The sequence below is a fragment of the Heterodontus francisci genome, chromosome 10 (assembly GCF_036365525.1).
Source record: "Heterodontus francisci isolate sHetFra1 chromosome 10, sHetFra1.hap1, whole genome shotgun sequence".
In the NCBI taxonomy this organism is placed as follows: domain Eukaryota; kingdom Metazoa; phylum Chordata; class Chondrichthyes; order Heterodontiformes; family Heterodontidae; genus Heterodontus; species Heterodontus francisci.
The window spans coordinates 88,153,891-88,397,683 of NC_090380.1; the positions used below are offsets into that span (position 1 = coordinate 88,153,891).

The 243,793-nt window shown below is 43.4% G+C and overlaps 3 protein-coding genes and 1 long non-coding RNA gene across 12 annotated transcripts in view; 1 reads left to right on the forward strand and 3 right to left on the reverse strand.

Annotated features, from left to right (window-relative positions):
- tfg (trafficking from ER to golgi regulator) overlaps positions 1-74,359 on the reverse strand; it is a 220,933-nt gene extending 146,574 nt beyond the window's left edge. For all 3 annotated transcript variants that reach the window (XM_068040975.1, XM_068040976.1, XM_068040974.1), the window contains exons 1-3: positions 74,253-74,359; positions 47,670-47,878; positions 41,179-41,262 (exon numbers count right to left, since the gene is read on the reverse strand). In XM_068040975.1, the coding sequence (XP_067897076.1) occupies positions 41,179-41,262; positions 47,670-47,853 (268 nt within the window). In that variant the 5' untranslated portion in view covers positions 47,854-47,878; positions 74,253-74,359. The remainder of the gene's footprint in view (positions 1-41,178; positions 41,263-47,669; positions 47,879-74,252) is intronic.
- Positions 74,360-103,396: 29,037 nt separating this feature from the next.
- adgrg7.1 (adhesion G protein-coupled receptor G7, tandem duplicate 1) lies at positions 103,397-194,800 on the reverse strand. Of its 5 annotated transcripts, none has more exons than XM_068040978.1 (16): positions 194,661-194,800; positions 186,440-186,559; positions 186,084-186,200; positions 183,802-183,911; positions 179,888-180,046; positions 177,187-177,284; positions 170,742-170,878; positions 167,278-167,385; positions 160,033-160,193; positions 156,504-156,659; positions 147,926-148,038; positions 143,128-143,462; positions 138,469-138,550; positions 120,044-120,205; positions 118,832-118,988; positions 103,397-104,433 (listed from the first exon to the last, which is right to left on the reverse strand). In XM_068040978.1, the coding sequence occupies exons 1-16, from the start codon at positions 194,770-194,772 to the stop codon at positions 104,215-104,217; spliced, it is 2,346 nt and encodes a 781-aa protein (XP_067897079.1). In that variant the 5' UTR covers positions 194,773-194,800; the 3' UTR covers positions 103,397-104,214. The 5 variants fall into 5 exon arrangements, with proteins under 5 accessions (XP_067897079.1, XP_067897078.1, XP_067897080.1 ...); XM_068040977.1 differs by having other exon boundaries at positions 186,431-186,559; XM_068040979.1 differs by lacking the exon at positions 167,278-167,385 and adding an exon at positions 168,110-168,199 and having other exon boundaries at positions 186,431-186,559.
- Positions 194,801-195,094: 294 nt separating this feature from the next.
- LOC137374612 (protein jagunal homolog 1) lies at positions 195,095-221,385 on the reverse strand. 3 transcript variants are annotated; one of them, XR_010975860.1, is made up of 5 exons: positions 221,286-221,385; positions 219,957-220,067; positions 207,377-207,906; positions 203,515-203,603; positions 195,095-195,178 (listed from the first exon to the last, which is right to left on the reverse strand). XR_010975860.1 is itself a non-coding variant. In XM_068040983.1 (3 exons), exons 2-3 carry the CDS (start codon positions 220,043-220,045, stop codon positions 207,441-207,443), a joined length of 555 nt encoding a protein of 184 aa, XP_067897084.1. In that variant the 5' UTR covers positions 220,046-220,067; positions 221,286-221,385; the 3' UTR covers positions 203,615-207,440. The 3 variants fall into 3 exon arrangements, 1 of the variants encoding a protein (XP_067897084.1); XR_010975859.1 differs by lacking the exons at positions 195,095-195,178; positions 203,515-203,603 and adding an exon at positions 203,615-207,278; XM_068040983.1 differs by lacking the exons at positions 195,095-195,178; positions 203,515-203,603 and having other exon boundaries at positions 203,615-207,906.
- A 984-nt stretch (positions 221,386-222,369) lies between these two features.
- LOC137374205 (uncharacterized) lies at positions 222,370-227,799 on the forward strand. The gene is made up of 2 exons (XR_010975770.1): positions 222,370-222,411; positions 225,314-227,799. It is a non-coding gene; the product is annotated as an uncharacterized lncRNA (long non-coding RNA).
- Positions 227,800-243,793: the final 15,994 nt, after the last annotated feature.

Sequence of the window (243,793 nt, forward strand, 5' to 3'; positions counted from 1 at the left end):
TCATCTCCAGGACATCGCTGCAGGACTTCCTCAGGGTAGTGTCCTAGGCTCAACCATCTTCCGCTGCTTCATCAATGACCTTCCCTTCAACATAAGGTCAGAAGTAGGGATGTTTGCTGAGATTGCACAGTATTCAATACCACTTGCAATGCCTCAGAAGTGATTCATTTTGTTAGAAAGAATGAGGAAAGGCAATATAAAATAAAGGATACAATTCTGAAGGGGGTGCGGGAGCAAAAGGACCTGGGGCATAAACCGTTGAAGGTGGCAGGGCAGATTGAGGAGGTGGTTAATAAGGCATATTGGATCCTGGGCTTTATAGAGACACAAGAGCACAAAACCAAGCAAGTTATAGTGAACCTTTATAAAACACTGTTCCGACCTCAACTGGAGTACAGTGTCCAAGTCTGGGCTCCACACTTTCGGAAGAATGTGCAGGCACTGAAGAGGTGCAGAAAAGGTTTACAAAAATGGTTCTGGGGATGAGAGATTTCAATTACATGGACAGACTGACATAGCTGGCATTTTTCTCCTTTGAGAAAAGACGACTGTGGGGAGATTTGATAGAAACATTTAAAATCATGAGGGTTCTGGAGAGTAGATAGGGAGAAACTGTTCCTGTTGGTGGAAGGGCCGAGAACGAGGCTACTGATTTAAGGTGATTGGCAAAAGAACCAGAGGTGACGTGAGGAAAAGCTTTTTACGCAAGCGGTTAGGATCTGGAATGCACTGCCTGAGTGTGTGGTGGAGGCAGATTCAATTGTGTCTTTCAAAAGGGAATTGGATAATAATAAGCCAAAAAAATTACAGGGCTACAGGGGAAAGGCAGGAAACGTGACTAGCTGAGCAGCACTAAGAGCCAGCACAGACATGATGGGCTGAATGGCCTCCTTCTGTGCTGTATATGCTGCAATCATTCTATAATTCTGTAACATTCAGGCTTGGGCTGATAAATGGCAAGTAACATTTGTGCCACACAAGTGCCAGGCAATGATCACCTCCAACGAGAGAGAATCTAATCATCTCCCCTTGACATTCAACGGCATTACCAGCACTGAATCCCCCACACTCAACATCCTGGGGGGTACCATTGACCAGCAAATTAACTGGATCAGCCACATAAATACTGTGGTCAAAAGAGTAGATCAGAGGCCGGGAATTCTGTGGTGAACAATTCACCTCCTGACTCCCCAAAACCTGCCCACCACCTAAAGGCACAAGTCAGAAGTATAATGAAATAATCTCCATTTGCTTAGATGATTACAGCTCCAACACTCAAGATCATCGATTCCATCCAGGACAACACAGCCCACTTGACTGGCACCCACCCATCATTTTCAACATTCACTTCCTCTACCACCAACACACAGTGGCAGCAGTGTCTACCATCCACAAGAAGCACTGCAGCAACTCACCAAGACTCCTTCACCAGCACCTTCCAAACCTGTGACCCCATGAACAAATAAATAAATAAAAGTAAAAATAGTGCTCTATAAATGGCATGATTTTGAAAAGTGATGAGAATGGTGTCTATATACACAATTCCTTAAAGGTGAAAAGACAAGTCGATAAAGGTGGTTTAAAAAAGCATATGCGTTATTTAGGTTTGTAAATAGAGGAATAGAATATAAAAACAAAGATCATACAGGTGCTATATAAATCATTGGTTAGGCCTCAGCTGAAGTATTACAGACATATTTGGGTACCATACCTCAGGAAAGCTGTAAAGAGCTTAAAAAGGGTTTAGAGGCGGCTTACCAGGGTCTTACCCGGAATAAGAGGCTTCAGTTATGAGGAAAGGTTGAAAAAGTTAGGACTGTTCTCCTTGGAGCAGAGAACTTAAGAGATGACCTAATAGAGGTTTGCAAGATGACAGAGGTTTTAACAGAGCAGATAGAGAAAAATTATTCCCTTTGCTGCATGGACCAATAACTGAGGGCATGGATTCAAGATCAATGAAAAAAAACCTAGAGGGGACAGGAGCAGATTTTTTTTCCACTCAGTTGTCAGGATCTGGAATGGTTTATCTAAAAAGGTGGTGGAAGCTGATCCATAAATAAATTTTTAAAAAGTGAGCTGGACAGGTACTTGAGGATGAGGAACTTGCAAGGTTATAGACAAAAAGCAGAGATGAGGAACTCAGCACAACTGCTCTTTCAAAGAGCCAGCATAGACACAGGGGATTAAAGGCCTCCTTCAGATCTATGCGTTTCAACAACTATATCAAAGGAGTACAAGGCACAGATATACTTCATTCAGCAAGCACAATATATATAGAAATGTTTGCTCGAATAAAAAGGAGACTTCAATGAATCTTACATTATGGAAGAGATCTCCAGTCATTTTGTTACATTATATGTTTACAATATTGATACTTCATCCTCCTCCCAGTTCTCCACAGGCTACAACATTTGCTGTTGAGGGCACTGGTGAGCGATACATCCCAGGCTTCTGCAGTCATTAGGAAATGTTCAAATAACAGTCAGGAATGCTTTGCAATTCCTGTCCTATCCCACGGCTAACTTTCTGGTCTTCATTTAGCACCCTCCCAACTGTGTGACTGAGATTGAAAAATCACTATGCAAGAAGTTCATATTCTACCTTCTGTGACAGTGATATGCATTGTAGTTAATTGCTCTAAGCACAGGCAAGATCCAAAGCAGAGTTCAGCATCACAAATTCTACAAGGCCGAGTATTAGAGCATCAAGACGAATATCCCAAGAGAGAACCATTATGGAACTGCGACAAACCATTCCTACAACAAAATTACACAACAGAGGAAGTCTGACAGTATGTATGTAATGGTTTGCATGCAACTTCAAAATCAAAAGTATCCAGATATTAAAGTTGATCTACTTTAACATAGCATTTTATTTTGCTTCAAAAAGTTGCTGAAAGCAATCTAATTACCCCCCAAAAATTCTGTTTCATATGGAACCAATTGTTTCTTTACCCTGGGACTTGTATGGTTACCCAATAGAATTAAAAATACCTCAACAGATCTCAAAACCAAGTTGGACAAAAGAGATACGTTGTCAATGAAGCTAAACCTGCTCAACTTTACCAAGATGTAGAGAAATATTTTCTCACAAAGGAGGAAAGAGAATGAAAAGCTGCTTGAAGCTTTTTGGGGGCAGCAGGAATGGGAGAGGAGCTCCAAGCTAGATAATTCCTAAAAATTAAAATGAATGTCCAGAACATTTAAACGTTAGCAATATCATTGCATTCAAAAGGTAATAATGCAGCTGTCCAGCTCCTGCTCAAGGCAACTTGCCCTTCCCCAATGTTTACTGGTTTCATGTCCCTGCAGAATAAATTGATGCTAAATTCTTTTGGATTTGCAGATTTAAAACTACTAATGCTACACTCCACAAATAAATTCATGAGAATTTTTTTTATAAATGGATCTATTTCCCAAGTTAGTCTTTTTATCACCCATCAGAAAAATGGTTCTTCCTAGCAATATTAGTACTTTTAGCACTATTGTCACAGCTCAATAAAATAATGATGAAAGGCATGGATGAACAGAGAGATCTTGAAAGCTTAAGTGCAGGTAGATGAAGCCACAAAAAAGCCATTTCAAAAAATAGGGACGACATTGAGTTCAAGAGCAAATTGGTGATCAGTTTGTCCAAATTAATGGATATGCCACTGTTAAGAGTACTGCAGGTCCCATTATACAGAGGACATTGACGCCAAAAGGTCCAAACCGCATAGATTCACAAGGATGATGCCAGTGATGAGAAATTATAGTTCTGAGAACAGACTCATGATACTGGGACAAAAGCAAAATATGGCAGATGCTGGAAATACTCAGCAGGTCTAGCAGCATCTGTGAAGAGAGAAAAACACAGTTAACATTGCAGGTCAATGACCTTTCATTAGAACCAGTCCCCTCTCCACAGATGCCGCCAGACTCAAGTATTTCCAGCATTTTCTGTTTTTAATTACTCGTGATACTGAGCTCATTTCCAATGGATCAGAGTTCAAGATGAGATTTAATAGAAGTTTTTAAAAGTTATTAAGGGGTTTGAGAGGGTGAATAGGAAAAAACTTGCATCTGGTTGTCAGTGACAAGGCGACAGCAATTTAAAATTGTTACCAAGAATAAAGACAGTGGTTAAAAGAAATTTCTTTACTCAGATTGCTGGAGCACAAAAAACTTTGTAGAGGGAGTAGTTGAGACAGACAACTTCGCATATTTGACAGAGGAATAGATCTGAATTGCTTAAACAAAGAGCCAGCGCAGACATGATGGGTCAAATGACCTCCTGCACTATAAACTTCTATCGTTCAATATTTTCTGATGAGGATTTACGCAGTAATAAAAAATGCTAGTATTCTTGAAATAAAAGCTCCAATTTAGCCAGTTTTCAACAATTAAACACATTACTTCCACTAGTTTTCCATTTTTCAATTTCTTGAAACATTTTACTTCAATACTGAAAGTCATGTTCCAGCCAGGTTTTACTGCTACTATAGAGACATACATGCAGTCTTACAGGTCATCTGCACTATGTCTTTCAGTACAACAGCAAGTGAAAGAACAAGACACAGGTCATATTCACGCCAATATTACCCAAGGGGGCAATTATTTTACATCATCTGAGCAGTAGCATGCAAGGGAGTTGAGGCTAGCCAGATGACCACAAATGTGGTAAAAGTTGACTTCAGCTTTGAAACTGATCTTGGTGACTCCTGCTCTGACTACAACTGTAAAATTGACTGCAGCCATAAGTATTTTTGCACATGGTCTTTCGGGGCACCTGGAAAACATTACAGAGAGGCCATCAAGTTACTGTATAAGTCTGCATTTAGGAAGTAACAAATACACTGTGCCAGTGGCCTGGCGGGGTCATTCATATTTCTAAATGTGAGAAGAAATATTGGTAACACAAAGTTTTTCCGAAACACTAGTCGACTGTACCTACAGAGATAAGGATACCTGTCAATCTGATTATGTACACACAGCATTCTCTCAAAATTCAAGTTGGATGAAATGCTAATGTGATTATCTTGGTCGCTGCTAAATATCTAAGCCAACATTAGTTGTTTTTCCTCAGCCAGGTTTTAAAATCCTTTATTTGAATCCAACAATGATTACAAAGCTATCTTTTGGACTACCCCAGGTGTGACTTGAACTCATAACTTATGAACTCATCATCCTACTCAAAACAGAACAAGCACAACCAGGAACACAAATTTATGCAGATAGTTCTTAGAAAACTTATAGGTTGAAGTAATTTGATTCTCAATTGTTTTGACTGTGCTTTTATAAAATGAGTCAAAGTTTATAAAAAAAACTACATGCTATACATTACATAACTTTACTATATAAGGAAGCATTCATGCACAGTCCAGAAGACCTGGTCTGTAAGGTGACCAAGGAACAGCAAAAGGAAATGCAACATTTTATGATGAGGGTCAAACCAGTATCAATGGACAAAGTTTCAATTCAATTCAACAGATTACTTGTTAAAATTATTCTTATAAATTTCAGCTCCTAAAAGGAAATGCCCAACACGTCACACTTGCAGTCACCTGGGTACCATTCTTTTAAAAACACACAATGGAGCATCAAATGGCTGACATTGAACTTTAAGTTCTTTTGACTGAAGGCAGCAGTGAATCCTAAAGGAGCAGAGCAAAAACTGAAACATTGCAATACAATAAGTGACTAGCATGATACAAGAGCAGTAAAACATTTAAGTACAAAAACAGCAAACTACAATTTCTAACTACTCCGAGTCAGAAAGAGAATGGAATGGGTTTGGGGGGGGCGGAGCAGGAGATGTTGGCCAGGAAGGAGCTCTGCATGTAGAGACTGAACTTCAAAGAATGAAATTCTGCCTCTGGCAGGTAATCTACCATTCCAGTGCAGAACATTCACTTTTAATAAGGAAGTAAATTAGTTCTCAAATGCAGCAGATGGGTGTTTGCATCTTCAGGCCAGTTTGGAACACAACAATGCCAGATTGCTTATCTTCCTGAGCAACCATTTTAAGATAAAGACAAAGATAATGATAATAATGGGAAAGGCGTCCACTGCTATGTCCAGACTGGCCAAGAGGGTGTGGGAAAATGGCGCACTGACACGGAACACAAAAATCTGAGTGCTTCAAGCCTGTGTCTTCAGTACCTTGCTGTACGGCAGCGAGGCCTGGACAACGTACGTCAGCCAAGAGCAACGTCTCAACTCATCCCGTCTTCGCTGCCTCCAAAGAATCCTTGGCATCAGGTGGCAGGACCATATCTCCAACGCAGAAGTCCTCGAGGCGGCCAACATCCCCAGCATATACACCCTACTGAGCCAGCGGCACTTGAGATGGCTTGGCCGTGCGAGCCGCATGGAAGATGGCAGGATCGCCAATGACGCATTGTACAGCGAGCTTGTCACTGGTATCAGACCCATCGGCCGTCCATGTCTCCACTTTAAAGACCTCTGAAAACGTGACATGAAGTCCTGTGACATTGACAAGTCGTGGGAGTCAGTTGCCAGTGATCACTAGAGTTGGCGGACAGCCATAAAGGCGGGGCCAAGAAGAGTGGCGAGCCAAAGAGATTTAGCAGTTGGCAGGAAAAAAGACAAAAGCGCAAGGAGAGAGCCAACTGTGTAACAGCTCCAACAACCAATTTTACCTGCAGCACCTGTGGAAGAGTTGTCACTCTAGAATTGGCCTTTATAGCCACTCCAGGTGCTGCTCCACAAACCACTGACCACCTCTAGGCGCTTACCCATTGTCTCTCGAGACAAGGAGGCCAAAGAAGACTTGATGAAAGCACGGAAGCCATTCCAGGTAGCTGTCTCCCAGCTGGTCTTGAAAGGAGCCCTGAGCAATTCGATACAAGGAAATGCCATCAGCATGTCAAGTGAAATCTAACTCACCTGTAAATACTGCCCTGACAGGGAACACAAGTAAAAAAAAAAAGAGCTTTTCCTTAAATTCTACATACAAATTAGATAACAATTGTCTAGATCAATAATGATTTCTCCTATTTTAACTATTCTTTCTTGAAACTATAACTCTCGATGCAATGAGTGAAAAAGTCTGCAATGTACCAATCTTGATTTTTCAATATTTACCAATTTTGCTGCTGTTTTACAAATTAACTTTTCTCTCCAATTTAACCAAGTTATATCCCCTTTCATCCCTTTGTAATATGCTTTATACCAATCCATTAACTTTTGACTCTTAAAACAAATTACTGAACAGTTTCTCCAGAGTAAGGACTCAGGAGGAAATCCACAAGCAATGCTATAGCACCATGGAAAAGTTGTTAAAGACTCAGCGCAGTGAGAGAATAGTTAGTGGTTTTTGCAAGCATAAACATGAGTCTAAATAGGTGCCAGGGAAAGGATCACAATGGAGGATGTGCATAAACTCTTGAAAATTGGATTATCCAGAAAGCATAAGTTCATGCCTAGAATCATAGAATGCCTACAACACAGGTCGCCATTCGGCCCGTCTTGTCCGTTGCCAGCTCTCTGCAAGAGCAATTCACCTAGTCCCACTCCCTAGTTTGTTTCCCTGCAGGTTTTCTCTCTTCAGGTAATTGTCCAATTCTGTTTTGAAGGCCTCAACTGAATCTGCCTCCACCACGCTCCCAGGCAGAACATTCCAGATCCCAACCACTCGCTGCATAAAAAAGCTTTTCCTCATGTCGCCTTCGATTCTTTTCCCAATCACCTTAAATCGGTGTCCTCTGGTTCTGGATCCTTTGGCCAATGGTAACAGTTTCACCCTATCTACTCTGTCTAGACCCCTTGTGATTTTGGACACCTCTATCGAATCTCCTCAGTCTTCTCTTCTCCAAGGAGAACAGGCCCAGCTTCTCCAACCTATCCATGCAACTGAAGTTCCTCATCCCCAGAACCATTCTCGTGAATCTTTTCTGCACCCTCTCAAATGCCTTTGTACCCTTCCTAAAGTGTGGTGCCCAGAACTGGACAAAATACTCCAGTTGAGGCTGAACCAGTGTTTTATACAGGTTTATCATAACTTCCTTGTTCTTGTACTGTATGCTCCTATTTATAAATCCCAGGATTCCATATGCTTTATTAACCACTTTCTCAGCCTGCCCTGCAAGCTTCAATGATTTTGCACATATACCCCAGATCCCTCTGCTCCTGCATCCTCTTTAGAATTGTACCCTATAATTTATATTGCCTCTACTTGTTCTTCCTACCAAAGTGAATCACTTCACACTTTTCTGCATTAAATTTCATCTGCTACTTGTGCGCCCATTCCACCAGTCTGTCCATGTCCCCAAACGTCATCACTCTCCTCCTCAGAGTTCACAATACTATCAAGTTTTGTGTCACCTGCAAATTTTGAATTTGTGCCCAGTGCATAGGTCATTAATATTCATCAAGAAAAGGAGACCAAGCACCAACCCCTGGGGAACTCTACTGTATACCTTCCTCCGTTCTGAAAAACACCACCACTTCTCGGTTTCCTGTCACTCAGCCAAATATTTATCCATGTTGCTACTGTCCCTTTTAGTCCATGGGCTCTTGCTGACAAGGAAGTTATGTGGCACTTTATCAAATGCCTTTTCAAAGTCCATGTACACCACATCAACCGCATTAACCCTCTCCATTACCTCACCAAAAAACTCAAGCAAGTTAGTTAAATACGATTTGTCCTCAACAAATCCGTGCTGGCTTTCCTTACTTAATCCACATTTGCCCAAATGACTTAATTTTGCCCCAAATTATTGTTTCTTACCACCAAGGTTAAACCGGCTAGCCTGCAGTTGGAGGGTTTGTCCTTGCACCTTTTTTTTTTCCCCTGTGGGTATCCCCCTCTCTAACAAGTAGACCGTTTTGGATACTGTTTGGGGGGGGATGGCCTATCAGGGGATAACAGCAGCAGCAGCCAGAGCAGTGGCACCACGGCTGGCACTGTTGTTCAGCAGGGAGGGACAAAGCGAAGAGCAATAGTTATAGGGGACTCTATAGTCAGGGGCACAGATAGGCGCTTCTGTGGACGTGAAAGAGACTCCAGGATGGTATGTTGCCTCCCTGGTGCCAGGGTCAAGGAAGTCTCTGAACGGACAGGGGGCATTCTGAAGGGGGAGGGTGAACATCCAGAGATTGTGGTACACATCAAAACTAATGACATAGACAGGAAGAGTGACTAGGTCCTGCAGGGGGAGTTTAGGGAGTTAGGCAGAAAGTTAAAAGACAGGACCTCAGGGGTTGTAATCTCAGGATTACTTCCTGTGCCACGTGCCAGTGAGGCTAGAAATAGGAAGATAGTGCAGCTAAACACGTGCTGAACAGCTGGTGTAGGAGGGAGGGTATCAGATATCTGGATCATTGGGTCTCTTCCGGGACAGGTGGGACCTGTACAAAAAGGACGGGTTGCATCCAAACTGGAGGGGCACAAATATCCTGGCTGCGAGGTTTGCTAGCGTCACTTGGGAGGGTTTAAACTAGTGTGGCAGATTATAACAATATTAGGCAGGAACTGAAGAATTTAGATTGGGGGCGGCTGTTTGCGGGTAAATCAACATCTGACATGTGGGAGTCTTTCAAACGTCAGCTGATTAGAATCCAGGACCAGCATGTTCCTGTGAGGAAGAAGGATAAGTCTGGCAAGTTTCGGGAACCTTGGATAACGCGGGATATTGCGAGCCTAGTCAAAAGGAAAAAGGAAGCATTCGTAAGGGCTGGAAGGCTAGGAACAGACGAAGCCCTTGAGGAATATAAAGACAGTAGGAAGGAACTTAAGCAAGGAGTCAGGAGGGCTAAAAGGGGTCATGAAAAGTCATTGGCAAACAGGATTAAGGAAAATCCCAAGGCCTTTTATACGTATATAAAGAGCAAGAGGGTAACCAGGGAAAGGGCTGGCCCACTCAAGGACAGAGGAGGGAATCTATGTAAGGAGCCAGAGGAAATGGGCGAGGTACTAAATGAGTACTTTGCATCAGTATTCACCAAAGAGAAGGACTTGGTGGATGATGAGCCGAGGGAAGGGAGTGTAGATAGTGTCGGTTATATCGTTATCAAAAAGGAGGTGTTGGGCGTCTTGCAAAGCATTAAGGTAGATAAGTCCCCAGGGCCTTATGGGATCTACCCCAGAATACTGAGGGAGGCAAGGGAAGAAATTGCTGGGGCCTTGACAGAAATCTTTGCATTCTCATTGGCTACAGGTGAGGTCCCAGAGGACTGGAGAATAGCCAATGTCGTTCCTTTGTTTAAGAAGGGTGGTAAAGATAATCCAGGAAATTATAGGCCGGTGAGCCTTACGTCAGTGGTAGGAAAATTATTAGAGAGGATTCTTTGGGACAGGATTCACTCCCATTTGGAAACAAACAAACTTATTAGCTAGAGGCAGCACGGTTTTGTGAAGGGGAGGTCGTGTCTCACGAACTTGATTGAGTTTTTTGAGGAAGTGACAAAGATGATTGATGAAGGAAGGGCAGTGGATGTTATCGATATGGACTTCAGTAAAGCCTTTGACAAGGTCCCTCATGGCAGACTGGTACAAAAGATGAAGTCACACGGGATCAGGGGTGAGCTGGCAAGATGGATACAGAACTGGCTCGGTCATAGAAGACAGAGGGTAGCAGTGGAAGGGTGCTTTTTTTGAATGGAGGGCTGTGACTAGTGGTATTCCGCAGGGATCAGTGCTGGGACCTTTGCTGTTTGTAGTATATATAAATGAATTGGAGGAAAATGCAGCTGGTCTGATTAGTAAGTTTGCGGACGATACAAAGGTTGGTGGAGTTGCGGACAGTGATGAGGATTGTCAGAGGATACAGGTGGATATAGATCGGTTGGAGACTTGGGCGGAGAAATGGCAGATGGAGTTTAATCCGGACAAATGTGAGATCATGCATTTTGGAAGGTCTAATGCAGGTGGGAAGTATACAGTAAATGACAGAACCTTTAGGGAGTATTGACAGGCAGAGAGATCTGGGCGTACAGGTCCACAGGTGACTGAAAGTGGCAATGCAGGTGGATAAGGTAGTCAAGAAGGCATACGGCATGCTTGCCTTCATCGGTCGGGGCATAGAGTATAAAAATTGGCAAGTCACGCTGCAGCTGTACAGAACTTTAGTTAGGCCACACTTAGAATATTGCGTGCAATTCTGGTCGCCACACTACCAGAAGGACGTGGAGGTTTTGCAGAGGGTACAGAAGAGATGATGTCTGGTCTGGAGGGCATTAGCTATGAGGAGAGGTTGGATAAACTCGGATTGTTTTCACTGGAACGACGGAGGTGGAGGGGCGACATGATAGAGGTTTACAAAGTTATGAGCGGCATGGACAGAGTGGATAGTCAGAAGCTTTTTCCAGGGGTGGAAGAGTCAGTTACTAGGGGACATAGGTTTAAGGTGCGAGGGGCAAAGTTTAGAGGGGATGTGCGAGGCAAGTTCTTTACACAGAGGGTGGTGAGTGCCTGGAACTTGCTGCCGGGGGAGGTGGTGGAAGCAGGTATGATAGCGACGTTTAAGAGGCTTCTTGACAAATACATAAATAGGATGGGAATAGAGGGATACGGTCCCCGGAAGTGCAGAAGGTTTTAGTTTAGGCAGGCATCAAGATCGGCGCAGGCTTGGAGGGCCAAATGGCCTGTTCCTGTGCTGTGCTGTTCTTTGTTCTTTATTTGCAATTCACTGGCAGCACCCTTGTATCTAAGGAGGATTGAAAGATTATGACCAGTGCCTCCGCAATTTCCATCCTTGCTTCTCTCAGTATCCTTGGATGCATCTCATCGGGCCCTCATGACTCATCAACTTTAAGTACAGCCAGCCTATCTTCATTAATCTTTAGTCCAACCAGTGTCTCAACTAATTCCTCTTTCACCACTCTTCCTTAGTAAAGACAGATGCAAAGTACTCATTTAGTACCTCAGCCATGTCCCCAACTCCATGCGTAAATCCCCTTTTAGGTCCCTAATTGGCTCCACTCCTCCTTTCATCACCCTTTTTCTATTTATGCCTACAGAAGACTTTTAGGCTCCATTTTATGTTCGCAGCTAATCTCATCTCATACTGTCTCTTTGCTTTTCTTGTGCTTTTTCACTTCCCCTCTGAATCTTATATATTCAGCCTGGTTCTCACTTGTATTATCCACCGGACATCCGTCATTTGCACTCTTTCTCTGCTTCATCTTGCTCTCTATCTCTTCAGTCATCCAGGGATCTCTGGATCTGTTTGAGCTACTTTTCCCCCTCATGGGAATGTACCTTGATTGTACCCAAACTATATTCCCTTTCAGTTACAGTTTTGCCTGCCAATCTTTGATTCCAATTTATTTGAGCCAGATTTGTTCCCCTCCATTGGAGTGGGCCCTCCCCCAATTATTTACTTTTACTCTGTATTGCCCCTTGTCCTTTTCCATAGCCTGAACTAGTCAACAACATATTTATAGAACACCTTTAATGTATTAAAACATCCCAAGGCTTTTCACAGGAGCATTATAACACAAAATATGACACCGAACCACATATGGACATATTGGATCAGATGACCAGAAGCTTGGTCGAAGAGGTAGGTTTTAAGAAGTGTTTTAAAGGAGGAAAACGAGGTGCAGCGGTAGAGAGGGTATTCAAGAGCTTCGGCCTAGGCAATTGAAGGTACTGCCACCAATGGTGGGGAGATTAAAATCAGGGATGCTTAAGAGGCCAGAATTTGAGGAAGGTATCTGAGGATTGTGGGGTTGGAGGACATTACAGGGATAGAGAGAAGTGAAGCCATGAAGAGATCTGAAGACAAGGATGAGAATTTTAATATCAAGATGTTTCTTGACCAGGAGCTAATGTCGGTCAACGAGGATAGGGCGAATAGGATTTGGTGCGAGTTATGGACGACCTCAAGTTTACAAAGGGTAGAATGTGAGGCAACAGCCAGGAGTGCATTGGAATAGTCAAGTCTAGAAGCATGAATGAGGGTTTCAGCAGCAGATGAGCTGAGGCAGGGACGAAGTAGGGCAATGATACCGAGATGAAAATAGGTGGTCTTAGAGATGGCATGAATATGTGGTTGAAAGCTCATCTCTGGTCAAATGTGACACCAAGGTTGCAAACTGATTGGTTTAATATCCCATTGTTAGCCGGGAGAGGGATGGAGTCTGTAGCTAAGGAACGGAATTTGGAGTGGAGACTGGAAACAATGCTTCAGTCTTTCCAATATTTAACTGGAGAAAATTTCTGCTCATCCGGTACTGGATGTCAGATAGGCAATCTAATAATTTAGCAACAGTGGAAGTATTGAGAGGTGGTGGTGGTGACGTGGAGCTGGGTGTTGTCAGCATACATGTGAAAATCAATGCCGTGCTCTCGGATGATGTCGCCGAGGGGCAGCATGTCGATCAGAAATAGGAGGGGGCCAAGGATAGATCCTTCCAGCACACCAGAGTTAAGTCACTTAGGGAAAAACAGGATCCAGCTCCAGTAAAAATAATACCAGGTGTTGGGAGCTAGATTAAGAAGCAGGAATGCCAAGGTTGTGATCTGATAATTACCACCACGTAACCAGTAATGTGAACAGACAGCTGGCTAATGTTGTAGTGCAGGAAGGAAGGTTCAGATAGCTTGTGTGTTGAAACCAGTTTTGCTGCAGGAGTGAACAGTCCAACAGGATGGCTTAAACTTGAACCAAATTGGATGCAATATCCCCTAAGGAGATTAACTAGAAGAATGTGGGAGTGTTTAAAATAATATGGTAAGGGAAAAGCAGGAACAGATAGCTTGGAAGAAAAAGCTTGAGGTATAAAGACAATAAAGATTGAGAGAGATTAAACAGGACAAGATAGCAAAAGAAACCAAATAAAAATAGAAAATGCAAGAAAGATTCAGCAGGTCTGACATCTGTAGCGATGTTTCAGGTCTGTGACCTTTCAGCAAAACTCCGTATACTGTTACAGATGGAGGTATTTGATTTTTTAAAAAAAGCAAATTATAGCAAGATAAAAGGGAACCTTGTCAAGACTAAATGGAATGATAAATAGGCAAATCAAACTGCAGATCCAGAATGGGATGTATTTTAAACAGTGAGATGGAAAGGACAAAAATTCCAGTTCAGGATAAAAAACCTATTGGAAGGCGGGAGGTGCACAGATGAATTGGAAGATTAAATCAAAATAATAAATTAAAAGGGAAATTAGAAGGAAATTCTATAGGCAGAAGCTATTAAATGTGAAGATCTTTGCTACTAAACTCTGTTGAAGCAGAGTCCAAGAATTCTTTTAAAAGAGAATTAGATAACGTTTATTGAAAAGAGGAAATATTAAAAAGGTTCGAAGGAACAAGCATGGCAGTGTGATTAGAAGTGACTACACAATAGCCTGCTTCTCTACTGTATCTCATCCTGGTTAAGAAATAGCTTTATATTGTGTGTATACAAACCAAAGGGCACTGCCATTCAATGGAAGCAATGCAAGGTAGTAATTTAAACTGTGGCACCATGATTAACTGACAAAAATGAAAAAAAAAGACAGGACTTTGGAATTTTCCTATCAGCAAATCAAACAAGATGAAGTCGATCAACAATTAAAGTGTACAAATAACTGAGCCTTAGAGTTGATAGAAGAGCTGGTAGTGACCATCTTAAAATATAGAAACAAGATCAGAGGAACGTGGGATTATGAAAAGGTTGGTTCTAACCAAATACCTTGCGAGAGTAATCTGAGGAATAAAAGGTCACTCCTATCTGACACTTTTTGAGTTGGTCTACCTACTAATACAGATGATAAAATCAGACAGTAAGTTGATAGAACAGCACAGATGCTTAAACTGGAGAGGGTGGCAAAAGTTTCTAATTCAATAGCATTTGTAAATGAAGGAAATGCTGACATTCCTTAGAATTGGAAACTGCAATATAATTTGTTTTAATTCATTCTTGGGATGTCAAGTCAGCATTTAATGCCATCTCCAACTGCTCGAGGTCATAGTGACCTGCTTTCTTGAACCACAGCAGTCCTTTTTTTTTCTATAGTAGTCTGATACAACTAAGTGGCTTGCTATAGCATTTCAGAGAACAGTTAAGAGTCAACCACATTGCTATGGATCTGGAGAGGCATGCAGGCCAGACCGAATAAGGATGGCAGATTTCTTTCCTTGAAGGACATTAGTGAACCAGATGGGTTTTAACAACAATCCAGTAGTTTCACAAGACTAGCATTTTATTCCAGCTGCCGTGGTGGGATGTAACTCATGTCTCCGAAGCATTAGTCTGTGCCTCTGGATTACAAGGCCATTAACATTACCACTATGCTTCTGTCCTGCCTGTATATTTGGCACTGTATAATTTTAATATATTTTCTTCAATATCAGTAGTGCTGTTACTACTCATCATCCAGCACAGAAGTCACTTGATTAGTGCCATCATGACTGAACTCAATATCCACCCCCTCCATCACCGGTGCACTGTGGCTGTGGTATGATCAATCTGCAGGATGCACTGCAGCAATTCAATAAGGTAACTTCAGGAGCATCACCTTCCTCTACAATCTCTGCGACTGTGAAAAACAAGAATAGCAATGATATGGAAGCATGACTATTCTCAAGTTTTCCATCAAGTCACACACCATTTTTAGACATTTCTTCAGCACTGCGGGATCAATATCTTGGAATTCTCTACCTAACCCCACTGCAGTTAGACCATTACCAAAGACATCAATGATCCAAGGAAACCACCAACTTTCTCAGATGAGCAATAAATGCAGTGGAAAAGAAATGTAATTAAAAGTGGTATACCACTTCACTCACATTGAATATTCTTTCCAATCTGGGAGTTGTGTTGATTCACAACGTTCCGGTGCACCAGAACAAACAAAGCTTAGAAATTCCAAAAGCCAGAATCGCTTGCTATTCAACAATGCAGATAAATGCAGTGAGTCAGGAACAGGCTTTATCTTGAAAGGTTGTGCAATTGCAGGTGCTATGGGTGCTAGCAGTGCAGGTTCTGATAGCACTCAACACAAAGGGAGTCCAAGCAGTCATTAACTAATAGGGGCAAAATACTGCAGATGCTGGAAATCTGAAATAAAAACAAGAAATGCTGGAATCACTCAGCAGGTCTTGCAGCATCTGTGGAAAGAGAAGCAGAGTTAACGTTTCGGGTCAGTGACCCTTCTTCGGAAGAAGACTAGTTGGACTGTTTGGTCTGCAAATAAAAAGCTTGTTTCGCACACATTACAGCAATCCAACAGCATCATGTGGCCAATTCTCAATGAAATATTACATCAGATGTCAAAAGACAGTTCTATTATTCTACAAATCAATTTTATGGTGTTGGTTTAACCAATAGGACATTATTTCTTTTCAGAAGTTTAAACAGTAATAGAACACATTTCTCAGCTGTAATATATACAAATAGAGATAATACATACAGTACTCCATCTGAAGGAATAAAACAGTTATCAAACAAAAATTTGGCAAGTACCATCAGTTATACAGAGAATCCAGTCTGAGCTTATTCGGCAATGGTTTCCGATAAATCCCCCCACTGAGCAAAAACAGATCTTGTTATTCACATGCAGTACAGATGAGAGCCAAGCCGCTAATGTAACTTTTATAGAAAAACGTGGTTTGCTCACAACTTTGTTATACATTAAAACATCTAAAAAAAAAAGCAAGTTTTAGATTTAAATGGATGCATAAGCTGACTCAGATACTCGCTTTAAACCAATATTTCTCAGTTAAGTCACCTGAAAACTAAGTATGCTTTATTTCAGTTTTAGGGTCATATTTTTAGTTAGCCCAATGTTCATAATGTGGTTAATGCATGTACTGTCTGTACTTTACCACCCACATGCCAGCTGGCTGAGAAAATTATCCATTATCTAATTTGTTGTCAATTACACAGCTCATAGATCAGCCTACTTAAAGTTGGAATCAACATTATTTTGATAAGCATCAGATGAACCTCAGTGTTTACATGCCGACAAAATTATATGTATTTTCAAATTTAAAGCAACACCCATAACTTGACTCAATAAGGCCACTCAGCAGGTTTAAACAGACTGTGTTGAGATTTAATATGGTGAAAACACTTACATGGATGCAAAGCACATTTAAGTCAATATTATTTCCAGCCAATTTTTATCTTAATCAATTTGATTTTTGAAGATGAAACACAATGATTTTTAATGGATAGTATCAATGATCCAAAGAGGTTTTTTTTCCATGTCTGCCCCCTCCCACACAAAATTGATTATATCTCAAAAATATCTATATCATCCTATTTCTGGTGGCAAAGAATTACATTTGTGAAAACAAACTGGACTTCGGAGTAAGATCCAGGTCAGCAAAATCAAGCAGACGTGGTCTCAAATTCAGTCAATGTGGAGGCATTTCGAGCTATCACACAGCTCTACTGTCAAACTCCCAGTTCCTTAAACACATTTCCAGAAATGTTCAGAATACAGTTAGCTTAACACGGCCACCACTTCCATGTAAATTTTCCCTAACTGATTCATCACTACCATTTGCAATATGCAAAATGTAAAAATGAAAGAGAAAGGGCAGAACTGGATTCGCATGTAGACATTTGCAAGTGATTACGTTTACAGCAAGATTATCCAGCGAATAGCTCAGTCATGCAGATCAGGAAGGATCCATGTTGAATTCTTTGTCTGTGCTGAGTCTACTGGGGCAATATTAGGGCTTATAATTGGTCTCTGGTGCCCTGGGTTAAAAATAGGAAAATTGACCATGGTTCCTGCAATTGTATGTTATCCTGCTGTGTCTCTTCTGGGGACACAGGTGTGTGAACAGTGGGTGAGAATAGAATGTAATCCCCAACAACTGATTAGAATACTGACATTCACTGTCAAGACATAACATCAAGAGCCACCAGACAGAGAAAACTATTAAGGTTTTTTTTATATATATATGTCATCTAAAGGTATGCATGACACAAAGTGCCTTCCCTCTGAAATTATTCACAATGTAGTAAATGATCTCAATATGGATATTGCTATACATAGACGGGATACAAATTATTTAGAAGCGACTATATCAGGAGAAAAGAAGATCGTATATATAAAATCCAATATTGAGGCACAAGGTGAGAGAGAGGATATCACAAGGAAGGCAGGGGTCAGCAACGTGTCCATGGTAAAAAATTTTGAGGTCCGTGACTGGCAATTTCAGGAATGAGAAATTTCCCACTGACCTCTTCTTTCCAGACAAGTCTGACTTCTAAAAAAAAGTCACAGCCATCGGTTTCCGTTTCACAGCTGACAGGTACTGGGAGCTTGAACAGTGGCTTCCAAACCCGGGACAAGTTTGGCGCTTTTCGGCAGATTCCAATTTTTTTTTTATAAAAACACTCCAGAAAACCCCCAACTTGCCCAGAGTTCGGAAGCCATGGTTCCCACTCCCAGCACCTGCCAGCTGTGAAACTGCAAGCTGTGAATTCTTTTTAAAAACCTGACCAATCACAACACTGCTCTGGGGAGAGTTCCTACTTTCTTCAACTGTCAGGGTGGGACGGGGGCGAGGGGAGGTAGACTGATGGACACAGAGAGAAGGGAGGGGGAAAAGAGAGATGGACACAGAGGGGGAATGAAGAGAGGGGGTGAGAGATAGGCGGAGAGGGGATAGGGATTGACAGAGAGAGCAAGCAAGAGGGGAGAGAAAGAGATTAAGATCACATCTGACAGATAGACATCTATCTATCTGGATTCTTCGCATCAATACATCAAGTGCGCGGGCAGACATTTACTACTGGTGCAAGCAAAAACAATGCCAGTTACTCGCTAAATAAGGAGAAATGCGTTTTAAATCAGACTGTGTTTTGATGGCATTAGGTTGGCTATACACTTTATATACAAATTAATTGGCCCCATGTCCGTGGTTGAGTCAATAATTTTGTCAAATGTTGTGGTGCAACATATTGGTGCCTATCCCTGGGGGAAGGGCAAATACGTTAGGTAGAATTAATGATGGTAACAGAGGTAAACCATCACTGGAGGTATGCTATGATGCAGGCTAAATGCCTTCATCTGGAACTGCGGGATGTGATAAGGAGTCAACTAAGGGGTCAACTACAAACACTGAAGATTTCAACTTACCCAACGTTGACTAGGACAATAACATTGCAACTAGTAAAGGAGGAAAGGGATTTGTAAAGTTAATTTTTTTGACTCAGTTGTGCAAACTTAAGTTAAATAATTTTCAGGGGCTGGATAAGATGCATCTGAAGATCTTTAAGGAGCGAGGGGAGGAAATTGCAGGAACTCTGTCACAAATCTTCCAACACTGAATACTGGAGAGATGCCTGGGGACTGGAGAAAGGCAGATGTTACTCCTTTTTAAATAAAAGGTAACAAAAGCTACCTGACTATGCATCAATGAGTTTGACATCCATTGTGGGTAAATATCATGGAGCATCTGGATAGAAGTAAAATCATAAAAGATAGTCAAATGGGTTCATGAAGGGGCTAATCTAATTTACTTGTTCTCTTTAAGGGTATGACAAAAGAGCTTGAGAAGGGTAAGGGAGTGGATGTGGTGTGCGTGGACTTCTGCAAGGCCATTGATCCAGTTCCTCTGGAAAGGCTGGTACTGAAAATAAAATAAGTGGTAATCAGTGGAAACATTTTACATGGTACGTACTTGGTTGACCGATAGAGCCCAGAGGGTTGGGACCATTTTGTTTAACAGCTTATCTGAAGCGAGGTGTCGCCAAGTTTGTACAAGATAGAAAGATAATGAAGGTGGTACACTATAAAGCTGTACAGAACAAACTACAGGAGGACTTGAATATACTTGAGAATTAAGCAGACAGGTGGCAGATGAAATTCGATGTTGTGAACTGTAAAGTACTTCACATGGGGACAATAAGTCCAGTAAGGGGCTATTTATATAAATTGAAATAAAATAACGTATGGAAAAAATGAAAAAATCTGAGGCCCCGATTGACAAATTCAAACGATTGTAACAATACTCAATGACAGTGAGTAAAGCTTCTTTGCTTCTGGATCCTTCCAAGGATCAGCTGCAGACCTTGGTGCCATCGCGCAAATGGCTGCACACCACTGCACCTCAGAGTCTACTAATACCTTATATTCCATAGCTGGACAAAACATTCAGTTCATGACAGATGAGGTCACGCAGGCAGAAGGCACTGGGTTTTGCCGCTCTCGCTGGATTTTCCGAGGTACTCCTTTTTAAATAAAAGGTAACAAAAGTTACCTGACTATGCACCAATGAGTTTGACATTCACCCATGTGACCATCCAGACACCCAGTGACCAGATTCATTAACAGGAAGGGCTTCCACTCCCTCAACGGTCAGATGGTCTGAGATCACAAGAGCTTCCTCAATATGTATGCATGCTTTTCTGACAACTGACTCCTTCATCCTCTGCAGATCTTCACTCCAATCCCCAAAGTCCATAGATGGATCCTAGAGGACAAGGGATATCCCATGAAAAGAAGGCTACTCATCCCACAGAGCCCCAGACAAAGGCAAAAAGGCGATACAACCAATGCCAACTGCTCAATAGCACAGCCATTGAGCAGGTCACTGGGCTTTTGAAGATGTGATTCCGGTGCCTGGACCATTCAGGTGGCGCCCTTCAAACCCTCCTGTACCAGTCTCAGGTGATTTGGGGGGGGGGGGCGGGGGGGAGCAAAACATCGAGGTGCTCCGGCCGCACAAGGTGGCGGCTGGGCATGGCACAGGGCACGAAGATCTTGTCAGAATACCATGAATGTCAAGGATCATTTGATTCAGGAACATTTCAGCTGAGCCCCACCACGCAGGATGAAGGGCATACTATGTATTTCAGTCAGAAATACCTGTGCTAACACAGACATGCAAGACAAGACCTGAAACATTTCATCACTTACCACCAATGAAAGATGCACATCTGACCAGAGGTTTTGCCCTCACCATGGAGAAACCCTTGATTTCCTTCAGCACATCATACCACTTTCCTTGTCACATAAGCAATAAAATGAGTTTCAGCTACGTGGCTTAAAGTGTCATTATTTATACAGCGCAATAAATGGACATTGTGCTCAGAGACAGTAAGACGACACTCCAGTGACCCACTCAGTGCTTCATAGTAGCCTCCACGCTTGGCCACTCTGATGTGGTGCTTCCCTTGTAGCCTTGGAGGACATGGAGACAGCCTGCTCACTTGTATCTGCTGGCAGCTGAGATGCATGTGCCTGTCCTGATCATCTTGGAGGTGCCCATGGAAGCATCTTGGAGCCTGCTGCACCTGCATCATTGCAGGGGCAGCCTCTGTCACTTGGCTTTGCAGCACAGAGCCAAGGAGGCAGAGGATGATGAAGGCATCCCGTGAGGGTGACACCCTCATTCTCCTCCATGGTATCTTCAGCCCTTGGCAGGCCTACCAGATGCCTGAAGGGGGACAGCAGCTGGGCACAACTGACATCTACACCAAGCATCTCTGTGCCACTAGCCCCATTGACAACTCCATGTTACACATTGTGTCATGCATCCGGTGCGCTGTCCCTGTATCCACTCAGAGGGATGGCACATACGGCTATCCATGAGGTTGGCCACTCTCTGAGCCATGGTGGCACATATGAACTGGATGGACTCCTCCATTCTCCATCCATAACCCCACAGTACCTCTGGGAACTCTGACATGTGGGAGCACATTTCCTGATGCTGTTCCAGGTAGAGCCTCCTTTCTTGCGACTCCCTTGCCCCCACATTTGTGCCCAGCTGAGCAGGGCAGTGACTGTTCTCCCTCCACTGAGGAAAACTGACCACAGCTCCCTCTGCCTCCAGCACCTCCTCCTACCCACTAGTGCCATGCTCCTCATCCAGTATCACACACAAGGACTCAATGAGGTGAGAGTATCAGCGCTAATAGACTATGTGCTTGTATGGTGTACAGTGCATTTTCTGTTTCCTTTTGCTGCTCTTGGACGGGAGCGGATCTCCGTGGATGGATGTCTGCATCTGTGGAAAGCACAAGATATTGACAGCTGGCCTTGGAGAGCAGAGGCCTCTGCAGTGCTGAGAATTCCCAATGCAAATCAGTGTTTGGCTTGTTGTCAGATGTGTTTGGAGTGCAATGCATCCCCTCAATGAGCACTTTGCCCTCTGTAATCACCATCACCACCATGACTGCCCATTTGGCCAGGGCCAACTCCCTCCTGATCAGCGATCCTGGCTATTTCCATTATTCAATCCTCCATGAGTGTCATCACATGAAAATGTAGGAACACCTCCTCTTGTTTGGGTATCCTCCCTCACATCGTGTGCCCGTTTCTCCTGCATGACCAAAAGAGAGCAAGAGAAAGCATCGCCGTCCGGTATGGCCAATGCCAGCTCTTCCTATTCATTAGCGCTGCATGTCTCAGCAGTGACAGGTCCTCAGCAGCACTACGGCTCTGGACCCACTGGAAGGGTCATTCAGTGCCCTGAGCAGAAACTGCTCCTATGATCAGGTGCAGCACGCACTGAGTCTTCTCAACTGCTGCATCTGCGAGAGGGTAAATACCCAGAGAACTGTCCTGCGTGTCGGGGGTTCCAATCACCTTGCCAGAGTGTATGAGACCTTTGAAGCATTTCCAGCACTAGATCCAGGATCCATAGGTTATGCTTCTGCTGCTCACAATCACTGCTATGTCCCACAAGGCCTGGGTGGGTGGCCTCCTTCTCCCACCCTCCAGGAAGAAGACCTCCCTCCTCTCCCTTACAGCCTCCAACATTTCCTCTAGGTCTGCATTGGAGAAATTAGGGGCAGCCCTGCTCCAGGTTCCAGCCCTTCGGCTTTGCTGGGACACCTTGAAAAGGACAAAGTTAATTTAAACAGCAGCCACAGTAATGGTGTTTAAATTGGGCCCGCTCTTTAGATGTCTCACCTCCAATCTGATGCCCACCACGGCTAATTGGGCAGCAAACCTGTCTCCATATCAATTAAGGTGTCTCCCCGGTGAATATCGTGCATCGTTGTCCCAGCTTGCATTACCTGCCCCCTCACCATGAAAACTCAGCCCATTATTTCAATGAACAAGTGGTAAATCTATGGAACAGCAGATAGTGTTGATTCATTCAAATGTAAATTAAAGATAGTCTTCACAAAATATTTTAGGATACAGCATATCAGTAAATTGAGAAATGACACAGTAGCTATAGCATGCTTGGGCAAAATAGGTGAATTGGTGAGAAAAAGAAATGGAAGGTTTTACAGATTAACTGCTAAGTTTAGTCAACGCGTCCATTATAATCACATCATGAGACTGCCAGAATGGTAAATGGCAAACTAGATGGACCTTAGTCTTTTTTCATGTAGCAATAGCTATATTGCTAACAAAATGTATTAAAACTCCAAATCCACATTCTTAGTCTAGTAAAAAAAAAACTATGCATTTCCCTTGTCTCATTTTACTGGCATAATTATTTTCTGTGTAATATATAAAAATTCAAAATCTCAATTTAATTATGCAATACTACCCTCTAGTGATACCATATCTGATGTACAACTAGCTAATCGTTACAGAAAAGCTGCAGCATCCACTCTGAGTTCCAATAAAATATTCTTCCAAGATTTTTTTTTTGCTGAATTCATCTGTTTACTTGATCACGTTCAGTTTCCTAAAATCAACTTTACATGAGCATTATGTTGTTTACAAGTTTGCACAGAGACACATCACAGATTTTGCTGAATAACTATATATACTCTAACAGATCAACTAACAGTAAGATAAGCGAGGTCCAATTCTTAGACTGGATATTGATCATGCAAACCAGGCAAATAGATTTTAGTTCAACAAACAGGATGGTCTTCACCTGAACCAGAAGGGAACCTAAATTGTAGTGCCAGTGTACAGGATGTTGAGAGTAGTGAGGGCAGGGATAAGGTTACAAGGACGCAAGAGGGCACTGGCAAGCAAGAACCTGGTTTAAAGTGTGTCTACTTCAACGCCAGGAGCATCCGGAATAAGGTGGGTGAGCTTGCAGCATGGGTTGGTACCTGGGATCTCGATGTAGTGGCCATTTCGGAGACATGGGTAGAGCAGGGGCAGGAATGGATGTTGCAGGTTCCGGGATTTAGATGTTTCAGTAAGAACAGAGAAGATGTTAAAAGAGGGGGGGGTGTGGCATTGTTTATCAAGGAGAGTATTACAGCGACAGAAAGGACGTTTGAGGACTCATCTACTGAGGTAGTATGGGCCGAGGTTAGAAACAGGAGAGGTGAGGTTACCCTGTTGGGAGTCTTTTATAGACCTCCGAATAGTTCCAGAGATGTAGAGGAAAGGATAGCGAAGATGATTCTCGACAGGGGCGAGTAACAGGGTAGTTGTTATGGGGGACTTATAACTTTCCAAATATCGACTGGAAATACTATAGTTCGAGTACTTTAGATGGGTCAGTTTTTGTCCAGTGTGTGCAGGAGGGTTTTCTGACACAGTATGTAGACAGGCCAACTAGGGGCGATGCCACATTGGATTTGGTACTGGGTAATGAACCCGGCCAGGTGTTAGATTTAGATGTAGGTGAGCACTTTGGTGATAGTGATCACAATTCGGTTAGGTTTACCTTAGCGATGGGCAGGGACAGATATATACCGCAGGGCAAAAATTATAGCTGGGGGAAAGGAAATTATGATGCGATTAGGCAAGATTTAGGATGCGTAGGATGGGAACAATCGAAATGTGGAGCTTATTCAAGGAGCAGCTACTGCGTGTCTTTGATAAGTATGTACCTGTGAGGCAGGGAGGAAGTTGTTGAGCGAGGGAGCCGTGGTTTACTAAAGAAGTTGAAGCGCTTGTCAAGAGGAAGAAGGCGGCTTATGTTAGGATGAGACGTGAAGGCTCAGTCAGGGCGCTTGAGAGTTACAAGCTAGCCAAGAAGGATCTAAAGGGAGAGCTAAGAAGAGCAAGGAGAGGACACGAGAAGTCACTGGCGGATAGGATCAGGGAAAACCCCAAGGCTTTCTATAGGTATATCAGGAATAAAAGAATGACTAGATTTAGATTAGGACCAAACAAGGATAGTAGTGGGAAGTTGTGTGTGGTATCAGAGGAGATAGGGGAAGCGTTAAATGAATATTTTGCGTCAGTATTTACAGTAGAGAAAGAAAATGTTGTCAAGGAGAATACTGAGATTCAGACTACTAGGCTAGATGGGATTGAGGTTCACAAGGAGGAGGTGTTATCAATTTTGGAAAGTGTGAAAATAGATAAGTCCGCTGGGCCAGATGGGATTTATCCTAGGATTCTCTGGGAAGCCAGGGAGGAGATTGCAGAGCCTTTGTCCTTGATCTTTATGTCGTCATTGTCGACAGGAATAGTGCCGGAAGACTGGAGGATAGCAAATGTTGTCCCCTTGTTCAAGAAGGGGAGTAGAGACAGCCCTGGTAATTATAGACCTGTGAGCCTTACTTCGGTTGTGGGTTAAATGTTGGAAAAGGTTATAAGAGACAGGATTTATAATCATCTTGAAAAGAATAAGTTCATTAGCGATAGTCAGCACGGTTTTGTGACGGGTAGGTCGTGCCTCACAAACCTTATTGAGTTTTTCGAGAAGGTGACCAAACAGGTGGATGAGGGTAAAGCAGTGGATGTGGTGTATATGGATTTCAGTAAGGCGTTTGATAAGGTTCCCCATGGTAGGCTGTTGCAGAAAATACGGAAGTATGGGGTTGAAGGTGATTTAGAGCTTTGGATCAGAAATTGGCTAGCTGAAAGAATACAGAGGGTGGTGGTTGATGGCAAATGTTCATCCTGGAGTTTAGTTACTAGTGGTGTACCGCAAGGATCTGTTTTGGGGCCACTGCTGTTTGTCATTTTTATAAATGACCTAGAAGAGGGTGTAGAAGGGTGGGTTAGTAAATTTGCGGATGACACTAAGGTCGGTGGAGTTCTGCATAGTGCCGAAGGATGTTATAGGGTACAGAGGGGCATAGAGAGGCTACAGAGCTGGGCTGACAGATGGCAAGGAGGAGGAGAGGTGACTTAATAGAGATATATAAGATAATCAGAGGGTTAGATAGGGTGGATAGTGAGAGTCTTTTTCCTCGGATGGTGATGGCAAACACGAGGGGACATAGCTTTAAGTTGAGGGGTGATAGATATAGGACAGATGTCAGAGGTAGTTTCTTTACTCAGAGAGTAGTAGGGGCGTGGAACGCCCTGCCTGCAGCAGTAGTAGACTCGCCAACTTTAAGGGCATTTAAGTGGTCATTGGATAGACATATGGATGAAAATGGAATAGTGTAGGTCAGATGGTTTCACAGGTCGGCGCAACATCGAGGGCCGAAGGGCCTGTACTGTGCTGTAATGTTCTAATGTTGGTGCAATGTCTGATGAACTTGAAGCATGTGCGATTACAGAAAGTCAGAAACAAATTTGTTGATAGACAAAGGGTTTTACATAGATTTTAACACTAGTTAATTCAACTTTTATATTAAATGTACCACTCCATAATGATTTTGCAATTTGAAAATTTGGGGGGATGGTTTATTATAAAAAGAGCCAAAAAAAACAGCTGCGCTCAAATGCACTGAGCAATAAGTCACAAAAATGTTAAGACATTCACATGCCTCCATTCTTTTTGCAGGAGCCACATATTTTAAGAATCCCAAAGTTAAAATTTATCACTTAATTGGACAGGCATAGCTAAATTCCATTTCTGAATGGGGTCCGATTCAGTGAACTTGGGAACGTTGTTGCCTGACAATTATAGAGCTCTAGATATCATCCACACTGAATCTACGTACAAGTCTTTAAGCAAGTGACATCTCAGATGTTACATGTCATGAATGCACTTTTAATATAAAGGAATATACATAAAGTTTGCAGTTCCAATTGGGTAATCAACATGACTTAGATATGCCTTCATTGCTATATGTTTACGTCCAGCTCATCCATGACTGGCAGAGACTGGGCTGCATTGAGGACGGTCTCAGTGACGACATTCTCCCTGGAGTACAGTTCTAGGTAGTGTTCCACCCAGTGGTCCATTTGCTTGCGTTGGTCAGTGATTGTGTCCCCTGATTTAGATTTGAGGGGGGCAATCTTCTTGACGGTTGGCCCAAAAGCTCTCTTAATGCCATCATACATTCCTCTGATATTTCCTGTATCAGAGGCCAGCTGAATATGACTGCATAGGTGTTGCCAGTAGTCATTTGCGCAGCGCCTGTCTGTTCTTTGTGCAGTGCTTCTGGCAGCTTTAAGTGCTACAGATGTTAACCCGTTGGGGGCTTTCTTGTAGTTCAGCAGTGCAATGCGCTTAGCGGCTATGACAGGTTCCAGCTCTTCAATGTGAGATTGAAACCAGTCTGCATTCCGCTTCGCACGTTTGCCATAGGTGGTCATTGCTGTGTCATAGATGGCGTCTCTGATGTGGGCCCACTTAGTCTCTGCATCCCCTGTAGGAGTGTTTTCAAGGGCTTTTGCAAGTGAATTTACAAACTTATGTAACAGCTGTGGATGAGAAATTCTGCGAGTGTTGATGCGCGGGCAGCCCTTCTGCTTGGAGTGATGCAGCTTCTTTGGTTTGAGGCTAACCTTGCTGCACACCAGGGAATGGCCGGTGTCGCAGTCCGCACTGTGGAAGCTGCGTGTGATTTGAACGCTGTTTCAAGAGGCTCGCCTTGTGACGATGAAGTCCAGCTGGTGCCAACGACGTGATCTTGGGTGCCTCCAAGAAACCTGGTAACAAGGTTTAGTGTGAAAGACCGAGTTGGTGATGCAGAGGTTATGATAGGTACACAACTCAAGCAGTCTCTGTCCATTCTCATTCATCCTTCCAATGCCATAGCGCCCAAAGCAGGAGGGCCATGAGTCATGGTCGGCCCCAACCCTGGCATTAAAGTCCCCCAGCAGGAATAGGTGTTCGGTGTTGGGGATGCTACTAATGATATTATGGAGTTCCTCGTAGAACTGGTCTTTAGCTTCAGGTGGGGAGCAGAGTGTTGGAACATAGATGCTGAGTAGGTGTACTAGACCAGAGGCGGTGAACAGTCGGCTGGACAGAATGCGTTCCGAGCCATTTGAGGGTGGCTCTATCATGCTGAGCAAAGAGTTTCTGATGGCGAAGCCCACTCCATGCTGTCTTGGTTCTTCAGGATCCCTACCCTGTCAGAAGAAGGTGTAGTCTTGCTCTCTTAGAGATCCGCTCGCAGGGAGGCGTGTCTCCTGAAGCGCTGCAATGTCCATATTGAGTCTACTGAGCTCGTTGTTGACGATGGCGGTCTTCATAGAATCGTTGATTTGTGTAAGGTCTTCCTACAGGCCAGGACACACAGTTCTGACGTTCCAGCTTGCAAAACGAAGGGCTGGTACCTTCTTTCCTTTTTTGGTCGTGCTGTTTGATGCGGTGTTACAGTCCACTTGTCGGGCAATGACCCTGAGCTCCAAGCACCCATTGAAGCAGGTGGACTGTGGCGGGACAGAACCTTACTTACCAGGGGCTGCCCGGTTTGAGGCGGCCGGTAGCTATCCAGTGAGATGCGATGACCTCTCCCACCGACGAAGGCAACCCGTGACACCCAATCTCTACGCCAATTGAGCTGGACTTATAACCCATAACTGCAGCCTTCCGTGTTGTTTTGGTCGTTGTGAGACGACTATGGAGTGACCTCTCCATGGCGCATGCCTGGGCGGATGTATGGAGATTGTGAGTCGCCCAAGCGTCAAAACCCCCCTCTTGGCCTTCTTGGTGGGGTCCAAAAGAGTGCAGAGCACGATGTTCGGTACCAGTATGGCTGCAGGAACTGCCGGGAACATGCCAAAGGTGACACATGACCGCCTTCGGGGTTCCGCTCCGGACTTTCTGTTGTCATGGATGAGCTGGACGTACAGCCAACAAAATCGGAACTCAGTGATGTCATTGATTCTCCCTGGGAAGGACGGCATTACCCCTGAAATCATCAAGAGTGCCAAGCCTGCTATACTTTCAGCACTGCACGAACTGCTTTGGCTGTGCTGGGATGAGGGTGCAGTACCACAGGACATGCGAGCTGCCAATATCATCACCCTCTATAAGAACAAGGGTGACCACAGTGGCTGCAACAACTACCGTGGAATCTCCCTGCTCAGCATAGTGGGGAAAGTCTTCGCTCGTGTCGCTTTAAACAGGCTCCAGAAGCTGGCTGAGCATGTCTACCCTGAGGCACAGTGTGGCTTTCGAGCAAAGAGATCGACCATTGACATGCTGTTCTCCCTTCGCTAGTTACAGGAGAAATGCCATGAACAATAGATGCCCCTCTACGTTGCTTTTATTGATCTCAGCAAAGCCTTTGACCTCGTCAGCAGACGTGGTCTCTTCAGACTACTAGAAAAGATTGGTTGCCCACCAAAGCTACTGAGTGTCATCACCTCATTCCATGACAATATGAAAGCCACAATTCAGCATAGCGGCGCCTCATCAGACCCCTTTCCAATCCTGAGTGGTGTGAAACAGGGCTGTGTTCTCACACCTACACTGTTCGGGATCTTCTTCTCCCTGCTGCTCTCACATGCTTTCAAATCTTAAGAAGGAATTTTCCTTCACACAAGATCGGGTGGCAGGTTGTTCAACCTTGCCCGTCTAAAAGCGAAGACCAAAGTACGGAAAGTCCTCATCAGGGAATTCCTCTTTGCTGACGATACTGCATTAACAGCTCACACTGAAGAGTGTCTGCAGATTCACATCGACAGGTTTGCGGCTGCCTGCAATGAATTTGGCCTAACCATCAGCCTCAAGAAAACAAACATCATGGGACATGACGTCAGAAATGCCCCATCAATGTCAGCAACCACACTCTGGAAGTGGTTCAAGAGTTCACCTACCTAGTCTCAACTATCACCAGTAACCTGTCTCTCGATGCAGAATTAAACAAGGGCATGGGAAAGGCTTCCTCTGCTATGTCCAGACTGGCCAAGAGAGTGCGGGAAAATGGCGCACTGACACAGAACACAAAAGTCCAAGTGTATCAAGCCTGTGCCCTCAGTACCTTGCTCTACGGCAGCGAGGCCTGGACAACATACGTCAGCCAAGAGCGACGTCTCAATTCATTCCATCTTCGCTGCCTCCGGAGAATACTTGGCATCAGGTGGCAGGACCGTATCTCCAACACAGAAGTCCTCGAGGCGGCCAACATCCCCAGCATATACACCCTACTAAGCCAGCGGCGCCTGAGATGGCTTGGCCATGTGAGCCGCATGGAAGATGGCAGGATCCCCAAGGACACACTGTACAGCGAGCTCGTCATTCGTATCAGACCCACCGGCTTTAAAGTCTCCGCTTTAAAGACATATGCAAACGCGACATGAAGTCCTGTGACATTGACCACAAGTCGTGGGAGTCAGTTGCCAGTGACCGCCAGAGCTGGCGGGCAACCATAAAGGCGGGGCTAAAGCATGGTGAGTCGTAGAGACTTAGCAGTTGGCAGGAAAAAAGACAGAAGCGCAAGGAGAGAGCCAACTGTGGGACAGCCCCAACAACCAATTTTATCTGCAGCACCTGTGGAAGAGTCTGTCACTCTAGAATTGGCCTTTATAGCCACTCCAGGTGCTGCTTCACAAACCACTGACCACTCCAGACACTTACCCATTGTCTCCCGAGACAAGGAGGCCAAAGAAAGAAGCTGTATGTTTATCATTTCCTGTCTATGAATGAATACAATATTTAAGGATCTCAACTGATAAGGGACTAACATTACCTACATTATACTTTTGAAATATGCTTACCAGGGCAACATTTGCATTCACTTTCTGTACTGTATCCTATTGGGGTAATAAGTTTGTCAAATGACAGCAGTATAAAACTATGGCAATTTGGTCTAGTCAAGAGGTTACAAACCTGAATCTCAGTTGACTACTCACTTGTAACATTGCCAGCGTTTTCCACTCCCTCAGCTCATCTGCAGCTGAGATTACCCCTAAACATGACTATTCCAACACACTCCTGGCTGGTCTCTCACATTGTACTCTCCCTAAATTTTAGGTCACCCAAACCTCTGCTGCTTGCATCCTAACTCACAATACGTTCACTTACATTGGCTCTCAGTTGAGCAACATCGTGATTTTAAAATTCTCATCCTTGTTTTCAAATCCCTCCACGGCCTCGTCCTCATCTCTAATCTCCTCCAGCCCCATAACCCTCCAAGATATCTGCGCTCATCTCATTCTAGCCTCTTGAGCATGCCCAATTGCAATCGTTCCACCTCTGGTGGCCGTGCCTTCAGCTGCCTCAGCCTCAAGTTCTGGAATATCCACCCTACCCTCTTCGCCTCTTGCGCCTGAAAACCTACCTCTTTGACCAAGCCTTTGGTCATCTGACCCAACATCTCCTTACGTGGCTCGGTGACATTTTGTTTGATCATACTCCTTGTGACTTTTTATTACGTTAAAGGCACTATATGAATACAAGTTGTTGTTTAGAGCTCACCTAGACAGCACAGACTAATTCTTAGCCAACATAAAGATAGGGATGCAATTATGTTTCTTTTAAAAAATATCAAACAAACCAAAAAAACACAGTGGTACGATACAAAGATGAAATTGTAAGCATTAATTGTAACTGTCCTCATCCAAAATCTGATAATGAAACAGTGTGACAACAGTAACAAATTAGAATTGCATAAAGAACAAATCTTAGCAACAATGCCAGGTTGTTTTATGTAAACAAAAAAAAAACACTGCTTAGTGACACAGCCCACCTGAAATGATGTGCAAAATAAAGTACAATAGTTGAAATGAATCTGGTGCAAAATGGAATGAAGCTGTAGACAATGGAAGATCAGATTGATTAGACAAGCAATACTGTGGTTAAACATGCCTTAATGATGCTAAACACGAAGCAAATATGGTTGACTAAGCAAGATTTAACGTACTGCACGTGGAGCATAATTTTCATGTGGGTATTGCACATCCTGGGAATGCTCCTGCATATATCTACTCATCAGAAACCAACATTGCTATTATTTCTATATGGTTCTATCACAGCACTGCTCATTCCTTCCTTCTAGTGGCACAAGATGCTAATTTAGTCAAGGACCTGCAGATCATAAAATTATCTGAAAAACAGTAATCATCTGATTTGGGACCTTAAGCAATCCTATTTACGGAAATAAAGTAATCAAGTTGAACATTTTAAAGCCACTATATCTCCTTTATCCTGGACTTTACTGGAATGTTGAAGTTGAAATCGCTAATTACTTCACACATCAGGCTGAATTTTACCGGCCCTCTGACGTCGGGGGTCGTAGCAGGGGGGCCCAGAAAATACCTTCAGAAGAGGCCAGTCACAGGCCTCGACGCCGGGAAGGCCCCATATTACTGGTGGCGGTGAGGCCTCATGGCGACCCCCCCCCCCCCCCCCCCACCGCTCAACGACAGGAGCAGGATTTAAATATGTTAATTAATGAATTCATGACCTACCTGCCACCGTCGCTGTCCCGCTGCTATACTCTGGCCTGTTACCGGTACTCCTGTGCCTTCGGATCTCCGACCAGGGATCCAATGCGGGACATTGGTGGGGAGGGGGGGAAGCAGATAAGTTTTCAGGGCGGGGGGGGGGGGGGGGAATAGAGAGCGGGCTGATACCTTTTTGATTGGTCTAGAGGGTGGTAGGAAGTGGTAAGGTTCAAAGTCTGTAAACTTTGTGGGGGAGTCAGGACCACAGCTAAGTTTTTTTGGGGGAGCGGGAGAGGGCAAGTAATTTGTTTTGTCATGGGGGGGTCGGAGAGAGTATTGAAACTTTTATTAAGTTTTTCATTTTTAATTTACACTTCCTGTAACTTTAACAATTTAAATGAATTGAAAGGGCTTGAAGCCCTGTAAAAATGGCACCGGTGCTTGCATAGTGGTGCCAAAACTGGTGACGGAGCGCCCACCCCTCCAGTTCATCGGGAGGAGGTGGTCCACTCCGGCCATGTAAATGAGCCGCCGCGCTAAATATCACAGCGGCTCCACAGCATAAATCTTGCGCTTGCGCCCCACCATTTTTGAAGCTCGCCACAATGCAGCCCATTTTCTTTCTAAAATTGAAATGGATAGATTGGCAAACCATCTAAACATTTGTGTGTAAAATTGTGAAATGAGTACATGAACTTTGTTCTTATACATTGGTCCATTTAATAACAAGAGTTTTAAAGATTATTAACTGGCAAGTTCAGAGGATTTAGAGATATGTCACAAGTTGTAAATCTCCAAAACATACCGGACAATTTACGCAGGTCCACCATTTGCTGTGCACAAATGGCATCTCATTCTTACCCTTCCCATTGTTTTAAAAACCTTGCTGAATTTTCATATTAATTACCCATTAAATTTGACGCAGAAAGTTAGGGCTGCTTAAGTACTTATTAACGATATGATAATTACATAGAATAATTATAGAATAGTTTCAACACAGAAAGAGGCCATTCAGCCCATCATGCCCGTGCTGACTCTCTGCAAGAGTAATTTAGCTAGTCACACACTCCAGCCCTGCAAATTGTGTCCCTTCAGGTGCTTATCCAATTCCCTTTTGAAAGGCCACGACTGAATCTGCCTCCACTCTCAAAGCGCATGCCAGATTGCAACCACTTGCTGCGTAACAAAGTTCTTCCTCACATCACTTTTGGTTCTTTTGCCAATCACTTTAAATCTGTGTATCTGGTTTTTCACCCTTCTACCAATGGGAACAGTTTCTCTATCTATTCTGTCCAAACCCCTCATGACTTTGAACACCTCCACCAAATCTTCTCTCAACTTTCTCTTTGCCAAGCAGAACAACCCCAGCTTCTCCAATCTATTTACATCACTGAAGTCTCTCATCCCTGAACCCTTTTCTGCACCCTCTCTAAAGCCTTCACAACCTTCCTAAAATGTGGTGCCCAGAATTGAACACAATATTCCACCTGAGGCCGAATCAGTATTTTATAAAGGTTTATCATAACTTCCTTGCTTTTATACCCTATGCCTCTATTTATAAAGCCCAGGATGTTGTATGTCTTATTAACCGCTTTCTCAACATGCCTTGCCACCTTCAATGATTTGTGAACATATAACCCCAGGTGTCTCTGTTACTGCACCTAATTTAGAGTATTGTATATTGCCATTCCTTGTTTTTTCCGACCAAAAATGTATCACTTTGCACTTTTCTGCGTTAAAATTGCATCTGCCACATGCCCATCCATTCTATATCCTCTTGAAATCTATTATCTTCCTCACAGTTCACAATACTTGCAAGTTTTGCGCCATCCGCAAATTTTGAAATTGTTCCCTGTGCACTCAAGTCTAAGGCATTAATATAGATCAAGAAAAGCAGTGGTCCTAGTACCAAGCCATGGAAAACACCACTATATATCTTCCTCCAGTCAAAAAAAAAAACAACCGTTCACCACTACTGTTTCAAAGAACAGTACAGCACAGGAACAGGCCATTTGACCCTCCAAGCCTGCGCCGATCTTGATACCTGTCCAAACCAAAACCTTCTGCATTTCCGGGGACTGTATCCCTCTATTCCCATCCTATTTATGTATTTGTCAAGATGCCTCTTAAACGTCGCTATCGTACCTGCTTCCACCACCTCCCCCGGCAGCAAGTTCCAGGCTCTCACCACCCTCTGTGTAAAGAACTTGCCTCGCACATCCCCTCTAAACTTTTCCCCTCGCACCTTAAACTTATGTCCCCTAGTAACTGACTCTTCCACCCTGGGAAAAAGTTTCTTACTATCCACTCTGTCCATGCCGCTCATAACTTTGTAAACCTCTATCATGTCGCCCCTCCACCTCCGTCGTTCCAGTGAAAACAATCCGAGTTTATCCAACCTCTCCTCATAGCTAATACCCTCCAGACCAGGCAACATCCTGGTAAACCTCTTCTGTACCCTCTCCAAAGCCTCCACATCCTTCTGGTAGCGTGCCGACCAATATTCTAAGTGTGGCCCAACTAAAGTTCTGTACAGCTGCAGCATGATTTGCCAATTTTTATACTCTATGCCCCGACCGATGCCTTCTTGGCCAAGCATGCCGTATGCCTTCTTGACTACCTCAGCCACCTGTGTTGCCACTTTCAGTGATCTGTGGACCTGTACCCCCAGATCTCTCTGCCTGTCAATACTCCTAAGGGTTCTGCTATTTACTGTATACTTCCCACCTGTATTAGACCTTCCAAAATGCATTACCTCACACTTGTCCAGATTAAACTCGATCTGCCATTTCTCCACCCACGTCTCCAACCGATCTATATCCTGCTGTATCCTGACAATCTGCATCACTATCACAACTCCACCAATCTTTGTGTAGTCCGCAAACTTACTAATCAGACCAGCTACATTTTCCTCCAAATCATTTACATATACTACAAACAGCAGTTTCCTGTTGTTCAACTTTGTATCCATGCTGCTACCGTCTTTTATTCCATGGGTTTCAACTTTGCTGACAAGCCTATTATGTGGCAGCATAGAAACAGCCAACACAGACCAATTTGTCCATGTCAGCATTTATGCTCCACTTAAGCCTTTTTCCATCATTCCTCATCTACCGGCTTATTCCCATCTCCCTCATATGCTTACCTAGCTTCCCCATAAATGCATATATATTATTTGCCTCAACTATTCCATGGTAGGGAGCTCCACATTTTTACCACTTTTTGGTGAAGAAATTGTTAATACAATACCAATCAACCTCTCTGAGCCAGAATGGGAACAATTTAAACGACTCAATCTCATTCCTGAAAGTTGTTGAGTTATTAAAATATCAAATTTAAAATTTTTATCTTACTTTTCTTTGTCTCTTTTTTCCCCTCTCTCTCTTAACCCAATCTTTCTTTCCCTCTCCCTTTACATCACTTCCTGTATCTGATTTGACCCCAACTCAGTCCTTTCTCCAATGTTCCTCTGTTTCTTTTAAATTTCATCAGTTAAGGAGATACATTGTTGGGCCCACCATTCACTAAAATCCTAGATGCCCCACTGCCTTCACCACATCTTTATCAACTCACACTTCCAGCAAGTTACGCTGCAAAGTATTTGAGCTGAAGGACAGAAGAAAAAGTCTAACGGTGCTTGCTGCAAAGTGCCCCACTCCAGCAATATCTGGCCTCGTGTTGCATCTGCATCACATAATTTGCGTGAAATGATGCAGAAATATGTCCCTGCAATTGTTACACTATATAGTTTGGCCTCTGAACTAATGCTTGAAATTATAAGCAAGACCTTTTGAGCTTTGCCTCAGGAGATAAGACTTAACTTTATAAGACTGACCAGAACTTCCATCTGCAGCACATCTTTCTTGCCAGTCTGCTTTCCTGCACAAACATCTGGCTGGCGTTAATGCTCCAGTTTTATGCAAAATCCTAATGATTATGACAGGAAGAAAAGTCTGGTTCATCTGGAAGCAACACAAATCACTATGTTAAAGTTATATTCTGTAGGCACTGCTCAGGATAAACAGCAATGTTTTGCATGCGTTCACTTTTAATTTACTTCTGTCTATTAACATATTTTATATAGTTTTTAACCGTAGCCGGTGAGCAGGTTTCAGAAAACTCCAGTCACTGGGCTAACCAGCTTTTCTTTTAAGAAAAACCCCAGGATTTACTACTTCAGTATTGGGTGATACACTGAACAGCAACCTAGTGCCATCTGGTGGAACTCTAGGAATCAAACACCAATGTGGTGTCATCTGCAATTCATGATGCCCATCACCTACACTTGAATGTAACTTCAGTTTTTCCATTTTTAAATTGAAGCTACTTTGCAATAGAATGAACAAAGCATCTCAGTTATACTTAGCAGTTTTAATGGTAAAATACTTTAGGTGCATAAATGGAGTCCAAGGTGTCTGGCAATTAACACATTACTATAATGCACAGAAAATTAAACTCTTCAATTTAGGTATTGGCAACTACTGACATGTGTTTCTCATTTTTTTTGAAACTAAGTGATGAAAAATATTAAACGGATTAATTTTAATGTGAGAAGGTGCTATATAAATTTAAGTGTTATAATGTTTACTGTCAAAGCACTTCTACACAGTTTACTTGTGGAGCATAATTACAGCCATTCTGTACTTGCACAATAGCACACACATTAACAAGATGAATAACGTCCATCTTTGATGGTATTTATTGGTTGAGGGTAGAATGTTCGCTCGGACACCAAGAGAGTTTCTTGCTCTGAATGCCCATTTGGACAGACAACAACTTTGTTTGGAACGTCTGATCTGAAGGATACCAAGAGCTTCCATTTTTGTGTATAAAAATTATTTACTGTATATAAATAATTCTGTTCAGAAGCTTTAAAAATCTCTGTTCACCAGATTAAATGAAGCAAGCTTCAGAGAAATCATTTTTCATTGTTCTATAAGTTTGAACAGTTTAAAATGAATATCCTATTTAGCCTCAGACTGAACAGATTTTACATTTTTGTTTACAAAATTGAATTATTTAACTCTTTTCCCTACCATGCAAGTTTTGACAGCATCTACTGGTAACCTCCATTTGTATTGTTTGAAAACATTCCTAGGAAGAACTCTCTAAATCAGAAAGTGAAGTTTTTCATACAACAGTTTTCAATTGACCTCAGTCTTAATAACGCTATGGACTTTTCATAATGTTGGTTTTCAGAAACTGAGCTCGTATCAAAAACTATTTCCTTGTGGCTTGGTTTGTATGCAAAAAAATGTTTTCAATTACAAATTTCTGTGAAAAAATATAATCAAACAGAATCAGTCAAGTGTTAAACTTGGTTCAGTTGGTAACACAGTCATTGCTGATTCTAAAGATCCTGGGCTCAAGTCCCACTTTAGAAACTTCAGTACAGTACTGAGGGAATGCTGCACTATCGGAGGTGCCGTCAATCAGATAAGATGTTAAACTGAAGTACTGTCTGTCCTTGAAGATGAATAGAAAAGATCCCGGCACTATTTGAAAGAGAGCAGGGAAGTTCGCCAAGTACCCTGGCCAACATTTATCCCTCAACCAACACCTAAAACTATTGGTATGATCTTGCTGCGTGAATATTTGCTGCAGTATTCTACATTACAAGAGTGACTACACTTCTAAACTATTTCATTGTCTGTAAAGCACTTCGGGACCTCCAAAGGTTGTGAAAGGCACCAGATAAATGCAATTGTTTCTATGTTCTTTCCTGCTAAAATAAACTTTTACAGGCCTGTATTAAACTCAATAATTGTTTCATAAATACAATGACCCCAAGTGGAAAAACTATAGCAAAAGCAATTTTAAAAAAAAAAAGCCCCTTAACATTTCATTAGAAAAGGTGACAGTTGGCACTTCATTATAAAAGTAGTAGGTTTTCGTCCCTTTAATTTTTGCTTATGCCTCTAAGTGATTGGCATGTTATTCTACGTAAAGGCGCTACAGAAATGTAAGTTTTTGTTACATCATACTAAGAATACACAAAAATAAATTTTTGGAAATGGCAATGAATCAGTGGACAGCCAGAGGCATTTATTGGTATTTTTATAATATTTCAATGAAGGCAACATATTTTAGAGAGAATGCATGCACATTTTAACATAAGTATATCTTGGATTTTCAACATTGGTCTTCTTCTCAGGTCTCTGGATTTATTTTTATTAAGTGAGCAGAAATTCAAATCCAAAATTTCTATTGGCACCCATCATATTTATATTTATTAATCCAACAAATTCTTCAAACCATCTGTAAAGTAGCATTGTCATCAATTTTAAAAACTTGAAACTCTCAAACTTGTAATAAGAAAATATTACTGGTCCTAGAATTCCCAGTCAGTGAACGATACTGTTAAACTTAACAATAGCGGCCTGTCAAATATTTATAATAGAACATGCCCACGAGATTGCAAATAGCTTATAATATACAGGTACAGGCTTTGCTGCTAACAGGGACGGTGATGGCTGTTTCTTGGACCTCAGCCACCGAGGTTCCAATCCAGATTAAACTGATAAAACAAAGCAAAGATTTTAAATGTGAGCTATGGTGACTTGTAACCCTTACTTTGAATAAAACCCAAAATCTGACTCCACCCCAATGCAACATTCAAGGATTAGAACAGATTTTTCAATAATGCTGCAGTAATAATGTCACCTTCAATAACCTGCATGTGAATTTAACACGTCCAGAACAAAAAATGCATAGTTGCTAAACATCCACGTCAAACAATACATAAAATGATAGTAAGTACAAATACTATAATCTAATCTGTCACGATGATGGCTGTTATTTCTAAATTAGAAAATTGTCGGTTTAAACCCTGTTCCTGGGCTTTAAGCTGGCACTTCAGTACAGTACTGAAGGAGTACTGCATTGTTGGTGCTAACTTTCAGTCGCGACATTAAACTGACACCCTGGCTGTCCTGGTGGACATAAAAGATCCTATGATACTTTTCGAAGGGGGAGCAGGGAGTTCTTCTGGTGTCCTGGCCAACACTTAGTCCTCAAGCAACACCAGCAAAACAGATTATCTGGTTATTTATCTCATTTTCTGGATTCTTGCTGTAATAAATTAACTGCTTTTGCCTAAGAAATTCTTCACAAAGTAATTAAGTAATTCATTGGCTGTGAAAAACTCTGGAAGATCCTGAGAACATAGATGGTGCTATATAAAATCAGAGTTCTTGCTTAAGCATTGAATGAGTCACATCCTCCTCCAATTTGATAATCAGAAATACGAGGCATAATTTTTGAAACCCCCCCCCACCCAAAAATCTCTACTCTTTTCCACTGCCACATCTGCCTCCTTAGCCACTTACTCAAGCTGAACTAAATTGTGGCAACCTCCATGGCCCACAGGTGAGCTTCAAAACCCACCACATGGAGGCTCATAAGAAGTAGCAATAGGAGTAGGCCATTCGGACCCTCGAGCCTACTCCACCATTCAATAAGATCATGGCCGATCTGATTGTGGCCTTATCTCCACTTTCATGCCAGCCCTCCCATAACCTTCGACTCCCTTGTTGATCAAAAATATGTCTAACTCAGCCTTCAGTATATTAAGTGACCCAGCCTCCACTGCTCTCTGGGGAAGAGAATTCCAAAGATTACCAACTCTCAGATGAAATTCCTTATTTCCATCTTAAAAAGGAGACCTCTTATTTGGATGATGATGATAGTGCATCATGGTCACAGTTAGAGGACATTAAATTTAACTGAGGTCATTTTCATCCTTTGGCAGAGGCAGAAAATTGGTGTAAGAGATTCAAACATGGAGTTATGGAATACATGGGCATGGATTTACTGAAGCGATTTTGATCCTTTTTCTTTGCCTCCACCCCGCCCAGCCAACATCGCAACTCACCTAAAATATATGTATTACTTGACAAAAAGTTAAATTCAACCCTAAATCAACTGGTTGACTCACAGGGGAGGAAACTAGCATGAAAACAGAAATACCACATGATATGTTAAGAGAGTGCACCATTTTACCCTGCACCTAATATATACCAAACTTAAATACAGTATTTAAGATGGTCAATGGGTGCAGAAAAGTGAGAAAATATTCAAACAAGCAAACAGCCTTTCACATCTATATAATCCCCAGCAAACAATCATCCCAGGTGATAGCAAAACCAGGATGGGGTGGGGTCGCTACTCAGCCTTATTTACTTTGTAATTCAGGTGGTTAATTTCAGTGTTCCCATAATAAGATTTTTAAAAAGGCTTCCGAATAGTTTCGCATGTTTTTCCGATTAGTAGTCGAGTCATACAGGATCATCTCGGGTAACAAATGATTGAATAAATTTATAAAATATATCAGCCTTTTATGTCTGGAAAATTATATTAAACCAACGTAACTGCACATCTAACAACACATACTCCTTCACAGAAAATATTCAAGAATGTGCAAACTCCCAAAAACTGGCAAAAACAAAATGTTATAGGGTCAATGTTTTGAGCAACATAAATTTTCTCCATAGTTAGCAGAAAGAAATTCTACAAGCAAGCACAGCACATTAGTATTTTACGACTTTTCTTTGCAACACATCAGTACTTGAAGCCCTGTAATCATTCTATCAAGAGGACCTCTTGCACCACATTTGCCACTATTATCTTTGGAGACTGGTTATAATTGGAGGGTAATTTTTCATTTTGTTAAAACTTTTGCTACATATCTGCTGTACTATAATGAAGAAACACAGCTATTCTTAACATTTAGGAGTAGTTATTTCATAGCCTTCTATTTAAAGCCACATTCAGGCATCAACATCTGAACAGTACGAATTAAAATATTTTTAGATTTCTGAATTGCATTAAAAAAGATGTTTTAACAGGCCTAACATGCAACCCATTACCAAAGTGTACTCACCAAACAACGTAAGTTTAAGTATCCTACTACATTGGATAGCAAAGGATAAATCCGAGCTATCGAATATGGTTATAAGATCTCCATCTGCAAGAAGAGAAACAAAACAATTATTCAAGCATTATTGAAGACCAAATGAATGAAGCAGCACATCTGTGTAATAAACAGAAAATGCTGGACATGAATGGGACAACCAGCATTTGCAAAAACTGGGTGAACAGTTCAGATGTATACACACCTTCAGAACGGAAAACAAAGATTAGCAAGCAATTTTAACAAGGTTGGAAAATAAGACAGGAGACAGAATCAACAGATGTTCCAATTCATAGCGAGGAAGTTAATTAATTGAATGGCCTAACTACTTAATAGAAACAGTCAGATGATGTAAAAAGATTATCCGTGACGGTGATGGAGAGATATCAAAACAAACTTTGTGCAAATTGTTAGGCTGAAAAGACATGGGAGAAGTTGAAACAAACACACAGAAATTGGAAAAAGAAAAAATGTAAATACATAGGAACATAGGAGCAGGAGTAGGCTATTCAGCCCATCAAGCCTGACCCGCCATTCAATATGATCATGGCTGATCTTCCACTTCAATGCCTTTTTCCCCACACTATCCTCATACCTCCTTATGTCACTTGTATTTAGAAATCAGTCAATCTCTGCTTTAAACATACTCAATGACTGAGCTTCCACAGCCCTCTGGGGTAGAGAATTCCAAAGATTCACAATCCTCTGAGTAAAGAAATTTCTCCTCATCTCTGTCCTGAGTGGCTCCCCCCTTATTTTGAAATTGTGTCCTCTGGTTCCAGACTCCCTAACCAGGGAAACATCCTACTTGTATCTACCCTGTCTATTCCTTTAGGTATTTTGTAGGTTTCAATGAGATCACCTCTCATTCTTCTAAACTCTAGAGAATACAGGCCCAGTTTCCCCAATCTCTCTTCATAGGTCAGTCCCGCCATCCCAGGAACAAGTCTGGTGAACCTTCGCTGCACTAGCTCTATGGCAGTAATATCCTTCCGAAGGCAAGGGGACCAAAACTGCACACAGTACTCCAGGTGCTGTCTAACCAAGGTTCTATACAATTGAAGCAAGACTTCACTACTCCTGTACTCAAACCCTCTTGCAACAAAGGCCAACATACAATTAGCCTTAATTGCTTGCTGCACCTGCATGTTAGTTTTCAGTGACTTATTGACAAGGACACCCAGGTCCCTTTGTACACCTACACTTTCTAATCTCTTACCATTTAAGAAATACTCTGCACATCTGTTCTTCCTACCAAAGTGGATAACCTCACATTTTCCCACATTATATTCCATATGCCACGTTCTTACCCACTCACCAAGTCATTCCAAATCCCCTTGACGCTGCTTTGCATCTTCCACACAACACATATTCCCACTTGGTTTTGTGTCATCTGCAAACTTGGAAATCCTACATTTGGTCTCCACATCCAAATCATTGATATATATTGTGAACAGCTAGGGCCCAAGCACTGATCCCTGCGGTACCCCGTTAGTCACAGCCTGCCAACGCGAGAATGACCTGTTTATTCCTACTCTCTGCTTTCTGCCTGTTAACCAATCCTTAATCCGTGCCAGTATATTACCTCCTATCCCATGTGCTTTAACTTTGCTAACCAACCTCCTGTGGGGGACTTTATCAAAAGCCTTCTGAAAATCCAAGTATATCATGTCCACCGACTCCTCTTTATCAATTCCGTTAGTAATATCCTCAAAAAACTCTAACAGGTTCATCAAACATGATTTTCCATTCATAAATCCATGTTGACTATGCCCAATCAGATCATTAATTATCCAAGTGTCCATTTATCACATCCTTTAGAATAGATTCTAGCATTTTCCCCAACAACTGATGTAAGGCTAACAGGTCTGTAACTCCCTGCTTTCTCGCTCACTCCCTTCTTAAATAGTGGGGTGCCATTTGCGGCATTCCAATCTGCAGGAACCGTTCCAGAGTCTATAGAATTTTGGAAAATAATCAACACATCCACTAACTCCACAGCTACCTCTTTCAACACTCTGGGATGTAGAATATCAAGTTCTGGGGACTGATCATCCTTCAGCCCCATTAATTTCTGCAATACAACCTTCTTATTAATACTAATTTCCTTCAATTCCTCATTCCACTAATCCCTTGGATCTCTAATTCTGGGAGATTTCTTGCATCTTCCTCAGTGAAGACAGACACAATGTAAACATTTAGCTTCTCTGCCATTTCTCTATTCCCCATTATAAATTCTCCTGACTCTGTCTGTAATGGACCCACATTTGTCTTAGCCAAAATGCAACAGATCAAAAAACTTAAAACAGAAAATACCGGCAAACATATTTTACTAATCCCAATATAAAAGGAATGGGAAGCAAAAGCTAAGGTCTGAAGTCACGAAAATCAATAACCAAAGAGCTACAAAGTGCCAAGCAGAAAGATGCTATATGATTCCTGGAGCTTGTGTTGAACCCGGTTCGATAAGTGTAGGAGACCAAAGGTGGAAAGGTCAGAGCAGAATTAGGAGGAGAAATTAAAGTAGAAAGCCACTGGGAAGTTAGAATAATAGGTGCAGACAGAACAGGTGTTCAGTAAAGCAGTTGCCTAATCTGCATTTGGTCTCCCCAGTATAGAATACCACACAGCGAGCAGCAAATACAGTACGTTAGATTAGGAACAATACTGAGGGAGACGGTGGCATAGTGGTAATGTTATTGAACTAGTAATCCAGAGGCCCAGGCTAATGCCCTTGGAACACAGGTTCAAATCCCACCACAGCAGCTGGTAGAAATAAATTCAATTAATAAAAAAAATCTGGAATTGAAAGACAGTCTCAGTAATGGTGACCCATGATAAAAAAAAACACCATCTGGTTCACTAATGTCCTTTAGGGAAGGAAATCTACTGTCCTTACCTGGTGTAGCCTACATGTGACTCCAGACCCACAGCAATGCTGTTGACTCTTAACTGCCCTCTGAAATGGCCTAGCAAGCCACTCAGTTGTCAAGGGCAATTAGGATAGGCAACAAATACTGGCCTTTGACAGCAACACCAACATCTCATGAAAAGAATAAAAAGATTGCTGTCTCACATGGAAGGAGAGTTTGTGTCTCTGGACAGTAGTGAGAGGAAGCATATCAACAGGTATCACAATTTCGAGGGGGCAGGGGAAAAGCAATTCTTAAAATGTGTTTTCATCTTGATATTTCACTCTTTAATTTGACAGCTTTTAAGGCAAAGAGTAGCAAATTATGCAACTGTTTGTGATAGCTGAACCAATGATAAAAATTTGTGGGTTCAAGCTCCATCCCAGGGATTTGAGCATAAAACCTAGACTTGCACTCCAGCACAATACTGAGGGAAATCTGCACTGTTGGAGGTGCAACTTTCAGATGAAATGTTAAACTTAGATCTGTCCGCCCTTTCAGGTGGACGTTAAAGATCCCATGGCACAATTTCAAAGAAGAGCAGGGGAGTTCGCCCCAGTGCCCTGGCCAATTTTATCTTTCAACCTAAACCAAAAGACAGCTTATCTGGTCATCATCACATTGCTGTTGGCCAGGACAGCAGGAGGCCTCCTATGCTCTCCTTCTAAGAGCCCCACAGTATTTTGCTCCTGAGCAGACAGATAGGGCCTTGGTTTAACATCTCACCCATAAGATAACACCCCCAACAATGTACAAGTCCCTCAATTAAGTGTCAGCCTCGATTATATGTTCAAGTCGCTGGAGTGTAACTTCAAGCCAAGACCTTCAGGCTCAAGAAGTGACAGTTCCACCACTGTAGCTAAACAGTAGCAAGGACTAGAGTTATTAAACAAGTTGGAGATGTACGAAAAGGATTAGAAGTAAAATAAAAATCAAATTACAGATACAAACAAGAGCCATTCAGAATGTTGTACTATTCTTAAAGTAATGGACTAAACAACAGATAAAGAATAACTTTGGAAATATAGCTGATTTGAAAAAACAGCCATTGTAAATACTAGTCTTTACAAATTATGACTATGGTCGAATTCCAGATTGGGATATTTTGATTCAAGAATCTAAAGCATTAAGAGATCAGCAATGCATGTGTTCGGAAAAAATGAACAATGTCTACAAGAAATCTGGGTCAGACTGGATAATCCCTAGAATCCTCAAGGAAATCGATGACACTCTCAAGGTATGTAGATGAAACAAATAAAGAACTGAAGTTAATTCCACGAGTCAATTCTGTCAAATCTGATGTGCATTTGGAATAGATTACCCACCAATACCCATTGTAATTGAACAATTTAATGTTTAGACATCAAATAGGCACACAAAGCCACTCAATGCATTAAAATATTCTGTGAAAATTTAACCAGTCCCTCACTACTTTTAATTGCTCTTGGGCCTCCTGTACTGTATTTTCCTCCCAATCAATCTTACTCAGTAACTTTTCATCTAGTCCTGATGTAGCATGAAAGAAAACAAAGTGTATAACCATGATGCGGGATGCAAGTGTTTTTTATATCATGTGCTCCACGAGACATCAAATCATATTCAGATTACTTGAATCACTTTTGACTTCAAACATATATTCAATGTTTTAGGGTTTGAACATTCTTAACAGATATGCATTACACAATGAACACCAAAATTGTTTTCAGATCTATAACAATTAAATCACAGAGGAACACAGTGTACCAACTAAACCTTTTCATTTTACTTCCTAGCCTAATTAATTTTACTTTTTTTGGAACTGTATATTGGACAGATGATGTTTTGAAGTTCTGTGGGGAAAGGACTTCTATCACAAGTAAGTTCATCCATTCCCTTTTGAATATAAATTATATCCAAGGTCTTCATGATGCAACCTCCATTTACGTGAATCCACTTTAAATCAATTTCCAGTACAGTACTTTGAAATTCACATCTTGGATGTTGCACCAGGAGTGAGCATGTCTTAACACCATTTCAGATCAAAACGTTGCTAAACTTAAACATACATTTTACATTTCACAAATCATAAAAATCCCATAGATCATCAGCTAATTCTTACAGCATGTGCCACATACCACTTCTTGAATGGATACCTGCAACCCAATTCTGCACACAGAATCATAGAGTCATTTATGGCACAGAGGAGGCCATTTGGCCCATTGAGTCCATGCCAACTCTCCATGGAGCTATGTTGCCAGTCTCACTCCCCAGCTCAATCCTGAATAGAATTCTACTGGTTAATAAATGGTACCAGTAATGCTTAGACATCCTCTAAATAATCTGAACTTGTAACAATCTATTTTGCTATGGGTAGAGAGAGCAACAGGCTTTCAGAAAAGTAAAAGAAAAGGGAGTGGCACAGTGATGCAGCATGTTTCAAGCTGCAAAGCACGGAATCATAGAGTAATGGGCTGCAGGTTTGTGCCAACAATCCACCACTCTCCTGAGCTGTACTGCTGTGCTATGTTGCGTGGAGAACAGTCTCTTTCCCAAGCTGGAGAGAAGAGAGAAGAAAACAAAACAAATTATTTGGGTTGCAGTCATGTATTTCCCAGCTCAAAGCAGCTGATGTCCTAAAGCTAGTTATCCAAGCACTCTCGAACAGAGTTGCAGCATGATCCAGGAAGAGGTCGTATATATCCGGAATTAAGTGTGCAGGCAGACATTGACTACTTGTGCAAGCAAAAAACTGCCAGGTATACAAAATTATGAGCAGCACAGATAGGAAAGACACTTTTTCCCTTAGTGGAGGTGTCAATAACCAGGGGGCATAGATTTACGGTAAGGGGCAGGAGGTTTAGATGGGATTTAAGGAAAAATATTTTCACCCAGAGGGTGGTTGGAATCTGGAACATACTGCCTAAAGGGGTGGTAGACGCAGGAACCCTCACAACATTTAAGAAGTATTTCGATGAGCACTTGAAACGGCATAGCATACAAGGCTGCAGGCCAAGTGCTGGAAAATGGGATTAGAATAGATAGGTGCTTGATGGCTGGCATGGACACGATGGGCCGAAGGGCCTGTTTCTGTGCCGTATAACTCTAGGGCTGTATAAGGGCAGAAAGTAAAAATAAACTATGTATAAACCATTCCAATGTTAACATTTTAGTCTCAAAGACTCTGGAGCAGTTAATTTCAACCTCTCCATGCCTCAAACAGAACAGCATTTTAATTTTATTAAGAAGTATTTCTTCATATGGTCCAAAGGAAAAGCAGTTTGTAGCATTATTTAGTTAGTGAACATATTTACATTAGTTTCACACTGCATTTTTTCTGAACGATATTCTGCACAATGTTAAAAGGCATAATGAATAAGTACTCAACCATAACTAACTTCCAGACACATACACCAAAATTAGCATACCAACTTCTAACCTAAAAATCCAGCTGGGCAATGATTACTGTTATGGAACCCAAACAGCCTATAGCGAACTGGCTGTATGGCCCTATTTTAAATTAATGTGCTTTCCAAATACTCAACTATTTTTGATAAAAATCAATCACCCCACCTTCATCCTTGTACTTGATCGTGACTTCATCGTTGCTCTGAAGTTTCCCACGGAACACCCGCTGCATCATCAGAACTAGCTCATCATAGGTGATATCCTCATTGTGGATTGGGATTCGGCGAATATCATCACCTAACTGAGCTTTAATGATGAGCTTGCCACTCAGATCCAGTTGCCCATTCATGGTAGTCTCCTCTCAGGTAATACACCTAGAATGCACAAATCACTAATAGTGAATGTGACCTTCTTGGGAGCGGTGGGGTTGTCAAAGAAATGTGCAGTTTCATGTGTTAAGAAAGACTAGAGAGGAGAAATGCTAAATGTTGACAATCATTATGAGGGAGTCAATGGACGCTGGTGAAGTGTTCATAGATTGCAAACAGGTCAATGTGGTGCCTATATTCAAAACAGGCACCGGTGAGAACTGACCCGTTAGTCTTACTTCAATCCTGTGTATAATAAAATTGATAATAGAGTAAACTTGAGGATTACCTGTATAATGTTTGCTTGATAATGACAGCAAAACTGTCAGCATTCACCAGTATTACTCCACAAACTGACAATTTCAGGACTCCACACATGTGCAGAATAACACTAAAATCCAGAAGTTGCTGTCAATGATTCTACACTCCTCCAGAGGGTACATTGTTGAGGACCTCCCAGAATACAATCGCTAAGCAATCAATGAATTGACGAAGACTTCCACTTTTACACTGTAAGCCCTGCAGTAAAAACCCTTGAAAAAGTTAAATCTTGTTGAATGAGGTGTAACTGGGTTTTTAAAACAGCATATTAAACATGCTCAATGGCCCTTAAAAGCTAATTTTATATTTGTGGAATGTTCAGTTTCTCCATTGTCATAAAAAAAATACACATTTTTATTCTTTTTAAAGTTTTTGTTTTATATAAGATTTTAGCTTCTATCTTGATCTGATCATTTATTTAACTGTCTGAAAATTTAAATTAATAGTCAAGGGATTCAGTGCTTTCAACTTCCTGGTTGGCTGTCTGAGAGAATACTGCAATGTAATTGGCTGCTTACCCTGTTTGCTGACATCACTGCTGTCGGACGCCTGGAAATCCCATTGACTTGGCACCAGATTTAAACTGATATCGGGAAAGAAGTCCACAACACAGATATTGCGAGATCTTTATGGGCAGCAGCGAACGCTGTCGTTTTGCTGCTGATCACAAACTCCAACCCTTTCATGGGTATTTGTTAGGAGTTATGTCAAAATTGGGAGGGGGGGAAAGGCATGGGTGCTAAGCATAGTGCCGCATGAATCAATGTCACAACCACAACTGCTTCTAATTTAGATCACTGACTTGTATTCAGAAACTCAAAGCAAATTATTAAAATTTGCAAATATTAAACCAGAAAAGGGCAGAGGAATAAAGTAGGCAACTTAGAAATTATATGACGAGTGACCAAATAGGCAAGTGGGCAGAAATATGGCAGATGAAATTTAATGCAGAGAAGGGTAAGGTACTGTACAAGGTAAAATGGACAACATATCTGCTCAATGAATGATGTTGAGTAAAATTGAAAGAGACTGAGGAATTTAAGTAGACCCAAAGTCAATATGTCCAACTACAGCTGTGCAGCAATCAACAAAGCCAAACTATCAAACTATATAGCCAAAACTGCAATATACATCAAAAGAAGCCATGATCAAACTGTATGGTGCTCTTATCATGCTGCACTTGAGTATTGTGTCTCAGTGACTAGAATTGGATACAAGAGACACATTTGATCAGACATAATGCAAAGAGCCATAAGGCTAATACCAAAGTCTAAATTCATGAGGAAAAGATAAAAATGCTTCAAAATAAAATACATGAATAGGACAAGGGGAGACAGATTCAAACTAGTACACGGCAATGCTAGGAGTGATAACAGAAAATTCTTCAAAGTATGATCACTACATGGAATGAACTTCTAAGAACATAAAAGAAATAGGACAGTAGACCATATGGCCCCTCGAGGCTGCTCCACCATTCAGTAAGATCATGGCTGATCTTCAACCTCAATCCACCTTCCCACCCAATCACCATATCCCTTAATTCCCTTAGAGTCCAAAAATCTATTGATCTCAGCCTTGACTATACCCCATAACTGAGCATTCACAGACCTCTAAGGTAGAGAACTCCAAAGATTCACAACCCTCTAGGTGAAGAAATTTATCATCTCAGTCCTAAATGACCGACCCCTTATCCTGAGACTATGACCCCTATTTCTACACTCTCCATCCAGGGAGGCAACCTCTCAGCATCTAGGCTGCAAAGCCCTCTCAGAATCTTATATGTTGCAATGAGGTCACCTCTCATTCTTCTAAACTCCAGAGAGTATAGACCCAATTTGCTCAATCTCACTTCATAGGACAACCCTCTCAGGAATCAATCTAGTGAACTCTTAGGCGCACCCCGTCCGAAGCAAGTAAATACTCCCTTAGGTCTGGAGAGCAAAACTGTACACAGTACTCAAGGCGTAGTGTCTGTACAAATGCAGCAAGACTTCCTTGCGCTTGCATTCCAACCCCTTTGCAATAAAGGCCAACATACCATTCGCCTTTCTATCTGCTTGCTGTACCTGCATGTTAACTTTGTGTTTCGTGTACAAGGACACCGAAATCCTTCTGAAAACCAATATTTAACAGTTTCTCACCATTTAAAACATATTTTGGTGTTCTATTCCCTAGGATTGTTTAAAGTTATGATTAGGATATACCTTTACTGGGCATGACACTATGTTCAATAGTGTGAGCATGCATCTCGATATCTGATTATACTGTAATATAATACAAGGGCGGCACAGTGGCTAGCACCGCAGCCTCACTGCTCCAGGGACCCGGGTTCAATTCTGGGTACTGCCTGTGCGGAGTTTGCAAGTTCTCCCTGTGACCGCGTGGGTTTTCGCTGGGTGCTCCGGTTTCCTCCCACCGCCAAAGACTTTCAGGTGATAGGTAAATTGGCCATTGTAAATTGCCCCTAGTGTAGGTAGGTGGTAGGGAATATGGGATTACTGTAGGGTTAGTATAAATGGGTGGTTCTTGGTCGGCACAGACTCGGTGGGCCAAAGGGCCTGTTTCAGTGCTGTATCTCTAAATAAAATAAAATAAAATAAAATAAATAGGACCACTGAGGGATCTGAACGCCTGCACTTAACCAATTTTTTCTAAGACAAGCTGACAAGGACACAAGGGTGGTGGAAGTGGAGATAATCAATGATTTCAAAAGGAAATTAGATAGGCCTTGCAGGAAATAAAGCTGCAGGGCTATAGGAATCAAGCAGCGGAGTGGGACTGACTGGATTGCTCCACTGAGAGCCAACATGGACTCAATGGGCCAATGGCTTCTATGCCGTAAATGACTGAGGCCAGGTATGAATTGTTAAGCAGTTTTATTTTACAGAGCAACAGTCAAGGATGCTTAACTCAGTCTCACTTCTCTCCTCAAAAATGGAGGAATAAATAAATCACATAACTCTGCCCCTTTCGTAAACTGACTTGCTTTGGCCATAAATTTATTTGACGCAACTAACAGCCAAACATGACCATTTACAATGTTACCTTCCAGCTTCAGGCCCAAGACTGTGTCTTGTAGTCCTTTGTTTGCTTCCCTTTGTCTCTCCCTCCCACACATTTAAATATAACCCAGGAAGCAGACACATTATACCATGGAGGGATTCGCTAGCAAGATACCGATCACACCTTCTCCCAGAAGTAGATTCTGCACATTTACCTCATACCAGACCCACATGAATAGAATCATCCTCAACACAAATGGTAGTTAATACTTGTTGGACCACATAAGACAAAATGACGAATTGTTTAATACTCTGGTCACCCTGGTTAATGGGCCTGGGACAAGACAAAAGATCCTTATTCCATTTAGCACACTAAGTTGGGACATCATTCAAATTAGTTGCAATGCACATTCTCCAATGCCCACAGCCTTTAGAAAAAGGTAAGCACATTCACTTTGTATTAAACCACAATTTTTAAACATAATTCAATCCCAAAATCCTTTATCTGCCTAATCAAATCCTTTTATCATTTTCAAAATCTTAATTAGATCACTCCTCAATCATCTATATGCAAGGAAATACAAGTGCAGGAAATACAATCGGTGCTCATAATTTAACCCTTTAACCCCTGGTATCATTCTGGATAACATTTTAATGACAAGACAAAGGAAAGATGCAAAAATTTCTCAAAAATATGGTGAAATGTAAAATTCTCCATTTAAATAAAGTGGCTTAAATAATTTGTAAGAAGATCCTGGAATAGCATTTAGACTTGAACCGAACACAACTGGTGTACAGGGCACAATTTCAAAATTTGCAGATGATACGAAGCTTGGAAGCATTGTGAATTGTGAGGGGGACAGTGTAGAACTTCAAAAGGACATAGACAAGTTGGTGGAATGGGCAGACAGGTGGCAGATGAAGTTCAATGCAGAGAAATGTGAGGTGATTCATTTTGGTAGGAAGAACATAGAGAGACAATATAAAATAAAGGGAACAATTCTAAAGGGGGTGCAGAAGCAGAGGGACCTAGGTGTAAATGTGCATAAGTCATTGAAGGTGGCAGGACAGGTTGAGAGAGTGGTTAATAAAGCATACAATATCCTGGGCTTTGCTAATAGGGGCATAGAATACAAGAGCAAGGAAGTTATGCTGAACTTGTATGAGACACAAGTGCGTCCTCAGCTGGAATATTGCGTCCAATTCTGGGCGCCGCACTTGAGGAAAGACGTGAGGGCATTGGAGATAGTACAGAAGAGATTCACGAGAATCATTCCAGGGATGAGGAATTTCAGTTATGAAGATAGATTAGAGAAGTTAGGACCATTTTCCTTGGAGAGGAGAAGGCAGAGAGGTGATTTGATAGCGGTATTCAAAATCATAAAGGGGTATGGACAGAGTTAATAGAGAGAAACTGTTCCCACCCGTAAAAGGATCGAGAACGAGAGGGCACAGATTTAAAGTATTTGGTAAGAGAAGCAAAAGTGACATGAGGAAAAACCTTTTCACACAGCGAGTGGTTAAGGTCCGGAATGCGCTGCCTGAGAGTTGGTAGAGGCAGGTTCAATTGAAGCATTCAAAAGGGAATTAGACAGCTATATGAAAAGGAAGAATGTGCAGGGTTATGGGGAGAAGGCAGGGGAACGGATTGAGGGAATTGCTCTTTCAAAGAGCAATGGGCCGAATGGCCTCTTCTGCGTTGTAACAATTCTGTGAACTGTGCTCTCAACCTTATGAGAACCTAACTGCATGCAAGGGCAAGACCAAAACCCTATCAGAATATGAACTTACATAATTTTTTTTTTAAACCAATCTTCAGATTTCAAGGGTTCTTCTGTCGGCACAACTCACTCCAAACAAACACCATCGCCAGTGAGATAATGATTTGTACAATCATGCCTTCATGTTGAAGAGATCCATTTTACCTGCTTTCCTATAGTTTGCCATAGTAGCTTTTGGAGTTATGTTCAACCACTTCTACTGTTCATGCTCATCACAGGCAGGCACTTGTATCGGGATAATAGTTCTAACTATTTTGCCAGGACCACAGCAGTCAGTTACAAAGGCACTGCTTTAAACTGGTTATGGAAGTGATTCTGTTTTTTAGGAATTTTTTTTTTTGAGGAATTCAGAGTCAAACTGAATAAATGTTGGACCAATTTTTTTTCCCCCAACAGAGCACTAGGAGCAGAATTGTTGGCGTTAGAGTTAAAACCAGGAGCTAAGAAAGCAGACATAACTGAAGTAATAGCACAGCATTTACAATTGGAAGCAAACCAAAGGACAGTGCAATTGAATTAGCTAAAATTCAGTTACAGATGAGGCAGCTTGAATTTGGCCAAGAAAAAGAAATAGAAAAGCTTAGGCTTCATCTTGAAAAAGAATCGACAATAAATAAATGTGAACTTAAGGAAAAGGAAAATTCAAATTTTAAAAAATGGAACTAAGACAAAAAAGTGGTCTTGACTCCAGTGAAGGTTCTGGTGGGGAAAGATCTGGCTCCAGCCTAGGAGCCAGTGGAGAGCTGTTTAAATCTGTGCAAGCCCTCCCTAGGTTTGAGGAAAGGGACATAGAGGTATTTTTCATTTCTTTTGAAAATATAGCCAAACAGATGAAGGAAAGATGGACACTGCTTATGCAAAGCAGGCTGATGGGCAGAGCTCATGAAGTTTATGCCATGCTTTCTGAGGAGGCTTCTGCAGATTATGAGATAGCAAAAAAGGCTATTCTCACTGCATACCAGTTAGTCCCCGAAGCTTACAGACAGATATTTCCGAACCTCTGGAGATTGTATGGGCACTAAAGATAGAATTAGAACCTTAGGGAATAAATTCTTCTGGAAGAATTTAAAAATACACTCCCTCCATTAGTAAGAACCCATGTAGAGAACCAGAAGGTTTCAACGGCCAGACAGACAGCAGAAATTGCTGATGATTGTGAGCTTGTGTATAAGACTAAACCCTTTGTCTGTCACCCCCACAAACGGGAGAAGGATAGAAGGTGGGAGGGCGAAAGGAAGGCAAGTAGCTGGGGACAAGGAGGGTCAGCTGGGAATGCCCCGGGATCTCCTTCTCAGACCAGAAAGGCAGGTGCTGAGGGTAGAAGTGAGGTCCGCAAGCCTAAGTGTTACCATTGTCAGAAGGTGGGACATCTTTGTGCAGAATGCTGGAAGATGCAGAGTAAATCGATGAGACTTATTGAGGTATGCAAAGCCAATGCAGAGTATTACGAGGGTTTCCATTTTTTGTTCAAAACTTGAGAATCTATATTTTAAAACTGAAAAAGGATTTCATGGATGCTAGAAACTTGGAGATTGCTGAACTTTGTGGTTGTTTTTAAAAAAAACAAGGAAGGTCAATAGAAGGTTCCTGGTTTTAGCTAGTAAAACAGTTACTGGAAAGCATCTGTTTGCTAAGAACTCAGCAGGGGGCTGTGTTACAAACTGAAGGGGCAGATGTTTACACCGAAATGAGAGACCACGATTTATAGCCATCACAGGATTGCTGCTCAACAGTTCTGGTTGCATTTTGAACAGTTAAAAATGCCAGTTGGTTTGGCTAAAAAGCAGAAGGTTGGAGTCTGCTTATCGACCTGCCAGGAGAACAGAAGATCCAGCTTTCTCTTGAAAAGCAAATCCTGTGTCAAGTGTGTTTACTGTTGCCTCCTGTATTTGAAGAAATCCTGAATGTTCGCAGAAAACTGGCATCTTTGAAAGAACTTTGCATCGAATGTGAGAACTGAAACCTTTGTTCCTACACATCTGATGTAAAACCTATGTGAAGCCTTCTGTAGCTGCATCTTTTGAAAGACTGCGCAGACTGTTCATCAACATCACCTAGAAAGAACTGTTCTAGGAACAATCGTAGTGGTGCCTTTAGGGCACCTCACCAAAAAAATGACTTCCTTCCATACTTATTAGTGAGAGGCAGCATGGTTTTGTGAAGGGGAGGTCATGTCTCACTAACTTGATCCAGTTTTTTGAGGAAGTGACGAAGATGATTGATGAAGGAAGGGCAGTGGATGTTGTCTATATGAACTTCAGTAAAGCCTCTGACAAGGTCCCTCATGGCAGACTGGTACCAAAGGTGAAGTCACATGGGATCAGAGGGGAGCTGGCAAGATGGATACAGAACTGGCTCGGTCATAGAAGACAGAGGGTAGCAGTGGAAGGGTGCTTTTCTGAATGGAGAGCTGTGACTAGTGGTGTTCCACAAGGATCAGTGCTGGGACTTTTGCTGTTTGTAGTATATATAAATGAATTGGAGGAAAATGTAGCTGGTCTGATTAGTAAGTTTGCGGACGATACAAAGGTTGGTGGAGTTGCGGACAGTGATGAGGATTGTCAGAGGATACAGCTGGATATAGATCGGTTGGAGACTTGGGTGGAGAAATGGCAGATGGAGTTTAATCCGGACAAATGTGAGGTAATGCACTTTGGAAGGTCTAATGCAGGTGGAAAGTAGACAGTAAATGGCAGAACCCTTAGGAGTATTGACAGGCAGAGAGATCTGGGCGTACAGGTCCACAGGTCACTGAAAGTGGCAATGCAGGTGGATAAGGTAGTCAAGAAGGCATACGGCATGCTTGCCTTCATCGGTCGGGGCATAGAGTACAAAAATTGGCAAGTCATGCTGCAGCTGTACAGAACCTTAGTTAGGCCACACTTAGAATACAGCATGCAATTCTGGTTGCCACACTACCAGAAGGACGTGGAGGCTTTGGAGAGGGTACTGAAGAGCTTTACCAGGATGTTGCCTGGTCTGGAGGGCATTAGCTATGAGGAGAGGTTGGACAAACTCACACACAAGAACTAGGAGCAGGAGTAGGCCGTCCGCCCCTCAAGCCTGCTCCGCCATTCAATAAGATCATGGCTGATCTTTTCGTGGACTCAGATCCACTTACCCGCGCTCTCACCGTATCCCTTAATTCCTTTATTGTTCAAAAAGATATCTACCTTAGCTTTAAAAACGTTTACTGAAGTAGCGTCAACTACTTCACTAGGCAAGGAATTCCATAGATTAACAACCCTCTGGGTGAAGAAGTTCCTTCTCAATTCAGTCCTAAATCTGCTCCCTCTAATCTTGAGGCTATGCCCTCTTGTCCTAGCTTCACCTGCCAGTGGAAACATCCTCTCTACTTGTATCTTATCTATTCCCTTCATAATTTTATATGTTTCTATAAGATCCCCCCTCATTCTTCTGAATTCCAATGAATATAATCCCAACCTACTCAGTCTCTCCTCAGAAGCCAACCCCCTCAACTCCGGAATCAACCTAGTGAACCTCCTCTGCACCCACTCCAGTGCCCGTACATCCTTTCTCAAGTAAGGAGACCAAAACTGCACACAGTACTCCAAGTGCGGCCTCACCAGTACCTTATACAGCTGCAACATAACCTCTCTGCTTTTAAACTCAATCCCTTTAGCAATGAAGGACAACATTCCATTTGCCTTCCTAATTACTTGCTGTACCTGCAGACCAACCTTCTGCGATTCATGCACAAGGACACCCAGGTCCCTCTGCATAGCAGCATGCTGCAACTTTTTACCATTCAAGTAATAATCCTTTTTACTGTTACTCCTACCGAAATGAATGACTTCACATTTATTAACATTGTATTCCATCTGCCAGACCTTTGCCCACTCACTCAATGTATCTATGTTCCTCTGCAAAGTTTCACAGTCATCTGCACACTTTGCTCTGCCACTCATCTTAGTGTCATCTGCAAACTTTGACACCCTACACGTGGTCCCCAACTCCAAATCATCTATATAAATTGCAAATAATTGCGGTCCCAACACCGATCCCTGAGACACACCACTAGTGACTGATTGCCAGCCAGAATAGCATCATTTATTCCCACTCTCTGCTTCCTGTTAGTCAACCAATCCTCTATCCATGCTAATACTTTACCCCTAACGCCATGCATCCTTATCTTATGCAGCAGCCTCTTGTGCGGCACCTTGTCGAAGGCCTTCTGGAAATCTAGGTACACCACATCCACTGGGTCCCCACTGTCCACCTTGCTCGTAATGTCATCATAGATTTGTCAAGCATGACCTGCCCTTCATGAACCCATGCTGCGTCTGCCCAATGGGACAATTTCTATCGAGATGCCCTGCTATTTCTTCCTTGATAATAGACTCAAGCATCTTCCCCACTACAGAGGTTAAGCTAACCGGTCTATAATTCCCCATCTTTTGTCTACCTCCCTTTTTAAACAGTGGCGTCACATCTGCTGTTTTCCAATCTGCTGGGACTACCCCAGAGTCCAGCGAATTTTGGAAAATTACCCCCAGTGCACCTGCTATTTCTCCCGCCATCTCTTTTAGTACCCTGGGATGCATTCCATCAGGGCCAGGAGACTTATCAATCCTTAGCTCCATTAGCTTGCCCAACACTACCTCTTCCGTAATAATGATTGTTTCCAGGTCCTCACCTACGTTCGTCTCTTTGTCAATTACTGGCATGTTATTAGTGTCCTCCACTGTGAAGACCAATACAAAATACCTGTTCAATGCCTCGGCCATTTCATCATATCCCATAACTAAATTCCCCTTCTCATCCTCTAAAGGACCAACGTTTACTTTAGCCACTCTTTTTCGTTTTATATATTTATAGAAACTTTTGCTATCTGTCTTTATATTCTGTGCTAGTTTTTTCTCATGTTCTATCTTACTTTTCTTTATAGCTCTTTTTGTGGCTTTCTGTTGACCTTTAAAGTTTTCCCAATCTTCTAGTTTCATGCTGTTTTTGGCCACTTTGTATGCCTTCTCTTTCAATTTGATAGCCTCCCTTATTTCCTTAGACACCCATGGCAGATTACCCCTTTTCTTCCAGTCCTTCCTTTTCACTGGAATATACTTTTGCTGAGCACTTTGAAAAATTGCTTTGAAAGTCCTCCACTGCTCGTCAACTGTCCCACCATAAAATCTTTGTTTCCAGTCTACTTTAGCCAAGTCCTCCCTCATTCTATTGTAGTCCCCCTTGTTCAAGCGCAGGACCCTGGTATTGTATTTTATCTTCACACTCTCCATCTGTATTCTAAATTCAACCATACTGTGATCACTCCTTCCAAGAGGATCCCTAACTATGACGTCATTAATTATTCCTGTCTCATTACACAGGACTAAATCTAGGATAGCTTGCTCCCTCGTCGATTCCATTACATACTGTTCAAGAAAACTATCACGGATACACTCAACGAACTCCTCCTCAAGGCTACCCTGACTGAGCTGGTTCGACCAATCTACATGTAGATTAAAATCCCCCATGATAATTGCCGTACCATTTTTACAGGCATTAGTTATTTCTTTGTTTATTGCCCGCCCCAATGTGATGTTATTATTTGGTGGCCGATAGACTACGCCTATCAATGACTTTTTCTTCTTAGAGTTTCTAATTTCCACCCAAATGGATTCAACATCATTCTCCATAGAACCTACATCATCACTCAGCACCACCCTGATGTCGTCCTTGAATATCAGAGCTACACCACCTCCCTTACCTTCCTGTCTGTCCTTCCGAATAGTCTGGTACCCCTGGATATTTAACTCCCAGTCGTGACCAACCTGTAACCATGTCTCCGTAATGGCTACCAAATCATATTCATTCGCGATGATTTGTGCCGTTAACTCATCAACCTTGTTACGAATTCTACGAGCATTCAGGTAAAGTGCCTTTATGCTAGCTTTCTTACCCTCATGATTTCCAACATCTCTAATAATAACTCCTGAGTTATCCTTCCTTTCTGCTTCTTTCATAGTCTGCCTTGAACTTAAACCCTCCTGCACACGTTAACCTGCTGCTTACCTTTTTATTTACCATCATACTCCCTGTCGGATTGTTTTCACTGGAACGACAGAAGTGGAGGGGCGACATGATAAGAGGTTTACAAAGTTATGAGTGGCATGGACAGAGTGGATAGTCAGAAGCTTTTTCCCAGGATAGAAGAGTTAGTTACTAGGGCACATAGGTTTAAAGTGCGAGGGGCAAGTTCTTTACACAGAGGGTGGTGAGTGCCTGGAACTTGCTGCCAGGGGAGGTGGTGGAAGCAGGTACGAAAGCGACGTACAAGAGGCATCTTGACAAATACATGAATAGGATGGGAATAGAGGGATACGGTCCCCGGAAGTGCAGAAGGTTTTAGTTTAGACAGGCATCAAGATCGGCGCAGGCTTGGAGGGCCGAATGGCCTGTTCCTGTGCTGTACTGTTCTTTGTTCTTATTTTAAGCCTAAGCGGTTTTTTTTTCATTCCTATTTCTTTGTAACAGCTGTAATCAAAAATCCCTTTTCTCCCCCCAGTTAACCAGTTTTCGTATGTAATTATGTGCGTGAGGGCTAGGATAAAAATAAGGGGCTTTAATATTTCAATTTGTGTGTATGTTTTACTTCATTACTGGTTCAGACTTGTTTTATAATAAACTGATAATTTTGTTGTTTGTTAAAGAAACGTGGGTGGCGTGTTCTATTCTGTGAAAAATAGAGTATATGGTTGACCATATTGGTAAGTGGGAAAATTTCAATATGTATTGTGATCTGTGGAGAAGTGGGACTAGAATAAACAGTGCACTCCTACCACCTCGGTCGTAACGTATAATTGGGGGCTTGTCTGGGATAAACCCAACGCTGACAACGTTCAATTCTAAGCAAGTGGGGTAATAATAACTGGAAAAAGAAAAAGAACCAGGTTTCTTGTGTAATAAAGTGTACAGCATCAGAATGTCTTTAACTGTTGATGCAACTTTTCTGGGGAAGGAGTACGTATTCCTGCATGATTTGAGGTACTTAACCAAGGTTAAGCTAATAGCATTGGCAGCAAAATTGGAATTGAGTTAAAACCAGGATGTAAGAAAGCATACATAATTGAAGTAATAGCACAACATTTGGAATTGGAAGGCGGCGGCAGTAAACCAGAGGGTAATGCAGTTGAATTAGCTAAAATTCGGTTACAAGATGAAGCAGGAACAGGAAATGGAAAAACTTAAGCCTGATAAAGAACAATAGAAATAAGAAAACTTGAGCAGGATAAAGAATTGAAAAAACTTGAGCTTGAGAACGAATTGACAAAAAAAACTTGAACTAGAATTGCAAAAAGAGAAGAAAGGGAACTCAAAAGTTGAAGGCTGGAATTAAGACAACAGGGTGGTCTTGACTCCAGTGAAGGTTCTGGTAAAGAAAGATCTGCCTCCAGCCCAGAACCCAGCAGAGAGCTATTTAAATTTGTATAAGCCCTCCCTAAGTTTGAGGAAAGGGAGGTAGAGGCATTTTTAATTTCTTTTGAAAAGATAGCCAAACAGATGAAGCGGCCAAAGGAAAGCTAGACACTGCTTATGCAAAGCAAGTTGATGGGCAGAGCTCATGATGTTTATGCCATGCTTTCTGAGGAGGCTTCTGCAGATTATGAGATGGCAAAAAAGGCTATTCTCGTTGTGTACAAGTTAGTCCCTGAAGCTTAACGACAGAAATTTCGGAAATTCTGGAGGTTGTCTGGGCAAACTTATATAGAATTTAAGAGGGTAAAGCAAATTAATTTTGATTGTTGGATACGGGCAGTAATGATGGATGCCACGTATGAGAACCTGAAGGAAATAATTCTCCTGGAAGAATTTAAAAATTCACTCCCTTCATTAGTAAGAACCCATGTAGAGAACCAGAAGGTTTCAATGTCAGACAGGCAGCGGAAATTGCTGATGATTGTGAGCTTGTGTACAAGCTCAAACCCTTTGTTCACCACCCCCACAAACCCGAGAAGGACTGAAGGTCGGAGGATGATAGGAAGGAAAGTAGCCAGCGACAAGAAGGGACAGCTGGGAACACCCCGGAATCTCCTCCTCAGGCCAGAAAAGGTGCTGCTGAGGGTGCAAGTGAGGTCCGCAAGCCTAAATGTTACCCTTGTCACAAGGTGGGACATCTTCATGCAGAATGCTGGAAGTTGCGGGGTAAACCCATCGGACTTATTGGGGTACACAAAGCCAATGCAGAGAAAGGAGCCCTGACCGAGAGTACAGCAGATCAGGCTGTAGAACTGACTGCAGCTGTAAGGCCAAATACAAAAAATAATGTGACTGCAAGATTGTGAAGAAGACACCTGAGAGTTACAGGGAATTCTTGTCGAAAGGAAAAGTAACTCCTTATCTCTCAAGTGAGGCAGGGAAACCTATAGTTAGCTATACTTAGGAATACAGGAGCCACCCAAACTCTTCTGCTGAGGAAAGACATAACATTCCCACCAGAGAGCACACTAAATGTTAATGTTTTAGTGAATGCTATTGGCGGGGAGTACATACCTGTACCTTTGTATTGGGTGCACCGAGAGTGTGACCTAATGTCTGGAACGGTAACTGTAGGAGTCGTCCATAGTTTGCCAGTAGATGGAGTTGACCTACTGGGGAATGATTTGGCCAGAGCGAAAGTAGTAGCTTCTCCAATAGTCACAGAAAAACCAAATTAAGTTAAAGAGACAGAACAGTTACAGGAAAAGGTGCCAGGAATTTTTCCTTCCTGTGTAGTAACCTGAGCAATGGCTAAACTGAGACTAGGATCCTGTATCTTAGTAAAGTACACTACAAAGGTATGAGGCGCGGGTTGGCTATGATGGATTGGGAAACGTTACTTAAAGGGATGACGGTGGAAAGGCAATGGCAAACATTCAAAGAGCACATGGATGAACTGCAACAATTGTTTATTCCCGGGAAAGGTAGCCAAACCATGGCTTACAAGGGAAATTAGAGATAGCACTGGATCCAAGGAAGAGGCATATAAATTCGCCAGAAAAAACAACAGACCTGAGGATTGGGAGCAAGTTAGAATTCAGCAAAGGAGGACCAAGGGATTAATTAAGAAGGGGAAAATAGAGTACGAGAGCAAGCTTGCAGGGAACATAAAAACTGACTGTAAAAGTTTCTATCGGTATGTGAAGAGAAAAAGATTGATGAAGATAAATGTAGGTCCCTTACAGTCAGAAACAGGGAAAGTTATCATGGGGAACAAAGAAATGGCTGACCATCTGAATGCATACTTTGGTTCTGTCTTCACAAAGGAGGACACAAATATCATACCAGAAATGTTGGGGAACACAGGGTTTAGTGAGAGAGAAGGAAATCAGCATGAGTAGAGAAATGGTGTTGGGGAAATTGATGGGATTGAAGTCCAATAAATTTCCAGGGCCTGATGGTCTGCATCCCAGAGTACTTAAGGACGTGGCCCTAGAAATAGTGTATGCATTGGTGGTCATCTTCCAAGATTCTATAGACTCTGGAACAGTTCCTGCAGATTGGAGGGTAGCTTATGTAACCGCACTATTTCAAAAGGGAAGTAGAGAGAAAGCAGGGAATTATAGACCAGTCAGCCTGACGTCGGTAGTGGGGAAAATTCTAGAGTCCATTATCACAGATTTTATAGCACAGCGCTTGGAGAACAGCGGTAGAATTGGACAGAATCAGCATGGATTTATGAAAGGGAAATCATGCTTGACATATCTGCTAAAATTCTTTGAGAATGTAACCAGTAGAGTTGATATGGGGCAGCCAGTGAATGTGGTTTGTTTGGACTTTCAGAAGGCTTTCGACAAAGTCCCACATAAGAGATTAGCATGCAAAATTAAAGCGCATGGGATTGGGAGTAGGGCACTGCGATGGATAGAAAACTGGTTGGCAGACGGGAAACAAAGAGGAGGGATAAATGGGTCTTTTTTCAAATAGCAGGCAGTGACTAGTGGGGTACCACAGCTATTCATAATATATATTAATGATTTAGATGAGGGAACTAAACGTAATATCTCCAAATTTGCAGATGACACAAAACTGGGTGGAAGGATGAGTTGTAAAGAGGATGCAGAGAGGCTTCAGGGTGATTTGGACAAGTTGATTGAGTGGGCTAATGCATGGCAGATGCAGTATAATGTGGATAAATGTGAGGTTATACACTTTGGTAGCAAAAGCAGGAAGGCAGATTATCTGAATGGCTATAAACTGAGAGAGGGGAATATGCAACAAGACCTGGGTGTTCTCGTACACCAGTTGCTGAAGGTAAGCATGCAGGTGCAACAGGCGGTAAAAAAGGCAGATGGTATGTTGGCCTTCATAGCAAGAGGATTAGAGTACAGGAGCAGGGATGTCGTGCTGCAATTATACAGGGCCTTGGTGAGGCCACACCTGGAATATTGTGTGCAGTTTTGTTCTCCCTATCTGAGGAAGGATGTTCTTGCTATCGAGGGAGTGCAGCGAAGGTTTACCAGACTGATTCCTGGGATGGCGGGACTGACGTATGAGGAGAGATTGAGTCGGTTAGGATTATATTCGCTAGAGTTCAGGTGAGGGGGGAATCTCATAGAAAGCTATAAAATTCTAACAGAATTTGACAGGGTAGATGCAGGAAGGATGTTCCCGATCATGGGGGAGTCCAGAACCAGGGGTCATAGCCTAAGGATACGGGGTAAACCTTTCAGGACTGAGATGAGGAGAAATTTCTTCACCCAGAGAGTGGTGAACCTGTGGAATTCGCTACCACAGAAAGCAGTTGAAGCCAAAACATTGTATATTTTCAAGAAGGAGCTAGATATAGCTCTTGGGTTTAAAGGGATCAAAGGATATAGGGCGAAAGCGGAACAGGTTACTGAGTTGGATGATCAGCCATGATCATAATGAATGGCGGAGCAGGCTCAAAGGGCCATAAGGACTACCCCTGCTCCTATTTTCTATGTTTAAACAAGTTCCATTGTCAGAGGTAGAATTGGCACCACAGATATCCAAATATCTGAAACTTTCTTTAGGGCTTTATTCTTTAGGATAACCCAAAAGAAATGTTTAATAAGTCTTCTCTGATTAAGGCTCATCAAGCTGATCCAGTGTTAAATAAAGTGGCACGTTCAGCTCCAACAGAAGCTGAGGCAAAAGGAGTTCCAGAAGGCTATTATATTCAAAGTGGGATTCTGATGAGGAGGTGGAGAGCTCCTCACAGACCTGTGGATGAAGAATGGACAGCAGTTCATCAGATAATGGTACCACCTAAGTATTAAGGATAGCGTATAAAATTCCTACAGCAGAACATGTGGGGATCCAGAAGACCCAACCATCTATAAATTGACATTTTTACTGACCAGTTCTTTCTAAGGTCGCGATGAAGTTTTGTAAAACGAGCCACACATGCCAGATTGTGGGAAAATCGCAAACTGCCATAAAACTGGGCACCTCTAATTCCCATACCAGTTTTTGGGGAACTATTTAGTCAGGTGTTGGTAGACGGTGTAGGACCTTTACCGAAAACAAAAGCAGGACACCAATATATCCTCGGTCAAACAGTAGTTGTGACACTATGAACTCGGGCAGATTTCCACTCCCCCATCAGCATCTCGTGATTCCAGGCTTAAAGATCGCCGTGGTGGATGCATGGTAAAAAAAAAAAAGGGTCAGGCACAGTCGTAGTATCCTCATCAGTCAAAGAACCTGTCAAATAGTTAACTTCTTGGCTCCTGAATGAAGAATAGCCACTTGGGCAAGGTATCCAAAGACGACCAGCACCTAAGAAACCATATTTCAACCAGAGCCAGTACTTCAGCAACGGATAGGGAAAGCCTAGGCCAAAAAAATTCAGGCAGCTTTCACAAACCAAAATTCTGCTGCGTGAATTATCTTAGTTCAAGCATCAAATGTGTGCTAGCCCCACCGCTCCTCAAAATTGGAGTTCCAAATCTGTACTCGGCTTTCTAGAGAACTGCTGTCCAATACACTCATCACATGTGGCGAATTCACGCTCTTCACTTTTAAACCCACACAATACTGAGTTGTGTTAAAAAGAAAAAACTTGCTTTTATATTGTGTCTATCATGATCATCGGATGTCTCAAAGCGCCTTACAGCCAATGAAGTACTTTTGAAGTGTCGTCATTGTTGTAAGGGGGAGGCGGTGACGTACTGGTAATGTCACTGCACTAGCAATGCAGAGACCCAGGTTAGTGCTTTGGGGACATGGGTTCAAATCCCCATTGGCAGATGGTGAAATTCAAATTCAATTGGTAACCATGAAACTATTGTCGATTGTTGTAAAAACCCATCTGGTTCACTATTGTCCTTTAGAGAAGGAAATCTGCCATCCTTACCTCAGTTCAAGGATAATTAGGGATGCGCAGTATATGCTGGCCGAGCCAGTGACGCCCACATTCCATGAAGAAAAAAAAATGTGGGAAACACAGCAACCAGTTTGCACAAAGTAAACTCCCACAAACAGCAATATGATAACGACAGATATTCTGTTTTCATTATGTTGATTGAGGAATAAAGATTGGCCAGGGCACCAGATCTTCTTTGCTACCAACTGAGCCATGGCTGACACCTTACAGTTGCAGCAATGGGTATGAGCATGGGTGTCACTCACTATATCACTATTTCTCACCCATCCCTAATTGAGCAAGGAAGAATCAACCATGTTGCTGTTAGACAGGAATCACATATCAGTCAGACCACAACTATGTTTATCAGAATATAGTTCAGTTGTTGAGTTTCTAGTGACCTGGAAGCTGAAGGGCCACTTGCACAATGAAATAAGAAAGACTGTCTGTCGTTGGTTACCTTCTCTGGTCCTGTTCCCTCTGGATGCCTCTAAATGACGGTACATTTAGGTCTGCGGGACCACTCGATAAACAAGCACTGTGAAAGCAGGGCTGGGCTTTGGAAGGACAGCGGTCCAACTTCTCGAAATTTTCTTGAGATCTAGTGCTAACTGAAGAATTTGATTTTAGCTGGTAGTTGGCAGTTTTCGCAAAACAGCTGAGATGCGTGAGCAATGGACAGCGTTGCATATCTGCCATCGGGTTGAAGTGTGCAATTTTGGCAAGCTGGGGAGGTGCAGCAACATCTAAATATGTTCATCCTTCATCTTAATAGATCCACTGAAATGAGCAACTGAAAGGAAAAGGGAACTATTGGCATAAAAGGAGAGTTTACAGGAGATCGGCCATGAGTCAAAGGTCTATTAAATGTCCATACACTGTGGTCGGAACTAGCAGGCAACAGAGCACAAGCAAGGCAAAATTCAGAGCGCAGAGGCCGATACAAAGAACAAACAAAGAACAATACAGCACAGGAACAGGCCATTCAGCCCTCCAAGCCTGCGCCAATCTTGATGCCTGCCTAAACTAAAACCTTCTGCACTTCCGGGGTCCGTATCCCTCTATTCCCATCCTATTCATGTATTTGTCAAGATGCCTCTTAAACGTCGCTATGGTATCTGCTTCCACCACCTCCCCCGGCAACAGGTTCCAGGCACTCACCACCCTCTGTGTAAAAAAACTTGCCTCGCACATCCCCTCTAAACTTTGCCCCTCTCACCTTAAACCTATGTCCCCTAGTAACTGACTCTTCCACCCTGGGAAAAAGCTTCTGACTATCCACTCTGTCCATGCCGCTCATAACTTTGTAAACCTCTATCATGTCGCCCCTCCACCTCCGTCGTTCCAGTGAAAACAATCCGAGTTTATCCAACCTCTCCTCATAGCTAATGCCCTCCAGACCAGGCAACATCCTGGTAAACCTCTTCTGTACCCTCTCCAAAGCCTCCACGCCCTTCTGGTAGTGTGGCGACCAGAATTGCATGCAATATTCTAAGTGTGGCCTAACGAAAGTTCTGTACAGCTGCAGCATGACTTGCCTATTTTTATACTCTATGCCCCGACCGATGAAGGCAAGCATGCCGTATGCCTTCTTGACTACCTTATCCACCTGCGTTGCCACTTTCAGTGACCTGTGGACCTGTTCGCCCAGAACTCTCTGCCTGTCAATACTCCTAAGGGTTCTGCCATGTACTGTATACTTCCCACCTGCATTAGACCTTCCAAAATGCATTACCTCACATTTGTCCGGATTAAACTCCATCTGCCATTTCTCCACCCAAGTCTCCAACCGATCTATATCCTGCAATATCCTCTGACAATCCTCATCACTGTCCGCAACTCCACCAACCTTTGTGTCGTCCGCAAACTTACTAATCAGACCAGTTACATTTTCCTCCAAATCATTTATATATACTACAAACAGCAAAGGTCCCAGCACTGTTCCCTGCGGAACACCACTAGTCACATCCCTCCATTCAGAAAAGCACCCTTCCACTGCTACCCTCTGTCTTCTATGACCGAGCCAGTTCTGTATCCATCTTGCCAGCTCCCCTCTGATCCCATGTGACTTCACCTTTCGTATCAGTCTGCCATGAGGGACCTTGTCAAAGGCTTTACTGAAGTCCATATAGATAACATCCACTGCCCTTCCTTCATCAATCAACTTTGTCACTTCCTCAAAAAAACTCAATACGGAGAAACCTGCCAATTCTTTTCCTTCCCAGAGTCTCCTAATATACCAATAATGATAAAATACAGAGTTTACTCTTGAAGAAATTTGTTTTATTTTAAAAACTGGACAACGCTCAGTTAACTGATTGTCACCACCCTTGAGAGCATTTACAGCAGGCTTGCTTTGCAGAACTGCTGGATTGCAAAACCCTTTTGAAGCTGTTCTCCTGGCTCTGGCAATAAGTGTCGATTGCTGACAGTTTAAAATCTCAAAACTATTTTCAAAAGATTACACATGTTCTATTAGTATTGTATATATTTTGTATCATGTGGCGAATATGATGACCTGATCGCCACAAATACGGCGAGCATTGTAATCCTCCTGGACAACAATGTTCTAAAGAAATGAAATGTTAAAATTTCTCATTAGATGATCCTTCTCTCTCCCTTAGGCTGCAACTTTGCTTTCTGCTACAATTTTAAAGTTCGGCGAGGAGGAAAAATGGAGTCAAAATTTGAGTGAGCTAAGAAACATTTAAGTGAATTAATTACTACAAACTGATTATTTGTATCCATAATGCAATGCCAGTGATCTCCTGGACTCTCCTCCCTTCTTTACACTGTAAATGTACCATTCTACTCACTTCTTTATTCACTTTCATGTTCAAACCAACTACACCGTTTCCTACTCGAATCTTTCTTTCCCAGAACCCCAAAACTTAATGACTTTATCTTACTAACCTTTCCATTCCTTCTGCAATCCTTTAATATCCAAAAATCACGCACATTTAATCACTACTCCTGATTTATCTTTTATTTTCAGCCTTGATGGTGTCCTGCATTATGGGCCTTTCCCTTTCAAGGACTGTCTGGATTGCAATGCCTTAATTTATTGATTATACTCTGCTCTTATCCATTTGTCATCGCTCCCGCCATCCCCCTCTATGCCGTTATAAGCTTCCTTAAATCCTTGACTAATCCTTTAGTCAACTTCCAATTTCTCAAAAAGGCCTAGTGGCCGTTCATTCATTTCTGCATCTATGAAAGGTCTTGGGGCATTTTCCAAGATTGTTACACTAAGTCTCTATTTCCACTATATTGTACCATTGTAGACAAAGTGAATACATGTTGCTCCCTTGGCCCACTTCCTTAACATTTAGGCAGCAGACTCAATAAGAAGTTTCAAAAGGCAACTACTTGAACAGAAAAATTCACAGGGCTTTGGGGGAAGTCAGGGGACTGGGACTAATTGGATACTGCTTTCAAATAGCCGGTACAGGCCTGATGGGCCAGACAGCCTCCTTCTGTGCTGTATCATTCTATGATTCTGTGAGGTCATGTGTAGATGTACAATAAACACAACATTCCTGTGAAAGTGTGGTGTGAGGCATGAGGAACTTTGGAAAAGGAAAATAAATCACCATGAGCAAAATAACTGAGAAACATTAACCTATACGCAAGGAAGATCTTCACCCAAATGACAACATATTGAAGATTTACAACATATATCTTATGCTGACAAAATCCAGTCACATTGTTAGTTAATCTGAATATTTTTACTTTCATGATCGCACACTCAAATCTGAACTATACCTTAACTCCAAAAGGTAGAAAACAGTTCAATGAGCAAATAAGCAAAAAATGTTATATCAGAGTGGCTTAATCTAGTTTCTAGCATCTTCCTTTATCAAACTTAATATATATTTTTCCATTATTTTTCATTATCTGCCTTTAAATATCAATAAAGACAATTAAATATTAACAAAACCAAAAGGCAAATAATCAAGATGTGGCAATTCACTTAAATGACGTTTCCCACAACAGTCAAATTCTGACACTATCTTTTCTCCTCGGTCAAATTAAAAACAATTACATCCTAATCTCATGCTTTGTCCTTAAATAAGGTTCATCAGCTTACAATGATTCATAAACTATCAAAACTCTTGTGGTTGCACTTGGGAATAGTCACCCATCAAGATTTATGGAAGGCCCACTATAATACATAAAAAATCTTTAAAAAAGGTTAAACACATTCTATTGCCTACTGTAACAGGAAAAGAAAGGTTTGTATTTATATAGCACCTTTCATGACCACAGGACATTCCAAAGCGTTTTACACAATGAAATACTTTAGAAGTGTAATTACTGCTGTAATGTAAGAAACACAACAGCCAATTTGCACGCAGCAAGCTTCCACAAACAGCAATGTGATAATGACCAGATAATCTATTTTTGTGGTGTTGGTTGAGGGATAAATATTAGCCAAGACACTGGGGATAACTTCCCATCTCTTCAAAATAGTGCCATGAAATCTTTTACATTCACCTTGAGAGGATAGACAGGGCCTCAGTTTAACATCTCATCCAAAAGATTGCACTTCCAACAGTTTCAGCCTTTATTTTTATGCTCAAGTCCTGGAGTGGGACCTGAATTCACAACTTTCTGACTCAGAGGCAAGAGCACTACCAACTGAGCCACAGCTGAAACACAGAAGTGATCCTTCAGTTGTGAAATGTCTTGCATATTCTGAAGGACATGAAAAGCACAATATAAAATAGAGGTTTGATCTTTCTCAAAGGAATTACCTTTCCAAAAAGATTAATAACATCTACTGAAAATATTGACAACCTTGTGACACCTTGTAACAAGAGGGAGATTGGCAGGTACATACTCCAACCACTGCAATCCAAGGTATTTAGCCTAGTGCAGAACAACACAGATGTCAACCACGATAACTTTTGAAGTCTGTACTTTCCCACTTGCAAGAGCTGCCCTGAGATATTCAACACCACGGAAGAAAAAAGGGGGGATTCAGATTACCCTCTAATCTCAATTTTAACTTCAATTTTCAGTCTGCAGAGACTCACAGTAGCTACACCTCAGTGGCTGGTATCATAGTGACAGTGTTAATTTGAAGTTTGGCTGGAGTGGAAGCAAGCAGTCCAGGGATGAAGAACAGTGAAGTAAGGCTAGTGTCCAACTATGGCTCCTGAATAGCAAAAAGCCAACCCTGTAAAACACAGGCAACTCACTTCTATTTGTGATTATTTGCTGATTTGTTTGTTTGAATTTTGCATGCCTGGCTGTATTGAAAAGACTCATCTTGCCTCACTGGGGACTAAAATCCACAATCAAAATATCACAATTTATCAACAACTTGAAGCACAAACAAAAGTAATGAGAACATGGATTCAAACAATATATTTGGACCCCGAGACTCTATAGTGTGTTTCAAAAGTTTGGATACCACTGTGGTAGAATATTTTTGGATGGAAGACCATATCCTTTTTTTATACTTTCTGATTATACTCAATAGTCTTGGAGGCAAAGGTACAGACTAAATGTGGCATGCTCAGTTCTTAACAACACATCTGTCACATATATACTACATTCACTCATCTATATCCGATCTCCATTATGATTATACATGATGTACATCCATAGTAAAATATCAGATCCTGGTGCCAAATCCATAATTCAGCAAATAACACAAAGTCAAAACAACATAGTCAGCCATTGTCTGATGAAGAGTATTAGGCTCTGTGGTAGTTACCAGAACAGCTACCTTTTCAATACAGTACTATCGGTTTCAAAATGAGTCATTGTATAAGGTCGAAAAATACTTTTGGCTATACCTGTGGAGAAAAGCTTAATACATTCATGTTACATTCCTTTGTAGACAATTTTAACAAAAGTGCTGACCGGTTTAAAATAAATGAGTTAAAAAGAACAAACAACAAAGAAAATTACAGCACAGGAACAGGCCCTTCAGCCCTCCAAGCCTGCGCCGATCCAGATCCTCTATCTAAACATGTCGCCTATTTTCTAAGGGTCTGTATCTCTTTGCTTCCTGCCCATTCATGTACCTGTCTAGATACATCTTAAAAGACGCTATCGTGCCCGCGTCTACCACCTCCGCTGGCAACGTGTTCCAGGCACCCACCACCCTCTGCGTAAAGAACTTTCCACGCATATCCCCCCTAAACTTTTCCCCTCTCACTTTGAACTCGTGACCCCTAGTAATTGAATCCCCCACTCTGGGAAAAAGCTTCTTGCTATCCACCCTGTCTATACCTCTCATGATTTTGTACACCTCAATCAGGTCCCCCCTCAACCTCCGTCTTTCTAATGAAAATAATCCTAATCTACTCAACCTCTCTTCATAGCTAGCGTCCTCCAACCAGGCAACATCCTGGTGAACCTCCTCTGCACCCGCTCCAAAGCATCTACATCCTTTTGGTAATGTGGCGACCAGAACTGCACACAGTATTCCAAATGTGGCCGAACCAAAGTCCTATACAACTGTAACATGACCTGCCAACCCTTGTACTCAATACCCCGTCCGATGAAGGAAAGCATGCCGTATGCCTTCTTGACCACTCTATTGACCTGCGTTGCCACCTTCAGGGAACAATCTCTCTGTACATCAATATTCTCCAGGACTTTTCCATTTACTGTATAGTTCACTCTTGAATTGGATCTTCCAAAATGCATCACCTCGCATTTGCCCTGATTGAACTCCATCTGCCATTTCTCTGCCCAACTCTCCAATCTATCCATATTCTACTGTATTCTCTGACAGTCCCCTTCACTATCTGCTACTCCACCAATCTTAGTGTCGTCTGCAAACTTGCTAATCAGACCACCAATACTTTCCTCCAAATCATTTATGTATATCACAAACAACAGTGGTCCCAGCACGGATCCCTGTGGAACACCACTGGTCACACGTCTCCATTTTGAGAAACTCCCTTCCACTGTTACTCTCTGTCTCCTGTTGCCCAGCCAGTTCTTTATCCATCTAGCTAGTACATCCTGGACCCCATGCGACTTCACTTTCTCCATCAGCCTACCATGGGGAACCTTATCAAACGCCTTACTGAAGTCCATGTATATGACATCTACAGCCCTTCCCTCATCAATCAACTTCGTCACTTCCTCAAAGAATTCTATTAAGTTGGTAAGACATGACCTTCCCTGCACAAAACCATGTTGCCTATCACTGATAAGCCCATTTTCTTCCAAATGGGAATAGATCCTATCCCTCAGTATCTTCTCCAGCAGCTTCCCTACCACTGACGTCAGGCTCACCGGTCTATAATTACCTGGATTATCCCTGCTACCCTTCTTAAACAAGGAGACATCAGCAATTAACAACTGTTAAAATAGCTGGGGAATGTTCAAATATCACCAACAGATAATTCTAGGCTTAAAAAGTACAGTGCTAGAACCAAGATCATAAAGGGGTATATATTATATCCTATCAAAAATGTTACATATGAAAAATATGCCGCAAAATGCTGAAAAATGCAGCAGTATTAAAATTCTAAGTGTTGTGGGGTCATGCTCCTAGATCACACCTCTTCTCCACCCACCTGAAACTCTGAGTCATGCGCAGGTTGGCACTGGTTGACAATGACTAAAGAGACACTTTAGGGGAAAGGAAGAGAGACATATATTAGTTAGAATTGATGAATCTGGAATATTTGGTATCCTGCTCAAGAGCAGTTAATAAACACTGAGTTTTCACAAAGAACAGGGCTCATATCAACCCCATGGCTCTTTAGGAAGGTGCATGCAGCAAGAATATCAGCTAAGTGAAACGTAATCAAACTGCAACTGACTCCTCAAATAGTCCTTTGATCCCTCCGCTATCAGAACCTCACCAAATATTCAGAACTGTCAGTCGGTCATGAGTTCATGTTTAACTGCACCCAACACTTCAGACACAGTATAACCAAGAAAATGAAACCTGATTTGATAGCAAACTAAGCTCAATGTTTCTAATTCTTGCATAAGAGTGAGTCACTAGTTTTAAGAGCTTGCTGACAGAAAATCAGAAAAACTGGAGTTGTTACTACAGAATCGTCATTTCTTTGAAGGAAAAAAAAATGTTTTTTCTCAATCCTGCTTTTCATTACAATTTAACACCAATTCTCCACACAAAGCCGCCCATTCATAGTGACAAGTGTCCTGGGTCCCAGACCCTTCCGTGTGATCCCCTCCACCAGCACTCCCTCCCCTTCCCCAACACCCCCCCCCCCAACTACCCACCAACCCTCTCCACCCACACCCACCCCCAAAACCCTCCACCCCCCTCCTCAAATCCCTTCCCCGCCCCCAAAACCCTCCACCCCCCTCCTCAAATCCCTTCCCCACCCCCCTCCTCAAACCCCTTCCCCGCCCCCAAAACCCTCCACCCACCACCCCCCTCCTCAAACCCCTTCCCCACCCCCAAAACCCTCCACCCACCACCCCCCCTCCTCCTCAAACCCCTTCCCCACCCCCAAAACCCTCCACCCACCACCCCCCCCTCCTCAAACCCCTTCCCCCCCCCCAAAACCCTCCACCCACCACCCCCCCTCCTCAAACCCCTTCCCCCCCCAAAACCCTCCACCCCCCCCCCCTCCCCTCCTCAAACCTCTTCCCTTCCCCCAAATCCTCCCACCAAAACCCCTCCACCATCCCAAGAGCCGGTGAAAGGCCTGAGCACTGGCGCAGGTACATTTCCTGTCAAATAACGCGAACCATCTTCACCACCACCCCCTTTAAAAAATAAAGTCAATGCCTTCAGTCGGATACGATGCATAGAACCCCGCGCATACGGGCCTCTGGACTAAGGAGTGCGAGGCCTGGGGGTTAAAAGCAGGGTAACTGGGTGAGTGGTGAAAGGCGCCGAGCCGGAGTAGGCCGGGCCTCGCTCCTTGGTTCCGGCTCTTTACAGACGAGCCCACGGTTGCTTCAGTATGGGCGCTTTGGAAAGAAAGTGTTGTACAGACCTGTGGAAGAAGGTTTCCAGCGAGCTCGGCTGCTGCCCGACCTTCTCTCTGTCAGCCAGTCAATCAATCCCCAGCGATTCCCGCAAACGGAAATCCCGCCCCTCCACTCCAGGACGTGGCAAAGCGCACTGCGCCTGCGCACACTCTATTCAACCTGGAGGCTGGCATTTTGTCCTGCTCCCAACCTTTCCCAAACTTAGAATGAGTCAATGTAACTCTCTGAGCTGCCTCAGGTGTTTTACAGCAGAGGTCAAAACGTAGCTTTGTTCATCCTAAAGTATTTCTATCATTAAAAAAGTACATTTCTTTTTGTTCTTGGGGGAGGGTCAAACTAACTGAATTACAGTTTGCCCAGCTTAGTGAGTGAGAATTGTAAGATGTGCAAAGGGGCGTATGCTTCATTTCTCTTACTTAGACCATGGTAACCTTTGCTGTTGTGGGAGTTATCGGATTTTGTTGAAATTTGAGTGTTGAGTTCTGTCCTATTTCACAATCCGGAGTTGTTACCAATGGGGCGGCGCAGTGGTTAGCACTGCAGCCTCACAGCTCCAGCGACCCAGGTTCAATTCTGGGTACTGCCTGTGTCTGCGTGGGCTTCCTCCGGGTGCTCCGGTTTCCTCCCACATGCCAAAGACTTGCAGGTTGATAGGTAAATTGGCTATTAGCAATTGCCCCAAGTATAGGTAGGGAAATGTGGGGATGTGGTAGGAATATGGAATTAGTGTAGGATTAGTATAAATGGGTGGTTGATGGTCGGCACAGACTTGGTGGGCCGAAGGGCCTGTTTCAGTGCTGTATCTCTAAACTAAACCCCCGTGTCACCTCCACCGCAAAATTCACCCACCTCCACCTCTGTAACGTAGTCCAGCTCCAAACCACCACAGCCGATCTACTGCTGAAACCCTCATCCGTGCCTTTGTCACCTCTAGACTTCACAATGCCGAAGTTTTCCTGGATGGAGCCATACTTCAGTTTCTATAAATTCTGTCTCAGCCAATACTCTGCTGCCACTGTCCCACTCATCCATCACCCTTGTGCTTGCTGACTGACATTGGCTTCCAGGTCCCCAGCACCTCAAATTTAAAAAATTCATCTCCATATTTAATTCCCTACATAGCCTCGCTTCTATCTCTGTAACCTCCTCCAGCCCTACAAACTTCCATTCCTCTGGCTCTGGCCTCTTTCACATCCCCCATTCTTTTCTCTCCACCACGACCAGTTGTGTCTTCAGCCATCTAGGCCCAATGCCATTTAACCCCTCCCTAAACCTCTCTACCTTTCCACCTCCCTCTCCCCCTTTAAGAACCTCCCTAAAACCGACCTTTAACCAAGCTATTTTTTACCTCCTTTGGTGCAGCATTCATTTTTGTCTGTTTACATTTACAGTACCGTGGATAGTTTTCTACATTAAAGGTGCTATTTAAATGCAGGTAGTTGTTGTTGTTGTACGCAACCAAAATTTCCAGTACTGCAAAAGTTAGCAGTGTGCAGCTTGTCAGCGAGCAGTTGACATTCACAAAGCAATCTAACATATCCAGTGCTAATGTTGTGCTCTCATTTTAAGGGTCAATGAGGTAATGAGTGAGAATGTCAGTGACTACTGTAGTAGTATCAAATGGGAGAGGGAACAATTCAGAACAAAAAAATTTTGACACCTCATAGATTTTTTCTTCATCATGTGAAATCAGACGTTGCCAATTGGTGGAAATGACCAATATTTTGGGCAGCAGTGAGGAACAGGAGGAGGTAACCGTGAGTGAAACAGGTAAAACAACTGAGCAGACAGTAGTGGATGAGCCTCAGACTTAGCAATTGTCAAACAGGTTTGAGGTGCTCTCAACCTGTGTGGATGAAAGTGAGGTCTGCAAGGTGGATGAGCAGACTGGCCATGGCAGTGTGGTACAGGAAGCCATTCAAGTGAGAGGAGCAAAAAGGAATGTAGTGGTAATAGGGGTAGTAAATTGAAGGGGACTGACACTGTTCTGTACAGCCGAGAGCGTGAGTCCAGAAGGCTGTGTTGCCTACCCGGTGCCAGGGTTTGGGACATCTGCTCAGGGCTGGGCAGGAACTTGGAGTGGGAGGGGGAGGATCCAGTTGTCGTGGTCCATGTAGTTACCAACGACATAGGTAGGACTAGGAAAGAGGTTCTGCTTAGACAGTATGAGGAGCTAGGCACCAAACTGAAGAGCAGAACCTCAAGGGTAATAATCTCTGGATTATTACCTGAGCCACGTGTCAATTGGTAGAAGCCACATAAGATTAGTGAAATGAATATGTGGCTCAAAGACTGGTGTGGGAGAAGTGGGTTTTGGTTTGTAGGGCATTGGCACCAGTACTGGGGAAAGTGGGGGCTGTACAGTTGGGATGGGCTGCACCTGAACCGTGCTGGGACCAGTGTTCTAGCAAACTGTATAACTAGGGAAGTAGAGAGGGCTTTAAATTAAACAAGGGGGTGGAGGGGTGAGGAATCAAGCTTGAGCAGATGTAGCAAATCCAGGGGTAGAGTCAAGGCAGGACAGCAGAATAGTAACATGGGAAATGAAGGTCAGAGAATGGCAGGAAGGGACAGAGAGAAAAAAAACTAAAAACGCACCAACAGTCCAGACTACATGTTACAAAGATAACAAAAAGACAAAACTAAAGGCTCTGTATCTGAATGCATGTAGCATTCACAACAAAGTAGACGAACAGATAGCGCACATTGAAGTAAATAAATATGATTTGATAGCCATTACGGAGACGTGGCTGCAAAATGACAAGGATTGGGTCCTGAATATTGAGGGGTATATAACATTCAAGAAGAGTAGGAAGCTAGGTAAAGGTGAAGGGGTAGTACTGTTAATCAAGGATGGCATTGGTGCAATAGTTAGAGATGACCTTGGTTCAGGAGATCAGGATGTAGAATCGGTTTGGGTGGAGATGAGGAATAGTAGGGGAAAGAAGTCACTAGTGGGAGTGGTCTAAAGACCCCTGAACAGTAATCACAATGTCGGACGAAGTATACAAAAAGACATATTGGGTGCTTGTGATAAAGGGATGGCAATAATCATGGGTGATTTTAATCTACATACAAACTGGAAAAATCAGATTGGCAATAGTAGCCTGGTCGAGGAGTTCAGAGAATGCTTTTGAGATAGTTTCTTAGAGTAGCACATTCTGGAACCAACCAGAGAGCAGGTTATATTAGACTTGATATTGTGCAATGTGACAGGATTAATTAATGACCTCAGAGTAAAGGCAACTTTAGGTAGCAGCGACCACGATATGATTGAATTTTACACCCAGTTTGAAAGAGAGAAGAGTGGGTCTAAGACTAGTATTTTAAACTTAAATAAGGGCAACTATATGGGCATGAAAGCTGAGCTAGCTGAAGTGAACTGGGTTACTAGGCTAGGAGATAGATCAATAGGGAAGCAGTGGCAGACATTTAAGGGGATATTTCAGAATACTCAGAATAATTATATTCCTACTATAAAGAAAACTTCTAAGGGGATGACCCACCATCCGTGATGAACTAAAGAAGTTAAGGAAAGCATCAAACTTAAGAAAAGGCATATAATTGCGCAAAGATGAGTGGCAGTTCAGGTCAGAATATAAAGAACGACAGACAATGGCAATAAGGTTAATTAGGGGAAAGAAATTAGAATATGAGAGGCAGCTAGCTAGAAATGTTAAAACGAATAGCAAAAGTTTCTACAGATATTTAAAAAGGAAAAGAGTAAGTAAAGTGAATGTTGGTCAATAGAGAATGAGAATAGGGAGCTAATAGTAGATAATAAGGAAATGGCAGATGCAATGAACAAATATTTTGTTTCTGTCTTCACTATAGAGGATACAAAAATTATTCCAGTAATAGCTGTAAATCAGGAGGTGGAAGGAAGAGAGGAACTTAGTGAAATTACAATCACCAGGGAAGCAGTACTGACCAAACTGATGGAGCTGCGAGTCCCTGGATCCTGATGGACTTCATCCTAGGGTCTTAAAAGAGGTGGCTAATGAGGTTGTAGATGCATTCGTGTTAATTTTTCAAAATTCACTGGATTCTGGAAAGGTTCCATCAGACTGGAAAGTAGCAAATATTCCTTTATTCAAGAAGTGGGGAGGCAGAAAACACATAGCTATAGGCCAGTTAGCTTGACGTCTGTTGTGGGGAAGGTGTTAGAATCGATCATTAAGGAAGTTATAGCTGGGCATTTAGAAAAACTCAAGGTAATCGGGAATAGTCAGCATGGTTTTGTGAAAGGGAAATCATGTTTAACCAATTTGTTGGAGTTCTTTGATGGAGTGACATGTGCTGTTCTGTACTTGGATTTTCAGAAGGCATTTGACAAGATGTCACATAAAAGGTTATTGCGCAAAGTAGGAGCTCATGGTGTAGGGGATAACGTATTAGCATAGATAGAAGATTGGCTGGCTGGCAGAAAACAGAGTATGCATAAATGAGTACTTGTCTGATTGGCAGGATGTAATGAGTGGAGTGCTGGGGCCTCAACTCTGAGGCCTCTGCTGGGGCCTCAACTTTTTATAATATATATCAATGACTTCGATGAGGGGATCGAAGGCATGTTAGCTAAATTTGCAGATGACACAAAGGTAGGAAAGTATGTTGTGAAGAGGACATGAAACAATTTGGAAACAAATAAACTTATTAGCGAGAGGCAGCATGGTTTTGTGAAGGGGAGGTCGTGTCTCACTAACTTGATCCAGTTTTTTGAGGAAGTGACGAAGATGATTGATGAAGGAAGGGCAGTGGATGTTGTCTATATGGACTTCAGTAAAGCCTTTGACAAGGTCCCTCATGGCAGACTGGTACAAAAGGTAAAGTCACACGGGATCAGAGGTGAGCTGGCAAGATGGATACAGAACTGGCTCGGTCATAGAAGACAGATGGTAGCAGTGGAAGAGTGCTTTTCTGAATGGAGGGCTGTGACTAGTGGTGTTCTGCAGGGATCAGTGCTGGGACCTTTGCTGCTTGTAGTATATATAAATGATTTGGAGGAAAATGTAGCTGGACTGATTAGTAAGTTTGCGGACGACACAAAGAACAAACAAACAAAGAACAAAGAACAGTACAGCACAGGAACAGGCCATTCGGCCCTCCAAGCCTGCGCCAATCTTGATGCCTGCCGAAACTAATACCTTCTGCACTTCCGGGGCCCATATCCCTCTATTCCCATCCTATTCATATATTTGTCAAGATGTATCTTAAACGTCGCTATAGTATCTGCTTCCGCCACCTCCCCTGGCAGCAAGTTCCAGGCACTCACCACCCTCTGCCTCGCACATCCCCTCTAAACTTTGCCCCTCTCACCTTAAACCTATGTCCCCTAGTAACTGACTCTTCCACCCTGGGAAAAAGCTTCTGACTATCCACTCTGTCCATGCCGCTCATAACTTTGTAAACCTCTATCATGACGCCCCTCCATCTCCGGTTGGTGGAGTTGCGGACAGTGATGAGGATTGTCAGAGGATACAGCAGGATATAGATCGGTTGGAGACTTGGGCGGAGAAATGGCAGATGGAGTTTAATCCGGACAAATGTGAGGTAATGCACTTTGGAAGATCTAATACAGGTGGGAAGTATACAGTAAATGGCAGAACCCTTAGGAGTATTGACAGGCAAGAGAGATCTGGGCATACAGGCCCACAGGTCACTGAAAGTGGCAACGCAGGTGGATAAGGTAGTCAAGAAGGCATACGGCATGCTTGCCTTCATCGGTCGGGGCATAGAGTATAAAAATTTGCAAGTCATGCTGCAGCTGTACAGAACTTTAGTTAGGCCACACTTAGAATATTGCGTGCAATTCTGGTCGCCACACTACCAGAAGGACGTGGAGGCTTTGGAAAGGGTACAGAAGAGGTTTACCAGGATGTTGCCTGGTCTGGAGGACATTAGCTATGAGGAGAGGATGGATAAATTCGGATTGTTTTCACTGGAACGACGGAGGTGGAGGAGCGATATGATAGAGGTTTACAAAGTTACGAATGGCATGGACAGAGTGGATAGTCAGAAGCTTTTTCCCAGGATGGAAGAGTCAGTTACTAGGGGACATAGGTTTAAGGTGCGAGGGGCTAAGTTTAGAGGGGATGTGCGAGGCAAGTTCTTTCCACAGAGGGTGGTGAGTGCCTGGAACTTGCTGCCGGGGAGGTGGTGGAAGCAGGTATGATAGCGACGTTTAAGAGGCATCTTGACAAATACATGAATAGGATGGGAATAGAGGGATACGGTCCCCGGAAGTGCAGAAGGTTTTAGTTTAGGCAAGCATCAAGATCGGCGCAGGCTTGGAGGGCTGAATGGCCTGTTCCTGTGCTGTACTGTTCTTTGTTCTTTGACATTAGGAGGTTGCAGACTGACGTAGATAGGTTGAGTGAGTAGGCAAAAATCTGGGGTAGATATAGTATAATGTGGGAAGATGTGAAGTTGTTCATTTTGGCAGGAAGAATAAAAATGCAGAGTATTACTTAAACGGAGAACGACTGCAGAATTCCAAGGTGCAGAGGGATCTGGGTGTTCTAGTGCTATGTTATGATCAACCGCTCCTGTCAGAGCTCCTCAATCAAAATATATGATTCTGATTATGGTGGGACCAACGCACTGTTAACTCAATCCGGTCGTTCCACAGATCAGCTAACATATCATTTAAAACTTTCCAAATTAAAGAAAGACCCAACCAAATTGTACCATCTATTAACCCCCGAATGAGGCTAACCAAACCAGGTGTCTTTAAATCAATAAATTAACTCCTTAATTAGAAGAACTAAATTCTTAAACACTATGAAGATATAAACAACATTTAAAATAGAAAAATTAGAGTCCTTGCAAATTTACAGTCCGAGGTTGCTTGAAGTCCTCACAGTCGTCCGAAGGGGAAAAAAGGTTCTTCCACTGTAGAACAGTCTGTAGTCTAACTTCAGTAGGTGATGCTTTCCTTCTCCAGCGAATTTCAACAATTAACAACTTGCAAACACTTTCAACAGAATCAATCTGACTTTAGAGTTTTTTAAGGGATAATAGATTGTCACAGTCTAACTTCCCTTTCTTCAATTTAAATTACCAGAGATCTCTGTCTTTGCTTGATGTTTTTAGAATTTTAAGAGATTATAATAATCAGACTAAAATCCTATTTCCTTCAGTTTAAATGGTTGAGAGCTCTTTTTCAGTGCTGACACCACAGTTGTCTGTGTCTTCTGTCTGTGTTCAGTTCGCACAAACTGTCTCCACCAAAAGCCAGTTCAAATTGAATTGTAACAAATGTATCGCATCAGGCTCATTCCCAGTGGCTATATCTATAGTAATGAGAATGCACCCTTTGAATCATAGTCTCCAAATGGCTGTTTCTAAGGCAACGAAAATGCACCTTCCTATAATTCCTAAGGCTCTTAAAGCAATATTGATCCTTTGCAAGCCTTAAAGGCAAACCACATATTCCGAAAAAAACTAAAGGACCATGACATTGAGTAGGCAAAAATCTGGGGTATATGTAGTATAATGTGGGAAAATGTGAAGTTGTTCACTTTGGCAGGAAGAAGAAAAAAGCAGAGTATTACTTAAATGGAGAACGACTGCAGAATTCTGAGGTGCAGAGGGATCTAGGTTTTCTAGTGCATGAGTCACAAAAAGTTAGTGTGCAGGTAGAGCAAGTCATAAAGAAGGCTCATGGAATGCCATCCTTTATTACAAGAGGAATTGAAAATAAAAGTAAGGATGTTATGCTTCAATTATATAGGGCAATGGTGAGACCACATCTCAATTATTGTGTGCAGTTTGGTCTCCTTATTTAAGGAAGAATGTAAATGCGTTGGAGGCAGTTCAGAGGGGGTTTACTAGATTGATACCTGGAAGGAGTGGGTTGTCTTATGAGGAAAGGTTGGACAGACTGAGCTTGTTTTCACTGGAGTTTAGAAGAGTGAAGGGAGACTTGATTGAAGTTCATAAGATCCTGAACGGTCTTGGAAAGGTGGATGTGGAGAGAACATTTCCTCTTGTGGGTGAGTCCAGAACTAGAGGGCACTGTTTTCAAATTAGGGATCACCCTTTTAGGATAGAGATGAGGAGAATTTTTTTCTCTCAGAGGGTTGTGCGACTTTGGAACTTTCAGTCTCAGAAGGTGGTGGAGGCAGGGTCATTGAATATTTTTAAAGCAAGGGAATCAAGGGTTATCGGGGGTAGATGAAAGTGTGGAATTCGAAACACAAACAGATCAGTCATGATCTTATTGAATGTCGGAGCAGACTTGAGGGGCCAAATGGCCTACTTCTGCTCCTAATTCATATGTTCGTATGTAATATGCATTACTAGATTGATGGAATGAGCGGGTTGTCTTATGAGGAAAGGTTGGACAGACTGACTGCATTTAAATAACATGTCTCGTTTAGACAGAAGTCTGAGCACTTTACAAGGGAGAAAGATAGACACTGAGCTGGAAGTGATGGAATTTATTTCAGGGAGAGGAAGAGATTGAAGGTGCAGCGGAGAGTGAGAGTTAGCAACACAAAGAGGTTTTGGAAAGTAATTCTAGGGGGAGGGGTGAAGTCGCTAGAAGATTGGTTTCCAATATTCTAATAAGAGGTCATCTGGAATCAGAGAAGCAGAGGCGATAAACTGAGAGGTAGGGTTGGAGAAGACATCTCAGATAGATTGGAGTGAACCATGGAAGGAATTTGAAGAGCAGGCCAAGGACCTGAAAACTGATTTGCAGAGAGCCTGTGAGCTTTGGTGAGGAGGCATACAGCTATGTGGGCTCTTATGCAGGTGAGAACTTGGGCTGGAATGCTCTGCATTATCTGGTTTGTGGAAATGGGAGGCTGGTAATCCTTAAAAAGATGAAGATATGGGTAAGGGTTTCAGCAGCAGTATAAGTGAGGTAAGGTGTAGGTCAGTAAAGGTGGAATAAGGCTGCCCTCGAGAAAAACCTGATGTAGGATTTAAGATTCATTTTGAGATCTAATAGATTGCTAAGCATAGTATCTGGATGATTAAATAGGCGAGGTTTAAGGATGCAGCCTTGGAGTTCATTGGTGGTGACCATGTGGACACAGGAGGAATATTCATTGGAGGAGATGCAGTAATTATGTGTGACGGGTATGAGACAGCATTGCCATGGAGGAGAACCACAGATGAGAAGTAGTATAGCTAATAGTTTTGAAGATGACATGGGTCAAACAGCATGATCAGGGACAGCAAGCCACATTCATTGTCATACAGGGCAATACTAGTGATTTTGACTTGAGAGGTTTCACTACTGTTAGGAACATAGGAACTGGAGTAGGCTATTCAGCCCATCAAGCCTACTCGCCATTCAAACAGATCATGGCTGATCACGTACCTCAATACCACTTTCCCACATTATCCCCATATCCCTTGATGTCATGAGGACCTAGACATCTATCGATTTCTGTCTTAAACATGCTCAATGGTTAAGCTTCCACAGCCCTCTGAAGTAGAGAACTTCAAAGATTCACCACCCTCGGAGTGAAGAATTTCCTTCTCATCTCAGTTTTAAATGGCCTACCCCTTATTCTGAGACTATGTCTCCTGGCTGTAGACTCACCAGCCAGGGGAAAATTCCTAACTACATCCTCCCTGTCACGCCCTGTAAAAATGTTGTAAATTTCAATCAGATCACCTCTCATTCTTCAAAACTCGAGAGAATACAGGCCCAGTTTCTGCAATCTCTCCTCATAAGACAGTACCGCCATCCCAGGGATTAAAACAAGTTAAAACAAGATTGTAGGCAATTGTCCAGGCAGAGTGAGATAGTTAAGTGAGTATTTGGATACCATCAATGCATTCAAGGACCCTGAAAAGACAGGGCAAGTTAAAGTTTCATATAACAATGCCAGGAAAGTGACTGTTCTAGATCTTGGTTTGAGTAATGAGACAGGGTTAATTAGTAGTCTCATAGTAAGGAATCCTCTGGGGAAGAGTGATCATCAGATGATAGACTTTCACATTGAGTCTCTAGAGCGGCATATATAAGTCCAAAACAAAAGTATTAAACTGAAACAAAGCCAACTACATAGGTATGAGGCACGAGTTGGCTAAGGCAGATTGGAAAATTAGATTTAAAGGTATGATGGTAGATTTAAAGAAATATTTCATAACTCTCAATGAATATACCATTCCATTGAGAAATAAAAACTCCATGGGAAAAGTGATCCATCCATGGCTAAAGAGGTTAAGGATAGTATTAGATTTAAAGAAGAGGCTTATAATATTGCCAAGAAGAGTAGTAAGCCTGAGGTAAAAGCAAAATACTGCGGATGCTGGAAATCTGAAATAAAAACAAGAAATGCTGGAACCACTCAGCAGGTCTGGCAGCATCTGTACTCCTTTCAGGTGAAGCAGCGATTTACTTGTACTTCTTTCAATGTAGTATACTGTATTCGCTGCTCACAGTGTGGTCTCCTCTACATTGGGGAGACCAAGCGCAGACTGGGTGACCGCTTTGCGGAACATCTCCGCTCAGTCCGCAAGCAGGACCCTGAGCTTCCGGTTGCTTGCCATTTCAACACTCCCCCCTGCTCTCATGCTCACATCTCTGTCCTGGGATTGCTGCAGTGTTCCAGTGAACATCAACGCAAGCTCGAGGAACAGCATCTCATCTACCCATTAGGCACACTACAGCCTGCCGGACTGAACATTGAGGTCAATAATTTCAGAGCATGACAGCCCCCCATTTTACTTTCATTTTTAGTTATTTTTTTTCTTCCTTTTTTTTTACATTCTTTTTTACATTTTTTACAATCTTTTTTTTTTGCATTTAGTTCATTTCATCTTAGTTTGTTCAGTTGGCTTACCCACTGTTTTTTTTCAGGTTTGCACTTGCTGCTGTTCAATATTCAGTGTATTAACAGCTAATCTGTACTAATGCTTTGTCTTTCAACACACCATTAACATATTGTTTGCCTTTGCTCCGTGACCTTTTGGTCAGCTATGTGGCCTGGTCCAATCTAGACCTCCTTTGTTATCTCTTGCCCCACCCCCACCTCACTTGCTTATAACCTGTGACTTTTCTAATATTTGTCAGTTCCGATGAAGGGTCACTGACCCGAAACGTTAACTCTGCTTCTCTTTCCACAGATGCTGCCAGACCTGCTGAGTGGTTCCAGCATTTCTTGTTTTTATTATAGTAAGCCTGAGGATTGGGAGAGTTTAAAAAACCTGCAAAGAATGACCAAAAAAATTGATAAAGTGGGAGAAAATAAAATATGAGAGTAAACGAGCAAGCAGTATTGAAACATATTGTAAGAGCTTCGACAAGTATGTAAAAAGGAAGAGAGTATTGAAAGTAAATGTGGGTCCGTTAGAGGCTGAGACAGGAGAAATTACAATGGGGATAAGGAAATGGGAGTGACATTAAACAAATACTTTGCGTCTGTCTTCACAATAGAAGACACAAAAACCATACCAGAAATTGTGGAGACCAAGTGTTGAATGAGAATGAGGAACTTATAGTAATTAGTATTAATAAGGAAAAAGTACTGGAAAATTAATGGGACTAAAAGCAGATAAATGCTCTGGATCTGATGATCTACATCCTAGGGTTCTAAAAGCGGTGGCTGCAGAGATGGCAGATGCACTGGTTCTGATCTTCTAAAATTCCCTAGATTCTGGAACAGTCCCAGTGGATTGGAAGGTAGTAAATATAACATCACTATTCAAGAAAGCAGGGAGAGAAAAAACAGTGAACTACAGGCCAGTTAGCCTGACATAATTCATCGGGAATACTCTGGACTCCATTACTAAGTAGTAATAGAGCATTTTGAAAATTATAATATGATTAGCTTAGTCAACATGGTTTTCTAAAAGGGAAAGTGATCCTCTTGGTCTGAAAACTAAAAAGACTATCAAATGCTAGTAGACCTAGTTGAGGCTTTTGCTTCAGCCTATTTCTGTCTGCTGTCAAACTCAGAAAAAATATGAGCTGATTTGAGTCCTGCACAAATAAGTGGGAATTTAATGAAAATGTAATTTGTTGTCTGTGGTTTCTCTTATTTTTGCAAAGTCCTAAATAACATTTTCAAAATAGAGGGTAAACTGTAATTGAGGTGTCTCCATTACTACCACAGCACCTCTTTGAATGGGGCCAACTGGTTAAAATGCTAATATATTGATTGGGATAGGCTGCAGAAATAAACCTGCTTGCTGTTGATCAGAAATTAATTAGAAGTGCTTAGAATCAGAAGTGAATGTAACATATTGTGGGTTGAAATTGCAAACAAATTGTAAATCCAGATGATGTATATTTACAGGTCTCCTCAACAATCCCAGGTGGTTAATCTCATGCTTTTGCAACTATAGGTTGTAAAGATGGCTGATATTGTTCAAATGGCCTTCTTTATCTGATAGATCTATCATCAAAGCAAGTGCCTACCTCTGAAAGAGATTATAAAAATTAAAAGAGGACATCTTGTATGTTGCCAATTTATCATGCTATGGTGTATCGAGTTAAAAGGCTGTATGGTTTTAGCTTATTTAAAGATTGTATTTGGATTTCAAATTCTGTAAGAATTCAAAGAGCTTGCCTGACTAGCTTATTTGATTAACTTCTTGTGGACTATTTCCATATTTCCAGCTCTGTTTTGAATTGTTCATTATCTTGCCTACACTACTTCTGTCGCAATTTTCTTATGCATTCACAGGATGTGGATGCTGTTGGCAAGGTCAGTGTTTATTGCCCATCTGTAATTTTACTTGAGATGGTAATGGTGAGCTGCCTCCTTGAAAAACTGCAGTTTGTGCGGTGAAGATACGCCCATAGTGCTGTTCAGGAGCGGGTTCCAGGATTTTGAACCAGTGATAATAAAAACAAGAAATGCTGGAAATATTCAGCAGGTCTGCCAGCATCTGTGGAGAGAGAAGCATTTCAGGTCAGTGACCCTTCATCAGAACTGGCAAAGGTTAGAAATGTAATAGGTTTTAAGCAAATAAAGTAGGGGTAGGGCAAGAGATAACAAAAAGAAAGGTGTTGATAGGACAGGGTCACAGAGAATAACTGACCAGAAGGCCATGGAGCAAAGGCAAATGGTATGTTAATGGTGTGTTGCAAGACAAAGCGTTAGTGCAGAGACGGTGTTAATGGACAGAAAAATGAACAGCCCTGGCCCAAAGCACAAACATGAAAAAAAATCCCCTTAATTGATGGTATGCAACATCCCATATAGTGAACACTTTCAGTTAAACTGTTGATCATAGAGAATATAGATGTCTACAAAAGCTGGCTTTCATAGTAACAGTGAGAAAAGTATTGGGAGCAGACCATTTGGAGAGTTTCTCTATGCTTTACAGTGTCTCAAATTGAGGTAACTACCACAATTTAATCCACTGTTCCATTGTCCAGATAAAGTTGTCAAGAATTAAAACTAAATATGCCCCTTAAGACATATCTGTGGTTAGAACTCATTGTGAAGACAATAGGTCTTTTCTTTGATGTCAACTTGAAACACATTGTTCATCTACTTTCTTGTCAGGAATAAAAGGGTTTCACACATTTGGCCTATGCACTCAACTGGCTTCATTTTCGTGAAAATCACTCATAATCCATTAATGACCGTCCAGCAGTTATCAAAATGCACACCTTCAGATGAAATGTTGAACTCGGCACTTCTTTACCTGCCCCAGTTTTCAAGTAGATATTCAGGATCCCTTGACATTAATCCAAGGAAAGAATATATTTCATGGGGCACCCTGACTTAATTCCTCCCTTAATCAATACCTTCAAAAAACAGATTTACTGCTTACACATCTCATTGCTGTTTGTAGAATCTTGTGTGCAAATGGCTACCACAATTGCCAAAATAAGTCTATGTGTTTAGAAGTAATTCATTCTCTATGAAGCACTTTGCAACACCTCTTCGATATGTAAGATACCATATAAATGCAGATCTTTCTTTCTAGCAGAAGGAATGCCAAAATGTGAAGAGAATTAGACAATCATTTATGAGAATGGAAATAAAGTTAGAAATTGTTAATAATACATAGCAGAACTGTTAGCATTGGGAAAGAAAAAAAAGCTGTTAATATTTCCGGTTTAAGGTTCTGCATCAAAAGTGGGGCACTTAAGTAACTTCTACTAGTTCCAAGACCAAGATCTGTTCATTGAAGGAGACCTATATTGGTGATATACAAACCAAAACTTTCAATCACAAAGTGTAGATGAAGAAGGGAATTCTGCCAATCCACTTCATCTTTCTATTGAAACCCGTAATCCCCTCATCACTGCCCATTGAATGAGTTCAGAGTTTTTACCCCAATCTACTCAAAGGATCCTTACAAGTATTAATCAAGACCAGGACCTGGTCTGAATGTTCAGGTGGCTGTAAAAGATCCAATGGCACTATGCAAAGCAGGGCAGGGGAATGTTCTCAGTGTCCTAGTCAACATTTATCCCTCAACCAATGTCTCCAAAAATAGATTAACTGGTTATTTATCTCAATATCTTTTTGTGGGATCTTTCTGTTAGCAGTAATGCTGCCACCTTCGCCAACATACTAGTGACAACACTTCAAAAGTAATTAATTGGCCGCAGAGCACTTCAGGGTAATTCAAAGACATGAAAGGTGGCAATTAAATGTACTTTCTTTCTTCTTTCTTTATATTGTTATGAATGCTGGACCTTGTAACATGATTATGTTTTAAAAATTGTGATTTTTAAAAGTTCAAGATGGAATCATAGAGTCATTTACAGCATTGGAGGAGGCTATTTTGCCCATCGAGTCCATGCCAGCTCTCCGTGAAGCAATCCAATCAGTCTCACTCCCCTGCTCGATCTCCATAGACCTGCAAGTTTATTTCCTTCAAATGCCCATCCAATTTCTACATTTAAACGTCCAAATGCAGCCAAAAATATCTCAAGCGATGGATTCTCCCCGGAAGGTTAGGTGACCTCACATCCATTCTGTGACAGGACAAGACGGAAGTCTTGGTTACCAGGACAACAGAGAACACAGATCAAAGACTTTCTTTAGAAAAACAGAGAGTGCAGGGCTAACAGTTTAAGAATACGGATTCGGAAGATGCAAATATGCCAGGCAGCTGTTAACACCTGGAAACAATGGAAGGCCCAAGTGGCTCTGTAAAACCAGACTTTAGGACTCTGCATATTGGAACAGTACAATAAGCCATTAACTTTTAAGTTGAAGGCAGACAGTTTGTAAGAAAGGAACTTGGCAGTTGCAGCCTCAGAGTAGGCTGTAAGAAAGGAAGACAACCAGCGGTGGCAGCTCGAGAGAGAGAGAAAGAGGGAACTTTTGCTCTCGGAAACCTGATACAGTAAGAGGCTGCAAAGACTTGAACCTCTTTCAAAAATTGAAGCTTGCGGAGGAGTAGAAGATCAGCAGGATCACCATGCCTGATTCACGAACGTCCAGGTCAGAAGCAAGATCATATGCTCATAAAAAATAGGAGCAGGAGTAGGCCATCCGGCCTCTCGGGCCGGATCCACCATTCAATAAGATCATGGCTGATCTGATTGTGGCTTTACTGCCCCCCATAACCCTTGACTCCCTTTTAGATCAAAAATCTGTAGAACTCAACCTTGAATATATTCAATGACCCAACCTCCACTGCTCTTTGGGGAAGAGAATTCCAGGATTAATGAACCTCTGAGAGAAGAAATTCCTCCTCATCTCCTTCTTAAAAAAGGAGACCCCTTATTTTGAAACTGTGCTCCCTAGTTCTAGATTCCCCCACGAGGAGAAACATCCTCTCAGCATCTACCCTGTCAAGCCCCTCAGAATTTTATATGGTCCAATAAGATCACCTCTCATTTTTCTAAATTCCGATGAGTATAGGCCAAACCTGCTCAGTCTTTCCTCATAAGACAACCCCTTCATCCCACGAATCAGCCTAGTGAAACTTCTCCGAACTGTTTCCAATGCAAGTACATCCCTCCTTAAGTAAGGAGACCAAAACTGTACGCAGTACTCTAGATGCAGCCTCACCAATGCCCTGTACAGTTGTAGCAAGACTTCCCTATTTTTATACTTCATCCCCCTTGCAATAAATCCCCCTTGCCATCCTAATTACTTGCTGTACTTGTGTGCTAACATTTTGAACAAGGACACCCAGATCCTTCTGTACTGCAGCATTCTGCAGTCTCTCTCCATTTAAATAAGATTCTGCTTTTCTATTCTTCCTGCCAAAGCGGACAACCTCACATTTTCCCACATTATACTCCATCTGCCAAAGTTTTGCCCACTCACGTAACCTACCTATATCTCTTTGCATCTTTCACAATTTGTGTCTTCCACAACTGCTTCCCTACCTATCTTTGTCTTGTCTGCAAATTTGGCTACAATATACACTCAGTCCCTTCATCCAAGTCATTACTATAGACCATAAATAATTAAGGCCCCAGCACAGATCCGTGAGTGAAGAGGACATTGAGTTTTGAAAGGGTCTTTGAGATCCAACCCATTGCAACTGGGAGGAGTTTGGGACTTTTAACCGCAAAGGATTTCACCATCAAAAAGGACTGTGTAACATATAAGTGTGGTGTGAGATTTTCAGGTATTTTAATAAGTAATGAAAATACCTTTCTTTGTAATCTGGGGCATCAGCTACTTATAAAGTACTATTCAGTTAATTGGGGATTTCTTTTACTTTAGTTGTTACAATAAAAGTCTTAAAATGTGAATCCTTGTTATGTAATTATTGAAATTGGTTTGGGGATTCATATCTCGTATTTTTCACATTAACGATCTCACTGAGGTCATAACGATATGAAAAGGTGTTTCCAGACATCTGCCCTAAATCTGCCTTTTTGCCAGCCTGCACCTATGTCCTCTTATCCTTCAGAGGATTAATTTATAATGCTCTGGATTAATCTTTTCTACTCTAAGCAGTATTTTATCTACTGCCACTTCATCACCTCTCATTTCCTTCATTTCAAGGCTGAAGAGTGTGAGTCTTTCCAACCATTGCTCATAATTCAGTATTTTGACACTAGGGAAGAGTCTCATGTACTTTCTTTACACTTCTTCTGGGGCTTGGATGTTTCGCTAATGAGTCAGGACCAGAACCCAAAGCAGCACTCAACATTCAGTCTACCGTTTAAATGCAGTGTAATATCAATTTTCAGCTTTTTTTCTGCATCGCTCTTCTGTCCCTCCGACAATGTGTCTGCTATTTTCTCTTTTCGTTGGGCAGGAAGTTAGAGCTGACCTCTAATTCCCTCTCTGTCTAGGGGTTGGCCTATAGGGCTTCCAATCAAATTGGCTGTTGACACTTCTGCATGTGGGGCGCAGCCAGATAACCTTATGAAATGCATGCATGAACAGTTTGGGCAACTGCTCATTTCTTTTACCCCTCCTGGAGCCCTCTCTCTTGTCATTCTGTCTCCTTTCATTTCTCCCCTTTCAGGTACTCTGCCCTCCCAAATCCCTACCCCAACCCTTCAGTACTCCTCGACCATCCTACTCTTCTGCCATTGTCCCAGGCTTAATTTCCTCTTAAATAAACCTACAGTCTCATTTTGTGTCTCTTCTGGCATGCTCCAAAAGGCTCAGCAAGGCACTTGGTGGGCCTCATTATGAGCAACAGCCTCAACTGCCCCATCCTACTCTCTTGCCGACTTTCCCACCCAACACATCTTGCCAATTTCCTTCCTGTCCAACTCACCCCTTCCAGTGCTGACCCTGTGGACTCTGCCAGCGGATCAGCTCTCACCGTCCCTCTCCGCATCTCCCTCCATAATGTCAGTTCACTTATGAACAAGGCCCTTGCCATTCTGGATAATTGCACTGACATGCCATGGCCTTGATGGAAACCTGCTTGAGACGCAATGACACATTCCCCCATGAATGAAACTTCCCAGTCAGCCTATGCCTTCCACCATTTGCCCTGCCAAGCCCATTGAGTTGGAGGCATGGCTCTTATTGCCAAATCACACCTTGGTCTGTTCTCTTACTACTATGGCATTTTCTCCTCCTTTGAGCATTTCTTCATGTTTCACCCACCCAACCATGTACCATAAAAATGTTATCACTGAATATCTTCATTGCCTTACACCCTCAGCCTCTGCACTGAGTGACTTCTTATCCTCAGTGATTTCAATCTTCATCTCAACTCAACATGTTATCTCTCCTCTGAGTTCACTGCCATCTTATCCTCCCTTAATTTCTCCTTCCATATAAACTCCCCAACTCATGTTCACGGTCACGCCCTTGACCTTGCCAATTCACGTGGTCTTGCTACTCCTATCGTGCTAATCACAGATAAGGCCATCTCTGATCACTTCCTTGTATTACTCTCCCCCCTACAACCCCCTTCCCCATTCCAACCCTACTTCCTTCTGTATCCACCCGTGGAAAAAACATCTATCCCCCATTTCACTTACAACTGCACTTTCAAAATTCCAACAGTCTAGTCTTTGGCCCTCCATTCACCACAACATTTCTGCAGCTACTGATTTGCTTAACTGCATCTTCACCTCTGCCTTTGATGCCCTAGTTCCCACTAAAACCATTACTTTCTCTCTCATCTTGGCCATTCCCCCGGTATGGACCTCACCTTTCCCTTAAGTCCAAGGGATGCAGACTGGAATGAATATGGCTGACAACTGGTTTAGCCATTTACCGCCAGATCTGGCTGAACCACATAAAGCACTATCAGGTCCTGCTCTTGTCTGCCAAAAATGATCACTATTCCAGGAACATCCTAGAATGCAAAAATAACCCCCGGCTGCTTTTGTCTACTGCTGTCTTCTTACACGCCTCTCCCCTGTTTTCTCCACCCTCACCTCCAACAACATGTGCGAGGTGCTCATGGATTTCTTTTGTCACTAAGATTGAGACCATCCTCTGTCTCTGCACTTCCTTCCCTTCCCCTAGCCCACTGAGTCAAATTTCCTCTAATGCTCCCCCTGCCCTGGCTCTGAACTCGTATCATTCTCTAGTTTCTTTCCTATTTCTTCTCACGTTCTGTCCAAGCTCAGTTTGTCCATGAGACCAACTCTTGCTTCCTCGACCTTATTCTATGTGTAGGAGCAGAAGATATTGGTATGATTCTAAATGAATACTTTGCGTCTGTCTTCACAAAAGAGGGGGACGATGCAGATATTGTAGTTAAGGAGGAAAAGTGTAAAGTATTGGATGTGATAAACATAGGGAGACAGGAAGTATTAATGGGATCAGCATCCTTGAAAGTTGATAAATCACCAGGGCCAGATGAAATGTATCATGGGCTGTTAAAAGAATCAAGAGAGGAAATAGCAGAATGTCTGACCATCATTTTCAAGTCCTCACTGGATACAGGTGTGACGCCGGAGGATTGCAGAACTGCTAACATTGCACCTCTGTTTAAAAAGGGAGCAAAGGATAGACTGAATAATTACAGGCCAGTCAGTCGAACCTCAGTAGTGGGAAAATTATTGGAATCTATTCTGAGAGACAGGATAATCTGTCACTTAGAAAAGTACAGGTTAATCAAGGATATTCAGACTGGATTTGTTAAGTGAAGATCTTGTTTGACCAACTTGATTGAATTTTTTGAAGAAGGAGCAAGGAAGATAGATGAGGGTAGTGCAGTTGATGTGGTCTACATGGATTTTAGCAAGGCTTTTGACAAGGTCCCACATGGCAGACTGTTTAAAAACAAATCCCATGGGACCCAGGGAAATGCAGCAAGGTGGATACAAAATTGGCTCAGTGGCAGGAAACAAAGAGTAATAAAAACAAGAAATGCTGGAAATACTCAGCTGGTCTGGCAGCATCTGAACAAAGGATAATTGTTGACGGCTGTTTTAGCAACTAGAGAGCTGTTTCCAGAGGCATTCCGCGGGGCTATGTACTGGGTCCCCTGCTTTTTGTGGTGTATATTAACGATTTGGACGTAAATGTAAGGGGCATGATCAAGAAGTTTGCGGATGACACAAAGAATTGGCTGTGTGGTAGGTATCGAGGAGGATAGCTGGATGCTGCAGGAAGATATTGATGGTCTGGTCAGATGGGCAGAAAAGTGGCAAATGGAATTCAACTTGGAGAATTGTGAGGTGATGCATTTGGGGAGATCAAACAAGACAAAGGATTACACGATTAATGGAAAAATACTGAGAAGTGTAGAGGAAGTGAGGGACCTCGGAGTGAATGTCCACAGATCCCTGAAGGTAACAGGACAGGTTGATAAGGTGGTTAAGAAGGCATATGAAACTTTTCCTTTATTAGCCGAGGTATAGAATACAAGAGCAGGGAGGTTATGCTAGAACTGTATAACTCATTGGTTAGGCCACAACTTGAGTACTGTATGTAGGTCTGGTCACCTCATTACAGAAAGGATGTTGTTACGACCAAGTGAGAAAGGTCTAGGGGTCCCTCTCAGCATTCACCTGGTCTTACCGTAACAGGGTTTAATGTTAAACACACCTTGTTTCTAGCTCCCCCTTGGTGAATCCTTGTTCCCCGCTTTTAAATTATAAGGCAAAGAAACCAGCAGAAGCAGGTTTTATTTTATTTTATTTTGTGATACAGCACTAAAACAGGCCCTTCGGCCCACCGAGTCTGTGTCAACCAACAACCACCCATTTATACTAACCCTACAGTAATCCCATATCCCCTACCACCTACCTACACTAGGGGCAATTTACAATGGCCAATTTACCTATCACCTGCAAGTCTTTGACTATGGGAGGAAACCAGAGCACCCGGCGAAAACCCACGCGGTCACAGGGAGAGCTTGCAAACTCCATACAGGTAGTACCCAGAATTGAACCCAGGTCCCTGGAGCTGTGAGGCTGTGGTGCTAACCAGTGCACCACTGTGCCGCCCCTATTTTTCTTAGGTTTAAAGAAGAAAAGTTGAAATTTATTAAACTTGAACTTGAACTCTAATTCGGTTGACGCCTACGGATACACGACGCTATCAAGCTAGCATGCATATGCGATACACACATGCAAATAGAGACAGAAAAGAGCAGAAGAAAAATAAAGTGGAAAAGTTTGAGGCAATATCTGAAGAGTTTTTGTTATGGTTCTTCAAGCTCAGCGTGGAGTCCTTGATTGTCGGTATATATTGCTTTTCATTGGGTATTCTTCTTAAACCTTGTTTGCTGTAGGAGACTTTTCTCCCTTGGGGTTCCTGTGTCTTCAGTGGATTCTGTGTCTTGTGAGAAAGAGATGGGAGCAGACAGGAGAGCTCTTCTCAGTCCTGGAGCAAACAGTCTTTTTGAGTTCAAACTCTCTGTGACTAGTTCAAAAAAACCCTGGAACAGCCAGTTAGTCATGTGACCAGCTGGTCCAACCATTCTGGCTCCTGGGGATTACATCACCCCAGCAGGCCCGGGAATGCGCTTCCCCACCCCCTGACTGTCAGGTGATTAACATCCATTGTAGGTTAAATGTGCCAGGGAATTGTCCTTTGTCTACACAAGCACCATCTTTTAATATGCAAATGTCTTTTCCAGCCACGGCTGATCTGTTTAACAAGTCGTCTGCTCACTCCAGTAACAGTTTAAAATCAATGTACATAACAAAATTAATGTGCCTCATTCTTGGCAGATGAAGGCCTAGCATGACATCGTAATTGCACTGGAGAGGGTACAAAGGAGATTTACGAGGATGTTGCCAGGACTGGAAATATGCAGCTATGAAGAAAGGTTGGATAGGCTGGGGTTGTTCTCCTTGGAACAGAGGAGGCTGAGGGGAGATCTGATTGAAATGTACAAAATTGTGAGGGGCCTGGACAGAGTGGAGGTGAAGGGTCTATTCACCTTAGCAGAGAGGTCAGTGACGAGGGGGCATAGATTTAAAGTGATTGGTAGAAAAATTAGAGGGGAGATAAGGAAAAACCTTTTCACCCAGAGGGTGGTGGGGGTCTGGAACTCACTGCCTGAAAGGGTGGTTGAGGCAGAAACCCGCAACTCATTCAAAAGGAGTCTGGATATGCACCTCAAGTGCCGTAAGCTGCAGGGCTACGGACCAAATGCTGAAAGGTGGGATTAGAATAGGTGGATCGTTTTTTGACCGGCACAGACATGATGGGCCAAGTGGCCTCTTTCTGTGCCCTAAACTTTCTATGATTCCCACTAAACTGCTGGCCACCTAATTTCCCATCCTGGTTCCTATGTTAGCTGATATTGTTAACAGTTCTCTCTTCAGGCACTGTCCCTCTCTCCTTCAAATCTGTCGTCATCATCTTTCTCCTCAAAAGCTAACCCTTGATCCACAGTGGCGCAGTGGTTAGCACTGCAGCCTCACAGCTCCAGCGACCCGGGTTCAATTCTGGGTACTGCCTGTGTGGAGTTTGCAAGTTCTCCCTGTGTCTGTGTGGGTTCCCTCCGGGTGCTCCAGTTTCCTCCCACATGCCAAAGACTTGCAGGTTGATAGGTAAATTGGCCATTATAAATTGCCCCTAGTATAGGTATGTGGTAGGGAAATATAGGGACAGGTGGGGATGTGGTAGGAATATGGGATTAGTGTCGGATTAGTATAAATGGGTGGTTGATGGTTGGCACAGACTCGGTGGGCCGAAGGGCCTGTTTCAGTGCTGTATCTCTAAACTAAACTAAAACTAAACAGTCACCGCTCCATCTCCAATCTCCCTTTCCTCTCCAAAGTTCTTGAACATGTTGTCCATGCTCCCAAATCCGTGCCCATTTTCCCGGAGCTCCATGTTTGAATCCCTCCAATCAGGTTTCTGTCCCTTCCACAGTACTGAAACAGCTCTTAGCAAAGTCACAAATGACATCCTATGTGACTGTGACTAAGGCAAATTATCCCTTCTTGTTCTTCTTGACCTGCCTGCAACCATGCAACATGGTTGACCACACCATACCCCCTCCAATACCTCTCCACTGTCATCCAGTTGGATGAGGCTGCACTAACCTGGTTCATTTCATATTTATCTAATCGTAGCTAGCAAATCACCTCCAATGACTTCTCCTCCTGCTCCTGCACCCCCAAGGTGTTCCCCAAGGATATATTTTTAGCTCCCTCCTATTTCTCAGTGATATCATCCAAACACAGCGTCAGTTTTTACACCCAGCTCTCCCTCGCCACCATCTCTCTCGACTCCTCCACTGTCTCTAAATTATAAGACTGCTTATCCAACATCCAGTACTGGATGAGCAGAAATTTCCTCCAATTAAATATTGGGAAGACAGAAGCAATTGTTTTTGGTCCCCGGTACAAACTGCATTCCTTAGCCACTGACTCCATCGCTCTCCTTGGTAGTTGTCTGAGGCTAAACGTGTTCACAACCTTGGTGTTATACTTGACCTCGATCTGAGCTTCCAACCACGTATCTGTGCCATCGGTCAGGCTACATATTTCCACCTCCGTAACATTGCCTGACTCCATCTCTGCCTCAGCTCATCTGCTGCCTTTCTTACCTCTGAACTTGACTATTCCAGCACACTTCTGACCAACCTCCCACATTCTACCCTCTGTAAACTTGAGGTCATCCAAAACACTGCTCTTAACTCTCACCAAGCTCCGTTCACCCATCGTGCCTGTGCTTGCTACATTCACTCCCAGTTAAGCAACATCTTGACTTTAAAACTCTCACCCTTGTTTTCAAATCCCTCCATGGCCTCACCTCTCCCTATCTCTACCAGTTCCACAACCATCCAAGATATCTGTGCTCCTCCAATACTGGCCTAATTTTTATCACTTTTCCTACTGCATGTGTCACATATAGGCCAGATCAAGTAAGGACAGCAGGTTTCCTTCTCTAAAAGGCATTAGTGAACCAGTTGGGTTTTTACAACAATCTCATAGTTTCGTGGTCACCATTACTGGTGCTATTTTTTTTAGTCCCACTTTATTTAATTAACTGAATTTAAATTCCAAAACCATCATGGTGGTATTTGAATTCACATCTCTGGATTATTAGTCCTGTAACATAACCACTACATTACCATAACCAACATACTGGGCCTTTGTGAATTAACTCTTAAAAAACCCTGAACCTCAGTTCATATCATAAGCATATTACAAGTTAACCAATCCATAATAATGACCAGTGAGCATGCTGGAACAATTAAACTCAGGGATGCTCAAGGGGCCAAAATTGGAGCAGCATAGATATCCGGAGGGTTATAGAATCATAGAATTGTAGAATGGTTGCAGCAAAGAAATAGGCTGTGCTGGAGGAAATTACAACAATAGGGAGAGGCGAGACCATGGAAGCACTTGAAAACAAAGATCAGAATTTTAAAATCGTGGCAATGCTTAACCGGGAGCCAATGTAGGTTAGCGAGTACAGGGGTAATGGGTGAACAGGACTTGATGCAACCAGGACACAGACTGCAGAGTTTTAGGTGACTTCAAGTTTGCAGGGGTTAGAACATGGGAAACTGGCCAGGCATGCAATGGAACAGTCAACAAAGAGGCAACAAAGGCATGGATGAAGGTTTCAGCAGCAGATGAGTTGAGGCAGGGGAGGCATCAGACAATGTTACGGAGGTGGTAATAGACACTCAGTGATGGAAAGATATGTGGTCGGAAACTCATCTTGGGAACAAATATGACACCAAGGTTATGAAAAAAAGCCTGGCTCAGCTTCAGACAGTTGCCAGGGAGAGAGATGGAGTCAATGGCTATGGAACAGAGTTTGTGATGGGGACTGAAGACAATGGTTTTGGACTTCCCAATATTTACAACGACAACGACCTATAGGCATATAGCATCTTTCACATAATAAAACGTCTCAAGACACTTCACAGGAGCAGTATAAAACAAAATAATGCACCGAGCCACATGAGAAGGCATGGTCAGGTAACCAAAAGTTTGGTCAAAGAGGTAGGTTTTAAGGAGTGCTTGAAAGGAAGATAGCGAGATAGAGAGGCAGAGAGGTTTAAGGAAGGGATTTCAGAGCTTAGGGCCTGGGTCAGTAATGGTGGAACGATTAAAATCAGGAATTCCCAAGAGGCCATAATTAGATGAGTGAAAATATCTCAGAGGGTTGTGGGCTGGAGGAGATTACAGAGAGGGAGGAATTTGAAAACAAAGATGAGAACTTTAAAATCAAGACTTTGCTTGACCAGGAGTCAATGTAGGTCAGTGAGCACAGGGGTGATAGGTGAATGGGACTTGGTGGGAGTTAAGACATGGTTAGCAGAGTTTTGGATGACCTCAAGTTTACGGAGGATAGAATGCCAGAAGTGCGTTGGAATAGTCAAGTCTACAGGTAATAGTCTAATATCTGTTGTGGGTAAGGTTTTAGAAACAATAATCAGGGAAGAAATGAACAGGCACACGGAGAGGTTTGAGTTAATTAGGGAGAGCCAGCACAGTTTTGTAAAAGGCAGATCATGCTTGACTAATCTAATTGAACTTTTTGAACAAATAATTGAGAAGGTTGATGAAGGGAATATGGTGGATATTGTCTATATGGATTTTAAGAAAGCCTTTGATAAAGTACCATATTAAAGGCTGGTTAACAAAATTAAGGCTCATGGAATGGGAGGGTCAGTGTCCAATTGGATAAAAATTGGCTTAAAGACAGAAAATAGTGAGTCGTAGTAAATGATTGTTTTTCAAACTGGGCAGCACAGTGGTGCAGTGTTTAGCACCGCAGCCTCATAGCTCCAGCGACCCGGGTTCAGTTCTGGGTACTGCCTGTGCGGAGTTTGCAAGCTCTCCTTGTGACCGTGTGGGTTTCCACCGGGTGCTCCGGTTTACTCCCACAGCCAAAGACTTGCAGGTTGACAGGTAAATTGGCCATTGTAAATTGCCCCTAGGAGAATGGTGGGGATGTGGTAGGGAATATGGGGTTAATGTAGGATTAGTATAAATGGGTTGGTTGGCACAGACTTGGTGGGCGAAAGGGCCTGTTTCAGTGCTGTATCTCTAAATAAATAAAATAAAAGATAGTGCTGTCCCCCAAGGGTCAGTGCTGGGACCAGTGCTTTTTTTGGCATATATAAGTGACTTGGATCTTGGAATACAGAACAGAATTTCAAAATTTGCTGATGATACCTAACTTGGAGGAGTGGCGAACAGTGAGGATGATACAAATCACCTGCAACAGGACATAGATAAGCTAACAGAATGGGCAGACAAGTGGCAGATGGAATTTAATACAGACAAGTGTGAGGTGATGCATTTTGGGAAAAGGGATGGGGTGAGGCAATGTAGATTAAATAGTACAGTTCTAAAGAGTGTGTAGGAACAGAGGGACTTGGGGGTGCATGTGCATCGATCATGAAGGTGGCAGGACATATTGACACAGAGGTGTACAAGATTATGACAGGCTGACGATGCTGCATTAACATCTCACACTGAAGAGTGTCTGCAGAATCTCATCGACAGGTTTGTGGCTGCCTGCATCGAATTTGGCCGAACCATCAGCCTCAAGAAAACGAACATCATGGAACAGGACATCAGTAATGCTCCATCCATCAATATCGGCGACCACGCTCTGGAAGTGGTTCAAGAGTTCACCTACCTAGGCTCAACTATCACCAGTAACCTGTCTTTCAATGCAGAAATCAACAAGTGCATGGGAAAGGCTTCCACTGTTATGTCCAGACTGGCCAAGAGTGTGTGGGAAAATGGCGCACTGACATGGAACACAAACGTCCGCGTGTATCAAGCCTGTGTCCTCAGTACCTTGCTCTACGGCAGTGAGGCCTGGACAACGTATGTCAGCCAAGAGCGACGTCTCAATTCATTCCATCTTTGCTACCTCCGGAGAATCCTTGGCATCAGGTGGCAGGACCGTATCTCCAACACAGAAGTCCTCGAGGCGGCCAACATCCCCAGCTTATACACACTACTGAGTCAGCGGCGCTTGAGATGGCTTGCCCTTGTGAGCTGCATGGAAGATGGCAGGATCCCCAAGGACACATTGTACAGCGAGCTCACCACTGGTATCAGACCCACCGGCCATCCATGTCTCCGCTTTAAAGATGTCTGCAAACGCGACATGAAATCCTGTGACATTGATCACAAGTCGTGGGAGTCAGTTGCCAGTGATCGCCAGAGCTGGCGGGCAGCCATAAAGGGGGGGCTAAAGTGTGGCGAGTCGAAGAGACTTAGCAGTTGGCAGGAAAAAAGACTGAAGCGCAAGGGGAGAGCCAACTGTGTAACAGCCCCGACAAACAAATTTTTCTGCAGCACCTGTGGAAGAGCCTGTCACTCTAGAATTGGCCTTTATAGCCACTCCAGGCGCTGCTCCACAAACCACTGACCACCTGCAGGCGCTTACCCATTGTCTCTCGAGACAAGGAGGCCAAAGAAGAAGATAAGTTAGACAAGGAAAAACCATTCCCATTAATTGATAGTACAAGGATGAGCAGGCACAGATTGAATGTTTTGGGCAAGAGTTGCAGTGCGAATGCGAGGAAGAACTTTTTTTACACAGCGAGTGGTAATGAGCTGAAACTTGCTGCCCATGAGGGTGATGGAAACGGAAACAATCAATAATTTCAAAAGGAAGTGGGATGAGCACTTGAAGGAAATAAACTTACAGTGCTATGGGGATTGAACGGGGGAGTGGGACTGACTGGAGTGCTCCATGGAGAGCCGGCATGAACTCAATGGGCCAAATAGCCACCATCTGTGGCGTAAATGACTCATTGGGCGGTATTTTATGTTATCCCCTGTGGCAACTTTGGAGGTGGGGAGGACATTTAATCAGGCTGGATGGTGGCGGGTGGGAACCCTGCCACCTTCCCGCCTACCCCACGATTAGGTCCATGGTGAGAAGGCTCATGGATGGCCTTCCCATCCTGTCACCAACTGAGGCCCTTAGGGGACAATAAATGCCCAATTAAGGGCCTCTTCCCACTGCCACTGGTAATAACCGAGTGACAGGCAGGCCTGTCTCGCCATGTGGGGAGCATGACATGCAAACTTGTGCAGGTTGCTTTGGTCTCCTGGGGACAGTGGGGTGGGGGAGGATGCAGTCCTTGGTTCAAAGACACTCAATGCCTGATCGAGGGACCCAGCATCTGGAAGCAGGGGGGCTGCTGAGAGTCAACCCCAGCCCTCGCTGCTGACCCCCGACAATCCCTTCTCCCACGATCCCCACCCTGCAAAGCCCCTCCTGCTGTCACTTACCTCTGGCCTGGGTCACTCCATGATCCTGGGCCTCTAGTTGTTGCCATTCTGGCAGCAGCCATTGCCTCCCCTCCTCTTGATCCTGGGAAAGGCGTGCTGGTGGCCTCTCAGGTGTCTGATTGGCTCTTGATCCGGCAGGGCTTCCCAAAGGAGGCAATGCAGGTCCCTCACCGGCTCTCCAGCTGGTGACCGAAACCCATCACCTCCATAAAATTCCCCCCATGACTTTATGACTGACAATAAAGGAATGAATGAGGTTTCAGCAGCAGATGAGCTGAGACAGGGATGAAGTCAGGCAATGTTACACAGGTGGAAAGAGGCTGTCTTAGTGATGGCACACTTATGTGGTCAGAAGCCAATCTTGGGGTCGAATATGACACCAACATTGCGAAGACTGTTTTAGTCTTGGACTGTTGCCAGGGAGAGGGATGGAGTCAGTGGCTAGGGACCAGGGTTTGAAGAGGGGACTGAAAACAATGGCTTCAGTCTTCTCAACACTTAATTGGAGGAAACTTCTGCTCACCCAGTACTGGATGTCAGACAAGCAATCTGATAATTTTTAGTACTGTGTAGAGGTGAAAATCTTGGTTGCACATCACGATGTCCTATTTACTGATGCAGAATAATGTTGGGTTGGCAGAGGTTGTGGACTTGTTCAGTTGCCCTCAAAACAAAATGTAAGGTTGGTCTTGTGATTCTTGAAATCACAATGTTTTCCTTTAATAATAAATCAGAACCTTTAAGATGAATATTCCGTGTTGCTGTAACATAGTGGTATGTTTTGCTAACACGAATTAATTCACAGTTGCATATTTATTGTTAGTAGAGCCAGTAGAAAACATAATCCTATTAAATTGAACCAATTGACAGAAAGGAAATAGTGATGTTATTTTAATGTTATTTTTAGAGTTATAGCCAGACTGCTAGTTACTTGAGGGTCAGGCTGCATGAATAGGAACATAATAACTGCAGTAGGCTGTTCAGCTCTTTGAGCCTGCTCCGCCATTCAATTAGATCATGGCTGGTCTGCACCGCAACTCCATTTACCCACCTAATTTATCAACAAACATGTAATACATCTGATCTACTGAATCAATTAATAGTCAGCAATGCAAGAAGATGAGCAATGGATCCACACCCAGTGACACAATAATTTATTCTAATTACAGCATTACACGATCATCAAATTTATTACACATGCAGTTATTACTCTTAAAATACTGAGAGGAACACTGTCTTACAGTTATGCAGTGTTGCGGCGTAAAATGAATTGGAAACTAACATACAATATTTCCTTCTAGAATAAGTTCACCTCGTGTTGATGGGATATTATGTGTTCCTGGCAAAATACAACCATAAGTTTTCCCATTATTGTAGCCATCATCCTAGATAGTAAAAGCATCAGGAAGGTAACAGCAGCACTTTAGGAAGGAACAGTAAAGAAAAGCTAGTGGAGAATGTATTGCCGTGCAGGCCCCCACCTGCCAAGCATGAGGTATATTAATTTCGCCACATGAACATTAAATTTCAAACTGTTGTTTAAGAAAGGTTGTGGAGCGCGAAGAACCTTAACAAAAACTCTTCAGATATTCTCAAACTTTTCCACTTTATTTTTATTCTGCTCTTCTCTGTCTCTATTTGCATGTGCGTATCGCGTATGCATGCTAGCGTGGGCGCGTCGTGTATCCGTAGGCGTCAACCGAATTAGAGTTTAAGCTTAAGTTTCGTAAATTTCAACTTTTCTTCTTTAAACCTAAGAAAGCCTGTTTGTGCTGGTTTCTTTGCCTTATGATTGGAAAGCAGTGAACAACGATTCACCAAGGGGGAGCCATAAACATAGTGTGTTTAAAAAATAAAACCCTGTTACAGTAAGACCAGGTGAAGGCTGAAAGGGAACCCTAGACCTCTTTCTCATCTGGTCGTAACAGTATCCTACCTCAAAAGACACATGCTCCTGTGCTCTAATATAGAATGGAAGGTATGGAATTTGTGGTTTCTGAGAAGTTCATTGTGTCATATTGTGTGTACCGTTCTCCATTTTCTGGAGTGCTTAAACTTTGAAATGAGTATCTTTTTGAATGGACTATACTGATATTCATCGGAAATCTGGAATTGCAGGCAGCATAGATCTTTTGAAATGCTTTACGGCGAGCAGTGAACAGAATGAAAATCTGTAGACCCTGTTAATCAGAAAAATAAATATTTTAGGATATAAACAATCAGAAAACAATTCTGTAAAATATTACAAAGATACAATTTGTTTATCAAAATTGTAGCCTGTATTTACTGTTGTATTACATTTTACTAATTACAAAAAGACTAGGAAATCCAGATTAGGTATTGTGTCCAGGATTTGCCTCCTGGCGCTGGGAAACGTACGTTGGGACTGTTTCTGGGTCCTGATCTCACCCCCAGGAGGAAGCAGTCACAGTCCTGGATTTTCACGGACATCGACTGTTAATTGGCTAGAGGGTAGGTTGGGCGGCCAATTAGCGGCCACAGGGGCGGGCACGAAGGCTCCACAGAAATAGAGCAGGCCCAATTTAAACCCACCATGGTAGCCATTACTGTGGCTGTCATTTCACTGAATCATTTGCTATGGTTCTGTTACTGTTGGAGCAGGAGAGGCAGAGGGCTGGGTTGCCTCTCACTTAATTTTCAGATGCCGACCTGGAGTTCCTCCTCAACGCAGTGAGGGAGAGGAGGGAGGTCCAAAATTCGGCAGGAGCTGGGGAATGTAGATTGGGAGCAGCTGTTTGAAGGTAAATCCACATTTGATATGTGGGAGGCTTTTAAAGAGAGGTTGATTAGCGTGCAGGAGAGACATGTTCCTGTGAAAATGAGGGGTAGAAATGGCAAGATTAGGGAACCATGGATGACAGGTGAAATTGAGAGACTAGCTAAGAGGAAAAAGGAAGCATACATAAGGTCTAGGCGGCTGAAGAAAGACGAAGCTTTGAAAGAATATCGGGATTGTAGGCGCAATCTGAAACGAGGAATTAAGAGGGCTAAAAGGGGTCATGAAATATCTTTAGCAAACAGGGTTAAGGAAAATCCCAAAGCCTTTTATTCATATATAAGGAGCAAGACGGTAACTAGAAAAAGGATTGGCCCACTCAAGGACAAAGGAGGAAAGTTATGCGTGGAGTCAGAGAAAATGGGTGAGATTCTAAACGAGTACTTTGCATCGGTATTCACCGAGGAGAGGGACATGACGGATGTTGAGGTTACGGACATATGTTTGATTACTCTAGGTCAAGTCGGCATAAGGAGGGAGGAAGTGTTGGGTATTCCAAAAGGCATTAAGGTGGACAAGTCCCCAGGTCCGGATGGGATCTATCCCAGGTTACTGTGGGAAGCGAGAGAGGAAATAGCTGGGGCCTTAACAGATATCTTTGCAACATCCTTAAACACAGGTGAGGTCCCGGAGGACTGGAGAATTGCTAATGTTGTCCCCTTGTTTAAGAAGGGTAGCAGGGATAATCCAGGTAATTATAGACCGGTGAGCCGGACGTCAGTGGTAGGGAAGCTGCTGGAGAAGATACTGAGGGATAGGATCTATTCCCATTTGGAAGAAAATGGGCTTATCAGTGATAGGCAACATGGTTTTGTGCAGGGAAGGTCATATCTTACCAACTTAATAGAATTCTTTGAGGAAGTGACGAAGTTGATTGATGAGGGAAGGGCTGTAGATGTCATATACATGGACTTCAGTAAGGCGTTTGATAAGGTTCCCCACGGTAGGCTGATGGAGAAAGTGAAGGCGCATGGGGTCCAAGGTATACTAGCTAGATGGATAAAGAACTGGCTGGGCAACAGGAGACAGAGAATAGCAGTGGAAGGGAGTTTCTCAAAATGGAGACGTGTGACCAGTGGTGTTCCACAGGGATCCGTGCTGGGACCACTGTTGTTTGTGATATACATAAATGATTTGGAGGAAAGTATAGGTGGTCTGATTAGCAAGTTTGCAGACGACACTAAGATTGGTGGAGTAGCAGATAGTGAAGGGGACTGTCAGAGAATACAGCAGAATATAGATAGATTGGAGAGTTGGGCAGAGAAATGGCAGATGGAGTTCAATCAGGGCAAATGCGAGGTGATGCATTTTGGAAGATCCAATTCAAGAGTGAACTATACAGTAAATGGAAAAGTCCTGGGGAAAATTGATGTACAGAGAGATTTGGGTGTTCAGGTCCATTGTTCCCTGAAGGTGGCAACGCAGGTCAATAGAGTGGTCAAGAAGGCATACAGCATGCTTTCCTTCATCGGACGTGGTATTGAGTACAAGAGTTGGCAGGTCATGTTACAGTTGTATAGGACTTTGGTTCGGCCACATTTGGAATACTGCGTGCAGTTCTGGTCGCCACATTACCAAAAGGATGTGGATGCTTTGGAGAGGGTGCAGAGGAGGTTCACCAGGATGTTGCCTGGTATGGAGGGCGCTAGCTATGAAGAGCTTGAGTAGATTAGGATTATTTTCATTAGAAAGACGGAGGTTGAGGGGGGACCTGATTGAGGTGTACAAAATCATGAGAGGTATAGACAGGGTGGATAGCAAGAAGCTTTTTCCCCAGAGTGGGGGATTCAATTACAAGAGGACACGAGTTCAAAGTGAAAGGGGAAAAGTTTAGGGGGGATATGCGTGGAAAGTTCTTTACGCAGAGGGTGGTGGGTGCCTGGAACGCATTGCCAGCAGAGGTGGTAGACGCGGGCATGATAGCGTCTTTTAAGATGTATCGAGACAGATACATGAATGGGCAGGAAGTAAAGAGATACAGACCCTTAGAAAATAGGCGACAGGTTTAGATAGAGGATTTGGATCGGCGTAGGCTTGGAGGGCCGAAGGGCCTGTTCCTGTGCTGTAATTTTCTTTGTTCTCTTTGTTCTTTGTTCTGGAGGGTGGCAGGAGAAGGCCACACTTCCTGACCAAGCAGGCCTGGCACAAGATGGTGGAAACAGTGAGCAGACGGAATGTCGACCTTAGGAACTGGGTTCAGTGCAGGAACAGGTTCAATGACCTTATTCGCTCTGGCAAGATGAGTGCAAAACCAGACCCTCAGGACTAGCCTCTGGGTATTTAACCTGCAGCAGACACACCAGCAGAGGAGCCTGAGGGTGTGACTGCTCCTGAACATGGGAGGAATATGTGCCCAGGATATGTACTAACCCTGCAGCAAGGCTTAAAGGCATAGTGCTGCTTGGACCTGCCAGCATTGATACATGCAGCCTCTTATGTATATGAGCAGTTGACATTGGCCATTGAGGCCAGCAGCTTATCTCTCTCTTTTTTGTCCTTCCAGGAGAAATGGGCATGTAATTCTCACAAGAGGGCCCAGAAAGGAGGGTGGGGGGTGGGGGGGGGGGGGTGGTTTCCTTCCTACACATAATCACCACAATGGAAGAGGGATCTATGGAGATTGCCAGGGTCACTGACCACCGGGAAGTCGGGGAAGGTGAAATGGGCATCCTGGGTGGAGAGGGTGTATAGAAACTGGAATGCGTACATTAAGGGGGTGCATTGCACTCCAGCCTGTCTGACAGCATGCTGAATACTGTGCTGCACTGGGAAGACTTAGCACTGCAGAGGCTTCTGCTCTCCAAGTCTAGTTCTCATGATCTCTTCTTGTGTCTTACACAGTTTCAAACATCAAGGCACAAATATCAATTCCTACACCATCACCGAGCCAAGCACTGTCAGATCAGACCTCAGACCAAGCACCATCACCCCTTACAAATGCACCCTTCACCAGTGCAGATACAGTACCTTTACGCACACCCTTGCAGGTCCTTGCACACTGTTAGATAGTGTGGCACTGGGTGATAAGCACATCACAGGTGTGAGGGAGGAAGTCCTAGAGGCAGCTGTGCACAATCCCCCTCGGAGGATGGAGGACCAACGCAGCCCTGCTCAGATGGGCACAGATGCTGGGCCTCGGAGCTCACAGGAAAGTAGGCTCTACCTAGACCAACAGCAACAGATGTGCACCCCCATGTCAGAATTCCTTGAGGCAGTGCGCAGTCATGGACTGAGAATGGAGGAGTCCATCCAGCTCATGTGCACCACCATGGCTCAGGGCCAAGAGCACATGAGCTGCTCCATTGTGAGAGTGGCTAACCTCATGGAGAGCCATTTGCATCACTCCGAATGCTTGCAGGAACTGTGCGCTGATTTTCACAGCATGCAAGACACACTATGTAGCCCTGATCAGTCAGTGGCACTGATGGCACAGAGATGTTTGGAGGGGATGCCAGTTGCACCCCAGCTGATGCTCACCTCCAGCCATCCGAAGCGCTAGCCAAGGGCTGCGGCAGTCACTGAGGAGGATGACAATGCCTCCCCTCAAGGGGCACCATCATCATCAGTGGCCTCCTCGGTCCCTCTCACTGAGAGATCATCAGTGACAGAGGCCAATGCAGCAGCCTCTGGAGGTGCCCCTACTGGCACCTCCATGACAAGTACGACTGCCATGTGCATCTCAGCCACAAGCCAAGACAAGTGAGTAGACTGCCTCCACCTCATCTGATGTCACAAGGAGACCACCACATAGAAGTGGCCAAGGGCAGAGGCCACCATCAAGGGAAGAGCACTGAGTGGATCACTGGCATGTGTATCACCTGTCACTGTACTTTTTTTAAAAATCTTTTTGAGTACCCCATGTAAATATTGATACATAAAGCCAGACGTGTGAGCTTCCCTTAATTAATGGCGGGATAAGAAAAAATGTATGAAGTGGAGAAGGGAAGCTAGGGTCTGTGAACAGTGACAGTAAAACCTCTGGGCCGATGTGCATCCTTCATTGGCAGTAAGAGCTGAACTGTTCCAAGTAGCGTCATCAACATAAGTATTCTACTGGACACCTCAGGGTGAGTTCCATACCATGCTGTTCATCCAGGGTTAGAGGGGTCCAGCTGAAACATATCTGAATGAGATGATCGCCGACATTATTGGCATCCTGATGAGATCCCAAGCTCCACACTGAACCTTGCTACCTCCCTGTGTAGCAGGGGGACCTCTCTGTTCTGCATCTCCCTCCTCTTCCTCCGATGAGCTGTGCTGATCCGGCGCATCACCCTTTTCAAGGTCCACACCTATCTGAAGGGCCATGTTATGGAGAGCGCAGCAGACTGCCACAATTCAGGAGACCATTGCAAAAGGATACTACAGGGCCAGGCACTGGAACCCTATCTTCAGAAGGCTGATGGCCTGCTCGATGGTTGTCCTAGTGAGCAGGTGGCTTTGATTGTAACGCCTCTGTTTGGGGTCTCAAAGGGATGAGCAGCCATGTCTTCAAGGAATATGTCTTGTCCCTGGAATCCAACCACATAGTTTGGGGGGGTGAAATGAAGAACTGCGGCAGCCTGGACTGCTGGTGGATGAAGGAGTCATGGCAGCTGCCGGGAAAGCAAGTGCACACATGGAGGAAGCTCTTTCTGTGGTCGCAGACCAGCTGAACATTGAGGGTGTGGAAGCCCTTCCTGTTGACGAATCTCACTGGCTGGTCACTGATTGCCCTGATGGTCACATGGGTGCAATCGATGATGCCCTGCACTTGCATGAATCCAGTAATGAAAGTGAAACCCAATGCCCTTCATGCCTGCGAGGTCTCATATGTCTGGAATTGAATGTACTGTCCAGCTCTCACAAATAGGGCATCAGTAACCTGTGAGGTGTAGTGGTGTGCAGCTGCTTGCGAGATGCCAGCAAGGTCCACAGCTGATCCCTGGAAGGAGCCAGAGGCGAAGAAGTTCAAGGTCACTGTGACTTTGACAGCTACTGGCAGGGCATGGTGAGCAGTGTTGAAAGGTGTGAGGTCTTCTGCCACGAGGGCATAAATCTGCCTAGAGAGTTACAGTCTTCTGCGGCACTGGTTCTCTGACATCTCAGTGTTGGTCCGTCTTCGGCAGTACAGCCTATGTTGAGGGTATGGCATCTGGTTATATAAATACTTTTATACACATGTGACTCTGATGTCATGATATGTAAATACAGCTAATGATATTAGCCATTTTATGCACAGCATGTTGTCAGAAGTGAGTAGCTGGGATTTGAGAGCATTTTGATAGCTGTAAGACAGACAGCATATGTGCAAAACATCACAGTTTAAAACAACGCCTGTCTGCAACTTTGCACAGGACATCGACAGCCGGGTAAGTCATTACGGTTTTGAATTTTCCAATACCTGCTCCTATGGACATGAAGGGAGATTTGAGAGGGAATTGGCAATTCTTCCAGTCTCAATGGCAGAATTATGAGATTGCTACAGAGTTGGACAAGAAACCCAAACTCTATTATCAGTGATGGGGAAGGAGCAGTACAAGCTGTATTACACCCTAGATCTCACTGAGAAGAAAAGCAAGACTTGAGATTTTGGAGGCCTTGAAGACCAGCTTTGAATCCTCTACTAATGTCATTTATGAATGCTATGTGTTTAACACCAGAGCTCAGGAAGAGAGGAAGTACGTTGATCAGTATGTGATTGTACTGAAACATCTAGCAGTATCTTGTGAGTTTGGGCAACTGAAAGTTGATCTCATCAGAAATAGGATTGTGTTCAGAACAAGAGATCCTGCTGTGAGAGCATGTCTGCTGGGAGAAGAGAAGCTTACTTTCAAGAAAGCTAGTGACATGTGCAGAAGCCCTGAGGTGGTTAATCAACAGCTGAAGAGTATTGATGGGAGAACTGATGAGGCTGTGCTCTATGATGAGAGGCAGTACAAGTCTTCCAAGCACAAGTCAATGTTGAAAAGGAAGGAGAATGTTTCCAAGGGCCAGCAAAACGATCAAGGCCAGAGGACTGGATGTAAATAGTGTGGAGGACACCACAAGAAGGAAAAGGAAGCCTGTCCAGCGTGGGGAAAACAATGCTCTAATTGCAAGAAGCTGAACCACTTTGCTTGCAAGTGTTTTGCAAGAAAGAAGAAAAGTAAACCTGTGAAGATGGTTGATGGGGAGATGTTAGATGATGATTCTGATGAATCACTCTACACTCTAGAACATGTTGGTGCCATTAAGTCTCAGGTAGAAAGTGGTTTGTGACTGTTGGAATGTAGAAGGAGACCATCAAGCTGATGTGAGGTGTCAGCAGTATCATGAGCATTGCAGACTTGTGTGAAATTGCACACGATGGTGACCCAAATATGAAGCTGTTGAAGGTAAAGTTGAGGCTCTATGATGGAACGATGCTCACCCCAAGAGGACAAACCAAACTGAGAGTCCAATGCAACAGGTAGGAAGAACTTCAGTTCCAGATAGTGGAGACAAAGCAAACTCCCCTCAGCTCAGCTGAAACAAGTCAAAAGCTTGGCTGGTAACTTTCCGCGTACCAGAAGAGATTTGAAGTGTTTCATATGACACCTAAGCCATTGAGTGCTGAACAAATCCTGACAAATTACAAAGATGTTTCACATGTCTTGGATGCCTTTCTGGTGCATATCATTCGAAGTAGATGAGACTGTGAGGCCAACTCAACATCTTCCATGGAGAATTCCAGATACTCTCAAGTCCAGCCTGAAAGACATGTTAGAGGAGCTTGAAAAGCTGGGAGTAATCAAGAAAGTGACAATTCCTACATACTGGATTAGCAGCGAGGAAGCAGTGAAAAAATCTGGAAAGTTGAGAGTGTGTTTAGATCCAAAGGACCTCAATAAAGCTTTGAAGAAATCTCACTACCCTATACCAACCATTGAAGAGATTCTGCCTCAACTTCCCAAGTCTTTACCACCTTACATGCTAAGGATGGATACTGGCAAGTAACATTAGATGAAAACAGCAGCTTTCTGACTACTTTCTGAATGTTATTTGGGAGGTACAGATGGTTGCATATGCTGTTTGGCATTTCTACTGCTCTGGAAGTACCAATGCAGACAGCATAAGATAGTCAATGGTCTACCAGGAGTGGAAGCAATTGCGGATGATCTTCTAGTCTACGGATGTGGAGTCATGATGGAAGACGACTTCACAGACCGCGATTGGAATCTAGTGAGAATGCTAGAGAGAGCTCGTCTGAACCTGAAGCTGAACAAGAAAAAGTTGTAGCTGAAGATAATTGAAGCCGGGTACATTGGGCATGCACTGACAGCTAAAGGACTTCGCCTTGATCCTGATAAGGTGCGAGCTGTAGCAGAGAAGCAGCAACCAACAAATGTGAAGGCAGTTCAACAATTTGTTGGATTTGTGAACTACCTAGCTACGTTCTTGCTCAATCTGCCATCAGAGTGTGAACCTCCACACAGGCTCACTGCAAAGGATATTCAGTGGTATTGGGGCACAGAACAAGAAGCAGCTTTCACTCACATCAAACAACTAGTGATGACAATGCCAATGCTGAGGTACTATGATGTCAACGAGGAAGTGACCCTGCATTGTGATGCCAATGAAACAGGACTTGGAGCCACCCTCATGCAGCAAGGACAATCAGTTGCATTTGCATCCAGAGTGTTAATGCAAACTGAACGATGCTGTGCACAGAATGGGAACGAGTGTGTGGATATCGTCTTTGCTTGTGAGCATTTGAACCAGTACCCGTTTGGGAGAGAGAAAATGATGGTAGATTCTGACCACAAGCCACGTCAATGCATCTTTCTCAAACCGCTTCTATCTGCTCCAAAGCGTTTGCAAAGGATTTTCTTTCATTTGCAGAGATATCACTTGGAAGTGAAGTACAAGCAAGCGAAGCAGATGTACATTGCCGACATGTTGTCGAGAGTTGCGCTCCCTTTGAAGGAAGTTGTTGATGCTAGTACATTTTGTGAAATCTTCCAGATTCAACAAGAAGCAATGGAATGACATGCTCTGGAAGTTATCTACCCAACAGAATCATTGAATCTGATAGACAAGCATCTTGCTCAGATCAAGCAAACAATGAGATGAGATGCAACTCTTCAAGTGCTGCAGGAAGTTGTGATGAAAGGATGGCCTGAAACCAGTAAGGACATATCTGTGCTGTAAGTTTATTGGGCATATAGAGATGAAGTAACTGCCCAAGATGGCATCTTGTACAAAGGGACTAGGGTCAGTATTACTAAAGAGATGAGAAAAGTGATGCTGAAGTGCATCCATGCAAGCTATCAAGGTATCGAGTCTAGTCTGAGGAAGGCAAAAGTGCTCTACAGGCCAAATATGAGCAATGAGATTCAGGACCACAGCAGCCAGTGCAGTGCTTGCAATAAATATCAAGCTGAGCAGGCTAAAGAGCCCTTCATGACTCATGATATTCCAGACCATGGATGAAACTTGGAATAGATCTCTTCACTCTCACTGGAACTGATTATCTCATCACAGTCGACTACTATTTGGACTACTGGGAGTTAAACCAACTGATCAACAGGTACCAATGAGATCATTGTGATGAGCGATAATGGCCTTCAGTTCATGAGTGAAGAATTCAGATACACCATGAATGATTGGAAAATTCAGCATACACATCATCTCCACACTATCCCCAGTCAAATGGAAAGGCTGAGAGAGAGGTGAAAATTGCCAAAAGAATCAAAGAAATCTACTAGATCCAGCACAGATGTGTACAAGGCAATCTAAGAGTAGAGAAACACATCTACTGAAGTCATGGAAAGTAGTCCAGTCCAGTGACTAATGTCACGCCGCACCCAGATGACTCTTCCAACAGCTAAGAAACTACTGAAGCCAGAAATAGTAACAGGGGTGAGGGACAGGAGCATAGTGAAATGACAGAAAGTCAAATGTCACTTTGATAAAACTGCCAAATCATTGCCAGAGCTGAGAGTTGGAAAGCTGGTCAGAGTGCAAATATTCAACGCACTCAAGAAAAATGAGCTCACTTGGCAACTTGGGACTTGCATGAAGAAGTTGTCACCTCGATCATACCAGGTGAAGGTCAACGACAAGATCTATCACTGCAACTGCAGACATCTACGCTCAACCAGAGAAGCAGCTCCTTCACAATAAACGGCTGATGAGACAGATCTGAGTTAGCCAACTGAACAAGGAACTGAATGACCATCAGTCCCAGAGGTCACCCGTACTCCAACCAGTGCAACAGATGAGCAGCAACACTCATCACAGCAACAACATTCCCCAGAGAAGGAACACCAGCATCATCACCCAAGGAACCAGCAGACACCAATCAAACAGCCAATAACAACTCATATGCATACTATAAAATGACCTGAAAGTTTTAAAGATTATGTGCGAAACACCTGTGTCAGGACAGAAAAATTTGAAAGGACAAGAACGAACAGACATTTTTTTTTAACTGAAAAGGGGGATGTTTGGATAAATACTTTTGTACACTTTGGCTTGCCATACACAGATGATCTTTGATGTCATGATATGTGAATAAAGGCTTTTGGCAGTAGCCATTTTTTGCATCCCATGCAACAGCCTCCATTGCCTCCCTGCCCCTTGACCCTCTCCTCATGCCAGGGCTCTGTCCTTCCTGCAGAGAATATTGCTTCTCATCGGCACTGGACCTGAAACCTGAGAGTTGTGCTCCCATTGCCAGCTGCTGCCCTCTTCATGCTCAGGTGACCTTCCAATTATGTTTGGAAGCCTTGCCCCTAGCTATTATGCTCCCATGATGCCTGGAGGGTGACAACCCCCTGTGCTGCCTGTGTGCTTAGTGACCACTCTCCCCGTAACTTGCACTGACCTGATGGCACCTGTGTGTCTAGGGCCAAGTCATCTTCTGAGGCCTTCTCTTTTATGGGGCCCACCTACTTTGTTGGGGGAACCATGTCTGGCTCCCTGCTGTGTATCTGCCTCCATGCACCTGGTCTGCCCCTGACCCAGAGTTCAGCCTGCGCACCCTCACCAAAATCTCAGCATCTCCCTCAGATGAGCTCCTTAATGTCCTCAATTTCGGTAATCAATGGATGGGACGGGTTCTCCGGGCCACCTCCCCCCCACCCTGTTGAAATTTGCCAGTGGCAGAAATGCAACAGGGAACCAGCACGTTGGCCAGTGCCAGTGTTTTCATCCCTGGGCAGGACCTAAAAATTCAGCCCCATTATCCTACTCAGCAGAATCACAGCCCCGGGAATTTGCTGCAGTACTTCCTTGGGGTAGCATCCTCAGCTCCTTCTATATATGGTTAAGAGTGGGCTGTTTGCTGATGATTCCAGTGTTCGGTTCCATTCATAGAATCATAGAAAGTTTAAGGCACAGAAAGAGGCCACTTGGCCCATCATGTCTGTGCCAGCCTAAAAACGATCCACCTATTCTAATCCCATCTTCCAGCATTTGGTCTGTGGCCCTGCTGATTATGGTACTTGAGGTGCATATCCAGACTCCTTTTAAATGAGTTGGGGGTCTCTGCCTCAACTACCCTATCAGGCAGTGAGTTCCAGACCCCCACCACCCTCTGGGTGAAAAAGTTTTTCCTCATCACCCCTCTAATATTTCTACCAATCACTTTAAATCTATGCCCCCTCATCACTGAACTCTCTGCTAAGGTGAATAGACCCTTCACCTCAACTCTAGGCCCCTCAAAACTTTATACATTTCAATCAGATCTCCCCTCAGCCTCCTCTGTTCCAACGAGAACAACCCAGCCGATCCAATCTTTCCTCATAGCTGCATTTTTCCAGTCCTGGCAACATCCTCGTAAATCTCCTCTGTACTCTCTCCAGTACAATTACATCCTTTCTGTAATGAGGTGACCAGAATGGCACACAGTACTCAAGTTCTCGCCTAATCATTAAGTTATACAGTTCCAGCATAACCTCCCTGCTCTTATATTCTATACCTCGGCTAAAAAAGGAAAGGATTCCATATGCCTTCTTAACCACCTTATCGACCTGTCCTGCTACCTTCAGGGATCTGTGGACATTCATTCCAAGGTCCCTCACTTCCTCTACACTTCTCAGTATTTTCCCATTAATCGTGTATTCCTTTGCCGTGTTTGACCTCCCCAAATGCATCACCTCACACTTTTCCAGGTTGAATTTCATTTGCCACTTTTTTGCCCGTCTGACCAGACCATCAATATCTTCCTGCAGCCTACAGTTATCCTCCTCGCTATCTACCACATGGCCAATCTTTATGTCGTCTGCAAACGTCTTGATCATGCCCCCTACATTTACGTCCAAATCATTAATATATACACAAAAAGCAGGGACCCATTACTGAGCCCTGCAGAAAGCCACTGGAAATAGCCCTCCAGATGCAAAAACAACTGTCAACAATTACCCTTTGTTTCCTGCCACTGAGTCAGTTTTGTATCCACCTTGCTGCATTTCCCTGGATCCCATGGGATTTTTTTTGAACCAGTCTGCCATGTGGGACCTTGTCAAAAGCCTTGCCAAAATCCATGTAGGCCACATCAACTACACTACCCTCATCTATCTTCCATGTTACTTCTTCAAAATATTCGATCAAGTTGGTCAAACAAGATCTTCCCTTAACAAATCCATGCTAACTATCCTTGATTAACCTGTGCCTAAGTGACAGTTTATCCTGTCTCTCAGAATAGATTCCAATAATTTGCCCACTACTGAGGTTAAACTGACTGGCCTGTTATTATTCAGTCTATCCTTTCTCCCCTTTTTAAAAAGAGGTAAAATGCTAGCAGTTCTACAATCCTCCAGCACCACACCTGTATCCAGTGAGAACTGGAAAATGATGGTCAGACCTTCTGCTATTTCCTCTCTTGCTTCTTTTCACAATCACTATTCACCTCGAATAATGAAGCAGCCTGTGTCAGACAATAGAAAAACCTGGACAACATCCAGCTTGGGCTGACAAATGGCAAATAATATTCATAGCACTTAGGTGACAGGCAATGACCACTTCCAACAAGAAAAAGCCCAACCACCTCCCCATGACCTTCAACTGCACCATCATTGCTGAGTCTCTTATTATCAACATCAACCAGAATTTGCAATGGTCCAGACATATAAGCACCATGGCGACAAGCACAAGACATAAACGGAGTATTATGTGATGAGTCGCTCACCTCCTGATCCTTAAAAGCCTAGCCATCATCTACACAGCTCAATTCAGGACTGAGATAGTTTGATCGGCACTCACTTGGATGGATGCAGTTGTAATGACATTCAAGAAGCTCGACACTATCCAGAACAGAACACTCTAGTTGATTAGAACCCCAGCCACTAAATTCAATAGCCACTTCAAGAACTCACCAGGCTTCCTTCAGGAGCACATCCCAGCTCTGCAATTTCTGTCACAATGAAGGACAAGAGTAACAATATCTTGACACATCATCTCCTACATGTTTCCCTCCAAATCAAACACCATCCTGACTTGGGTGTTTACCTTTGATAGTTCATCATCATTTGGTCAGAATCCTAGAATTCCCTAACTAACACCATCATCACAAGGACTGTAATGGTTCAAGTGGAAAACAACTAGAAATGGGCAAAAATGTAGCCTTATTAGTACAGCCCCCATCTGGGGAACAAACAATAAAAATCCTTACACATGTTACAAATAAACATTGTTAGGGCATCTCATCATAATATTGCCTAACAGATTCTCCTACCTCATTTATCCCTTGATTAGTGTACTTCCCACCAGATATTCTTACTGAGGCTGGGACGATAGGATAGTCTGGGTTATAATTTTCTCAGACTCCATATATGAATATACATAAATGGCTTCTTCTTCATAAATGGAACTCCTAGGATTGAATTTTAACCAGCCCTTGGAGATGGGCTGGGAGGCAGAGTGCTCACAAAATGGCGTGGGGTGGCGTCGGGCCAGTTAATTACCTGCCAGCCACTGAATTCAGTCGGGGATCTAATGGAGGGCCAAGGCAGGGTTGGGCTCCCCAGGCAGGGTCAGGCTCCCCACCCCCTGCCTTCGGGCTGATCGCCGGCATCCACTTCAACGATATAAAACTCAGTCTCTAGCTTCCCTTTGGCACCCTATCTATAAAGGTGTTTGGAAATCATAAACATCACGAAACCAGTTAGAGCTACAGTTTGAGCAAGCTTAAGGTTCAAATTTGCAACTGTCCACTTGTTGTTCATGTGTTCCCATGAGGTCCACAAGAGTGTCAAATTTTGTTTCTTTCTGTTTTCGTTGACTTACTACTAGCATATTATTTCCACTGCTGGACACTAAGACATTTTTTCTGCAATCCTTGCATAGTTTCCCTTTGGAGACTGATACTGTGTTTTGGAAATTCGAACAGCCAGAGTCCCATTGCCCCATTGCCCCAGCAACACATGAACAATTATATTTTGATCCTCTATGGCAATAGTTATCCTAATAATTTGCAATTCCAGGCATAACCAGATGTTCATCCAAACCCTATTTTAAAAACATTAACTATCATGATGAAATTTTGATCCTTTCATCTTTAATTTTGGTGTAGGAATTTTAATGTTTTAAGTTGTCGTCTGGTTCTGCAACTACTATACTTTAAATAATCTGGTTACATTTACATTTTCTATGCTTTCCAGATGTGTCCTCTCAATTTGTCTTTTTCTCATTAAGCATCTATCCATATCTTAAGACTTATAATCAGCTATATTTTTCTCTGAATTCTCTCCAATGCAGCAATGATTTTTATCTTTGTCCAATATTATAACAGCAACAACAACTTGCATTTGATGTTTTTGGAAGAAAAATCTACAAACCTGAGTGGCGTTAAGAGCGCAGAAGAAAAAGCTAAAGACAGCTTGTGTTTCATCACGCTCTATAAGCATCAAATAACCTAGACTCCATGTTAAACACAACACAACAGCTACTGATAAGGATCCCATCATCTTCTTTGCTGAGGTTGCCTGTTTAGCACTAAAGAAAAAGCACATTAAATAAGAAAGTGTTCCTGACATCAAAGCAGTTTACTAATTTTGATAAAATTTTGATAAAATTATACTAGAGACCTTTTACTATCTTTCAATAAACTATTAACATTGTCTTTACAGTCTAGTTCATGTATCAAATTAATAAATTGCTTCTCACTTAGCTGCATGACTTGTTAAATTGCCTGAGATTTTACAGCTCTGTAACATACCTCATTACTTGTGATTTTGTTTAAAAAAAAATTAACTTTCTTCCTCTTATGTTGTGATTTGAATGTTTGATGCTCAGTTAAGAGAAGGTAGCCTGTTTTTATTACTATGTCAATGATGCTCTACAACTGGTTACATAGTGTATGCGAGAGTGACATGGGGTCACTTATCATGCTTTTCACTCCCTTCCTATGGGAAAAAAACTGACCTGAGCTTTGGAATAATATTTATGAATGGGAGATAGTTAAAAAAATAAAGCAAAAAATATAATTAATGACAGTTAAGTGACAAAGATCAATTTTAAAGTGGGAATTCTCAAATAAAATAGTTAATTACCTTCTCAATGATCAAAAGTTTACAGTAAATTTGGCATCTAATGAGGTGAGGTCTACACGTTAGGGTTAGGGTAGGACAAAGGATGCACACAACCAGGGGGAAATTAATAGTTTACCATAACTGAACAAATGTTGCTGATTACCAAAGAGAGTAGAATTATGCTCTGTGCAATTGACGGAGAAACCTGAATTCCAGTGGGCCCAAAGCCTGACATATTCCCACCAAAAATTTCTCCAGATGATGAACTGGTGATCAGCTGAACTGTAAAGTGCATGGGCAAAAGGAAGGATGCTAAAAACAAAATTCAATTTCAAGAATACACCTATACCACCATAGAATTTCCTAGTCACTAAATCGAAAATGCAACTTATGATGCATACAGAAGTGAACTAGTACATTCAACTCTTTTTGGTCAGTGAAGATTGTTTGAGTGTAGTTGGGTTGTGCAAAATTGAACTTTGTCTAAGTGCAAAGGAAGTTGATAATATGTTGTACTACCTGCAAGTACCATGGTCTTTGTTGAACAGCACCAACGTTGTCACTAAAGCAAACATGACCAAATTAAATAGTAGTAATATCCCAACTGGAATAAGAAATCCCCACAGCATTGGCTTTGACAGATCCAGATTCCCATGTAGGTCCAAACCAGAAAGCCAGCAGCTGAAAAACAAAGATTACAGCTGGAGTTTCGTAAAAAGCATACAGAACATGCAACACAATTTTCATTCACTTGTTGGTAAAATCCAAACCCAAAGTAAATGATGCTTTAAATGTGAAATACACCCTGCCAAAAATGTGCTGCTTACATAGTATTACATGCTATTTACAGCACAGAAACAGGTCATTTGGCCCAAGAGGTCCATGCCAGTGTGTATGTTCCTCCCTCCCTTCTTCATCTAATTCCATCAACATATCCTTCTATTCCTTTCTCCCTCATGTATTTATCTAGCTTTCCCCTTAAATGCATCTATGCTATTCACCTCTACTATTCCTTGTGGTAGCGACATCCACATCCTAACCACTCACTGTGTAAAGAAGCTTCTCCTGAATTCTCTATTGCGTACGGTCTAGAGACACTTTGCTTAGAAAGAACAGGAGCATTAAACCGTGCAGGTCACAATAAATTATTCCACTGCTGATGTGCAAATCTTGAGCGTTCACTCTCAGATTCCTGAGTCATCAGAAATCAGCCTGGTTTTCTTATTTTAACTTTTAAATAAGTGACTCTAAAAGTCATTTCAAGGTTACAGACATTCTGACTCATTGATCAATGAATCATTTTCCATTGTCGGGAAAGTTTTCTGTAGTTTACAAATAATTAGCTTTCTTTCTCTTTTTAAAATAATTCTGCACGGTGTGAAACATGGGGCTGAATTTTCGCGATGGAGGCGGGAAATGGAAGTTGGGACTGCTTCCAGATTCCGAACCCGCCTCTGAGTGAAGCAGATTAAAGTAACAATTTTCGCGGGGGCAACCCTCTAATTAAAGTCGAGCTTGGCGGTTAAATAATGGTTGCAGGGGCAGGAACAAAGGTGGGCCAGATAAAGTGCGGGCCCAATTTAAATGCTCATGGTAGTCATTACTGTGGCTGCTCTTTAAATCTGCAGGGAGTAAGGAGGAAACCTTGTGAGAGTATTGGACTGAGCTGAAGTGTGGAAATTTGGAGGCCTGGCACCGGGGGCAGGGCAACCCTCCTCATCTGCGGATAGCAACCTGGAAGTGATGCTGGAGGCCGTGAAGGAGAGGAAGGAGCTCATCTTCCCTGAAGGTGGAAGGAGGAGGCCACCCACCAAAACAAATCAGGCCCGGGTAGAGGTAGCTGCCATCAATAGAGGCAGAAGCGTTAATAGAAGAATGTGGATTCAGTGCCTTAAGTGGGTCAAAGACCCAATACGTTCTAACAAGGTGAGTGTAACCCCCAGCCCTCAGCACAGGTCTCAGGCCTTGCAGCAGACACACCAGCTGAGGAGCCTCAACTGCTGCTCCTGAACATGGGAGGGGTGTGCGCCCAGGGCACTCACTCATCTCCTTAGAATGGCTCAGAGCCATAGTGCTGCTGTGGACCTGTCACCACTGAGACAGGCACCTTCTCATGAATAGGGGCACATGACAATGGACACAGAGGACAGCAGTGCCTTATCTCACTCTCTTCTGACTCTGCAGGAAAAACAGGCACATAACACCTAGGAAAGAGAGATAATGGGTGATGGTGTTCCCTACTATCAACGGATTATGCAAATTGAGGAAAGAGCTATGAAGATTGCCCGGATTCTGGACGTGGAGGAAGTCAGACCTGGCAACACGGGAGCCAATGGTACAGATAATGATTACAGAGGGTGAAGTGCTCAATAATGGGGTGCAATGGACACCACCCCACCCAGTAGCATGCTGAGCACTGAGTTGCATTGGGTTGCCTCAGCTCTGCTCTCCATGGCTGGTTCTCATCATTTTTTTTTTGCATCTCCCACAGGTGCAGGCGTTCACCAAAGACACCCTCTCCATCCACGGTGCCAAAGGAACCTCCTGAAACCGAGGAAGCACTGTCATACCTGAAAAGCACACCGTCCACCAGTGCAGATACGCTCACCTTGGTGGGTCCTGGCATGTGCTGAGATAGGGTGGCACTGCATGAGGAGCACAGCATGAGTGCAGGAGGGGCCAGAGGCAGCTGTGGTCAGTTCCCCTCGGAGGAGGGAGGACAGACACAGCCCTGCTCAGCTGGGCACAGATGCAGGGCCTCAGGAGCCTCAAGAAAGAAGACTGTACCTGGAAAATCAGCAGGACATGTGCTCCCATATGTCGGAGTTCCCTGAGGCAGTGTGGGGTCATGGGCTGAGGATGGAGGAATCCATTCAGCTCATTTGTGCCACAGTGGCTCAGGACAATGGGTGCATGAGCTCCTGCATTGAGAGAGGGGCCAATCTCAAGGAGAGCCATATGTGCTATCACTCTGAGTGGATGCATTAGTAGTGCATTAGAATGCACAGGAAGCATGCTGCACTGTGTTGCCTGGAGTGGTCAGTGGCAATGTCTGGAGTGGATGACAGTTTCCCAAGCTGGTATCCACCTCTGGAGTGCCAGACAAAGGCTGAGGATGTCATGGAGGAGGGTGAGGGTGCCACCCCTCACTGGGTGCCTACATCATCCTCGGCCTCTTTGGCTCCTCTGACTGTGGGAACCTTTGTCCAGCAGGACCAGGTGATGGAGGCTGGCCCAGCAGTGATGCAGTCTTTGGAGATGCCCCCACAGGCACCTCCATGAGGAGGACGACAACCACATGCATCTCAGTAGCAGGCAGAGACCCGTGAGCAGGCTACCTCCAGCTCCTCCGAGGCCACAAGGGGAACATCACGTAGGAGTGACTGAGTGCCAAGACCATAGTGTCATGCAAAGCACTGAGTGGGTCACTAGGGTGTCTTCTTACTATCTATGTGCACTTTTCCTTTCATTATCGTTTCATAAATAATCACAATTCAAGTCACAGATCTGTGACTCCTCTTATTGGCTGTGTGATGGAAAAGTGGTAAAAGGTGGTGATGGAGATCTAGGTGAGATCAGGGAGAGGGTAAAGGCTCCAGGCAGATGTGCATCCTTCATTGGCGGTAAGAGTTCAGCCTTCATCTTCAATGGATGCATTTTCCAGGAACAGTCACCTCAGAGTCCATTGCATCTCATGTTCTTCATCCTGGGTCAGAGGGAATTAACTGGAATGTTCCCTGACATTCATTGCATTCTGATAATATCTTCATGGCCCATGATGTGCCCGACCAGCTCCTTGTACAGATGGAGCACCTCAGTGTTCTGCATCCTCCCCCTCTGCCTCCCCCTTCCCCTGATGAGCTCTTTTGATCCAGGGTCGCATTGTCCTCAAAACATAGAAAATAGGAGCAGGAATAGGCCATTTGGCCCTTCAGGCCTGCTTCGCCATTCAAAAGATATCACGGCTGATCGTCTAATTCAGTATCCTGTTCCTGCTCTTTCCCCATATCCCTTGATCCCTTTGGCAATAAGAAATATGTCTATCTCCTTCTAGAATATATTTAATGATTGGCCTCCACTGCCTTCTGCGGTAGAGAATTCCATAGGCTCACCACCCTCTGAGTGAAGAAATTTCTCCTCATCTTGGTTCTAAATGGCATACCCTGTATCCTGAGACTGTGACCCCTGCTTCTGGACTTCCCAGCCATCGGGAACATCCTTGCTGCATCTAGCCTGTCTAGTCCTGTTAGAATTTTATAGGTTTCTATAAGATCCCCTCTCATTCTTCTAAACTCTAGTGAAAATAGACTTAGTCAACCCAATCTCTCCGCATACGTCAATCCTACCATCCCAGGAATCAACCTAGTAAATCTTCTTTGAACTCCCTCCATGGCAAGAACGTCCTTCCTCAGATAAGGAGACCAAAACTGCACACAATACTCCAGATGTGGTCTGACCAAGGCCCTGTATAACTGCAATAAGACATCCTTGCACCTGTACTCAAATCCTCTTGCAATGAAGGCCAACATACCATTTGCCTTCCTAATTGCTTGCTGCACCTGAATGCTTACTTTCAGCAACTGGTGTACAAGGACACCCAGGTCTCGTTGCACCTCCCCCTTTCCCAATCTATCACCATTCAGATAATAATCTGCCTTTCTGTTTCTACAACCAAAGTGAATAACCTCACATTTATCCAAGTTATACTGCATCTACCATGCATTTGCCCACTCACCTAACTTGTCGAAATTACAATGGAGCCTCTTTGCATCCTCCTCACAGCTCACTTTCCCCCCCAGCTTTGTGTTGCCTGCAAACTTGGAAATGTTATATTTAGTTCCCTCACCCAAGTCATTAATATATATTGTGAATAGCTGGGGCACTGATCCCTGTGGTACCCCACTAGTCACTGCCTGCCACCCAGAAAAAGAACTGTTTATTCCTACTCTGTTTCCTGTCTGTCAACAATTCTCAATCCATGCCAGTATATTACCTCCAATCCCATGTGCTTTAATTTTGCACACTAACCTCTTATTTGGGACCTTATCAAAAGCCTTCTGACAATCCAAATACACCACATCCACTAGTTCTCCTTTATCTATTCTACTAGTTACATCCTCAAAAAACTCCAGTAGATTTGTTAAGCATGATTTCCCTTTTGTAAACCCATGCTGACTTTGCCCAATCCCGTTTACGCTTTCCAGGTGTTCTGCTATCACATCCTTTATAATAGACTCTCACATTTTCCCACTACTGATGTAAGGCTCACTGGTCTGTAGTTCACGGTTTTTTCTCTCCCTCCTTTTTTAAATAGTGGGATTACGTTTGCCACCCTCCAAACTGCAGGAACTGCTCCAGAGTCTGTAGAATTTTGGAAGATGACCACCAATGCATCCACTATTTCCAGGGCCACTTCCTTTAGTACTCTGGGATGTAGATTATCAGGTCCCAGGGATTTGTCAGCCTTTAACGCCCCCCTTAATTTCTCTAGCACCATTTTTTTATTAATACGTATTTCCTTCAGTTCCTCCCTCTCATTAGACCCTTGCTTCCCTAACATTTCTGGGAGGTTATTTGTGTCCTCATTTGTGAAGACAGACCCAAAGTATGTGTTTAATTGTTCTGTGATATCTTTGTTCCCCATTATAATTTCCCCCATTTCTGACTGTAAGGGACCTACATTTGTCTTCACTAATCATTTTCTCCACATATTTATAGAAGTTTTTACAGTCAGTTTTGATGTTCCCCGCAAGTTTACTCTCATACTCTATTTCCCCCCGCTTAATTGTCCCCCTTTGTTGAATCTAAACTGCTCCCAATCCTCAGACTTTCTGCTTTTTCTGGCAATTTTATATGCCTCCTCTTTGGATCTAATATTATCCCCAATTTCTTTTGTAAGCCACAGTTGAGCCACCTTTCCAGTTTTATTTTTGTGCCAGACAGGAATGAATAATTGTTGTAATTCATGCACACGTTCTTTAAATATTATCCATTGCCTATCCATCGTCAATCCTTTTAGTAAAGTACCCCAACCTACCATGGCCAACTCACGCCTCATACCTTCATAGTTTCCTATATTTAGATTCAGGACCCTAGTTTCGGATTCAACTAATTCACTCTCCATCTTAATAAATAATTCTATCATGTTATGATCGCTCCTCCCCAAGGGACCCCGCACAACAAGACTGTTAATTAATCCTTTCTCACTGCATAATACCCAGTCTAGGATAGCCTGTTCTCTAGTTGGTTGCTCAACGTATTGGTCTAAAAAACTGTCATGTACACACTCCAGGGAATCCTCCTCCACAGTATTATTGCTAATTTGTTTGACCAATCTATATGTAGATTAAACTCACCCATGATTACAGTTGTACCCTTATTGCATGCATATCTAATTTCCTGTTTAATGCCATCCCTTACATCTGCACTACTGTTTGGGGGCCTAAAGACAACCCCCACCAACGTTTTCTGCCGTTTCATATTTCTTAGCTCCACCTATACAGATTTCACATTATGATTTTCCTTCCTCACTATTGCATTGATTTCCTTCTTTACTAACAAAGCTACCCCTCCTCCTTTCCCTTTTTGCCTGTTCTTCCTAAATACTGAATACCCCTGAATATTCAGTTCCCATCCTTGGTCACCTTGCAGCCATGTCTCCGTAATCGCTACTAAATCATAACCGTTTATATCTATTTGCACTGTTAATTCATCTACCTTATTGCAAATGCTCCGTGCATTAAGACACAGTGCCTTTCGACTTGTCTTTTCAACATTGTCAGTCATCTTAGCTTTATTTTGCATTACGGCTCCATTTGTTTCTCGCCCTTGTTTTCTCTGCCTTCCACTTTTACTTCTTACCTTTCTGTCTTTCATTTCTATCCTTGTTTCCCTCTCCTCTGTCTCCCTGCTCAGATTCCCATCCCCCTGCCATTCTAGTGTAAACCCTCCCCGACAGCACTAGCAGACACTGCCCCGAGGGGATTGGAATTGGTCCTGGTCCTGCCCAGATGCAACCCGTCCAGCTTGTACTTGTCCCATCTTTCCCAGAACCAGTCCCAATGTCCCAGAAATATGAATCCCTCCCCCCTACACCACTTCTCCAGCCACGTATTCATCTGATATATCCTGCTATTTCTGCTCTCACTAGCACATGGCACTGGTAGTAATCCTGACATTACTACCTTTGAAGTAAAATTTTCATCCAACTCCCTATATTCAGCTTGTAGGACCTCATCCCTTTTTTTTCCTCCATCGTTGGTACTGATATGTACCACGACAACTGGCTGCTCGCCCTACCCCTCAGAATGCTCGGCAGCCGTTCAGAGACATCCTTGACCCTTGCACCAGGGAGGCAACATACCATCCTGGAGTCTCTGTTGCGGCCGCAGAACGTTTGTCTGTTCCCCTTACAATTGAATCCCCTATCACTATAGCCCTGCAGCTCTTCTTCCTCCCCTCCTGTGCAGCAGAGCCACCCATGGTGCCATGAACTTGGTTCTTGCTGCTTTCCCCTGGAAGCCATCTTGGGAGCCATCTCCCCCAACAGTATCCAAAGCGGTCTATCTGTTAGAGAGGGGGATGGCCAGAGGGGAGTTCTGCACTACCTGCCTTCGTCTACTCTGCCTGGTCACCCATTCCCTTCCTGCCTTTGCAGCATTTGCCTGCAGTGTGGCCACCTCGCTAAACGTGCTATCCTAGACAATCTCAGCATCGCGGATGCTCCACAGTGAAACCACCCGCAGCTCCAGTTCCGTAAAGCGGGTAGCCAGCAGCTGCAGGTGGATACACTTCCTGCATACAAGGTACACTACTCTCTGGGCCATGTTATGGATTGCACAACAGACCACCACAATGAACGAGACCCCAGCAGGAGTGTAAGATGGGTCGCCGCCCAACTAGTCCAGGCACCGGAACTGCATCTTGAGAAGCCCAATGGCCTGCTCAATGCTGGTCCTGGTGAGCAGATAGCTGTGTTTTTCCTTTATATTCATTTTTGGAATGTGGGCGTCACTGGCTAGGCCAGCATTTGATGCCCATCCCTAATTGCCCTTGAATTGAGTGGCTTGCTGGGCCATTTCAGAAGGCATTTTGAGAGTCAACCACATTGTTGTGGGTCTGGAGTCACATGTAGGCCAGACCAGGCAGATTTCCTTCCCTAAAGGACATTAGTGAACCAGATGGGTTTTTACAACAGTCGACAATGGTTTCATGGTCACCATTATATTTATCAATTGAATTCAAATTTCACCATTTGCCGTGGTGGGATTCGAACCCATGTCCCCAGAGCATTAGCCTAGATCTAGACATTACCATTATGCCACCGCCTCTGTCTCGGGTTCTTGGAGGGGTAAGTAGCCATCTCTTTAAGGGATATCTTTATCCCCTAGAATCCATCCACGCACTACAGGGGTTGGGGTGAAGATTTGCGGCAGCCTGGACTGCTGGAGGATGAAGGAGTCATGGCAGCTGCCAGGGAAGCGAGCACACACACGCAGGAAGCTTTTGTTGTGGTCGCAGACCAGCTGAACATTGAGGGAGTTGAATCTATTGATGAATCTGTTTGGCCTGTCACTGGGTGCCTTGATGGTCACATAGGTACAATTGATGGTGCCCTGCACCTGGGGGAATCCAGTGATGGAGGTGAAACCCAGTGCCCTCGGTCCCTGTGAGGTCATGTCTGTCATGAAATGAGTGTACTGTCCAGCTCGGGCAAATAGGGCATCGGTGACCTGCGAGATGCAGTGGTGTGCAGCTAGGTGAGATGCCACCTAGTCTGTGTCTTATCCTTGGAAAGAGCCAAAGGCACAGCCGTTCAAGGCCACAGTGACTTTGATGGCTTCTGGCAGGGCATGGCGAGCAGTGCTGTGTGGTTCAAGATCCTCAGTGAAGAGGACAGAGATATCTGTGACCATCTGCATGGAGAGTTACATTCTCCTGCAGCACTGGGTTTCATTCATCTCCAAGTAGCTCTTCTTCGGTGGTAGATCCTATGCTGAGGCTACAGTCTCCGTGTCCTTCCTGCCCCTCACCCCACTGTTGTGCCCTCCTGCTTCCCGGGACTCCTCCCTTGCTGTGGAGGGTGTTGTTCCTCATTGCCACTGGGCTCAAAATCCAAGAGGCGTGCCCCCATTGCCAGCTGCTGCCTTCCTTGTGGTCAGCTTGTTGCCCAGCTTTCCTTGGCTGCTTTGCCCCTGCGATGCCTGGAGGGTGATAACCCCTTACACTGCCCGAGCACTAACTGCCCACTCTCCCTACCACCCGTGTAGTGCTAAGAGCACCTGTCTCCCGATGTCTGAGTCCCCCCTCTGTGCCACTGAAACTTTTAAGGCTCCAGATTAATTCCCCGAGGCAGCCATAACTGGCTTCCCACTCTGTACACATCTCATCTGCCCCAGACAGCACCCCCATGAAATGCTCAACTTCCCCTGTTAACGAGCTCTTAATATGGTCTCCAAGTACCTTAATTGGCCTTTTTTGGGGAGCGAACGGGATTGCAATCTTGCCCTCCCCCCACCCCGCGAACATGGCTGCGCTGGGAACGGCATCACAAAACCAGCATGCCGGCTGGCACCAGTACTTTTGGGCCCCGTCCGCTTCCGTTCCTGCCCCTGGTGGGACCCGAAAATTCAACCCTTGACGTTTGATGGAAAAAATGAATGGTAGGGGTGCTGGGCTGTGGAACCCCCACAGCGGTACACAGCTTGAGTGAAAGTGTCCTGCCCAGAGACAGTGAAATAAGGGTTTTTTGATTAGCTTCTAGAAAATAAATGGTTCATATTTTTCTTAGCCCTTGTTGGTGGATAATTAAATAGACAGATACAACTGCTGCATAAATCAACCCATTCATATGAGGACTGAATCATCTGCACACACAGAAAAGGCAGATGCTTGAAGCATTTAGAATCTATTAGAAAAGATAAAGATTGAACTCTCTGCATTTCTCCCTCACTGTCAGCTTCTCGCTCTGACTTAAAATTGGCACTTGAAAATATGTTCCTGTCAATGCTAATGCAATGAAGTTCATACTCCTGCTAGTTTTAATATGCTTTGAAAAAACATAGTTTCTGTCGTGCCCTAGAGATTTACATACTTTGAATCAATCAGCTGACAAAACTATACTAATGCATGCAGGGATATTCTGTGGACTGCACATGCAGACACTTGCATATTGGGAATTCAAAGCATGGGTGTGGTTATTATTTGTCTTCAGCTGACAGAGTAATATGTCTGGGAAAAATATAAACTCTAAACTTTTCAGAAAGGTGGAGGATTCTAAGTAAAACATTGGTGAAGGTTGTTAAAAGCACTAAATGTAATTTTAGAGGTGCAATTAATTATAAGATTGTGAAATGTGTCAATTTGGTGTCTTTATGATGCAAAATCATTATTTTCACTATTTCTACACAGTCAGCTGAATGAAGAAAAAATTGCAACCAAGAATGATGTTGAATAATTTAATTGGATCATCTTCTCCCACCCTTTATTGGAGTTGCGGTTTTCTGCCACTTTTGATTTGAATTCCATGATTGGTGATTTTCATTTGTGTTTGTTACTTGGCAATTGGTATGGTCTCCAACGTCTGATGTCTTCTAATGAATTTGATTGGTCACAGTTTTCGAATGGTAATGTGGAACTTTCTGCCACATGGAGTGGTTTAAGAACATAGCACTGACCTGTTTAATGGGAGGCTTGATCTATATATGAGGGAGTAAGGAATACTTAGATATGAGGGCAGTGTGGGAAGAGGTAATTTGAGTAGAAGGAGGCTCATGTGTAGTGTAAACATCAGCACAGACCAGTTTGGCTGAATGACCTGTTTGTGTGCTGTAATTTGAAACTAAATCGAAGGCAGGAAAACTACGAGATTGAGTAGAACACCAGGTATACACCTTCCCCAATATTACACTCAATGGAAAGTAAACTGCAACAGGGTGCAAAATCATCATTTCACCCGATTCCATCAGTCTTCTGAGAGGTGGGTTAGGTTAAAATCGTCCTCTATGTAATAAGTACAAAATTTTGATCTAATTAGATGCAAGTGTGACACAAAAATTTGCATGAAGGAAAGATGATAAAGATGTTATGCTGAAGTGTGATTTACACACGAATGTGTAATGCACAATTTTTAACATATAGGTAATACATTCTAAAAGTCTTGCATCTAGAATGTGGTTTTTCCAACACAATTTGGGCAGCACACCTGTGTATATGCAAAATTCTGTGTCACCTGATTGACTAAGATTTCATATTCAGAAAACATTAACGAATCACAGCTGAACAAGTAGAGGTCATGCCAATCAAAAGCGGATGCAAAAACTATTAATAATATGATACTAAAGATGTACAAAAACAACAGTAAGCTGTCAATGGAAGGAAGGCAAAGGGAAAGCAAAGCAATTTCTGGGAATATTTTTGAAAGTCCTTTAGATTCCATCTCAGTCACAGAAGTATTTATAGTACTAAAATAAAGTTTATAAACAAAGTAAACACATTGAAAATTGCATGTCTTACAATAATATTACCAAAGTTAACTACAGCGTTATATTGGGAGTGCTGTAAAAGTATATACAATATTGCTTCCAATGGAGGCCTGTTTGTGTGGGAGCAGCCTGGAACTATGGGCTGGATCTTTGCAACAGAGGTGGGAAACAGAAGTCGGGAATGCTTCTGAGTCTTGCCCCCACCCCCGCCCCCAGGGACAACAGTAATGGGCCCGGAGTTTCATGGGGGCAACACCTTAATTGATATGGGGGCAGGAATGGAGGCGGGACAACTCAAGTGCAGGCTGATTTAAACTGACTATTGCAGCCATTACTGTGGCTGCAGTTTGAGTACTGATACTGCAGAGTGAGAGATCTCGGTAGAGAACACTAGATTTGCAGATTGTCTCAGCACAGCCAAAGGCCTGGAACCCGGGGCAGGGCAGCCCACCCCCTCAATTTTTCAGACATGGACCTGGAGGTCTTGCTGGAGACCGTGTGGGAGTGGAGGGAGGTACTCTTCCTGGAGGGTGGCAGGAGCAGACCACCCTCCCAGACCAATCAGGTGTGGCTGGACATTGTTGCCACAGTCAGCAGTGGAAGTGTGGTCAGAAGAACCTGGATCCAGTGTAGGAAAAGGTTCAATGACCTGATAAGCTCTGGCAAGGTGAGTGCTGTCCCCAACCCTCAGGACACACACAAGCTGAGGAGCCTCAGGGCACATGCTGCTCCTAAGCATGGGAGGAGTGTGTGCCCAGGGCACCTACTGATCTCTCAGAATGGCTCAGAGACATAGTGCTGCTGAGGAACTGTAACCACTGATACATGCACCTTCTAATGAAATGGAGCAGTTGGCATTGGCCATAGAGGGCAGCAGCCTTTTCTTACTCATTTTTGTCTGTGCAAGAGAAACTGGTTCATAATGCCCGAGAGAGGGCCCAACTGGGTGGAAGTGTCCCTTGCACTCATCATCTCAGCCATAGAGGAGGAAACAATGGAAATAGCCAGAATCGGCGTCCACGAGGAAGTCAGTCATGGTGGAGATGGTGATTAGAGAGCAATGCACTCAATTGTGTTTAATATGCAGGACAACGGTGTTAATTAGGGTCTAACATGAGCACATATAAGGAACACTTACTGAGACTGGTTGTTGTTCTGAGTAAGGAGCTATATGTTTGCAATCTTTACTCTATAAATAAATGTAAGACTGACTCCAATTTCATCATTCAACAACTGGCTTTCTGGAATATAACATGCAGCAGCAGATGGAGTGCAATCAGTAACTCACCTCGTAACTCCCCAATGCCTGTCCACCATCTACAAGGCACTAGTCAGGAGTGTGATGGAATACTCTCCACTTGCCTGGATGGGTGCAGCTCCAACAATACTCAAGAAGCTCGACACCATCCAGGACAAAGTAGCCTGCTGGATGGGCGGCCCATCCACAAACATTCACTCCCACCGACACACAGTGGCAGCAGTGTGTACCGCAGCAACTCATCAAGGCTCCTTCGACAGCACATTCCAAAGCTGCGACCTCAGCCACCTAGAAGGACAAGGGCAACTAATGCATGGGAACACCACCACCTGCAAGTTCCCCTCCTAGCCACACACCATCCTGACTTGGAACTATATCGCTGTTCCTTCACTGTCGCTGGTTCAAAATCCTGGAACTCCCTTCCTAACAGCACTGTGGGTGTACCTACCCCACATGGACTGCAGCTGTTCAAGAAGGGAGCTCACCACCACTTTTGCAAGGGCAATTCGGGATGAGCAATAAATGCTGTCCTAGCCTGCGATGGCCACATCCCATGAACAAATAAAAAAAACTGCACATGTACACAGGATGCATGCCACACTAGGTAGCCTGGACTGGTCAGTGGCAATGGTAGCACAGAGGTGTTTGGAAGGGATGCTAGTTGTGCCCCAGCTGGTGTTTCACTCCAGCCATCTGCAGTGCCAGCTAAAGGCTGAGGATGTCACCCTGAGGGAGGGTGACAGTGCCGCCCCTCATGGGGCAACTTCATCATCTTCGGTCTCTTTAGTCCCTCTGTTGGAGGGAGCACCTGTGCAGTAGGGCCAATTGATGGAGGCTACCCCAGCAATGATGCAGGTGCAGCAGCCTCAGGAGATGCCCTCATGGGCGCCTTCACGTAGAGGATGACTGCCATGTAAATCTCAACGGCAAGCCAAAACAAGTGAGCAGGCAGCCTCCGTCTCCTCTGAGGCCACAAGGGGAGCACTGCAGAGAAGTGGCCAAGGGAGGAGGCCACCGCATCGCACGGAGCACTGAGTGGGTCACTGGGGTGTCTTCGTGCGGTAATTGTGCACTGATTTCCTTTCTGAGAACCATATAAACAATGACACTTGAAGCCAGATGCGTGAGACTCCTTTTATTGATGGTGGGACAAGAAAAGAGGTATGAAGTGGTGAAGGAAATCAAGGGTTCCTCAGTGGTAATGGCAAAACCTCTGGGCAGCTGTTCATCCTTCATTGGCAGTGAGAGTTTACATGGTCCAGGCTGCGTCCTCCATGGAAGTGATAGCACAGACAGCTCAGAGTGAGTTCTATACCATGCCATTCATCCTGGTTCAGAGGAGCTCAATTGAAATGTTCTTGAATCAGATGATCCCTAACATTCATGGCATCCTGATGAGACCGTTGAGCCGCACGCCATGTCCAGCCACCTCCCTGTGCAGCCAGAGCACCTCAGTGTTCTGCATCCTCCCCCTTCATCCAATAAGTTGTGTCCTTCCAGGATGTTACGACCAGGTGAGAAAGTGGTCTAGGGTTCCCTTTCAGCCTTCACCTGGTCTTACTGTAAAAGGGTTTAATTTTAAACACACCATGTTTTTAATTCCCCTTGGTGAATCCTTGTTCAACACTTTAAAATTGTAAGGCAAAGAAACCAGCGCAAACAGGTCTTCTTAGGTTTAAAGAAGAAAGATTGAAATTTATTAAAAACTTAAACACTAATTTGGTCAACGCCTACGGAAACCCGACGTGCCCACGCTAGCATGCATACGCGATACACACATGCAGATAGGGACAGAAAAGAGCAGAAGAAATAAAGTGGAAAAATTTGAGGCAATATCTGAAGAGTTTTTGTTCCGGGTCTTCGAACTCACTGTATAGTCATTGATTGTAGATAGATCTTGCTTTTCGTTGGGGCCCTGTATTCTTCTTAAACCCAGTTCACTGTAAGAGACTTTTCTTTCTTGGGTCTTCAACGGATTTGGAGTTCTGTGAGAAAGAGATGGGAGCAGGCAGACAGGCAGCATGTCTTCTTCAGTCCCGGGGCATTCTGCTTTCTGATCAAACTCTCAGTTCAAAAACTGTACAATTGAGAAAAAAACCCAGACTGCCAAGCAGGTTAGTCATGTGACTAACTGGTTTGACCATGTCTGTTTGTGTATTGTATCATCTTAGTAGGGAATGGAAAGCGCTTCCCTGCCATCAATATCTGTTAATATGTAAATATGTTTTTTTTTTCCAGCCAAGTCCTGGCAGTCCTTGTAACAGGTCTTCTCTTCTTCCCAGCAACAATTTGAAATTTAATGACCATGTGGCAAAATTAATATGCCTCATTCTTGGTAGGTGGAGGCCTGCATGACACAGGACCTCACCATTCTCAAGGTCTGGAGGGCCATTTTATGGAGAGCGGAGCAGACCACGACAATAAGCGAGACCTTTGCTGGAGTGTATTGCAGGGTAGCACCCGATGGTCCAGGCACTGGAACCGTATCTCCAGAAGCCCAATGGCCTGCTCAATGCTGGTCCTGGTGAGCAGATGGCATTGGTTGTATTGCCTCAGTGCCTCTGCCTGGAGCTTTCATAGTGTGGTGAGTAGCTAGCTCTTCAAGATATATCCGTTTCCCCTAGAATCCATCCAAGGACTTTGGAGGTTGGAGTGAAGATGTAAGGTGGCGTGAACTGGCAGAGGACCATGGAGTCATGGCAGCTGCTAGGAAGGTGGGCACATAGATGGAGGAAGCTCTTGAGTGGTTGCACACCAACTGAACATTGAGGGAGTGGAAGCCCTTCCTGTTGATGGCCGGTCACTGGGAACCTTGATGGCCACATGGGTGCAATCGATGATGCCCTGCACTGGGAGAATCCAGTGATGGTGGCCTCATCAGTTTGGAACTGAATGTACTGTCCAGCTCTCACAATTAGGACATCAGTGACCTGCGAGATGCACTGGTGTGCTGCTGTTCGCGCAATGCCACCAAGGTCCGCAGCTGAACCTTGGAAGGAGCCAGAAGCGAAGAAGTTAAAGCCATAGTGACTTTGATGGCTACTGCAGGGCATGGCGAACAGTGCTGCGAGGTGTGCGATCTTCAGCGATGAGGGCACAAATATCTGTGACCATCTGCCTGGAGAGTTGCAGTCTTCTGCAGCACTGGTTCTCAGTCATCTACAGGTAGCTCCTTCTTTGGCGGTAGATCCGATGCTGAGGGTGTGGCCTCCGTGTCCTTCGCCCCTATCCTGTGCCCTCCTGTTGCCCAGGACTCTGCCCTTCTTGCAGAGGGTGTTGCTCCTCATCACCACTGGGCCCAAAATCTGAGAGTGGTCCCCATCGACATCTGGTCCCCATCGACATCTGCAGCCTTCCTTGTGCTCGGCAGCCTTGCACCCTGCTCTTATAGCCCTGCAATGCCAGCAGGGATATTACCCTCTGCACTGCCCAAATGTTTACTGCCCACTCTCCCCGTAACCTGTTCTGAACTGATGTCACCTATCCCCCAATGGACAAGTCCACCTTTTCACGAGGCCCAGCTAATTCCCCGGAGCGGCCATGACGGTTTGCTCACCGTGTACCCACCTCCATTCACCTGATCTGCCTCAGACAGCGCTGCAGTCCGTGCACCTCCGCGAAAATCACAACATCGCCCATTAATGAACTCTTCAACCAGCTTAATTGACCTTGGTTATGGTTTGGGTGGATCGCGGGGCCGCCCTCCGCCCACCATTGTAAAAATGGCCACGCAGGGAATGGCATCAGGAAACCGACACGCTAGCCGGTGCTGGTATTTTTGACCCCTGCCCAGCTCCGTTCCTAACCCTGTCGGGAACCGAAAATTCAGCCCTATATTTTGGTTCTCTCTTGTGCTGGTCTTTATTTCTGTAAGGGATCTAAGTCTAAATTTTGTTTTGTTGTGTGGCCTGCAGTACTCAATGACTGCCATGGCCTGTGTGTATGCGTTAACTGTTATTTTATTTGATCATCTGGTTAGCGTGCTAGTTTAACCAAAAGGAAATTCAACTTTTTAAAACATAATTTTGACAGTTTAATTGGATATTGTTATGTAGTAATGTGGGTGATGAGCAGGTGATTATACTGAAACCCAATGCTGCCTGACATCAAATGCAACATCACAGTGAATTGCCTCAGTAAAATTACATTAAAGTAGAAGTGTAAAGATTTATATCTATTGTTTTGCAATTATCTTCATATGCAATTTGCCTATCTGCTACAATTAACCCATTTGATTTAAATTAGTTAATACTTTTGCCAAAATAGTGGAAAAAGGTCCACCATCATATTATGTTTTTTGAACACTAATTTCCAAGGTTATTCCAAGGGGCGGAAAAGCCCCTGGGAAGGACGGCATTACCCCTGAAATAATCAAGAGTGCCAAGCCTGCTATACTTTCAGCACTCTACGAACTGCTTTGCCTGTGCTGGGACGAGGGAGCAGTACCACAGGACATGCGCGATGCCAATATCATCACCCTCTATAAGAACAAGGGTGACTGCAACAACTACCGTGGAATCTCCCCGCTCATCACAGTGGGGAAAGTCTTCGCTCGAGTCGCTTCAAACAGGCTCCAGAAGCTGGCTGAGCGTGTCTACCCTGAGGCACAGTGTGGCTTTCGAGCAGAGAGATCCACCATTGACATGTTGTTCTCCCTTCGCCAGCTACAGGAGAAATGCCGCAAACTACAGATGCCCCTCTACATTGCTTTCATTGATCTCACCAAAGCCTTTGACCTCGTCAGCAGACTTGGTCTCTTCAGGCTACTAGAAAAGATCAGAGGTCCACCAAAGCTACTAAGTATCATCACCTCATTCCATGACAATATGAAAGGCACAATTCAGCATAGAGGCGCCTCATCAGACCCCTTTCCTATCCTGTGTGGCATGAAACAGGGCTGTGTTCTCGCACCTACACTGTTTGAGATCTTCTTCTTCCTGCTGCTCTCACACACGTTCAAGTCTTCAGAAGATGGAATTTTCCTCCACACAAGATCAGGTGGCAGGTTGTTCAACCTTGCCTGTCTAAGAGCGAAGACCAAAGTACGGAAAGTCCTCATCAGGGAACTCCTCTTTGCTGCATGAACATCTCACACTGAAGAGTGTCTGCAGAATCTCAGACAGGATTGCGACTTCCTGCAATGAATTTGGCCTAACCATCAGTCTCAAGAAAACGAACATCATGGGCCAGGACATCAGAAATGCTCCATCCATCAATATCGGCGACCACGCTCTGGAAGTGGTTCAAGAGTTCACCTACCTAGGCTCAACTATCACCAGTAACCTGTCTCTCGATGCAGAAATCAACAAGCGCATGGGAAAGGCTTCCACTGCTATGTCCAGACTGGCCAAGAGAATGTGGGAAAATGGCGCACTGACATGGAACACAAAAGTCCGAGTGTATCAAGCCTGTGTCCTCAGTACCTTGCTCTATGGCAGCGAGGCCTGGACAACGTACGTCAGCCAAGAGCGACATCTCAATTCATTTCATCTTCGCTGCCTCCGGAGAATCCTTGGCATCAGGTGGCAGGACCGTATCTCCAACACAGAAGTCCTCGAGGCGGCCAACATCCCCAGCATATACACCCTACTGAGCCAGCGGTGCTTGAGATGGCTTGGCCATGTGAGCCGCATGGAAGATGGCAGGATCCCCAGGGACACATTGTACAGCAAGCTCGTCATTGGTATCAGTCTCACCGGCCGTCCATGTCTCCGCTTTAATGACGTCTGCAAACGCGACATGAAGTCCTGTGACATTGATCACAAGTCGTGGGAGTCAGTCGCCAGCGATCGCCAGAGCTGGTGGACAGCCATAAAGGCGGGGCTAAAGTGTGGCGAGTCGAAGAGACTTAGCAGTTGGCAGGAAAAAAGACAGAAGCGCAAGGAGAGAGCCAACTGTGTAACAGCCCCGACAGCCAATTTTATCTGCAGTACCTGTGGAAGAGTCTGTCACTCTAGAATTGGCCTTTATAGCCACTCCAGGCGCTGCTCCACAAATCACTGACCACCTCCAGGCGCTTACCCATTGTCTCTCGAGACAAGGAGGCCAAAGAGAAGAGAAGGAGAGAGACAATGATGCAATAGGTTTATACTTAGGATCTCAGTGTGTTCCAGACCATCCATGAGCAACGCCACGGAAAGTTTACTAATTTATTATAATTTTCATGATTTGAAATGTCTTTTACATATATATACAATACTCACAACTCCTCTTGCCGATAATTCAGTGCGTTATCTGTCTTGTAGGTAGCTGCTAATGTTGTAACAACAATAACTGCTGGAAGACCTGAGGAATACATTGAATTAAAATAAATGATGTTTTTACTTGTAGGATTTACATTCTGTTTTTCTGAGCCATATAATTCGGCCTAATCAAATTCAGAGGTTACTATTTTATTAGGAGTGAAACAGCCAAAGCCCAATAATATTGGCAAGTTTTGAATTTTCATTTGGTGTTGTAAAGTCAATCATTTTGCATGTTAACAAATTTTTATGAACATTTAACATTAAAAATAAATATGTCAAAATTAACAAATGCAGTGAATTGCACAGAACTGTTTCAGAATGAGAATATTGGGGGAAATTTTCATCTTCACCAGCTGGGTGCTAAGCTGGCAGAGTGGATCATCCACCCATTGTGGAACTCACCAGTTTGCATTCCATTAAAAATTGGGTGGATTCTACAATAGGCAGGCAAACATTGCTGCCAGATTACTGCCCAGGCAGTGATGACGAAGAGTACCTTATTGCATTTTACAATACATATGCAACTTTGGTGATCGGAATCCCTCTAATAAATAGTGCAGTGCCCTGTTTAAAGTTAGCTTACTTTATGTGCAATTGTAGAAGCCTTCTATTAATGATACTCTGATATCTATCATATATCATGTATAATCATTCCCTTATTGCTATAGAGTGCCAAATATCAGGCTGGATTTTGTTCCGAGCCCAACGTCAGATTTGGTGGCAGGGTTGGGCTGGAGCATCAGAGTGGCAGAGACACAAGACTCTGAGAGTGAGGGACTATGGCAGAAGACAGCTCACTATTAACCCTATTGGTGGGACTGAATCAGCCTGTTTTATGCCTGTCAGAATTTCCTTTGGAAAATTTGTAAAAGGTAGGATACAACCCCCTTAAATATTTATAGCAGCCCCATCAAAAATATCTCCAAAGTACATATATATTTAGGAGCATGTCACAAGATAGGCCTGATCTTCTCGGCAGTGGGGAAGCTCCATAGCGGCCCCTCCACTGCTCTGCGATGGGACCCTGCTTTCCATTTGCTAATTAGATGTTTGCATTAATTTAAGTGTAACCCGTAACGAACTTACCTTCAGTTCCCGACCTTCAGTGCATCAGCGGCACTCACACACCTTTACTTTCCTGTCCAGGGAAAGCTGGAGCCACCGTGATGGGGAAGGGGTGAACTCTGCAGTATTTGTATAGGGAAGAGGGAGAAGGGGTGAACTCTGCAGTATTTGTATAGGGAAGAGGGGGAAGGGGTAAACTCTGCAGTATTTGTATAGGGAAGAGGGGGAAGGGGTAAACTCTGCAGTATTTGTATAGGGAAGAGGGAGAAGGGGTGAACTCTGCAGTATTTGTATAGGGAAGAGGGGGAAGGGGTAAACTCTGCAGTATTTGTATAGGGAAGAGGGGGAAGGGGTAAACTCTGCATTTTGTTGAACTGTCTGCAGGACTGGCAGCTTTTTAAAATGGCGCCAGCACCTGCTTCCACATCAGGTGATGCTGTGAGTGGCGTCACCAATGCTGCCTCCGTCATGTGATTGGGAGAGGATGGCTGCCATGAATATAATAAATGGCCACCAGCTGCAGAAATGTGGCGGCAGGGGTCCTGCATGGGGCGGCTGCCATTTTCTGCACTCTCCACGGACAAGAAAATCCAGGCCATCATGTGACATGCTCCTAAACACATATGTTCTTTGGAGATATTTTTGATGGGGCTGCTATAAATATTTAAGGGGTTTGTATACACCTTTTACAAATTTTCAAAGGAAATTCCAACAGGCATAAAACAGGCTGATTCAGTCCCACCAATAGGGTTAATAATGAGTTGGCTTCTGCCATAGTCACTCACTCTCACAGCCTTCTGTCCTTGCGGCTCCTCTTCCATTTAAATGCAGAACAGGGGCATGTCCATTGGAAAGGCCTTTCCAGAGGCTTAGTCCTTCTGAATGTGTTTTGGGCAGGTGGGGGGTGGAGGGGGTGGTTGCGTGGTAGTGAGAGCTGAAAATTTTTGACTGCATGAGACAGGCAGCACTTTGGTTTAGTGTAACTCTCTAAGAACAATTTGAAAAAAAAATCTCAAAATTGCTATCAAACTTCAGAAGTCTCAACATCAGGCCTCTTCGGACAGTGCAACAGAAATGTTTTGGCTGTAATTATCCAAGTAAATCCAGGATATTTACATGAGCTGGGTGTTGAACTATGTAAATGAAAGGCTGTTGTTTTTTGGCAGATGTATCACTGAAATGCCACAAGCAGTCAAGGAAATTCATAGATAAAGATGTTTCAGTGTAAAACCAGCAGAAATCAGTTAGGCGCAAATTTCCTTGGAATAAATGGTGCACTATCACTCTTATGCCACTGTTACCCCAAAATGCATGTGACATCTTTCAACTGATCCATTTAACCAAGACCTCATCAGCCCTTTGAGGTGGAGCTAAAAGATCCTACAACATTTTTCGAAGAACAGCAGAAGGTTTCTCCTGGTGTCCCGGCCAACATTTATCCCTTAACCAACATTGCCAAAACTACATTTACATGTCATTTATTTCATTATTGTTTGTGGGAGTTTACTGTGTGCAAATTGGCTGCCATGTTTCCTACATTACAACATTGACTGCAGTTCAAAAGTACTTCATTGTGTGTAAAGCATCTTGGCACATCCTGAGGTCATGAAAATCACTGCATAAATGCAAGTCTTTCTTTCTTTCAACTCCTAATTACCAATCATAATTGAAAATCCTGTGCAGCTGTTCAGAAATGCACACAATTCTATTCTCCACCTCCCTGAAAAGGGATAAAGAAAATTGGAATTTTGCTTTTGTACTAGGTTTTAGAATTTTTGATTTGTCTGTGGACAATCTGTTTTATTACTTGTTTATTCTGGATTTTTGAATCTGATAGAGAATGGTTTCAACACAAAAGGAGGCCACTCAGCCAGTCGTATCCGTGCTGGCTCTCTGCAAGAGCATTTCTGCAAGTCCCACACTCCAGCCCTTTCCCTGTAGACCTGCAAATTGTTTCCCGTCAGGTGCTTATCCAATTTCCTTTAGAAAGCTACAATTGAATCTGCCTCCATTCTCAGGAAGTGCATTTCAGATCACAACCCACTCGCTGCATAACTAAGTTCTTCCTCATTTCGCCTTTGGTTCTTTTTAAATCTGTGTCCTTTGGTTCCTCCCCCATTCTACCAAAGGGAACAGTTTCTCTTATCTATTCCATCCAGACCCTTCATGACTCTGAACATTTCAAATCTTTTCTCAACCTTCTCTTCTCCAAGGAGAACAACCCCAGTTTCTCCAATCTATTCACGCCACTGAAGTCATCATCCCCAAAATCTTTTCTGCATCCTTTCTAAATAAAGCCTTCACATCCTTCCTAAAGTGTGGTTGCTCAGAATTGGACACAATACTCCAGCTGAGGCCAAATCAGTGTTTTAGAAAGATTTATCATAACTTCCTTGCTTTTGTAGGTCTGGCAGCATCTGTGGAGAGAGAAGCGGAGTTAACGTTTCAGGTCTGTGACCTTTCATTAGAAAGGTTCTGATGAAAGGTCACAGACCTGAAATGTTAACTCTGCTTCTATCTCCGCAGATGCTGTCAGACCTGAGTATTTCCAGCCTTTTCTGTTTTTATTTCAGATTTTCAGCATCTAGAGTATTTTGCTTATTTCTTGCTTTTGTACTGTATGCCTCTATTTATAAAGCCGAGGATCCTGTATGCCTTATTAACCACTTTCTCAACATGCCTTGCCACCTTCAACGATTATATATACCCCTAGGTCTCTCTGTTCCTGCACCTCATTTAGAATTGTACCCTGTATTTTATATTGCCTTTCCTCATTCTTCCAACCAAAAATGTATCACTTCACACTTCTCTGCATTAAATTGCATCTGCCACGTGTCTGCACAACTCACCAGCCATTCTATATCCTCTTGAAATCTATCACTATCTTCCTCACAGTTCATAATACTTCCAGGCTTTGTGTCATCTGCAAATTTTGAAATTGTGCCCTGTATACCCAAGTCTAAGTCTTTAATATAGATCAAGAAAAGTACTGGTCCTAGCACCAACCCCTGGGAACCCCACTATATACTTTCCTCTAGTCCAAAAAACAACCGTTCACCACTACTCTCGGTTTCCTGTCATTCAGCCAACTTTGCATCCATGCTGCCACTGTCTATTTTATTTCATGGGTTTCAACTTTGCCAACAAGCCTATGTAATATTGTTTTATGCTATGCATGTGAATCAGATATGTTACTATTCCTAATCTGCATACAGAGATTAGACTTGTGCTTCAATAGTTTTATGGAAATTAGTTAAATCATGCTTCATTAATCTGCGTTTCATGTTTCCTTTGGCACATCATACTTCATTCCTTTTAGTACAACAAATAGAACACCTATGTGTAGTTTCTGAATTATTAGTAAGAATGAGAAAGGAATAAAGCTAGTGCTGAAGCCAAAGGCACTTCTTTCTTGCACTTGCACCTACACATTGAGCAATAATGATCAAAAGATTAACCACCCCTTAAATGGTAAATGAGAGATTCACTTTGTATTGGAGATGTGCCAAATATTATAAAGGAATAATTGCTTAAATTTAACTGATCACTTACCCCATCCAACCACTGAAATCCATATTAAGAAGTGCTGTGGTAGTGGTTTGAATACATGAACTAGCAGAACATACATCTGTGCACCGTACAGTCCTGACCAGGTGAATGTAGCCATTAAAAAATAATGAAGGATGGCAGCAGCAGCAGTGCATGAGTAAACCTCTGGTGGACTGGATCGGTCGGAAGGTAGAATAATGTTTTCAGTATTGTTCGCAGCACTTTTTTCATTCAGAGCATTAGGGTTATTTATCGCAGAGATGAAGATCAAATTCACCATGAGCATCGATGTACAAAGACTCACAGTTACCCAGGTAAGTGAGGTCTTGCGTGCTTGCCTGAGAGAAATTCTTCATTAGATAGAGCTTTGATTCTATTTAAAATAACAGACCAGAATCTGCATAGCAAATACAGCAATTCAGCTTATTCCATTCAAGAACAAATCTAACAACAGCAAATTCCATTTCAAAAAGGATGCATCAACAGATGTTCCTCATTCAGGTTTGTTGTGACAAAATTCCTTTCACAGCAACGTTTCCAAGCCCACCTAAGGTTTTGTGATATTATTGTGCTCTCTTCTATCCTGCTAATCAGACATAACTTCTTTCACATTCATAAACAACCAACAACTTGCATTTATATTGTGCCTTTAAGATAGTAAAAATGTTCCAAGATGCTTCACAGAAGTCTTATCAGACAAAATTTGACACCAAGCCATATAAATACATATTTTGACAGGTGAGAAAAAGCTGGGTCAAAGAGATAAGTTTTATGGAGCTACTTAAAGGAGCAGAGAGAGCTGGAGAGACAGAGACATTGAGGGAGGGAATTCCAGAGCTTAGGGCCTCGGCAGGTGAAGGCACAGCCACCAATGGTAAAGTGATAAAAATTGGGGATGAGCAAGAGGCCAGAATTGGAGGAGCTCAGAGAACTTGGCAGTTATAGAGCTGCAGGATTTTACAGAGTTAGGGAAGGGTGAAGCCATGGAGGGATTTCAACATAAAGATTCCAATTTTGATATCAAAGATTTTGTGGACCGGAAGCCAATGTAGGTCAGGTGAGGGGTGAACAGGACTTGTTGTGAGCACAAGTTTACTGAGAGTGGAAGGTGGGAAGCTGGCCAGGAGAGCATTGGAATCATCATAAAAGAATATAATTAAGTTGGAAGTGGTCTCACTTCAGATGCCATTTTTCATTTTCTTGCACTGATACCTTAAGGTTTTGCTTAAATAATAAAATGCAATATTTTCTGTTAATTAATCTAAATCATCAACAATTGTAATTTTGTCTGAGCTGTAAGAGCATGTTGCTAAAACTGGGTACCAAAAATTGGAAAAGTATTCCATTGCCTTACTGCTAATTCAGTGAGAGGAAATTTCATCCAAAAAGAAACAGGAAATAACTATTGGAGATGATGCTGTGCACTGGACTTTTGCTGCATTCTGAATTGGTAGAATGCAGGTTTGCAGTTATGATTTGCACAGAGAGATCTCCTGCTGTCTGGAAGTCAGGCACTTTCCTACAGTGAGGGAGGAAAGATCATTGGGATATTTACAGTCAAGAAACCAGTTCCAAATCAGTGTTGGCCAAAGCTATAAATTCTTGGCAGGAAATAGTTCATCATTCAAGATGACTCAGTAGTCAGAAGAGAGAAAATAGTCAGGAGAAGGAAATTAGAGTATGAGAGGAAGCTAGCTAGAAATGTAAAAATGGATAGCAAGAGTTTCTACAGGTATTTAAAAAGAAGAGTAAGTAAAGTGAGTGTTGGTCATCTAGAGAGTGAGAATGGGGAGTTAATAGTAGGTAATAAGGAAATGGTGGATGAAATGAACAAATAGTTTGCTTCTGTCTTCACTATAGAGGATACAAAAAAAATCCAGCAATAGCTGTAAATCAGGAGGTGGAAGGAAGAGAGGAACTTGGTGACATTACAATCACCAGGGAAGGGGTACTGACCAAACTGAGCGAGCTTCGGGCTGACAAGTCCCCGGGTCCTGATGGACTTGATCCTAGGGTCTTAAAAGAGGTGGCTAATGAGGTAATAGATGCGTTGGTGTTAATTTTTCAAAATTCACTAGATTCTGGAAAGGTTCCATCAGACTGGAAAGTAGCTACTTATAACCCCTCTATTCAAGAAGGGGTGGAGGTAGAAAACAGGTAACTATAGGCCAATTAGCTTGCCGTCTGTCGTGGGGAAGGTGTGAGAATCGATCATTAAGGAGGCTATAGCTGGGCACTTAGAAAAACTCAAGGTAATCGGGAATAGTCAGCATGGTTTTGTGAAGGGAAAATCATGTTTAACCAATTTATTGGAGTTCTTTGAAGGAGTTACATGCTCTGTGGATAAAGGGGAACCCGTTGGTGTACTTGGATTTCCAAAAGGCATTTGACAAGATGCCAGATAAAAGGTTATTGTGCAAAGTAGGAGCTCATTGTGTAGGGAGTAACATATTAGCATGGATAGAAGATTGGCTGGCTGGCAGAAAACAAAATATGCATGAATGGGTCCTTTTCTGATTGGCAGGATGTGACGAATGGAGTCCTGCAGGGGTCTGTGCTGGGGCCTCAGCTTTTTACAATTTATATCAATTACTTAGATGAGGGGAGCGATGGCATGGTAGCTAAATTTGCAGATGACACAAAGATAGGTAGGAAAGTATGTTGTGAAGAGGACAAAAGATAGGTTGAGTGAGTGAGCAAAGATCCAGCAGATGGAATATAATGTGGGAAAATGTGAAGTTGTTCGCTTTGGCAGGAAGAATAAAAAAGCAGAATATTTCTTGAATGGAATTCTGAGGTGCAGAGGGATATAGTTGTTCTAGTGCATGAATCACAAAAGGTTGGTATGCAGGTACAGCAAGTAATAAAGAAGGCTAATGGAATGCTATCCTTTATTACGAGAGGAATTGATAATAAAAGTAAGAATGTTATGCTTCAGTTATACAGGGCATTGGTGAGACCACATCTTGAATATTGTGTGCTGTTTTGGTCTCCTAATTTAAGGAGGGTTGCAAATGCGTTGGAGGCAGTTCAGAGGAGGTTTACTAGATTGAGACCTGGAATGAGCACGTTGTGTTATGAGGAAAGATTGGACAGACTGGGCTTGTTTTCACTGGAGTATAGAAGAGTGAGGGGAGACTTGATTGAAGTATATAAGATCCTGAACGGCCTTGACAGGGTGAATGTGGAGGGGATGTTTCCTCTTGTGGGTGAGTCCAGAACTAGGGGACACTGTTTGAAAATTAGGGGTCACCCTTTTAGGACACAGACGAGGAGAAATGTTTTCTCTGAGTGTTGTGCTTTGGAATTCTCTGTCTCAGAAGGTAGTGGAGGCGGGGTCATTGAATATTTTTAAGGTGGAGGTAGATAGAATCTTGTTTGGCAAGGGAATCAAAGATTATCGGGGGTGGATGAGAATGTGGAATTCAAGACAGAAACAGATCAGCCATGATCTTATTAAATGGCGGAGCAGGCTCGACAGGTTGAATGGCCTACTTCTGCTCCTAATTCGTATGGTATGGTAAAATACTTTATGAAAGACATGGTTTTACCCTAACAAATGTTGTAAATATTATTTAACTGACAGAAGAAAGTAACAATGAATAACATTTCACAAGCAAAACCCTATGTTGCAATATGAGCGTTTTCTTGTCACAACTACCTGCTTCAATGGTTCAAATACATTGTAAGGGCCAACCTATATGGTTTTGTTGTAGAATTCTATTCTTTGAGCTGTAGCATGATCTAACTGCTCTTGACTAGTGGGGAAATGGACCACTTAATTCTGTACATTTTTATTTCAATCAAAATAAATTTGACTGTGAAAGTATTTTGCAAATATATGTATACAAGATCGTGTAAATCTAAATTGACCAAAGTATTGCCAATGGTTATTTTAAATAAAGGCTGAGTGGCACTATATATTACAAAACTGTGCTTTGAGCCACATGATCTGGCTTCATGTTCAGAATAGACAAATAGAATGACCAGCTCTTCTTTCTGATAGCTTCAAGTCTCAAATGAAATGAGTCAACTAAGCCTACGACTTCCAATATATATCAACCCACATTAGATAAATTGCACTAAAATATCTTTCACCCTAGCACTAACTCAGCACACTTGCTCAGGTAAACTATGTGTATACAAAGTGGGAGTGATTTTAATCTGCTTGCCTGTCAGAAACCAGGCAGGTGAACTGTTCAAATGCCCCAGGTTACTGACCTGTTGGGAAGCCACTTTGATCCTTGAATTTTCACTTAGGCTTCTGTATAGGTGACTAAGCCACTCGCCTAAATCTGGCAGGGTCATTCTTTAAATATGTAGATTGGGATCCAATGAGGTCATCAGGTGCCGACTGCAATTTTAACTCGGGTCTGAGTAGGAAGCCACTGCAGTGGAAAGTGCACCACTGCTGTGTTAACTATTCCTTGGAGTTAAATTATCCTGGGCTAGTTTTCTGGCACAGCAGGTGAATTTCTAACTCACCCCACCAGCCTCCTGCCTGGAGTTAAAATTGGGGCAGTGTGTGAAATGTGAATTCAAGTTTAGGTAAAATTTTGGTGTACTGTAGGGGGATCTTTGCATTTCATCCGACCCACTGGAGCACTGTAATGTACAGAACTGAAAAAGACTATTTGGATCCACCTAACCAGTCACAAAGACTAAGGTGTGTCATATGTCTTTAGGTGCAAGATGGAAAAATGAACACATCACCTAATGCAAAGACATAGTGCAATGAAGCAGCTTGAAAGATTACCATACTAATATATTTGTCACTGATCATATTATTGTAAGTTCTTACCTGGTAATAATTTGAAATGCAATAGTGATGGTTAACCCAGCTATTGAAAATCCACATCCAACATAGGACACAATGTTTAATGGTTCAGTGTAGGTGTAATTCTGTCTGAAGCTCTATCGCAATAAAAATAAAAGATTAATCACAATTGAGTTTTGCAAATAATATTGTTTTTGAGCAAGCGGCCATCTATCTGAAACCTTTAAAAAAACATTTTTGTATAACATTTTTCTAAGATACACTCATCTCAGGTGGCAATGCTCACAGTGATTTTGAGGTTATGTTGTTGTAAGATAAGTCTTGCTTGGATATGGGAGTGGTGAAGGGATGCACATTGCCACTGAAAGGATTGGGAAAGAAATTTGTTAGAGATGTGGACAAAGACAAGAAGTGCAATTTTTTTTTCAGGATTCTCAAACTTTCACTATTTTCAATCATCAGAAGTTACTTGCTTCATTTAGATCACCGTTAAATAACAATCTGGAGATCTGTAAGAAACCAAGGATCAAAAAGTTTTGTATTTGAAGCGAATTTGCAACGTTTATAGTGTACAGCAGTTCACTGTAAGGATTTGATTAACACTTGTCTTGAGACAAGTAACAGATTTTTTTTTTTAACAGACAAGGGGAAGCAGGTTTGGGTGCATGTGGGGAGTTAACTTCCCCTAAAAGTGATGTTGGGCCAAAATCCTGACATCATCCTGCCCTCTTCCAGGTTTCACCTAGGCGGGTTTGCAGGCGAGAAGGGAACCCCCTTGGAGCTTGTAGATCTATTGACACCATCCTCAGAGTAGTGCCCTAGGCTCAACCATCATCAACTGCTTCATCAATGATCATCCCTTCAACATATGGTCAGAAGTGGGAATGTTCTCTGATGATTGTACAGTGTTCAGTATCATTCACGACTCCTCAGATACTGAAGCAGCCCGTGTCCATATGCAGCAAGACCTGGATAATATTCAGGCTTGGGCTGATAATTGGTAAGTGACATTTGCACCGCACAAGTGCCAGGCAATGATCATCTCCAACAAGAGAGAAGTTAAACATCTTCCCTTGACATTCAATGGCATTACTATTGCTGAATCATAGAGAGATACAGCACTGAAACAGGCCCTTCGGCCCACCGAATCTGTGCCGACAAACAACCACCCATTTGTACTAATCCCATATTCCCAATCACATCCCTACCATTCTCCTACCACCTACCTACACTAGGGGCAATTTACAATGGCCAATTTACCTATCAACCTGCAAATCTTTGGCTGTGGGAGGAAACCGGAGCACCTGGCAGAAACCCATGCGGTCACAGTGAGACCTTGATACTGAATCACTCACTATCAACATCCTCAAAGTTACCGTTGACCAGAACTTAACTGGATCAACCATAAAAATACTGCGGCTACAACAGTAGGTTAGAGGCTGGAAATTTTCCGGCGAGTAATTCACCTCCTGACTCCCCAAAGCCTGTCCACCAACTACAAGGCAGATGTCAGGAGTGTGATGGAATACTCTCTACTTGCCTGGATGGGTGCAGCTCCTACAACACTCAAGATGCTTGACACCATCTGGGAAAAGCAGCCCGTTTGATCAGCACCTCATCAACCACCTTCAACATTCACTCCCTTCACCACTCGCCCACAGCGGTAGCAGTGTGTACCATCTACAAAATGATGGATGGCAGCAACTTGCCAAGGCTCCTTCGACAGTACCTTCAAACCCATGACCAGGACCACCTAGAAGAACAAGGGCAGTGTACGCATGGGAACACCACCACCTGCATGTTCCCCTCCAAGGCACCAAGTGCCCTGACTTGGAACTATATCACCGTTGCTTTAATATCGCTGGGTCAAAAATCTGGAACTCTCTCTCTAACATCACCGTGGGTGTATCTACACCACATGGACTGCAGAGATTCAAGAAGGTGGCTCACCACCACCTTCTTAAGAGCAATTATGGATGGGTAATAAATACTGGCCGCGCCAGTGATGCCCTCTTCCCAAGAACGAATTAAAAAATGTTGTTTAAATAGTTAAATAGGTCATTAAATTGTGTTTTAATCATCCCGAGTTGTCGGCAACTCACCAGGGTCAACTAGGTGAGTGCAATGTGGGGAGAGCTTCTTTAGTGAAACTAACAGGCTGGGAAGCCTTTGATGTGAAACTGAAGAGCTGCAGCCATGGCTAGGTGAGAGGCTCCTGCTCACAGCACTCCTTCTCAGGGTGTGCTTTCAGCACTTCAGTGCCAACTTCTTGGAAGTCTCTTCACCTGTCTTGCATTTCATTGCCCTTCAGCTGCACCTTCCTGCTGCCTTCACCATGGCATAGGAGCAGCATATACAGTTCTACCCTGCACTTCTGATGACGAGCAACAACACCAACAGCAGCAGGAACAACACCATCTGCCTTCTCGTCGGCCACATGCCACTCCACAAGGCAGAGGGGTTGGACACAGAGATCCAGCCCAAAGGAGGTGAGAACCCCAAAACAGGGTTCACAGGCAGAGGTTCAGCTCTCTCGACATGTGTGAGCATCAATGCCTCAGGAAGCTCAGCTTTTCACTGCAAGTGGTTACTGACATCTGCAGCCTCCTGAAACAAGACCTCCTCCCCAGTGGGGCAGGTGGGCACACATTGTCAGTGGCCATTAAGGTGCCTGTCACTGGAGGGCCACACCCCAGGTCTCTACCTCTCCCTCTGGTTGTGTGCTCTCTTCTCCTGCAAGGAGAGAATGTAGTTATGAGTGTTAATAACGACTTGTGTGGAGAGGAGGGAAGGACACCATTTGTGGAGGGTCACTGTGAGGCATGGATGCATGGGCAATAGGATGAGAGTGAGGGTGAGTGTGTGTGTTGTGGGGCTGAGATGGGGATGTGAGGTGCCTGGAGAGAGAGAGGAATGAGTGGAGCAGCAAGGTGTGTTGGTCTGAGGAATGCTGTGCAGGAGGATGCTGGGAAAGACAGAGTGTGGGGCCTGGCACCTGAAAGAGCTATGCTTTTCACCTTTCCTGCCCTCCTGAGGTACTAAATCCCCTTGGTGCACAATCTCTAGGTCAAAGGGATCACATGTCTGCTGCTGACGTCCTCGGTCACTTCCATCCATGCCTGCTTGGCTGGAGATGTTGTCCTTTCCGTCCTTGGGAATGATCACCTCACTACAGCCCCTCGGATCCTGCAGCAGGATCTCCAGGTAAGAGTGAGACACCCAGGGAGCAGCCTTCCCAGGTCTCTCTCCATTCCTGTGTTTACTTCAGCCTTAAAAATCCATATCCAGTTGAGTCATTGCAATAAATGGTGGGGTCCCTTTAGTGAGAAATCCTTCCTTTGACAGATTCAGCGCATCATCCTGCAACCGCAACGCCCCCCCCCACCCCCGATTGGGCAGGAAACCCGAAGAGGGGTTAAAACCGTGGCTCAGTTAAAGAGCCTCAGCAAAGCCCATTGCAGAGTCCAATGGGTTCACAACCTGCTAATGATCCTGGTGTTTATCAGTTTAAAATTGGGCCGAAGGAGTTTATTGTTTTATATTTGCATTATCAGCAAGGAGAGCACGTTTTTAGATGGCATTCACCATGGTACTGATAAAAATCAGAAGTAGTGGAGTCAAATTACTATTATCCTGAGGAATTTCTGTGCAGATGTAATGAAAAAAAAAGTCAATTTATCACAATCCAGTCTTTGCATTTTTGAGACAATTGTATATTTCCAGCAGTAGTTCATTACAGTGGTTTGTGAACTGTAATACACAAACCACTGACCACCTCCACGCGCTTACCCATTGTCTCTCGGGACAAGGAGGCCAAAGAAGAAGAGTTCATTACAAATACTACATAACATTAACTTCTTAATGATGCTGGGAAGATGTACACTATCAAATTCTCCAGCAATGTCAAAGGTTACTATTCTAACTAGACTGTGCATCCAGAAAATCGCTACATTTCTGGGTCGTGAATTTGCGACTGTCACAAGTCAAACAAAACCAAATTGCGTTGAAACCAAATTGCCATTACAATTTACAATATCTTTCTCTTCTATACAATTAGCAGTAGGACCACTCGCCATGGTTGCATACACTTTGCCAGCACTGTCTTGTGGTGGATTATAATCCTCGCCTCTTTTTGGGACTATCCTGCATAAGGCCTACTTCTCAAGTGATCACTCTCACTTAACGTTGAGAAAGACAGATCCTAAAGACACTTGAATGGGTCCAAAGGACTAAACTAACTCTCCCCGAAGGAAAGGAACCAGATGAGAATATAACAGTCCTCCAAATAGCCTTTTTAACAAGTTTCAGCCAGATTATAATAACCCGGATATTACAAGGGTCTGGAGATCTCTCCTCAATGATGTACTCCCCACCAAGGAGTGCACGGAGACGGGTTCATGAGCTGGTGGTACAGAAGACTATGTAAGACAATATAATTTCTAAGTTTTATAAAAGTTTATTAAAGAACCGAACATGCAATTCACAATTGGTGAGACAGTCAATTGCAACTTTAAGAGTTCGAGGAAAAGAAAGAAAGTATAATATTGTTTCTAGTGGCGAATTCAATTTTTAAATCTAAATATTGTTACAATAAAATACTTAAGAAGGATCTCTTTCTTTTGGGCCTCCTTATCTCGAGAGACAATGGATACGCGCCTGGAGGTGGTCAGTGGTTTGTGAAGCAGCGCCTGGAGTGGCTATAAAGGCCAATTCTGGAGTGACAGGCTCTTCCACAGGTGCTGCAGAGAAATTTGTTTGTTGGGGCTGTTGCACAGTTGGCTCTCCCCTTGCGCCTCTGTCTTTTTTCCTGCCAACTACTAAGTCTCTTCGACTCGCCACAATTTAGCCCTGTCTTTATGGCTGCCCGCCAGCTCTGGCGAATGCTGGCAACTGACTCCCACGACTTGTGATCAATGTCACACAATTTCATGTCGCGTTTGCAGACGTCTTTATAACGGAGACATGGACGGCCGGTGGGTCTGATACCAGTGGCGAGCTCGCTGTACAATGTGTCTTTGGGGATCCTGCCATCTTCCATGCGGCTCACATGGCCAAGCCATCTCAAGCGCCGCTGACTCAGTAGTGTGTATAAGCTGGGGGTGTTGGCCGCTTCAAGGACTTCTGTGTTGGAGATATAGTCCTGCCACCTGATGCCAAGTATTCTCCGAAGGCAGCGAAGATGGAATGAATTGAGACGTCGCTCTTGGCTGGCATACGTTGTCCAGGCCTCGCTGCCATAGAGCAAGGTACTGAGGACACAGGCCTGATACACTCGGACTTTTGTGTTCCGTGTCAGTGCGCCATTTTCCCACACTCTCTTGGCCAGTCTGGACATAGCAGTGGAAGCCTTACCCATGCGCTTGTTGATTTCTGCATCTAGAGACAGGTTACTGGTGATAGTTGAGCCTAGGTAGGTGAACTCTTGAACCACTTCCAGAGCGTGGTCGCCAATATTGATGGATGGAGCATTTCTGACATCCTGCCCCATGATGTTCGTTTTCTTGAGGCTGATGGTTAGGCCAAATTCATTGCAGGCAGACGCAAACCTGTCGATGAGACTCTGCAGGCATTCTTCATTGTGAGATGTTAAAGCAGCATCGTCAGCAAAGAGGAGTTCTCTGATGAGGACTTTCCGTACTTTGGACTTCGCTCTTAGACGGGCAAGGTTGAACAACCTGCCCCCTGATCTTGTGTGGAGGAAAATTCCTTCTTCAGAGGATTTGAACGCATGTGAAAGCAGCAGGGAGAAGAAAATCCCAAAAAGTGTGGGTGCGAGAACACAGCCCTGTTTCACACCACTCAGGATAGGAAAGGGCTCTGATGAGGAGCCACCATGTTGAATTGTGCCTTTCATATTGTCATGGAATGAGGTGATGATACTTAGTAGCTTTGGTGGACATCCGATCTTTTCTAGTAGTCTGAAGAGACCACGTCTGCTGACGAGGTCAAAGGCTTTGGTGAGATCAATGAAAGCAATGTAGAGGGGCATCTGTTGTTCACGGCATTTCTCCTGTATCTGACGAAGGGAGAACAGCATGTCAATAGTCGATCTCTCTGCACGAAAGCCACACTGTGCCTCAGGGTAGACGCGCTCGGCCAGCTTCTGGAGCCTGTTCAGAGCGACTCGAGCAAAGACTTTCCCCACTATGCTGAGCAGGGAGATTCCACGGTAGTTGTTGCAGTCACCGCGGTCACCTTTGTTTTTATAGAGGGTGATGATGTTGGCATCGCGCATGTCCTGGGGTACTGCTCCCTCGTCCCAGCACAGGCATAGCAGTTCATGTAGTGCTGAGAGTATAGCAGGCTTGGCACTCTTGATTATTTCAGGGGTAATGCTGTCCTTCCCAGGGGCTTTTCCGCTGGCTAGGGAATCAATGGCATCACTGAGTTCCGATTTGGTTGGCTGTATGTCCAGCTCATCCATGACTGGTAGAGGCTGGGCTGCATTGAGGGCAGTCTCAGTGACAGCATTCTCCCTGGAGTACAGTTCTAGGTAGTGCTCAACCCAGCGGTCCATCTGTTTGCGTTGGTCAGTGATTATGTCCCCCGATTTAGATTTGAGGGGGGTGATCTTCTTGATGGTTGGCCCAAGAGCTCTCTTCATGCCATCATACATTCCTCTGATGTTTCCGGTGTCTGAGGCCAGCTGAATATGACTGCATAGGTGTTGCCAGTAGTCGTTTGCGCAACGCCTAGCTGTTCTTTGTGCAGTACTTCTGGCTGCTTTAAGTGCTGCGGATGTTAAATCGCTGGGGGCTTTCTTGTAGTTCAAAAGTGCAATGCGCTTAGCGGCTATGACAGGTTCCAGCTCTTCATTATGAGATTGAAACCAGTCTGCATTTCTCTTCGCACTTTTGCCGTAGGTGGTCAAAGCTGACTCATAGATGGCGTCTCTGATGTGGGCCCACTTGGTCTCAGCATCCCCTGTGGGAGTGTTTTGAAGGGCTGTTACAAGTGAATTTAGAAATTTTTGTAACAGCTGTGGGTGAGAAATTCTGCTCGTGTTGATGCGCGGGTGGCCCTTCTGCTTGGAATGATGCAACTTCTTTGGTCTGAGTCTAACCTTGCTGCACACCAGGGAGTGGTCGGTGACGCAGTCCGCACTGTGGAAGCTGCGTGTGATTTGAACACTGTTTAAGGCGGCTCGCCTTGTGACAATGAGGTCTAGCTGGTGCCAACGACGAAGGATATCCCTCAATTATTGAAGTAACATGTACCTTAAATCCCCAAGTAGGCTATAGAGTTAGTGAGATACCTCTGTCCCAGTTAAGGGGAGAATTATCATCACCTCACCCCTTTAACATGAGAGATGTTGGAGCAAGTTCAACGAATCTAAAAATCCAATGTGTGCTTCCAATATTTATATGGTTTCCAAGCTGCATAACTGATTTCTTATGTATAGAGGTGTTAGCTCATCTGCAAGTAAGTTCGTCCCCCTTTATTTCTAAAATAAGGCTGTATAACTGTTAATTTCTAGTTAAGATCCACCTTCATTCATTCCTAAGAAAGGCTATGCTAGCAGCAAGCTGCAAGTCTCTCGTGATGGTCAATTTTTGATTAGACATCAAAAATACAGTTGACTGTGGTTTAGGGCTGTCCACATAAAAAAACCATCTCATCAACTACTACACTGTGGTAGCTTTCATGACTGTTTGTAAAACTTATGTTATCTATGTTTGACCGTGTGATGCAGTTAATGACATTATGAAGTGAATCCTTCTTAGCAAAAGCTGCATCCATGTTCTAAGATGAGGCAAGCCCTTCAACACAGAGGCATGTCCAGAGACATGTCTATGAACTTTTTAACTTTAGGAAGATGAACCCATTTTTAATTTTTTTAATCCCTCATTCTTAGGAAAATAATTCTTTTAACCTTATAACCCCTCATCATGGCCGGATTCCTTCACACTCTGTCATTCACATCTACTTGTCACAGCTGGAGGGAGTTCTTTGTGGTATAAAAACTTCTGAAACTGAGTAAGGAAATCTTGACATTGTAATCCATCCCTCATGGCAAACTGCTGACCATTTGAATTAGAGTGTAGGCAGGCTTACATAAGAACATAAGAAATAGGAGAGACGGTGACATAGTGGTAATGTCACTGAACTAGTAATCCAGAGGCCCAAGTGAATACCTGGGATCACAGGTTCAAAACCCACCACAGCAGCTGGTGGAATTTAAATTCAATTAATTATTAAAAATCTGGAATTGAAAATCGATTGTCGTATAAGCCCATTTGGTTCACTAACGTCCTTTACTGGTCTGGCTCTCATGTGACTCCAGACCCATAGCAATGTGCTTGACATTGAACTGCTCCCTGAAATGGCCTTGCAAGCCACTCAGTAATTAGGAATGGGCAGTAAATGCTGGCCTTGCCGATGACTCCCACATCCCAAGAAAGAAAAAAAAAAGCAGGAGTAGACCAATTCAGTATGATCATGGCTGATCTACTGCCTCAACTTCACTTTTGTGCCCACTCCCCATATCCCTTGATTCTCTGAGACCAAAAAGCTGTCTATCTCAGCTTACACAAAAACAGAAATCGCTGGAGTGAAAAACTGCTGAATATTAAACTTGATTATATTATAATTTTTGTCTTACCATCAGCACTGCAAAATTAGTGGTGTGATTGCACTGACATCTCAAGTACCCAAATTCATCCGTGCTCTTTGTACAGCCTGCTGTATTCCAATCATCCACACTGTAGTCCCAAAACACACAGGCATGATCATGAATGAAATACTCTGTAGAATTGTACTGAATAAAATCATAAATAAATTGATTTATTAAGACAAATTGTATCAAACTAATCATTTGTCATACTTCTTGTCACTCCTGTATATAATGTAAACTTATGAAAATATCAACTTGACATTAGTATGTCTGACTGAGCTTTAATCTTTATTTGTTCAGACAACATTGGAAAAGTTGCATTTGTTGCTCACTGCTAGTAGTGCTGAGAATGTGGTGGAGGGCTTTCTTTCTGAACTGCTACAAACCTTGCAGTGATGGCATTCCCATTATATTATACTCATAATGTGGCTTATTCTATGGTCAATATTGATATTTTCATTGCTACCAGGATTATTCTTCACTACATTACTATAATAAAGCAATAAAACCACAGAAAGAAAATGTAAAAGAAAATGTGGACTTGCACATCTGTAAAAGACAGGTTAATATTTTGGTTGTAAACCATCCCTTAAAACTGAAAGCTAGAAAATAAGTGAGCTATTTAATGCAACTGCAGAAAACAAAAGGGCAAGGAAAAGTAAAGACTTAATGGTTGGAATGTCTAAACAGATTTTATTGAAAAGCTGGGATTAGATAACAACTGGTGGAGGATGCATGAAGATCATTTCAGCGAGGCAGTAAAAAGACATTAAAAGAACTAAAGAGTGTGAAACTAGCATAAGAAAAGCAACTGAAAATCTGCAGTCATTCCTGCACATTGCCATTGAAACTTCAGCAGAGGTATGCCAGAAGAGCTGGAAACTTGGCTAGGACTAGCTTATGCCAAGTCTTGATGGAGCTGAAAATTTAGGCATGTGCGGACAGGGGAGTGCAGGGGAGAGAGGAGAAGGTAGAGTTTTTTCCTGCCCCTCACATGGGCTTTGTCATAATGGGGAAAGTGCAGAATACTTTTGCTGAGAGTTCTTGAACCTTTAACCTTCAATGGAATCTGGCGTATGGTCATGTCTAGTGAAATAAACCAGGTGACCAAGGGATGGTTATGGGAAACATCTGAGGATCCAGGCCTGCATCACCAAATATTGAGCTCCGATTTTTCAAAAAAAAAATATATGTAATATGTTTGTGTGTCTCTTGTAAAGGAGCTGCTGGGAGTATCAAAACTTGCCTTGGCCACATATCAACGCAAGCCTGTATGTTATCCAGGTCTTGCTGCATGCAGGTATGGATTGCTTCATTATCTGAGGAATTATGAATGGAGCGGAACATAATCAACAACATGCAGCTTCATTTCTGACCTTATGATCAAGGGAAGCAGCTGAAGATTATTGGGCCAAGAGCACTGCCCTGAGGAGCTCCTGCAGCAGTGTCCTGGGACTGAGATGATTGGCCATAACCATCTTCCGTTGTGCCAGGTACAAATCCAGCCACTGGAGAGCTTTCCCTTTGATACTCTATGACTTCAATTTTGCTTGTGCTGCTTGATGCCACACTTGGTCAAATGTTGCTTTGATGTCAAGGGGAGTCACTCTCGTCTCAGCTTTTAAAATTTAGCTCTTCTGTCGATGCTTAGATCAAGGCTGCAATGAGGAGCCGGTAGAATCCAAACTAAACATTGATAAGCAGCTTTTAAGTGATGAATTACTGCTTGATAGCACTGTTGATGATCCTTCTACCACTTTAATGATGTTTGGTAGTAGGCTGATAGGGTGGTAATTGGCTGGGTTTGATTTGTCCTGCTTTTTGTAAACAGAACATTCCTGGGCAACTTTTCACATTGTCGGGTAGACAGCAATGCTGAGGCTGTATTCCAACAGTTTGAGTAGGGCTGCGACTAATTTTGGAGTACTACAGCTGGGATGTTGTCAGAGCCTGTTGCCCTTGCTGTGTCCAGTGCGCGCAGTTGTTTCTTTATCATGTGGAGTGAATCAAACGGGCTGAAGTTTGGCATCTGTGATGGTGGAGACCTCAGGAGGAGGCTGAGAAGGATTGTCGACTTTGGCATCTCTGGCTCAAGATGGTTGAAAATGCTTCAGCCTTATCTTTCACGCTCACATTCTGGTCTCTGCTATTGTTCCGGATGGATGTTCATGGAGCCTCCTCTTTCCGTTAGTTGCTTAATTGTTCATCATCATTCATAACCATATGTGGTAGGGCTACAGAGCTTTGACCTGTGGGATCACTCTGCTCTATCTGTAGCATGTTGCTTTTGCTGCTCCCATGCATGTAGCCCTGTGTTTTAACTTCACCCATGTTGCTACCTCATTTTCGTGTATGCCTGGTTTGCTCTTGACATGCTCTTCCACGCTCCTTAGTGAACCAGGGTTGGTCACTTGGCTTGATGTTGATGGAGGAGTGAGGGTTATTCCAGACTACAGGGTTACAAATTGTGGTGGTATACAATTCTGCAGCTGCTAATAGCTCACAGCACCTCCTGGATGTTCAGTTTTGAGTTCCTAGATCTGTTCTTAATCTATCCCAATTAGCATGGTAGCAGATGGTGCAGGGCATCTTTAGTACGAAGCCTAACTTTGTCTCCACAAGGCTTGTGCAATGGTCATTCCAACCAAATGTGTCATGGAAAGATTCATCGGCGACAGCTGAATAGGTGAGGCCAAGCTCAAATAGTTTATTCTCTCTTGTTAATTGGCTCCACTTTCATAAGCTCAGTCTGGCAGTTATGTCCTTCAGTGGTGCTCCACACTTGATGGTGGACATTGACATGGACATTAGGTACCTTTGTTACCTCAATGCTTGCTCCAAGTAATGTCCAACATGGAGGAGTACTGATTCATGAGCTGAGGAAGCATGCTATGTGGTAATCAGCTGGAGATTTCCTTGCTCCTGTTTGATCCAAAGACTTGAGACTTCATGGAATTTAGAATCAATAATGAGTACTCATAGGGCCACATCCACCCGACTGTAATTCACAGTGTCCCACCTCTGTTGAGTCTATTGTGCCGTTGGGACAGGTTATACCCATCTCGAGCTCTTTTGCATATCCATTCATTTATGATTCCTAAAACCTAAATCATGTTTCCCTCATTCCAGTGTTTGTTTTTCCAATGTACATGTTAAAAATATCAGTACTTATGAACTTAAAGCAACATTGATACATAATCTAACATGGGGCAATAACTAGACTCGACTCCTTTACACTTTGCATTATAAGTTACCTCCTCTCATTAAGTATCATGGGAGCAATCTGTTCAGTTTAAAAATCTCAATACCATAGTGCCTGATCTCGATTTAAAGCAACTCTATTGATTAGTCATTTGCATTTATTAATAACCAAAATGTACTTTATCATCAGATTATAAATACACTTAAGTTTTTTGTAACCTCAGAAGGCCATGCCTCCCAGAATGAATTCTTGCTGTTATGCAGCAAGTACTGTCAAAATGTTGGCAGACTGTTTCACAACAAATGGTACTCCTACCTTTGGGTTAAAAAGTAGTTCAACACCATTCAGAATTCCTTCCACAATATTTCCAGAAATAACTCGACGACTCTGGTTGTTTGTACTACGGTGGACTTTGGACTGAAAGAACTTGTCATTTTGATACAGAATAAATCCCAACTTTCCATCTTGAGTATGATCTGCATAAAGTAAACATCATCAAGAACACCTTGAAACAAAACCTTAATCTTGCCTTGGCTTTTTCTCTGGAGCAGTACTGCATGAGTTGGGGCAGAATTTCATTTAGAGTACTGTATGCAGTATTCAGTTTGTACCATAGAAAGGACATTGAGGCTTTAGGAAGGGTATAACACAGTATCACTAGGATGCTGCCTGGTATGAAGAGATATAAATATGAAGAAAGACTTGACTCTTTTTGGTGGAAGAACGATTTGCACAGAGGGTTGTGAGGCTGTGGAATTCACTCCCACAATTAGTGGTTGAGGCAGAAACATGTCAATATTCAAGATTACATTGGATTGGTGGATGAAGGAAAAGGGGTTGGCTAGACAGCTAGAATGTGATACAGAAAGATGCCAACAGCATGAGTTCAATCCCCATACTGGCTGTGGTAGTTCATGGAGGCTTGCCTCCACTTTTTGCCATGCTTGAGGAGTGGTGACCTTCAAGCTATATATCACCTATGGTCTTTCTGTAATGGAGAGAGGTGTCTATGGTCCTCTGGGACTATGGCTAGAACAATACATTAGCATGTAATTGATCACCAATCAATGGGGGGCTTGTAATTAAGTGACAACCGGCAGCCCTCATGTGCCTTCCGATCCCTGGCTGTTGAAAGCTGCTGGCAGAGGCAAGCCTCAGTGCCATAGTGGGTAGGCAGCCGTGACCAGCACTGCATTGGGGAAGAGTAGAGAGAGGAGGCCATTGATGGCCTGCAGTGCTGTGCAGTCTGCATGGGTGAGCTTGGTCTCCCGGGGGAGGGGGGGGGGCGTTGGGGGCTGTACCAGGTGGCCCAACTGATGGGTGAGAGGGTTGGCTATCAGCAGGGGTGGACACTGAGGGCCATTAGCGAGACAGCCAAGGCAACTTCATCTCTGCAAGGACAGTGCTCTGGAAGCCTACTGATCACCTGGAATGGATCTCATACACCCTGTCTTTGTGGATCGCCATGGCATGATGAAACGCCTCTGGTGGAGGGAGGGCCAGGAGGCAGCTGTGCCTGCCCGTGAAGCTTCACGATGAGGGCCCACCTGCGCCAGAGAGTGTACCAGACTCGAATCTGCTACCTCCAAATGTCCATGCGGCACTGACAGTGAAGACTCTGGCTCTCCAGGGAAGCCGTCACTGACTTAAGTGCCATGCTGCAGGATGAGTTGCGACCTATGGGATTCGGTGGTCAGCCTATGCCTGTGGCCTTGAAAATCACCGTGGACCTTAACATTTACGCATCTGGATCATTCCAAGGATTCACCAGTGGCATGTGTGAGGTCACCCATTGCTGCATCAAGTAAGTGACCAATGCCCTGTTCAAGACGGCCAGCGACTATGTGCGCTACCGGATCGACCCTGATAGTCAGGCGGAGAGGTCCATCGCTGGATTCCTCCAGGTGCAAGGTGTGATAGACTGCATGCATGTGGCTATCAAGGCTCCTACAGAGTAGTCAGCCGCCTTCATCAACAGGAAGGGCTTCCATTCCATCAACATTCAACTGGTCAGTGATCACAAAAAGTGTTTCATACAGGTGTGTGCCCGCTTCCCAGGAAGCAGCTACGGTGCCTACATACTTCAACAGTCCCAGGTGCTGCAGCTTTTCAGGCCCCCCCGCTCACCTTCAGGGATGGATTCTCGGGCACAAGGGCTACCCATTGACGACATAGCTACTGATGCCTGTGAGGAACCCTTGTACTGCAGCAGAGAAGAGGTACAACACTTGCCACAGCTCAACCTGAGCATCCATTGAGTATGCCACTGAGCTGCTGAAAATGATATTACGGTGCCGTGATCGATCTGGTGGAGCCCTGCAGTATGCCCCAGTGAGGGTCTCACTGATTGTGGTGGTCTGCTGTGCTCTACACAATCTAGCACTTTAGAGAGTGAGGCCTTGCATGACGAGGACATGATTGATCGCCAGTCCTCATCCAATGAGGAGGATGTGGAGGAGGGTGATGAGCAGGCAGCACTGCACGTTGAAGCCCTTGCACCAGAGGCCAGGCACATTGAGCAACATGCCAAGGAGGCAAGAGATCGTCTCATACTTACGCGCTTCCAGCCACCATGATGGCCTCTCAGAGTGAAATCGTTAAAGACTCACTTCAATACATTCAGGCTGTCGCCTCCTTTCTATTTGGGTTCCATGCATAATGTCCAGCTTAACCACGCACTGTGGTCCATGGGAGACACTAATCAAATGAGGGCTGTGCCTACACTGGCAGCCACTAAGGGAGAAGGGAGAAGTCAACGTCTCACTATTAAGGCATGAAAGAATAAGTATTTTCCATAATGAAAGTTAACTTCAAAAACGAAAAAAACTTTACAAGATAAAACAAATGGCAAATGTGAAATCCCAGGTGTGTTTTGGTGGTTTTCTTTGTACGTTTTCCCTGCGCTAGTAGCTGGGCTGGAGACAGGCTGCTGATCATTCTGTCCCTTAGACTGGGATGTCTTTGCCAGCCATCCTCTGGCTGCCTGAGGCCTGAGGGTTATATCCTACAGTGGATGAACACAGCTTAAATGCTGAACTTATGCATCTGATTTCACTACTTAGCTGTTGTAAAAGTCCTAAGTGTCATTTTCACATCATGTGACCATTATGTAAAATCATATGAAGAAAGTGAAATAGAGAGGGAAAAAATGATGGGATTAAGAGAAAGAGGTAAACATTAAAAAATTAAATAGCCAACAATAATTAAATCCTGAACGAATCCACACTTTTAAGAGTTAATTTTCTGTGCCAGGGAGGCTGTTTAGTAGTAATTAAGACTTAACACAATATCAAAAAGTCATTTAAACCAGAATGAAAAAGCCTCAACTTTTTCTAGTGTGTTTAGTGGAAATCTAGTGGGTAAGGACCGCGCAGTGGTTAGCACTGCAGCCTCACAGCTCCAGCGACCCGGGTTCAATTCTGGGTACTGCCTGTGTGGAGTTTGCAAGTTCTCCCTGTGTCTGCGTGGGTTTCCTCCCACATGCCAAAGACTTGCAGGTTGATAGGTAAATTGCCCCTAGTGTAGGTAACTTTTAGGGAAATATTCTTTTTTTCTTCTTTGGCCTCCTTATCTCGAGAAACAATGGGTAAGCGCCTGGAGGTGGTCAGTGGTGTGTGGAGCAGCGCCTGGAGTGGCTATAAAGGCCAATTCTAGAGTGACAGGCTCTTCCACAGGTGCTGCAGAAAAATTTGATTGTCGGGGCTGTTACACAGTTGGCTCTTCCCTTGCGCCTCTGTCTTTTTTCCTGCCAAACTGTTAAGTCTCTTTGACTCGCCACACTTTAGCCCCGCCTTTATGGCTGTCCGCCAGCTCTGGCGAACGCTGGCAACTGACTCCCACGACTTGTGATCAATGTCACAGGATTTCATGTTGTGTTTGCAGACGTCTTTAAAGCGGAGACATGGACGGCCGGTGGGTCTGATACCAGTGGCGAGCTTGCTGTACAATGTGTCTTTGGGAATCCTGCCATCTTCCATGCGGCTCACATGGCCAAGCCATCTCAAGCGCCGCTGACTCAGTAGTGTGTATAAGCTGGGGATGTTGGCCGCCTCGAGGACTTCTGTGTTGGAGATACGGTCCTGCCACCTGATGCCAAGTATTCTCCGGAGACAGCGAAGATGGAATGAATTGAGACGTCGCTCTTGGCTGACATACGTTGTCCAGGCCTCGCTGCCATAGAGCAAGGTAATATAGGGACAGGTGGGGATGTGGTAGGAATATGGAATTAGTGTAGGATTAGTATAAATGGGTGGTTGATGGTCGGCACAGACTCGGTGGGCCGAAGGGCCTGTTTCAGTGCTGTATCTCTAAATAAAAAATAAAAATAAAACTTCATGCCCTTCATGTGTTTGAATGCCAAGTTTCTCAGTGAGGTACTGAAGTAGTGCAGCTTATTGAAGAGCAGAACAAATTGGCAGCAACTTCCTTATTTCCATGCTTAATTGTGCATCTACGGATGCTGGAAGTTGCTGTTTGATTTATTCCTTAATAATGGTGAGCACTGATTATTCCAACCACAAAATAAATCCCATCATTTTTTCCCTCTCTATTTCACTTTCTTCATATGATTTTACATTGAAATCGGTATTTGAACTTGCACTTCCTAGTTTACACTCTGGACGTCGCAGTAAAGATTCTTCAATCTGATTGGTTGAAGAGAAATGCAGTTGCTTGCCTTATTCATCCAGATCCCCTGTAGAGGGCACCGTGTTGAAATGGATCTCTAATAACATTAAGCCGCAGCACAAAAGGTCTACAGGCATTTGTAAGTGTAATTAGTGAAAATTGGTAAATCTTTTGTGCCTTTACTGATGATGTTTAGAGAATTAGAAATCGAAGGGGAGCTGAAAAAGTAAAATAGAGTTTGAGGATTACACAGTTTAAGGACTACGTCCTATTATAATAAAAGCAAAATACTGCAGATGCTGGAAATCTGAAATAAAAACAAGAAATGCTCAGCAGCTCTGGCAACATCTGTGGAGAGAGAAGCAGAGTTAACGTTTCAGGTCAGGTGACCTTTCATCAGATTATGTCAGATTTGAGATCTAAATTGATTTTCAATTTGACAAAGTTTCTTTAAAATTAGTTGAAATCTGCATGAGTCTACAAGCTGCAGCTGACTTCGTCCCTTTTAACAGAGAGGGCTGCAAATACGTTGGCCTGGATTTTGCAGTCCACGTTTGTCGCTATTGAGTCAGAATGGTTTCGGGCATGCGCATATGTGCTGAAAACTTCAAGTTGCTGTGCACTTCAATGGACTGCGGAGAATCTTCTGATGATGGTCTCACTAGGCTGCTTTGTAAAGTGGCAGGGACCCCGATTTTGTTAATTTGGGCTGATTGCCCACAATTAGTGCTTTTATATAACCTTGCTCTTGTATTCTATGCCCCTATTAATAAAGCCCATTTTACAGTATGCTTTATTAACCACGCTTTCAGCCTCACAGCCAATTAAGTATTTTTGAAATGGTCACTTATAATGCTGGGAAAGGTAGCAGCCAATCTGTGCAGCAGGATCCCACAAGCACAATGAGATAAATGCCCAGATTGTCTGTTTTAATGGTAATTGAGGGATAAATGTTGGCCAGGTATACCATAAGTATTCCTCTGCTGCTGTTGAAATGGTGCCTTTACATAAACCTGGAAGGCAGACTGGGCCTCGGTTTAAAGATACTTCTGAAGGATGTCATTACAGTGCCGCATTTCCTTCGTACTGCAGTGTAGTGTTAGCATAGGCTGTGCACTCGTTCTCTGGGGTTCAGCTTGAGCCCGCAATCTGCTGATTCAGAGGCACCAGTGTTATCAACAGAGCTAAGCTCACACTCGTAAACTTAGAATCAAAATACTTGAGGTATAAAAGAATGAGTTTAAAAGTAGTATTTCCTTGCAAAGGATTATTAGAGTACAGAGGGCATTGCTACAAATGGCTATGGAAGTCATGTTACAAACACACTTAAAGAGGTGATTAGATAATTACTTGAAGAAAAATATTAAATCACCAGGCAACAACAGAGCAATGCAGTGAAAGTAGGTAGCTCAAACATGAAGGTGGAACTGACTGGGGCATAGTGGAGTGAAGTGCCTCTTGTGCTGAAACATCTAAAGTAATGCAAATTATTATGGCAATGGAACATCCTAAATTGTAATTGGGTCATAAAATCAGTAATCTTTCCTCCCCCTTCTCTCTCTCTCTTTTTCTCCCCACCGCCCCCCCCCCCCCCCCCAAATTAAAAGGTGCCTTTTTTTTGCTCCGTACTAATTGACCAGATGGAAACATCACCTGAGAAGTGAATGTTTTGCTTATAATTGGAACCTACAGTAAAGTCATATTCTACAGAAAAAAGACTGAGAGGAGACCTGCTGTAAATACTGTGTATAGATGCATTTCACACGTTATTTTAGCAAAAGATGGCACTCCCTTAGTACCGACTGTCAGTCTAGGTTATGTGCTCAAGTCATTCGAGTGGGTTTTGAACCAGTACTTTTTGACTCTGAGGCAAAAGTCCTACCAAGTAGAAAGTAACTGGCTTCAGCACCAAGAAAGCATCTTAACCCAATTGGACCGTTTTTATTTGAGTGAGGGACACGTGTATCTCTTCTTACTGTAATACAGCAGCTATCATATTTAACTCAGTTGTATTTAGTGGTAGTTAATTAGTGGTGCTTGTTGACCTACATTGGCTCCTGGTTAAGCCTCGATTTGAAACTTCACATCCTTGTTTTCAAATTCCTTATCCCTCCGTTTCTTTGAAATCTCCTCTAGTTCTACAACCCTCCATGATATAGGCACTCCTTTAATTTTGGCTTCTTGAGCATTCCTGATTTTAATTTAGCAGCCAAGCCTTCAGCTGCCTAGGCCCTAAGTTATAGAATTCCTGCCCTAAACCCCTCCACCCTCTTTACTCCTTTTAGTCCCTCCTTTAAATCTATCTCTTCGATCAAGCTTTTGGTGATCTGCCTAATATCTCTTTATGTGGCTCAGTGCCAAATTTTGTTTTATAAAGGTCCTGTGAAGTGCCTTGGAACATTTTATTACGTTAAAACCTTGCATCCCCTCCTCCCACCGGCACCATCCTACACCTGTGTAGGGGCCCCAACAACCCCACTGCCTTGTGGGCGTCTCGGGAGAGACCAAGGCTAAGGGAGTAAACCCTAACAGAAAATCCGGAGCGGAACCCCGTAGGCGGTCATGTGTCACCTTTGGCATGTTTCCGGCAGTTCCTGCAGCCATACTGGTGCCAAACGTCGTGTCCTGCACTCCTTTGGACCCCACCAGAAAGGCCGAGAGGGGGGTTTTGACGACTGGGCAACTCTCAACCTCCATAAATTTGCCCAGGCATGCGCCATGGAGAGGTCACTCCACTGACCACCTCCAGGCGCGTATCCATTGTCTCTCGAGATAAGGAGGCCCAAAAGAAAGACCATTATACTGAGTGTTACATTAATTGTAACTTGAAAACCTCAAAGCTTTGAAGCACGAAAACAATTCGCGACCTTGATAAAAAAAAGCAAGTTTGTTAAAATGGCTTCTTTGAAGGAAACGGAGGACCTTCGTACTTACTTGTGGAAACATTGACAAACATTTGAACTTCTGCATTTGTATTTAGTAAGAACTTTGTGACATTGGTGTTTAGTTCAATTCGTTTTGAGACTAAGGTGTCATCACATCCTGTAATAGACACAATCATAGTAAGAAATGTACCAATTTCAACCCATCAGTGATTTAAAATATTCTCATCTTGACTGGGACACAGTAGAAGCTGAAAACTTCTAGATTACAATGGTTCATTTTCAAGTTTTTTGTGGACACGTGTAGCAGTAAACTTGGTGCAGCAGGATTTCAGTGTGTTCTTATTCTGATTTTGCTTTTTATTTTAGGAAATTGTTTTTCTTAATTACATCACCGCGTTAAAGTGATATTAGCCTGAAAATAAATGTAGGCACTTTCATCCATTCTTACACAATTTTCACTTTTTGAAAGACGGACCTTATCAGAATGATGGTTATGCCAGTTCACAGGACCTCTTTTCTTTAGCACAGTGGCACTATATGTACTACAACAGATAGACAGAAATAGATATTAATAGGTGAATATTCATGTTTAATTTGGTAAAAGATGATTATTATAGAGGATATTTATTCTTTGACCCGTTCTTAGCATCATGAATCTCAGACCATGGGCTGGATTTTGTTCTCTGCCAGGCGACAGGGTTCATGGCGGGGGGACCCGAAGATGTCTCCGGGAGAGGGCCACCACGTGCCCTGACACTGGGAGGACCCAACCCGATATTACCGGCAGCGGCGAGGCCTTGTGGTGGTCCCCTGCCGCTTGGCGACGGGACCCCCATTTGCATATTTAAATAAATTTAAATGAATGCATTAATGATACTTACGTCTCCGCCCGAGTTCCTGCTCCGATCTTCGGCCTGGTGGCAGGCACTCCCGTGCCTTCGGATCCCCATCTGGGGAAATGAGGCACCGCACTGTTGGGGAAGGGGGGAGGAGGTAAGTTTCTCAGTGCGAGGCGGGTGGGGAATGGGGTCAAAGTGATATCACTGGTGTAGGGGATGGTGGGAAGGGTTATAGTTTAAAGTTTCTGCAGTTTGTGGCGGGCGGTGGGGGGAGGGGGGGGGTGGGGGAGGTCAAGTGGACAAGGTAAGTGGTTTTTATTTGGGGGGGGGGGGAGAAGGCAAATAATTAATTAAATTGTTATTGGGAGGTAGGAGAGGGGCAGAAGAAATGTCTTCACTTATTTTTATTTAATTGTGCTTTAAATATTTAAATTTATTGGGAGGGCTCAAAGCCCTTTAAAAATGCATCAGCGCCTGCACACAGGAAGCTGATGTCATTGCTGGGGACAGACAGCCAGACTTCTCCATGTGATCAGGGGGTGGGGGGCGGCCCGCCCCAGCTATTTAAATGAGCTGCCGCACGGAAGATTGCGGCGGCTCTGTGACATGTGACATGCGGCCTGCCGTTCTCTTTGCCCGCTGCCAACATCGATGGTGGGAACAGAAGATTCATCCCCATGTGCGCCATGTGTTAGAGGCTTTCCTCTAAGCTACTTGGGTCAGAACGATGCTCCAAAACATCAACAACTTACATTTTTATGGTACCTCTAACATAATGAAATGACCCAAGGCATTTCACACAGAGGTTGATCAAACACTGGGTGGAAATAGGGACAAGATTAGATTAGGTGACTTTAAGAAGTGGCTTAAGAAGGATGAGATTAGCATAGTAGTGAGAAATGATCTTGGCTTGGAAGATCAAGATGTAGAATCAGTTTGGGTGGAGATAAGAAATAGCAAGGGAAAGAAGTCATTGGTGGAAGTAGTTCTACAAGTATATAAAAAGGAAGCGAGTAGCTACAGTAAATATTGGTCCCTTAGAGGATGAGACTGGGGAATTAATAATGGGAAACAAGGAAATGGGCGAAGCTTTTAACAAGTATTTTGTATCGGCCTTCATGGTAGAAGACAATAAAAGCACCCCAAGAACAGTAGAAAATGTAGGGGCAAAAGGGAGGGTGGAATTTAAAGCCGTTACTATCACTAGAGAAAAAGTACTAGAAACACTTATGGGAATAAAGTCCCCTCAATCTGATGGCTTGTATTCTAAGGTCTTAAACGAAGTGGCTGCAGAAATAGTGGATGCATTGGTTATAATCTTCCAAAATACCCTAGATTCTGGAAAGGTCCCAGTGGGTTGGAAAACTGCAAAAGAACACCTCTGTTCAAGAAAGGAGGGAGACAGAAAGCAGAAAACTATAGGTCAATTAGCCTAACGTCTGTCATTGGGAAAATCAAATCAGCCGTGATCTTATTGAATGGTGGAGCAGGCTCGAGGGGCCAAATGGCCAACTCCTGCTCATACTTCTTATATTCTTATATTAAAAAACTTCAAAAGGACGGAGGTGGTGGGAGAGAAATACAAAGGTAGAGTAGTTTAGCATGAGAATTCCGGAGTGCTATGGACTAAGACATCTGAAAGCTGTCAGTGCCAACTATGGAGAAAGGAAAGGAAAGGGCATGGAAGTAGTAGTCCAACCTCAGAAATGTGGAGGGTACAAGCTGGCATGTGGAGCTGAAGGATATAAAGTGCCATAACTAGTGAGTACGCCAATAAGTCACTTTTCATTCAAGCAAAGTCAAAATAAACACTATGTAAAAGCTCCCAATCTACATTGCAGTTTTTGGAATATTTGAACCATGCCATTTACTCCTCCTTCAAGTCTGTCCCTCTCCTTTTTACTTCTCACTGTCGCTACTTCTATCTCCCTCCTATTTTACCTCTTTCTCTCTCTCTCTCTCAACTTCTTTCTCTTCATTTACTGCTGAACCTTTCACTTCTTGCTCTCTCTTCCTCCTTTACCTGTAGCACTCTCTCTCTCTCCCCCCTTCAGTCCCAGCACACAGCCACAAGGATGGGAAGTGAGCTCCATTCATTAAAATCACTCATCCCTGAAAAGTCCACATGGTGAAATGGCTGGTCTGCCCACTGGGTTGTGAGAATTTGTTAAAAATCACAGACTGCATTGACAGTTTTCTCAGCAAAAATGCAATAGGTTAGCATGCACTTCCTGCCCTGAGCAAGCATGCTTTCCTTCAGCCCTTCAGTCGACAATTACGGAAAGGAACATTTCTCTCTTTTCTGCAGGAGGCTAGCAGTGTTGCTGGGAGGAAGAGGCAAATAAGGAACCCAGCAAGGCTGTATGTGAACCTATAAAGAAAATTTTCAGAACCCGACTAGCAGATCATCTGTTACTGTGGTGGGAGAGTTTAAAAGGCAGACCTTCAAGGGTGTGATGAATGGGTGGAAGTTGGTACAGAATAGGATGTGGGCAGGAGTCTTCTGGATGAGTTGGAGTTTGTGTAGGCTGGAGCAAAGGGGCGTAGCTCAACTCCATTTTACAACAAACTATTTCTATTTCCCACAAGAAGCAGACAACAGAATATATCACAAACTACTGTCCTTACATGTATAAATAAAGACAGGTGAAAATAAGATCAAATAAAGTTGTACCTTTTAATATAGAAAGCATAATTCCATGTGTCTTGCCACTCTCTAATATAATGGATGAAACTGCAAGATTGGGCTGGACCACCTGGCTGAAATCAATTTCTAAATCTGTGAGGACGTCTCCCAAAATTTCTGTCAGACTAAAACGAAATGCAAAGTAAGTGCCTTCTACGCATATATACATACATATACAAATACACATAGGGGCTGGAGTTCCTCTGTGGGCACAAACTGAAAGTTGGACCTGAAAATGAGTCCAAAGGCCATTTTTCCAATGTCAAGGTGCACCCAAATATCCACCTAATGTCATTAGAACAAGGACAAAATCTGAACTAAAACCAGAAAATGCTGGAAATACTCAACAGATCTGACAGCATCTGTGGAGAGAGAAGCAGAGTTTTATTTATGATAGATATACATGATATATAAAATTGAGCCAAAAGGAAACAAATTTCCCAAAGTATTTACAGTGTACATTACCAAACACCGCCCCCCCCGCAGCACCCCAATACCTTGGAATCATACCAAGGCCGTTATGTTTCTGTACCTAACTCATCATGTTCTGATGAAGGGTCATTGATCTGAAATTTGAACTCTGTTTCCCTCCCACAGATACTGCCAGACCTGCTGAGTATTTCCAGCATTTTCTGTTGTTATTAACGTCATTAGAATATGCCCGAACATTAACATGGGCAGAAAGGGTGAAAATCACTGTAAACAATTGGAGCCCAAGGAAAGCATCAAACCTACACCATATAATTCTTCTTTTAAGTATGAAAATGTAAGTTTCAACTCATTCAATCAGGATTCATGAACATCGGGCTCAGAATGTTTCGGAACCTGCAATCGGGCAACTTGCCAATTTTTTATGTGCTATGCCATAAAAATCCATAAGAAGAAACAGACCAGAGCAGGTCTCAGTGAGAATAAATTTAAAAGCATCCCTAAAAATTGTAATATAGCACTAAAATTACGTTCTTTCATGCTATGCTTGAAAATCTGGTTCTAATGTTAAGAGACAGCCCTGCAGAAGTGTAATTTGAGAGTTGAAGGCATAACCATTTTGTGGGTAGAGAATTGTTCAGGCAAAGGGTTTGATGGATGGTCAGAAAAGATTGAGGTAACTTGCGTTAATTGTGGTTATCTACGTAACGCACACCCAAAGGGCTGCGATCTTTTAAGTCACGTAATTGGTTGGTATCCAGATTATATCTGCCTCTAGTGCAAATGCTCAGGAAACTACAGATCACAGTTTTACTTACTTAGATTCATAGAGTCATATATGACACAGAAGGAGGCTATTTGGCCCATCTAGTCCATGCCAGCTCTCCGTGGAGCAATCCAGTCAGCCCGACTCTCCCGCTCGATTCCCATAGTCCTGCAAGTTTATTTCCTTCAAGTGCCTATCCAATTTCCTTTTGAAATCATTGATTTTCTCTGCTTCCACCACCCTTGAGGGCAGTGAGTCCAGGTAATTACCACTCGCTGCATAAAAAAGTTTTGCCTCACATTCCCCCGCATCTCTTGCCCAAAACCTTCAATCTGTATCCCCTAGTTCTTCTATCATAAGTGAATGGGTACTGTATTTTCTTGCCTAACTTATCTAAGCCTGTCATAATCTTGTACCCCTCTATCAAATCTCCCCTCAAGCTCCTTTGTTCCAATGAGAACAAAACCAGCTTCTCCAAACTAACCTTGTAACTAAAATCCTCCCTATGCGTTATCAAGCTCTGCATCAAGAGACAGACTGTCACCGTGGACCCAAGGTCGCAGAATTTGCTAATCACCTCCATTGGGGTGTTATTTAGTGTGATCAGTCGTGGAGATGCAACACGTTGTCCCATGACCACAGTTTTCTTGATGCTTGTAGTCAAGGAGAACAAGTTACAGGCACGGGAGAGACAGTCCATGAGTCTTTGTAGCTGAGTTTCTATGTTAGCAACTAGCACAGCATCATCAGCGTAGAGGAGTTTTCGGATCAGGACGTGATGTGTTTTTGTCTTCGCTTTCGGCCTTGATAGATTGTGGAGCTTGCCATCTGACCTAGTGTACAAGCAGACTCCTTCCATATCTGCAGGGAAGGCAAAGGTCAGGAACATGGAGAAGATGATGCCAAAAAGAGTGGGGGCTCGGACACAACCCTGTTTCACTCCATTCTTCACTCTGAAACTGTTGGAAGTGGAGCCATCAAACTGTACATTGCAGTGCATGTTGTCATGGAAGGAGCGGATGAGACAGAGCTTTGGTGGACAGCCAATTTTTCCCAAAATCTTGTAGAGCCCCGCTCTGCTGACGGTATTGAATGCCTTAGTGAGATCTACAAAAGTAAGGTAAAGGGGTACACTCTGTTCCCTGCACTTCTCTTGTAGCTGGTGTATGGAGAAGATCATATCCACAGGAGATCTCCCAGCACGGAAGCTGTACTGCGCTTCCGGGTACACTCGGTCTGCAAGTAAAAGAAGCCTTTTAAGTTTGACCCGAGCAAACACCTTCTCCGTGACGCTAAGGAGTGAGATGCCCCTGTAATTGTTGCAGTCTTCTCTGTCGCCTTTGTTTTTGTATAGTGAGATGATTTTGGCATCACACATCTCCTGTGGAACAGAGCCTACTTTCCAGCAGAGAAGGAGGTGGTCATAAAGGTGTGGCAATAGATGGGACTTTCCGTGCTTGAGCAGTTTGGCTGGGATTCCATCCTTGTCCACTGCCCTTCTGTTTACTAGGCAGTCTATGGCCTTCTCAAGTTCCGATGATGAGGGTTCTTCATCTGACTCATGCATGACAGGAAATTGCGGGAGAGCATCGAGCGCAGACTGGGAGATGTCCGACTCACAGCAGTACAGCTCAAAGTGGCTTTCAGCCCAGTGGGACATCTGTTTACTTCTGTCGGTGAGTACTTCACCATCAGCCGATTCCAGGGAGCAACTTTGGTGATGGCCAAACGCCCTCTTGATTCCTTCGTACACATAGCTTGTAGATTTCCTTTGTCACATGCAGTTTGGATTTCTTGCGACAGTGTGAAGTGCTGGTATTTGGCATTAAATCCTGGCTCGGGTATAAAATTAAAACCCGACCCGGGCCCGGCCCGACCCGACCACAGCCAATCCGAACCCGACCCCGAGCCCTTTAATTATTTTCGCGCCCAACCCGACCCAACCTGAATCTCCTTCATCTGTTATGGCAACAGGCTATTCCTGCAGCTGGAGTTGTGGGGAATCATGGGTAAGCCTGATCCAGTGACTTCCCAGAAGCAGCACTGTCCAGCCTGACCCGACCCGAGCCCGAATGCTGGACTCGGAATTTTGACCCGACCCCGACACATGTAGTCGGATCTAGTTGGGTTCGGGTCGGATAGCCAGGCTTTTTTTGGCATCATTGCTTATGTAAGTGATGTTGATGCATGGTGGGCCGTCATGTTTGGAGCTGTGGAACTTTTGGGGGTGCACCTTCACTCTGCTGCTGATAAGAGAGTGGTTGGTCTCGCAATCTGTGCTATGGTAGGTGCGACTGCAACATATTACTGATGGACATTAATAAACTTGCAGAATGGGAAAATAATTGAAAAATGAAGTTCAACACAGATAAATGTGAGGTAGGAAGAATAGGGAGGTCATTTATTACTTAGTTGGTGTATGTCGAGGTGGGATAAAGGAACAACGGGATCTTGGAGTACAAATACACCAATCACTGCACCAAAGGTTAGCAAGGCCATAAAAATGCAAACCAGGTGTTAGGGTTTATTTCTAGAGGGATAGAATTGAAAAGTAGGGAGGCTTTGCTAAACCTGTATCGAACCTTGGTTAGACCACACTACATGCAGTTCTGGTCGCCATATTATGAAAAGATGTAGAGGCACCAGAGAGGGTGCAGGGAAGATTTACAAGGATGATACCAGAAACGTGTGGGCATACATATCAGGAAAGGATTGACAGGGTCTCTTTTCTCTTGAAAAAAGACAGAGGGGTGACCTAATAGAGGTCTTTAAAATTATGAAAGGTTTTGATAGAGTGGATACAGAAAGAATGTTTCCTCTTGTGGGGAAGAATATAACTAGAGGTCATCAATTTAAGATAGTCATTAAGAAATCCAATAGGGAATTCAGAAGAGACATCTTTATCCAAAGATTGGTGAGAATGTGGAACTCGCTACCACAGGGTATGGTTGAAGCGAATAGTAGAGATGCATTTAAGGTGAAGCTAGATAAGCATATAAGGGTATAGAGGGTTACAATGATAGATTTAGATGAGGAAAGATGTGGGGAGGCTCGAGTGGAGCTTAAATGCTGATTTGGACTGGTTTGATCGAATGGCCTGTTTCTGTCCCATGTATCCTATGTAATCCTATGTAACTTTGACCTTGGATAATGTAAACCTTTTGTTTTCATGGAGATGAAGTTAAAGATAAAGCCCACTTGGTAGTCTCAATCGACAGTTGCTCACGCTTTCTTAGACTGTGGATGATCTTGCAAATCTCCACTATACTGGTAGAGAACACAGATTCTTGTTTAACCCTATATTGAAAAGAAGACCTTAAAGACACCACGACAGCGGAACAATCAGACGCAGACGTACCATCAGATTGGATACAGACTCCACCCCAGCCCCAGGCTGCTCTGGAAGCCTCTGTCAACACTGGCCCCCAGAAGCAAGATGGCAACCATCCAAGCTTCCATGGCAGCAGTGTGACCAGAGGTAAAAACAGAAAATGCTGCAGCCGTGGAGATAGAAACAGTGTTAATGCTTCAGGTTGATGACTTTCTGTCAAACATCTAGTTCTGACAATAGGCCATCAAGCTGAAATGCTCATTTTGTTTTTCCCACTCCACAGATGCTTCCTGAGCTGTTGAATATTTCCAGCAACAGGTTTATCAGGTTCGACCAGATGTTCCTGTAGTCCCAGCTACATCATCAGGTGCATGTTACTGGCACTCATTTACTGCTCATGATCAAGTTTCTTGGCCATCGTCTTTTTATCTGGTCTCCTTGGAGACTTGGATATAAACTTTATACTGAAAGTATATAAATCATCGTTAGATTATTCACTTGTTTATAATATGTTTAACAACGTTTGTTTCATATATTAAACTGTGGTTGAGATCTGATGTGATGCTCTACCACTTTTGAAACCTGGAGGAGGAATCTTATGAAGATGTAACATATTTCTGGATTTTACATTGCGGTGGCGGCTGTAAACAATGGCGGCCCGCTCCAGCAGGCTGTACTTCATGGAGCTGCTGCGATATTAAACATGGCGGCTCACTTAAATTGCCAGGGCGGACCGTCACCCCTGATGACTTGGAGGGGGTGGGCGGTCCGTCCCCGGCAATGGTGCCAGGTGCCACTGTGCAGGCACCGACACCATTTTTAAAGGGCTTTGAGCCCTTCCATTTCATTTAAATTTTTTAAGATACAGTGTTTATTAAAAATGAAATAAGTTTATCCTGACTCTCTCCCCTGCCCTCTCCCTCCCACAAAACACTTACCTTGTGCTCCCGACCTCCCCCCAAAGTTCATCAACTTTAAACTTTACCCCTTCCCACCACCCCCTGGACCAATGAAATTAGTTTTACCCCGCTACCCCACTCCCGCACTGAGCAGCTTACCAGCTCCCCCCTCCCCACCAATGTTCCATCTTAGATCATTGGACGGAAATCCGAAGGCACGGGAGTGCTGCCACCGGCACCACTGGAATGGGAGGTGGGAGCGGGTAAGTACTTAATTCATTTATTTAAATAAATTTAACTAGGCAAATTTGGCTCCCGTTGCCAAGTGACGGGATGGGGTGGTGGCGTGGTGGGGGGGGGGATACGGGAGCTGCCACGAGGCCTCACCGCTGCCGGCAATAGCAGGTTGGGCCATCCCGGCGTCGAGGCCCATAGCGGGCCTCCGCTGGAGGCATTTTCCGGCACCCCCCCACCCCGGCATGACCCCCGATGTCAGGGGGACTGAAAAATCCAGCCCATAGTTGAGTACCAAATAGGACTTGTTTGTTTACCTGGGCATGGTACTGAAAGGTTACCTGGACTTCAAGGCAATGAGAGACACTAACATAGGTTTAGGGTGTGGGATCTCACCAATAAGATTAAGCTAAAGTTTGAGAGCCAAAATAATCTACATTAAGAATGTTTAAAAAGTCTCAAAAATGCAACAGCTACAAATTTTTCTTCTGCATAAAATTTACAAGTGGCACATGAGAAGAAGAGATCCCTTATCATACACATTTTGGGAAAAATCCATAGTGTGAAACAATTCGTTTTTCAGTACTATACTTGTTGATCATTTGATTAAAATGTGCTGTTACTGGACAACAATAGTTCCTACACAGTTCAACTGGAAAATCATAGAATGACAGTTTCCAAGATGCTGCTGTGTGCACCATTATCCACTGAGAATGCCAGATTATGCCATCACTAACAAAGTTGCATTAAATCTATGTACAAGCATTATCTCACCTCTGTGTAATGTTAAAGATCTCTTTATTCATTGGATCAAATGCTGTTTCATTAACATTGAGAAGTTGACTGATTGTAGTAATTGCCAAGAAAGCAGCCTGTAAATCATAAACCAAAAAGTAGTTACGTAGATTCTAATAACTATTTCAAACCAATCAATTACCAAGAAGATCGACATCATCCAAAACAGAGCCATTTGCTTGATTGCTGCCCTTGCTACTCAATATTTATCCCCTTCCTCATTGCCACTCTATGGCAGCTGTATGTATGATCTGCAGGAGGGACTGCAGCAAAGTTACTTCAGAAAAACCCTTTTTTTTGTTATTCATTCATGGGATGTGGGCGACGCTGGCCAGGCCAGCATTTATTGCCCATTCCTAATTGCCCTTGAGAAGGTGGTGGGGAGCTGCCTTCTTGAACCGCTGCAGTCCATTTGGGGTAGGTACACCCACAGTGCTGTTAGGGAGGGAGTTCCAGGATTTTGACCCAGCGACAGTCAAGGAACGGCGATATAGTTCCAAGTCAGGATGGTGTGTGACCTGGAGGGGAACTCTCCTGGAACCTTTGCCATTGAGAAAGACATGTCTGACAATGTCTTAGGAATGCCATTGCCTCCAAGTCGTGCATCATCCTTGCTTAGATACATATTGTCGTCATTCATGCGTCATAGCTGTGACAATATCATGGAATTCCCTACCTACTACCTGAGGGAGAAATATCACAAGGACTGTAGCAGTTCAAGGAGAAGGTCTTTGAACCAAAGTGTTCACAACCTCAGTGACCTATATGAACCAGGCTGAGCTTCCAACCTCTTATCCCCTCTATCACTAAGACTACCTACTTCCATCTCCATATCATCCATTTCCACCCCTATCTGATCTCATCAATCCCCAAAATCCTCATCCATGTCTTTGTCACTTCCAGATTCGACTATTCCAATGCTCTCCTGACCAGCCTCCTATCCTCCACCCTCCAAATACTTCAACTCACTCTGTTGTTAGTATTCTAACCCCCACCAGTCCGGCTCACCCATCACTCCTGTGCTCACTGACCAACAGTGGATCCTTGTCCCCAATACCTCCAATTTAAAATTTTCATCTTTGTGTTCAATTCCCTTCATGACTTTGCTCCTTTCTATCACTGTACCCTCTTTCAGCATTACAACCCTCTGAAAACTCTGCATTCCTCCAACACTTCACCACTCACCCCACCATTGGGTGCTGTATGTTCGACTGTGCAGGCCCTAAGCTCTGGAATTCCCTCCTTAAACCTTTCCTCCTCTCTATGTCTCTCTTCTCCTTTAAGACTTTCCTTATACCGACCTCCAAGATCAAACTTTTAGTTGCCCCTCGTAATATCCCCTTTGGCTTGGTATAAATGTTTGTCTGATTATGCCTCTGGGAAGTTGTTCTCTGTTGAAAACACTATATTTTATGCAAGTTATTGTTGTTGCTGTATAGTGTGGAGCCCAAAACTACACACAGTGTTCCAACTGTGGTCTTACTCAGCATATACATAGATTCAGAATTTTTAACTTTATATTCTAATGATCCGTATGACCCAGTACCACACCAAACAGTCTACTTACCTATTTGGACTAGGAAGGTCCCAGGTTTGATTCAAACATAGACAATAATATAGACTCATATGGAAAAGTAATGAAAACATATTCTCAAGCAGCTGAATTCATAATTTTGACAAAATTAGCTATCATATTTTAAACCAAATATAAGTTATTGGGATGCGATACTAAATGTTTAATTTAGTTTAGGCACCACACTTTAGGAAGGATATCATGGCCTTGGAAGGAGTGCAGCATATATTTACCAGAATAATACAGCAATAGGAGCAGGAATAGGCCATTCGACCCTTTGAGCCTGCTCCACATTCAGTATGATTATGGCTGCCTTCTATTTTAATTCCACCTTCCTGCATTATACCCATGTCCCTTAAAGGATGCTAGATCGATTGTTAATTTTAAATCTGAGATTGATAGATTTTTGTTAACCAAAGTTATTAAGGGATGGGAGACAAAGGTTGTCTCCTTTATGAAGTTAGGTCACAGATCAGCCATGATCTCATTTATTGGCTGGAATGGGCTCGAGGGACTAAATAGCCTTCTCCTGTTCTTATATTTGTTCCTATGCTGGTAAAGATGGTTGGAATTCTGTTTTAAAATTGATGCTCTGTTAGTGCAGTAAGTAGTGCAGATGGCTGCAGGTTCCAGGTCCACTTCAATTTGTTCTTGATCTCAGCTGCTTCCTGCAATGAGGTACCAAGCAGAGTGTGCAGCATTTTCCAGTGACGGAGAATCAATATCAGAGAGAAAGGGCATGTCTTTGACCTCTTGGCTGCCAACTATAGGTGGCAGGAAAGGAGACCACGCACTCACTTTACTGGCTGCAACATTAGCTCAGGCAGGCAGAGAAAAGGGGATTAAGAAAAAGCACAAAACAACCAAGGAAACTTTTCTAAATACCTCCACAAAATAAATTAGTTAGCCTGTGAATTTTACAGAGATTAGGCTAATCAAATCATTGAAAGGAACTGCAGCAATTAAAGTAATCTTGAAAACAGATTGTTCAGGCAAATCTTGAGTATCAGATTTTAATTATGACAAGGTCTTTTCACTCAATCTGAAAACTTCAGCTGCTCTCCAGCATTTCATTTCAGCGTGAACAGAATAGTAAGTGCTTCTCACCTCAAATGAGTCCAATATATCTGACTGATTCAGAACACGCTGCACTATTTGAGCAGCAAAGCTGATGTTCTCTGGAGTCAGTACATGTGGTTCTGAGGTCAGGATCTGAGCAGCAGCTGCAATTTTCAGCAATTCTTCTTCTGTAATATGTTTCATTATCTGTCATTGGGACAAAGTTACTATTAATACAAATATTATATATGAGCTCAACAATTGTTAATGAGCAAATAGTTAAATACAGATAAGAAAAATAAGAAATGATATTGATGAGATATCTCTTTATCAGACTGATTTAGTTTCATTGGTGTCTAATTGGGTCTTTTTTTGAAGGTAGGTTCTGATCATTTGATTTGTTAGCTTGGTTCAGTGATAGTGTTCTCATCTCTAAATTGTGGGTTCAAGTTCCACTACAAAACTTGAGCACATAATCCAGGCTGGCACATCAGTGTAGTACTGAGGAAATGTTGTATTGCTAGAAGCACTATGGGCTGAATTTTACCAGTCCCTCGACTTTATTTTTTATTTCCAAAATATACTTTATTCATAAAAATCTGTAAAAAATACATGACAAAACAGTTCCAAACAGCACCAAGTTAAAAATTACAAACAGTGCAAAGGAGGTCAGTTTTCTTCAATACAATCATGAGTTGCCTCACAACCCTTCCATTTCATTTCTCGTGCCATATACATTTTACAGCAAACAAAAATTTTCCCGATACAGTTCGAGGGGTTTCCCATGGATCCAGCCCCTCAGTTCAGCTTGGTGGGGGGAACTTACACAGTGGTCTTTCCCCATTGAGCCTTTGCTGCGGCTGCCCCAAGCTTTAGTGCGTCCCTCAGCACGTAGTCCTGGACCTTGGAATGTGCCAGTCTGCAACATTCGGTCGTGGACAACTCTTTGCGCTGGAAGACCAGCAAGTTTCGGGCAGACCAAAGGGCGTCTTTCACCGAATTGATAGTCCTCCAGCAGCAGTTGATGTTTATCTCAGTGTGCTTCCCTGGGAACAGCCCGTAAAGCACAGACTCCTGTGTTACAGAGCTGCTTGGGATGAACCTCGACAAAAACCACTGCATCTCTTTCCACACCTGCTTTGCAAATACACATTCCAGAAGGAGGTGGGCAACCATCTCTTCCCCACCACAGCCACCGCGAGGGCATTGTGCGGAGGGGGTGAGACTTCGGGCGTGCAGGAAGGATCTGACGGGGAGGGTTCTTCTCACCACCAGCCAAGCTACATCTTGGTGCTTGTTTGAAAGTTCTGGTGATGAGGCATTCCGCCAAATGACTTTGGCGGTCTGCTCGGGGAACTATCCGACAGGAACCACCATCTCCTTTTCCCGCAGGGCCTTGAGGACATTCCATGCAGACCACTGCCTGATGGATCGGTGGTCAAAGGTGTTTTCCCGCAGAAACTGCTCCACAAAGGATAGGTGGTACGGCACAGTCCAACTGGATGGAGCGTTCGGTGGAAATGTGACCAGGCCCATCCTTTGCAACTCCGGGGAGAGATAGAACGTCAGCATGTAGTGACACTTAGAGTTAGCATACTGGAGGTCTACACACAGCTTGATGCAGTCGCACACGAAGGTAGTCATCAGGATGAGGGCTACGTTGGGTACATTTTACCCGCCCTTATCCAGAGGTTTGAACATCGTGTCCCTCCGGACCCGGTCCATTTTGGATCCCCAGATGAAGCGGAAAATGGCTCGGGTGACCGCCACAGCACAGGAGTGGGGTATGGGCCAGACCTGCGCCACGTACAGCAGCAATGTGAGCACCTCGCACCTGATGACCAGGTTCTTACCCACAATGGAGAGAGATCACTGCTCCCACATGCTCAGCTTGTGTTATACCTTGGCTACTCGCTCCTCCCAGGTTTTGGTGCACGCCCCAGCCCTTCCGAACCATATCCCCAGCACCTTCAGGTAGTCTGACCTGGCGGTGAAGGGGACAAAGGATCGGTCAGCCTAGTTCTCAAAGAACTCACTCTTGCCGTGGTTAACTTTGGCTCCCGAGGCCAGTTCAAACTGGTCACAGATGCTCACTAGTCTGCACACAGACAGCGGGTCCGAGCAGAAGACAGCGAGGTCATCCATGTACAGGGAGGTTTTAACCTGAGTGCCTCCACTGCCTGGGATTGTCACCCCTCTTAGGCTCGCATCCTTCCTAATAGACTCAGCAAAGGGTTCAATACAGCAAACAAACAAGACAGGAAAGAGAAGACAGCCCTGTCTGACTCCAGATTTGTCGGGGGTCATTGCGGGGGGGCCCACAACGACCTACGATGCCAAGAAGGCCACACCACATTTTACTGGTGGCGGTGAGGCCTCGGTGCGGCCCCCCCCCCCACCGCCGCCAAGCTGCGGGGCCTTCATTTGCCTACTAAAATCTTTATTAAAAAAACTGCTAATTAACTTACCTGGACCGTGCAGCCGTCCCACACCGATATTGCAGCCGGTGGCCGGAAGTCCAGCACCTTCCGAATCTCGTTTGGGGATTCAAGACCAGACACTGGTGAGAAGGGGAGAGGAGTGAAATTATCAGGGTGGGGGGGAGGGGGTGGGGGATGTGGGATAAACACTTTTTATTGGCTGTGGGGATGGTGAGAAGGGGTTGAAGGGCAAATGTGACGAGGCTGGGGGGGTAAAGTTCGGGTTGGGAATGAAATAAATTATCGACATATAGGCCAATAAAAAAAAACATTTGGGGGGGTGGGGGCGGGGGGGCAGGGGGGTGGTTGGGAAAGGGCCGCCAGCTTTTAATTACTTCTTTAAAAATGATCCACAGAAATGTTCCTTTAAAACTTCACTTTGCTCCTAAGGGCTTGATGCCCTTCAAAAATGGCGGCGATGCCTGTGCAGCGGCTGCCCCCTCTACATCATCGGGCGGCTGTTCTGCCCCCTCCATTTAAATATCGTGGGGGCTCAGCGGCAGCGCATACACGCCTGAAGGCCACCGACCTCAAAGTGCACCACCGCGATTTGGGACATGCTAATAAAATTCAGCCCTATGTTTCAGAAAGGACTGCTTCTGTCTGTTTAATTGGACGCAAAAGATCCCAAGGCACTATGCAAATATAAGCAGGGGCATTCGCCCAGTATACTGTCCAACATGTTATCCATCAATCAACACTACCAAAACAAAGTGGTATGGGATCATGCCGTGCAGGAATTAAATGCTGTTTCTGCCTAAATAGCAACAATAACCACATTTGAAAATAATCTTTTGACTGTGAAGTACTTCAGATACCCTGAGGATGTGAAAGGTTCCATATAAATGTAAGCTTTGTCTTCTTAACAACAAGGAAGAGGAGAAATCTATAATAATGATGCTGTTGTCCTATTTAGGGCAAACCTTTGTCAATGTTACTGTGTGAATTTTTGTCGATTTCTTATTTATTCTACTGACATTTTTACACATTTTCTGGGAACGATATGATTGCTAATTAAAGTATCTTTTTATATCAATGATGAAGCCAACAATTCTGTATATTTACTAATACATTAAATTATCCTCCAGTTAAGGGAAGATAATACCCTTTCAACATTTGGCTCACCATAAATGTGTTAATAAAGTGTCACTCTTCCGTATTACTTAAGTCCTTTTCTCCCCTGTTCCTCCTTTGCTTTGGTTCAGCTGGCTAATAACTGTGGGCTCAAACATAAAATAGTACTTTTTAAGAAATAAAACAGAAAAGTACTGGAAATACACAGCAGATCTGGCAGTCTCTATGGAGAGAGAAACAGAGTTAATGTTTCAGGTCGGTGACCTATCATCAGTTCTGATGAAAAGTCATAGACCTGAAATGTTAACTCTGCTTCTCTCTCCACAGATGCTGCAAGACCAGCTGAGTATTTCCAGCACTTTCTGTTTTTATTTCAGATTTCCAGCATCTGCAGTATTTTGTTTTTACCTTCTCTATAAGGTTCTTTAAATTTTCATTGCAGTCTGTTATTGTGACATTTTGTAGACTGATGGTTCCATTCTTCTCAGTGCACATGCGCGTTGCTTTTGAAATATTTGCTGTCGAGATATAAGTGCAAATTGAACAATAAGTTAGTAATTCAACACCATCTTGTAATTTTGAACACTGAGGTACAGTCTGTCGGGGAAAATCATGATTATATATGACAATATGAAAAATAGTGCTTCTTTGTCTTGTTTTAGAATGTCGAAAGTCATTCAAGATTGTGTATGCATGACTGCTTTTATATTGCAACCCATAAGCACGACTATAATGTAATTTTTCACTAAAATTCGGACAAATGTTTAGGGAGGAAATTGCTGGGGCCTTGACAGAAATCTTTGTATCTTCATTGGCTACAGGTGAGGTCCCAGAGGACTGGAGAATAGCCAATGTTGTTCCTTTGTTTAAGAAGGGTGACAAGGATAATCCAGGAAATTATAGGACAGTGAGCCTTACGTCAGTGGTAGGGAAACTATTAGAGAGGATTATTCGGGACAGGATTTACTCCCATTTAGAAACAAACTTATTAGCGAGAGACAGCATGGTTTTGTGAAGGGGAAGTCATGTCTTACTAATTTGATTGAGTTTTTTGAGGAAGTGACGAAGATGATTGATGAAGGAAGGGCAGTGGATGTTATTTATATGGACTTTAGTACAGCCTTTGACAAGGTCCCGCATGGCAGACTGGTACAAAAGGTGAAGTCACACGAGATCAGAAGTGAGCTGGCAAGATGGATACAGAACTGGCTCGGTCATAGAAGACAGAGGGTATCAGTGGATGGGTGTTTTTCTGAATGGAGGGATGTGACTAGTGGTGTTCCGCAGGGATCAGTGCTGGGACTTTTGCTGTTTGTAGTATATATAAATGATTTGGAGGAAAATGTAACTGGTCTGATTAGTAAGTTTGTGGACGACACAAAGGTTGGTGGAGTTGCGGATAATGATGAGGATTGTCAGAAAATACAGCAGGATATAGATCGGTTGGAGACTTGGGCGGAGAAATGGCAGATGGAGTTTAATCCGGACAAATGTGAGGTAATGCATTTTGGAAGATCTAATGCAGGTGGGAGGTATACAGTAGATGGCAGAACCCTTAGGTGTATTGACAGGCAGAGAGATCTGGGCGTACAGGTCCACAGGTCACTGAAAGTGGCAACGCAGGTGGATAAGGTAGTCAAGAAGGCATACGGCATGCTTGCCTTCATCGGTCGGGGCATAGAGTATAAAAATTGGCAAATCATGCTGCAGCTGTACAGAACTTTAGTTGGGCCACACTTAGAATATTGCGTTCAATTCTGGTCGCCACACTACCAGAAGGATGTGGAGGCTTTGGAGAGGGTACGGAGGAGGTTTACCAGGATGTTGCCTGGTCTGGAGGGCATTAGCTATGAGGAGAGGTTGGAAAAACTTAGATTTTTTTCACTGGAACGACGGAGGTGGAGAGGCGACGATAGAAATTTACAAAGTTATGAGTGGCATGGACAGAGTGGATAGTCAGAAGCTTTTTCCCAGGGTGAAAGAGTCAGTTACTAGGGGACATAGGTTTAAGGTGCGAGGGGCAAAGTTTAGCGGGGATGTGCGAGGCAAGTTTTTTTACACAGAGGGTGGTGAGTGCCTGGAACTTGCTGCCAGGGGAGGTGGTGGAAGCAGATACGATAGCGACGTTTAAGAGACATCTTGACAAATACATGAATAGGAAGGGAATACAGGGATATGGGCCCCGGAAGTGCAGAAGGTTTTAGTTTAGGCAGGCATCAAGATCGGCGCAGGCTTGGAGGGCCGAATGGCCTGTTCCTGTGCTGTACTGATCTTTGTTATATACATGTAACATCTTGTTGGTTCAGGAGTTTATATACATGAGTGGCACAACCACCAGATACTGCAATAATCAAAGAAGAGTCTCACATATGTCTGTATATAATCACCCATTAAATACATTTCACTTTTTCCCCTTGATTCCTGATGTACAAAATGATTACTGCTGTACATGTGGGTTGACTAATTGGATGAAGATGTGTTTGTATGAAAAACAGAGGTGCATTAACACACTTGACATGTGACAGATGAGAATCTGATATTCTGATGTAACTAAGTCCAAATTATGTGGATATTCTTTTATGCAAGTTAAATAATGATAAAGAAAACTTGTATCTAAAGTAACAGTTGTTCCTGATTTAAGATATTGGACAAAACTATCTGTGAACACCACAAACAAGAGGTTAACCTACCATTTAAAGTGTATGGCTCACATTCTTCATTAGAATAGCCGTACTGTCCCACTAAAATTTGATTGAACGTTAACCGTCCCTGAGAGGAATTGTACTCACTTCTTTCACAGAAATTTGCTGCAAGGAAATCAAATGAAATGTTCTTAAGATAGTAAAGAGAAAAACCAAGTCACAGATTTATTTTAAAAATATTATAATTCATTACCATGTCATCAACTTACACTTCTTATTATAAAATTACTAACTACTCCAATGGATAATTCAATATAATTTTCACTAAACTGAGTAACTGTCTACAAGTTACCATCGTAGTCACTTGTCACATAGAAAAGATCAGATATACAAACCAATCTCACAATGGTCTCCTTTCCATTCATCTGGACAAATACAGATTTCATTCTCACAGGTTCCATTGTTTTGGCAGTAACACAACTGTGGGTTGGCAGATGGGAATGATGGTGGTTTTATGGAAGAATCTAAAAATTAACAAAATACAGTATTTAAAAGGGGAAATGTGTTCAAAGATTTTGACTTTTGAATCTGATCGCTGAATGTTTAAAGGGAAGAGTTTTTACTCCATTTCCAAAACCTTAATACTCGGTTACACTTACCTGGTATTTGAAAGTAATACCTGTGCTGTTCCATGTATTTAGACAACAGAATTTGACTGCTATATGATAATAAAACAAGGCTTCCAAAATAGACAGTAAAAATTTTGAGAAATAGCCTTTAGGAATCTGAGAAAGGCTGAAAAGCAAAATAACCAAGATCGATAATAGCTATATTGTCATTAAAGCTCCTTGTGTGTTAAATGGTACTTGGCAATATCATTAATAGCCCAATTCATGTAACTCCAAATGGGGCACTCAAACACCCACCAGCCATGGCTTTAAATGAATTGGGAACTGCACCAAACGAGGTGATTGGGGGTGGCATGAGGGTTACTTAAGGCAACAAACCACCTTGTGGGCTGAGTTGTTAGATTTTGGTTGATGAGCCATTGCATACTGTTACAACCGAGGCGGGAGCAATGCATTGTCAATTCAGTCCCAATACTCCACAGGTCGCAGCATATTATTAAAGCTTTCCCACCTAACCAGAAAACAGCCAAATTAAACACTTCATTAACACCCAAAATAAAAATACAAGAAACCAGGTATCTTTAAACAATAATACATTAACTATTTATTGATAAACTAAACTTTAAACACTATTAAGATCCATTTATGTCGAAAGACCTTATAACTTCTTATTTATCCAAACCCCATGTACTCACACATACAGTCAAAAAAACAATGGTTAACCGTTTTAAAAATGGTGTTTCTTATGAATAAAGTAAGTAGCTGGATTGTAAGTCCTGGTGGGTTACATTCCCGGTTGATGAGGTGTTCCGGAGTAGAATAATCAGATGTCACTTGAAGTCTCTAGGTGAATTCAACGAAAGTCTTTAATAGATAGGCAAAGTATTTCAGCTGCAGTAGGTGTCACATAGTTCTTTCAACGAGAAGCACAGCTATTTGGATTGTAAAATTGGCAGTCTTTTGGTAGAAACTTCACTGAGAATTCCAACAAACACAAACAGGCATAGAGTGTGTTACTTCTGTAGCAGACGTCTTAGAGTTTCGAAGTAAAATGAAATTTACTACCTCCAACAATAAAAATGTTCTTTCCAGGATTTTTTTCCTCCTTAGGCAAACACAGTCAGAGCTCAATGTAGATTTTCTCTGCTGAGAAATAGATAGCTTCTTCCTTCAGTGTACAGCATGCTTCGTTTGTCTCCAGTTCATACCAGTTACAGCCAGTCTTTTACGCACAGTCATATTGATACAATTACAGAACATGGCTTCTGTCTCCTGCTGTTGCCTAGGAAATGGGTACACCTGGCACACAGCATATAAAAGCTTCTCTCAATCTTAAAGGTACACTGTTTTTAGACAGAGTCTTAAAGGCACACTGTTTTAAACAAGGAGAAAAAAAAAGTTCCAAGAAGGTAGCACATGCTATGCAAATGGTAGGTCCTGGGGGTAAAGGAGGGGGAATCTGGTCCTTTTGTGCTTGAATGCATTATAGTGTCCAAATGGACTGCTGTAAAAAAACACAGCAGATTGCAAAGATTATCTAGTAAACGCATAGACTCTTATTTGCATGTGCTACCAAGTATTTAACCTCTGATTGATTGTTTTCGGATGAAGTAAATAGCTGCATGAAGTGGTTTCTATCTTCTTTGTAATCAACAACAACTTGCATTTGTATAGAGCCTTTAACATAATAAAACATCCCAAAGAGCTTCACAGGAGTCTTATCAAACAAATTTCAACAATGAGCTACATAAGAAGATTTCAGGATAGGTAACCAAAATTTGGTCAATGAGGTAAGTTTTAAGGAGAACTGGAAAGGAGGAAAGAGAAGTAGAGAGGTTTAGGGGGAGAATTCTGGAGCTGAGGGCATGGGCAACTGAAAGCACGGCAGCCAATGGTGGACCGATGAAAATCAAGCATTCACAAGAGGCCAGAATTGGATGTACACAGAGATGTTAGTGAGTTGTAGAGCTTATAGGGATATAAAAGATATCCAATAGAAAGGTGTACCCTCTGCAGCATGTAGAAAACAAGCTTCTTTTCATATTATTTGATAATTTCATTTCATAATTTCAGAGTTATGTAAGTAGCTAATGTAAGGTTCAAAGGTGTAACAGAACACTTGGGTTCAGTGTCGTAAACAAACCTTTGGAGTTCCACTTATGTCATTAAACCACTCAAGTGTGTTAACTCATGCTTTGTAACACACTCACAGCAATTTTCTCATTTCTGCATTTGCATAAGTACATACTGCATTTGAAACATGATCTAATTCAGATATACTCTCTATTCTTCATGTTCTGATTGGAATTTTCAAACGTGTGTATAATTTATCTTGTCTTTATATCGCATCTTTAACACTCGTACTGTGCCATGAGTTTTCATATTTTGGAATCAGACATGAAGTATAACATAAAAGCAAAATACTGCGGATGCTGGAAATCTGAAACAAAAACAAGAAATGCTGGAATCACTCAGCAGGTCTGGCAGCATCTGTGGAAAGAGAAGCAGAGTTAACGTTTCGGGTCAGTGACCCTTCTTCGGAAGTATAACACTTTTGGTATCACTGAAAGTAAGACTACATCCAAGAAATTGACTTGCATTGATTTGGCTTTGCACCAGTGGAAGACAAATGTCACTTCTGCAAAGCCCACTTTTAATTAACTTTTCTTTAAAGTTTGAAACTAAGATGGCCTCCAGTACTGCTATTTTATCTTTACCAATGAAATGTGCTGACTGCAATGTCTCACTGGCATTCAGAGGCTGATACCCTGTTCATGCATTTGAGTGCACATTCATGGTTCTTTCTTTACGTTGTTCCACAAATGCTGTTGCTGCCAAGCAAAGTGAGACAATAGCCCAGATGTAACTCTGCCTGCCTCCACCCAACCGGAGTACAACCACTACTATCAAAACTCTCAAAGGCACTTCATCGAATTACCAATACTTCAGAGAAGTGTAACAATGAAACACTCATGAAGACAAGGAGAAGAACTGAGTAAGTGATTGAGATGCTCAAATAAGATTACAGATTAAAGAAATTATGATAAACTTTTATAAATCATTGGTTTAGCCACAAGGGGATAGTGTCCAATTCTGGGCACCACACTTTAGGAAGGATGTGAAGGCTTTAGAGAGGGTGCAGAAAAGATTTACGAGAATGGTTCCAGGAATGAGAGAACTCAGTTCCATGGATAGATTGGAGAGACTGGGGGTTGTTCTCCTTAGAGAAGATTGAGAGGAGATTTGATAGAGATGTTCAAAATCATGAGGTGTCGAGGTAGAGCAGATAAAAAGAAACTGATCCCATTGCTGGGAGGGTCAAGAACCAGAGGACATCGATTTAAGGTGATTGGCAAAAGAACCGATGATGATATGAGAAAAGACCTTTTTATGCATTGAGTGATTAGGATCTGGAATGCACTGCCTGAGAGGGTGGTGGAGGCAGATTCAATCATGGATTTCAAAAGGGAATCAGATAAGTACCTGAATTGCTCTTCCAGAGAGTCGGCACGGACATGATGGGTCGAATGGCCCCCTTCTGAGCTGTAACCATTCTAAGATTTTGAGTCCAGATATGTTCAGGGGTGCCTTGCAGAATGCGGCCTGCACCATCGCGTGAATTGTGATAGTAAGTGTGCTTCACAACCTTTTAAACAAGAAAGCACCAATGGCAGATGTCCCAGAGGATGGCAGAGAGTCTCATGACTGTACTGCTGATTCTGTACATCTGGCCCATGAAGAACAGGAGGTAGGTGCAGTGGGAATAGCAGCTGAAAGGCAGACTCATTTGGTTCACCATTTTGTTTGGAAGTCTTAGCCCATCAGAGATGCTCCTCACACCCTAATCCAAGTCTCAAGGTCAGCACATTACCTGTTCCCTATTGTCACACAAGAGAACCACACACAAAGCAGGCCTTACATAAAATATTCCAGTGATGTGTTACAACTATTTATGAAAACATAATTTGGTTCTGTCGCCATGCACACTCCTTGTGACCATGCCAAACTTTTTTCCATCCATCTTCTAAGTGTCACCTGAGGGCACGAGCACACTTTAGATGGCTGCTGCAAAATATTATGAGCCTCTTGGGATGGAGGTGGCACTTCACCCTGGGTCCCTAATTCCGAGGATGGATACAGGACAGACCGACTCTGGTCATGGGCTATCTATCCTTGGCCCCGTCCTACTTATCAACTACCTGCTGCCCAGTCAGCGACATCATCCAAAAAGGACGGCATTAGTTTTCACATGTAGGTTGATGACATGCAGCTCTACCTCACCACTACCTCTCTCAACTCCTCCAATGTTGTTAAATTATCAGACTGCATATCTGACATCCAGTACTGAATGAGCAGAAATTTCCTCCAATTAAATATTGGCAAGACTGAAGTCCCCACTCCAAACTCTGTTCCCTAGCTACCGACTCCATCCCTCTCCCTGGCAACTGTCTGAGATTAAGCCAGTCTGCTCGCCACCTTGAGGTCACATTTGACCCCGAAATGAGCTTTCAACCGCATAATTGTGACATTAACACCGCATATTCCATCTCCATGATGTTGCCTGACGTTGCCCCTGTCTCAGCTCAGTACCACTAGACTTGACTATTCCAATGCACTCCTGGCTGGTTTCACACATTCTACCCCCTGTAAACTTGAGGTTATCCAAAACTCTGTTGCTTGTGTTTTAATTCACACCAAGTCCCATTCACTTCCCAGCCCTTTGCTCGCTGATCTACATTGGCTCCCGGTCAAGTAACGTCTTGACTTTAAAATTCTCATCCTTGTTTTCAAATCCCTCCATGGCCTCACACCTCCCTATCTCTGTAATCTCCTCCAGCCCCACAACCCTTCGCAGTATCTACACTCCTCTAATTCTGGCCTCTTGACCAGCCCCGATTCTAATTGCTCCACCATTGGTGGCTATGCCTTAGGTTGCCTGTCTCTAAGCTTTGGAATATCCTCCCTACACTTCTCTGCCTCTGTACCTAATTTTCCTCCTTTAAGACACTCCTTACATAGGAACTAGGAGGAGTAGGCAATTCAGCCCCTCGAGCCTGCTCAGCCATTCAATCCGATCATGGCTGATCTCATCTCGGCCTCAACTCCACTTTCCTGCCCGTTCTCCATACCCTTCAACCCATTACTAATTAAAAATCTGTCTAACTCCTCCTTAAATTTACTCAATGCCCAGCATCCACCGCACTCTGGGGTAGTGAATTCCACGGACTCACGACGCTTTGAGAGAAGTAATTTCTCTTCACCTCTGTTTTAAATCTGCTCCCCCTTATCCTAAAACTATGACCTCTCATTCTAGATTGCCCCACCAGAGGAAACATCCTCTCTATGCCTACTTTGTCAATCCCCATAATCATCTTATATACCTCAATTAGATCTCCTCTCATTCTTCTAAACGCTAGAGTAAAGGCCTAAACTGCTCAATCTCTCTTCATAAGACAAACCCCTCATCTTTGGAATCAATCTAGTGAACCTCCTCTGAACTGCCTCCAATGCAACTACATCCCTCCTCAAGTAAGGGGACCAAAACTGTATGCAATACTCCAGGTGCGGTCTCACTGATGCCTTGTAAAGTTGCAGCAACATTTCCCTACTGTTATACTCTGTTCCTTTAGCAATAAATGTCAAAATTCCATTTACCTTCCTTATTACCTGCTGCACCTGCATACTAGTTTTCTGTGATTCATGCACAAGGAAACCCAGATCCCTCTGCACCAAAGCACTCTGAAGTTTCTCTCCATTTAGATAATAATTTGCCTTTCTATTCTTCCAATCAAAATGGATAACCTCACACTTATCCACATTAACTCCATCTGCCAGATTTTGGCCCATTCTCCTAACCTATCCATATCCATTTGTAAATTTCTTATTTCTTTATTGCAACTTACTATCCCACCTGTTTTAGTGCCATCTGCAAATTTGGCTATAGTACCTTCTATCCCGGCATCCAAGTCATTAACATAGATTGTAAATAGTTGGGACCCCCAGGACCAAATCCTGTGACACCCCACTAGTTACATCTTGCCAACCAGAAAAAGACCCATTTATCCCGACTCTCTCTTTTCTGTTGGTTAGCCAAACCTCTATCCAAGCTAATAAATTGCCTCTAACCCCATGTGATCTTATCTTGTGTATTAACCTTTTGTGCAGCACCTTATCAAATGCCTTCTGGAAGTCCACATATACTACATCTACAGGATCCCTATTATCCACTTTTCTTGTTACATCTTCGAAGAACTCTAGCAAAGTAGCCAAACATGATTTACCCTTCATAAAGCCATGCTGACTCTGATGGATAGCGTTTTGACTTTCTAAATGTCCTGTATTACTTCCTTTATAATGGATTTTAACAATTTCCCAACAACAGATGTTAATCTAACTGGTCTATAGTTTCCTACTTTCTGCCTCCCTCTTTTTGAATAAAGGACGTTATATTAGCATTTTTCCAATCCACTGGAACCTTCCCCGCATCCAGGGAGTTTTGGAATATTATAACCGCTGCCACGTCCTTTAAGACCCGAGGATGTAGGCCATCAGGCCCTGGGGACTTGTCTGCCTTCAATCCCAATAGTTTGCTCAGTACTTTTTACCTAGTGATGATGATTGTTCTAAGTTCCTCCCTTTCTATAATTTCTTGTTACCATTGGGATGGTATTAGTGTCCTCCAACGTGAAAACTGAGGCAAAATACGGATTTAGTGTCTCCGCTATTTCTGTGTTTCCCACTATTAACACGCCAGTCACATCCTCCAAGGGACCAACATTCACTTTAGCTACTCTCTTCCCTTTTATATACTTATAGAGCTTTTGCTATCCGTTTATCTTGCGCTAGTTTTCTTTCATAATTTACTCTGTTTATTACTTTTTTGGTAACCTTTGTTGATCTTTAAATGTTTCCCAATTTTCCAGCCTGCCACTGCCCTTTGCAATATGGTATGCCTTAGTTTTTGTCTTTGTTATCCTTAATTTCCTTGCTTAGCCATGGTGTTTTCCCCCCTCTTACAATCTTTCTTCATCTCTGGAATATATTTTAGTTGGGAGGAATTGAATATCGCCTTACACATCTGTCGCTGATCATCAACTGTCCTACCTTTTAGTCTTCCTGCCCAGTCCACTAGGGCCAAATTAGTCCACTTGCCTATGTAATTACCTTTGTTTAACTCCAGAATGCTAGTGTGGGACTCAGTTTTTCACCCTCAAATCCTGGAACTTACTCCCTAACAGTTCCGAAGAAGGGTCACTGACCCGAAACGTTAACTCTGCTTCTCTTTTCACAGATGCTGCCAGACCTGCTGAGTGGTTCCAGCATTTCTTGTTTTTAGTTCAGATTTCCAGCATCCGCAGTATTTTGCTTTTACCCTAACAGAACAGGATGTGTAACTACAGCACGTGGGCAGCAGTGGTTCTAGGTGGCTCACCTTCTCAAGGGTAATTAGGGAAGGACAACAAATGCTGGCCTTGCCAGCGAAACTCACATCCCATGAACAAATTTTTTTAATAAGATGCTGCCTTTTATACTTTAAATTCAGATCGACAGTGAAACCTTCAGTTCCCTTGGATCACTAGTTTTTCGTTTAATGTCTCCACATTGAGCTGCTCTTGTGAGATCATTGAACCACTCTTTGCATTGAACCCAGGTCCTAGTGATGTTGCTGGTAGCACTGACCCTTTCAGGCATCTCTGTCTGGGCCTGCTTCATTCTAGCATTCAGGACATCCTAATAGGAATAGCTTCTTCTGCCTTGCTCTCATTTCCTCTATTAGGGCATGGAGGGAGATATCCGCAAAGTGAGAAGGAGCTCTTTAACTCATCTGTCTCTCAAAAAAGTCTTCCACAGTCCCTCAACAATAAATCCAAGCATGGCAAGGAACTGGAGATCAGTGACACCAATACAATTGTACTCCAGCATGAGTCAGCAATTTCAGGAGACGAAGGTAGGGGAAAAAATTGGTCAGGAAAAACAATGCATCTATACTTCTTACCTGATTTAAATTTGGGTGCAAGCTGCCAGAAGCAGGCACCCCAAAGACCCGCAGTAGCAAGGCTACAGAGAACTCCAATCAGCACCTTGCGGTCACACTTCAGATGAAGCATGTTGATCCTTGTGCCCACTGTTCAACTGTCTTTCTTTAATAAACAAGTTATTAAGTGTAGCTACAAGCTGTTTCTCATAGGTCCTGTTACACATTAACTGCTTCACTTCCCCTCTGAATCTTGAGAGGTTTACATCTGATTAAACTAGGAGAAAATTTTTTAACGATGAACCATAACCGTGTTGACATGTACACAGCTGTTAGTATCTTCAGATTATTAGACTTACCAATACCCTTTATGTGCAGTTGAGATCAAATCAAATTGGGACATGCCTGATAAACATTGACTCTGGACAGTAAACCTTCAACAGTGAAATATTAACCTTGGTATTTGGTCCACCAACAAATAAGAATGTCCGGATCTTGATGCTCTGTGTGGCTGTTTCAACCATTCTCGATTTGAATCTCTGACAATTTACAGGAGGAACAAAATGTCAGTCAGCAGTATTGAATAGGGTGAATTTAAACTGAATTATTTATGATTAGAATTATTTACATATGGCACCAGGACTGTGTAAGAATTCTGGTTGAAAACACATAATTTGGTAAAGAATATTTATGTCTGAAACTGTGGAAATATTTCTGTGAAAGAGTTTTTTTTGTCAGTTTGTCCGCTCTTGTGATTATAGACCACGTTGATGTAATACATTCCTAGTTCAATCATATTCCACTTCAATTTATTACCATTATTTCTATATCAATTGCCCTGGTACCTCCACATCTGCGGAACATTTCAGTTCCAGCCCTTTCAAATGTTCATATGGCAACTTTAGTGCTTCAGCAATGTGATTTCTGCTTAACAGCTGTGGTAAAATGATAACATTACTGGAGAGTCAAGTCCCAATCTAACTGTGGAGGGAAGTACTGCAACATAATGCTCTGCACCAAAAATGGTAGTCATAGAATTTATCACTGCAAGTTCTAGAGAAGTGAAACATAGCAACAGGAGTAGGCTATTTAATCCCTCGAGCCAGTGCCGCCTGAAAATTCAGACAAAAGAAAAATTAGTTTTAAAAAAGTCTGAACGATATGGAGAATTTCATCTTTGTGAAATTAAGGGAATAGTAAGAGCAAGACCAAAGTGCCTGAATGAGGAAGTCAAGAACACACAAAGAATTATTCTAAAAGATACGAGGAATAACAAGTGGATCTTAATGAGGGGAGGTGTAGAGACAGAGGGGAATTCCAAAGCATGGGGCCTAGGCAGCTGAAGGCACCGCATCAATGGTGACTTGAAAGGAGAACAGATGCACAAGAGACCAGAGTCAGAAGAAAGAGTTCAGAAGTGGTTACAGGATTGGAGGAAGTTGCAAGGGAGAGAGGCATGGCCGTGAGATTTAACCAGAATGCAAGTTTTAAATTTGAGGCATTGGGAGCCAATTTAGGTCAGCGAGCACAGGGATGATGGGTGAGCAGGACTTTGTGCAGGATAGGACACTGACAGAGGTTTGGTTGAGCTTTATGGAGGGTAGAGGATAGGAGCTTGGCCAACAGAGCATCGGAATAGTTGAATCTGGAGGTAACAAAGCTTGGATGAGGGTTTCAGCAGAAGATGGGCAGATAGGCAATGACAAAGATCGAAAGCTGAATAGGACGCTGAGCTTACAAACTGTCTGCTTCAACCGGAGGCAGTGGTCAAGGTAGTGAATGGATTCAGTAGCAAAGTCAAGAATATTGTGGTAGAGACTGAAGATATTGCTCTTGGTCTTACCATTGGTTAACTGGAAGACACTGTGGCCCATGTAAGCCTGTATGTACTGGATGGAAGACAAGTAGTCTGAAAAAAGAAGGGGTGGAGTGATTGAGGGAAGTGGAGGAGAGGTAGAGTTGGGTGCCATTAGCATGCATGTGGGAGCAGACTCCATGTCTGAGAATGATGCTGCTAAGTATCAGAATGTAAAAAAGGAAAACAAGAGGCCAAGGATATTTATCCTTACAGGGACTTTGAAGGTAAAGGTGTCAGTAAATAAAGATTGGGAATTATTTAAAAATCAGTGGAAGAAAGCAAAACTGAGTATTAAAAGCAACAGGGAAATAACTGCAGATTATGAATAATAGCAAAAGCAATTATTTTAACTCAATAAAGTAGATTTTTAAAAATTCATTCATGGGATGTGGGCGTCACTGGCTATGCCAGCATTTATTGTCCATCCTTAATTGCACTTGAGAAGGTGGTGGTGAGCTGCCTTCTTGAACCACTGCAGTTCATGTGAGGTAGGTACACCCACAGTGCTGTTAGGAAGGGAGTTCCAGGATTTTGACCCGGCGACAGTGAAGGAACGGCGATATAGTTCCAAGTCAGGATGGTGCGTGACTTGGAGGGGAACTTGCAGGTGGTGATGTTCCCATTCATCTGCTGCTCTTGTTCTTCGAGGTGGTAGCGGTCACGAGTTTGGAAGGAGCTGTCTAAGCAGCCTTGGTGCACTGCTGCAGTGCATCTTGTAGATGGTACACACTGCTGCCACTGTGCGTCGGTGGTGGAGGGAATGAATGTTTGTGCATGGTGTGCCAATCAAGCGGGCTGCTTTGTTCTGGATGGTGTCGAGCTTCTTGAGTGTTGTTGGAGCTGCATCCATCCAGGCAAGTGGAGAGTATTCCATCACACTCCTGACTTGTGCCTTGTAGATGGTGGACAGGCATTGGGGAGTCAGGAGGTGAGTTACTCGCTGCAGGATTCCTGGCCTCTGACCTGCTCTTGTAGCCACGGTATTTATATGGCCACGCCAGTTCAGTTTCTGGTCAATGGTAGCCCCTAGGATGTTGATAGTGGGGGATTTAGCGATGGTAATGCCATTGAATGTCAAGGGGAGATGGTTAGATTCTCGCTTGTTGGAGATGGTCATTGCCTGGCCCTTGTGTGGTGCGAATGTTACTTGTTACTTATCAGCCCAAGCCTGGATATTGTCCCGGTCTTGCTGCATTTCTACTTGCATAAGCAGCATGCAATAGACAGAGCTAAGCAGTCCCATAACCACGGACTCCTTCAGTATTTGAGGAGTCGCGAATGGTGTTGAACATTGTGCAATCAGCGAACATCCCCACTTCTGACCTTATGATCGAAGGAAGGTCATTGATGAAGCAGCTGAAGATGGTTGGGCCTTGGACACTACCCTGAGGAACTCCTGCAGTGATGTGCTGGGCTCCCCCAACGGATCAGATCTAAGCTCTACAGTCCTGCCACATCCAGTCGTGAATGGTGGTGGACAATTAAACAACTAACTGGAGGAGGTGGCTCCACAAATATCCCCATCCTCAATGATGGGGGAGCCCAGCACATCAGTGCGAAAGATAAGGCTGAAGCATTTGCAACAATCTTCAGCCAGAAGTGCCGAGTTGATGATCCATCTCGGCCCCCTCCTGAAGTCCCCAACATTACAGATGCCAGACTTCAGCCAATTCGATTCACTCCGTGTGATATCAAGAAACAACTGAAGGCACTGGATACTGCAAAGGCTATGGGTCCTGACAATATTCCGGCAATAGTACTGAAGACCTGTGCTCCAGGACTCGCCGCGCCCATAGCCAACCTGTTCCAGTATAGCTACAACACTGCCATCTACCCGGCAACGTGGAAAATTGCCCAGGTATGTCCTGTACACAAAAAGCAGGACAAGCCCAACCCGACCAATTACCACCCCATCAGTCTACTGTCAATCATCAATAAAGTGATGGAAGGTGTCATTAACAGTGCCATCAAGCAACACTTGCTTCGCAATAACCTGCTCAGTGATGCTCAGTTTGGGTTCCACCAGGGCCACGCAGCTCCTGACCTCATTACAGCCTTGGTTCAAACATGGACAAAAGAGCTGAACTCAAGAGGTGAGGTGAGAGTGACTGCCCTTGACATCAAGGCAGCATTTGACCGAGTATGGCATCAAGGAGCCCTAGCAAAAGTGGAGTCAATGGAAATCAGGGGGAAAACTCTCTGCTGGTTGGAGTCATATCTAGCGCAAAAGATGGCTGTGGTTGTTGAAGGTCAATCATCTGAGCTCCAGGACATCACTGCAGGAGTTCCTCAGAGTAGTGTCCAAGGCCCAATCATCTTCAGCTGCTTCAATCATATGACCTTCCTTCAATCATAAGGTCAGAAGGGGGGATGTTCGCTGATGATTGCACAATGTTCAGCACCATTCGCGACTCTCAAATACTGAAGCAGTCCGTGTAGTCCATGGTTATGGGACCGCTTAGCTCTGTCCATTGCATGCTGCTTATGCAGTTTGGCATGCAAGTAGTCCTGGGTTGTAGCTTCACCAGGTTGACACCTCATTTTGAGGTATGCCTGGTGCTGCTCCTGGCATGCCCTCCTGCACTTTTCATTGAACCAGGGTTGGTCTCCTGGCTTGATAGTAATGGTAGAGTAGGGGATATGCCAGGCCATGAGGTTACAGATTGTGGTTGAGTACAATTCTGTTGCTGTTGATGGCCCACAGCACCTCATGGATGCCCAGTTTTGCATTGCTAGATCTGTTCGAAATCTATCCCATTTTGCATGGTGCTAGTGCCACACAACACGATGGACGGTATCCTCAATGTGAAGGCAGGACTTCATCTCCAAAAGGACTGTGCGGTGGTCACTCCTACCAATATAGAGTCATGGACAGAAGCATCTGCGGCAGGCGGATTGGTGAGGACAAGGTCAAGCATGTTTTTCCCTCGTGTTGGTTCCCCCACCACCTGCCGCAGACGTAGTCTAGCTGCTATGTCTTTTAGTACTCAACCAGCTCCGTCAGTAGTGGTGCTATCGAGCCACTCTTGATGGACATTGAAGTCCCCCACCCAGAGTACATTTTGTGCCCTTGCCACCCTCAGTGCTTCCTCCAAGTGGTGTTCAACATGGAGGACTACTGACTCATCAGCTGAGGGTGGGTGGTAGGTGGTAATCAGTAGGAGGTTACCTTGCCCATGTTTGACCTGATGCCATGAGACTTCATGGGGTCCGGATTCGATGTTGAGGCTTCCCAGGGCAACTCCCTCCCTGCTATAGACCACTGTCCCGCTACCACTGCTGGGTCCGTCCTGCCGGTGGGACAGGACATACCCGGGGATGGTGATGGCAGTGTCTGGGACATTGTCTGTAAGGTATGATTCCATGAGTATGACTATGTCAGGCTGTTGCTTGACTAGTGTGTGGGACAGCTCTCCGAACTTTGGCACAAGCCCCCAGATGTTAGTAAGGAGGACTTTGCAGGGTCCACAGGGCTGGGTTTGCCGTTGTCGTTTCCGGCACCTAGGTCGATGCCGGGTGTTCTGTCCGGTTTAATTCCTTTTTATTGACTTCGCAGCGGTTAGGCACAACTGAGTGGCTTGCAAGGCCATTTCAGAGGGCATGTAAGAGTTAACCACATTGCTGCGGGTCTGGAGTCACATGTAGGCCAGACCTGGTAAGGACAGCAGATTTCCTTCCCCAAAGGACATAAAGCATTTAGGAACAAATGTAATTTTTAAGGAATAGGTTGCATAGAAGTATAATGCTAAATTCGTGCCTAGCAGATATATTCAACTAATTCTTCGTAATCATCTTCAAAAATGCTGTAAACGTATCTAGCCAGAATGGAAGCAAAATATTGCAGATGCTGGAAATCTGAAATAAAAACAAAGTGCTGGAAATAGTCAGCAGGTCTGGCACCATCTGTGGAGAGACAAGCAGAGTTAACATTTCAGGTTAGTGACCCTTCACCAGAACTGGCGAAGGTTAGAAAAGAATTATGTTTTAAGCAAGTGAAGGGATGGGGGTGGGGTTTGGTGCGGAAGGACAAAAGGGAAGACGTGTGATAGGGCAGAGGGCAGGAGAGAAATAACAAAGCTGCCATGCGGCAGATCGTCTTAATGCTTGTGGTGAAAGACAAAGCATTAGTCCAGAGAGTGTTAATGGTAGAATAATGAGCAGCTCTGTCCACATGAGATAACAGGAACATGATTAAAACAAAATAAAATAATTTAAAAATATTTTAAAAGGCCAGTCAATCTGACATTTTCTGGGATATGTCGAACATTCCTTTACCAGTCCTACTCAGGGCCCCTCCCTCACCTTTTTTTCAGTACATTGATGACTGTATCGGTGCCGCTTCCTGCTCTCGCCCTGAACTGAAAAAAGTCTTCAACTTTGCTTCCAATTTCCACCGTTTTCTCACCTTTAAATGGTCTGTCTCTGACACTTTCCTTCCTTGACTTCTCGGTTTCCATCTCTGGGGATAGGCTGTCCACTAATATTCATTATAAGCCCACTGACTCCCAGTTACCTTGACTACACTTCCTCACGCAGTTTCCTGTAAGGACTCCATCCCATTCTTCAAGTTTCTCCGTCTTCGACGCATCTGTTCTGATGATGCAACCTTCCACAACAGCGCTTCTGACATGTCTTCCTTTTTCCTCATAAGAGGAATCCACCCCACTGTGGTTGACGGGGCCCTCACCCCTTCCCCTCCCTCCCAGAACTGCGAGAGGGTTCCCTTTGTCCTCATTTCCACCCCACCAGCCTCCACATCCAAAGGATCATCTTCCGCCACCTCCAGTGTGATGCCACCACCAAACACATCTGCTTTTTCCCTCCTGTCAGCATTCCAAAGGGATTGCTCCCTCCATGACATCCTAGTCCACTCCTCCATCACCCCCAATACCTCATACCTTTCCCATGCAATCACAGGAGGTATAACACCTTTTACCTCCGCACCATACAAAGCCCCAAACACTGCTTCCAAGCGAAGCAGCGATTTACTTGTACTTCCTTCAATTTAGTATACTGTATTTGCTGCTCACAATGCAGTCACCTATGCAGTGGGGAGACCAAACGCAGATTAGGTGACCGCTTTGCGGAGCACCTCCACTTAATCCAAAGGAGTGACCCCAAGCTTCCTGTTGCACGCCATTACAACACCCCCCGCTCTCATGCTCACATTTCTGACCTTGGTCTACTGCAGTATTCCAGTGAACAACGCAAGCTCGAGGAACAGTAACTCATCTTTCGATTAGGTACCCCTCTACAGCCTCGTGGACTCAACAAATTCATAGCATGATTGGCCTTTTAAAAAAAAATTTATTTTTTAACCATGTGACTGTTTTCGACAGCTTTGTTATTTAATCTCTCCTGCCCTCTCTCACACCTCTTTTGTTCTCTTCCCCACCAAAGCCCACGTCCCTCCCTTAACTTGTTTAAAACCTAATTCATTTCTAACCTTTGCCGGTTCTAATGAAAGGCTCACTGACCTGAAACGTTAACTGTTTCTCTCTCCACAGATGGTGCCTGACCTGAGTATTTCCAGTACTTTGTTTTTATTCTGGCCAGAATGGAATTGCCTGAAGGACCTCCACAACAAAAAAGTGCATTGCCAGATGTTCCTTAAGAGTTCATAATATTCTAGAGGCATAAGATGCACCTTACAATGGTTTGAGTTGTCAAAACGCAATGTAATAGAAAAACATCTCCGCAAATTTTTTAATTTTATTTGCGTGTAGCTGAGGATCCCAGAGGACATGGACATGTCCTAACACATGGCGATGGATTTTACCAGTACCTTGGGGACAGGATTAGAAGCGGAAAGGCTGGCAAAATGGCAGAAGGCTGTGGGTGGTGTACCCCTCATCTTCCTGCTGCCATGCCATCTTTCCAGCAGCAGGAAAGATGGAAGACGGCCTGTCTGCCCACGCACCCACGGCCCAATTGAGCCACTTAACTGGCCAATTAAGGGCCTTACCCACCTCTGCTGGCATTTTACTAGTACTTGGGGGGGTGGGGCGTGGGGATCCTCTGCCACATGGGGAGATCACCAAGTCAACCCTGCCAACCTCCCAGTAGGCTCCAACATAAGGACCACTTACTTGGGCACTCTTTAGCCCAGGGAGTGGCTCTCAGGGGCAATAGCCGCCCCTGCACCATCAGCAACCAACACCCCCCTCGCCTGGGTCTGCCTGACTGGCTCCAATGGGCCCAGACATCAGACCTGAAACATTAACTGTTTCTCTCTCCATAGTTGCTGCCAGACCTATGTATTTCCAGTTTTTATTTTAGATTTCCAGCATCTGCAGTATTTTGCTTTTAACCAATTGTAATGCGTTCAATGTTACCAGGCTAACAGCTGGCTAGTTAGTTATAAGCAGAGTATTAAAATATACCCCAACACAACAGCAGTCAGCTCTATAGCTGCTCCCACTGAGTTTGTCTATTTCACTATGAAAACTTTTTTTAAAAATTGAATAAACAGTAGTTTGGGGGAAAAGGTTACCTTCTGCATGGCTCCTTGAAAGAGACTGAGACAAGATCTTTAAAATGAAAGCTAAAAACCAGATTTCATGTTCAATAGGCCTGTGACAGCATGAAATACATGAAAACACAAGCAAGGGTTGAGGCAGCAGAGAAACTGAATCACAAGAAAAGTTTTTGGAAGTACAGATGGACTGAAAGGTTATTTACTGTACTTGTATGTAATAAAGCTCTGCCGGTACTGTACCTAAAAACAATTTTATATTGAATTTTTAATTTTTAGTCATGAGGTTAAGATGCTGTTCATCTCCAGAAATGACTGTTCCACTTCCCAGACTTTACCCTTATCATTTGATATTAATAAGCAATTACCCATTTAAGTGGAATGTGTAAGGCTAAATTTGCCTGATCCACTTGATTTTTTTTTCAGCATTACTCAGACACTTGGACAATCTAGCCTTGTGAATTACAGATCAAGGATGACTAACTTCTGCTAGAAAAAAGCAATATGACCAAGGCCATCTGCAGTCCAGACTGAAATCTAACCTTAGCTTCTCAGAGTAAATCCAATCTTGTTGCATGCCATACTATCCGATCCTGCTGTTGGTAGTCCAATAAACTAACTGACGAGAGCTCTTTAAAAAAAAATTTCATGTTGATAACAAATACATCAGATACAAGCAAGTTTAACATTCATGCTAGCAATATGTATATTTAATAATCAAATAAGTATACATACATTTCAGCCTAACAAATTCAAACTTCATATTATTCGTGTTCATCCACAGTATAAAAATTAGAACAGGTATAACAATTCATTACCATTTTAGCACACATTATGACTACAAAGCAAAGCATTGCATAATTTACTTTAAGAATTTTATAGATGATACATATTTTCAAAGTGGGAAAAAGACAGTAATTCAGACATTGACAATGAGCACACTGCATGAATTATTAGAGGGAGGAGGATCAGTATTTCGAAAGGATCTCACAGCTCTATTTATAATGATTATTAAAATCAATTTTACTGATTTAGAATCCTATTTTACAAGACGTTTTTCAATTTCTATTCTTTGAAACTAAAACTTAAAATTTTAAACAATGGGACTTAAATACCCACATAAAAATCAGTTATATGGAACCTTTGTTTTTATCCTCTATATCCCTTCACCCACAAACCATGCTAAAACAAAAATGTAATGGGAATGGCATGATATGGCTTGATTATAATGCTATACCACAGTACGCTAGCTTGCGAGCATTTACTATCCAGGGGCACACATGAAGGTGGCACTGGGGGGATGCTGCTACTAATAAATTATCAGAATATTCTAGAACTATGAAGATATTCTACACCTCTGCAGTCAAATAAAAGTGCATTTAAAAATGTAAAATGGAAGAAATTATGTACAGCGCAGCAGAGAACTGATAAAATCCACACTCGTGAAGCTGAAGTTTATAGATCACCATCATTGAACATATGTACCCTTCGTCACTCCAGGCATTTCTTCTAAACACTAAAGCAGCACTGCCTTAATGGGTTCTCTTCCACTGCTATAGTAAAAACAAATTCTGCAAAATTTATTGGTACCTTTCATATTTTTAAAATTCTGTAACATTTAAATAGCTGCTGCTTAAAAATAGAAGTGCTTTCCTGAAGTTGAATTGTTCTCAATAGTTGCAATTGAAAACATATAAATGTGACTGTTAATTTTTCTAAATTACTTCTAAATACAATTCCATGTCAGTGTGTAAACAGACAATATTTCCAGTTTTATTTTCTAGGTTACATTTCTCCAAGGAATAGAAACTACTTCTGTAAGCACTGTATCTAAAGTTGTCTAAGTAGTGGTGGTATTTAACAAAAATTTTTTTGCTAGTATTCTCTCTTTCCTATCCTCATCCGAAGGTATTGACTTCCGCTGGGATGTTTGCGTAAGTAGTTTTTAGTATCTCATCCCAAACACCATTTTTTATTTATAAGCCTAAACAGACTGGGTTCCACTCTACCACCTAAGCCATTGGTGTTATGTCCTAGTCAAGTTTAGCATAACTCCACACATCAGGATTTCAAGATAAAACAAATCAAAGTAAAGACAGATTTGCATAATATTACCACTCAACAGTCTGTCCATTCTGTTAACCCACGTTCTCTTCTACTCTTTTCTACACTGCTTTCCTGCTTGCTAAACCTGATGCTTAGAAAAATGTTTAAAAAATACTTTATGTTCCCTATTTAGGTTACTGAATATTGACACGGCAAAGGAGGAAAGTTCAAGAAATTAAATTTATGCTATAATATTGTACAGAGGGTTAAGCAGCCAAGAAACATTCAGCATTCATTAAACTTATGGTAATAATTAATACAGTCCTTTGCTGAAAACTTAAAATTTTCACCAACTTGTCAATTCCGAACTATGAGCTATATGCTCCATTTAATAGATGTAATTAACAAACGTAATGAAGCAAGATGAGGCACAGAATTTGAAATATAGTAAAACTATTACAAATGAGGGGATGGGAAAGTAATTCATTCTTAACAGTTCAACATAGAAATCGGAATTCTTAATTTTTTTAAATATCATGGCAGGAGGATGAGATAAATGGAAGCTGGAGAGGCAAATAAAGACTGCAATTTTGTTACAATAGTTTTATAACAACTGATTATTTAATACTCTTTTAACTACTGTATAATAATGTTTGGCAACAGCAATCCTTCACCCAATTAAATATTTGCAAAATAGTAAAAAAGGGACAAGCTGATAAATGATATCTATAAAGATGTGCGATGACTCAATTTTATTCACAAAGCACAAACACATACCATTTAGATCTTGGGCAAGTTACACCTTTTAACGTCAAAAGCCCACTTAAATTATGTTACATCAGTACAGAACAGAAACTGAAATGGTGAAAATCATAACAGGAATTAAATTCATTTGACTCAGATTTGGAAATAAAACACAAAGGTTGCTCCATTTAGAATGATCTAAATCCAACATTTTCATGGGTTTCATTTTTCCTCTAACTGAATGTGAAGCTCCTAGCCTTAAAGCTGCCTGTGGGACAGCTAAATGTGCAGTGATTAAAACCTAACAAATGCTCCCCACAATTATTTAGCCCTCTTTCTCAGTAGTTTTTGCACAAACGTCTTGCCTTCTCCATAAACAAACAGGAGGAAGTTCCTCCCAAAAGTTTATGCTTGAATATGGAGCAGGAATCCAGCTTAAACAATTTATTAGGCTAGCTTACAACCGGACAGTGGGCTTAGGCCCACTTTTATACAGCATTATTACTCTTATGTAAATATTTGAGTGTTATAAAACCATTGCAGGCATGCCGACAGTTTTTTTTAAATGTATCACACATGAAGATGTTTTCCTATTGTAAATAATGTGTACTCATGACCAACTGACTTCTGCTACACTCGTGATTATAAAGGAAAGCATAGGAAAAATGGTGTACCGTGCTTAAAATGTTGATTTAAAAAAAAAGGAATGCACAGAAACACTGTCCAGTGTATGTATTTAACATTTAAGATCAGAGATCCAAAATATGCAGATGGTTTGTATAATCAACATTATAGCAAAGTATCAACAGACTGCACAACAGGAGCCATGTGCAAAATGCAGTGAGTTGTGCAATGTGACTTCAAAACTATATCCAAAGGAACCATCAGAAAAGGGTTAAATGCATAAGTCTACTCTGGTCTTTAAAAAAATTGTTAGCACATAACTACTTTAACTCCTTTTAACTGTGTTGGTACAAACATTTTTAATTAAATAACAATTAACTTGGGATGTTATCGTGTTAAGTTTTAAAAAAAATAGTTGACTTGATCTTCAAGGATTGAACAAATCTTGTTGGTCCCAACATTCTATACAACGGTGATAGATTTAATTACAGTCTGCATGAGGCACAAGTCCCAGTGCTAAGTAACACTGCAATCTACCAGCCACTCACCATGTTTTGTTTACCAAGATTAAATGTAAGAATTCATAATCTTACAGCTCCATTCCACAGTAAATAAAACTAAATTAAACATTTGTTTTTTCTCTTGAACATCACAAACTATACCAATCATGGAGTACCATCAGGAAATACAAACAAATCTTTGATTTGGATAAATCAATTTCAACGTTTGGAAACATCTGAATTTACTGCATTTCCCAGCAGCTTAGTGAGTCATCATGATATTTTTTAAAAGGAGTATCAAGCATCACACGGACATCCAGTGTGGAACATTAGCAACAGCTGTCCTGGGGGAGACTTAGCAGCTTCAGTTTCACTGTGTGGAAGCAAATGCACTAGGGTAGAAAGAAAAAAAGCTTACACAAGTCAATCTACAGCATTTAAGCCCTAGACTATCATATTTACTGGACTGATGCAGTCCCATTATATTCACCATTGTTCATAAACCACATCTGAGCCTTCTAATTCAGTATCCAATGGGTGTCTTCCTCTGCAGACTATTTCTTCTTCTTCTTTTCCTGTGTGGAGGTAAACCAAGAGTCTAGTAATTTTTTGCTGTAGTAGATCTGCCAGCCATGCACTTGCACTGCAATAACTAAGACCAAGTACATGACTGCTACAGCAGAAAAGCCAAAGATAAAGCGGTAGGCCTTGCCATGCCGGTAGAGCTGCTGTGCCATGGGGAACATCTCCATGGTGCCATAAATGAGAGGGGCAATGGAGAAGAGCCCTGCACTGATCATGGAAAGCACAAGATAACTGATGTTGTTACGAGGGAAGGATACAAAACCGAAGATAGATGGTATGATGCTCAGCAGGTACGGGTATTCCCATTGGTACGGCATAGCTATCAGGTCATGCGACACCAATTTCATGTGACTGACAATAACCTGAAGAGTGAGCAGTGTCCAGATTACCAAGTGAGCAATTATCAGCTTCTTCATCTCAGACTTCAAAGTTACACTGGAATTGAAATAGAAATACAATTTTAAATTAATTTTTATCCCTACAGGTAAGCATTCCAGATTCTGATATACAAATGTCTTTACATCTCATCTGCAAAAAGTATAGCTATCAGAATATAGTGGGCTCTCTTCTAGTTTAATGGTATAAATCATCTTTATAGTCATATTACCCTATGGATTGTTAAATACAGACCTGTCTCACTGCTACCCAAATGCAGACTTCAAGTCACTATCCAGGTTACTTATGTACAGGACAACCGTGGCTAACAAAGGAAGTGAAAGATTGCATTAGATCAAAGGAAGTGATTTATAAAGTTGTCAGGAGAAGGGGTAAGCCCAAGGATTGGGAGCAATTTAAAACCCAGCAAAGGATGATCAAGAAACTGAAAGATAGAGAAAGGAGAATATGAATATAAGTTAGCAAGAAACAAAGGCAGACTGTAAAAGCTTCTTTAGGTATGTGGAAAGGAAAAGATTAGCAAGGACAAACGTGGGTCCATTACAGGCGGAGACGGGTGTATTTATAATGGAGAATAGGGAAATGACAGAGAAACTAAACAATTACTGTCGTCAGAGGAAGACACAGAAAATCTCCCAGAAATACTAGGGAACCAAGAGACTTGTGAAAGTAAGGAGCTGAAAGAAATTAGTATTAATAAAGAGGTAGTACTTGAAAAATTAACTGGTTGAAGGTTGATAAATCTCCTGGACCAGATGAGCTGCATCCCAGAGTATTGAAGGAGATGGCTAGAGAGATAGTGGATGCATTGGTGGTTATCTTTGAAAATGCTATAGATTCTGGAAAGGTTGCTGCAGACTGAAAAGTAGCAAACGTAATCCCACTATTTAAGAAAGGAGGAAGGGAGAAAACGGGGAACTACAGACTAGTTACTATGACAACAGTAGTAGGGAAAATGTTATAAAGGATGCGATAACTAGACACTTAGAAAATAATGATATGATTGCGCAGAGTCAACATGGATTTATGACAAAACTGTTAGGAATTTTTTGAGGATGTTACTAGCGGCATAAGTAAAGCAGAATCAGTGGATGCGATATATTTGGATTTTCAGAAGGCTTTCGATAAGGTCCCACACAGGAAGCTAGTAAACAAAATTAGAGCACATGGGATTGGGGCAATATACTGGTATGGATTGAGAACTGGTTAACAGACAGAAACCAGTAGGAATACTCAGGTCATTATCAGGATGGCAGGCTGTTACAAGTGAGGTACCAGAAGGATCAGTGCTGATGCCACAGCTGTTAACAATCTATACCAATGAATTGGATGTGGTGACCGAATGTAATATTGCCAAATTTGCCGATGACACGAATCTAGGTGGGAATGTAGGTTGTGAGTAGGATGCAAGGAGGCTTCAAGAGGACCTGGAGAGGATAGTTGAATGGGCAAGAACACAGCAGACGGAATATGTAAGTGTGAAGTTATCCACTTTGGTAGAAAAAAAACCCAGAAAGACAGTATTTCTTAAATGGAGAGGGGTTGGGAAGTGTTGCTGTCCAAAGGGATCTGGGTGTCCTTGTTCACGAGTCACTAAAAGCTAGCATGCAGGTGCAGCAAGCAATTAGGAATGCAAATGGTATGCTGGCCTTCATTGCAAGGGGTTACATAGGATTTTCAGTACAGGAGCAAATAAGTCTTTCCGCAATTGTATAGAACCTTGGTAAGACCACAGCTGGAGTACTGTATTTGGTTTTGGTCTCCACATCTAAGGACGGATATACTTGCCAGAGAGGAATGCAAAAGAGGCTCACCAGCCTAATCTCTAGGATGGCAGGACTGTCTTACGAGGAGAAATTGAGGAAACTGGGCCTGTATCCTCTAGTGTTTCAAAGAATGAGACATGAACTCCTTGAAACTTACAAAAATCTTAAAGGTGTGACAGGGTGGATGTAGATAGGATGTTTCCCCTGGCTGGTGAGTCTAGAACCAGGCAACATAGTCTCAGTTAAGTAGGTCATTCAAGACTGAGATAAGGAGGAATTTCTTCACTCAGAGGGTGGTGAATCTTGGGAATTCTCTACCCCAGAGCTTTGGAAGCTCATTGAGCATGTTCAAGACAGAAAATCAATAGATATCTGGATACTAATGATATCAAAGGATATGGAGATCGTGCAGGAAAATGGCATTAAGGTAGATGAACAGCCATGACCTAATTGAATGGCAGAGCAGGCTCGATGGGCTGAATGGCCTACTCCTGTTCCTATGCCCGGAGGATGCTTTTCTGCAGGAAATATCAAAATAAGTATTTTTATTAAACAAGCTAAGCACTATTATCTACCTTAAAAAAAGGTATTTGTATAGGGCCTGATCACATCTCAAACATTTCAAAAACACTGCATAGTTTGAAGTCCAGTAACTTATGTAAATAAGCAGTTTCCATTTTTGGTTTAATGGACTAGATCTTGCAGTCAACAGTGAAGCAAAGGCACTTGCCGCTGACTTTAAGAAAGCTGTCCGGAAAGGTCTGGTGATCTCTGTGGTATGAACATCCCCTTTGCTAACATCAGTTTAAATCGGCTGCCAAGTCAAGGGGATTTCCAGACATGCAGCAGCAATGATGTCAGCAAGCAGCCAATCACATTGAAGCATTTCCAGTCAGCAAAATAGGAAGTTAAAAGCAATGAATCCCTCCACTTTTAATTTAAATTTCAAAGTGATTCCTGACAACGGTGGCCGCCACTGACGTCATCAGGATCCGCCGCGGTGCATACATGCACAGTCGGGCTCCTGCTCTCTGCGCATGTGTTGCGATCCGGTTGCCAGGACTGGTTAGCACATGCGCCGATGACGTTATCCCGTGATGTGGGCATCTACAGGACAGTTGAGAAGTAGGGGATAAAGCGGCTGGATGGGGGATCTGCAGCTGGAGGGAACGGGCCGGAAGCGAGAGGTCATAGAGAGCCGCGGGGAGCGTGCAGCCGAAGACCTTGGCGTTGCTGGGTGCGGGGACCGGCCACTCTGCTCCACCACCCCCCCCCCCACTTCTCTCCGGCTGCTCTGCTTCCCCACCCCCCACTCACTGCTCTCTCCGGACGCTCCACGTCTTTCCCCCCCCCGCCATCAGCCCACTCGCTCGCGCTCTCACTCCGCCATTGTGTGCTGCCATGTGTTTGTTAGGTTGCCTCCGTGTGATTATTTGAGCAGCGCCATCTTTAGTCCTGGCAGCTGTCTAAAGTCGCAGACTGTGACGTTTTAGCGACACATGCTGCATTTGCTCATGTGCCACAGCAGCGCCACCTAGTGGTAGCATTGTCAGCAAATGCAGCCTTTAAATTTTCGGATTGTGAAATAAATTATTGGATTTAAACTGAAGCCAAAATCTTAATATAAACAAACTTTAAACATTATTTAAAATGTGGAATTTATCATAATGGAGAAATTTAACATTCCACAATTATAAAATTAGCTTCAAGGCCAGTGATGTTTAGCAGTAATTATGAAGTTAGTACATCATTTAAAAATCCAGTTAAAACTCATTCATGCAGTATAATTTTTTCCAATATTTTTTATAGAATGTTTACAGCACAGAAGCCCATTCAGCCCACTAAGTCTGTGCCAACTCTCCGCAAGAACAATTCAGCTGGTCCCACTCCTCTGCCTTTTCCCCATAATTCTGTAAATTTATCTCAGGTGCTTATCCAATTCCCTTTTGAAAGCCTCAATTGAATCTGCCTCCACCACCCTCTCAGGCAGTGCATTCCAGATTCTAACCACTCGCTGTATAAATAAATTTCTCATCTCACTTCTGGCAATCAATTGAAATCTGTTTTGCAACCCCTCCAAAGGGAGTAAATTCTCTGTGTCTAGGAACATAGGAATAGGAGGAGTAGCCTGTTCGGCCTCTCAGCCATTCCGCCATTCAACTAGATCATTGCTGACTTTCTACTCTCATTTCATCGGCAGTGGATGCAGCAGAGACCAGAGTACTGAACTTGCATATAAATTTAATAAAACATTGCCAAGTAGCAGCAATTCAAACAGAGCTTTCGGATTAGAGATGAAACACACTTTAAAAATCATACCCACTTGAGACAATTGAACATTGTTCCTCATTACATCAACTCCACATACAAAAGCATAGTGAAATAGTGCAGAGTCTGGGAGGTAGCACTCTAAATGCACTTAAAACATGGTTGCAGATGGGAAGGTGAAGTTCATGTAGATCAGTTATGATTTTATTGAATGGCAGAATAGACTCGAGGAGTCATATGGCCTACTCCTGCTTCTTTCTCTAATAGTGTTATGAAATGAGAACTAACTTGATCTATTAGCTCTGGTGTTGGAATTCAACCTGTTCTGCACATTTATGTTTGCATGATTCCAACTCCAGACGCTGTACTACTTTGATATACTTTGTGCAAGAAGTTGAACTAATGAGGTGCTAAATGAACATTCTTAAAAGGAGCACAACTGTTTTAGGTGTAATTTTTTTTTTAAAGGTTGAAAAAAATTCCAGCAACTTATTCAAAACAAGATTCAAGTTCCAATAGCTGAGAGTTAGCTCCCAACATTTACACCAATAAATTTAGTTCTCTTCTCCTGAGTCTACAATTCTGCTGCTGGGCCACAGATGCTGCTCCCCCAGATTCCAACCTAAACAAACACCAATATAAAAATGGCTAAGATAGTACAGCCAGAGCATCCCAAGGGTCTCTAATTGTGGACCTTACAAACATTTTCAATTTAACAGAATTGAAACCTTGCTGATCAGGTATCCCAAGTTAAACAGAGGGCCTGCCCTGTGAATGATTTAGTGAGGACACCTCATGAAGGGCCTGAAGGTCCAGAAATCAGGTTTCCTTTGCCTAATAAGGGTACTAGTTTACTTTACCAACATCTTACGAATTTACTGATTAAAAGGGAAAATTTGCATCAGCCAGCTATAATGAAGAGTTATTTTATGTGGTTGAATCTGATTTTTCCTGAGCTTATCCAGTACCAGCTGCAGCTCAGTTGGGAGCACTCTTGCCACGGAGACACAAGTTTCTGGGTTCAAGTCCCACTCCAGCACAAATATCAAGGCTGACACTCCAGTGAAGTACTGAGTGAATGCTGCACTGTCAGAGGCGCCATCTTTTGGATGAGATCTTAAACCAAGGCCTTAACTGCTTGCTCGAGTGGATATAAAAGATCCCATGGCACTATTTCAAAGAAGAGCAGGGGAGTATCCCTGGTGTCCAGCCAATATTTATCCCTCAATCAATATGACGAAGAGATTATCTGGTCATTATCATATTGCTGTTTGAGACTTTCCTGTGCTCATACTGGCTGCTGCTTTTCCAGCATTACAACAGTGATTACACCTCAAAAAGTACTTCAATAACTCTAAAGCGCTTTGACATGTCCAGTGGTCATGAAAGGCATCATATAAATGCAAGTCTCTTTTTTTTTTAATATAACACTCTGCTTCCTACAAGTATACAGACCACGGACTTTGTCTTGAAGAGCTGACAAGTTATGCAGCTAATCAAATACGTAATCTTGATCAGTAGTTCGTCCTGGGAGTCTCCTCCACCCCAGCCCATGAAGCTACAAACCAGAGGAATGATAGCATGATTGAATGCACACAGCAGTCTTCCAGAAGTAACCTAGATGGTTATTTCAATTCAGGCAATGCCTAATGACTGCTTTGATGTCAGTAAAAAAACTAAATACTTTTTAGTTATTTTACTGAATGCAGTATACTGAATTGAAAGAGGTACAAGTAAATCGCTGTAAAGGCAGGTGTTGTATGGGAAGGGGCTGAGAAAGGGGCGCGGGTGTTTGAAGAATGGACGAGGCGTCACGGAGGAACAGTCACTTTGGAATGCTGGGAGGGAAAGATGTGTTTGTGTCATCATCGGGCTGGAGATGGAGGAAGTTATCCTTTGAATATGGAAGATGAGAACAAGGGGGACTGTACCATGGTTATGAGAAGGGTAAGGGATGACACAGCAGAAGCGTACGAAATGGGACTGACATGGTCAAGAAGCCTGCCAACCACAATGAAGAAGAACCTTCAGTTGAGGAAAAAAGAAAGACATATTGGAAGCACGAGTGTGGAAGGTGGCATTGTCAGAACAGATGCGACAAAGAAACTGGAATGAAATCCTTCCAGGAAGTGTAATCAAAGTAGCTGAGAGTCAATGGACATATAGTAGATATTGATTGACAACCTATCCCCAGAAATGGAGATGACATATCAGAAGAGCTGGTATGTAAAGTGGCAGTCAGTATGCCACCTTTCACACCAGCACTTCCAATACCTCACCACCAAAGACCTGCACTCCATTCCCCTTTCAACTTTCTGAAGGGACCATTCCTTCCATGACACCCCCTCCCCTTCCCACCCAAGCACAGGATGTGCAATACCAGGGAGGTGGTGGTGTAGTGGTAATGTCACTGGGCTAGTAATCCAGAGGCCAAGGCTAAAGCCCTGGAGACATGGATTCGAAGTGCATGACAGCAGATGAAGTTTGAATTTAATTGATAAAAATCTAGAATTAAAATCTAGTCCAATGGTGACTGTGAAACCATTGTCAACTGTTGTAAAAACCCATCTGGTTCACGAATGTCCTTTAGGGAAGGAAACCTGTCCTTACCTGGTCTGGCCTACACGTGACCCAAAGCAGTGTGGTTGACCCTTAAGTGTCCTCTGAAATTGCCTGGCAAGCCACTCAGTTTCTCTACAGCAATTACGGGTCGGCAGTAAATGCTGGCCTTGCCAGCAATGTCCACATCCTTTGAATGAATTTAAAAAACCTATCCTTCCACCTCCTCCCTTCCCACTGTCCAAGGTCCCAAATATTCTTATATAAAAGCAAAATACTGCAGATGCTGGAAATCTGAAATAAAAACAGAAAGTGCTGGAAATACTCAGGTTCTGATGAAAGGTCACAGAGCGGAAACGTTAACTCTGCTTCTCTCCCCACAATGCTGCCTGAGCTGCTGAGTATTTCCAGCACTATCTGTTTTCATCCCAAACATGCTTTCCAGGTGAAAGAATGATTTCTTGTACTTTTTTCAATTTAGAATACTGTATTAGCTGCTCACGATGTAGCATCCTTTACTTTGGGGAGATCAAACTCAGATTCTGAACAACTCTGTTCAGTCCACAAGTGTAACCCTGAACTTCCAATTGCTTTCCATTTTAATTCTCTGTCCCACTCTTATGAACACTGGAGTTTGCAGTATGGCTATGTTTTAAAAACTACGATCTTTAATGCAAAGTAAAATGGACATTGAGGAAACATGTGACCTCATACAAATTCTACACAGAGACAAGCCAGAGTTCTTGGTTACCATGAGAACAAGGAACCCAGATCAAAGACCTTTTTGAAAAAAGGGTGCAAGTTTGTAACACCTAAACGACAATGGGTTTCACTCTCCCAGACTCTCAGATTGTAAACAGGGAGTCAGGGGCGCCAAAAATGCAGTTTCGAGTTGCAATTTTTAACACCTGGAAAACAAAAGAAGTCCCAGGTGGTTTTGCTGTGGTCAGACTTATGACTTCTGAGAATTGTCAAAGGTAATAGACTACTGACTTTCGATCTCGATAAATTCAAAAGGCTTTCCTGGGTCTGGAGAGCGAAAAGGAAGAAATGAAGACCAGCACTCTGCTGTGCAACTTAGAGCTGGAGGGAGCAGTGAGCTGTTTTCTGAGAAAACGGCAGCTCTCAGATCACTGATACAATAAAAGGCTGCAAAGATTTGAACGCAGTTCAAAGGCTCAAGGTTTGCGGATGAGAAAAGACCAACAGGGTAACTAGAGATTGTCTTATTAACAGAAGTCCAGTTGAATGTGCTCGGAAGTGGACATTGGCTTTGAGAAGGACATTGGGAGATCCAACACTCAACTCATTGCAGCTGGAAGGAGTTTGCGACTTTTAACTGCAAGGATACCTTTTCAATGAGAACACTAACAAATCTCAGAAGTGCGACAACAATAGGGCAGTAATAGTAGGGGATCTTAACTACCCCAATATTAACTGGGATAATTTTAGTGTGAAAGGAATTGAGGGAGCAGAATTCAGGAGAATTTTTTTGGTCAGTATGTAGGAAGTCCAACAAGAGAGGGCACAGTTTTAGACTTCGTTTTAGGAAATAAAGATGGGCAGGTGGAAGGAGTGGCAGTGGGAGAGCATTTTGATCATAGTGATCATAATTCAGTTAGCTTTAACATAATTATGGAAAAGGACAAGGAAAAACAGGAGTTAAAGTTCTCAATTGGGGCAAGGCCAATTTTACTAAGCTGAGGAGTGATTTAGCGAAAGTGGACTGGAAACAGCTACTTGAAGGTAAATCAGTGTCAGAGCAGTGGGAGGCAAAGGGGAGATTCAAGGGGTTCACAGTAAACATGTTCCCACAAAGAAAAAGGGTGGGACAGCCAAATCTAGAGTCACATGGATGTCAAGGAGCTTACAGGGTAGGATAAGGCAGAAAAGGAAAGCTTATGCCCGACAGAGAACTCTACTCCTCCCGGCTTTCTGTAGTGTTTAGAAAGTGGAGGGGCGAAATCAGAAAGGAAACTAGAAAAGCTAAGAGTGGGCATTAAAGAATATTGGCAAGCAAAATCAAGGTGAACCCAAAGATGTAAGAGGATAATTAAGGAAAAAGTAGTGAACATAAAAGACGAAAAAGGCAACCTATGTGTAGGGGCGGATGATGTTTGTATTGTTCTTAATGAATAGTTTGCGTCTGTCTTCATAAGAGAGGGCGGGCGATGCAGATATTGTAGTTAAGGAAGAGGGGCATGAAGTATTAGATGTGATCAACATAGGGAGACAGACATATTAATACGATTAGCATCTTTGAAAGTTGATAAATCACCAGGGCCGGAAGAAATGTACCCCAGGCTGTTAAAAAGGAGAGAGGAAATAGCGGAAGGTCTGACCATCAATTTCCAGTTCTCACTGGATACAGGTGTGGTGGCGGAGGATTAAAGAACTGCTAACATTGTACCTCTGTTTAAAAAGGGAACAAAGGATAGACCGAATAATTACAGGCCAGTCAGTCTAACCTCAGTAGTGGGCAAATTATTGGAATCTATTCTGAGAGACAGGATAAACTGTCACTTAGAAAGGCACAGATTAATCAAGGATAGTCAGGATAGTTTGTTAAGGGAAGATCCTGTCTGACCAATCTAATTGAATTTTCTGAAGTAGTAACAAGGAAGATTGATGAGGGTAGAGTAGTTGATGTGGTCTACATGGATTTTAGTAAGGCTTTTGACAAGGTCCCACATGGCAGAGTGGTTAAAAAAAATAAAATCCCATGGGATCCAGGGAAATGTAAGGTGGATACAAAATTGGCTCAGTGGCAGGAAACAAAGGGTAATTGTTGACGGCTGCTTTAGCGACTGGAGGGCTGTTTCCAGTGGCATTCCGCAGGGCTTAGTACTGGATCCCCTGCTTTTTGCGGTATATATTAATGATTTGGATGTAAATGTGGGGGGCATGATCAAGAAGTTTGCAGACAACACAAAGATTGGCCGTGTGGTAGATAGAGAGGATAGATGTAGGCTGCAGGAAGATATTGATGGTCTAGTCAGATGGGCAGAAAAGTGGCAAATGGAATTCAACCCAGAGAAGTGTGAGGTGATGCATTTGGGGTGGTGAAACAAGACAAAGGAGTACAAGATTAATAGGAAAATATTGACAGGTGTAGAGGAAGTGAGGGACCTAGGAGTAAACGTTCACAGATCTCTGAAGGTAGCATGACAGGTTGATAAGGTGGTTAAGAAGGCATATGGAATGCTTTCCTTTATTAGCTGAGGCATAGAATATAAGAGTAGGGAGGTTATGCTGGAACTATATACATCATTAGTTAAGCCACAACTTGAGTACTGTGTGCAGTTCTGGTCACCTCATTACAGAAAGGATGTAATTGTACTGGAGAGAGTACAGAGGAGATTTACGAAGATATTGCCAGGACTAGAAAAATGCATCTATGAAGAAAGATTGGATAGGCTGGGGTTGTTCTCCTTGGAACAGAGAAGGCTGAAGGGAGATTTGATTAAGATGTACAAAATTGTGAGGGGCAAGATAGTGTTGATGTGAAGGGCCTATTTACCTTAGAGGTCAGTGACTTGGGGGAATAGATTTAATGTGATTGGTAGAAGGATTCGAGGGGAGATGAGGAAAAGTTTTTTCACCCAGAGGGTGGTGGGGGCCTGGAACTCACTGCCTGAAAGGGTAGTTGAGGCAGAAACCCTCAATTCATTCAAAAGAAGTCTGGATATTGTTATGATCCTGTAGTTCTTTTTTCCCGGGAAGAATGCGGTGTGCCTTTAAGGCTAGAAAAGGAGCAGTACTGCTTTAAGGCAACAAGCTCCAAAGACCAAGTCAGAGAATGTTTTTTCGTTGCCCTGCAGAGATTGTGCTTCAAAGAGTGCATTCTCGTGCCATAGGATACAACCACTCAGGCTGTACTGCACTAGGGACCAAAGACACGAGATACATTGTTGCCGACTTACGTTTGAAACTAGTTGAAAAACTGGCTTTGGAAACAGACAGAGACAGACAGCTGAACCAGTACATACTGAAAGAAATGAGAGCTCTGTTTACTTAAACCCTATTTATTATACTCTCAGAATTCTGATGTCAAGCCAGATTAATTTCTTAAAAGAAAATAACCAAATTCCTTTAACTACTGAACTGTAAATGTTGAAATTCATCGCTGACAAAGAAGAGCATCAGTTCAACTGCTGAATTAGACTACGGACTACTGCACTGTTAAAGAACCTTTTCTTCCCCCCATCGGATGGCTGTGATGACTTCAAGCAACCTTGGACTATTCCACATTGGAAGATTTCACTGGCAAGAGCGTAAATATGCAAGAACACAAATTTTTTCGATTCTAAATGTTTCTAACTTAGTAGCGTTTAAGAATTTAGTTTTTCTAATTAAACAGTTAATTTGTTGATCTAAAGACACCTGGTTTGGTTAGCCTCATTCAGGGTTTAATAGATGGTACAATTTTGCTCGGTCTTCCTTTAATTTGGAAGTTTAGAGATGATATGTTAGGCGATCTATGGAGGGACGCGACTGAATCAACAGTATGTTTCTCCCACCACAATCAGAATCGTATATCTTGATTGGGGGCTTTGTCTTGAGCGGTCGGTCATAACAATATGCACCTCAAGTGCCGTAATCTACAGGGCTACGGACCAAATTCTGGAAGGTGGAATTAGAACGGGTGGAACGTTTTTCCGGCTGGCACAGACACGATGGGCCAAGTGGCCTCTTTCTGTCTCATAACCTTTCTATGATTCTAACATATAAACGTGGTGTGGGGTTTGAGTGTTAGTAAGTTAATAGGAAATACCTTTCTCTGTAATTTAGTGTATGAGCTACCTACTAAGTTAATGTCAATTTAGTTCAGCTGTTACAGTAAAAGTTTTAAAACATGAAATCGTCATGTGACTAATTGTTTACTTGGCCATCAGGAAGTTCTTATCTCTTGTTTTAACATTCACGGTCTCTACTGAGGTCGTAACAACTCCCACTCTTACCTCTCCGACACTGTTCCAATGAAGCTCAACAGAAGCTCAAGGGACAACTCTATCGTTCAATTATGCACTTAACCTTCCGGACTTAATGTTGATTTTAGTAACTTCATTTCATAACCACTACTCCCATTTTTTTCAGATAGCAGATGATGACAATTCCTCCAGACCCATATTTTGCTTCTTTACTTGTCCCTTTACTAACCCCTTTTCCCTTATACCATCATTCTTTCTGTAATTTAATGAGTCCTGCCCTCCACTCTATCACAGATCTTCCCTTTTGTTCTTTCCTCCACTCATTTCCCCCTCCTTTTCCCTGGCTTTTGCTTGCTAACAAACTGTTAAATCTCTAACTACTCCCAGTTTAGAAAGGTTTTTGACCTGAAAAAGTTAACTATTTCTATCTCCACTGATGCTGCGACCCAATTATTTTCTGATTTATTTCAGATTTCCAACATTCACAATATTGTGCATTTAAGAAAATGGAATCTTTTTTGGGCTGTGCTGTATCAATGAGTCAAATAATTCATGAAAACCTTACCTCATTTGATAGTGTGAAGCAACTTTCTCTCTATGGTGGAAGTCACTGCCATCTGTTCCTGCTGCACGTGGCCCAGCACGGGATGCCATGGTGAACAATCAACTTCCAGACCTATGGGGAATTAAAACATTTAATAAGTGCTCTGCTTCTGAAAAAGCTCAATACAAAAAAATACCCAAGTTCGCCAGGATTCTAGTAGGTTAATGCCACCTAATGTGGCATGAGCTATTCTCTCCATCTCTGTAAATCTTACTCTAGTTCTCTCTGGAAATCTAATTTCCTTTCTTCTCATCTTTTTCCTCTCTATAACAGAGGTTAACAGTAGATTTGACAGATATATTCAAAATCATGAACAGTTTTCATAATAGAGAAATCGTTTCCAGCGGCCAAAGGGTTGGTAATCAGAAGACACATTTTAGTGGGTTACTGGCAGTTGCCTGAAACATTGCTAACAATGACGTTTCACTCAATGATGCAGCATATGCGCATGTACCAATAGTATGGCATCTAGTGGTTGTGTTGTCAATAAATGCACCCTTTTTAATAAAACTCAGCTGTTAACTGTTCTGATCTGGAATACACTGCAAGAAAGGTTGATGGAAGCAGATTCAATAATAACTTTCAAAAGAGAATTTGAAAGGGAAAAAAATTACAAGGCTTTGGGAAAAGAGCAAGGGAGTCTATGGCTCCACTGGAGAGGTGGCAGATCGACTGATGGGCCACCTTCTGTGCTGTAACATTCTACAAAGTCTCATTCCCTGCATGCCTCAAGCAAACCACCTATCTGCAAAACCTCCTAACCACCCAGTTCCCCCACCAGCAAAATTCCATGTCCTGCAAACCCTTACCCACAAACACATCCCACCTTCTGCAAATCCCTACCCTGTACACACCCAACCTCCCACAAACTCCCCACCCACAAACAACCTCAGGCCACCCCGCTCTCCCCCAAACACCTGCTCTCCTCTCATCTCCCTCCACAGCCCCTCCCTGCCACCAAGGGCCACCCAACCCACCCCTCTTCTCTCTCCCTCCCCCAGTCTAACCAACCCTCCCACTCCACCCCCCCCCCCCTCCAACCCACCCCTCCTCTCCCTCCCCTCTCCAACCAACCCACTCCCAACCTGCCCCCTCAACCCACCCCTCCTGTCCAACCTGCCACCTTTCTCCCTCCCCCACCCCTCCGCGCCTCCACTCCACCCCTTCCCCACCGCCCCGCCCCAACCCGGAGTGCGGAATTTGTGCTGCTCCCCTCACACTGCAGCGCACGGAAGCACAGTAGCAACTAACAGCCGGCAAAACCCAGGCCCCGGTTGGTACCCCGCCTACCAGAGCGATATGATGATGACCGATAGATCCGCTTCACCCACCCACTCCTGCCCCCAAAGCCGGTAACTGACTCAGCGCGAGCAGCCGCTTCCCCACACTGCACCGCGCCGCTAACCACCCCCACCCCATGTGGCCCTGGAAAGCGACAGCGATTGGTGCATCACCCTTGTGCAGCGGCCAATCCTCATCCTTCTTTGTATCATTCCTATTTCAATACGTGTACTTGCTTGTTGTTGCAGCGTTGTAAGGCTTTTCCTGTCCTTGCATTTAATGGGTTGTTATTAAACTACTCACCAGTATTCAAGTGTAAATCAAACAGCAACTTCCAGCATCCACAGCTCTGTGCAGTGTGAGAATAAGAAATACTGAAATGTTGTTTCTACAGCTTGTGGAAAATTACCAAGAAGTCATTTTTACACAACATAATGAAATCACTGAAAAAGAGAACTGATAAGGGTATGTACGTAAAGACCTTGAGACAGTACAGCAGTTAAAAATTGTGCTTAGGCAGAGAAAAGAGAAACAGCAAGAGTTAGAACAAAGGATGTAGTGAATAAGAAACTGCCCCACTAAGATAAAGGCTGACAGCTGCAAGTTAAAACACATAATGGAGAGCCAAATAAGGTAAAACAACAACAAGAGTTGGGGCTAGAAAGTTAGAGTAGGGGGAGAAGTAAACAGAGGAGGAGACTGTAGCAACTATAGGATAGGTTAGTGTCATAATATGTTATAACCAATAATGTAAACTAAAGGCGTGGAAAAATGGATTTGTATTGTATAAACATGAACTGAATATGTTGAATATGTGCCTGCTTGTAGGACACCCGATCTTGCAAGAACGTTAAATAAACTTACTTCTTCAGAGTTTGACTTGGTGTAAATTATTATTAAGTGGGCTACGTTTCTCACAATTGGGGGCTCGTCCGGGATCTCTTCATCATTGCCGGGACCGCGGCCGACGACAGACGAGAAGACGCGTCCCGTTAATTTAAAAACGGTCTCGTTTCTCTCGTCGGTAGCGGACCCGAGTAATCGACTGAAAACGATCCTAGGGAAGTCACTCTGAACAAGTATTTAGTGCGGCAGGTACACACGTGAAGTCAGGCAACTCCGTGCACAGACCAAGGTAAGAAAAACGACTTTTAAGTATTATCTTGGTGACTTATGGTTAACTGTAGGATAAGACCTTCTAAGTACTAAAAGTCCTTGAGGAGTGAATTTTACAGTCCTGCAGTATAAGACCCTTCAGCTAGGAGGTGAGTACTGTATGGTATAAGACCCTTCAGTTAGGAGGTGAATACCGTAAGGTATAAGACCCTTCAGCTAGGAGGTGAATACCGTAGGGTACAAGACCCTTCAGTTAGGAGGTGAATACTGTGGGGCAGTATAAGACCCTTCAGCTAGGAGGTGAGTACTGTATGGTATAAGACCCTTGAGTTAGGAGGTGAATACCGTAAGGTATAAGACCCTTCAGCTAGGAGATGAATACCGTAGGGTACAAGACCCTTCAGTTAGGAGGTGAATACTGTGGGGTATAAGACCCTTCAGCTAGGAGGTGAATACCGTAAGGTATAAGACCCTTCAGTTAGGAGGTGAATACTGGTTAACTGTAGGATAAGACCTTCTAAGTACTAAAAGTCCTTGAGGAGTGAATTTTACAGTCCTGCAGTATAAGACCCTTCAGCTAGGAGGTGAGTACTGTATGGTATAAGACCCTTCAGTTAGGAGGTGAGTACCGTAAGGTATAAGACCCTTCAGCTAGGAGGTGAATACCGTAGGGTACAAGACCCTTCAGTTAGGAGGTGAATACTGTGGGGCAGTATAAGACCCTTCAGCTAGGAGGTGAGTACTGTATGGTATAAGACCCTTCAGTTAGGAGGTGAATACCGTAAGGTATAAGACCCTTCAGCGAGGAGGTGAATACCGTAGGGTACAAGACCCTTCAGTTAGGAGGTGAATACTGTGGGGTATAAGACCCTTCAGCTAGGAGGTGAGTACTGTATGGTATAAGACCCTTCAGTTAGGAGGTGAATACCGTAAGGTATAAGACCCTTCAGCTAGGAGGTGAATACCGTAGGGTACAAGACCCTTCAGTTAGGAGGTGAATACTGTAGACCATGGGAAATAAATCGTCTAAAAAGGAAGACGATGGGAGACAAGGAAAGTCTGCCGGCAACATCCCTCCAGAAAGTCCATTGGGACGGATGTTGGAGTATTGGGATTTAGAGTCAAAAACCAAGCAGAAAAAGACCCAAATATGATCTAAGGACAGCAAGAAGGACCACCCCTAAACCCAACGATAACGACGACGATAGAGACAGAGAGTCTCCTAAGACAATGATGCCCTTGAGAGAGGTACCAATAGGAAATAATGAAATTGGATTTGTTAGTGCACCATTGACGTCAGGAGAGGTAAGAGCGTTTAAAAAGGAAATGAAAGTCCTCGTAGAAGACCCCTTAGGATTGGTAGACCAAGTAGATCAATTTCTCGGTCCAAGTATATATACTTGGACGGAATTAATGTCCATTATGAACATCTTATTTACGAGTGAAGAAAGGGGAATGATTAGACGGTCTGCAATGAAAATTTGGGAAAGAGAAAACCCTCCCGGGGTAGGGGGAAACGAACCAGCCGAACAAAAATACCCTAATCAAGACCCGCAGTGGCAGAACAATAACGTCGGCCATAGGGGCCAGATGAAAGACCTTAGAAATCTGATAATAAAAGGCATTAGGGAATCTGTCCCGAAATCACAAAATTTGAATAAGGCCTTGGAAGTAAGACAGGAAAAGGATGAGACTCCCTCAAATTTCTTACAGAGATTACGGGACACAATGAGGAAATATTCAGGTTTAGATCCAGAAGACCCGGTTGCCCAAGGACTCCTTTGAGTCCATTTTGTGACAAAATCATGGCCAGACATCCAAAAGAAAATTCAAAAGATAGATGGATGGAGTGAAAAACAATTGGACGGACTGCTCAGAGAAGCGCAGAAAGTTTTCGTTAATAGAGATGAAGCCAGAGAAAAACAGTGAAGCTTAAATGAGATGGTAATTGTACAAGTGTTCCACCCTTTTATGTTGTAAACAAGTAGTTGAAGCCCCTGCAAAACTTATGCCTTTACAGAGTTACCGCAGGCCCCTCTTATGGCACAAGCAGGCGACGTATTGAGTGCGACCCCTCTGGGTGTTGAAGGCTGTTTCTAGACAAATAGAGACCATTAAAGGCACCTAGGTGGGATCAAGGGATTGACTTTTAAAAATGTTTTGAAGAATCGAAGGGGGGACTGTAAGAACAGAATTTAGATTTTAGAATTTTTAAGAACAGAATTACATGGGAACATTTAAGATGAAACAATTAATCAGTCATGTATTGCTAACAAGCTAGCTTCAGTGCTGCAGGGAGGGACAGTTCATCAGAAATGACTTCATAACTTCAGGGCTGCGGAGGCAACTTGGCCTTGCAGCTGGTACAGCGAGAGAGAGAGAGAGAGAGAGACATTGTACTTCAACAGCACTCTTCTTATCACCCAGACATGACAATCCTAGGGAAAAGTTAGAATGAAAAACATACCAACCAGGCCCATACACACCCCCTTGTTAGAGGGTGGCTCAGCCTACCCTTCTGATTCAGCAGTTGCTGAGTTTTTTATATTTGCTTTTATATTATACTGTTTAAATGTTATTTGAGTAAATAGATCCACATAATCCTAGTGAATATATATAATTATATATAAGTTGATCAGTAGAGAGAAGGTTATCATAGAATGATAAAAGGGGGGAATGTGGAAGTGAGCAGAAAGGCATGGCACTGGTACTTGAAACAAGGTTACCCTGGACCAAATATTTACCTATAGCGATACTCAGAATTCGGACAGCCCCTAGAAAAGATGTGGGACTGTCCCCTATGAAATGCTATTCGGATTACCCTATATGGGAACCAGGGGCGAGATGCCAACCTTAGAAACTAAAGATTCGTTTCTAAAGAACTATATACTGGCGTTGTCTTCCTCATTGTCATTCCTCAGGAAGCAAGGCCTGTTAGCACAGACCCCACCTCTCGAATTTGCAGTACACAAGATCCAACCAGGAGATTGGGTTCTGGTAAAATCGTGGAAAGAGACTAAACTACAACCGAACTGGGAAGGACCATACCAGACTCTCCTGACCACTGAAACAGCCATAAGAACGGTAGAAAGAGGTTGGACCCACTACACAAGAATCAAGGGGCCGGTACAACCCCCCGGCCGAGGAAGGAACTTGGACAACCGAATTAACAGAAGAACCATTGAAACTAAAGCTAAAAAGATTTTGAGTAACAAACTTTTTTATATAGCGGCACAAGCGCGGAAATACTGTCTGTAATATTGTGTGCCTTTTCTCTCTCTCTTTCTTTTCAAATGTAGCCAGGACAGAAGAACGACAAATCAAAACTACCCACTTCCAATTAGACAACAAGGTGTTTGGAGTAACAGTTAGAGAAGGGAAAAGGAAAGGTGAATTAAAATGTTGTTTTCAGGTAACAATAGATAAGACTGGTAAACCATCTAACAAACTAAAAGGGACCTCTCATAACGATCCTAACATAGTAAAAATAATAGAGGTAAAAGACTTGAGAAAGACAATTGAGATAGAAACCGGTTACGGGGACACAAATGCCTGGGTAGAATGGATAAAATATACTGTAAGAAGTTTGAACAAAAACAATTGCTATGCTTGTGCATCTGGTAGACCGATAGCTCAAGTAGTACCTTTCCCGCTGGGGTGGGAGCGTGACCGAAAGGGCATGGAATGCATGTTAGCCCTATATCAGGATAAGACGGCTTGGGGTATTCAAAACTTGCATATCCTTGTCATTAATGTTCCCTCCCCTAGAGAAAAAAGATTCAAGGACTCCCCCTTCATTTTTAGCCACCGGTGTGAATCACACATCATGCGTAAGTCGACACGGTGTGGAGCTAACCAGAAATATGGGAGAGTTGAAGTCATGCATAGAGACTGAGGACGTAACTGGAAGAGTCAGGGGAGGGAACTACTCATCATTGAATGTCCCCAGAGCGGATTTATGGTGGTATTGCGGAGGAAAAATCCTGAGATAGACCCTACCCTCACAGTGGAAGGGGACATGCGCAATTGTTCAATTGGCAATACCATTCACCTTGGCATTTGAGAAACAAAAGATAATAACGAGGGAAAGGGGTAAAAGGGAAGCGATAGCGAACTCTTTTGACGACCAGGTACACATGGATTTCATAGGGGTCCCAAGAGGGGTACCTGATGAATTCAAGGCCCGAAACCAAATAACCGCCGGTTTCGAGTCTTTGTTTTGGTGGGTCACGATTAACAAAAATGTAGATTGGATAAATTATATTTATTACAACCAACAAAGATTTATAAATTATACTAGAGATGCGGTAAAAGGTATAGCTGAACAATTAGATGCCACTAGTAGAATGGCTTGGGAAAATCGACTGGCTCTAGATATGATCTTAGCAGAAAAAGGAGGCGTATGTATAATGTTAGGAGGGAAATGTTGCACATTTATCCCAAATAACACAGCACCCGATGGTTCAATCACCCGAGCACTGCAAGGGTTAACAACTTTAGCAGAAGAGATGGCCGAAAATTCAGGAGCAGACACTTCCCTGATGGGGTGGCTTGAATCCTGGTTTGGAAAATGGAAAGGCATGATAATCTCGGTTTTTACCTCCCTGATCACGGTTGTCGGAATACTAATAGCCATCGGGTGTTGTATTATTCCTTGTGTAAGAGGGCTGACACAGCGATTGATTGAGACAGCTTTGACGAAGCAGATGTCAATACAAAGAGGCCAGGAAGAGAGTATGTACCTGTTAGGTAATGACAAAGTGGATAGTATCAACGGAAATACAGACATTGAAAAGGCGGCTGAAATAATGCTCAGAGAATTTGAGAGGACATATGAGAACCCTCCGCAGTATGTAGAAAACAACAAGGATTAAGTAAAAGAAAAGGGGGAATTGTGAGAATAAGAAATACTGAAATGTTGTTTCTACAGCTTGTTTCTACCAAGAAGTCATTTTTACACAACATAATGAAATCACTGAAAAAGAGAACTGATAAGGGTATGTAAGTAAAGACCTTGAGACAGTACAGCAGTTAAAAATTGTGCTTAGGCAGAGAAAAGAGAAACAGCAAGAGTTAGAACAAAGGATGTAGTGAATAAGAAACTGCCCCACTAAGATAAAGGCTGACAGCTGCAAGTTAAAACACACAATGGAGAGCCAAATAAGGTAAAACAACAACAAGAGTTAGGGGCTAGAAAGTTAGAGTAGGGGGAGAAGTAAACAGAGGAGGAGACTGTAGCAACTATAGGATAGGTTAGTGTCATAATATGTTATAACCAATAATGTAAACTAAAGGCGTGGAAAAATGGATTTGTATTGTATAAACATGAACTGAATATGTTGATCGGTGTGCCTGCTTGAAGGACACCCGATCTTGCAAGAACGTTAAATAAACTTACTTCTTCAGAGTTTGACTTGGTGTAAATTATTATTAAGTGGGCTACGTTTCTCACAGCAGGGAGTTGCAGATTGTACTGTTCCACCAGACATTTCGCTTTACTAGTATGTCACTGTAAGACTCAGCTTTCAAATACATGGAATGATGTGAAGTTTCCCTATTCATGTGATATGTACTCATCAAAAAAGGGCTTGTCCATTCCAATGTAACAATATTTTGAACGGCATGGTAAATCTTATTCACTGTCAAACAACCTTTCCAGCAGTGAAAATTAAGTTTTACAGATGCAGAGTCTCCTTCCTTCAGATTTTTTTTATTCATTCGGGGGTTGTGGGCATCGCTGACTAGGCTGGCATTTATTGCCCATCCGTAATTGCCCGAAAGAAGGTGGTGGTGAATTGCATTCACGAACTGCGGCAGTCCTTGGGGTTTTAAACCAGTTAAACCAGTCCTGGATGAGCAGTAATTTCCTCAAACTAAATATTGTTAAAAAAAAGCCATTGTGCTCAGTCCTGCTAAAAATTGCAAGATCAGTAGAGAATGTTGTAACAGTAGAACTCTGGTCAAACAGAAACTTGACTACTTGGTCCAATTTTGGTCATTGAAACACATAAAAAGCTTTGAAGATCTGCAAGAAAAAAAAAAGTACGATTGGCGAGGATAGATGAATAAATCCTGAAGAAAATTAGGCTATTAAACCTTGAAAGAAGTTGAGACTTTAAATAGAACCATATAAGATAATAGCACAGTAAAAAAAAAAGTTGTCGGGAGCACTACTTCAATGCAACTTTGAAATATGTTTATTCCAAGGTCAGTGACTTCACAAAATACCATCTAAATGAACACACAAAGAACTTTCTATCTCTATAATTGTGGTTAGTATGTCTGTATTCATGACCACTGCCTTTTATCCTCCTATCTTTGTCTTGGTCAGTCCTATAAATGCCTTCCTTTTGCATTGTAAGGATCCCAATCCAAAACATTAACTTGCTTCTCCTTTCAGATGCTAACAGGCATAATGACTATGATACTGGACTAGCAAGCCATATGTTGAGAGGTCAAATGCCACCATGGTAATTTGTGAAAATAAAAAATATGGTAATTATTGGACTGACACTAGAAAAATTATCATGTTCTTATTTCCCTGCCTAACCCCAACCCTGCTTCCCACATCTTTTATTCCTGAATGAAACTCCTCCCCCAACTTCACCACTTTGCCACTTCATCACAACACCACTTCTGCTGTTGGCTTGGTTAACTATTCCTTCACTACGCATTTGTGTTCATTACTCACTACCTCCGATTCCTACAGCTCTCCCAATGCAGTTTCCATCTTTATATCTTAAAATTTGAGGGCGATAGGTATCCGAGCATGATTGGCCTAGTCATTCACTGCCAGACCTGGCGTGACCATATTTGTTATTACCACAGCTCGCTTTCCATGGCCAACTTATCCTCTTATTCCAGGATCGTTTTTTTTCTCCATGACAAGCTAGCTTTCTTGCATCCCTTTCCCCTGCCTCGTCCAATCTCACTTCTAAAAACAGAGTGGAAAGCCTATGGATTCTTATCTCTATGGTTGTGATCATCCATCCATGTGATTGTCTAAGCCTCCACCTTCGCAGCCCTATCCCTTACCCTAGTTCTGACAACCTGTCAGTCTGCATTTGTATGTGGTGGATGGGTGGCATCTGGGTTTGCAGCATATTTTCCTCATCTGAACTGGTTTATGTGTTTGTTTAGACCGCCTGCTGGTAGTCCCTTGGGCAGGGGTGGGAAGGCTCCTGTCTTTGTAGAGGCTCTGCAGAGAATTCCTCCCCCTCCATTTCAGCTGATGGTCTTTAGTCTTGGCAGCTGGCATAAGTCCTACCCTGACCTTATAGAGATGCGAAGAGCAAAATACAACCCTAAGTGGTGGATGACTCACATTTGTTTCAGCTTAATTAAAAAAAAATTACCATCCTTTTAGCCTCATTGACAACTGAGCTTGAATCTCAGCGTGTTAATACCTAGCTGAGTTTCCTCACCAGCATCTACTCTATCACCAAGATTGGCTTTTTTCACCATCATAACATTGCCCCATCTCGACCACCTCTCCCTTACTGTCAGTGAGACTCTAATTTATGCCTTTATTGGCTTAAGCTTCCACCGTCCATAATCTCACTCAAAAGGCTGTTGCTTGTTTTCTTCCTCATTCTTAATTTTCTTCATCTTCTGCAGACCCTATTGGCTCCCTCAGGCCATATAAAGCAATTTGAAGTTTCCATGTCCACATTTAAATGCTGCCACAGCCTTGCTCACCCGATCTCAGTGATAACCTGCAGCCTTATGCCTCTTGTTACTCCCTTCACTTTGTTCCTATTTTTCTATCCACTTCTGGTGTGCTCCGCTAGCAATTTTGCCTCTGTCCTCTGGAACCTCTTCCAAAGATGCCTTTGACTGGCCTCCAAACTTTTGCTTTCAAAAGTCTGTTTCCAGCTCAGCGTCCATTTTTATTCATCTGATCTGCAAAGACATCTAGGATAGCTTTTGGCCCATGGTGGGGTCAAATGGGGGTCATAACCCCACACTGTGTGGGAAACAGTCACCCAGCAGTGATTTCCCTCAAATTGGCCAATTAGTGGCCAGAAGGCAAGCTCACCATCCAATTAAGGACGGTGGGCAGGCTCTCAAAGCTGGAGGGCCAATAAGAACAAAAAACAGTACAGCACAGGAACAGGCCATTCGGCCCTCCAAGCCTGCGCCGATCTTGATGCCTGTCTAAACTAAAACCTTCTGCACCTCCGGGGTCCATATCCCTCTATTCCCATCCTATTCATGTATTTGTCAAGATGCCTCTTAAACGTCGCTATCGTACCTGCTTCCACCACCTCCCCCGGCAGCAAGTTCCAGGCACTCACCACCCTCTGTGTAAAAAACTTGCCTCGCACATCCCCTCTAAACTTTGCCCCTCGCACCTTAAACCTATGTCCCCCAGTAACTGACTCTTCCACCCTGGGAAAAAGCTTCTGACTATCCACTCTGTCCATGCCACACATAACTTTGTAAACCTCTATAATGTTGCCCCTCCACCTCCGTCGTTCCAGTGAAAACAATCCGAGTTTATCCAACCTCTCCTCATAGCTAATACTCTCCAGACCAGGCAACGTCCTGGTAAACCTCTTCTGTACCCTCTCCAAAGCCTCCACATCAGAATATTAGAATATTAGAATATTAGAATATTAGAATATTACAGCGCAGTACAGGCCCTTCGGCCCTCGATGTTGCGCCGATCATCTGACCTACACTATTCCATTTACATCCATATGTCTATCCAATGACCACTTAAATGCCCTTAAAGTTGGCGAGTCTACTACTGTTGCAGGCAGGGCGTTCCACGCCCCTACTACTCTCTGCGTAAAGAAACTACCTCTCACATCTGTCCTATATCTTTCACCCCTCAACTTAAAGCTATGTCCCCTCGTGTTTGCCATCCTCATCCGAGGAAAAAGACTCTCACTATCCACCCTATCTAACCCTCTGATTATCTTGTATGTCTCTATTAAGTCACCTCTCCTCCTCCTTCTCTCTAACGAAAACAACCCCAAGTCCCTCAGCCTTTCCTCGTAAGACCTTCCTTCCATACCAGGCAACATCCTAGTAAATCTCCTCTGCACCCTTTCCAAAGCTTCGACATCCTTCCTATAATGCGGTGACCAGAACTGCACGCAATACTCCAGGTGCGGCCTCACCAGAGTTTTGTACAGCTGCATCATGACCCCGTGGCTCTGAAACTCGATCCCCCTACTAATAAAGGCTAACACACCATATGCCTTCTTAACAGCCCTATTAACCTGGGTAGCAACTTTCAGGGATTTATGTACCTGGATACCAAGATCTCTCTGCTCATCTACACTACCAAGAATCTTCCCATTAGCCCAGTACTCTGCATTGCTGTTACTCCTTCCAAAGTGAATCACCTCACACTTCTCCGCATTAAACTCCATTTGCCATCTCTCAGCCCTGCTCTGCAGCCTATCTATGTCCCTCTGTACCCTACAACACCCTTCGACACTATCCACAACTCCACCGACCTTCGTGTCATCCGCAAATTTACTAACCCACCCTTCTACACCCTCATCCAGGTCGTTTATAAAAATGACAAACAGCAGTGGCCCCAAAACAGAACCTTGCGGTACACCACTAGTAACTAAACTCCAGGATGAACATTTGCCATCAACCACCACCCTTTGTCTTCTTTCAGCTAGCCAATTTCTGATCCAAAGCTCTAAATCACCTTCAACCCCATACTTGCGTATTTTCTGCAATAGCCTACCGTGGGGAACCTTATCAAACGCCTTACTGAAATCCATATACACCACATCCACGGCTTTACCCTCATCCACCTGTTTGGTCACCTTCTCGAAAAACTCAATAAGGTTTGTGAGGCACGACCTACCTTTCACAAAACCGTGCTGACTATCGCAAATGAACTTATTCTTTTCAAGATGATTATAAATTCTGTCTCTTATAACCTTTTCCAACATTTTACCCACAACCGAAGTAAGGCTCACAGGTCTATAATTACCAGGGCTGTCTCTACTCCCCTTCTTGAACAAGGGGACAACATTTGCTATCCTCCAGTCCTCTGGCACTACTCCTGTCGACAATGACGACTTAAAGATCAACCACAACGGCTCTGCAATCTCCTCCCTGGCTTCCCAGAGAATCCTAGGATAAATCCCATCTGGCCCAGGGGACTTATCTATTTTCACTCTTTCCAAAATTGCTAACACCTCCTCCTTGTGAATCTCAATCCCATCTAGCCTAGTAGGCTGTATCTCAGTAATCTCCTCGGCAACATTTTCTTTCTCTACTGTAAATACTGACGAAAAATATTCATTTAACGCTTCCCCTATCTCCTCTGATTCCGCACACAACTTCCCACTACTATCCTTGATTGGCCCTGTTCTAACTCTTATCATTCGTTTATTCCTGATATACCTATAGAAAGCCTTAGGGTTTTCTTTGATCCTATCCGCCAATGACTTCTCGTGTCCTCTCCTTGCTCTTCTTAGCCCTCCCTTTAGATCCTTCCTGGCTAGCTTGTAACTCTCAAGCGCCCTAACTGAGCCTTCACATCTCATCCTAACATAAGCCGCCCTCTTCCTCTTGACAAGCGCTTCAACTTCTTGAGTAAACCACGGCTCCCTTGCTCGACAACTTCCTCCCTGCCTGACAGGTACATACTTATCAAGGACACGCATTAGCTGCTCCTTGAATAAGCTCCACATTTCGTTTGTGCCCATCCCCTGCAGTTTCCTTCCCCATCCTACACATCCTAAATCTTGCCTAATCGCATCATAATTTCCTTTCCCCCAGCTATAATTCTTGCCCTGCGGTATATACCTGTCCCTGCCCATCGCTAAGGTAAACCTAACCGAATTGTGATCACTATCGCCAAAGTGCTCACCTACATCTAAATCAAACACCTGGCCGGGTTCATTACCCAGTACCAAATCCAATGTGGCATCGCCCCTGGTTGGCCTGTCCACATACTGTGTCAGAAAACCCACCTGCACACACTGGACAAAAACAGACCCATCTAAAGTACTCGAACTATAGTATTTCCAGTCAATATTTGGAAAGTTAAAGTCCCCCATAACCACTACCCTGTTACTCTCGCTCCTGTCGAGAATCATCTTCGCTATCCTTTCCTCTACATCTCTGGAACTATTCGGAGGTCTATAGAAAACTCCCAACAGGGTGACCTCTCCTCTCCTGTTTCTAACCTCGGCCCAGACTACCTCAGTAGACGAGTCCTCAAACGTCCTTTCTGCCGCTGTAATACTTTCCTTGATTAACAATGCCACACCCCCCCCTCTTTTACCCTCTTCTCTGTTCTTTCTGAAACATCTAAATCCCGGAACCTGCAACATCCATTCCTGCCCCTGCTCTACCCATGTCTCCGAAATGGCCACAACATCAGGATCCCAGGTACCAACCCATGCTGCAAGCTCACCCACCTTATTCCGGATGCTCCTGGCGTTGAAGTAGACACACTTTAAACCAAGTTCTTGCTTGCCAGTGCCCTCTTGCGTCCCTGTAACCTTATCCCCTACCTCACTACTCTCAACAGCCTGTACACTGGCACTGCAATTTAGGTTCCCATTCCCCTGCTGATTTAGTTTAAACCCCCCCCGAAGAGCACTAACAAATCTCCCCCCCAGGATATTGGTACCCCTCTGGTTCAGGTGAAGACCATCCTGTTTGTAGAGGTCCCACCTACCCCAGAAAGAGCCCCAATTATCCAGGAAACCAAAACCCTCCCTCCTACACCATCCCTGCAGCCACGTGTTCAACTCCTCTCTCTCCCTATTCCTCTCTTCGCTAGCACGTGGCACAGGCAACAACCCAGAGATAACAACTCTGGTTGTTCTCGCTCTAAGCTTCCACCCTAGCTCCCTGAATTTCTGCCTTAAATCCCCATCTCTCTTCCTACCTATGTCGTTGGTGCCTATGTGGACCACGACTTGGGGGTGCTCCCCCTCCCCCTTAAGGATCCCAAAAACACGATCGGAGACATCACGTACCCTGGCACCTGGGAGGCAACACACCAACCGTGAGTCTCTCTCGTTCCCACAGAACCTCCTATCTGTTCCCCTAACTATGGAGTCCCCAATGACTAATGCTCTGCTCCTCTTCCCTTTTCCCTTCTGAGCAACAGGGACAGACTCTGTGCCAGAGACCTGCACCCCATTGCTTACCCCTGGTAAGTCGTCCCCCCCAACAGTATCCAAAACGGTATACCTGTTGTTGAGGGAAACGGCCACAGGGGATCCCTGCACTGCCTGCTGGTTCCCTTTCCTTCCCCTGACGGTAACCCATCTACCTACTTCTTTTACCTGAGGTGTGACTGCCTTCTGATAGTGTGGCGACCAGAATTGCACGCAATATTCCAAGTGTGGCCTAACTAAGGTTCTGTACAGCTGCAGCATGACTTGCCAATTTTTATACTCTATGCCTCGACCGATGAAGGCAAGCATGACGTATGCCTTGTTGATTACCTTATCCACCTGCATTGCCACTTTCAGTGACCTGTGGACCTGTACGCCCAGATCTCTCTGCCTGTCAATACTTCTAAGGGTTCTGCCATTTACTGTATACTTCCCACCTGTATTAGATCTTCCAAAATGCATTACCTCACATTTGTCCGGATTAAACTCCATCTGCCATTTCTCCGCCCAAGTCTCCAACCGATCTATATCCTGCTGTATCCTCTGACAATCCTCATCACTATCCGCAACTCCACCAACCTTTGTATCGTCTGCAAACTTACTAATCAGACCAGCTACATTTTCTTCCAAATTTATATATACTACAAACAGCAAAGGTCCCAGAACTGATCCCTGCGGAACACCACTAGTTACATCCCTCCATTCAGAAAAGCACCCTTCTACTACTACCCTCTGTCTTCTATGACCGAGCCAGTTCGGTATCCATCTTGCCAGCTCTCCTCTGATCCCGTGTGACTTCACCTTTTGTACCAGTCTGCCATGAGGGACCTTTACTGAAGTCCATGTAGACAACATCCACTGCCATTCCTTCATCAATCATCTTCGTCACTTCCTCAAAAAAGTGGATCAAGTTAGTGAGACACAACCTCCCCTTCACAAAACCATGCTGCCTCTCGCTAATAAGTTCATTTGTTTCCAAATGGGAGTAAATCCTGTCCCGAAGAATCCTCTCCAATAATTTCCCCACCACTGATGTAAACCTCACCGGCCTATAATTTCCTGGATTATCCTTGCTACCCTTCTTAAACAAAGGAACAACATTGGCTATTCTCCAGTCCTCTGGGACCTCACCTGTAGCCAATGAGGGTACAAAGATTTCTGTCAAGGCCCCAGCAATTTCTTCCCTTGCCTCCCTCAGTATTCTGGGGTAGATCCCATCAGGCCCTGGGGACTTATCTACCTTCATGTTTTTCAAGACGCCCAACACCTCCTCCTTTTTGATATCGACATGACCCAGACTATCTACACTCCCTTCCCTAGACTCATAATCCACCAAGTCCTTCTCTTTGGTGAATACTGATGCAAAGTACTCATTTAGTACCTCGCCCATTTCCTCTGGCTCCACGCATAGATTCCCTCCTCTGTCCTTGAGTGGGCCAACCTTTTCCCTGGCTAGCCTCTTGCTCTTTATATATGTATAAAAAGCCTTGGGATTCTCCTTAATCCTGTTTGCCAATGACTTTTCATGACCCATTTTAGCCCTCCTGACTCCTTGCTTAAGTTCCTTCCTACTTTCTTTATATTCCTCAAGGGCTTTGGCTGTTACCAGCCTTCTAGCCCTTACGAATGCTTTTTGACTAGGCTCACACTATCCCTCGTTATCCAAGGTTCCCGAAACTTGCCGAATTTATCCTTCTTCCTCACAGGAACATGCCGGTCCTGGATTCTAATCAACTGACGTTTGAAAGACTCCCACATGTCAGATGTTGATTTACCCTCAAACAGCCACCCCCAATCTAAATTCTTCAGTTCCTGCCTAATATTGTTATAATTAGTGGGCGACACAGTGGCGCAGTGGTTAGCACCGCAGCCTCACAGCTGCAGGGACCTGGGTTCGATTTTGGGTACTGCTTGTGAGGAGTTTGCAAGTTCTCTCTGTATCTGCGTGGGTTTTCGCCGGGTGCTCCGGTTTCCTCCCACAGCCAAAGACTTGCAGATGATAAGTAAATTGGCCGTTGTAAAATTGTTCTTAGTGTAGGTAGATGGTAGGGAATATGGGATTACTGTAGGATTAGTATAAATGGGTGGTTGTTGGGCGGCACAGACTCGGTGGGCCGAAGGGCCTGTTTCAGTGCTGTATCTCTAAATAAATAAATTAGCCTTCCCCCAATTTAGCACATTCACCCGAGGACTACTCTTATCCTTATCCACCAGTACCTTAAAGCTTACGGAATTATGGTCACTGTTCCCGAAATGCTCCCCTACTGAAACTTTGACCACCTGGCCAGGCTCATTCCCCAATACCAGGTCCAGTACAGCTCCTTCCCTAGTTGGACTATCTACATATTGTTTCAAGAATCCCTCCTGGATGCTCCTTACAAATTCTGCCCCATCCAAGCCCCTAGCACTAAGGGAGTCCCAGTCAATATAGGGGAAGTTAAAATCACCCACCACTGCAACCCTGTTACCTTTTACATCTTTCCAAAATCTGTCTACATATCTGCTTCTCTATCTCCCGCTGGTTGTTGGGAGGCCTGTAGTAAACCCCCAACATTGTGACTGCACCCTTCCTATTCCTGAGCTCTACCCATATTGCCTCGCTGCATGACCCCTCCAAAGTGTCCTCCCGCAGCACAGTTGTGATATTCTCCTTAACCAGTAATGCAACTCCCCCACCCCTTTTACATCCTCCTCTATCCCGCCTGAAGCTTCGAAATCCTGGAACGTTTAGCTGCCAATCCTGTCCTTTCCTCAACCAAGTCTCTGTAATAGCAACAACATCATAGTTCCAAGTACTAATCCAAGCTCTAAGTTCATCTGCCTTACCTGTTATACTTCTCGCATTGAAACAAATGCACTTCAGACCACCAGTCCCGCTGTGCTCACCAACATCTCCCTGCCTGCTCTTCCTCTTAGTCTTACTGACCTTATTTACTAGTTCCCCCTCAGTTATTTCACCTGCCAACCTACTGCTCTGGTTCCCAACCCCCTGCCACACTAGTTTAAACTCTCCCGTGTGACACTAGCAAACCTCGCAGCCAGGATATTTGTGCTCCTCCAGTTTGGATGCAACCCGTCCTTTTTGTACAGGTCCCACCTGTCCCGGAAGAGACCCAATGATCCAGATAGCTGAAACCCTCCCTCCTACACCAGCTGTTTGGCACGTGTTTAGCTGCACTATCTTCCTATTTCTAGCCTCATTGGCACGTGGCACAGGGAGTAATCCTGAGATTACAACCCTAGAGGTCCTGTTTTTTAACTTTCTACCTAACTCTCTGAACTCCCCCTGCAGGACCTCGTCACTCTTCCTGTCTATGTCGTTAGTACCAATGTGTACCACAACCTCTGGCTGTTCACCCTCCCTCTCCCTATATGTGGCCATCCAGCTCGAAAGGAGCAGCAGGCTGCCTTTTCAGGTAAGAGAGAGGGTGCCTCCATCTTGAGGTGCCCTCTCTCCAACTTTTTAAATTTTAAATAAAAAAAGGGAATATGCAATGGGGCTACTGTTATGGAAGGGGAACCCCTCTGAAGGGTGGTCTCTAGCTGCATCTGTGGTCAGGCAAGTAGGGAGGGCTTCAAAGCCAGCCTAGGGTGCTAACCCCCTGGGTTGCCACCGGGAGGCCGCCTCCAGGCACCTGGCCTAGTCCCCGATGCCTCACAGACGACTGGAAAATTCCAGTTGCCCTCTGACAATAGGCCTTAAGTGGCCATTTAATCCCCTTAATTGGCTACCTGCCTGCTTCTGTACACTATCCCAGAACATCCTGCCCGAAGGTGCTATATAAATTCAGGTTGTTGTTTTACCTTTCTGGCATTAGAGGGCAGTGAAGTATTGGAAGATAAAAATAGCCACTTGGAATAGTAAATTTATTTGAGTTCCTCTACCGGTGTGTAACTGAGCTATACAGTCTGTTCCATCCTGGGATGGACAGGACAGAATCGCGAATGGAGCTCAAGGGAAGAAAAGTGTTCTTTACATTATATTGTGAGCTAGCAACATTAAATTTCTAATGGTATAATGCAATATTTAGAGGAAGGCATATATAGCTCCATCTGAACTGAAAGTTTAACATGCCAACTGACGGTCTCCTTTTTCCAAAAAATATACTTTATTCATAAAATTTGCAAAAATTCATTAATAACAGTTCCAATTTGAACTTAAAGTGCAATATAGATCAGATTCTTTCAATGCAGTACATGAGGTGCCTACACTTGCCATTACAGGTTATATTTACAATGTATGTTGATGTTTATGGCTGGTGGGCCAGAAGCGCAAGGGGAGAGCCAACTGTGTAACAGCCCCGACAAACAAATTTTTCTGCAGCACCTGTGGAAGAGCCTGTCACTCTAGAATTGGCCTTTATAGCCACTCCAGGCGCTGCTCCACATACCACTGACCACCTCAAGGCGCTTACCCATTGTCTCTCGAGATAAGGAGGCCAAAGAAGACGAAGACGTTGATGTTACACGTCAAACATTCTCTTGGTGCATACAGCCTGATGCCAATTGAAGGACTGCATTGCAAAAATGCAGCACTTCCTGAATACTGACTGCAGTTTCAGTTTACATTACATAGGTCTTGAATCCATAACCTTCTAACTCAAAGCTGACAGTGTTACTCACTGATCCGAGCTGACACATGAGATGTTTAGCTTTGAGTGTTGGTTTGTGCTGAATTCAGCTGAGGTGTTATAATTGGCCTCAGCTTTGTTAGACTAAGAAAAGGGAGGAAAAGCCAGCATTTCCATTGTTGAAAGTGATGCCTATTGAAAAGTCCACATTTGTGGATGTTAGATTTGTACTGACCATCACCACTCATGTAAAGTCATTGAATTTCTTGCAGAACTGCATCCAGGTCCTCAGGCTTCTGGCATTGCGCTCCATGGCTGACTCCCATTGCCTTTTGCTCATGTGTCTGGAGGGTCTCCTGCCCCCCTGCAGATACAGGACATCTTCCTCCACCTGAAGTGCCATTACCTGCAAGGCTACGGACCAGGTGCTAGAAGGTGGGATTAGTTTGGGTGGCTAGTTTTTTCGGCCAGCACAGACATGATGGGCTGAATGGCCTCCTTCTGTTCTGTAATTTTTCTATGGTTCTTCTATCAAGGTTGCTGTGATCACCCCGCCAACCCCGCCTCCCCCCCCCACCCCCCCAACAGCTCTCCACCCCACAGTCAAATATCTTGCTGACGCTTTGGGGGCTACATTATAAGCTCTGAAAATGTGCATGGGGATCATGATGTGTAATTAACCTGCACACGTTAATTGACACGCAGGCAGCATGCCAATTATGTGGTACCTGCTCATTAGCATAATTTCTACACACAGCCAACATAAACTGCACTGTTCATTGGCTGCACACATCAGTAGGGTGCCACAAATCTTATCTTCCTGGCACCACTTAAGGCTAGCCTGCAGTGCTTAAAGAGGAGGTGCCTTGTGCCTGGAGCAGGTGCTGGCAGGAGTGCAGGAAGTGAATCTGTCCTGGGAAACAATTAGGAGTGGCACAACATGGAAGAAAGTGGGCTCCAAGGCTTTTGGACGCTGCACTGGACATCTTGGTGGAGGAAGAAGGGGAGTAGAGACAGCCCTGGTAATTATAGACCTGTGAGCCTTACTTCGGTTGTGGGTAAAATGTTGGAAAGGGTTATAAGAGATAAGATTTATAATCATCTTGAAAAGAATAAGTTCATTTGCGATAGTCAGCACGGTTTTGTGAAAGGTAGGTCGTGCCTCACAAACCTTATTGAGTTTTACGAGAAGGTGACCAAACAGGTGGATGAGGGTAAAGCCGTGGATGTGGTCTATATGGATTTCAGTAAGGCGTTTGATAAGGTTCCCCACGGTAGGCTATTGCAGAAAATACGCAAGTATGGGGTTGAAGGTGATTTAGAGCTTTGGATCAGAAATTGGCTAGCTGAAAGAAGACAGAGGGTGGTGGTTGATGGCAAATGTTCATCCTGGAGTTTAGTTACTAGTGGTGTACCGCAAGGTTCTGTTTTGGGGCCACTGCTGTTTGTCATTTTTATAAATGACCTGGATGAGGGTGTAGAAGGGTGGGTTAGTAAATTTGCGGATGACACGAAGGTCGGTGGAGTTGTGGATAGTGTCGAAGGGTGTTGTAGGGTACAGAGGGACATAGATAGGCTGCAGAGCTGGGCTGTGAGATGGCAAATGGAGTTTAATGCGGAGAAGTGTGAGGTGATTCACTTTGGAAGGAGTAACAGCAATGCAGAGTACTGGGCTAATGGGAAGATTCTTGGTAGTGTAGATGAGCAGAGAGATCTTGGTGTCCAGGTACATAAATCCCTGAAAGTTGCTACCCAGGTTAATAGGGCTGTTAAGAAGGCATATGGTGTGCTAGCTTTTATTAGTAAGGGGATCGAGTTTCGGAGCCACGAGGTCATGATGCAGCTGTACAAAACTCTGGTGAGGCCGCACCTTGAGTATTGCGTGCAGTTCTGGTCACCGCATTATAGGAAGGATGTGGAAGCTTTGGAAAGGGTGCAGAGGAGACTTACTAGGATGTTGCCTGGTATGGAGGGAAGGTCTTACGAGGAAAGGCTGAGGGACTTGGGGTTGTTTTCGTTAGAGAGAAGGAGGAGGAGAGGTGACTTAATAGAGACATACAAGATAATCAGAGGGTTAGATAGGGTGGATAGTGAGAGTCTTTTTCCTCGGATGATGATGGCAAACACGAGGGGACATAGCTTTAAGTTGAGGGGTGAAAGATATAGGACAGATGTGAGAGGTAGTTTCTTTACGCAGAGAATAGTAGGGGCGTGGAACGCCCTGCCTGCAACAGTAGTAGACTCGCCAACTTTAAGGGCATTTAAGTGGTCATTGGATAGACATATGGATGAAAATGGAATAGTGTAGGTCAGATGGTCGGCGCAACATCGAGGGCCGAAGGGCCTGTACTGCGCTGTAATGTTCTAATGTTCTAATGTATCTGCAGGGGAGCAGGAGATCCTCCAGGATGGTCAAAAGGCAATGGGAGTAGACAGCCATGGAGTCAATGCCAGAAGTCAAGCCTGAGGACCTGGATGCAGTTCTGCAAGAAGTTCAATGACTTCACATGAGTGGTGAAGGACAGTTAATGGATCACACCAACTGCACCACGAGCCTTGCACACTGCTCAATTCATTACAGTCACCACATCATTCACCTACTGACAATCCCTATGAGCCACAACTCATACCTAACATTCAGATGCCTCACTCACCCTCACACACACAGCACTGCTGCAAGCCAGACACTGACATCTCACACACTGTCAGCTATTCCATCATGACAGCCACATCACTCAGACACATTGCACGGCACTCACTGTCACATTTCCCTTTGTCTTGCAGGATAATGTGGCACACAACTGGAGGCTGGGGAGCAAACTAGGGAGCAGGTGAGGAACAGGTGCACTTGCATGTACTAACCCCTATGGAGGAGATCGTGCTGGTTATTATTAGAACAGCTGTTGCTGAGGCTGGGCTGAAAATGGCAGTATCCTCATAACTAATCCTCCTCTCACATTCCACTTCCCACTCATCCCACAATCTCTTCTGATTTACAAGATGCAGATGGTGTAAGCATAAGTGTCTTACTTTCCCCCACTCCCCTCATCACATTCCTTTACCCTTGTGCCCTTTTCCTTTCAGATACCCAAAAGGTGCAACCTGGCCGAGCAGTGGAGGAGGAACACCAAGGAGTCAATGGTGATGAAGACACAGCCCCATCATTTGACTTCATACTCAGCCACCAGCAATGGGACTGACACTGTGCGCATTGTAGAGGATAGAGGCAGAATCTGAACCTGGTAGACACACCAGGCATGAGTGTGCTGTAGCCAGGGCAGAAGGCAGGTGTCAGCTCACCAGAGGGCAAGGTCACACGCGGGTTCTTTTGCAGAGGCCTCAGCTGAGGACTTCGATAAGGCAGCCTAAAGAAGAATGTTGATGGGTATACACAACAAATGCTTGGTGCCTTGGGAGGTCTGCCAGAAAGCCTGCATTCAATGTCAAGGAGCACAGAGGATTCCAGTATTAACTTTGCACAGGGCCTGGCACAGAGCTTTAGAGCCCATCCTTTCCAGCATGGAAGTGGTGGCCAACTACGTTCACACAATTGTGAACCCAGCAATGGTGCAGCATCTAATAGCCAATGTTGCAACTTCCATTACAGCCTAAGCAGCGGCCGTGCAATGTCTGAGTGCTGCAGTGGAAGCTCAGACTTCTGTCATGCAAGATCAGCTTCCTGCAATGAAAGCTCAGACTACTGGCATCATGGCTGTGGATTGCCGTGTGCAAAGGGGCTTGCAGGGTGTCACAGCAGTTCAGCAATCTGGCTTCCAACAGATTACTGGCACTGCTAAGGTGTTGCCCTGGGAAAGTTGCAGTGGTTCCGTGGAGCACAAACCTCTCTCAGGATGAACAACATTCTTTCTCGCACTCGTGCCACTCCGCCAGTGCCCTAGCTGCTGCCTGTCAGCCAGCCAGCCAAGACTGCTGCTGCCCATGCCAAGATGAACCTCTTATGCCCAGAGCTGCTTGATGTTGTCCTCCAAAGCCATCTGCAGTTTCCTCCACTGAAAAGTCAACAGCCTTCCACCAGCCATGCTGCAGCCACTAGGGTAGCACTGCATAGGAGCACTAGTACAGGCAAAGGCACCCACAAGACATGCACTAAGGGAATGCACAAGAGTAATTAGTTGAGGTTTGTATGCAACATTTTGAAATTTTGTTTGGAGTATATATTTTGTGGTGGCTTTTATTTTTGCGTTATGGCCTATTGTACTCTCTGATGGTCAGGCAATGTGTAGGACTGTTGGTGAATGGAGAATTCTGGTTGCTGTTACTGGTATCACACTCAAATTAGTTCTTCATGGACAGCCCAGGTAGAAAGGCACTGTCTAGGTTGTGTCTTCCTTTTGTTTTCTTTCCCTCCTCCTTTCCACACTTCTCCTCCTCTCTCTTCTTGCAGGTTGTCCTGCTCTGTGTGGCCTCTGCTCATTCTCCTAATCATGCTATATTCTGTATGCCTACTAGTGTCCCCAGGCACCTGAGCTGATTTGTGCAGAAGCCTTGAAGTTAGCAAGTGTTCCAGCACCTGCCATGCCATTCCCTGTAGACTTTTTCAATTTGAAAAAACTATAGAAAGCACCAAACTCATGTAGAATTGCAGCAACCACCAGAAGAAATCAACCATTAACTAACTTGTAATGAACCTGATCCCTGGTGAGAATGGGGGGTGCCTTCCCGCTGCTGAGTGCTTGTTCAGCCATGCAAGGTTAGG

Excerpts from the sequence above, each read along its gene's own strand:
- LOC137374612 (XM_068040983.1), bottom strand. The coding sequence starts at position 220,045 with ATGGCATCCCGTGCTGGGCCACGTGCAGCAGGAACAGATGGCAGTGAC. Across the intron at positions 207,907-219,956 it reads GCTTCACACTATCAAATGAG|TGTAACTTTGAAGTCTGAGA; the intron begins GTAAGGTTTTCA and ends TTTCAATTCCAG.
- adgrg7.1 (XM_068040977.1), bottom strand. The coding sequence starts at position 194,772 with ATGCTTCATCTGAAGTGTGACCGCAAGGTGCTGATTGGAGTTCTCTGT. Across the intron at positions 180,047-183,801 it reads TAAAGAACCTTATAGAGAAG|ATAATGAAACATATTACAGA; the intron begins GTAAAAACAAAA and ends TCCCAATGACAG. Across the intron at positions 160,194-167,277 it reads GTTTGTCAATGTTTCCACAA|ATCATACTCAAGATGGAAAG; the intron begins GTAAGTACGAAG and ends TACTTTATGCAG.